Raw genomic sequence first — 288358 nt, forward strand, 5'->3', positions numbered from 1 at the left:
TAGTTAAAACTCCCTAAGAGATAATTATTTAAACATAAAATAATAGAAACATATTGTGGATTTATTACATAGGTATATGTCACATATTGAATGGCAATTCAAGCATAAATGTTGGGAGGGGAGAAATGTAAGTAAAGTGAATCACTATAGCTTAAATATGGGCCGGGGTAAGTAAAAAAAAGAAATGTACACCATAAAAATCAATAAGAAAACAAATAGCAAACAATAAAAAGAATTAGCTAACAAAATAGATGGTATGGAATCATACAAGAATCGAAAAAAAAAGGGAAAAGGGATCAACAAAAAAAAGCGACAAATATAAAACATGGAGTAAGGAAAATAGAAACAAATCAAAATATATCCATAATCACATTAAATGCAACAGGGAATTAAATTGAAATGCAGATTGTTGTGAGAATGGATAAAAAGCAAGACAACTGCATACTGACTATAAGAAACACTCTAAATGAAGACTTCAATGGATTACAAGTAAAATGATGGACAAGGATATATAAAATGCTAATACTAATTAAAAAGTTTTGAAGCCCTATGCAACGTACATTTTGCAGCAAAGAATATTACCAAAGATAAGCATATTCAACAGGAGCAAAGAAGTTTAGTTCATCAATAGGAAATAACGGTAAACATTTATTAACTTGACAACAGAGCTTTCAGTATATTTATCAAAAAAAAAAAAAAAAAGAAAGTTTTAAGGAGAAGTAGACAAATCCACAGTTTAGGTTGAATGCTTTAACATTCTGCTGCCAATAATTGAGAAAATAATTACAAAATCAGTAAGAGAATGGAATATTCGAAGAACACTATCAAGTAGTAACTTGATCTCATTGATATTTATAGACCACTTCAGCCAAATGTAACAGAATATACATTCTTTGCAAGATCACATGGAACATTTGCTAAGACAGAACATATTCTGGCCTATAAAACAAGAATCAGTGAATTCAAAAGGATTCAAGTTGTAGGAAGTATTTTCTTTGACCACAGTGGAATTAAAGTAGAAGTCAGTAGGAAATTTTCCAGATACTTGGAAACACGATTCTAAATAATATGTGGGTCAATAAAGCAAGCACTAGGATACCCTAGATATTAGAAATACAAAAGAAATTGATTAAATAACATCTGGGACACTTCCATCATTAAGGATCCAACACTCATAATGACAGAACTGCATCCATAGCCTACATTTTCTACTACTGAAGCTAATAGTACTCAGGTACTAGTACAATGCTGCTTTGCCTCGTTTGTTCCATGTCCTCAAAATAAAAGACAATTGCACTAAAATATCATGTAGGTTGTAGTTTATACTGCTATGCTATGTTGGAGAAGAATGCTTCAACGTGCCTCTTCCTTAAGATTGCATTCCGAAGTATCATTTGCCAGTATTGATATGTATCCATTTTTCTGGGTTTTTTCTGTATTTCTGTTTATTCATGATTCTCGAGCTACTTATGAATCAGCACAAAATTGGCAGTAGTTTTTCTGGAGAGCTAAAGAACATTTTGCAATATTAAAAAGTTCATATTATTTATTGATTTGTGTTTTTATAGGAATAGAGGTAGTGTGCGAAGTGTAATACTAATTCTTGTACAGAATAAAGGACTCATGCAATTAATTACAGGATCTGAAAAAAAGACTGAATAAGTAGCAAACAATATGCAATAAGTAAAAACAAGTAAATAATGGCAGGACTTGAGCATAATTTTTTGATAGAATGATGTTGTGTGCTTAGTATTCACCGAAAATCTTTTTACATTCATGGTGCTCACAGCAAAGCATTTCAAATTTATAGATATGATTTAGTAACTTGACATATAAAAATAGAAATAATCACTACCAAATGTGACACATTCAAAGTAAACTTATTAATTTAATAGGTAAGAAAGTAAGAAAAGAAACTATACATAAAAAGTAAATAAGTCCTACTTTAACTGGGTTGTACTAAAGACAGAAATCTTGCAGCTATAATGTGCCAGAGGTAAAAAAATGCTTTGGAAAATTTTTTTCCCACCCTTATAATTAACTAAGCATTAAACAAAAAAGTCAAAATTAATGAGTGCTTTATTGGTTTCACTTGTTTTTAAAGTATAGGCTTAGACTAACACGAACACCAAAAAAAATTTTTATTTGAAGTACTGATTTGAGAGATTGTCAAGGACAAGTCTATGGAGATTATAAGGATGGTGAAGAAAAGAATTTATAAGACACAGTTCCCCCCCCCCCCAATTTTAAGACTTTTATGCCTTATTATAGAGCATTATTTAAATTTTTACTAAGAGACACGATGGTTTCAGAATAGATTTATATTAGACTTTATAAATAAACTAGAACTAAGAAAACAACAGAAAAAAATTTAAAACATGAAATCCTGTTATTTGACAGAAAAACAGAATTTTTAATTTGCTCTGTATGTACTTACTTGGTATGAATTGTTACTTATAATTAATGCTATTGTTAAAACCTTTCAAACAACGATAAAAAAAAAATAGTTTAGTTATTTCACTTTTGAAAGGAGTAAATGCTTATACACATAAATTTTAAAGAAGCTTGTTAAATGAAAACATTTAATATAAAATATAAAATAAGATATTTATTTTATATAAGGAAATTATAACCATGAACAAAAAGGTTTGTATAATTAGGGAGAATATCCAGGAAAAGACATTAAAAATCATAATTCTATTTCTGTACACTGTAGATTGCAGGTATAGTTTAAATTGAGAAGACCTTTTAAATAAATTGTATGATATACTGCTATTTTCAGTTTTTTTTATACTTCAGCATCAAAAGATGGGGAAGAAAACCTAAGGCATACTATTTGCACACACTAGATTTCTTCAAGAGTCAGTAAAAACCATAATATAATTGATAGTGATTTTTTTATTGGTAACATTAAAATATTTTTAATATTTTCTGGGAATAATTTATATATGTTCTATAATGTTTGGATATTCTATGTAAAATTCTTGATCTGAAATTGCTTTAAATTTTTAATGTTTCAAGTTGCCATTCTCTCAGCTGGGTAAATTTTCTTTAAAACTAAGAAAAAAAAAACTAAGACATAAATTAATATTGACAATTACACAAAAATTTCACCTAATTAGGTAAAAATGTGAAATTATGTGAAATTCTTGATAGTAATGTCAGTATTAGTGATTTTACTAAAATGTAGGCTCTTATCAATCAACATATGACTTTATTATATTTATATTTTATTGTATTTCTCGTACAAACATCACAGGCTCATCAGTAAATCCCCCAGATGAGAATAATGATAAATTTTCTTAAATGTTTAGACCAGCCTTGTCAAATAAAACTCCACATCTACCTGTAGTTTTCAATTTTATTATTATGAAAGTTTATCAAGATAGGAAGAAAAACTGTCGACTATTTATTATCTTAATTTATATTTCTGAATATTTACATAGAAAGTATGTGAGCTCCATTTATACTCTTGCCACGGGTCCTGCAAATAATAGGAACTTGCTGCTCCTGGCGACCCCTGTTGGACTTGGGTCCCGCGGAGCAAGTATTAAACCTCTGAGATTTCAGGGATGTTCTTACTGTCCATTCTAATTACAACGGGGACTGATAGTTGACTTCTGTTTTCATTAATTTTATTACTATCTCTATGAAACGAGTATAATTGTGCCTAACAAGCACATAACACGTACCCTCTGAACTTCACGGAAGACCTACTTCCAATTTAGAGTTTTTGGACACTTCTAAATCCTACACAGTACTTGGGAGCAACCTGGCCTAGTCTGCAGCCCACCTTATGTTTTCTTGCTCTGCCCTGGGTCTGACAAGATGAGGGACACCTAGGGATACCCACTCAGGGTTTGCATTTCTCTCTGGAAAGGAAGACCCAGGAAAGGGCTCACTCAGGCTTCAGTTGGGGGTTCTAAGCCACTTGCTGAGGAAGTGGGGGAGACCAGAAAACCCCAAGCAGCACCTGGAGAATGTGGGCTCAAGTGAGTAAATCCTGGTTACACTAATGACTCTGACTCATGTGTAGAAGGGAGCACAGCTGGGGAGGTGAGGACCAGAGTTCCTCCAAAGCCCTGGGCTCAGATCCACATCCCCTCTTGCCTAGGTCTCAGAGTGGTTCTGGTGCCAGACGCTATGCTAGAAAAGAAAATGCAGAGCTAAAATACACATTTCCAGATACCAAAGGAACTTAGATTGTAGTGTAGTTACTGATTGGAATATTTGCATGATTTCTATGTAATCCTTTCTGAACTAATAAATAACCATAGGAAGTGAAATAATGAAAATGAAAATATTTTAATAAAAGATGTTATATAAGTGCACATCATCACTTATGTTGCTATTCTTAGGTCATTGATTTGTGTCATTAATATTTGTCTTTGAAATTATTCTCTGAGTTAGAATTCTAGAAAAAAACTGTGGTTAAAAAGAGTGCCAGGTATGGCATACTCTTAGCTGCATAGAATTTCTTAAATCAAACTTTTTTTTTTTTAAGTTTATTAATTTATTTTGAGAGGGAGAGTGAGCACAGTCTGGGGAGGAACAGAGACAGAGGAGGAGAGAGAGAATCCCAAGCAGGCTCCATCCTATCAGCCCAGAGCCCCATGTGGGGCTCGAACTCACTAACCATGAGATCATGACCTGAGTCAAAATCAGGAGTCAGACGCATAGCCAACTGAACCACCCAGGTGCCCCTCAAAATAGGTTTTGAATTAAGGTAGGTTTGGGGGGTAATTAGTGATGATCAATTCTTGCATATAAAATATAATTTCAAATGGAAAGAAATCTGTTTTCTTTTGAATGAGTGACGTTAGCATTTTCCACATAAATCCTGTCCTTTTCCAGCTTTGTTACTTATCCTTGCTCCATTCTTTTATATTCCTCTTTGCACCACCTCACGCACATCTCTGTTTGACTTTCCATATCCAGCTACTTATTTACTTTCGTAAATCTGCTAACTTGCATTAAGATGTTCCTTTAGAGTCGTGCATTTGCTTGGGTATACATTTATTCTTGTATTTAAATTTTTGAGGTAATAAGTTTTAGGGAAATCCAGCTGAGATATCCAGCCCACTCTGTGTGATATCTGCATTTTATTCCAGGCATATCTATAATAATCTCTTCAGAAAGTGGAATCTATACTCCCACATGAGCAGAGAGTGCTAAATTTTTAATAACTTCCTTAGGGTTTTCATTTTTACTATGATGCTTTCAAAGATTACAGTATAATTTAGGAATGAGAAAATGTTAGTGTTTTTACCAGTAAGTGTTAAACTATCATTACATTCATTTGTCAGTCTTCTGTACTTTGATTTCCATATTTAAACATACGTAAGCTTCTAAAACTACACGGAAGGCAAGATAACTAAACCATGGTTTCTTCATTTATGTAATGAAGGATAATGGTAGTACTACTTATAGTTTTGTGGTGAGGATTAAATGGAATTTTTGCCCCTGTCATGTAGTTGAGCTCCTGGCTCAGATCAAGTATTCAATTCATTTTAATTGTTATTACCAGGCAGTTACTCTAAGCATAAACAGTGATCTGTATTGTCCATTCGACTGGTTATTTGGAGGTTGATCACCAATTAGTATGCCCTATCCCCTTATAAGCAAATTGGTAGTTACTCTGAATTATGCCAATAAAGTGGTTAGTTAAAAGTGAAATTTGACAAATAGTATAATAGATCGTTCAGTAATTAGCTCTTTTTATGAAGGAAAAATACAATTTAGCCATTTTAAGTCAATTAGCTTAGGCCTTACTATTCAATATACAAAAACAACTTTATAAGGGAAATGAATGCCATAGAATTATAAAATAACTGGCTTTAAAATACTACAACTCCTATATTGCTTATATTTAAAAATATTATTTGGCTCACTATTTTAATTATTTTTTTAACACCAATCTTATTTATACTTTACCTTATTCTTCTGGGGGACAATATTCCATCTGTTTCATTTTTAAGCCAGATCTTTCAGGGTACATAGAAGTTTCTTAGTTTCAATTTTGGTTTGTATGAGGCCTTAATTATTTCTTAGGTCATTTTATTTTTTCAGTTACACAAGGATCTTAGAATTTTTAAAAATCTCATATTTATAGAAAGATTTTCTAAGGATTATGAGATTTCATGAACATTATAATTTTTATGGTGAAAATTATGAAATATACACAAAACTAAGGAGAATTGGATAATCAACTTTATGTACTTAACACATGGTTATAAAAATCAGTTGCCATTTTGTCTATTTAATTTAATATGTATTTTAAAGTATATACTGGTAATATATGATCAAATATATGAAATATAAATATATAGTACCTCCAAGACTCAGGAGAAATACTAAAAAAATTCTCAGCGTATCTTTCTTATTTCTTGTAAGACCTCTGTAAAAATTAATTGACCAGTGATAAGCCGACCATTGAAGAAAAATAACACAAACTAATAATTTCCCCATGGCCTTGTCCAGCTATGAATTATACAGGGATCTTCTAAAACTATTGAGCATATAATTTGTAGGAGAATTAAGTTTCAACCCACTTCCTTTAACTTATAAAGAAAAAAGTTTATGTACCACCAAATGAAAAGGAAAAATAAATCTCTCTGTGTATAGATGTTATATCTTGTTTTATCTAAGTATAAAGAATCTTCAATGAGGAAAATCAATTTTACTTTCACCAGATCATTAATGGTGTACACTCAATCTAAATATTTTTACAAAATAGCATAGCTCTCTTTTTATATTAAATGAGGTAGAAATAACATATAGTGTTATAATAGTTTCAGGGTGCAATATAATCATTCAACAATTCTATACATTTCTCAGTGTTCATCCTTCTAAGTGTACTGTTAACCTCCTTTCCTTTTTCACCCATCCCCCCTGCCCATCCTTCCCCTCTGGCAACCACCAGTTTGTTCTCTGTATTTAAGAGTCTCAGTGTTGTTGGTTTGTTTGTTTTTGGTCTTTGGTTGGTTTGGTTTTTTTTTTTGTCTTTACTTTTGGTCTTTTTTTTTTTTTCCTTTGTTTTGTTTCTTAATTTTCATATCAACACTCTATTTGAATTCCAGTCCCTGATAAGATACCAAAGGAAATGTCTCTCGGATGTAGTTTTTGATATATATTCTAATATAGTTATAAAAAGTATGGGTCGAATTTGACATAGTTCTTCCTAGTGTCTTTCCAGTGGCTATTTTGTTTGGGACACTGGGATCAAACACTTATTTGTGAGTCAACTTAGATAACTGGGGCTGCCTTGTGCTAATTTCGGTCTGCCATAGCAATAAACAGCAGTGTAACCTCCACAGGAAAACACACCTTCTCCCTCCTAGCATTTGTCTGGGACTAAAACTTTTTTACATGGGCCCCCGTGACCTCAGGCAGCAATCTTGTTCTCTCAGGATAACAAACAGATAAATTCATTTGATTCCTTAAAGGAAGGGGGGTTATGTGAAAAGTCAGAGTGTTCATCATCCCATAAACACCTTAAAGGAAGTAAAACTACAAAACCGAGAGGGCAATGAAAATTGTTAAAACCATATATATGAAGTTCACTCCGCTAAGATTGGAAATAAGGCACTAATACCCATTCTCACTTCGCCGGTGCTAGAAAATTTAGTCAAGGCAGTGAAGGAAGAAAACATTTTCATTTAAAGGCATATGTAATAGAAGGGGAAGAAATAAAACTATACCTATTCATAGACAACACAGTGTGTAGAAAAGCGTAAGGAATCTAAAATTAAAAAAAAAAAAGACTGAAAATACCAAAATTCCCAGAGCTAATAAGTGAATTTTTCAAATTTAGAAGATACAAGTCAACACACAAATTTCTATATAATAGCAACAAAAAACTGGAAAACGAGTTAAAAATACAATACTGTTTATAATAGCACAAACAAAAATTAAATATTTGAGTATAAATTTAATAAAATTTCAGGATGTCTCTGCTAAAGACTACGAAATGCTGATAAAAGATATAAAGGAAGACCTAATGAAATGGGAAGACTTAGTTTCTGAGATTGGAAGACTCAACATAAAAAATGTTAAGTCTTCCGGTGCTTGAGTGGCTCAGTCAGTTGAACGTCCTACTTCAGCTCAGGTCATAACCTCATGGCTCATGAGTTTAAGCCCTGCATTTTGCTTTCTGCCGTCATCAAAGAGCCCTCTTCGGATCCTCTGTCCCCCTCATTCTCTGCCCCTGCCCAACTCATGCATTCTCTCAAAAATAAATAAACATTAAAATGTTAATTCTCCCTGAATTGATAAATAGATTTAATGCAATATCAATAAAAAACCCAACAGAGATTTTGTAGATACAGACAATATGATTCTTAAAGTTGTATCAAAGTGCAAAGAAATGAAAAAATAAATGAAACGTCAAGTTGGAGGGCTCATACTACACAGTTTTAATATAAAATTATAATTAAGAAAGTGTTTTGGTAAAGGTATAGACACATAGATCGGGAGAAAAGAATAGAATCTAGTAACACATTCACACATATACAGCCATTTGATCTTTGACAAAGTTGCCGAAAAAATCCCATGGAAAAAGGAGAGATGGTGTTGAAACAATTGGTCATCCTTGTGTAAAATAAAAAAGGAAAGAGAAAGTTAAAAAAAAAAAAACAAACTGAACCTAAACATTTGACGTTATACACAAATTTACTCGAAATGGATCAGATATAAAAGTAAAACATAAAACTTATAAAACATTTAGAAGGACATATTGGAGAAAAAAATCTGATGTTAGGCAGAGTTTTTAGGTATGACAACAAAAGTACAATCCATAAAAGGAAAAAATAATTGGGTATCATCAAATTTAAGTTTTTTCTCTGTGAAAGGCACTATTAAGGGAATGAAGAAACAAGTTACAGACTGGGCAGTGTATTTGCAAATCAAAAATTCAGCAAAAGGCTATAATTTCAGAATACCAAAACTCTTAAATCTCAACAACAAAACACAAAAGTGGTTAAAACGTTGGGCACTTGATGAGAGAGTATATAAAGATGGCATGTAAGTACATGAAAAGGTGACATCATTAGCCATTAGAAAAAAGCAAATGAAAACCATAATGAGATACCACTGCACACCTTTTAGAATGGATAAAATGAAAAAAATGCAATACTAAAGGCAGATGAAAATATGGAGCAAACATAACTCTTTTGTTGGCGTTAAAGCAACATGCTTTCAGGTACACAGTAGTTTCTCCCCCCTGATCTCCTACAGAAGGACTCAGCAATCTCACGCCTGTGTATTTACCCAAGGGAAATTAAAACTTACACATCACATTACACATGGTGTAGGTAGCAGTATTTGGTATTACAGCAGTATTCAACAGCTTTGTATAAAACCTCCTAATGGGAACTTGCCAAAAATGGAATTACCTTCAGCAGGTGAATGGATAAACTGTAGTACATCCATACAATAAAAAGGAACAAACTATTGATACACATGCAACAATATGGATGGATCTCCTGATCTTTCTTCAGAGTGATAAATGCCAGTCTCAAAAGTTTGCATACTTAATGCTTCCATTCTAGAGAAGACAGTATTGTAGTGATGTAAACAGTTGAGTAGAGCTGGGAGTAGTGATTGGAGGAGGATGACTATAAAGGAGTAACAGGAAGAAGTTTCCTGGAGTGATACAATGGTTTGGGAACTTGACCTCAGTAGTGGAAACATGAATATCTCCATGTATTCATATATAACTGTACCAAAAAGGCAGAGGCCATTTTATTGTATGATTTTAAAAAATGACACACATACCTCCTTGAACGCATGTATAATTATTTACAATTTACGTAAGATTTCAAAGGATATTGAGTCCAAGTAAAGGAGACATCGTGAACCTTGTAAAGGCTACTTTCAGTTAAGACAGAGAGTTGTTAAATTTTTAAAATGAAGTTGCTAACAATTATTATGATATTATAGAATACTAAGTGTTAAAAAAGAAAACATTTGCTCAAGAAATTCTCTCAAAATGGAAGAGATGATGAAGAGATGGATACAATAAATAAAAAAGATAAAGGCATGGAGGCAGCTGTATGTAAACTGAGAACAGAGCAGGTGCAGGCGAAGTAGTAAATGAAATAATCAACTACAATTTCCTAAACTGAGAAAGATTATACTTGTCAGATCAAAATGACAAAAAAAGAAAGAAAGAAAGAAAAGAGATACATATCTAAACTTACACTTGTGATACTTTTGCATTTAAATCTTTGAATAATAAATCTTACAGTATATTCAGTGTTGGAAGAGTGAGTAGGCAACCTGTAAGAAAAACATGTCTATGTTGTTTCCTTTTACTTGAGATTTTGTTGTGTGGCAATAAAACATATATAAATCATTATTTTAGTTGATCCTCATGTCTAATTGTATTGCGTAGAAGCATAGCCCATCTTTCTGGTCCCTCTGGTTCTGGAAGGAGGACCTAACCTAGACCAGCATAATTCTGAGCTGAGCACAGTCCATGAGAGCAATGACTGATTTCAGCTTGTTAAACTCAGAACAGAATAAACTCAAGATTCTTGATTTGAATGTGCCTAGTGCTGTGATGATGTGAGCCTTGAAACTTCTATTGCTATCTTGCCATCATGGTGTCAATCAGCTTGAGACTGAAGGTGACACAGAACAAACAAAATCATGAAATGGATACTCTGATCGTGTTTAACCCAGAATTCGCCTCTGAAACAAGGCTGCTTTTTGACTCTTCAGTTTCATAAGTCAGTGAATTTCTTCTTGTGTGTAAGACAGTCCAGGCTGGATTTTCTCTTACGGGGAATAAAATGCATCTTGCAGGACCAAACATTATAATTTAAATATTTTATTGCCATTATTCTCTATAATTATAAATGAGGTCAATAGTTCAAGTAATTTTGTACCATTTTTCTTTAATAATTTTAAGTGTCCATAATTAAGATTATATTTGTTCAAGTAAACATGATTGTATATTCTGTAACTGAAGTTAGTATTATTTCTTTATACTCAACATTGATACATCATAATCATTTTTACCGTGTAGTAAATATATGCTCTAAAGCTACATTAGACCATTTTTTATCCCTTTATGATATTTTGAAAATGAATTGGAGAACCTTGGCTGAAAATATTCATGCAAATGTTGGTCTTACATATACATGGATTCAATTTCCAGGTGATTTATTGACTATGTATATTGTATGTCATAGGAAAATGAACCACTAAATCTTTTCATGTTTTCCAACCATACGGGAGGTCTAATGTGAATCCTTCAAAAGATTTATTTAATGTCTAAAAGTTTTCCTCATTTTAACTTTTTCCTTACTTTATGATCATGTGGTTAAGAATCTATATACCTTCTTACAAGATTTTGCAATAAATCATTCAGTAATTCAAAAATTATATATGAGAAGACAATCATTATTTATAACAAGGCATTACTTAATATACATTCATAAATCTATTGCAAGTTAGATCACTATGTTCATTAGTGGGAAGATAAGCAACACTTTTAAAACATCAGTAGTAATTTTAGTTGTATGCATTTTTAAATTTTTTTTTCATGTTTACTTTTGAGAGATACATATAGAGCGCAAATGGGGGAGGGGCAGAGAGAGAAGGAACACAGAATCCGAAGCAGGCTCCAGGCTCAGGGCTGTCAGTACAGAGCCTGACGTGGGGTTCGAACTCACAAACCTTGAGATCATGACTTGAGCCGAAGTTGGACACCAACTGAGCCACCCAGGCTCCTCTACTTGTATGCATTTTTAAAATAAGATTGGTACAGTATAAGCAGACATAAAATAGAAAGCAAATGTAAATTATTGGATTGTCTTTGGATTGTCTTTACTCACTAACAGCATTCTGACCAGTGGTATGATAACCAACAAAGAGTCACTGTTCAGAAAATTATCAGGATGCTGAACTCAATCAAGATGAGAGACTTTAGTATCTAGAACCATGAATTTTTTTTTGAAGGCAAGATTAAACTACATGATCAGATTATCTTACTATGCATAAAATTGACTGTGAATTTTTCCTAATTGCTAAATTTTAACAAGAAGCCGTCTGGGTCTGTTACTTAACATCATAAACTACATGCCTACTTCACTGTCTTCACACAATAGACCATGATCGCTCAATAGTCAAATGCCATACAAGAAAACAAAACAAATCAGAACAACAACAAAAAAGCACAGTAGATTCACCGTTAATGGTTGGTGTGATATTGCAAAAATCTTGATTACTTACAAATAAGTGATAAAATCATAAATTCTAGAGTTAGGGGGGAAAAAGCTGTTTTTGTTTTAACCCTGTTCTCCTCATTTGCTTAAAGATTTTGTCTCTCGGGATGCATAGGTGGCTCAGTTGGTTAAGTGACCAACTCTTGGTTTTGGTTTGCGTCATGATCTCATGGTTTTGTGGATTCAAACCCAACATCAGGCTATGCACTGACAGTGTGGAGACTGCTTGGAATTCTCTCTGTCTCCCTCTCTCTCTCTGCCCCTCCCCTGCTCACCCTATCTCTGTCTCTCTCAAAACAAATAAACTTAAAAAAAATTTTTTTAAATAAAGATTTTTGCCTCTCACCTGTAATTAAGTTATAAAAATGTTATAAAAATGATTAGAAATGACTTCAGTAATCTGATCTTCAGATTGATCTTCAGAACTATTCTCATTAATCATTGTTGATTAGAATTAAAATAAATGAAATGGCCATATAGATATTACTGAAATTTAACTTAGAAGTAATTTTAATACATTATTTTTATAAAAGTACAGAATCTTAAAAGACCATGCTTGGTGTTCCTAGAAAGATAATTCAATAAAAATAAATTCTAAGTGAAAATTTTATATTTTTATAAATATATATTGCAAATACATAGAAAATCTAAATATACAGTGATAGATATTTTATATATTATATATAAATATTTGCGATTATGTATAAAATCATTTTTCATTGCCAGTATTCCTACCAGTATAATTCATATTGTTAAGAATGTGGAATCGGTAGGAATAAAGAATAAATTTTTTTCTTTAGACAATAATATATTTTTCTATATAATAATATAGAATTATAGGTAGTTTGGACTGTATTTTTAATCTTTATTATACTTTGTTTTCCAATTATCCACTGACTGATGAACAGATAAGATGTGGTATGTATATACAATGGAATAATACTCAGTTAAAAAAGAACGAAATTGTGCCATTTGCAACAATATGGATGGAACTAGAGTATTATACTAGGCAAAATATGTCAGAGAAAGGCAAATATCATATGATTTTCACTCATAAGTTGAATTTAAGAAACAAAACAAGCGAGCAAAAGGAACAAAAAGAGAGAGTGGCAAGCCAAGAAACAGAATCTTAACTATGGGGAACAAACGGATGGTCACCGGACGGGAGATGGGTGAGAGGAGGGGTGAAATAGGTGATGGGGATTAAGGAGTGTACTTACTGTGATGAGCACCAGGTATTGTAGGGAAGTGTTGAGTCACTATATTGTACACCTCAAACTGATATAACACTGTATGTTAACTAACTGGAATTTAAATTAAAAAAAAAACATTTTAAGAAATGATCATTTATTCAATTAGCTGCAGAAAACATCAGTTCAGATTTTTGTTGATACTCTTAGAGTTTTTTAGAAGCAAATTTCTTAAAAAAATTTTTTCTTACATTTATCCATTTTTGAGAGACAGAGAAAGAGCACAAGTGGGGGAGGGCCAGAGAGAGAGGGAGACACAGCATCTGAAGCAGGTTCTGGGCTCCGAGCTGTCAGCAAAGAGCCTGATGTAAGGCTAGAACTCAAGAACCACTAGATCATGACCTGAACCGAAGTCGGACGTACAACCGACTGAGCCACCTAGGTGCCCTAAAGCAAATTAATTTCTTAATTGATAATACACCTGTATGCATAAAAATATAACCATTTACCAAAAAAATGGGCTCATTGGTTTTTTTAAAAGCTCAATTCAAAACTATTCTTATACACATTAGTCAGAATGGTTGAAATGACATTAGTGGAAACTTAGAGACCGCAGGAGCCATTTCTTTTTAAAACTTGCAGGTTAGAAGAATGGTCTTTTAAGAGAATATTTTATGTGTACATGTATGTTTGGGTATGTATTCATAACTTGGGGGTTATGCATTTCTATTAATGAGGTGGTACTAATGACTAGATTCACAAATATGAAAAAACCCATGGCTGGACCATTTCCTTTGTGATGGAACCTAGACACTTGCTTCTTAGCTCGTCATTTTCTGTGATTTGCCAGAAATCTTGAAAGTTAACAAGGTGGATCCAAAGCAAACCATTTGATTGGTGGTGCCAATGAGAGCATGACAGCTCATTCTATGTGATTGTGTATACTTGGCAATGTAGAACTGTTAACTTCTAAGAGCTTGCTGGGAGGAAAGCTTTTGGAGTAATGCAGTTGTTGACTTTGTGCATGGTTGGGTATTATTAATACAGGAGCTGTTTTTCATATTGGTTTTATAAAGTTTGAAATTGCACTTGACTAGTTGGAGTGAGGTTAGAGGATGATTTCTGAAGAGTGTATTTTGGAAAAACAAAGTTATTTTTATTTTGTTTTCTTAAATAATAAATAGCCTAAAAACAGTTTACCACTGCCACCACAATAGGCTTGTAAAAACTAGGGAATAGGAAGAATTGGCAAATGGAGGAAGTTCAATGGAGTCTTTTGGGATTAAACTAATGAATATTAATGCCAAATAATGCATGTGGGACAGTAAAGGAAGTGAGGGATACAGAATGAAACTATAGAAAATGAATAGATGAGAGAAAATAGATAGTAAATTGCAACCATAAGAGACATGATTACAGGAAGGAAGGAATATCAAATAAGACTGTTCAAAGATGCTTTTCTCAGCAAGTTTCTTATTTAAAGGGTAAAAATGAGTTATATTTTCCACAGTCCATATCATTCTAAAAACTTGAGGACTGTTTAATGCTAAGTTCCAAGGATTGTTAAATATTACTGAAAAGCTGTCCTATTAAGTTTTGAAAAAAAAAATTAACAGACTCCAGGAGCATCCTTTAAAAATCAGGTGGGTCTCAACCTTGGCTGCCCATTAGAACCACTTGGGGACATTTTGGAACTCCAATACCCAAGCCATACTCCAGTGTATTTAAGTAAGAACCCTCAGGTTATGATGTGGGCCCAGACTTCAGTATTTTTTTGTTTTCCACATGAATCTAATGTGCAATTAGATTTCCAAATCAAGGCATTAAGAAATATTTCTCAAGGTATAGTTCTCAGACTTCTTACATCAGAATCACACCAGAACTTAATAAATACATTCCTGAGCTGAACTCTAAATGTCTTGAATCAGAATAATGGGTGGTGAGGAGGTGAAGTCTGCAATTTTAATGAACAGATTTTTTTGCTTATTATATATATATTAATTTGGGCAAATGACAAAATGAATTGGATAAATTGGACAAATTTAATCTTAAAGAAATTTTTTTTCTGAGGAAAATATTACAAACATTTTCAGTTATTATAACAAAAATACTCTGCTTATGTAGAAATTTCTTTCTTAGAAATATAACTGACACGTATTTATATTATTAAGTTTCCCAAATCCTCCACAGGGTAGTTCCAAGCACCAATGAGGTTCAGAGAAATTACTATCATGCGCGAAATTACTGAGTTAGATTGTAGTAATGGGTAATGGAACCAAGATGTGAATTTGTATGTTTTTAATCTGAATCTTGTGCTTTATTCCATTAGGTGGTTTTCCCTAGCGTTTCTCTGATCACCATATCCTAGCATCTTCTCTATTTCTTCCCTATACTCAATCTTTACTGTTAATTGATGCACTCCACTCAACCTGGCCAACCTCCAGTGTCTTCCTTTCAGACTTCTGGCTTGTTATCTGTAATAATATCCTCATCCATTTTGTCATCTCTGGTAATCACCTGAGTTCATAGTCAAGGTTAGAGAGGAACAGAGCTACAGAAGATCTCAGCTACCCTATTTTCCTAACAATTCCTTTTGCAGCCACTGCGTTTACAAAAATTCAATTTCAATGAATTTAATCATTACTTACCTTACAACCATGGTAAAATTTAAAATTATTTAAATCAGTGTTATTTAAAATTCAGTGTTGTCTCTCCCATTCCCAAAATACCTAATCAAGTCTTTTCATGTAAAAGCATAGGCTTTTATATTACTGTTTTATAATAGCTAAAATAATGCCTACTTTATAGGATAAGAAATAATAATGGGAGGTGCCCAGAGTTTTCTTTTTTCCTTTTCCTTTTATTTTTTTTTTAATTGCCATTCCTAAAATATACCTCATTTCTTTGGAACTTAGTCAATATAGTTTTTAAAATATTTATTTATTTATTTTGAGAGAGAAAGAGAGCAAGTGAATAGAGGAGGAGCAGAGAGCAAGAGAGAGAATCCCAAGCAGGCTCCATGCTGTCAGTGCAGAGTCCCACATGAGGCTCAAACCCATGAACCAGAGATCATGACCTGAGCCAAAAATCAAGAGTCAGGTGCTTAACTGACTGAGCCACCCAGGTGCCCCTTAAGCAATATTTTTGTTGTGGTTTTTTGTTACTCAGCAATCAAATTCCACTCTGCTAATTCGTGTCTGATTCTGGTTTCAGTTGATGCCCTAACCTGCCTAAACTTCATGGTTTATTCATTCAAAATTTTTAACCAGAACTACACTCTTTATTCCTGGAGGTGACATCATTCTTTTCTTTCATCATTGGCCACTAGCATATGTAAACCCAACTGCCAGATTTCCTCAATCCTGGTTGAAAGCTCTTAGGCATGTTTGGAGTCAAATAACCTAATTCAACAAAACCTTTTCTGAAGGGGATTGCTCTCAAACCTTCATTTTTATTGACAACATAAAATCATTCTTTAAAATCAGTCTTAGGATAGACTGGCTAAAATTAACAACTCAGGAAACACCAATGTTGGTGAGGATGTGGAGAAACAGGAACCCTCTTGCACTGTTGGTGGGAATGCAAACTGGTGCAGCCACTCTGGAAAACATTGTGGAGGTTCTTCAAAAAATTAAAAATAGAACTACCCTTTGACCCAGCAATAGCACTACTAGGAATTTATCCAAAGGATACAGGAGTGCTGATGCATAGGGGCACTTGTACCCCAATGTTTATAGCAGCACTTTCAACAATAGCCAAATTATGGAAAGAGCCTAAATGTCCATCAACTGATGAATGGATAAAGAAGATGTGGTTTATATATACAATGGAATACTACTTGGCAATGAGAAAGAATGAAATCCTGCCATTTGAAACAATGTGGATGGAACTGGAGGGTATTATGGTAAGTGAAATAAGTCAGTCAAAGAAAAATATTATATGTTTTCACTCATATGTGGAACTTCAGATACTTAACAGAAGACATGGGGGAGAGGAAGGGGAAAAAATAGTTTCAAACAGGAAGACAAACCATACGAGACTCTTGGATACAGAGAACAAACTGAGGGTTGATGTGGGGGTTGGAGGAGAGGGGCAAATGGGTGATGGGCATTGAGAAGGGCACCTGTTGGGATGAGCACTCAGTGTTGTATGCAAGTGATGACTCACCAGCATGTACCCCAAAACTAAGAGCACGTTGTATACACTGTATATTAGCTAACTTGACAATAAATTATGTTAAAAAATCAGTCTTCCTATATAATTACCATATTCCTCTAGTCTCTTTTCAAACTCCTCTGATTCTTTCAGGCCCAGGACATTTTCTAGATGATTCCAACCAATCCTAAACTCCTCCTCTGTGTACTATACTTTTTTTGTTTGTTTGTTTATCTGGAGCCACTTCCTTCTTTTTATTTGTTTCCATTCTTATCTCGAGTATCAGAGTGTAAATTCTCCCAAAGACATGATCATTTCTATTCATCCCACTTCAGCATGCAAATCCCATTACTTTCATAGATGTTATATCCAAAAAAAAAAAAAAAATGGTCAAATGAATGAATGGGTTAAAAGTAGGGGCTTCAAACTCCAATGGTGCTACTATTCTGTGGAAAAAGCATAGCCTTTCACATTGACTGTGATTTCCACATTCTGTTTAAACATAATTGATTAGTCAACATCCAACTTACTGTAAGCCAATTAGATAAAAAAACATTTGTATGGACACATATTCATGAATGGAAGTCTGAGAAACTTCATGGACCCTCTCCCCAATATAACCATGTTGGTGAAAATTTTTACAAAAGCAATTTAAAGTCTCTGGAAATTGTCTAAAGGACATTAAATAAGAAACATTTATCCCAGGAAATTAAATAAATATTAATAAAGGCAGTGAGAGTCTATGGCTGCTGAGCCAGGACTCCCTTCCCTAAGCACCGTCCATTCCTCTCCTGCCCAATTCAGCAAAATGGAAGCTCATCCTTGGTGGATGCAGTCAAGAACACAGTATTCCCTCTCTTCCTAATTCTAAGTTGAGGACTGTGGAATCTCCCTATGAAAGGTAGACTGCTGACACTTTGTTCATTCTCACAGTTGCATGCTTCAGAAGCTCTATACCAGAGAGAAGCTGCTGAGAGGTGTGGGGCTCTCTTCCTTCACTCAACTTTCACTTGCAGGGGTAAGTTCTGTGCAAGGGGCCACTGCCAAAAATGCTAAGATGGCAATCATCTACTCCCAAGCTCATTTGTAGGGTGGAGTTTCTACATCTGGAGAATCAAGTGGAGGGGACTAAACGCTACTGCTCTTAACTCTGTGCCATGCAGATAGAAAAGAGGTATCACTACAAGAGAAGCAGACCACACTTCCTGTCTCTAGCTCAGGAACAGTGGCAGAGGTTTTGGCAAAAGGACAGAGACAGCCTTAAGAACAGAGACCTATGAAGTTTTTCCTAATGGAACTGACATTATTTAGAAGAGAGTGTGAGGAGGTTCAAGTTTAAGAGCTTCGTTGAAAAAAAAAAACAACAATGGGGATTTGGGTACTAAGGAGTTAAGAGGAAAGTTACTCCATAAGAGCAATTAAGTAACCCTTAGTTGACCTAAAAGTTTACCAGAGAGAACCAGGATAAAATAAGCTAGGAAGAGCCCTCCTGGCATAGTAACAAACCTCTAAGAATGGCCTCAAACAAATTTGATAGAGACACAAATTTAATAGGATCAGACTATAGAGCAATTTATGCTCCAAGGTATTGTCAGAAAATAACCAGAGTAATCAGCCATCACTCAGTGGAGGCTCAGAGTTCCCTGTGATAGCAACAGAGGCAGCTTAACAGAAACATCTGAAAATGGGATAGTCAAAGAGACACTAAAACCACTGCCATCATAAGGTGAGTGCGCACCTCTCCAAGGCATTGGATGTGATTCTAGAGTTTGGAAAAAAAATTGATTTTGACAGTTTTTGCAAGCCTGTTCACTGCTTTATTAGTGGGATGGAGTTTTGGAGCTTCCTACTCCACCATTTTCCTGTCAGAGCCTTACAGTCAATTGATTTTTGACAAGGTTGTCATCAAGATAGTTGAATGGAGAAAAGAATAGTATTTTCAAAACCTGATACTTTAAAAATCATATGTAACTGATAAACTATAAAATTTTCAAAGGAAACCATAGGAGTAATGACCTTGGATTAGGCAGAGCCTTTTTAGAGATGACGTCAAAAGTATAAGCGATCAAAGAAATGAAATTGGTAAATTGAACATCAAAATTTAAAACCTTTATGCTTCAAAGGGTACCATAAAGAATGTGAAAAGCCAACTTGCAGAATAGGAGAAAATATTTGCAAATCATATATCTGATAAAGGATTTGTATCCAAAATGCATCAAGAGCACTTCCAGTTTAATAACATAACCCATTATATAACGGTCAAATTTTCTGACTAGATGTTTCCCTAAAGAAGATATACAAATATCCAATAAGCCCACGGGAAAAAAAAAAAAAAAAAACGGATCCATATCATCAGCTACCAGGAAAATGCAAATCAAAACCATAATGAGATACAACTTCCCAAGCAATAGTTTTAATAAAAAAATATAAATAATAACAAGTGTTGGCAAGAATATGAAGAAGTTGGAATCCTCATACATTTCTGACGGGCACCTAAAATGATACAACCACTTTGGAAAACAGTCCAGCTGTTCCTCAAAACGTTAAACACCGAGTTGCTTTATGACAGCAATTCTATTCCTAGTCATGTACCCCCAAAAAATGAAGATGTATCGCCACACAAAAACTTATACATGAATGTTCATCGCAGCATTACTCATGGTAACCAAAATAAGCCTTCTGGCCACATCTGTGCTACGTGTTGGGAGTTTTGAAAAAATAATGCCATTGGTGTTTTGGCTTCTGTGGACATAAAAAGAGCGAATGAGTTCTTTATTTTCTCTTTTCCTTTTCTACCTCTCTTATTCCCCCTCTTTCTTCCTCAAATTCATTAAGAACTCTAAAAATGTACTCACTGAAGAACTGTTATTAGAGTGAAGTGACTTACAGAACTATTCTAAGGCAATCTATAAACAAAGGCATGTTAGTAAATCCTTTATAGAGCAGTGCTGAGAAAACAGAATGTATGTCAGAACAGGATGAGATTGGTCACTCTGCTTCCTCTAAGATCTGTTAATGCAGTTTTTTGGGGGGTTTTGTTTCTTTGTTTGTTTTGTTTTTTTAAGTATGAAAGAAGCAGTATGGATTCACAGTGAGAGCATACAGGATTAGATGCATGAGGCAAGTCATGATATACAGAGTTTTGCCAAGAATTTCCTGGAGGACCCTAAAGATAGTGGCATGATTAGAAGACAATTGCTGAACTGGCATTTCCTAATGATAAATATAAAGGATTTTGAAAGGATATTTGAAGAGATTTGTTAAATACTGGATTTAAAAATATCAAACATACTAGGATTGATTTGATTGGCTTTGTACATGTATGTTTAGGAAATGATGCATATTCCTACTGAAAGATAACATTGTGATTTTCAATTTATTGGGAATTTGTGAAAATCCTATAATGTTAAGAAGTCTTTGCATTTAGCAGCGATTTTACTTTGTGGAGAAGCAGCTTATGTGTGCTCGAGGGGGAACAAAGCTGATGATATTAGCAAGTATTTCAGACGGATATTTTTTGCCACAACATCTGGTGGATAATAAAAATGATCCTGGTTTATAGTTCTTTACCAGTGTATGTTTTTTAAATGTAAGGTAAACGAAGCTAGTGTTAGGCAGTTAATGCAGGGAGAGTGTGTAACCATAGCCACTGGAAATTCAAAATGTCTCCATGAAAATAAGGGAATACGAGTTGGCATTTAAAGCACTCGACAGTCAACACATGAATTTATTCATGCACTATTAACATGATTTGATTTTAATGAGCAGTTTTCTAGGGTTCCAGTCTGATTTCCTTCTCCTACAGCTTTAGAGGCTTAGTGACCCTGGGATGATGGCTAGTTTTCTGTTGCGATAGAAACCACCATAAGCATTTAAGGCTCTCAGGCAACTGTCTGTAAAGCATCTGTGGCCCAGCTGCATTGGTTTGCTGTGCGTTTTTGCTCTTGTCACCATAAATCCTCATGTCCAGTCATTTTAACTGAGTAGGCCAGGGAGAGCATCTAAGAAGATGCTCATAGCTCTTATATCCTTAGATACTCCTACACACTGGGAAAATTAGAATTTGGGCGTAATCATAGAGATTTTTGACTAGGATCCGTACCATTAGAAGTCACTTGACTAGTTGCTTCACTGTAGACCAGAAACTTCCACATGTCCAGGTTTGTATTCACAATTTTGTTTGGAATGCTTGGAAGAAGAAGTAGACCACTTTTCCATGGTTTCTCAGTATCAATGCTGCTGGTTTTGCTGCTGATCTCCCTTACTCCTGGTATGGTAATATACCCATATCACTATTAATGACCACTATTATAGTAATGCTGTTTGATGTTACACTAATGAACCCTATCTCTGTCCTACGTTGACCACACATTCACTAACAATGCACCACAGCTCTTTCTGCTCCTGAAGACAAGGAAGGTGTTTCTTCTAGCACTTTCTGTCATTCCTTTTTAAATGACATTCCTTTTTTAAAAATGTTAATTTATTTTGAGAGAGAGAGAGAGGGAGAGGGGCAGAGAGAGAAGGAGAGAGAGAATCCCACATCAGGCTCCACACTGTCAGCGCAGACCAAAGCAGGCTTCGAATTCAGGTACCATGAGATCACAATTTGAGGGAAAATCAAAAGTCAGACGCTTAAAGGATTGAGCCCCCTAGACACCCCTCTCATTCTAGATATTGTTACCTCACAGAGTGAGGTACACACTTTAACCAGCTCCCTCGTCAACCTCCCATGCTATATTATTTCTAGTGTTTGCTTTTTTGAGAAAGTTCCTCTTAATTGTTCAGAGCTTAAATGGGAAAGGTTGGATTTAGTGGGAACTTGTCCTATAACAAGATTTTTTTTGGTAAAAAAAAAAAAAAAAAAAAGTTTACTTGAAATAAGTTTCCTCTTTGGTTCTCCTTCATATTAGAGTATCCTTTCTCTTTTCTAAGTGGCACCTTTTGCAACAATTGAATAGGGTCTTGGAATAGTATTATCCTCACCAACAAAGGTAAAGAACTTTATTCTCAGTTTCCAATTCTACACTATCCCCTAAAGGATCAAGGTATCCTCATAGAAAGGGTCTTCTGTTTTTCATATCCTAAATGTTTATTTGGCATGTGCTATACTATATGCCAGCCACTATAACAGATACCCTCAGAACCACAATTTGTGCTGCTTGTGTGTGTGTGGGGGGGGGGGGGGGCGGTGAGTGTGCATGAATCAAGTGATTTTATTCTTCTTATATTATGCTTTTTTATCCTGTTTTTTAAATTTTCATTTGAGTATAGTTGATGCACAACGTTACATTACTTTCAGGTGTACAATGCAGTGATTTGACAAGTTTATACATTATGCTGCCTGCACCATAAGTATAGCTCCCATCTGTCCCATTACATTACTATTGCAATATCATTGTATTCCTTATGCTCTGTTTTTTATTCTCATGACTTTGTCCATAACTGGAGGCCTATATCTCCCTCCTCCCCTCACCCATTTTTTCCAACTTCCTCCCCACCACCTCTGGCAACCATGACTTTGTTCTGTGTATCGCTCTCCTTCTGCCTTTTGTTTATTTACGCATTTTTTTTAGATTCCATTTATGAGTGGAATCGTATGGTATTTTTCTTTCTCAGTCTGATTTATTTCATTTAGCGTAATACCTTTCAGGTCCATCCATGTTGTCTCAACTGGTACATCTCATTCTTTTTTATGGCTGTGCAATATTCCGTTGTGTGGCATTCCCATATATATATACCATATCTTCTTTATCCATTCCTCTATTGATGGACACTTAGGTTGCTTCAGTGTCTTGGTTATTGTAAATAATGCTGCACTAATCACGGGGGTGCATATATCTTTTCAGTTTAGTGTTTTGTCTCGGTAAATACCCAATAGTGGAATTATTAGATCGTATGGTATTTCTATTTTTAAGTTTTTGAGAAAACTCCATACTTTTTTTCCATAGTGGCTGCACCACTTTACATTCCCATAAACAGTGCTCAGTGTTTCTTTCCTCCACATCCTCATCAACTCTTGTTGTTTCTTGTGTTTTTGGTTATGGCCATTCAGACAGGTGTGAGGTGATAGCTCATTGTGGTTTTGATGTGCATTTCCCTGATGATGGGTGATGTTGAGCATCTTTTCATGTGTCTGTTGGCCATTTGTGTGTCTTCTCTGGAAAAATGTCTATTCAGGTCCTCTGCCCATTTTTAAATCAGGTTTTTTGTGGTTGGTTGGTGGGTTTTTTGTTTGTTTGTTTTTTGTGTTTTTGGTGTTTTGTTTTGGTTTGGTTTGGTTTTGAGTAATACAAGTTCCTTATATATTTTGGATGTTAACCCCTTATCAGATATATCATTTGCAAGCATCTTCTCCTCTTCAGTAGGCTTTTGTTTTCTTAATAGTTTTCTTCCCTTGTGCAAAAGCTTTCTATTTTGATATAGTCCCAATATTTTATTTTTGTTTTTATTTCTCTTGCCTGTGGAGATATACCTAGAAAAAAATGCTGCTGTGGCTGATGTCAGAGAAATTACTGTGTTCTCTTCTAGGATGTATGGTTTTATGTTTCATGTTTAGGTCTTTAATCCATTTGGAGTTTACTTTTGTTAATGGTGTTAGAAAGTAGTCCATTTTCATTCTTCTGCATGTAGCTGTCCAGTATTAACAGCACCATGTATTGAAAAGACTGTCTTTTCCCCATTGTACATTCTGGCTTCCTTGTTCATAGACTAATTGACTGTATAGATGTGGGTTTATTTCTATCTTCCATTCTGTTCCATTGATCTATGTGTCTGTTTTGGGGTCACTATCATACTGCTTTGATCACTAGTGCCCTATCGTATGTCTTGTTATCTGGGATTGTGAGACTTCCAGTTTTGTTCCTTTTCAGAATTGCTTTGGCTATTTGGGGTCTTACTTGGTTCCATACACACAATCTATGCTTTTATTTTAGACCCTTATGGAGGATTTCTGCAAATTCCTCCGGCAATTATTTAAATCAGGTGCGATATACTTTGAACTACAGAGAAGGGAAAAAGTTGGAGGCAGTAACCTGGAGACAGGCTTGTGATGAACAGGTATATGATCTATGGAAGATGGAGCCCAAATACCTATGTGGGGAAGATAAATGTTGGTTCTATATAAAGTACATTTTTTTTTGGTTATCTGAAAAATTTAATGTTCTCACCTAAATTAATTAGAAATAACACTTGAGACTATTGGGAAGAATTGTTGAGGACTTGAAAATGGCCAAAGGAGACTACAGGGTATTATTGAATTCTTTGAATGAATTTCTGTTGTCTAGTCTATTTTAAACTATTTGGGCATTAGAGGGTAAGCTGTGGAAAAATGATCACACTGCACATGATTCCTGACCATAGAAATTAAAATGAGTTCTGTCCAGGACAGAGTATTAATCCCCAAGTCAAATTCTCATTTGAACCAGTCTTAACAGGCTATTATTACTTCTCTTATTAATTAATAAGTTGAAGAAAATATTTGACATGGTTCTTTTTATATTTGTACAAAAGTCTTTAAGTAAAATGAAAAAAATAAAAAATTAGAGCTACCATATAACATTATGTTAACTAAATTTGATTTAAATAAAATTAAAAAATTATGAAATGTATATATTTGTACAAAAGTCATGATTTTACTTCTTCCGCAGTTATAATTCACAAAAGAGCTATGAATGAATGTTGATTCCTTTTTGACCCTGCTGACTGCTTTGAAACCACCATACTTAATACACAAAGATGATGATTACATTCACAGTAACGAACATCTGAAAACTAAAGAAAAAAAAATCATGGAAAACTTTAAAAGTATACCTATTTTGTTCTTGAAACATTAAATGTTAGCTCTTTATAAAAATTCTTATAAGTAGCAAAAGCAATAAATTAGATTTTGTTATGTCTCGAAAATTATTACAATTTTCAAACCATTTTTCTAGAATTATGACTCTTCTTGTTTGCATAACTGGTCATTTTTCAGAAAGGTTTTTGAAAGTATTAGTAAATATTTTGATTTAGTATGATTAGTAAAGTGTTTTTGTCCATTATAATTAACCCACATAATTGTTATTTTTACTGTTTTTTAATTGCAAAAGAGACACATTTTCATCATAACTTATAAAATACTAAAATCTTTAAAGAAGAGAATAAAACTTTCTCATCCAGAGATAAACAAAGTAATCATTTTTAAAAGATTGGTTTTCATATTGCTTCCATAGGATACACACACACACACACACACGTACACATATACAAATATACATATACATGTATGTATATACATGCATGTATATATATATACACAAAATATACATATCTACAACTTATCTGACTTTTCATTTAGCTAGTGTATGTATTTTTCTGTATGCAATTAAAGCTTTGAAAATAAAATTGTTAATGATAGCATGATATTATAAAAGCTAAATTTAATTATGCTTCCTTTGTTAAATATTTTGAATATTTTCAGAATTCTAACTATAAATTATGCTGTGATAAACATCTTAGCCTAAAGGTCATTGATGATTTTTCAGGGTATTTACTTGGACTTCCAAAACAGAATTGCCTCTTCAAAAAATGTCTGCTATTTTACGGCCCTTGATATATATTTTCAAATTATTTCAAGAGATTGCACCAATTTACAATCCTAGCACAGACTATATGTCTCATAAGTGGAAGCTAGATATTTAGGGATAGTTAGTATTTTCTGTGTATATATAAACCCACATACATGCCTACACATTAATAATTATCTTGGTGATCAGTAAGTTACTATTTAAAATAGAATTCTAATAAATATTCTTAAATTGCTTATATTACATAGGTTCCCTGACATTGTGCTGTTTTTAAATACCTTTAAGCATGGAAGAAATTGACTAAAGCTAGGCTAGTATAAAACAAAATTTACGAAATGCATATAACTGACACTACCTTTAAATAATTCTTAGTATCTTCTTAACTCATCTTAGGTAAACATTTCTAAGTTCTGGATAAAGCCTTGCCTTTCCTGTAAATGTCACTTAATACATAAAAGATTCTTGGACTTGGTCAGATTTAGGATGAAATATGCTACATATAATTCCTAAAGTGCTGGCTGTTTCATATCTACATGCCTAAATCATTTTATTATCCGCTTAATAGCAGAACAAATTAGTCATCCTCTCTGATTCTGGTGCCCATTATGCTGAGACATGCCCACCCTAATATGCTTTCTGATAAAGTAAATGCTCACCCTGTCAGAGCACAAATCTTATTTGGGCTCCAGGAAAGTCAAGGGAGAGAGAGCTGAGTCTGCAGCAGGATTGCTTACTCGAGGAGAACTGAGATTTATTAGCCAACTTCATTAAATATATGGAAGACCCCAGCACTCAAGGTTAGAAAATTAGGATGCAAACATGAAACCTCTGTATGAAATGAAACAGGTAGCAAAAAACAGGAAAGAAGGATCTTTGCACTTTATAGAAGTAAAGGAGGTGGGCTTATATTAAAGTATTTAAATGCTCTAGCTAGCTAAATGAAAAGGCATGCCTTTCAGTTATTTGCTTGGTTCGGTAATCTGTGACTGTAAGTAACAACACTAATGAAATCTCAGAGAGATGTATGGTTGTTGATAAATACAAAATGAAGTCTCAACGCCAATTGCATATTGCTTTACTTATATAAATTAAAAAAATTATTTAGAGTATGTAGTTTAACAAGTAAAATTTAGTGCCCCCAATATTTCTATGCAAAGTATTTATCTGCAAGATGGTAAATAAATTTCAACTTGGAATAAAAGGTATGCTACATTTTAATGTAATGTCACTGAAATGGACATTTATAGAAATGGTGTTTTGGTATTTTCAAAGAAGATTTTCATTCAAGAAGTTAGTTAAGTAATAGGTGGGCAGTCAAAATTATGTGAATGTTTTCTCTTTTGTTTGTTTCTAGGTTCCACCCCTTTATATTGTTGATGGCCATGAGTCAATTTTTCGTAATTTTGGATAAAACACATATATTCTATCATCTAAAACTGCTGTCATTTCTGGCCCCTTCTGAGACTCTTAATACTGAAGTTTGGGCATGTAAGAATAATTGTGTTGGTATCCTGTAATATTTTTGCTTTTGACTTGAGAAAAATACCTGAAATGGAGTTAGAGAAAAGGGCAACTAGAATCTAGAGAGAGAATATCAGCATTGCAGGCTTCAATCGATAGGTTCTAAATCTAAGAGAAGTAGAGTAACTTTTCCAAAGAAAGAATGATATCACCAAATTGTTAAACTCTGAATCTATATTCTTTCGAACATATGTTTTTTTTTCCCAAATCAAGAAAGCAAGTGGGGAGATGGAATTTATGTTAGTGAAAATTTAGTAGAGAAAGTCAAAAACAGGGACTAAGTGATAGGGCTGAACTCCACTGGGAGTAGGCATTGAGATTAGAGTTTATAGACCCAGCTAAATTCATGTAAAATAGCAAGTGACCATGGTTGCATCTTTTATATATTCCTAGTGCATAGTTTGCTTACTGGTTTAGAAGATCCTTGTCCACACTGTGCAAAATACACAGTTTCTTGCCTTTGGCAACTTAGTCCACTACACATAGAGATAACTAAAGGCCATACAAGGAGGAGGCTGAAGAAGCCAGTTGAGAAGAGCCTTTCGAAGGAGATGTATTTTTGTGCTGTGTTTATTTTGGGTTCTCACAATGGTTTAGTTGGAAGAGGTTGCATCCACTTCACCTCAAGCTATGTTTGACCTTGAGGAGGTAAATTATAGAACTTCTGAAATGCTTCTAAGTTTGAAAGACATAGTCATTGATATTTTACAGGTAACTATTAAAAAGAGCACCTCTCTGGTGGACTAAAGACACATTATGGAAATTTTATCAAGGGAAAGCTCCACTTATACCAAATTTGGACCACACAAAAGGCATCTAAGCTTCGGCTATCCTAGAATGAACTTTGCTAAAGATAACTGTTTGAAAAGGCAAAGAGTACTCCAAAGAGTGGTGGAACATTACAATCTTGAGCCTAAAGAAGAATCCTACATGACCATTCGGAGAAGAGGGTGTGCTCTGCACTGAGGGAACTTCAGTAGAAGATCTCTCCTGAAGGATAAAAATGTTCCACTAGAGTAAAGTGATGGCAGCTGTCTATTGACATCAAGAAGGCTCTAATAACAGATTAGAACCATACCAGTTATGTGTCACTGTACCTCTTAATCTCTAACGTTTTCTTTCCTTCAGTATAATCTTGACAGAATCAAGGAAGAGTATGTAGAATAAAGTAGTCAGTTGAGAATGATGGAGAAGAGGTTAGAAGAAAACAATGCTTTCAAAGGAATAATTATCTTCATTTGATTACACTTCCTCAACCCCAGCATTCCTTAATAAAACTTTGATCAGTGTCATATCTAAGTTTATAGTGAAATTTCTGACTGGAGTTTGCCTGAGAGGAGATTGTTCTTCCTCTGACTGACCTTGATAACTAATTATTAGTTATGATGTTAGTTATGAACATTCTTCTTTTAGGAAACAAGAAAAGAGGTCAGGCTATTGATAGGAGGCAATTTCAGAAGTCTTGTATACCACAGTAACCTCAGATTTCAGCTGAAAATACAAATTAAAACTACCAAGATTTGTTTATGGTTAAATATGTAGATGATGGAAAAGGATAAAGAGCAGATGACTTGAGGATGAGTCTAGGAGGCAGCACATGTGTCATCTTTCAGAATGTAAGCTCTGTTACGGAACTAATGGGTTTAAGTGCTAATGCTAACACTTCCTAGCCGTGAGAACTTGAAAAAGTAATGAAACTTCTCAGAACTTCGCTTTCCTCGTATGTGGATAAGGAATAATTTTGATATCTCACACTTCGGTTTCTTGTGATGATTAATGAGCTAATTCACATCATACATTTAGAAAAAGAACTGGAACATAGTAAGTAGTTAATAAATAAAAGGTACTATTTTCATAAGTCTCATCATTACCACCACTATTACCACTGCTACCACTATCATCATAAAAATTCTTCCATGGCTTAAATTTCAGATTTTGACCCCCCCAAATGAATTTTCCATATTACACTAGTATTTCCAGCGTAATCTAGGCAAACAGATTGATTAGTATAAAGCCATTCTATAACAGTCCAACTGACCAAATGTTTCCCCTTCTTTTTGTTATGTTTATCCATTTTTGAAAGAGACAGAGCACAAACAGGTGTGGGGCAGAGAGAGAAGGGGACACAGAATCTAAAGTAGGCTCCAGGCTCTGAGCTGTCAGCACAGAGCCTGACGTGGGGCTCGAACTCACGAACTGCGAGATCATGACCTGAGTGGAAGTTGGATGCTCAACCGACTGAGCCACCCAGGAGCCCCTATGTTACCCCTTCTTGATTCCTCCCAGGTGTAGTGTAATCTTAGAAGGGATCCTGTCATAGCGTTACATTCTTTTTTTCAGTAATGCAAGATAATCATGTCATTGAAGCTATTTATTATACATCTCCCATCGAATATGTACTTTAATTGGGGATTTGCTTGATGCCAGTCATCATGCTTTATGCTTTACAAATACCATGTTTAATCCTTAAAATAAGTTCCCCTTTCAAGGTAGATATTATTCTATTTTTCAGATGAGGAAACTGAAGTTTAGAGAGCTTATGTGGCTTATGTAGAATCTCACATATTAAAACCAGTAGGCATAGGACTTAAACATACCTTCTGATTCCAGAGATCATTCTTTACCTTGAATTGGTGTATTTTATTGGGACTTGTTTGACATAGTCTGAATGGTTATAGATCTCTAAGTGTCTAATCCCCTGTGTTTTGTTTTTTTTTTCATGGTGCAGTGATGTGCATAAGATGCTCTGTGTCCATCCCTGACAATCTCATCTAGCTGTTACCTCAAGCTTTACTCCGTTATTAACCTTTTGGGATCTTTTCACAGAACAATTTCCTTATACTGATGCCATACCTCATATATTCTGAACATTATTAAGTTCATTACAAAAAAAAAGAGGGAAGTTCAACAATTTTTTGATACATCAGCATATACAAGGTTACAAAATGGCTGAGCCATAATATTAATCATAAAATGTGGTATAAAGGCCATCATACCAAAATTCCATGTTCACTTTAACTTCTATGTAATAACTGGCTTTCACTGATTATTGTAGCCATGATCTCAAGATTGTCTTAGTCAACTGTATTTTGTGGACTAAACCTCCAGAATTGTCCATATCAAGAACCGGTTATTCTTACCACACAGACTTAGTCTATGGCCAAGTGATTTGTTTGACTTGATTGATTGTGCTAAACTGTGTTCAGTCAAAAGTGATCTATGAAGATATCATAGACTCTATTCAGAACTTGTCCTCAAACCAGATAAAAACATACAGAAAATCTTAATATGTCATCAGAAAAGGATACTTGAAAGAAAAGTAAACTGTGACTAAAGAATCTTGCAAAAATAAAGGATAGTCCTCAAGTCTCTCTGTAATGTGTGATAAATCTTTTTCATTTTTCCCACTTAAGTAGAGGCTTACTAAGAAATCAGCCTTCATCTTGTCCCTGGTTCTCTTTCAGTAGAGAGATTTCATGAAAACAAAGTTGTGCTTTACTCACATAGATATGTTTCACTTTCTCCTCCAGAAGTCAAACAAATAATATTCCAATAAAAAAGGTTTGCTGACCTTACCTGAGGACTGGCTCAGTGCTCTGTTACCATTAACTTTAATAATACTTTAGAAAACCTGCCCTAATCTAGAACCAGTCCATTCCTTGTCACCCCCTATGATGCCTTGTTTTGAGATTCCTACCAAATACAGACTCCCACACATTGCTTTACTATAAATGAGCTTCATTCTAAAATAAACTACTCTAAGGAAGTACACAAAAGGAAGTACACAAAAGTGATGGTACACTTTTGGATACATCAATAAATTTTGCTTCAGAAAATTAAGCTACATTCTTAAAATGGTTGCTAGTGATTCATGATGAAATTTTATGGCCACTTTATTGATAGTAATGCTGCAACTCCTACATTCCGTGATCCTCTTCCCCTTTTTTCTCTTGCTGTTCCAAGTAGGAAGAGGTGTTAACACCATAAATAATAGATGTAGTGTCACTGATACAAAGGCAGAGCACTAGCAAAACGTATGTGGACAATAACAAAGAAGTAGTTCGTTCATAGGAGGATTTTGTTTCTTGCTGGATTCTACTCTTGACTTCTACTACAGAGCCAGATGAGGTTTGAATGAAGTTTATGCAGAAAAACTCTTGTTCATTAACCCTATATTCTGCTCTCCCTTTAGAAACAGTCTTACAGAGACATTAAAAGTCTCCAAATAGTTTCTCATTCTGACCTGTTACTTAGCAGCATTTACATGTTCCTCTGGGACTTAGATTGTTCATCAGCAAAAATGGAGATGATAATTTATATTTCACAGGGTTGTTATATTACCAGTATCTGACACATAATCTGTGCTTCATAAATGCTAGCAGTTATTATTGTTGCCATCATGATAGCTGAGATAGGTGTCTTTGAGTGACAATATTCTTGCTTACCAATTATGCTTATAAGAAAATGATGTATGCTGGAATTAAAATGGGTAAGGAGAGGCACATAGGAAAGAATAAAGGATATGAATGATAATTCCCTATTTACCTTTAACTTAATCAAATTTAAGAAGCTACTGAGGATGAGAAGCAAAGTCTGTATGCCCTAGAACAGATTATGTTGTGCTGCAGAGGCCCAGAGGAGGTTAAAAGCGGACCAGTGGTGCCTTCCTTCATCTTTGGGAGAATCAAAATCTATGCCACAAGCAAATGTTTTGCTCAGTTAAGAATGTCACAATACCTCTTTTTAGATGGGGTTTAAAATTATGAGGTCATGGAATATTAGAGCTGAAAGGGCCTTGGTGATCACCTCACCAGTGTCTGAATTTTATAGGTGAAAGAACTGAGGCCAGAGTCATAGAATGATTTGTTCAGGGTCGCTCAACTGGTCAGTGGCAGAGATAAAAAAAGACATCTGGTAGCCTCATAGCCAGGGTGTATATGAAAGTTTTATATCTGTAGACCTTACAAACAGAGTTTCAATAAGAAGCAGCTGGAGGCATGAGTGTATTTTATTGTATTCTGCAAGAAAAATGAATCTGCAGATAGTTTTATACCAAGGAAACAATATTCCACCCAAATTAGGTTCAAGAGCTGTCAACAATAAAATAATTCTATCAGCTATTTAAAGTACAATTATTACTGTGAAGTACTTGGTAGTCCAAGGATATCTTTATATCACACTAAAACATCTGGACGCTTCAATCAACCGGATGTATTTACATTTTATAGACACAACCCAAATGATGTAGCAAATTTAGATTTCTTTTTTTAACCACAGGGTTAAGTGTTCTAAATGTCTGAAACAAGCTGAGTTGTAACAGAGAGAGTGCTCAGTTAGTACTGGGTTTGCTAATCACCACCCTGATCTATTAGGTTTTAACTCTCAGAAGCCAAACTTGATTCCCTCATTTGAAAGTTCACCACTTCAGGGAGTAAGGAGAATGGGATAAATGGATGTAATCTTCATATTTTGTCGGTAATGATAAGTTCTTTAAATTTGTCAGGCAATCATGACTTGATATTGTTCTGCTAATACTGTGGTTGGTTTAGGATGTATTTCTGGAGAAACAGGCCTATACTCATCTTTCAAAAAATGAAACCCAGAAATTCCTTCCTCCCTCTTCTCTTCCCGTTCATTTCCCACATGCCCCTTAAAAGTAAAGTTTGTCTCCTCTCATGTGCAACCTTTCTTAATTTCATGATTCAATTTGGTCAGTAAATATTTTGTGATGCTTGAGCTGTTTACCAGGCAGTGTGCTAGTTGCTGGGTGAATAACAGTGAATAGATTAGATGGCCCTTAACTTGAGAGACCTTGACATTTGACATGGGGTACAGAGACATAATGACAAGGTGTGTGATAAGAGCCATGACAGAAGAACATACAGGGTGCTGAAGGACACGAAGAGAGGCATCTAACACAGCTTTGAGTGTCTTGGATTAATTCATGACAGAAGAAAAAGATAGAATGAAAGGGAGGGAAGGAAGGAAGGAAGGAAAGAAGGAAAGAAGAAAGGAAGGGAGGCAGGCTATAAAGAAAGTAGATGATATAATCAGTCCAAAAATGTGTAAGGGCCCGTGGTAATTTTGAAAATTCTTTTGGTGTTACCCAAGTACAAAGTTCAACAACCACTGTTTCGCTTGATGGGTTATTTAGTTTTACTGGATCTGTGGGAATCAAATTGTAATGCTGAAATAGGTAGAAAAACAAACAGAAGTTCATATAGAAACAAAAACTCGGGGTGGGGGAGAAAATGGGCAGAGTGAGAAAGCTAAGGAGAAATTGCGGTCAAAGCAGTGGGCATCAGGAGAGAGGCAAGATACGAGTTGTTGGGAAGTTGGCAAGCTCTCATATGTAGATAATTCTAGGCAGCAAGTTCTCTTGATTCAAAAATACCCCTATACTACTTACAGTGCATACTGAAGAACAGTATCTACATACTTTCAGGATGGAAGCACTCATTCCTTCCCCTGTCATTCTGGAAAATTGGCTTGGGCTGAAAGGAGCTGCCTTGCCTGAGGTCATGCTCCCCTGTTTCCTGTGTTGGCCTGCCTCTAAAGAGTGGTTTCTGCCATGATACAACTTCATGGGCTCTCCCTTTCCTAAATTTGAACCATGTCCAAAGAGTCTTCTGAGCTTCGGAACAATCACTGGGCTCATTTGAGGTCGCTACTGTATCTCCATAACAAATTATCCCTTGGTCCAATCCTGTGTCTTTCACTCCTTCCCAGATGTTTGAACCAAGGCCCATGCCCTAACAAAATTTGTGCATGCATATCTCAATTTCAGAATCTGCTTCCCCGGAAACCTGGCCTAAAACGTCTTTCTGGAAAGTTAGTAACATCATCAAAATCTGCTCACAGAGGCAACTACATCTAATTCTAATGATCCTATGTTAATATTAAATGCTAATGGTTAAACAAGAGTTTTAAGATAAAGAAAATTCTGCATTGTCTGCTTGACAATTAGGTGTGATTTCACGTTTGACAGATAACAGTATCATCTTCATGGGGGCCATTCAGTCAGCAAGTGCTACCCAGTAGTAAAAATCTATCGAAAAAATGATAAAATGAAATTACTGCTAGTCTTAAAATGTTGGGATAATCTCAACTGTTTGTTGGAAATATGACTTGAAGACTTTTTTGTATCTAAAAAAAAGGATCCTTGTTGGAATGAGAAATTCAAAGCAAAAGTTTTCTCAAGAATCCCCTCTTCCTTGATATCCCTTAAAAAAAACCAGTCTACATGAATTTGCTTGGTATTTCACTATAGACTAGAGACTTAAAAATTGACATCAAGTGCTTTAAAAATGCAATAGAAAAAGTAGAGTAAAATCAATAATAGTGTGAGGAATGACTTGAACAGCTTGTATTTTCACAGTGGTCATCAAAAAGTAATTTTATATCCAATAATTTGTATCGATTGTTTGTGAAACTGTAATGCATTATATGCCATAAGCCTGGTTGTGCAGTTATAAATATATGTACCATTTTGTTGGTCTTGTTTTCTTTTTTTTTTCTTATGAGTTTCATTTTCTCTAAAACGCATCTTACTTTGTAGTGTTTCTATGTGGAGGCAAGATTCAGAACCACGACTATTAATTCAAAATAGCTTCAGCCACACAATGGGCACTCTTCTTTGGGTAGTGAAAAACAAGGGCAAAATGTGTAACCTATACTATCCAAGAGAAAGTATTGTGGAATCATCTATAGTGTGATCATCGAGTACTGTGCCTTTTCCTGGGGCCCATATTAAACTATTTCATTAAAAGCCTGATTGTGCCATTTAAATGTCAAAAATATGCAGACCCTAGGATATATTCAGCATAAAACCTCCCAGTATATCTAGAATTTCTATCATGGATAGAGAAGATATTACCTCATCAAACTTTGTATTGCCCTTGGCTTTTATATTTATGGACTTATCCAAAGTAGCACTCCTTTTCTCTTCTGTCTTTTCAGTCAACATTCTCTGGAAAGGGAATACTACGATGAAGAGCTTTAATTTACTTAAAGTGAGGTTTAAGGTACCAAGGCAAGACATACCTGAAGGAAAACATAGTTTTTTTCATTATAATCCTCACATGGATTTGAATTGGGAGAAGAAAACCTGATGTTAGGAGTGTTCCTTGCTGATTGCTGCAGTGGATATTTGTGTCAATTTGGAGGGAGAAGCTAGAAAGGTCCAAATTACTGTGAATAATAGTAATAATAATAATAATAGTAATAGTAATTTTAAACAATAGAAACAATGGGGGTGGAGGAGGTGGAGGAGGAAACATTTTATCAAGTGAAGAAGAAAGGAGACAATAGCCTGTGAGAATTTTTAGTTAGTTTGCTCCGGGATGTGTGAGAAAAAGTTTGCTATTGGATTGAGCGAGTTTTCAATACTGGTACGAGATGAAAGTGGATTCTTTCTAGGGAACAAGAAAAGGAGCTGAGTTCTGATTTACAGAAGGAGGGAAGCTTTTGAAAGCATAGAAGTTAACTCTGAAGCCTCTAAAGCTTAATCTGATACGGCTTTTAACTACTCCTCTGGCATTTACTGTTTACGTGACCTTGAACAGCTTACTTAACTTCTTTGAATCTCATTTTCTTTATCTAAAAATAAAGAGTATCAATACGTATTTGAAGGTGGTTGTTAGGATTTAATGAAAACATTCATTCATTTATTCAAGAAATATATGCCAAGAAATACATGGTCCTATTTATAACAGTGCCCTAGTTATATAAGAGTGCACAAAACAAGTTTCCTGACCTTAACAAGAAAGTTAATAAATCAGCCAACAAATACACAAATAAGGTAATCACAGATTAAAATGATCAAGATATGATGAGTGATAGATAAAAGGTAATTAGGATAAAGGGTCATTGCTTTAGAGAAGTATGTTTTAGATGGGTTGATCAAATGAACCTTTTCTGAGAAGATGACTCGGATTAAAAGTGACTAGTGAAAGGCAAGCACCGAACAGCCCAGAGAAAAGCATTTGAGGTGGAGTTAACAGCAAATGCAAAGGCCCTAGAATACAAAGAAGCTGGAGGTAGAGGAATAAAATGGCTAAAGCAAGTTGAGAGAGGCAGAATGTGGGCTGGGCTGGATCTTTCAGTCAGCACACAGTAATAGTAACCATTGAAAAGTTATGCTATCCATTTAAGTTCTAAGACTGTTTCTATTACAGTTGGGGAATTGATCTAACGTTGGCAGGAGATTATTGTATCCAGTAGTGAGTGGTTTAATGAATAAATTGCTAAACTAGCGAACAGTATATGAAGTTTTAATTTAGAAACTTACTAGTGCATTCTTACGTGAACTTGTGAAAATTATATAATCTCAGCCTCAATATCAGTGATTCCCTACATTTCGCCTCTATGATTCTTCTAAAGCACCCCCCCCCCAAGAATTCAAATTATAAATATTGTAACTAGTAAGATCCATAGAGTAGAGGAAGGTACATCATATATCTTAATCATGACATGTGGGTTGTGACTCTCAGTGTAAACATTGTAATTAATTTGAATTGTTGATAAAATTAAGACTAATGTGTCATTTTACTGTAATCATTTAATTTGTAATTTATCATTGCCACTTTCCAAAATATTTTTGATGCAACAGTCTCTAGTGTGGTGGAATCACTGTCAATATATAAATTATCTGTAGAACACACGTCATGAACATACCTAATGCAAATGGAGAGAAGTATCAAACAATACCAGGATGTTTTGAAATACTCACATGGTGTCAAGAATGATGAAATGTTAAACTGAATTGCACCCCTGGCCCCCGCTTCATATGTTGAAGCCCTGTCCCCCTAATGTGACCGTATTAGGAGGCAGGGACTCTGAGGAGCTAATTAAAGCTAAATGGGGTCATCAGGGTAGGGCCATAATTCAATAAGACTCGTATCCCTAGAAGAAGAGGAAGAGATACCAACAGTGCACACGGACAGAGTAAAGCCATGGAAAGACATAGCAAGAAGGTGACTGTCTGGAAGCCAAGGAGAGAGGCTTCACCAAAACCAATCCCCCTGGCATCCTGATCTTAGACTTCTGGCTTCCAGGACTGTGAGAAAATGTATTTATGTCGTTTAAGCTCCTAAGTCTTGTTTTTGTTTTTTGTTTTTTTTTTGTTTTGTTTTGTTTTTTTATGGTAGCCTGAGAGATAAATGGACCCTACTTCCAAGTTAACAAGTTAGCCTTGCACACACTGTTTCATGGATATCGGCAGGAGCCACAAGATTATTTAGTCAGGGTCAAAGGCCTATATGACTCAAAATAATAGCAGTGGAGAAAGTATCAGCATATTGTCTTGTGCTGGTTCTCTCAGTCTTATTTCCCAAAGGATGACACAAAGAGGACCGAGTGATGTCTGCATATGCATGAGTTGTGTTGTATAACAGAGGAAACGTGGGTTAACAAATGGGGGCAAGCATGCCTTCCCTTGGTCTGAAGGCTATAAGGAAACCTGACCTGTCTTCTGAAAGAAGACATTGTTTCTATCTTCCAAGGCCATTCACTGCGCTACAAATATCCTTTACAAGATAATCTGGAACATAGAAAATCAAGGTCTTCATTTGCAAGGTGTGCAAAAATGTGGGAGTCCAGTGGAGAGTTATCTCCCAACACAGGGTTGCTCTTGTAAAGGAAAAATAATGGCTCAGGAAAATTGTGTTCAAAGAGAAGCTTCATTAAAGAATCTCATACTTCTTAGATGAAAGATAACCAACAGCTTCGAATGCAAAAATCTGGTGCTTATACAATCTTATATTTTATTTGAATGAATTAGTTTTTGTTTCTGTTTTTGTTTTTTTAATTAAAATGCTCCTTCCCAAGTACAGTAACCTTGGGCAACACAAGCAATTAGGTGGGTGAACATTATTGATAAATTTAACTTCAGTTTCTTGGTCAAATAAGTAAGTCGAAAGAGGGCAGTAATTAAGAAATGGATCTTCTGACTACCATAAGTTTGCAATTTTGAAGATGGAGCCCTGATATTTTTTTTAACTTCCATTAGATACAATTACTTCTGACCATTTTCAGTGGTTTCCAGGAGTCAGAATTCATAAGTCTCCTTTCCTCTTCCCACATCTCCAAGCATGGTTTTTCCAGAAATAGATTAAATAAATTGATTCAGCCCTTCTCCTGGGCATGTTCTATACTTGTTCCATAACCATGGACTCCTTTAGAACCAAGAAGGCATCTTCCCTTGTGTTTGTTTCTGAAATGCTGATCGAGAGTCAAATCTATCATGTACAATGATTTTTTTCAGAATCCTAAATGAATTAACAGGCTTTAAGACCAGACCTGCCAGAGTTCTAAGACACTTCACTCTTCATTGTTATTCTAAGTTGCTCAGTGAGCTGTATTATTGTAATAATTGTATGACTTTACTTGAGATCCTGCTTTCAGGAAAAATCTGGGACATAATTTTAACTTTGGAAATAACACTTGTTCCCTTCTGAAGTCTGCCACTGTTTGATTTGTAGTGTAGGTTCATTAATGTCACCATTAAACAGGAGACAAAGGGCCATATCATTCAATATCATCAAATCACTGTTATGTTTAATTAAGCAACCAATCTCCTAGGCTCAAAATTCTCATTTAATTGTAAAACACAAAATAGCCCAGCAAGAACAGAGGCGGGGGGGGGGGGGCGGGGGGGGGGGAGAAGAAACGCCACTTTTAAGTATGCTTTGTCATGTCACTTCCAACTTTTCTCTGTAACCTAACAGTCCCCCTCCCTCAGCCACCGGCTTCCACCCGACAGTTAACAACACACGATTTTCAAAGCAACACCTTAGCGCTCATGAAATTCGTTACTAAGGTTCAGATTAAAGCTTAATTTATACTATTATCATCTACTAATTGTTTGAACATTCTTAGTCCATCAGTGTGAAACATCTCTAAATGCGGTGAAGCCTTAAAAAACTTCTCCGGTATTTTTGTTGCTTTCTCTGAGAAGTAACGTAAACGTATTATTTATGAAAAGTTTTTTTTTTTTCTGCTTGTGCCCATTTCAATTAATCAGTCTAGTGATCACATATCTTAAAGCCGCTTGCATCATCTGAAAAGTTTAAATATCAAACAGATATCAACCAAAAGAAGAACTTCCTTTAGAGTCATTAATACCCTGCTGCTTCAAAGAACATGTATTAACAAAATCATTCTTAGTAATTAGAATAAAATGATAGTTATATTTTGGGCCAGCTACATGAGTATACGAGCTATGCCATCACACAGTGACCTAAGGGTCCCATGCTTGGTTTAATAGTTGGCCCCTACTATCTGGAAATTTGTAATTTTTGAATAAAAGGACCCATGTTTTCATTTTGTACTGGATATCACAAATCATGTAGCCAGCCCGGTTATATTTTATAACATACTTATGACTTTATTTTCATTTTAATTTATCTGCCAAGTAGCCAGCAAGGACCAGCTCACGTAGCTAACTTAGTCCATTTACAGAGTTGTTTTTTGTTTGTTTTTAGTGTGGACGATAAGGAAATTCTTTCATGTTCCCCAGGTTTGTAGTCAAATATAGAGAGAGGGAACTGAATTAACATTTGGATGAAGAATTTTTTAAAATATTTGTTTGATAGTAGAAAAAATTATGTAATGCTGAGCTGTATCATTAAGATGTCTGTAGCTGAGACAGGATTTATGTGGTTTTTCTTAAACTAAGAATTATAACATATAAAAAAGAAAGAGCCAAAATAAATAAGCAGATAGCCTGAAATGCCTTAAAATGCATTGTCACAGTTTGATGCAACATCACATAAATTAGAGAAATCAATATAGACGTTAAAATATTCAGGAAATGCAGATAAAGAACAGACAGGGAAATGGCCTTACAATGCAATATGAGATTCTGATTAGGCATTCAGCTGATGTCTGTACGTCACTGGTATCTCTCTGTTTTTTAATTCTGAAGCTTGAATACTGGAGTAGGCAATGACTTCCACAGAAGGCCTGCAAGCATTCTGCTCTTTCCCAGGTAAAGGGCAGTCGCTGAACTGCCAGGCTCCTATCACAACTTTTCATATGTCTTTATATCACTCCCTGTATCTCTAAATCAGCTCAACCTGTGTGTTAGCATTCTGTCGCACTCAGCATCCACAGCAAAATCAGAATGAAGGGAACTGAGGTAAAGAGTTAGAGATGATTAGACTTTAACGTTCACTGCTTACTTCTCATTAGTTCTGTCCTGAATTCATTACGGTGTTGGCACAGGGGCCAATACTTGTTTATGTAATGGTTAAGATATCCTCCTGTTTGAAGATTCAAGAATAGATCAAGAAAAGCCCCCAAGGCCCCTTCTAGGCCTACTGTAGTATTTGCTATTGAATTCATAAAACGGTGCCCTTCAGGGTAAAATCACCTCCTAGCAGAGAGAGAAGATGAAACATTTATTTAAAATGTATCAGATGGCACATCATCAGGTAGCAGAATATATTAAAATATATGGAATTTTTAGATCTGTCAGCGGGGTGCTCTGTTCTTTTTTAAGTGTCATAGTGGCATATAGGAAAGAAGATTGCAAAGATTATACAACTTTCAGGCATTTAGGGCTTCAATGAACAAACAAGTTTATTTGCATCAGATAAAAATTAGACAGTATTAAAAGTATGTTTACCACTACTTTGTATGCACACTTTAAGGTAGAATGTGTTTACATCTCATTTTATCAACACTTATAACCATTCGGGAGATGTCTTAATTGGAGCACTTCCTTTTTTTTAATTTTTTTTAATGTTTTTATTTATTTTTGAGACAGAGACAGAGCATGAGCAGGGGAGGGGCAGAGAGAGAGGGTGACACAGAATACAAAGCAGGCCCCAGGCTCTGAGCTGTCAGCACAGAGCCTGATGCAGGGCTTGAACTCACGGACTGTGAGATCATGACCTGAGCTGAAGTCAGACGTTTGACTGACTGAGCCACCCAGGCGCCCCTTAATTGGAGAACTTCTTAAATAATGAAGTCCTTTTGAGTAATTGAGGACACTTTGCACATAATGTTTATGGCAATAATTAATAAATCCTTTTGTTGTAAAATGTGAGTTTCTTAAATAATAAACTGGTAGCAATGCTTAGGGAGATGTGGAAGGAATTTTTGCCACTGGCCATTTGTTTAAGCCTTCTAGGTCTCAGTTTCCCAATGTGTAAAATTACAGACTAGCCAAGAGTTGAGGTTCATCTGAGCTGTTATGTTATTCTATCTTGATAAGACCTGCAGAAAAATTTAATTGCTCATTATCTGTCTTTGAGATTCACAGTTTCATTTCTTTACTAATTCCTTCATTTGTTGATTTCCCCAACAAGATTTATTTGACTCTTGTCAAGTGCTGTGCTTAGTTCCTGAGACTCAATGACAAGGGAGGGTGAGGTAGGAGGAGGTGGGGGAGGTGACCTCATTTAGCTTACGGTCTAGTGAGTGAGGCAGACAATAATAAAAGAATGACAGAAGTAAACATGACCTTGAAACTACGGTGAATACCATCATGAACAATTACATGGAGCTGGGGGCTGCATATTACCTAGTAAAGAACAAGGATAATAATAATGCTGAGAGCTGAGAGGCAGAATTAAAGATAGGAGGAGGCTAGAGTCAGGACTGGCACAGGGAAGAGGAATATCTTGGTTGATAATGATGTGGTTTAATAAAAGACCAATCTGTTTCAAAAATAGAATCTTGTGATCTTTCTAGCCCTAAACACAGTTTATGGGTGTATTTCAATGTGCCTAATAATTCAAAAGTTGCTCTTCTCCCTTTTGTTTCTTTTCCTTGAATTATTACTATTTTTTAGCATGTTGAAAGGTTGATAATCCCTGAAACACGACTTATTTTAGTACTAGCCAAGGATGAAGTAATGCTCCTATTTTACATTGATGATTATGTGATCAGCCTTTTCGTGACATTTTCCATGGTGCCTGTATTTGCTGCAAAGGTAAAAACAGAAGTGGATCAATTGACTTTGCTCTTTGTAGGCCTGGCAGAGGAGGCTTACACCTGATGTGGTCATCAACACTATAAACAGTCAGAGATACATTAATTGGAATCTTTCTTAAAGAATGAAGTTTCTGGGTAATTGAAGGCATATGTGTATGCACTGTTTATCATGTGAATCAATAAATGCTTTCATAGTAAATCCTCACTTTCTAATAGCACCGCAGAGAGAGAGTGCTTGTGACAAATTTGCTCATCTCTTTTTCATTTAGGAGCTGATCTAATGATTTAGAGTCATTGCTCTGTCCTTATAAAAGTTAACAGATATTGCATTGTACTCTTAAAGAAGTTTTATAAATAACAGATTTCCAGTTTCACTCTTCAGATTCAGAGTTGAACCGACCTCCAAATACTTAATGAACTCTAATGAAAAATGAGTATACAGGAAACTTTGCTTTATGAAAATTAGAACCATATAGCAAGCTTTATGTATTAAAAAAAAAAACTTACTCTGATTATGTGAGGAGATAATAATGGTGCAATAATGCATTTCCCAGAATGACAGCCAGTGATATCTGTAAATGGCCTTTGGTAGAAGAAAGAAAACACACTGCTCCAATCAATACACAGATAGTCCGTAATGTAAAGATTAGGATCAGAATATTTAAAAATTTAATACTTTGCCACTCCATATAGCACTTTGGAAGTCAATATCTTTGGGAACCTGGTCCATTTCCCTTCTTTGAGAGCATTATATATTTAAGGTTTTTAAATTATTTATCTAGTCCATGTGATTAAAAATGAAAAAAGTTAGCCCATCCATTATCTTCTGCAGCTGCTGTCTGGATATTAGTCTCCCCACCCCCTTGAATCCGTGTTTTTTTTTTTTTTTTTTTTTTTTTTCTTTTTACCCTGTAAAGGAAACTCAATAGGTACATTAAGAGAGCAAAAGAAAACCTTATCTACTTGCTAACATCAGAGAATGTTGCTGTTTAAGCGGTGTGCAAGGATGGCTGTGTGTGAACAATATACTCAAATATTTTTACTCAATTATATTACTTTCAGAACTGATAGTCAAAAATATGATGTAGTTAAATGGCAAGAAAGCATATTATGTCTCTTTTCCTGGTCAGTTATATTTGGGGGATTTATTTATCTTTTAAAAAGTGTATTCTGAAAGTTACTCCAAAGTCAACCCTTTGAGAATAGGAACATTTTTAAAATTAGATTATTTTAGTCCTTCCTCCCTTTACTGTCAGGAAGGGAAGGAACATATTTAAATAAAGTGGAGAATCTTTTTAAAAATAGTCACCAAATTCAGGGTAATTTCTCCTACCAGTTTAATTTTATGGCTATTAATTTTCTTTCTTGTGAAAGTTTGATTTGCTTATGTATATCCTTTAAATGTTACTGATATCACAATTGCTGGTTTTCCAAATGTGTTATTCAGTGTGGATTACAACCTATGACTTTTATTATATCCTTTGAGAGTTTCTACTATTAAGGGTGAAATGAGTTTGTTTCATAATCGTTATACATCTCTTTATTTTTCCACACACATACTCAGTAACCTTTTTGCTCTCCTTTTAACATAGAAATATTTAAAATACCTAAAGAAGAGACTATTGGAAAATAGGATGTATCTAAAATATTAAAGACACTTAGAAATATTCAAAAATGAGAAAGACAGGGGAATGTTTTATATTCTTCTAAGTAAGCTAAAAGACTGTGGAAGGATATCCCTTAGATTATTCCATAGAAATTCTCCTTTTGTTTCGTGCAGATCCTGTCATGCCACTTGGTTTACAGGAATGTTGATTATTATAGACTCAGTGCATTGGCTACAATGGAGGGCAATTCTTTTCTCAGCCTAAAACCCACGTAACTCCAAGATTAACATGTTGTTTTGTTTTTTTTTTCCCTGCTTTCTCTGAAGCAGAATAAGGAAGAGATTAGGAAGAGGATCCAAGCTAAGATTCTGGGTGTTTCCTCTGGTTATGAACAGAGAGAGGACTAAAGAGCAACAGTGAGTTGTGTGTTGTATTTCTTTGGTGCACTGCGCTCAAATATGTATATTTTGTGGAGCTGAGTTTTTGGCACAATACGGACTTAGAGCATTCTAATGACGTCAGGCCAAGAGGAAGAATCTTCAGAGGATTTTACCGTTTCTTTTATCTTAAATCTCATTCTGTTACAAATAAACAGTTGATCTTCAGTTGTTCCTGAGCTTAGATTTCAGTTGAGATGAGAGGGATAGATGTGGCCCTTCCAACGTTGCCATTTTATGATCTATAAAATGAGGGAATGTATGGTGAGAACAGACAGCTCGATTCTGCAGCCCTACTGCAATGATAACAAGATTGGCAGTTATGTCACCCCCCCCCCCCCCCCGGTTGATCTCACACCTCTCTGAAATGGGTTCTTTTCATGGATCTTCCCACTGCAAGAGCAGGTTATATGGAGAATGGTATTTTTGAAGGACAATATTAACAATTAGAAATAAACGAATGCGGGGCACCTGGCTGACTGACTAGGTAGAGTGTGTGACTCTTGATCTCAGGGTCATGAGTGTGAGCCCCATGTGGGGTATAGAGATTACTTGAAAATCTTTAAAAAAATTTTAAAAGCATGAACATATAGTGGCATAATAACAAGACACATTTCTTCTTGTACAGTGAACCTGACACCTGTAGGTCATAAACTTTAATATTTAAAAAGATTGAGATATAAGGTTACAATTTATGAAGGGTAGAGGAAGTATCCTTAATCAACCTGATACTTCACTTTTGGTCTTACTCAATTTTACTTATTTGACCTGGCTAGATTTTTCTAGATCTGCTTTAATATATGTCTCACATGATTCTTGTCCAGTCTGGATTGCATTAGAGCATTGCAGTCTCGTATCTGGATCATAATTACTCTTTATTGAATACCCTTATTCAGGGCAGACTAAGTATCCAGCATTTATATCTATCTTAGCATTCATGCAACACAATTATCTCCAGGATCCACCAGACTCTACGTACAATTAATAATGAAAGTATGATGGCTTCTTCAATGCACTGTAGATTATTGCTGTCCAAATTTTCCCAAGTCATGAAAAATAATAAGGGCTAGCATTTATCAAGTTATTTTAGTATGTGCATGAGACTGTGCTAAATGCTATGTGCACTTTCAAATTTCATATCTCAAATCTAAGAAGCAGGCAGTGTCATTATCCTCTCTTTGGGAATAAATGCGGGCATAGAGGATTTAAATATATTGCCTAAATTTTGTAAAACAATCTGGTAAATGAGCCTAGGATTAGAACTCAGTTCTTTACAACACAGCAGCCAGTGCTTTCCAACTCTTAATATGCTATTTCCTGGGAATAATTCACATTTACTTTCAAATAATTCTTTTATGGTCCTCATCATGCTCTTCTTTTTTTATGTCTGTTTTTGAAACATCACTTGCAGGTAGATAGTAAGCTACCTTGCTGCTCTTGGTCAGTGTCCTCTGTGAGAAGCCTGTCTTACTCACCATTTTGGTGACATGGTGCTCCAGGACTCTTGCATTGCCCTAAGACACTGGATTCCCTCACGTCCTATTTAATTCTGTACCTTTTTTTAACTTGCTTTCTAATTTGAGTATTTTCTATTTGCCTGCCAGCTTATTCTGTGTTCCTGTGATCTGCCTTTTGTTCTGCTCTCATCACTGGAGGGCTATTTTATTAGTTGAAGACTTTTGTTAGAGTATTAAAGTATAATTTTCAAAAATTTAAAAACATGACTCTCATAACAATATAAACTGAATATGTCAATTTTTACTCAACTCTAATGAAAGAACCAGCAAGATAATAAACCTGGTTTGAAGAAAAATTTGAGGAATTGGGATTTTCATAGTTTTTCAGTTAAAGAAATGTAGAGATAAATTTGCTAATTAGTCCATGACTGAATAATGGTTAATGTCTACTAGACAAAAAACAGTAACCTTTGGATTACTTTTCCTCCTGACCAGAAACCATTTGAATTGCTATTGTTGAAGAATCATTTGCAACTCTCTTAGACAAGAATCATATGCATGACTATCAGTTTTGTAAAAATTCATCCCTAATACTTTACAGTTGTGAAATATTCTGATTATTACATTTGTGATCAAACAAAGCTATACACCCTAGAAAATCAGATAGTCCTCAGAAAGGGTGAGCTACTCCCAATACTATATTCAAAATATTCCCAATAATCTCTCTTCCTGTTTGCAAGTTCTGGATAAATTTTCATGATGAGTTTTTCAGGGTGAAATATGGCTGAATATATCCTCCATTGTCTAGAAACATGGATGTCATGACAAATTCTCTATAAATATAGTAAGGATTCTCCTGTCTAATGAAGGTCAGACTTTTTTTTTTTTTTCCTGTTTTGACATTTTATGATAACTGGCCTATGGTCTACAGTGGTGCTCGTCTATAAAATGTAAACTCAGAGTTAACTTAGATAAGAACATTTCTCTTCTACCCAGGGTGACAGGGGATCTTTCTCCAACCAAAACTTGGAGGCACATGACTAAGCTGGGAAACAACTTGACTGAATTTTGAGTCTTTTGTTTTAGTTTTTTGTTTTGTTTTTTTTGTTTTTTTTTTATGTAGGCTCACAAAAACTAAAAGGAACCAACTTTGGGTGTGTGTGGGGGATGAAATCCTAATGACCCTCAGCATCAAACTAATTGAAGAAATAAATTCAGAATAAGGATTCCAAATTGAGATTTTGAAGATAAATGAATAGCTCTTTTGATTAGAATGTATACTGAACCAACCAAAGAAAAGGTCATTTTTAAAATTTATTTCATACTGGCTAGCCAGGACTTACATACATATTTTTCTAAATAGAAATGTTTTGCTCTTGTTTCTTGGTAACACAATAGGAGCTTTAAAATATTTGTTGAATTTTAATGCTAATAAAAGCCAAAAAACTATAACATAATACCTTTTCTTATTTTCAAAGAAAAACTTATCAACTATATTGTTTAGAATTATATTTGGTTTTGCTTTTTTTTTTTTTTTTTTCATTTTTCCCCCCTCTTCTACTGGCTGCTACCATATTGGAATATAATACCCTTAGTGTCCTTTAGAATTTCACCAAAATTTCTGAGCTATGAGGAAAGCAAATTTAACAATGAGAAAAGCACATAATAGTTAAATATTATGCATTTGCTTAATAGATATTTATGTAGCTATTCAAAGTATTTATCATGTATGAATTGCGGAAAGTTAAAAAATTTCTCATCTTCTGTATTGATGTATGCTACCCAATGTCAGTGTTGGAAATAATCAAGATTTCTGTCTCCACTGATGTTAACAAATATTTTTTTTCTTGTAAAACCTTGAGAAAATTCACATATTTTTTTTTTCTTCACATACAAACTATGGATTTAATTTGGAACGTGTATTTAGATGTTTTTCCTTCACACCATTTTTTGAGGCATGGAGAGAGGAATTGGTAAACTTGGATATTATTAGTGTTAAGTGAGCCACCCAATATGCTTTCTCTCCAGTAGCATGCACACTACGCAGTCATACTACTTAGCTGATGACACATAACAGTTTTTTTTCTTTGAAACCTATTAAGGACTCCTGTCATCCTAATAGAGTCTACTGAAAATTTTCATCAAAAAAGAAAAGGTGCATATGATAGGATTTTCATATTTCCAGGTGTCTCAGAAAAAGAGTGAGATAGCAACAGCTTTCCCTTTCTAGTCAGTGGTTGAGATAACAAAGTGGCATGTGGAAAAATGATGAAGAAATAAAAAAAATATAACCAACTCTGGACTGGACCATGGAGGAAGACAGAGGACAGAGTGTAGGGAAGTAAGAATTGCTATCAGACTTTCCAATATGGGAAGCTCTAAATTTCCATTAAAAAACAAAAACAAAACATTGTCTAAAATTCATAAGGAACAAGGGTTCCCATGTTGAGAAGTGATATATTCTTAAGAGATACTATTTTTGAAATATTTTATTAAACAAGTTTTCTTACATGTGGGGCATTGATTTTGGTGTTCAGGGCTTATATTCTAGTGTTAGTCAAACAGAGAGGGAACAGTGAAGAATCCAAAACACGTTTTTAAAATATTTTGTTACCTTTAGTATTGCTGTGATAGAAACTTCTGGACAGAGAATGTAGAAGACAGGATTTTCTCACACACACACCTCCTCCCAGTCCACCCATCCCTCCTCCCAGACACATTTAGCATCACCTTGATGACTTTATGATAGAAATATTTTGTGAAATATGTGATGTGAAAGATTGATTCAGCTATAATTTAAACTTTGGCAAATGACTACGAATAGAAACATGTATCGATAGTAAAAACGAATGAAACAATATTAAGCTAAAAGTTTGACACACACCCAGTAGATGCTCCACGTACAGTTCAAGTGTGAAGAGCATGGCACACTGGAGGCAATTACATTTTCAGAATGAAAGGAGTTATAATTCCTGATCCTTGGGCTCATTCATTTCAAGGCTTGCTCAATTGCAAATGTAACCAGAGATTTAATAACTAGTGTTACCCTGGGAGGATGCTGTAGGAATAAATTTAGATTTAAAAAATATATATTCACATCCTCTACATAAATGGCAACTTTCTCTCTCTTGCTTAAGAGCAGACTGACAGAAAGGTTATTCACTTTACTCTGCAGGCACTTAACACATTTGAAGCATAGCTCTTTCAGGCATCATGTAAAATAGCACTTCTCTAAGGGCACCTGGGTGGCTCAGTCAGTTAAGCGTCCAACTCTTGATTTCGGCTCAGGTCATGGTTTCACAGTTTATGAGTTCAAGCCCCACATCAGGCTCTGTGCTGGCAATGAGAAGCCTGCTTGGGATTCTCTGTCTCCCTTTCTCTCTCTGCTCGTCTCCTTCTCTCTCTAAATAAAATAAATAAACAAACAAACAAACAGACAGACATTTAAAAATAAAATAGCTCTTCTCAAAACCAGTCTTTGTTTTTTTTTCTTACAAGCTGTTTCAGAGTTACCTGAGTGTCAGGGATTTGGTAAATGTATGTGTAGAAGACCCAATAAGGGGTGAACAAAACATGGAGGACTCAGTATCTGATTTCAGAAAATGGAAATGAAAAATAATATTTAATTTTAAAATACATGGATGTTTCCACAGTTCAGTATAAAGAGATGGAACAAAAGATGGATGTTGAGTTTTGTGCAAGCTCTTGGAGGGAGCTCTTGGAGCTCGTGGTATTACCATGCTATAATGCTTTTGGGGAACTATAATGCTTTTGGGGAATTACACCATGGTGCCAGATAATCATCACCTTTTTCTTCCCTTCCTCCCTTTTTCCTCCCCCCTCCTTCTCCCTCCTCTTCTTTTTCCTCCTCCTCCATCCTTTTCTTCTTCATACTCCTCCTCCTTTTCATCTTCCTTCTCCTCTTCCCCTCTTCCTGTTCTTTCTCCTTCTCCTCCTTGTTCTCTTCCTCCTCCTCCTCCTCCTCCTCCTCTCCATCCCCTTCTCTCCATCCCCTTCTCTCCATCCCTTCTCTCCATCCCCTTCTCTCCATCCCCTTCTCTCCATCCCCTTCTCTCTCCCTCACCTACAAGTGGCCTAAAGCCTCCCTTGCTTCCTCTTCCTTTCTCCCCTCTAGTCTCTATAGTCCTTTGCCCATTCAATCTCCTACACATACAATCCCACCTAATTTATTCTCTGAGGACTGAACACAGGAATATTCTAATTTCCAACCCAAGTGGCAAAATCCTAATAGCGTATCTCTACGAGAGGTGCGGGCAGTGTCACAGATACTCATTTTATCTCTCTCTCTTCATTTCATGTTACATCCATCCTAATTATCACTACCAATACTGCCTCATGTCTCTAAATCTGGACTTTGGTTCAGCTCTTCAGAGAATAAAACCTCCACTTTCTCCAGGGATGGAGGAAGGACAGTAGCCTCACTGCTTGTGCCATGGAGGAGACCAAGAACCTAAGAGCATCTAATTCAGAGATTCTACTGATCTCTCCACTCCAGATACTGGCTGATGCACTGAGATTCAGCCTATTTCTTATTGCTTATCTACATTCTCATTCTGCCACCTCCTTTTAATTCATGAACATATGCAGACATACAGGTGTATATGTGCACATACACACACACAGGCAGTTAGGGTTCAGTCCATTTATTGTACTAAAACTATTGCCACTAATCTATCTGCTTTCTCTCTCCAAAAATTATATTTATTTCTTTTTTCTTTTACTCATCCAGTCTTTAATTCAGCAAACATTTACTTATCATCCACTGTGAACTAAGATTTGAGCCCAGTGCTGAAGATACACATAAGCAAAACCAGAACCAGTCTGTCTTCCCCTTGGCAGTTATAATCTAAAAGGATAGACAGATGGTTATTGAATAAATGTAAAATCACACTGCTTGATGCCTTTTACAAGTTGTGGATGCAGAGATCTATGTCCTTTTGAGGTTTTATAGCATGATATTTGACTTGGGTGGTTAGGGAAGTAGTGAATGAGCTGTTATTTGAAGGAAGATTAGTTAAGAGTATTCCATAAAGGAAAGGGCTGATGCCAAAGGTGGGTAGTAGTGGTCTACTGATTGCAACTCCAGGGAAGAGACAAGAAGTAAGGAAGAGGGATAGGGTTAAAGTGGGGCTGGGTGTGGCACAGGGGTGGAGGACACCTACTATACTGTCAGATTAGATGGAGCATTTATGTGATGATTGCTGTTGAAAACAAGGGTGTTGAAGGAATCTGGACCATCCTCACATCATTTTTATGGAAAGGTTTCATGGGAAAGATTATTGTCCCTTTCACTTTGTGTTATATATGTCCTTAGACCACATCTAGGATTCTGCTAGTTTTGAACATGGGTTCTTTTCTATAAAGTCAACTGAGTAAGTTCTATCTTAGATGTTGTAGAGTTATTTAAAACTTTATGTATAGGTGATCTCAAAATGGAGGTAAAGTCACCCCAGCCCAACTTTGGGCATCACTGCTGTAGGTGGGGAAAGGAGGGCCATGATCCAAAGAAACGGGAGCAGTTGAAAAACTCTTTGTTGGTGACTTGAGCTACACATGATAGCTGGAGAGAATATTTTGAAAATGGGGCACACTTAGAGATTGTGTGGTGATGAGACCCCCCACCCCCCAAAAATGTTCCAGGCTTTTTTTTTTTTTGCTTTTTTTGTTTCTTATTTTTTATAAAGAGGAGAATACTCCATTTTTTTTTTTAAATGTTTATTTATTTATTTTGTGAGAGAGAGGGAGAGAGAATTCCGAGCAGGCACTGTGCTGCCAGTGCAGAGCCTAATGAGGCGCTCGACCTCATGACCTGAGCCAAAATCAAGAGTCAGATGCTTACCCAACTGAACAACCCAGACACCCTAGGGATTTTGGTTTTGTGACTTACTCTTGTGTGGAGGAGGTGGATGCAGCAATGTGTGCTGGGCCACACGAGGTTGTTGGACATGTAGTGGAACCAAAGATAACTGTTTCTAGAGAGGACTCTGTAAAGCCTGGTATCCATCTAACAGTGAAGAAAATTTTCGTTGGTGGGATTAAAGAAGATACAGAACAATATATTTTGAGAGACTACTTTGAAAACATATAGCAAGTAGTGAAACTGTAGAAGTTACAGAAGCCAGGCAGAGTGGAAAAAAGAGAGGATTTGCTGTTGTAATGTTTGATGATCATGATACCATGGGTAAAATTGTCATTTAGAAATACCACCCTATTAATGAGCATCATCGTGAAGTAAAAAAGGCCCTTTCTAAATAAGAAATGTAGTCAGCCGGATCGCAAAGAGGTCGAGGACGTGGGTCTGGCAACTTTAGGGGTCATGGAGACCACTTTGGAGGTGGTGGTGACTCTGGTGGAAGAGGAGACTATGGTGGTGGAGGTGGTGGCAGGCGAGGTAGTTACGGAGGAGGTGGTGGTGGCAACTATGGCAGTGGTCTTGGTTACAGTAGTAGAGAAGGCTATGATGGGGGTGGACCAGGATATGGAAACCAAGGTGGCAGATATGGTGGCGGTGGGCAGAGGATATAGTGATGGCAACGGAGGAGGAGAATTTGGAGGTAACTACGGTGGTCGTGGGAACTATAATGCTTTGGGGAATTATAGTAGACAACAGCAATCCAATTATGGACTTGTGAAGGGGGGCAGTTGCGGAGAAGTTCCCGCAGTCCCTGTGGTGGTGGTTATGGGTCTGGCGGTGGAAATGGTGGCTATAGTTCCAGAAGGTTCTTCAAACAAACAAACAAACAAACATACAAACAAACCAGCAAAAAAAAAAAAAAAATCTCAGAAGAAAAGTGTTACAGTTCTCAGCAGGAGAGAGAGTTAAGAGTTGTCAGGAAAGCTGCTGGTGACTTGGAGATAGTCGTCCCCAGTGCATTAGAGGAACTGTAGAAATCTGCCACAGGAGGAATAATGATCCACATACTCAGAGAAGTGACTGTACCTTAAACAGGAATCCCTTCTTGTCCAGGACTGTACTAGCCACATTCTGCAAAAAGTGCAACTATGAATTAGTGCAGTGTGATGCCAATTAGATGTGCGTTCCTGATGTAGCTTTTCCTTTTTCTTTTTGTTACATCTTTTCATGACATCTCATTGTCCTGTAAATTGTGGTAGCTATACCAGGAATAAAAAATTAAGGAATTTTTAACCTAAAAGAGAAAATAAAATTTTATATATAGGATGTTTCACGTCACAAAAAGTCTTGGGACTTAAATGCTTGCCATCTTAAATAATTGGAACATGATGTGTTCAAGAATCTCTTGGTCGTACAGCTCAGAATCAGAGTTACTGAGTAAAAGCTTCAGGGAGGACAGCTTACTCTGAACATAAACAGGAACAAAACAGACAGGAACACCTTGCCATTGACGTTCAGACTCTTAAAATGGAATTAAGTGGCTCAGAATAAATATCCCATAAAAGGAAATACCAGGGTAAAGAATCATTGCATGGGGCATATTTTATGCATTTTGTGTGGGGTCATGAAGTAGGAAATATTATACAATAGATGTAAGTTGAACCAGAAAAATTCAAAGATAATCCACTTCTTTGATTCTATAAATGGAACCTGTTTAACTATTTTGGTGCTCTAGTTCAATTCCTAGCCACTTAAAAAATCACCACCTTTCTTTGCTAGCAGCCTAGGCAATTCCTTTGCCTGCGGCTTAAGATTTGAATGAATTGGATGCTGGGTTTTTTTTTCTTTTTTTTTTTTTAATGCGAAATATGTTTTTGATTTGTAAATGAACTCAGGCACAGCAATGGACATTGAAATTATTATTTTTTAAATGAAATAAAAATAGAGCTGACAGCTAAAGAACTTTCACAGCAGTTATTATTATGTGTTATTATTAGCAGCAGCATGTGGTGACATTTTAGGCTCCAAATCCACAGAAATATATCCTAGATCATGGGTATTCCAGATGCTAGGGGGAAGAAAACAGAAAGGCTGCTGTCTGGCTTCACATGACAGAACTTTTTGAAAATGAAACAAGAAATCTGATAATTTTCTACTAGGCAGTGGAGACTGATTTATCTCTATCCCTAGGGGTTGAAAGGTTAACAATGGGATTTTTCAACAAATGTAGATATCAGCCACCAAGAACACTACTCCGAATATGCTGAGGAATGTCTTTGACTCCTTCAGCTGTATGAAATCTATCACATTATTAGTGACTTAATGGAAGAATATATTGTATTTTATGGATTTAGTCAGCATGGAACCCCCTAAAACACAGCTTTGAATAAAAGTGAAATCTTGATGTGGTGTGGCCTCTTCTCCAACTAGTACAAACAAACTTCTAGACTTTCTCGAAGAAGTTTTCTGCTTTGGGTACTCAAATTTCTCTTAACAGAAATTGGGACATTGACATTCTGTAGGTGGATAGGCGGCATATTATAGTCATTAGAAATGTGGATTTAGAATCAAATTCTGCTGCATTTGAGTCTCTGTAACTCTGTTCCTCCCTAGAAGTGCTCTCCTGGGAAGTTCATCATCTCTGAAATTCTTCTGTTCATCTCTTCATAAAATTCTCATCATCTCTAAAATTTGCTTTCCTCATCTGAAAAATGTAATAATAGTCACCCGTATCTTCATAGAGGTGTTGTAAGGATTTAATTATGGAGCATCATATCAAGCACTCAGATATATGTCTGACGATGTATGTAGCTGGCAAGTCAAAAAAACACAACTTATACTGGACCCTAAATCATGGGGAAAGCTCATGCTCTGGGTCTGATACACCTACCTGAATTTGATCTCTGACTTCATCTGTAATGAATTTTGTTACTAAGTCATGTTCTGGGTCAGTAGCTGACCCAGAGCACATCAGCATATTATCTATTTATTTTTATTTAAAAAAATTTATACCAATTAGTGCCATGCCATTTGGATTATGAAATCCTTTAAAAATTGACTAAAAGAAAATTAGTTATATCACATGAAAATTTTGTGTGGCTGTGACAGATATTCCCCCAAAGAGTGACTTAAACAATTAGTATCTTTATTTTCTGTCACAGGATGAAGATTTGAATGTAGGGTATTTAGGGGTAGCTGTGGCTCCATGATGCAATCAGGGTCTCAGAGTCTTTGTAAAATCCTGTCAGCCATCCTTAGGATGTAGTTATGCCTCCTTGTGGTCACAGGTGTCTTCTCCACCTTTATGTTCAGATGCTGTGCAGGAAGTGGCAGGGCACAGAAAAAAGGCATATGCTGTGTCTCTCAGCCATATAAATCCTACCAGACAACTTGCTTTTACTTGTCATTGGACAAAGCCAGGTCACTTACTCCTTATTTATCTGGATTCTGGGAAACAAGAGTTTTATTGAATAAAATGCCACCACTATCAAATTGGATTTTTTTATTGAGATGGATGATATGGAAGAGACCAGTGGACATTGGGAAGGCATCTAGTAATCTTAGACAAGATAAATAAAAATTCTGCTGACATGCCTACTCCCTCACACATGATCACATTTAATCCTCCAATCTAAACAAAACAAACCTAGTAGCCATACCTTATAGGCTTATTTTCAGATGTGTCTGGGAACTTGATATGTCCCAATGCTGGGAATAGAAACCACATTTGTCTGGCCTCAGGGCCTATAATCGTTGCACTGCGCCACACTGTCTCCCCTGCAATGCTTTCTCTGATCTGGTAGCAGATCATGAAACAACTGTGCTTGATCCTCATCATTTTTGTCTTCTTAGAACTGGTAGATAAATGGTTAACTGTGGTTCTGTTACTACACTTGAATAAAGCTACATGTCCATCATAGAAGGTGATTATGTCATGGGGCAGGATTATCTAGTGAACAAAGCAGTTACCTCAGATGTGGGAAACCTAGGGTCTTATACTTGGTTCTTTCTCTGCTGACGGTGCCAGTTACCGTTGCTGGTTGTCAACTGTCCTCATTTGTAAAACGGAAAAGGTAATCTGACTCTTACATTTGACCCCGTTCTTGTAAGGATAAAGTTAGACAATAAATGTGAAAGTACTTTTTGGAAGTGTAAGTGCTTGCTATACAAATACAAGGAATTATTATTATCGATCCAGTAGCCCAAAGTGGCAATCTACTTGATACTCCATCAGAGGCTTAATTGAGCAGTTTCGGTTCAACCATCTAAGCTGACAGCAGCTGAAGACTGATTCTCCAATTTGACAAAGTGCAGGATCCAGATGAATGCATTCTTTCTTCTCTGCTGCATGCCTGTAAGGATGGATTATCAGCCCCTCCAGGAAAAAAAAAAATGTAAAAAATTAGTCTCAAAAATGAAATGAGATCATAAATTTGTTGCAGATGTTACTCATTGAAGATTATTTGTGTAAAAAAGTGTTTGGGGCATAGTTTTTCTTATTTATGCTTCATCTAAATAAAAACAGATCATTCAATTTATTATGTCAACAATTATTTATTAAGTGGATACTATGCCTCAGACATTGTACTTGTGTCTTAGAACATAACAGGAACAGGAAAAATATGGGTCCTACCTTCGTGGATTTTCTAATCTATCATGGAAGAATAATATTAAACAGTTAATTAAACATGTCATGTTTCATTAGGTAACAGTGTGTCAAAAATCTTAACAGAATGGTGTAAAAACATGAAAGAAAGAAGAACAATGGAAACTTTCTGTGGGATTGCATACAGACACGCACATGCATACACATACACACACACACACGCACACATATATAAGACTTTACACAATCATGAGGAATGTATCCTAAGAATTCTTAAATTCTTGGGACGCCTGGGTGGCTCAGTCAGTTAAGCATCTGACTTTGGCTCAGGTCATGATCTCACAGTCCATGGGTTTGAGCCCCGCGTCGGGCTCTGTGCTGACAGCTCAGAGCCTGGAGCCTGCTTCGGATTCTGTGTCTCACTCTCTTTTCTGCCCCTCCCCTGCTCATACTCTGTCTCTCTCTGTCTCAAAAATAAATTAAAAAATATTTAAAAAATTAAAAAAAATTCTTAAATGAATTTTTTTATTCAACTGTTAGAAGCCACATATTTTCTTTCTTCAAAATATCTATATATATAATCCATGCATTTGTCTTTCTCTCTTAGCATAGACCAAATGCTATCATGTTACTTATCCTATTTTGACTTTTTAATATATAGAAGTTTAATTTTAAGAGAGCATGCTGTAATAGATAAGGAGGCGTGGATATACCATTAAAGAGAAAGCCTGTTAATGGTTCCCAGACTATTCTCAGATACACTCAGGATGGCTTCTGCCCTATGACCCCATCTATACTAAGAGTGTGGGTTTCTGACTTATGTTTGAGACTTGGTTCTACAAAAGGCATTGAGACCTTCAGGCTGACTCCAGACGTTGACTATGCTTATATGATATTATGAATGAAAACTCTTATATCAGTTATGTAGAGTATGTTCTGAATAAAACACACATAGTGTTCTGTACGAAAACTCTATTGTATGAAATAATTTTTGGCTGATTGTTTATCAAGTTGAACATTTTATGAAATAGTATGAGACAAGGTTCATGAAACTACATCCCATAGGCCAACTCTGGCCCACTGATAATTCTTATAAATTGTGTTTTAAAGAAACATAGCCATATTCATTTGTTTATGGCTGCTTTTATGCTGTAACAACAATGTTGGTAATGGTCACAAAGATCATCTGCCCCACAAAGTTGAAAGTATCAAAGACCTTTTTTTACCAGGTCCAAGGTATATATCTTATATCAAGAGTAAGCAAAATTTTTCCATAAAGGGACATAGAGTAAATATTTTAATCTTTGTGTTGAAAACACAAACAAACATGTTACTGTACCATGTTTGGATCCAGGCCCTACTGTTTACAATTTGTAAGATATTAAGTTATTTAATATATCTGAGTTTTTGTTCTTACTATGGAAAAAGGGTTGATGATACCTGTCTCACAGGGATGTTGTAAAGATGATATAAAACCATGTATGCACAGTGCTTGGCACATGCAGTAACATAATTCTTCACATTTTCATGGAATGTAAAGGAAATGAGTATCTTCAGGGTATTGAGAACATGAGACATGAAATGGAGTCGGAGTCAATATCAGAATTAGGTAACTGTTTAAGTGGGTCACCAAAATTTAATATGGGCGGAGAGAAACAAAGCTGCCAGACCCCTGAAATTATGGTCTAGCCTGAGATTCTCTGAAAAGAGCTGACTTTGGCCTACAGATCTTTTTCACCCATTCTATATATTTATGCTACTTTTAGTTTCATTAATAAGTGGAGAAACATCTTCTCTCTATTTCATCAAATAAGAAGCAGAGAAATTTAGAATTTATAATTTTTTGATAAAGTGGAGGCATATATATCTTTCTCTTTAAAAGACTGCATCACAAATGGTCAGTGTTTGGATTAGTGGCTGTAAGAGGAGTATTCACTCTTCTCAGGGTACCTAATTAACCTGATTGTGTTTTCTCTTTGACCAACAACTGTAAAAACATTCAAAACTGATTCAGCTCTGGTCTCAGTTACTAACTTTCAAAAGTGGATGCATAAGAGCGAAGTCTCGTATCTAGATACCGGTTCCATCACAAATCCCCTCCATTTACGTGTCTATATTCCATGGTGGATTTGGTCACTTTTATGCACGACATTTCTTGTTTTTCTCAAATAAAAGAACATTTTAGTTTTCCTTGAGATCTCCCTCCATTTTAATAATCTTGGAAAGGTTTCTTGATGATAAACCAAGACTTCTGGGGTAAGCAGTAATGGTATCCATTCTTGGTTCCTTATCTAGTTGTAGTATGAAAGTTACAGAGAGTATCTATGTAGTCCCACTGTCTGATTGGGATGCCAGAAATATGTGTTTTGATGGTGATTACTTCCATGGCTTGCTCTTGGGACATCACCATTTGACATCGTAGCACAGTAATCTATATGAATCATGCTAAGCTTTCATTGGCTGATCTGACAACAGGGGAGCATTTGTTTCATGATAATATTGCCAAAATAGGTTAACAACCATTGGTTACTTCATAGTGAATGTGCTGATTTATATCACCTCTGCTAAATGTATATGGGAGGAGAGTAAGATGAAAGTGGATGCTGAATTTTTTTGTTGATAGACAGTTTATGTCTGTTTTAACCATCTCTTACTTTTCTTGACTCAAGGACACCTAGAACATTCTCATAACCTCTTAATGATCCTGAGTACCAGATGCCTATTGCTAATCAACATGATCACTGTTGCCTTTGCCATTTATAAATAGGGAGTATGATGAATATGCAGGGCCATTTGCACTGAGCTTGAAATCTGCTTCAGTCTTTACATGATGTAAAGAAGCATCTGCCTGCCTTAGTCACCCAAACAAATTCCAAAAATGAAAGGTGAACATATCCAAAAGCTGTTGGATTTTACTTTTCTAAATTTTGCCACTGTTGTATGTCAAGGAGATTTAATAGCAGTTGCTTGTAAAGGAAATTATAGAAGAAAACCAAAACCAATGGTAAAAAAAAAATTACTTATATAAAGAGATTTGTTCATCTGAGAATATGTTTTTTTATTCCTGAGAAAAGTAAATGATTTCCAGTTTATATGTAGCTATTTATTTAACAAACTTCTCAAGGAAAATTTCTGCATCATTAATTGTATAGGCCATAATGTCTTTTTATTGCGATGATTTAAACAGAGAATACCTTAGACTTTTTTTTTCATACATAGTCTAACCTCCTCTTTCAAATAAATACCCATCTCTCTTATTTCATATCTCTCTTTCTTCCTCCCTACAGCCTCTCCTTCTCCCTTCCCCCTTCCTTTATTTATACAAAGCAACAATATTGTTTTTTATGTGCAATATGAAGACACATATTTAAAAGAGAGAGCTGATATTTTGGGAACTTGTATTATTGCCCTTAAATATTGAAAGTACTCTTGTAAGAGGGATTAAACTTGGGAAATACAGCCTTTAGTGAATAAAACTAGGTTAAAACTATAGGTAGGGAAATTTTGTCTTGATATGCAATTGATTCTTCTGTGTCAGAAATAATTAATATAGGAATGAATTGTCTTAGTGAGGTATTGAGCTTTCAGTGATTGGGGGTGTTAAGGCATAAATGCACAATCACTTGGAAGGCATTTTGTTGAAGTTAAGAATAGATCTAAGTGTATTTTGAGGTCTATTTCAGCTTTAGAATTTTATGGTATCTATAATATATACTCACATGCACACATGCACTTACAAATGGAGTATGTATCTGCAATAAGGTGACGATAGATTCCCATAATTTACTCACTTTTGCGAAATGTTCTGATGTTGGACTGTTTAATGATTACCTTGTTAGAACCAAATAATGAGGCTTACTTTGTAGCAGTCTACTTTGGAAAAAAATTGTCACTACTATTCTGAGTTGTTCTGGAAAGAAGTTAATTGTAGGCAGAAGAAACAGGGAGAAGTGACTATAGGGATAAATATCTCTGTCCTTTTTTTATTGCTTGCAGAACTGAGCCTAGAATCTGAAGTATGAATCAGACTTGAATGGTTCTGGGTACAGTGTTGAGCTACCCCTGGAAGATTTATATAGAAATATAGTCTATACTATAAATACATGTAAAAAGGGTAACTATCTGAAGATGGGAAGATGGGTCAAAAGATCTTCCCAGAAGAAATCACGTCTGAACTTGTATTTAAATGATTTAAAGATGGTATGTATAAAGGGAATTCCAGGAAGAAAGGAAAATCATGAATAAATGGAGACTATGGTTTCCCAGTCCCCCTGCTCTGCCCCGTGGAAAGTAATAATATGTAAGACTGGAGAGAGAAACTGGAGTCAGATAGTAAGTGGTTACAATATGTTAAACAGTTTGGAATTTAAGAGAAATGGGAAGTGTTTTTTAGTATTTCAAGCAGTGCAGTGAAATAATCAGATAAAGATTTTAAAAGCCTTTTCAGGCTAATTTTTAGACACTGGATTAGAGCATGATGAAACTGGAAATAGGAAGACCACTTAGAAGGTTGTGTTAGTAATCTGTGTGGGCAACGTATGGCCTTTTTGTCACCAACTTCCAATCATGTTCATTCCCAATCCCCAAACATCCAGCTTAGCTTTAGCCACCACCTGTAAATCAATGAAGATCTGTGCCTTTGGTCTTCTCTCTTTTCAGGTAAAAAAATGAAAAACCAAGTACTCTGCTTGAAGTTCTATTCTATGGGAGCATTTCCTTTCTCCATTGTCCTCCTAGGTCACCCAAGACTGAGATTATGGTGCTGTAGCTGTGCAGAGTTCCCACATATCATGCAGTTTGTCCACAAAACTGAGCCCAAAATATTTCTTTCTTAGTCACCTGGACGTAAGGTACTCCCCATGAGGCCATGGATGGAATTTGAGAAGTAGTTTAGGAGGGGTAGATGCTATGAAATCTGATTCATTGATGTATGCAGTTTACTTGTGACTTCAGGGCTAATTTGATCTCTTACATGTCAATTTACTTGATGTTGGAATGCTTCTTTGCACTCATGCCTTGGGATGAGGGGATGTTCAGACAGCACTCTTCCAGCCTCTACCCATTACCTAGCTCCAAAACCACATTCACATTTTTAGGTATTCATTACAACAGGTCCACTTCGTGGTGCCGTTTACTGTCTTGGTTATCAAGGGCTGCTTTAACAATAGACCACACACTACATGGCTTAAGCAGTAGACATTTATTTGTCACAATTCTGGAGTGAGGAGATCCATTATCAAGATTTGCAGATTGAGATCCTGGTCAGAGCCCTCTTTGTGGTTTGTGGACTGCTGTCTTCTCTCTGTGTCCTCGCAAGGCAGACAGAGGAAGCTCTAATGTTCTTAGTCTTCTTCTAAGGATACTAATGTTATAATGGGGGCTCTACCCTAATGACCTCATTTGAATCTAATTCCCTTTCCCTCCAAAAAACCCTACCTTCTAATACTATCACATTAGGGGTTAGGGCTTCAACATGTGAATTTGGTGAGGGAGGCACACAAACATTAAGTCCATACCATTATGTAACTATTATCTATTGGATTTTATTTAAAGAAAATGACCCATTTTACCATTTCAAGCAGGTGAGTGAAGCCATCAGATTTGCATTTTAAAAAGCACATACAGGCCATATTTTATAGAATGGGTTAAAATGGGCAAAACTGGGGATAGGAATACCTATTAGTGATTGGGATAGTAATTCAAGTAATAAATGCAGTTGATGTACATAGGATCATGGCTGTAAAGAGAGAAATGGTACCAATTATAGAGATATTCAAGAGGTTAACCCAACAGATCTCTGCTGTAGTTTCTGGCTTGAGAAATTAAAAGCTTGAATTATCTTCTATTGAAATTTGGGTTACTGGGTAGGATCTGTATTTCCCCCCTAAAGAGAAATCTCTATGCTCTTTTTGGCTCACATTGTAGAAGAGCTTCTTTCAGGGAATTTGCATAGAGATGGTGAGTATATTGTGGGATATTTAGTTTTGAGGGCGTAGGGAGAAAATAATTCATCACTCAATTCTCGTAATATCCATGCTTGGAACACAGAAATCAATAATAGCGTTTTAAAATATATTGTATAATGAGTTGCTTATATAAGTTTTAACTTACATTTTATTAAAATAACACTAAAGAAGGAGGCTACTTAATATTTATTAGCCTCAGTTTTCCTTCATTTTTTAATCATTTTATAAATGAAGGAAAACTAATGCCAGTAGATATGACAGCCTCCCAAAATCTAACAGAATTGAGTGAAGACAGAACTTAAACTCACTTCTCCATATTGCCCTGCCAAGGTCCTAGCAGAAGTACCTGTTGTTTTAGGACCTCAGGTTCACCATATATCAAAAGAATGTAGGCTATCCCTTCCAATTCAAGAGCCTATAAATTGATGGCTAGAAAACCATTGTTTCTGGACAGCCTATACTCCCATAAAACCAAGACAGCAATATTTATAGGCCATTTAGCTTCAGCTCTAAGCCCAGCCTACAAAAACAAATTTGAATTTTTTTTTAGGAAGGTTTGAAAAAGAGAGACAATCAGTCTTTCTGGATTTTCAATACAGATTCAGACTATTATAAGAAAGTGAAGGCCACTGTACAATTAGGATAATATCTCGTCCTTTTACTTTCCATAGGAAACAAAGAATGTTCGACACTTAAAAATGAGAGTCTGAAAAAAAATGAGAGTCTAAACTCTTTTTTGTTTGTTTGGTGTAATTTATTAAATCTTCAGAGGACTTTCATCCAGAACAATGAAATTGAGCTTACTAACTGTAGAGAACAAACTGATGGTTACAAGAGGCTAAATGGGTGGGTGGATGAGTTAAATAGGTGTTGGGGATTAAGGAGTACACTTGTTGTGATGAGTACCGGGTATTGTATGGAAGTGTTGAATTACTACATTATACACCTGAAACTATTATTACACTGTATGTTAACTGATGTTTAAATAAAAACTTGAAAAGGTAAGAAAAATACAAAACAATAAAATTCACACATTCTCTGGACAGTTTTATAGACAGTCTGAATTTTTTTTAAAAAAAAGATCTTAGATATTCCTTGAAAGGGTGAACATTTATTTATACATGCTATATTTAGAAACACAAATGCCAAGGCTTATTAAGGAATATTATTTGGCAGTCTAGTGATTGCCAACTCCCCTAGGAAATCAAGCCTTATATAATGTGAAGGAATAAATTGAGCTGAAAATCAAGATTCTAAAAACAAAATAACCATCAACATATATGTGTTTTGGTCTTTGGTGTCCACTCTCATTCCCAAAGGATGCTTTAGCAGTATCTAATATTCCTAAAATGTAATAATTTTATGCCCAATTTAGGATGAATCTGCTTACATGATCTTATTTTGAATGCCTTGCTGATTTTGACTGGTCTGTGCTTTGGCTCAGTAGTCATTGGGGGTAGAATGTATATTTAGCGCTATTAAATGAAGGAGCAAACTATCACAACACAGCTTGATGTTTGCGCTAATGGGAATCTTCCCAGGCAAATCAGTGGAAGTGATTTTATAAAATATTTATCTTTTGGAGACAGGACCTTAAGAAATTTATTGCCTCTTTGTGTAGATATTTTCCCACCAGTCTAAAAGAGGCAATGTTAAACATAATTCTGGAAATGGATCTGAAATTACCACACTCTCTTTGAAAAACACACAGATTATTTCACTTATTTATTATTTCCAAGTGACCTCAACTTGAAATTTTAAGCTGAATCTAAATTAGTATTGGATTATTTATGAAATATCAGCCAATAGGTCAGCAGTGTTCTGGACTATTTGTGTGAGATGACACATGGTAGCCAAAAAGACCGCTTCACAAATCAACCTAAAGTAATTCACTTGAGAGGACTAGAATTTTTTGGAAGATTTATTAGAGAGTTTGACGCTTTTAAAGAGCAAGTAGGAATGGAATGAAATGAACAGGGCATTATCATGGCTTTAATGTTATCTCCATAGAGGTGAGGTTACCTAGTGCAAAAGACTCACAAACTACCAACTCAATTTTCACATTTTATAAAAAGAGAGCTTAAAGTAGGACTTTATTCTGAGAAAAAAAGTTAAAAAATACAAACAATAATTAAAACATTTAAAAGTATTTTACAAAAATAAAACATTTCGAATTGCTGATCTAGCTCTAGTTAGATCTGGTTAAATATATATACGTACATATATGTACGTATATATATTTAAAATGAAGCTTAAAATATGAAAGGACAGCTAAAAAATGAGATGAACTATATGTGGAATGAAATATAAAACATTTAATTTAATGCCTAACTCTTTTAAAAAGATCCATAGAGGAATAAACTGAAATAAAACTGAAAATACTAGGAAGACAGTAAGAGAATGCAAAACAACTAAGCAGAGACTTGGCAGGATGGAAAATGAAGAGCTCATAACTACACACAGTGGACTTCATCATTCGCTGGCCTTTGGATTGCTTTTGACACTCTTGTGGAATAGCAAATATAAAGCCAGCAGATGTAGCACTTTCAATGGAGACTGATAGAAAAATCCTACAATGGGAAATTGTTCCAAGTGATTAAAAGGAAAAGATTCAATAATCTGATCAAATAAAGAAGCAAATACAGAAGTATTTAGTAATAGATTTTATAATGGGAATGGTTCCTAAGGAAACACATATCCGTTGCCTTCACTAGTGCAGACTATCCTAGATAAGTTAGAAGCCCTCATAATTTCTAAAAGTTCAAGTCATAGTGCAAAAAAAAAAAAAAAAAATCTCAAAATCAGTAAATGCCACTTTTTAATGAAAATACAGTGTGATAAAGACTAAAATATAATTAAAGTGGGAAAGTCTCACCATCATAGCTCTCTTTCCATGAAAATCTTTTCGAATGAGGAAATGAACCTTTTGAGAAAAATGCAGCTTTTTGCCTAAACTGTGAATTGTCTTTGCAAATATTTCTTCAACAGAACTCTCATGTGAAAAGAGATTGCGTTGAATCTCAGGTTGCAGTGTTTTCTCTTTTATATCATATGCATTATAAAGTAATTGGCTATGGTAAGACATTAAACTATAGAAAAGTTATGTAGTTTTATATGTAATCTCTCTATATTCATGAAAGCAGCACCCATGTCCTACACTTTTTATTTTAGCTCTGGTACATTGGTGAGCAATGAAATATTTCATTCTATCAAAATATTTGCAAATACTCCTTTGGTTTAAATCAGTAAAAACATTTATGTTCATTGTACTGGCTGGACATATATATATATATATATAATTTATATATGTCAGTATATAATTTATACTGAAGAACTGTCATAGGATTAATCACAATTGAGGAAAATTCAAGATTAATAGGTAAAATAAAAGAACTCTGAGTCTAATTATTAGACCAGTATCAGACCTAAATGTAGGTCAAAAAGACCAAACCCTCTTAGTTTGGGTCAGGAAGAAGAAAATCTCATGTTGACATTTGGAGGTCAACAAGTGTGATCAAAGATACACTGAGGTCAAATTCACTGATTAGAAATTAGTCAATCATTACCTTACAAGAGAATATATGTAGAGATTTAATAAAATTGTATTTCATTCACAGCATAACAGGCTCAGCTTATATGCAGTTTAACTTCTTCATACCTATTTTAACCTCTTATACATGGAACTATGGGAATTTAGAGGAGTGTTTAAGGTGGAAGATAGATACCTTCTGTAAAATGATGGCAAAGAAATCTTGGTATTTAATTTGGATTAACAAATAAATGACTTGTTTGGAAGGTTAGGGCTTTTAGTTTTAGAAAATTCTGATTTGAGTTTGTACAATTGGCTTCACTCTATGCACAGTAGACACATTACAATATGGCATGTAAAGAGGAGAGATCTCAGAATCTAGCTTCTCACCTGTGGTTCTTCTCATCTCTTTGAGTTTGATCTCAACTGTAGTACATCTTACTGACTCTCCATTTATGCGTTTTCCAAAGTGCCTTTACCTGCCTATTTTTCCATACTCTGTTCATCTCGAGATTATTGATTTACTCTTACGTGTGTTCAGATCTGTAACAATGAACCATTAGTTCACATTCTCTTATTTGAGTCTCAAGTTGTTTCTCGTGAATTATATCCATGAAGTATGGCCAGATATTTCTGGAAACCAGTGTCTTTCTAGCACCTTGGAAGGTCATATATTAATACATTTTTAGAATCATTTGGAGAGTGTTTTACTCTTGTGTCAGAGATGAATTCTCTCTGCAGTACATTGAAGGGTGCAATGGAGAAAACTTGAAAGAGGTGGGAAAATGAGGGAAAGGAAGAAGTAAAAGGTGGCTTGGTAGATCATGGAGAGATTTGAAAATGAAAGAAAACTGAAAGAGAAAGATTTTTTGAGGGCAGGAATCTAGATTTTCACATACTGTTATTAACAAATTTGGGGGGGAATGAGTACCAATTACAGCTAGTTGAAGTATTGTAACCATGCCATGAAGATGGTCTTGATAGCACAGTCTCTTAAAGGACCTTCTAGCTCTTTCATTTGTAGGTAAAATTTTAATGAGAGAAATGCTCCAAATATAAAGTACTTCTCATTCCTTTCTTGGAAGAGTGTCTCTTTTATTGCCATAACCTTATCCAAAATTTTGTTTGTTTGTTTTTCCAATGCTGTACATTACACAGAGCTCATCATGGTAAGTTTCCTCTCTAATCCCCTTCACCTACCTCACCCATCCTTCCACTCCCCTCCCCTCTGGTCACTATCTGTTTGTTCTCTATAGTTAAGATTCTGTTTCTTAGTTTGTCTCTCTCTCTCTCTTTTTTTCTTTGCTAATGTTTTGTTTTTTAAATTCCACATGTGAGTTAAATCAAAAGATATTTGTCTTTCTCTGACTTATTTTGCTTAGCATCATACTCTTTAGCTCCGTACATGGTTGTTGCAAATGGCAAGACTTCATTCTTTTTTTCATGACTGAATAATATTCCATTGTGTATGTATACCACATCTTTATCCATCCATTGATGGACATCTATCCATAATTAGGCTATTGTAAATAATACGGCATTAAACTTAGGGGTACGTGTATTCCTTCAAATTAGTGTTTTTGTACTTTTTGGGTAAATATCCAATAGTGCAATACTGGATCATAGGTAGTTCTATTTTTGAGGAACCTCCATAAGGATTTCCACAGTGGCTGCACCAATTTACATTCCCACCAACAGTGCACCAAAGTTCGTTTCTCTCCACATCCTTGCCAGCTCTTATTTTTTCCTGTATTTTTGATTTTACCCTTTCTGACAGCTAAAAGATGATCTTTCATAGTGGTTTTGATTTGTATTTCCCTGATGATTAGTGATGTTGAGCTCCTTTTCATGTGTCTGTTGGCCATTTGTATGTCTTCTTTGAAGAAATGTCTGTTCATGTCTTCTGCCCATTTTTAAATTGGATTATTTTGAGTTTTTGGTGTTGTCACATAAGTTCTTTATATATTTTGGATACTAACTCTTTATCAAATATGTCGTTTGTGAATATCTTCTCCCATTCCATCAGTTGCCTTAAGTTTTGTTGATGGTTTCCTATGCTATACAGAAGCTTTTTATTTTGATGTAGTCCCAATAGTTTATATTTGCTTTCATTTCCCTTGCCTCAGGAGACATACCTAGAAAAATGTTTCTATGGCCAATATCAGAGAAATTACTGCTTGTGTTCTCCTCTAAAAGTTTTATGGTTTCAGGTCTCACATTTAGATCTTTAATCCATTTGAGTTTGTGTATGGTGGAAGAAAGTGGTCGAGTTTCATTCTTTTGCATCTAACTGTCTCATTTTCCCATCATCGTTTGTTAAAAAGACTATATTTTTATTATTGCATATGTTTTCCTCCTTTTTGGAAAATTAATTGACCATGTAATCATAGGTTTATTTCTGGGTTCTCTATTCTGTTCCATTGATCTATGTATCTAATTTTGTCCTAGTACCATAGTATTCTGATTACTAGAGATTTGTAATAGAACTTGAAGTCTGGAATTGTGATACCTCCAGTTTTGTTTTTCTTTCTCAAGATTTCTTTGGCTATTTGGGTTCTTTTGTGGTTCCATACAAATTTTAGGATTGTTTCTTGTAGTTCTGTGAAAAATGCTATTGGTATTTTGATAGGGATTACATTAAACATATGGATTGTTTTGGTAGGATGGACATTTTGGCAGTATTTGTTTTTCCAATCAATGATCATGGGCTATATTCCCATTTCTTTGTGTCATCTTCAGTTTCTTTCATCAATGTTCTGCAGTTTTCAGAGATGTTTCTTTAACCTTTTTGATTAAGAAGTTTATTCCTAGGTGTTTCATTATTTTTGATGTAATTGTAAATGGGACTCTTCTAATTTCTCCTTCTGCTGCTTCGTTAATAGTGTATAGGAATGCAATCAATTTCTGCACATCGATTTTGTATCCTGCGACTTTATTAAATTCATTTATCAGTTCTCGTAGTTTTTGGTGGAGTCTTTTGGGTTTTCTATACTTAGTATCATGTCATCTGTAAATAGTGAATGGTTTATTTCTTCCTTACCAATTTGGATATCTTTTATTTCTTTTTGTTGTCTGATTGCTGTGACGAGGACTTCGAGTACAAAGTTTAATAAAAGCAGTGAGAGTGGACATCCATGTCCTATTCTTGAGCTGAGGGGAAAATTTTTCCTTTATTATATATGATGTTCACTGTGGGTTTTTCATATACGGCCCTTATTATGTTGAAATATGTTCCCTCTAGATCTACCTGGTTGAAGGTTTTCATCATGAAAGGATGTGGTAATTTGTCAAATGCTTTTTCTGCATCTATTGAAATGATCATAGGGTTTTTGTCCTTTTTCTTATGGATGTGTTGTGTCATGTTGAATGATTTGTGAATATGGAATCACCCTTACATCCTGGGAATCAATATCACTTGATTTTGGTCAATGATTACTTAAATGTATTGTTGGATTCAGTTTGCTAGTGTTTTGTTGAGGATATTTCAAACTATGTTCATCAGAGATAATGGCTTGTAGTTCTTTTTGTGTGTGTGGTTTCTTTATCTGGTCTTGGTGTCAGGGTGATACTGGCTTCATAGAATGAATTTGGAAGCTTTACTTCCTCTTCTAATTTTTGGAATAGTTTGAGAAGACTAGGTATTAAGTCTTCTTTAAATATTTGATAGAATTCAGCTGTGAAACCGTCTGGTCTTGGACTTTTTTTTGTTGGGAGTTTCTTTTTTTTTTTTTTTTTAATTATTCAATTTCATCACCGGTAATTGGTCAGTTCAAATTTTCTATTTTTGCCTGCTTTAGGTTTGGTAATGTTTCTAGGAATTTATCCATTTCTTCTAGGTTGTCCCTATTATTATCATATAATTTTTCATAATACTCTCAGAATTATTTGTATTTGTGTGGTGTTGGTTGTTATTTTTCCTCTTTGATTTGTAATTTTGCCTATTTGGGTCCTCTCTCATTGGCTCCTCTTTAAATTTTATTTTAATCTTTATTTATTTTGAGAGAGACAGAGAGAGAGTGAGATAATGAGCAGGGAAGGGACAGAGAGAGAGGGAGACACAGAATCCAAAGTAGGCTCCAGGCTCTGAGCTATCAACACAGAGCCCAACATGAGGCTCGAACTCATGGACTGCAAGATCATGACTGCAAGATCATGACCTGGGCCAAAGTTGGAAGCTTAACTGACTGACCCACCCAGGCGTCTCTCTCATTGGCTCCACTTAAAATTTTGTTTTTATTATGAACAGTTTTTCGAGACAGAATATTGAGAAAACTGGCCTCCACAAAAGTTGAACTGTTTGCACTGTGGACGTAATAAAAATGCTTTTAAATTTAAATTGTGTATTGTTTTTTTGGTGTGTGTTCAAAAATGCTATGGATTCTAGGACAGTTGTTACCTGAAAACTTTAGTTGGGAGTCTCTATGAAGGTATTTAAAATACTCAGCTGTATCATGACCTGGCACTCTTCAGTAAACAAGCATGGGGAAAAAAATCTCTTCCAGTATCACCTCTCACAAAGGCTGTGAAGTACTTGACCTGACAACTAGGTTTGGATTCTTATACTATGTTCACAGTCTATTCATTATGCTATGGCACTTTCTGCTAATCACTTATTATGGCACGAAGTGAGCACTGTTAACCTCTTTAAAGAACTCTGATCCAATATTGAATTACTTTCATGAAGGTTCTTGGAGCACAGGATCAAGCTGCCTAAATCACACAAAACCCTGGCACAGTCATTGTAAAAACAGTCATCGTTTTTAATCAGATAAATTGATTATGACCCAGTTAGGTAGGCAGAAAGGTAGTTATGGTCTGGGAAATCTGCAGATAATAAGTTTTTGCCTGAATTGGGGCTTAGAACTCAATACCTTGGTGAAAAGAGAAGGATTGGGAAAGGCATTGAGGAACTTCAGCAATAGAAAGCAGAACTTAGCAAACAGATTATTAAGACTGAGCTCAAACATAAGGGAACAAAATAGAAATCCGGTTACCAGAATTTAAGCAAAATCAGAATTTTGGTCACAGGAATATGGGAGAAAAATATTTTGCCCTTAGGTCTAAAACTCTGGTTCCCAGTGGGATTATCAGAAAACAATATTGATCCCAAATCTCCTGTGTATTGAAATGAAGTTCCTTGAGTCCCCCCTGACAAGTGTGTTCCATATTCTGGGGTCAGACTTAGTCCAAAGGTCAGAGCGTAGCATTCTAACCCTAGGAAATGAGGGATTTGGAGACTGGGTATCTGGAAGATTTTGAGAGCTATGAATGATCATTGGATAAGATTCTTTTAATTCACAAAATCAAAGTTGTATAATGCTTTCTGTAATGATTTGATAGCTAATAAATTCTTTTTTTTAATTTTTAAGTTTATTTATTTTGAGAGATAGCATGAGTAGGGGAGGGGCAGAGAGAGAGAGAGAAGAGAGAGAGAGAGAGAGGGAGGGAGGGAGAGGGGGGGAGAGAGAGAGAGAGAGAGAGAGAGAGAGAGAGAGAGAGAGAGAGAATCCCAAGCAGTCTCCGCACTGTCAGCACAGAGCCCAATGCGGGGCTCCAACTCATGAAAACACGAGATTATGACATGAGCCGAAACTGTGAGTCAGGCGCTTAATTGACTAAGTGACCCAGATATCCTGATAGCTAATAAATTCTATTGTTATGCCAGAACTGAAAAATGAATTACCAAAAACACTTGTGTTTTTTTGTTATATTCATTTTCTAATAGTTTTCCAAATAATCATCCACAAGTTAGCTCTGCTATGCCTTTTTTTTTTTTTAATACAGGAGTAGAGTTCCAAGTTAAAAAAAAATTATGACAAGAATGGAAATAGGTACACTAGAATTGTTATGCAGCATATTAAGAATTCAGGCTCTTTCATGTAGTTTTTAATAAAGATAAAAACCCTCATCAAACCAATATATGACTTGACTACTGGTATTTCTCGAGGGACCAGAAAATGGAAGACAACCATGGTATGAGGAATTATTTCAAATGCTGCCTGGTTGTACAATCTGAAAGAAAAATACATGAAGTAGATAAATCAAATTTACTTCAGATCTAGCCACAAATCACTTCAAGATCAATTTCTTAAATGGATAAGTACATTTCTATACTTTTTTTTTTTTTTACTACAATTACATCCACTGTTGTGTTTCACAGGTCATTATTTTAACACTATGAAATACTTCTCAGAATCCTCCTTAACAAAGATATGAAAACAACACATAAATTAGCCACTTGGTGGCTCATAACATGGGGATGAATGGAAAGGCTTTGACTTTAACCTCTTTACACCATAGTGGATGTAACTGTTTAGCACAATGAGAAAGAAGACACTAAGACTAATTGAGATTAGGCACGATCATTAGCAGATTGGGTAAGAGCTAATTCATGCATAAATTTTGAAGCGAACATAATATACATTTTTTATCTTTTTGAAAATAGTGTCTGTTTTTAATTGTATCCAACTTCATCTGCCTTGACATGGAGATGTTGGGTAGACATTTGAATATATAAATCTAGAGTTTAGTGAAGAGGGCTGGACTACAAGCCAATGGAAGGGTTATCAGAATTTAGATAATATTCAGAGGACTTGGGTGGGATGGAATTAAAGTAATGTAAATAAAGGTTAGAAGATAACAAAAAACTAAACCCTGAGATATTCACTTAATTTAGAATTCAGGAAAGTGAGAAGTAACCAGCAAAAGAACCCCAAAAGGGGGAAGTCAGAGAGATGAGAACCAGTTGAGGAAAAACTGTCCACAAATCAAGAAAAAGGAAAGGTTAGTAAATATCCTCAAAAGATCAAATAAATGATTAAAATTTGGTGTTGCGAATAGTGATTTTGGTTGGAGTGGTATTAACAAATTGTAATTGGAGTGAGTTCAAAAGGGGATGGTTCAAAGGGTTTCAAAAGAGAAGAGACAGGCAGCATAGACAGCTATATTAAAGGGTCTGGCTGTAAAAAGGTAGAGTTGTTGGGTCACGAAAAGCTATATTTCTTGGAGAAAAGATTGCTTGCAGTATATTTCTCATTCAAAGCCTTCTTATACGTGAGCTGTATGCATTGAACTAAATTTGGACTAAGAAACGTATTCAGCCAGGAATATTATCTGTGTTCCTTTCTTTAGAGTAAGAAAGATAACCACTAAAACTCCCTAGGAAGGGAAAACACTGCAGTCCTAATAGGTGGCTGTTTACTTGTTATTGTTTTCAAGAGAAGTTTTAGTACTGTAGCCAAAGTGAGGATTTGGGAGTTACGCAGACCCCAGTTCAAATCCATACACTGTTTTGATGTACATTGTAATTTTAGTTTAGATGTTTGAATTATTTCTGCATTAGAATGCAGACTACAAGTGTAGATGTGGAGTCAATTTGCAACCTGTGAGGTGCTGGTAATTGATGGGTTTTTCCTTTCATGGTTGATTTTTAGGCTTGATGAAATAACATTTTAATAAGTTTTAAACTTTAAAACTGTTCATTTTAAAAAATTCTGAGTGCCTGACAAACACTTAGTAAATGTTAATTATGATTGTGATAGGAGACACCCCTCCCAACCATACAGATGAACTCAAGCTAGCCAACATAGTTTTAGAAGCTGTGTGCTGTCACAGAACCTGTAACTGAACCAAGGAACTTAAACTTGAATTTGCATGTTGATAAGTCAAAGAGAGAAACTCCAGGTAAAATTGTACCACAGAGTAAACTTTATTTGCAGTGAATAAGGAGATCATGGGGGATAACTTCCAAAGCCCTGACTACCTACAGAAGAGTGGATAGTTCGTTTTATTTAGAATTAGGATGAATATTTAGATAGAGGAGTCTTGTAGGTTTAGGTAGAGGCTGGCCTAAGGTGCTGCATGCTTACAATGTGTTATGTAAATGAAGCTTGTGTTCCTCCTTGGGCCAGGATTTTAGTATTATAATGAGGTAAAGGTAACTGTCATGCCTTAAATCCCTCTGTGGTTCATCTGCACAGGTGTGAGTCAGGGGTTAAGTTCAAACTGGTTTGTTTAGGCTGGCAGGAACTCTTTGCGCAGTTGTCATTGTTTGAGGACTAGTTTCAGTTTTCATCACAGATGCTATGCCCCTTGGGTCTTTTGCCTGATTTAAGAGATGAACTGGAAAAGAAGAGCTTAAGGAAAAATGTGAGACATAGATTTGTTGGTACAAGCAGGCGAGCAGTAAAGGTCAGGTCTTGGAGTCTAGCTAATGACAATGATCTTCAAGAAATCTACTGGGGTGCCTGGGTGTCTCAGTCAGTTGACCACCCAACTTCAACTCAGGTCATTTGATGTCATGGTTCCTGAATTAGAGACGCCCTGCATTGGGCTCGCTGCTGTTATCACTGGGCCCTCTTTGGATCCTCTGTCCCTCTTTCTCTCTGCCCCTCCCCGTCATGGCAGCGCATTCTCTCTTTCTTTCAAAAATAAATAAACATTAAAAAAAAAGAAATTTACTCTAACGGTGAAATAATCTTAAAGATAATTTTTTATGAGCCTAACAGTATTCAATGTGTGTAATAGAGAAGAATCTTTTTTAGACATTATACTGTAGGGAAATAGTGGACATTAGTCCAGCATAAACATCTTCTTGTGTTTGGGAAATTATTTGTAGTCTTAATCTTGAGAGGTGGGATTCTGTCTCTACCCATACAAATTGTATAAGGTCAGATATTTGTTCTTTCAGACTTAGAGAAGTTTGAGTGCATCAAAGAAAAATTGGACCAGACAAGTTAAATAGACAAGGATGATTTTATTCAAAACTATTAAAATAAAGGAAAGAGATTAAATTCAAGTTTCTTGAAATGAAAGGTAGAGATGTTTTTAAATGCTGGAATGAGCCAGTGGAAAAGTACTGGAGAATGTTACAGGGGAGGTGGGCCAATTAGCAAACATAATTAGACCATTTGTGTTTGCTAATTGGCACTTATCTCATCAAAATTAAACTTCTACCTTTCCACAGAGACTGGGAGATGGGGGTGCTATCTTCTTTGATGATTACATTTCAAAGGGATGGCTCTCAGGTCCTTGAAAAAGACATTTCTGAGTTGTGGAACTGGCAAGAGGCTGAAAGGAGATTTACATCTCAAAGGGACGGAGAAAGAATTTACAATTGCAAGTTTTCTTAAGTAAATGCTGTAAGAAAAGGGATGTCAGAGGACTACAGTCTGGAAGAAACCTGTCTAAAGTTTGAGTCATACTGAGGGGAATGTTAAGGCTGCTTGGTCAGAAGGCAGATGATTAAGACTTGGTCAATTGGATGGCTCCTCTTGGGACCTTTGGCATTTACCCAGGTTTTAATATGCACAGTCCAGTGCCCACTGGGAATGGTGAAGGTGATGTTGGAGTTGAGATTCCAGCAACATATTAGACATGATATTTAATAGTGGCAGACCCCAAAACATCTTTCCCATAGCCAGACTCTCCCTATGGTTATATTCATAGCTTCTTAGATTATCTTGGTTCCTGTCTGAATTATGAGCCTGGTTTACTGGTTTGTCTTTGATTTACTGGAACTCTCCAGTATTTGGGCAAAAATAGTCTTTCTGCTTAGTTAACTAGAATTTATTTTTCCTTTGCTTGCAGTGAAGCACACTGACTGCTCTTTAATGTTTTTCTGGATACATTTTGAACATTTTCATGCTGGATGACATTTCTTTTATGCCACTAAGAAGAGTTTTATTTACTCCTCTTTGGCACTCCATTGTCACTATTGTCACTGTGAATTCATCCTCACATTGCCTGGAAAAGTAACAACAGTTCCACATACCATAGCATGTCCTCAAAAGAATATGCTATGCCAGAATAAACAATGAAAACTAATTAAAACTTTAAATGTGACTAAAACAACTGGGACACTACATTCAGCATAACTGAGGATACAGAAGATCTGCCAAAAATGTGAATTTAGTGTTTTATCGATTCATGTGTAGATGTAAAAATAAGGATACAAGTGTACTTCTTTAACATGGCATCTTCTTATTCCTTATGAGGTTATTTATTATATATTATTATAATATTCCCCAGTATTGTATTTTTCGCCTTCATCCCTCTTCCAGTCTTTGCTTTGAAACAAATATTTCTTCAACACAATTGATCTCACCAGTATAATGTGGGATGCTCTGAGAGATATTTGTAATATAGAAATTTAATTCTTTAAGTTCGAACAGCCTAAAAACTTAACCAGCCAATACTGAAGAGTGTTAATGTGGTCATTATAATGGAGGCTTATAGGAACATAGAGGATCTATTCCATGGCATAAAATAAGGAAGATTCAACTGCTTGTATATAGGGGGCAATATGATAGGGTGAAAAGAGCTTCGTCTAGAAATTAGAAAAATCATTTTGTATTATTTTTATGAAGTGAATTGATCTCATCGGGTCATTTGGAAAATAGGGACAATAATAATATGTGTCCACCTCAGCAAATTGTGATGAAAACAAGTAGCAAAATAGTAAATGTACAATCTCTGACTCAATAGTGAAGGCCTATGTACATGTAGGTCATTATTAATGCTAATTAATTATTATGGATATGAAAGTTAGAAACTTATTTTTGTTATTAGTATTATTAGAACTATTAAGTAGTCAACAAATATTTTATTGCTATTACTATTACAATTATTCCCTTGTTTTATAGTTAGATAAGTTGCTCAGTAACATCATCTTTCTGAGGAATTGTTTTACTTATGTGACATGTCAGAAGAGTGCCATTTTAAGTTTGTGGTCTCCAAACTTGTCAACACCTGCTCCTCCTCTCTCTCTTGTACTTCAGTAAAAGGTAGCTCCATTCTTCCAGTTGCTACTGTCAAAAACTTTAGCATTATCATTTTTCTTCTTTCTCACATATGTTATATCCCATTTCTCAGGCTATGTCTTTAAAATATGTTGAGGGGACACTTGGGTGGCTCAGTGGGTTGAATGTCCAACTCTTGATTTTGGCTTAGGTCATGAGCCGAGGGTCATGGGATTGAGCCCAACATTGGGCTCTGCTCTGAGTGTGAAGCCTGCTTAAAATCCTCTCTCTCTCTGACTCTCTACCTCCCCTCTCTCCCCTCTCTCCCCTCTCTCCCTCTGGCCCTCCTCAACTCACACTGTCTCTCTCTCTCAAAAAAAAAAAAAAAGTGACAAATCTGCACACTTCTCACCACTATGACAGTTACCTTCCCCACAGTTTGTCCACTCGCTGTGGTCTCTCTATTGAACTACTGCAATAGTATTGCAGTGGCCTTCCTGTTTCCACACTCAGTGCTCAACCCAAGAGACATAGTGATTCTGCAAAATGTAGAGCTAATCATGTCACTTCTTGCTTAAGATCCTCCTTTGGGTTGCTATCACCACATAAGGCCTAACATGAGTGTCTCTGCTCTTGCTGTCCCTTTATCTCTTTTATTAGTTATCTCTTTCATTAGATTTTGACTTTAACTCTGGAAAGCCAAAAATACTCCTGCCTCAATGACTTTGAAGTTGGTATTCCCTCTGTCTAAAACACTCTTATCTAGGATATGTAGAGGGCTTGCTTGCCACTTTCTTTGTGTCTCTGTTCAAAGACCCCCTCTTCCACAAATCCTTCACTGACCATTGTATCCAAATCACAAGCTCTGTTACTCTCTATAACTTGTTCTACTCTATTTTTTTTCCTGTAACACTTATATCTACCTGACATTATATGGTGTTTAGTATTTGTGTATTACAAGCTCCATGAAAACACGGACTTTGTCTCATTCACTGCTTTATTTTTTCAGAGATGAAATCAGTTCATAATGTGTGAATGACAGTACATTTTCGGGGAAAGAATAAGTGAATGAGTCCGTTTAAAACGTGATGTCTTTTGTTATTTCCCTAGAGATCAAATTTTATGAATTTTTCTTCTATAAGCTTGGTCAGGTTGGAGGCTGGGTGCTTCATATCTAAAACACGAAAGGATTAAGGCAAGGTTGCTTCCAATTTTTATTAATCAAAGAACTGTAGACACCGTAATGTCTTAGTCCCTTATTATTTTTCATCACCATGAGCCCAACAATATTATTATATCTAGTTGATTAAACTGTATCTGAAAACAAAAATTTGGTGTTTTAGTCTGGGCAACTCTAATTTGGATGAAAGTATGCTTTGCCTAAAGTATGCTTTGCTTGTTTTGCTTAAAGCTTTGAAAAATGTAGCACATTTCTTCCAAAAACCAATGTACTTTAGTGGACCCTTACCAGTGTGAACCCTTAGGTTGGACCTCTGTTTTAAGGGCCATGGTCATGGAGATAGCACCAAATATAACCTTACTATTTTGACCTGATGGAGGAACACGTTTTATGTATATGCGTACAGATGTTACCTGGCCATACTCCTAAAAATGTCAAGTAAAAGGATGCTATCATAAAGTTGAAGAGCTGAGCTTTTGAATTCAGACCTTAACAGACCGGTTCTTCCATTTGTTAGGTATATGAACTACAGCAAGTTGATGAACCTATTTTTTTTTTTTTTAGCTATCAAATGAAGACAATAGTATGTAAGAATTGAACAATATCTTCAGTGAATAATTGAAAGAATTGAGGTCCTTAGGACAGCATCTGTGAAATAAATTTATAAATGGTGGTAGTGATAATAAGATGATGATGTTTTCACTAGGATTGCTACCTTGGCATCTTATGTCTTTCAACACTTAAGGGTCTAGAAGACCTCCCCACCACTAGCAGATGTCATAAAACCCAGCAAAAATATAAATAAATCTTCCATAGTTGGAAAAAAAATACATTTTCCTATTTTTTCACTATTTCTAGTAGTAACACACACCTTCTAGAAATGACCAGTCATCTAGTTTCAGGGTTCTGTTTTCCACCTGAGCTCTATTTGCTCCTCCCTGTATTCACTGAGCCCTGACCCTTCATTTTTTTGTGTGTCTGTTGTACAGTAATATCATTTGATTTTGCTAGACTTCTCTTTCTGGTCTATGCTTTCTTCCATCCCTGCTTCCATACGGATTTGAACAAAAATCAAGAAAATAGTAAAGATATTAACATTTTTTTGTCCTCTTTCAAAGGGTTTTGTCCATTTGTGTTTTTTCTCATTCTCTAATTTGTGTATGTTAAGAATGAGAAAAAAGAGAAAAACAAATTTTAAAAAGTGGGAAGCAATTACATATGATCCTAGTGGCCATCTTGGAAAGTTTTCATTAGAATAACTGAAGTTCATCATCTATATCTTTATTCCATCTATTGGTGAAAGTTTCTCACTTTATCATTTGTTTTCACAAAGACACAATATTAATATTTGTGTAGAACACATGTAACCTGAGTGACTTATTTTACAACTCTATGGGAACTGGAACAAGCTATAATTTTGGAGCAGGGAAGACACTGTAGTTCTCTGTATGTTTCCCTAATTAATGTCAGTGATAATGTTCAATAATCAAATGCCTAGGATATAGAAATTGCTGAGAATAAATTTGTTGACTATAAACTAAAGTGATTATTTCTAACTTTGTGGAGCTACATGACTGATGTCCAATTCAAAATAAATTAGAAGGAATGCATAAGGGCACAATTACTCATTTTACCCATTGTTACTTACTTCTTAACTTCAAATGTACACATCTTTAGTAAGAGGAATAGGCCTATAATTTGTCTTGGATTGCAATTTACAGGGTACTTTGGCGAATTTCTCACTATAGTAGTAGTTATGACTGTTACTGAAATTGCTCATCATACATGCACATGCATACTCTTAGGTTCATATATATCTCTGCAAACATAGTCATGTATTTATGTTATATACATGAATATAAGATTATGGTTATGAATTTAAAACCTGAATACATATGAATACATATAAATACATGCAAACAATCTTACGGTCTATCTATTTGATCTACCTAACATGTGCCAAACTCTTTTTCATGGTTAAACAGTTTGATACTGTTCCCCAACAATTGTATTATGATTTATTAAACATACGCTAGCACATAAGAGGATCTGACACATAGAAGGTATCAATTAGGGGCGCCTGGATGGCTCAATCAGTTAAGCCTCCAACTTTTGGTTTTGGCTCAGGTCATGATCTCATGCTTTCATGAGTTCAAGCCCCATGTCAGGCTTTGTGCTGGCAGCACAGAGCCTGCTTGGGATTCTGCCTCTCCTCCACTCATGCTGTCTCTGTCTCTCTCAAAATAAGTAAATAAACTTTTTTAAAAAAAGTTACCAATTAAATAGCTGTTGAATAACAGCAACCTATACATGGAATTTTTGGATATTTTTGTGTTGAAGTTTTTTTTTAAAACCAGTCTGTTGAGGTATGATTGACATACAAAATACTGTACATATGTAATGTATACAACATGAAGAGTTCAGAGATAAGAATATACTGGGAAACCATCATCACAATCTATTTTAAACTTTATTTTAAATATTCCAAAGTGGATGTAATTATTGACATAGTCTTGAATATAAAGGTTGGTGTCACAATTAATGGAAAATGGTATGATATCTTCTCTAGGGAAAATTTTAGAGGTAGATATATCTACTAATAAGATTTTTTAGAAATGGATTTATGGACTCAACCACTTGATGTTTATTAATAATGTGGGATAAACATGGGGGAAATTTTATTCACATCTGTGCTTTGGAGCCAATACTATAGACTATATTTCTGTTAATGTGTTTATGCTTATCATCTTTTTAAAAATCATATAGAGTGTCATTTCCCTCATTTCAATCAGGTCTTAACTCCCTCCCAGATACTTCTTACATACATTATTTATATAGCAAAGTCAAAGGGCAAAGAGAATAATATGAATTGACTTGATTTCAGTATTTGTCTGTTTCTTATTATCTAAGAGCCTCAGAGTTTTTCTTTTCCTCCCATACCTGGGGATTTTAGTTAACTTAAACTTAAACCAGCTTTAACTCTAAAATGTCAAAAGAAATGTGGCTCTCACATTTTTAATGCTAAATTTGATGAGTATGATCAAATAGCCAAATAAATTAATAGATAAATAATAAAACTTTACTGAGGTTATAGTTATTCCATATGAAGATTGAAAGTGGTTTCTCAAAATACAAAGGTAATGATAACTTTTATTGCCTTGAAAAAGACTTGGCTAAAATAAAAGTTTCATGGGAAAACTGCTACTGATCTTTAAATATAGAAATGAGGAGAGATTACAGGAATGAGTCACTGGGGGGATAACTAAAAAAGGTTGTGCAGACTTGAATTCTAGTTGACCTATATCAGTCTCCTTTTTTTGAACCCTATCAAAGAAAAAAAACAAAACAAAAACAAAAACAAAAACAAAAAAAAAACCTGACTATTAACTTTCCTAGTCCATTAATAGACTGGGATCCTAGATTTGGTAACTTGATGGGTAGGGATTGAGATACCTGTTAAATTCAGAAAACATGATTTTTGGTGAGTTTGTTAAGGGAATTCATACTTAGGATATAAACTATTCTAGTGTCAGAGGACTTGCCTGTGTTTCTTGCATTTTGTGTCAGTGGAACTGTTTCCATGATATTCTTATAAATCCTAGTGACCACTGAAAAATTAGAAATAGGAACCCATGAGAAGACTTATTAATCACTGGTGGTTGATCCCACAGTCAAGGTGTTGAATCAGCAACAGCAGATCTGGTGGAGATGTCTGAGGTTACCCCTCCTATTAATGGGTTTTATTTATTTATTTTTAAAGATTATTTAGTTTGAGAGAGAGCATGAGCACAAGGTGGGGGAGAGGCAGAGAGAGAGAGAGAATCCCAAGCAGGTTCCACAGTCTTAGCATGGAGCCTGACGGGGGGCTTGAACTCAGTAACCATGAGATCATGACCTAAGCCAAAATGAAGAGTTGGACACTTAACCAACTGAGCCACCCAGGCAGCCCTGTTAATGGGATTTAAATTCAATGTGGCCTCTTGATGGATTCTGTGAAAGACAAATTGGCCCCTATAATCAAGAGATGCATTTATTCAAACTATTGCAATAGAGATAGCATTCATTCATGAGGAACATGTCAAAGAAGAAAGAAAACTTGGTCATAGTTATTATTATTTTTTTTAATTTGGAGATTTGGATATTGTTTTTTTTTTTTTTTTTTTGTCTATGGGCTATATTTTTCTCAGGACTGTGAAGGACCCTGAATAAAATTATCTTCATAATTTGTGGGGGGCATCTTGACTCTCACAGAATCAATCAAGAGTCTACGATTAGTTTGGATCTCATTAACAGTCGTTGGACATATTTTGTTATGGGAGCTAAATAGGGGTGATTTCTTTGACAGTATGATTTGAAGTATCGATTAAATAATATACTGTCATGACCAATTTTTAAAGAGTTTGAGAGCAACATGATAGAGGATCTCCTCAAAGGGTTAGTCATTTGGTGAAAGATAGACACTGTGGAAAGCAGTGAAAAGCAAGATTAGGACAGTTCTAATATTTCAAGTTTCTCCTATTGGCATGTATAGTGTGGTTATGCTCTGGTTAACCAAAGGTTTGAATAGGAGGGTCAACATCTACATTAAAGAGAATAGAATAGGTAAAAATTAGCTTCTGATTGGACAGCACTGTCAAAGGAAATACTTACCCTTCGCTCTTTCTTTGTGCCCCTCCTTAGTGGAAAAGTTACCAATTTAACCAGCTAAAAATCCCAAAACACTGATGAGTACAATTCACCTGTAAAAAACATTAATGTGCATGCAAAGTCTAAAATTGGATGTGGCTTCTCTTTTTTCTTCCATTCAAATTATTATTATTTTTTTTTATTTTTTTTATTTATTTTTGGGACAGAGAGAGACAGAGCATGAACGGGGGAGGGTCAGAGAGAGAGGGAGACACAGAATCGGAAACAGGCTCCAGGCTCCGAGCCATCAGCCCAGAGCCTGACGCGGGGCTCGAACTCACGGACCGCGAGATCGTGACCTGGCTGAAGTCGGACGCTTAACCGACTGCGCCACCCAGGCGCCCCTCTTTTTTCTTCCATTCAAATTAACAGATCCAGTATCTGCTTTATTCTTTTTTTTATTTTTTAACGTTTATTTTTGAGACAGAGAGAGACCGAGCATGAACGGGGGAGGGGCAGAGAGAGAGGGAGACACAGAATCGGAAGCAGGCTCCAGGCTCTGAGCCATCAGCCCAGAGCCCGATGTGGGGCTCGAACTCACGGACTGCGAGATCGTGACCTGAGCTGAAGTCGGACGCTTAACCGACTGAGCCACCCAGGCGCCCCCCAGTATCTGCTTTATAGGCTGGTGTAGGCCACCTTTTTCCAAAGCTTGCTCTTTTGCTCTTACTTCCATGCAGACTTCTGGGCTATGGAAGGTGCCAGAATTCAGATTTGAGCAGGGAAGCGGGTAAGAGTAGATGTGCTGATGGAGGTGACAGTTGAGGAGACTCTAAGTTACAGCCTGAAGTTAGAGACTTGAGTCATGATTTTCTGGGTTAACCTGATGTTTTATATTCTAGGACCTGCTGTAACAAAGTCCCACAAACTGGGTGGCCTAAAACAACAGAAATTTATTTTCTCACTTCTGGAGACTCCAAGTCCAAAATCAAGGTATAGTCAGGCCCATCCCTCTTCTAAAGGCTCTAAGGAAGAGTTCTTCCTTGCCTCTTCCTCACTTTCTAACATCTGGTGACTCCCAGGGATTCTGTGGTTCCTTGGCTATAGCTTCACTACTCCTCATACGGCCTTTGTTTTTTTCATGGCTTTCTTTACTTTGTGTCTTCACCTGTGTGTCTTTTCATAAAGCAGTCAGTCATTAGATTTGGGACCCACTCTAATCCAGCATGACCTCGTCTGCAAATTACATTTGCAGAATCTGCAATTTCCAAATAAGGTCACATTCTGAGATTCCATGTAGATATGAATCTTAGGGGGATGCTTTTCAAAATAGTATGCTGGCTACTAATTGTTACTTTGCTTTTTTCACCATTTTCTCCCTATGCATATATCTTGTTCAGGGGTCTCATTATCAAGGAATACTTCCAGGTACATTGCTTTTTGTGCCTTGCTCTCAGAAGTAGCATAAATCCCTTATGCAGAGGGTTTTAAGCATTCACAGTAAGTAGCCTTTGGAGGGTGCAGGTGAATGCAGAAGAGATGTGGGTGGGTCCCTTGTAATGCCTGCTACAGGAATCTTCTTTTAAATTCTATTTTTCTGAATGACTTGATACTACATTTTAGAAACAAATAAGTTTATACTTCCCATTTAGTTTAGAAAAAGAAATATTATTTATGTGCATTTACATGTTTTTATAATTTGAATAGTCAGTTGACTGTATAAGGTAACTAAAACCATAAAGAAGAACTAAATATAAGCCATCCTAAAAGTGGGATTGTGATTGGTGGACTCACCACCTTTCTCCCATTATTAAATGACATTTAAAGTAACAATTTCCTAAAACAATATACCTCACTTAATAACATTGTTTTTCACTTAATAAAGGATAGATATCTTACATTACAGCTGGAGTTAGTAGAACTCAGAGCTGTAAAATGCTCTGAGTTTTTTTTTATTAAAATTCTAATCTGTTCTAAGTATGTATATAATCTGATCATTTAGAAAACGGGATTCTTAAACCATCTTGTATTTCTCTTAGACTATCTTGTACTCCTTTAAATAGTAGTCTTTGCTGTGGTTTCCATTTTTATGATTTTACAAAAAAATCATAAACCTTATTATTTAATCCACTGTAACAGTATTAAAAATTATGCAGTCCCTTTTGCATAGACTTGTCTTTGTGTATATACACCCCAAAATTCTTTTTTTAAGTGTTTATTTGTTGAGAGAGAGGGAGAGGGAGAGTATGGTGGAGGGGAAGAGAGAGAGGGTGAGAGGATCCCCAGAGGGCTCTGTGGTGTTAGCACAGAACCCGATATGCGGCTCGAACTCAGAAACCATGAGATCATGACCTGAGCTAAAATCAGATGCTTAACCAACTGAGCCACCCAAGCGCCCCACAAAATTCCTTTTTGGAGTGCCAGGGTGGCTCAGTCATTTAAGCATCTGGCCCTTGGTTTCAGCTCAGGTTATGATCTCACAGTTTGTGAGACTAGGCCCACATAGGGCTCTGGTGCTGACAGTGTGGAACCTGCTTGGGGATTTATTCTCTCTCTCTCTCTCTCTCTCTATCTGCCCTTGCCCCTCCCCCTCCTTGGTCTCAGTGTCTCTGCCTGCCTCCCTTCCTCCCTCCCTTCCTCCCTCCCTCACCCCCTCTCTCAAAATAAATAAACAAACTTAAAAAAAATTCTTTCTGGGGAGCCTTGGTGGCTCAGTTGGTTGAGCATCCGACTTCAGCTCAGGTCATGATCTCCCGGTTCCTGAGTTGGAGACCCACCTTGGGCTCTGTGCTGACAGCTCAGAGTCCCGTGCCTGCTTCAGATTCTCTTTGTCTCTCTCTCTCTCAAAAATAAATAAAACATTAAAAAATTTAAAAAAATTGTTTCTGATAATAATCATTTATGTGTGTGCATCATATTTATAATGAAAATGGTCAGGATGGCAGAATAGATAGATGGTAATTGTCAATGTAAGTGTATAAATCCTCATATTTATCATTAGATACTTTTTAATCTCTACTGTGCCCTACTCTCTTTCCTTTGTTCTTATAATTTAACTCCATTTTTATTTTATGATATAGTTACATTTCATATATATTTCTCTCAGCTATTTGAAATTATTTTTAGAAACAAGACACTGTTTTAATATAAGGCATATGTGCTTATATATACTATAAAAGAGAGTAGCCTCTTATGCTTAACCAAAATTAAGCAAGCAAAATAAACCAAAGAGATGAAGAATGGCTACTTGGAAGTAGTCCAGGTGTGCAATGAAAGTCTGAAAACAAATCTATTCTTGCTATGTGTTGAATTTTCTGTTTATTTTATGAATATGTTAATTTGGATATCTGCATTGATTTAGATATCCTAAGGACATCTGTAGATGTATTTGCTTCCTAGTTCTGCCTTAACAAATTAACACAAACTTAGTGACTTAAAACAACACAATTTATTACCTCACATTTCAGAAGACTAGAGGACTGAAATTAAGGCGTTTGGTAGGTTGGTTTCTTCACAAGTCTCTGAGGGATGAGCCTTTCCATGCCCCTCTTCTAGCTTCTGATGGTTTTAACAATCCTTGATAGTGTTTGGCTTATAAATGCATCACTCCAATCTCTACCTCCGTGTTCACATGATTTTCCTTCTGTTTCTCCATGTCTGTGTTTCACATCTCCCTCTGTTTTCTTATTAGGGCACCAGTCATGAGACTTAGAGTGGACCCTAAATCCAAGTTGATTTCATCACAACATTCATCTTTAACTTATATCTGCAAATACTGTTATTCCAAATAAGGTCACATTCTAAGATTTTGCATGGGCATATACTTGGGGGCCACTATTCAATTGACTACCTTAGCATTTTTGTCATCTGAGGAAACTGGTCCAAAATCGAAATACATCTGCTTTTTAATGAGCTGTAGATACATTGAGAATAGGAAATTGTTAAGCCTCAAAATTCAATTACTTATTTGATAGATGTTGAATATGAGGCAAAGATAGATAACTTTATTGAATATTTGAATTCTATGATCTTAGCTCTTTTTAAGGACAAATGTTTAACTACACCTCCTAATGAAGCTTATCCTTGATATACATATCCTTGCTATTCGGTATTACATGACCCAACTCTCAATTCTCCTACCCACTTTATAAATTGGCCAAGGATCATATGTGTCTGAGAAACTATACTAACGAGATTTTTGCTTTTTACAATATGAATTGAAGAGTATGGACAAAACAGTCACATAGTTTAACAATGGGAGTTGAAGCTCAAAGGATGCATTGAGAGGGGATAATGCAGTAAAGTAAAAGTCGCATCTCATTATGAACATGTAAAAATAATGAGAAACAATAACTAAAGTAAGTAGATCACATAGAGATTACCCGTAGAGAGCGGGGATCTCAATTGTGGGGATAGAAAAAGACAACAAAGAGCCTCACAACGCAAAGGATTTTATTCTTGCTGTTCCCTTTGCTAGGAATGCTCTTTTTCAAATAGCATCATGGTTTATTCCCTCACTTCTTTCAGGTTTATGCTCAAATGCTACATTTTCATATAGCCTGTCCCTAATCACCATATGTTCAATAAGAAGCCACTGGCATCACCATTGTCCCCAGTGCACTACTCTCTAGCCCCCTCCTCAGATTTCTGTTTTAAAAGAGTACTTACCATAACACATGCACACACCTATTATATCTCTATTCACGATAATATAAGTTACTTGAAGGTAAAGCTTTGTTAAGTGCTCATTACTGTGAACTCAAATGCCTAGAAGAATTCCTGGAATATGACAAAGTCTTAATAAAACGTCATGAACGAAGAAAAGTGAATAAACTAAATAGAATCTGTGAGGTTCTATGAGTTCTGTTAATACATAAGTGGAAATTCTGGGAACGCTGGTGGGTCCCAAACCCAGTCTCAGTGTCCCTGAGGTGGTTTTGTACAACAGACCCTTTCGGAATTCCTTAAGATACCTGACTTCAGTTTTGTATAATACTCATTTGATCTCGTGTGAACAAATCTTATTGTTTATAAGCAAGGCAATATGAGTTAAGTACAATACAGCTTCTTAGTGACAAAATTAGAGGTAGAACCTAGACTCTATATATAGTTGTCTAAGTAAAATACATTAAGAAAATATGCTGCAAATATAAACATAGATTGAATTTCATAAATATAATTTATTGGCAAGATTATCCATTGGCTTGGGATATCTATGTCTTTTAATCTGATATTTTTAAGCAGATACTCAAAAATTGATAACATTTATAGTAAATAAGAAATGTGTACCTTTGCAATAACATTTGTAATTCTCCAACTCAGCAACAAGTTAAGTATATTTTTCTATTTGAATTGTCAGTGGAACAAGAGTATACTCAATGTAGAGTTGATCTGTGATTTTGATGAAAATCAGAGTTTACATTGCTATTTTCATGGGTATTATCAAAGGGATTTTTGTCTGCGCCTGCATTTTTAGTTATTCAAGGGCAGTCATGAAACCAAGTTCTGTTTGTTTGTTCTGAAAACACTGTAATTCTTTTTATACCTTCTTAAATTAAAGCATACCTTCCCTAAAATGGCATTGTATTGGGTGGATTTCCCTCTGAGAGGTCCAAAATCTATTAAAGTGAGATATGAATGGAATTTTCTGCCCTAAACAGGATTAGGAAATACATTTCTGCCTCTACTGCAGAATGGTTCTTATTCAAATTGGGTAGGGTTCCTTTTTTTAACCCTGAGATCTCAAATGCATTCACATGCATTAAATACATCAGGAAGATATTTATAAATATTACATACCCATTTTCAAAATGCATTTATTTTCAGATTGTAGATTGGGACATACGCTTTTTTCAAGGAAACATGTATTTTTTCCAAATAATATCTGTAAAAACAAAGATATGTTATAATGACAAGATTTGGGAGTAGCCGTTCAAAAGAGACATCTATATGAGATTACCAGAAATTGTAGCTGCTGGGGTACTTGGGTGGCTCAGTTGGTTAAGCATCTGACTTTGGCTCAGGTCATGATCTCATGGTTCATGGGTTTGAGACCCACGTTGGGCTCTGTGCTGACAGCTCAGAGCCTAGAGTCTGCTTAAGATTCTGTTTCTCCCTCTCTATCTGCCCCCCCCATGCTCTGTCTCTCTCTCTCTCTCTCAAAAGATAAATAAACATTAAAAAAAATGTAGCTGCTTTCTTCCAGTCTCCATTTCTTACAAATTGTAGTTATGTTTAATTAGGTTCTGATTAAGGCTGTGAATATACACCAAAGTGACACAAAGATAATTTATTAAATATAATGTCTTAATATGTCTTTGCCTTTGTATTTCTTTATAATTTTTTTCCATAAATTTCCTTTTCAGATCTGAGGGTAGTATACACAAAGCCTATTGATCCATTATATACTAAGTATCTGTCTTTCAAAGTACCAATCATTTGCTAATAGCTATTTGCACAATTATTCATTGGAATACAAATTTGCAAATTCATAGCAAACAAAAATCACTTCTAAACTTAAATAAGACCTCTGCCTTGGTGATAAATGCAATTTTATGAAAATACTACCTCCTTTGGATCCTTTCTTTGTAAAATGTGGCATTAGCTGATATGTAACATTTCATACTTCAGAAATATAAGTACAAGATACTGAGAGGAATAATTGACATAACTAAAAAGAACTTACTTGAAAAAAGATCATATTTGATCATAAAACAGTGATCATAATTACTATTTAATAGCTGTTACCCTGTTACAGATGTAAGTTCAAGTCTGGTTTTTACTCAGGAACAAATACATTAGTTAACCAAGTCTCAGGCTTTACATTGTAGAAAAGATATACATATAGTAAAAGTGCCTATTACTAGTTTTCAATTGTCTATAGTGGGAACTCTTTTCTTCTAAGAGAACTTCAAATTGCTGACTTTGATTTTAAGGTTTGGTCTTCTCATCAACATATTTCAGATAAAACGGAATTTGTGAGAGCACTTACCCATAATAGCCATTGTCTACTTCACAGAGGAAGGGCACTTTTGTTGCAGTATTTTATACCTCAGTACCCTGGATTTGGTGTCTTGCTGCTTCAAAGAAGGAAGAGGTGGACACAAAATAAAATGAGCAGCAGGCAAAAGTTTTGTAAGTGTAAGATCAGAAAGAAAGAATAGTATGAAAGCTCTCTTTACAGAGAGGAGGCATTCAAAAGTGAATACTCCTGACTGTTGGCAAGGGACCTTGTTTTCTAAGATTTTGGTCACCCCCCACTTCCCATCCCCCCTTGTTCTTTCTCAGGTTCTACCCTTATTGGCTTTGGGTGTTGGGTTATCCATTCCTGACTGGTTCGATTCCATTGTGTGAAGAGTCAGACTATGGTCACACTGTACCTCATAGAACTTAAGTTTTATGGTTGACTTATTTTAGTTAGGTATTTTGATTGTCAGATTCCTAAGGGGAACGTGAGGGGGAGTAGGTGGTGTCTGTTACATTCTTAAGAGGAACCTTATGCCTGAGGGAGTTTGCTGTGGTCAGATGCTCCCAGCTTTGTTTTAAAATCTGTGTTTTCCCCACCCAGGGATCTCAGGTCCTAACTTTTCCCTCTGTCTATTTTATCCTATCTTTTGCTATAATACTTTCTCTGAAATATTTGCATTTTTGTAATTCACCAAAATTCTATTTTAATAAAATTTCTGATTATAGAATATGTGGTTTTCATGAGCTTTTTAAAATTAATAGACTATGATTGTAATATAGAACTCTAGGACTTTTTAGAAATGAAAGTCAATTATTTTTAGAAGAGATATTGTGTGATAAATGTTGGCATTTGATCTTCCATGATTTTCATGTGAGATGGTCTAGTATTCTTTGGAACCTATCTGCTTTGCAACCCCCTTACTATTGCTATGTTTCTGCCCAGATAATCCTTCAATGATTCTTTCCTATAATGTATTGTCTAAGAAGACATTACAAAAGTCTAGGTGTTCTTACAAAATAAATATGGCATGGTTCAGTGATAAAAACATAGGCATGAGGTCAGAAAAACTTGAATTCAAAGTCAGAGCCACCATTTACTAATAACACAATCCTGGGCAAGAATATTTAACCTTCTTGAATCTGCTTTCTTATCTTTAAAATACAAATAATATAAAACCCATCAGTCTAATACAAGCATTAACTGAGGTAATATACTACCTATCCAACTCAAGCATTCTGAGAAGTTTGGTATATTGGTTAGGACTCTCCAGAGAAACAGCACTAAGAGGGTGTGTGTGTGGTGTGTGTGGTGTGGTGTGGTATACACACACACCACACCACACACACGTATATATTTGTATATATAGATATATATGTGTCTGTATAAAAATATAAATGTATTTATATACAGACATAAATACAGATACAAAATAAATACAAATATAAATAAGAATACATACAAATATACAAATCTATTTATACACACACACACACACACACACATATTAATTAGTTACAGGAACTGCCTTATGCTATTATGGAAGCCGTGAAGTTCCATGATCTGTTTGTTATCTGCAAGCTGGAAAACTAGGAAAACTAGTGGTGTAATTCAGTCCTAAAGCCTAAGATCCAGGAGACTAGTGGTGTAAGTCCCAGTCTTAGTTTAAAGACCTGAAAATCATGGGCAGGACAGTTAATGTTGTAAATTCTAGTCTGACTCTGAGAACCAGGAGCACTGATTTCCAAAGGCAAAGATACATAACATAGAGAAGATACATATTCTGGTTCAATAAAGGAGTAAATTTGCCCTTCCTTCATCTTTATTTTTCTCCCCATTCAGACCCACAAGGGACTGGATAATGCCCACTCTCGTTGGTGAGGGAGATCTTTTTTACTCAGCTTACCAATTCAAATGCTCATCTCTTCCAGAAACACCCTCACAGACACCCAGAAATGATGATTCTGGGCATCTTTTAGCCCAATTAAGTTGACTGACACATTCAATTAATTATCATTTTAGTTCCTTCTCTTCTTCCATATTTGCCTTGTGTCATAGGTGTAGATACTTGCCTATAGAGGTCTTGTTTTGTTTTTATGTTCTCTGTAGCTTATAATAAAACCCTTAAGAGATTTCCCAAAGATGTTTTCATTCAGGGTCAGCTATGTTTGAAACTGTTAATCAATATTTCAAGGAAAGATAAAAATCTTATTTGGACATAAGAATAACCAAAGAAAAGTTGGCAGGAATAAAAGAGTTCAATATAGCTCATGTGTTGTAAACTAAAAATAAAACTAGACTGAGCTCGGGTAGCTGAGGTAACAACCATCAGAACTGAAAACCAGTCTGCAATATAGGAGTAAAGCCAGAACCAAATATGAGGTGTTAGGATAGATTATAGAAGAAGTCAAGAGAAGAACATAGGAAAGTCAGACTTATAAATGACAAGTTTTTTTTTTTTTTAGTGTCTATTTATTTTGAGAGAGAGAGAGCAAGCATGTTCGCACGTGCACACATCAAATGAGCATAGGGGAAGGGGGAGAGAGGGAGGGAGGGAGGGAGGGAGGGAGAGAGAGAGAGAGAGAGAGAGAGAGAAAGGAGACAGACAATGCCAAGTGAACTCCAAGCTGATTCAGGGCTCCATGCAGGGCTCCATCTCACCAACTGTAAGCTCATGACATCATGAGTCTGACACTTAACTGACTGAGCCACCCAGGCACCCCTGAAACGGGTGCATTCTGATGGGAGTTTGAGAAGATCCTCATTGTCTTCAGGATTACTTTTCCAAACCAAAGTGATTGACCCTTCTGTTATTAGGAGTTCATCTGGCTTCTTTAAGAAGCCTTTGAAAGAAAGGTTAGTGATTGAAAGGGAACTGTTCATGTGAAAAGTCCTCACAACTTTTAAGTCCTGTACAAGATCAAGATAACCTGGAATTTTTACTGATTGCATTGTACACTACTTAGCTCAGGCTGTAGTAACCCCATTAGTATCTTGAAATTAGGTTCATTCTTAATTTTCTTACCTAGAATTAAAAGGGATGTGGAGAGGGATCTGTGATACCATTGCCTGAACAGCATCATAAACAAGTGTTTCTGACATCTTGTATTTCTGCATACATGTTAGTTTTGTGCTTTAACATACGACTCAAAGGTGAGAGTAAAGTGGAGTGCTAATTATTTATATAATTTATAATAGAAGACAAAATTTTATAGCTCAGCCTTTATAATATGAAATAGTATTACATATTGAAGGAAAGCGTAAGATGCATTTTCAACTTTTTGGGGGATAAACCTTTAATTCCCATTTTGAAACACAGACAAATTCCTAAGAACAGCATAATATAATTACATTTTCAATAAAAACACTAGTAAAACATAGCTTGTAATTCTTCTGGTCCCAAAATTAGTTACCTATTGGTTAATCTGAGCCTTTCATGTAACTACTGATAACACGTGAGAATCCCTCCATTCTAACCTGATGATGGATATATATTTCATACCTTATGATTGATTTGTTTATTATATTAAAAACATTGTTATCTCTAAGTTACTTACCATGAATCAAAATATTGCCATAGATGGGTGTACGCATGTGCTCTTCTAATCAGTCATTGATTGATTTTTTCCTTCGCCTTTTCCACGTTTTGGCGATGAGATTTTTCTGTGTACAATGAGATATGACTGATGTGAAAATGTGGGAATTATAAAGGACTTTACAAATACACACCATTATTGTTATTTTCTACTAAATTCCAAGTTATGAATTTTTATTATGTATTTGATTTCAAATATATCATAGAAATTTGGTAAGCTGTGATTTTACCACTCACCATTTCATTCTTCCACATTTTATCCATTCTACTATGCCTATCATAAATCCTTTGTTTTACCTTCCCTGAGACTGTATTACTACCAGGAGTCCAAAAAATAAATGTTCAGAAAATAAGAAAGAGAAACTAGTGAATTATTATGCATTGTGATATGTCAAGCTAAAGTATAACTGCAAAAAAAAAAAAAAATCACAAATGCCTTGCATTCCTGAATTCACACCCTATTGGGATGTGGTGTTGTTATTCCCCACAACATACAGAATCTTTTTCTCCATCCCTTGAAACTTAAGTTGGCTGTGAATTGTTGTGTTAATGGGATGTGTACAGGTTGGCATCTGCCTGTATTCATTGATTGAACCCTGAGACAGCTTGTGTTCATTGATTGAACCCTGAGACAGTAAAGAAGCCTAGACCATCTTATTGGAGAATGAAAGATCATGTAGAGTAGAGATAAGCCATCCTAGATGAACCTACCAACCAGCTGACAACTTCCAAAAATGTAAGTGAGGTTCTTTTAAAACGTCCCGTGCTCTCAAAGCTGGCCCAAATCAGAAAACCTGTCCAGTCAACCTAAGAATTATTAGCAGTTATAAATACCTGTTGTTTAATGTTTTGAGATGATTTGTTGTACAGTTTGTTACTAAAACACAGGATAGTACATACTTCTTAAAGGGATGAGTTGACACTTTGAGAGTATTAATTACTTTGTTCAGTTTCTAACATCTTAAACTAAAAATAGGAAGGAAGAGTTTGAGAGTAGTGAGATGAAATGACGCTTCCTATAATCTTAACTGGTACTTGGTGAATCGGAACTTTAAAGAGTCTCTGTGCCCTTGGAATTTACAAGAAGCATCTTTAGAGAATTCATAAAAAGTATATTAGACCAATGAGGAAGAATGAATTTCAGGACTGTTGAAATGATCTGTAGACTACATGTTTTGTTCTGTGTTTGTCTCCCTGAATAAGAGAATGACTTTTTATATGTAATATATGCAAATTGATCTTTCTATAGAAGTAGAAAGAGCTCATGGGATGCATATTTATGGTCTAGTTCAGTTACAAAGTTGACAAATATTAATTCAAGAGAAAAAATGGTAATTTTTGGAGGGACTAGTCAAAATGAATAACAAGAGTTTGTTGAAAAAATAGTGTGGGATTGTTGAAAGAATAGATAAATAGATCATTGGAACTAAATAGAGAGACCAGAAATAGGCCCACATAAATACAGTCAACTGATCTTTGACAAGGGAACAAAGGCAATACAATGGAGAATATATACAATTCTGTTTGTCAGGAATTTTTTTTTCCCGGTGTTAGAAACCCAACTTTCCTAACCACAAAAGGGAATTTATTGCTTATACAACTGAAAAGTCTATGGATGTAGCTGGATTTAGGAATGGCAGGATAAGGGACTCCAAATATTCAGCATTTCTCTCATTTCTCAACTCGGCATTATTCTCTTTTACCTACGTCCTTCAAAAATTCATAAAACATAATACTTACAGCTAGAAATCTAATATATGTGAGTCTCCAACTAAAATTGGAAATTGAGTTTTGATATCCTGGTCTATGTTATAGGCACTCTCCGGGACTAGGTTCAGCAGCTATACTGAATAACCTGGACTAAAAGTAGGGGAAGGGATATTGTCCAATGGACAATCAAAGATAGCAGGATGGATATTATATATCCAAACACAAATATTGACTACAGGCATTCTGAAACAGGTTGAAATATATTTAGAGGTAAGATAACAATAAACACATAACAAGAATCAGAAATCCAAATCTGTCATAACCGCTTTCCCTCAGGGGACCCTGCAGAGAAAACGATGTTAAATGACCTTTCATTACCACTATTGTACTTAGGTATAAAAAATGATATTAAATCCTGTGAACAGAAGTTAACCCCTAGGAGAACTCCTTTTGCCTAAGATAGACCTTTCTTAGCTTAGATGTTTCCCTCAAATTTTTACTCTCTTAACTCACACTTAAAGATGTGAAAAAATGAGTCTAGACCACAGAGCATGTTAGCCAGCAAGAAGTACAAGAGACAATAAGAACCCAGAGAATGTTTCCGATTACTTGAGGCAACGAATTCCATATATTCTGAAATCAGGGAAGAGGACACTTTCTCCAATTTGTTATATTAGTTATATAGAGAGGGAGAGGGAGATTCTTGTATATACAAGATACATGTCCTTTTATTTTTTTATGTTTGGGCACAACCCACAAGAAGTCCCAGCCCCTGGGATTATAGCTCAATGGTACAGGCTAAGATTTGGTCAATACCAAGGGCACTCTTATTTTTCAGTGACCTTAAGTGTGAAGTATAGTTCAGAATCTAAACTCTTCCCCTAAAAACAAAAACACCACTTTTGGACTTTTTTTTTCAGATAATATTCTAAAACTTAATGATTTTGCAGTTTTAAGTATTTCACTTAAAACTTGTGAATGTAAAGCCTTCATTCCTTTCAATAGAACAGTTGTATTCAAAACTATTCAGTACAGTAGCTCCCAGCCACTCATGGCTATTTAAATTTAAATTTAAATATAGGGGCATCTGGGTGGTTCAGTCAGTTAAGCATCTGACTTTGGGCTCAGGCTATGATATATCTTGGTCTGTGGGTTCCAGCCCTACTTCGGGCTCTGTGCTGACAGCTCAGAGCCTGGAGCCTGCTTTGGATTCTGGGTCTCCCTTGTTCTCTTACCCTCCCCTGCTCATGCTCTTTCTCTCAAAAATAAACATTAAATTAAAAAAAAATTTATTGGGGGGGGGGGCCTGCGTGTCTAGGTGGGTTAAGCCTTTGACTCTTGATTTTGCCTAAGGTCATGATCTCACAGTTTGTGAGTTCAAGCCCTGTGTTGGGCTCTGCAGTGATAGCACAGAGCCTGCTTGGTACTCTATCTCTCCCTCTCTCTCTCTCTGCCCCTTGGCTGCTCACGCTCTCTCTCCCTGTGTAAATAAACAAACATTAAAAAAATAAATTCAAATTTATTAAACCTGATTAACATTTAGAACTCAGTTCCTAAGACATGCTATTCATATTTAAAGTACTCAGAAACCTCATGTGACCAGCGGTGAACATATTTGACATATTTTCATTGTAGAAGTAAATTTTTATCATTCCAAAGTTTCTATTGAAAAGCAATGGACTAAATAACATGAAAACTCTCTCACTATATACACCTAGTAATATAGGCTAAATAACAAATATTGAGCTCAAAGAAGATCTACATATGCCATAAACATGAAAACATCTGGAAACCAAAATAGTAAGAATGTTTAATACATAAATTAGCTGTTCTGGGATGGTATAAGTGTGGAGATCTCCAATCTGAGTAAGAAATGGCTTTGCTTTTTAAGTCCTATTGTAGGTGTAGAAGATTGAGGTTTAGTCTCTCACAAGGAGTGCTGGAATGGAAAACTTGAATTACAGCTAGGGCACTGAAAGGAATTAATCTCAGTGTGAAATGGATTTAAAAGTTAGAAAAGTTACACTGACTAGAAAACACCATAGAAGTCTGTCTTCCTGACCGGGTTCTAGGTAGGAAAATGACTCTTCTGAGAATTTATAACAGTAGTCCTCGTCACACATATTTTTGTAGTTTTGAATTTATATGATTTGCATACTCAGGACACTTCAAATGGAGAAATAAAGATGGGAATTGATGATGAGTTGATGACATTCCATGAAAACTTGGCAGACAGAAAAAATAAAAGTATAAAAACCTCAACCTAGAACACATAGAATTATCACAGATAAGAGGTGAACACCCATTCTGAAACTACAAAAAAATAGAGCAACAATCAACTATTAGTGAGTAAGCAGATACAACACACAGACATAGCATATGAAGTTTTGATATTCCATATATCCATGGAATAGAGTCCAGAAATAAACTCTTATATTTGTGGTGAATTGATAATTTATAAGGGTATCAAGACAATTCGATTGTGGGGAATACAATTGTTTAAACAAACGTATACACACATACAAAAGAATGAATGTGGACCCCATCTCACATATAAAAAAGTTAACACAAATATATCAATAATTTAAATGTAAGAGTTGAACCAATAAAAGAAGAAAACATAAGATAAATCTTCATATAGTGATTAATTCTTAGATATGACCCCAAAGCACCACTGACAAAAGAAAACAATAGGTAAATTAGACTTGATCAAAGTTCAAAGCATTTGTGCACCAAAGAGCAACATATAGAAGGAAACAAAAGAAAACAAACACAAAAGATGAGATAAATATTTATAAATTATATATATCCAATAAGGGACTAGTATCCAGATATAAATAATTAGTTCAACAATGAAAAGACGAATTAAAATTGGGGCAAAGGATTTGAATAAGTATTTCTATGAAGATATATAAATAACCAATTAGCACATGAAAGATGATCAACATCCTTAGTCTTAAGAGAACTCAGTCAAAACTACAATGAGATACAGCTTTGCATCTACTGGAATGCACGTTAATAAATAAGACAATAACAAGTGTAGACAGTGACGTGGAGGCATTTAACCTTCATTCACTCCTGATGGGTATGAAAAATAGTGCAACTACTTTGGCACACAGTTTGGTAGTTTCTCAAAATGTTAAATAGATACACAGTTACCATGTGACCCAGCAATTCCATTCCTAGATATATATCCAAAAGAAATGAAAACACTGTCCAGTCAAAAATTTGCAAATCCATATTCGTAATAGCATTGTTCATACTAGTCAAAAAGTAGAAGCAACTCAAATGTCCATCAGTACAAGTGAATAAACAAAATGTGGTCTCTCTACACTAGTATATTATTGGTCAGTAAAAGTTAATAAAGTAGTGACACATACTACAACATGGACAGACCTTGAAAGCATGGTAAGTGAAAGATGCCAGTCACAAAAGATCACATATTTTGTGATTCTGATTATATAAAATGTCTACAATAGGAAAATCTATGGGGACAGAAAGTAGATTAAGGGTTGCTAGGGGCTGAGAGTTGGATGAAATGGGAAGATACTGCTAATGAGTATTGGGTTTCTTTTTGGAGTGATAAGATATTCTAAACTCAGTGGCGATGGCTGCACAACTATGAATATATTGAAAAACACTGAATTGTATGCTTTAAAAGGTATGAGATTTTAAGGTATATGAATTATATCTTAAGCTGTTATAAAATACATAATGGAATAAAATGGTACTATGATAAAAGGAAAATACAGTTAAAAAATAAGAACAAAAGAAAATCTATTAAAAAAAGTGATTAAAATAATAATAAGTATGCTAAGCCACACGTTATCCCTGAAGCAAGAACCATTGTTTCAGAAAATCAACTTGGGGAAAATTCCCCAGAATACAGCGAAATATAAATATAAAAATGTGTCCATGTGTGTACAGATTTATAGGTCTATAAATACATATAAAGTATAGAAATATATGGAAAAGTGTTTAAGAAATTTAAGAAATTGAGAATTTTCTAAGACAAACGAGAAGTTCCAACATAATGTTGAATAGGATTTTCAATGGAGAATATTTTGATTTGGGGAGAGGCAATATATGAAATTTGTGGCAGAGAATTTTTCATAATAGAAATATATGAGTATTCACACTGAAGAAGCAAAATGAGATGTGAATTGGGTTGGTAACAATATACATCTAGACACACATAGTGCAACTGAACAGAGAAGGTCTGTGGAAAATAAACAGAATAAAATGAGTCATTACCCACAAGAATAAATGACTTCTCAAGGGCAACAATGGAGGCTAGAAGAATTCAGAAAAATAGCCTCAAAATGATGGTGAAAAATAACTGTCAACTTACATATCTATATTCAGCAAAATTACCTTTCACAGACCCACATTTAAAAGAACTAGAAAATGCTAGAAGAAAACAGACTAATACACAAAGCAACTGGTAGACACATGAATAATACAAAAAAAGATACGATTATATTAAGTAATAACTATAACAAAGACTAATTTGAGGACTATAACAAGTGAACAAAAAATTACATTTGAGATATGAGGGGCCATTGAAATTCAAGGTGTAATCTTGTATAATAAGGTTGGGGAAAGACAGAGAAAAAGATTTGGTGTCAGAAACATACACATTAGTATCCTTGATCTGTCACAAATTAACTTATTTTTGTTTTCATGCCTACTATAGATTCTAAAACTGGTAGGAAGTCAATAGGTTTTAATAAGTATGGACTTGAATTTACCTAACATTTGCATTTCAATAACATTTCAATCTGTTAAAGAGGAAATACAAAACCAAAAGAAAACAGCAAGAACAACAATAAAGAAACATAGTTATGACTTTCCTTACCAGGGTCTCTCGGGCTGAGCCAGTTCCCACAAGGATTGTTCTGAGTTCCGTTGTTAGGCAGTAGAGTAGGCTAGAAAATCCAAATTGTGGCCAGGAAAGGGAATTAAGGTCATAGCTGAAATGGCAGGACTAAGTGTCAAAGCATTGGCAATGTTGATTCAAAAACAAACAAAAAAGCATTAGTAAAAATATAAACTACTCAGCAGATTGGAGCTCCTTAGCATGAGGACTGTAATGTGGATAGGGACCAACAATCCAGGAAAGAGTGTATTGGAATTTCTTTTTCTTCTTTAAATAATTTTTAATGTTTATTTTTGAGGCAGAGAGAGAGAGAGAGAGAGAGGGACAGAGCATGAGTGGGGGAGGGGCAGAAAGAGAGGGAGACACAAAATCTGAAGCAGGCTCCAGGCTCCGAGCTGTCAGCACACAGCCTGACTCGGGGCTCAAACTCACGGACCAAGAGCTCATGACCTGAGCTGAAGTCAGACGCTTAACTGGCTGAGCCACCCAGGTGCCCCTGTAATCTCTTTTTCTTTAGTGTTGGCCATATATTGCAAGAGCTAGACATGGGGTTTGAGGAACACAAAGAGAGCCAGATCTCAGAATCTCAGGGTCCACTTCCAATCATCTTTTCTAAGGGATTGGATCCAGTTGTTGCCCAAATGTAACACACCTTTCCCACCCTTCCTCCATTAACCCCTGGGACTTCTCACCTTAACACAAGAAAGGTTTCCACTCATAACATGTTGTCAAGTCCAGAACTGAAAAAAAGCTCTCACTGTGCACTGGTGAAAGATTTTCATCTGGTGCAGCTTTGCTCGTTACACTAAACTCCTACCCAGAACTTCTCAGTTCTCTGGAACTCATCTCTGATCTGGTTTTTAAAACTCCCTTTCTCAGAATACATGGAATCTAGCCCCTCATTTAGTGATTTTGGGGACAATTGCCCCAGGGGAGCAAGTACTTCTCCAGGAACCCTTCTTGATTCCTGCTAAATATCTGGGTGTTTAATTCTTCAGCCTAGGGGGGCAAGTTTGAGAACTGAGGAGAATTTATTATGAGTGCGTGGGATCAGCACAGACTGGCTATTGGAAAATAGTACACAAGTAGCAGAGGAACTTTTTTCATTGGTGCAGGTATTATGTGTCTCGGCTGAAGAACAGACGATTGTTGAAGGATAGGAGGACTTTTAATCCGAGTGCTAGTCTGCTAATACTTGATTAAGTGTGGGCTATTAAACAGACATACTTTGATTGCAAGTTCTATTCATTTTTCTGGTGGTTCAGAGTCTAGTTATGAAAAATAATGGACAGGCTTACAACTCCAGCCCAGTATGAGAAAGTTTTTAAAAATATACTCAGAAAATATTATTAGAGGTTAGAAGCTAGTGTGAGTTTAAGAGAGTTTCCTAGAGGAGGTGACATCCAAGATCAGGAATCAAGCTGAGAATTGATTATAATTGTGCAGTATAAGAAAGAAAGGAAGGAAATTTCAGGCATGTCTAAAAAAGTAAACATACAAGAGAAGGGATGCATAAAGGGACAAGATAGATGAGATAGCATTGAAAGTAGTTAAAAAGGCAGGCATGTAAGGTGAAAAGATTTGATTACCTGCAGCCAGGTAAAGAGAAGAGAGAGAAAAAAATTAAAGTTTGTTGTTGGTTTTATTTTATTTTATTTATTTACTTTTTTGCCAAGTTACTTGTACTGCTGGCTTTAAAATTAGAATCTAACCACTTCTTTTATTAAATTGACAGAAGCAGTTGTTTGGGATCTGTATTAACACAATCCAAATCTTTGGACAGTTAAGATTCTGGTGCCGTTGAACTTGGGCTAATTAAAACCAATAGCTGCCAGCAGGTTCATTAATCCTGATCTGTTTATAGATCCATTGTAAGGAATGATCATTTATTATCTTAAGACCCTGTGCCTTCTGATAATTATTGTGTAAAAATATGGACAGAGAGTGCCCGTTGGCAAGAAATGTTAATCTTTTCAATTCATACTTGGAGTACTTGTAGAACCCAAGCATATTATCCCTCATTGAGAGGCAGGAGTGACCAGTTGGTTTAAACCAAGGAGACCTCTGTATAAATTAATAGATGTTTTAGTTGAAAGTAGTTGTCAACATGACCTTAATTAGTATATTTGCTAATAGTTGTTCTATTGAGGTAATATGCCAAGATCTAACCTAGGTATGAAGAAATAAATGGAGGCTTTAAAGTTAGGCTTAAATTGAATCCCAGGTTGGACCTCATGATATTCAGTCTTGTGTAAGTCATTGGGTTGCTCAAAAGTGAGAATCATATTCCCACATGAGGTGCAGGTAACCAGTATTTGGCATCTAGCACGTGCTCAATGAAAATATGCCTTTATAGAAAGTGCATTCTCTTTGAGAAATGTGTATGTGTGTGTGTGTTTGTGTGTTCAACGCCTGTGCACACATGTGTGCTTGAATTTATGAACACAGTGATAGAAGTATTATTGACTTATTGACTAAATCTCATTTGTGTTGATTATGAGGTAATTCTGGCCATGCTGTCTAACTACAACCAGAAAAAAAAGGACTTTAAATCAATTTTTATATTGAAATCATCATGTTGCATATATATCACACAGCTTCTAAAAGAATTATACCTAATAGGCCCATTCTATGAGATTCCTCATTTAGTTATCTTGCCATAAGTTTTGTCACTCATTTATTAAAACAGGCATCCTGGGAGTTCCTTTGCTGTACTCTATTGAGACTTTTCTGTAGATTAGGTGGACTTTTGTTATCACCTATCTAACAAAAAGTCACAGGCCAAAAGTAGTGCAGCCATACAATCTGGCTTAGAACTTTGAGGCCTCTATTACTATCATTACTGATTTTTTTTTTTTTTTTTTTTTTTTTTTTTTTTTTACTTTTTCCTTAAAATCTACGGGAAGTATTCAGTCACAGGCCCTAATGTGTTCCAACTCTTCATTGGAAAATATTATCTCACTTATAGTTTCTCTCAGCACCTTCTTGAGCATCATTATCTTCAACTTAGTTGTAGTCTTATTGCTTGCTTAGGTCAAAGAAATGGGTGAGATGTATTATGTCAAGGGAACAGCGCTTAAGAGTCAATATATGTATTTCCATGCTCCCTTCTTCGTGCCATGGTGATCATCCAGATGGTAGTGTATACCACACCAGGCATGTCTGATACGTAGCATGGGTAAGATGAATGAATGAATGTTATTTTCAGTGATTGTAATGTACAGATTCTTTGTTAGTGCATTATAATCTGACCTATCCTGACTGAAACATGAATGATTGGCTGAAGGTTGTGCCAGCCATCAGTTTCATGATGACATAGCTTGGTTATATCACAACATTAGAAAACTATGCACAGATACGTATCCTTTTTATACGAGGAAAGATGTGCTTCTATTGCGGTGTATTCTGGTATGACGCCATTGACCTATAAGCATATTTATACGTTCGTAAGCAAAGACTCCGTGAGGCTCACCATGCTAGTAGTGTGTTCCAAAAACAAAAAGGTCTTCCCCAGCACAGCGCTTTTCTCAAATGCAATGAAATTTGTTTTATGACATTCCCAGTCAGAATGCAAATCTAATGGCTGAATAATTTTTGTTTTCTCCCTTTTTATATTTTAATGTTTCATTTTTTTGTTTGTTTACTAGGCAAATAACCTTATTAACATTGTCCCAAACTTTACTCCCAGGCTTCTTCAGCTTAATTAGTTGTAAAAGATGAATTGTGTATAAGCAAAAACTGAGAAGAGCTGTAGTGTCCAAGGGGCTTGGGCTTAAAATATTAAAATACTGAATATTAAGGGGCACCTGGGTGGCTCAGTTGGTTAAACACCGACTTCAGCTCACATCATGATCTTACGGTCTGTGGGTTTGAGCCCTGCATTAGGCTCTGTGCTGACAGCTGGGAGCCTGGAGCCTGCTTCGGATTCTGTCTGTCTCTTTGCCCCTCCCCTGCTTGCACTCTTTCTCTCTCTCAAATATAAAAAAATAAAACATTAAAAAATTAGAATATTAAATATTAAAATATTGGGATATTAGAGATCTAGATGTTTCCACATCCATGAAGAAAAATTTTAAAAAGCAGCCATAATGTAAAATAGTGGCTCCCAGTAACTTCATCAAGTTCTCTCTTTGTTAGAAGTGGACTCAGTTCAGTTTGCTTCATTCTTGGAAGCTTCATCAAAATTCTCCACAGGATCTAGAACTTCCTCCCCCTCCTCTTCTCTGGTAGTAAGTGGTGCTTGTCCAGCCACAGATCGATTGGGTGGGGCTTCAGCCAGTCTTCTTATTAAACTAGGCAGACTGTCTTCACCAAGTTGATTGAAGATCCTGGGTAGCATTTCTGTCCTGTGATGGTGAAAGTGTTCACTGCCCCAGATGCCTGAACTTCAGGCTTGTGAAGGTGGATCACTCTTCCCTGGTTTTGAACATATGCACTTCTTTAGTACCCGAGATACTGTTTACCCCTAACATCTTTAAAGTGGACTGAAGTTTTTTATCATTTGCTGTCGCCTGTTATATGAACCACCTTCCTTCCCCGAGCAGTTTCCTTTCCCACCAAGGCGCATTGTGCTTGCAGTTTGGCGAGTTTTTCCTGGTTCGTGATAGTTTCTTTTATCTTGTTGAAGCGAAATGGGTACACGTGGGGGACTAGGGTTGGCTCTCAGGCGGTTTGGACAGACCAGCTGACGTTAGGTGCGCACCCGCGTATTGTGCACACTTTTTAAATACCTACCGCCTAGTAGGTGGCCTAGCACAGAATCATAAGTATTTAATTAACTCAACTGTGTCATTTTCACTGTAAGGATTTGTTCATTGTTTGACAGTGCCCTATGATAACCTATAGGAGGAATTTTTCTGGACTAAGTACCATGAATATTCCTAATTTCTCTAAATATCTGATGTCAATTTTGACCCCTTTTGATTGACCTAATATGTTTTTTCTTTTCTTCTTGGCCAACAGACATGCAATCCATTTGAGATTCTCTTCTAACAATCAATGTACACATTATGTGGTTTAACCATAAAACAAATTATATTCTTTTATTGGGACATTTTTCTCTTTGCCTAATTTTTCTTTTGCAATTTTGTTTTATTGTATTATATATATTTTAAATATATACCACATATATATCTACATTTATATGTACAAAACCATATTTTTATATGTTTCTTAACATATATTATCTTTTTTTATATAATGACCATTATTATACTGTACTTGGAAGCTTTTTTCAAATGTTTTAAAATGTACAAAATCCTAGGCACTTTAATTGTGTAACTGTTGGCGTTGTTAGACCATATCATCTAGCTATAAGGCTTTAAGTAGCAAGGGCAATTTAGTCTCAGTGAAATTGCTCACTGCTTCAAGGCACCTAATTAGAAATTAAAATACCTAGGTTTTATTTTTTTTAATTCCTCTCCAGCTCTATCTCAGCATATTTTAATCTGAACTATATTTCTCTGTTAAATATGATTACTGAGCAATGACAGAACTCATGGTCATTCATTGCTCATTCATTACCAGTTTTCATTTATAGTTGAAATGAATACTTTCCTCAATTATATTTTTTAATCAATCCCAATCCTTTCTTTTTTACATAAGAGATATTAAGCCTTGAGAAAATTTCTGCAGAGTAATAAAACCTGTTAGATTAGATTAATATACATGGGCTGCTCAACTATTATTAATTTAGACAGACTTTCATTTTTCCTTTTTTGATTACACAGGACATTGATTTATGGTACATGAAATAACCAAATAGCACTTTTGAAATTTAAAATTCTAGAGTTCTCCTTACATTATTGGCCTTGAACTCAGCTATTTTGTCCTTTAAAATATAAAATAGATACCCTTTTTAATTGAAAGGTATATATTGCCTAGTGTAGCAAGTATATTACCTAAATGTTTGCCTGAGATTAATGGGTCATTTTTAATGTCATTAATGTGTGCCATTGAGTCACCACAGAACTTAGCATATCGTAAAACCTTTTATATTTTCTTCGTTAGTCTCATTGTAGTATACTTACAATGCCTAGAATACCAATAATGTTGGCTTTAACTTTTTAACTTGTTTTGTTGCTTATGTCTTTTGAGTTTTCGTTCCAAGTCCAGAAAGAAATGATGTTGATAAGGCTACTGCTTCCTCCCAGTCTGTTGCATGCTGAGAATATTTTAGAAATAGTTGGTTATGTATCTTTAGGAAACTAAGGTGCTCAAAACTGTTGCCCAGGCTCCATTTGACTGACCCTGGGCCCCTCAGTGGCCAAAAAAGAATTTTAGTTGCTGGAAAGTCCTCTCTATGCCTAAATGTGAGTGTGTATATATACATAAACATCTCCTCTAAAATATGTTGGACTGATACTCCATCAGAGGTCACATATATTGGCTCCTATAACCTTGCCAGGTTGATGTCCTTAGCTGACATATGCCAAATACTTGTCAGTGACATCCCCAAAATTCATGCAGTCAATACTATTGAGTACCTTTTCTGTACAGCCATTTTCTAGGCACTGGTGATAGTAGAAATAAATATAAAGATACAGCCTGTATTCTCATGAAATCTGCATGTCAGTGGTTGGGACAGAGATATAAGGTTTTAATTCATTAATGGCAAAATTAAATAAATAAAATTTGGAAAAGTGCTACAGAGGAGAAATGTAAGTTGCTATAATAACTAACAAGTGAGGAAGCCTAACCTAATCCTGGAAGGCAGGAGAGACTTCTTGAGTCAGCCATAATGCATAGATAGGATGAGGAGGAAAGGTCCTGATCAGAAAAGCCTGGTAAGTTCTAAGAACTGTGGTGGAGCCACTATAGGTAAATCTGCATTAGAAGGCAAGAAGGTGAAAAGCACCAGAAGTTACTCTTGAGTTAGGCCGAGCCCAGACCCTGTTAGACTTTAGAGGCCATGTTTTATAAGTTGATTTCATTTTTTTTTAACTTTATTTATTTATTCTGAGTGAGGGTGAGCATGAGCATGGGTGGGAAAGGAGCAGAGAGAGGGCGTGCGGTGAGGGGGGTTGGGGGGTGGGGTGAGCAAGAATCCCAAGCAGGCTCCAGACTGCTAGTGCGTAGCCTGGCATGAGGCTGGAACTCAGGAACCATGAGATCACAACCTGAGCCAAAATCAACTGAGCCTAATCAACCAACTGAGCCACCCAGGCGCCCCTTGAATTCTTCTTAATGCTAAAGAAATCCAGCACCTGTGGAGACATTAGGACCCGTTAAACATGATGAATAGTAGGTCAAGCATAAAGGGATAATGGTTCCTAATCTCTCAGCTTTGATGTAGAGATTGCAAATATTCTGAGACTTCTTGATGAATAGTAGATTGAGTCAAAATCATACGAGGTCAGACTAAAAGTACAAACAGGTCTCTTTCAGAGACTTTTTAACCCACCATTAGAGTTGACCCTTATCAGCATAAGCATGAGTTTGAGTTTGATGTATAAAAGTCCAGTTTTGGAGCAATATATACAAACTGGGGGGAAATGCTTTGGAAATATCCGCGTGCAGTGTCCTACGTTGCAAATTTCTCTATTTCCTTGTAGCGTCAATAAAGCAGTCCAGCTTGTAAAACAACCCTTGGCTTTTCAGTGTATCTTGCTGTTGCTGATGTGGAAGAGTATAATGGTCACAAGTATAAAAGGCTCTTTTACATTAAATTACACAGAATAAATTTCCCTGCTCAGAAGATGATAGCAGCTGATTTCTTCAATTTACTCACAGAAGATTCTAACACTAAATCTGAAGCTACCACAGAGTGATCTAACTTTGAAGATTACAGTGATGATAATGGGGCTTCTAGTGAACTAAATTAATGTTTATGGCCTTTTCTTTTCTGCTTTCATTGTTGTTGCTGCGGCTACTCCTGCTGATGCTTGGTTTTGGTGTGTGTGGCTTTCTCAGTAGTGTTGGCTTTAAGAACAGATAGAATACTCGTGCAAATCAATCAGATTCCACAAAGGCTTACATTTCTGTAGGATTGACAGTGATGTTTAATAGACTATTCCTTTTCCTCCGCAAGTTTTAGTTTTGCTACCAAGTTTTAACTTCTTTTTAAAACTTCCTTGAATACGAAATGATACTAGTCATGGGTGCTTAGATTCTCTTTAAGAACACTCTGTATTTCCTTAATTGATACATATATTTTATATAATGTTTGTATGATTCCCACTGTTTATTATATTTCTGTTGAGTTAAATCCTATATTTTTAGGTTTACTCTCTTTTATTATTTTTTTGATTAAATTTTGTTTTAAGTCTATTTGAGAGAGAGAGAGAACACACAAATGGGGGAGGAACACAGAGAGAGATTGAGAGAGAGAGAGAGAGAGAGAATCTCAAACAGGCTCCACAGTGTCAGTGCAGAGCTCAACACGGGGCTCAATCCCACGAACCATGAGTTTGAGACCTGAACAGAAATCAAGAGTCAGATGCTTAACCAACTGAGCCACCCAGGCACCCCTCTTTTACTGTTTCTTAAAAAGCAAACTCATTATGATTTCTGCAAAACTTCAAGTATATCAGATTCTCATATCTATCATATTTTATGTTATTTTTAGAGATACTACTCGGAATTGTTTTGTTTTCTTTTTCAAAATTTGAATTCTCAGTAAGAAGCTCTTTTTAATGGCTCTTTAGTTTTCCACCAAATGTGTATAACTTATTTAAACTATTACCAGTTGATTGAAAATTTTCACTTCCAGTATTCACCTACCTTTCTTCAGTAGAGCGATAAGAAGAATTATAGAGCGACTGGCCTTAGAATATCAAGTCACCATGCATTACAGCAAATAGGAGAATGGGCTTCCCCCTGTTCGGCAGGAATGAATGAATGAAACTCAGTTTCCTATAGATCATGTTGTGCTTTTCCCTGAGAAGCTTGAATCTGAATTTTCATAAGGACCTGGAAAGCTAACTTACTGAGAAGAATCCTTAGAAAATTCTCCTTGCAGCTAAAATTGACATGTACATTGTTTGATGTCAGAGGCCTCCCTGTTTATTCTTGCCAAAGAATGCTTCTTTATTTATACCATAAATAGGTAAAGTGGCAGGGGGCCTTGTCCCTCATTGGGAATACTATCTCACTGTCCACAGCAAGTCTCTTCCTGGGATGGTGATAATACAGTGAATAGTGGCTCTTCCTGTATTTGGTGTTCAGGTTTCCTTTATAAAGCCCTTCCCTTAATTTGCAGGGCATGACATTTTTGTATTCACTTTCCTACAACCTTGGTACATGAATTTTTATAAGCATTTCTGATCGTTTCTCTGAACGACAACAACAACAAAAGAGATGACTAACAAATATTTACAGCATTTTATTATAATTGAAATGCCAGGAAATTTGCTAAGCATTCATGCATGTTCTTTTATTTAATTAATTATTATCTCTTTTTTTTCTTTTCAAAATTATTTTTGATTTTTTAAAATTTTAATTCCAGTGTAGTGAAAATACAGTGTTACATTAGATTTCAGGTATATAATATAGTGATTCAATAGTTCCTTATATTACTGCTTATCAAGATTAAGTGTTCTCTTAATCCTTTTCACCTATTTCACCCATCCCCCACCCATTAATTAATTAATTTGATGGAAGCTTAATAAGCCCATGTTACAGTTGAGAAGACTGAGAATTTAAGAACGTAAGTATCTTGCCTGGGGTCACATAGGTAATTAATATAGAGCTCATTTCTGAGTTCAGCTCAGAAAGGAAGAAACCACACTTCTTTTCTGAAACTGGAGGAAAGGGAGTGCTAGAGATCATTCTGATGGAGTCAGAAGCAGGTGTTCTGGGGTTAAGGAAGTAAGGCAGAGGGAAAATGGGAAGCTCTGTGCAAAGATGAGAGCTTTAAGATGTTTAACTTGAAAAGTCTGTTTTGTCCATTTCAGGTCCACTTCAAGTCAAGTTTGTCACATTCAAATAGGCTTGAAAAGTCAATTTCAAGTCCATTTTGGACTTGAAAGCCCATAGCTGAAGAAGAGATAAAGTGAGGCTTATTTTCATATAACAGCAACTAGGGCTTTGTAGGAGTTGTTCAATTTGTCTTAATTTCAGAGTGAAGGGTTAAGATGAAAAGCAAAGCTATCCCCACTTACCAATTTTCTTTTAGATTTAAGGGAATTGGTAAGATATTACTATGGAGAATTATGAACCGTAATACAAGCTAAGGCGGTTGCCATAAATGCAAAATGGGAGGCCTTTGGGCCTGTTGGTGCAAAAATAGTGAATTGGCAACAAGGAGGTAAGTGAATATTCAGATGATGTCTGGGCTCTAAGATAAACAGAGGATGAAAGAATTTAAAGATTGCCTAAAAGACAGAAACTGTGAATGAGAGCCAAGATTCAGTTATGTCAAGGGCAGGCGAAAATTCCTGAGTAAAGGCTGAAGGTGTCCTTGTTCTTAACAACCAGATGGGAAGAGTCAGTATTCTGATTAGAAGTAGAAGACAGACTCCGGGGATGGAATGCAACGTTCGCTGAAAGATAATGAGAAGACAGAAAATATCTTGATGCTTAATTTTTAAATATATATTTTTCTATTTTGAATGCTTTTATTTTTTGAGAGAGAGCCCAGGTGCATAAGCTGAGGAGGAGCAGAGACAAAGGATTCATTGTGGGCTCTGCACTGACAACAGGGAGCCTTATGTGGGGCTCAAACTCCAGAACTGCCAGACTCTATACGAGCTGAAGTTTGCCACTCAATGGACAGAGCCACTCAGGCGCCCTGAGGCTTAATTTAGAAAGGACAATTGTGAGCATAATTCACAGGGTCTTTATATCTGCAAGTTCCTACCTAACTTTCCAATATTTCATTAATGCAGATTTCTGAAGTTACTATTAAACTCAGTTCTCTAATACATAAAATCTTCTAAGTAAACTTTAAAAACCATGATAGGTAACTTCTTTTTTGACTTTGGACTAAAATACAACCTTCTTGGCTGTGCTATTTTAACAAGGAACTAGAGGCTATAATCAACCAAATCAATCTTGGCAGTTTACATTTAAAATTTTGTTATTTATTGAAAGAAAATGTGTCTATCTCCATGCTAACATCACATAGACTATGTATTTTTCACACCTAGAAAAGTATTTTTCTTCTACGTCTCAAGAAGTCACAATAGGAATTGAGATCAACTGTATGTTGAGTGCATTAATTTTGCCTACTTTTGGTTTGATACTTGAGTTGACTATAAACTATAAAGAATTGATATGTCTGGGCAACAGAAAGTTATCTGAAATGATATTTTTGGAGGACCATATGTATCTTTCTTGAATGGGTTTATTGCATTCTGTGATAGCATTCTTCCTTGAGGTTCATTTTAAACAAAAGGGGAGAACCTATAGTAACATCCAATAAAACAAACAAAAAGCAATATTGTAAAAAAAAAAAAAAAAAAAAATTCCAGTTCAAAAGGTAGCAGTGATTGTGCCCCAACCGTTAACAGACTAATACAAGGAGTGATGACCTTGTGGAGTTTGTTGGTGATGAGGTCATAAAATGTGACAAAAAGAGATTGCAGTTTTTATTGTTCCATTGATTTCACCTTTTCCCTTTCGATATGAAGTTGGCTAAAAGACTTTATTTTGTTACTCACTGAGTCTGGGGAGTGTGCAGAGAGAATGATGTTGGTTTCTAATAGGTGCTAACTATATTGAGAGGAGGTCAAGCAAGTTTACATCAAGAAAGAACTAAGCTGAAACTTGCATTTTCCATAAATCCAGGGTGTATGATGAAAATTATAATAGTCTCATTAGATAATATGCACACATCAAGAGCAGATGGGCTTTCAGAAAACAAAGAACTTATTTTCAGGAAATCTTTCTGATTATATAAAGAGACTATATAAAGAAAGGCAAATATAGAACATTATTAGTGTCATAGAAGTGATATTTTGTGATTTTTTTTTTTTACATATTCCCATTTTGTTACATCTGTTCAGGTTTTCTGATCTTAATCTGTGCTCAGCTCGTGACACAGATTTAGTATAATACATACTAAGACAGAAAGGTAAGTAGGGACAGTTTCTGCCTTAATTTTTTACTTCTACAAACTTTCTACCAAATGACCAATATTTTATTTAATACAACATGACATTTGGACTTTAAGAGCCCACTGTTCAGGAGAAAGAACAAATTCCCATTTTTTTCTTTTTTTTTTTTTTAACTTTTATTTATTTTCGAGTGACAGAGACAGAGTGCAAGTGGGGGAGGAGCAGAGAGAGAGGGAGACACAGAACCCAAAGCAGGTTACAGGCTCCGAGCTGTCAGCACAGAGCCTGATGTGGGGCTTGAACCCACGAACTGAACTGCGAGATCATGACCTGGGCTGAAGTTGGACACCTAACTGACTGAGCCACTCAGGTGCCACCCCCCCTCCGCCTTTTTCTTATTTTTAACTTACAATGAACCAGTAGGGCTGATTTGAGTAAAATTTTAGAAATGGAATTAAAATGTACTGGCTGTGTAGAAGACTCTTTATACTCTCCTGGGGTAGAACCAGTGAGGAAATATTACAACTGTTTAATCTTGAGAAAGTCATTTAATTTTTCTGACTGTTTACTCATGTGTAAAATGAGAGGAATAGACTGGCTTTCCAGATCAAACATACCGTGTTTCTGTGATATGTGATACACCGGTGAGATAAATTCTTTCTTCAAAAATACCAAAACCAATCTAAATAGATGAGTTAAGTCAACTACAAAGGAACATATAATCCACCAGTGTTCAGCTGCTGCCCAAAAAGTAAAATGGCATGGTCAGTAAAGGTTTGAGGACATTGCCTCAAAAGCAAAGAGGCACAGAGAAAATAAATCACATTATTTGGAAAAGAGAAATGAGACTCATCAGGTTTAGTGTATTCAAGATTTCTAGAGTTTTAAGACTGAAGTTCAAACTTCTGGTACCTGATTTATAAAATAAATGCTTTTCTCATTATTCCTTGATCTGTCCTTTCTCAGAAGTTCATATTGAGAACTGCTTGAATGATAAGAATGGATGGTTTTGTTAGAAACTTTATAATAAATTGATTTACTCAAGTAAATTGATTTACCATGTCTGGACATGGTCTATATGGCATTAGTACTAACATGCATGAAAAATTTTCCTTAAAAACTAAAATGAGAGGGGCACCTGGGTGGCTCAGTTGATTAAGTGTCTGATTCTTGATTTTGGCTCAGGTCATGATCACATGATTTGTGAAATTGAGCTCTGCATTGGGCTCTGCATTGACAGCACAGAGCCTACTTGGGATTCTCTCCCTCCCTCCCTCTCTCTCTCCCTCTCTCTCTGTCCCTCCCCCCCAACTCACTTGCTTTCTCTCTCTTAAATACATAAACATTAAAGTAAAAAAATAAAATTATAGAAATGAAAATACTTCATTTGTGAGTGAGTGTTCAGGATATCTAAACCAAACTATTCAATTTATAAGTTTACAAAATAAACTTTAACTGAGAGCTTAAACAATATTTTTAAGGTCACATGGCTAGTTAGAAGAAGTATAAAATGGACTATAACCTGTAACCCATAATTCTAACTTGAAGCTAAAAGCTCTTTACTTGGGAAGCTTTACCATGGAAAAAATAGCTATGAGCTTTTATTATAGGAAGTTTTAATAGCATTAAAAATTTTCATGGCTGTATTCATAAAAATTTGATCTCTTTGTCCATTGTATTGGTTGTCTCCAAAACTCAGTATAGAATCTGATATAATCAAACATGGGACAATTGCCTTAAAGAAGTAATAAAGACAAGAACAAGAACTTGTAATGCAAGGTGCATACTTCATGGCTTCGAAACAAAATTTTAAAATCATAAAAATCTGTTGGAGATCCCTATGATTTGGTTACAAGCTACCTTCCTCACATAGTTTATTACCTTTTTCTCCCTCTGTCTGAGCTCTCTACTGAAGCTAAATGTAGGCATCTTCCCTTGCTGTATTCATGCCTTACGTTTTACCAACTATGATCACTAGCCATTTCACTCCTTTGGAGTGCCTTTCTGTTACCATTTCTTGAAGCCTTACTTCTCCTTCAAATATCTTTTCTTGTGCAAGATCAACCATTTCTATGTAGTTTTTACTAGTTACTCCTTCTAGTTATGGTTTCAGTATCCTCTGAGCCCTTAGACAGTCTTCACCATTTATACCACTCTTTTGATTTTTATCTCCCAATGCCATGCTGTTTCTTCCTGAGCTGCAGTTGTTAATGGCCACCCAATATTTCAAGTACTTCTTCATCTAGCTTCAATTGCTCTGAAGTCCCAGTAGTTCTGACTTCCTTTATGGTCAGGTCAGTTAATTTCCTCGAGAAAAAATTTTGTCCTAGATAGAGAGGAAATAAACAAGACAATAAATAAATTTAACTTGATACAAAGCGGACATGCCCACAGCAACTGCAAGTCACAGAGCTAACATTTGAATTAAGTCCTTCTTTCCATCTAATCCTGTGTCCTTTTTCATAATGCCTCATTGGAAATCCATGCCACACTACTACATGATTCTATACTATTGATTACCAATTCTAATTTTGTGGCACCTTGATTGTTTCTCGTTGGTAAGAAATGATTCATGGAAATCTCAAAAAAAAAAAACCAACTCTTGAATTCTTTTCAGTTTCAAGGTAAAGACTGTCAAACCTCTAGAAAACTATACACTTTGGTGAAATGGAACCAAGAACATGAAAAATGCTTAAAGACATGGGGAGGTACAGATAGAAGAATTGTATACCTTCTCATTTTACATAAATGGAAAAGGAGATCCTTTGAATCCCACACAGTTAGTAGCAATTATTTTTCTGAGAAGCCACCCATTTGCTCTTTCATTGACCATTTAATTTGTCATCATCATGATTAGCATTATTAGTAGTAGAATTAGTGATAATAAGATACAGCAGGTGTTATGGCTTGATGATGCATTGGATTACTCTTCGTTATACCTGGTGTTTTCTTAGTGCTTTATTATGGTTTCTCATTATATTCTAGGCCTTTTCAATATATCTGAACCATCCTTTAATTGTAGGTGACACACATAGAATCTGGAACCTAACATTTATTGAAAAAAAATATATATATTGAATATATATATGTTGAATATATATATATATATATATATATATATATATATATATATATATATATATGTATTTATTTAAGAGAAAATGAGCATAAGCGAGGGAGAGGAGCAGAGGAGGAGAGAGAGAGGGGTGCGGGAATATCTTAAGCAGGCTGAGATCATGACGTGAGCTGAAATGAAGAGTTGGACACCCAACCTACTGAGTCACCCAGGTGCCCTATTGAATATATCTTTATTGGCTTTCACAGTAAATGGATATATGAATAATATGGTTATTGAAAACTCTTATTTTAAAATAAAAAATGGGTGTATAAAGCTAAAATAAATGATTATCTATTAGATGGAAGAAAACCTCTCACTATGATAAATAATTTACTTACACTCTTTGTCAAATTAAATACAAAAAAGAATCCCAGAAACAAATCATTATTGAGGAATTTTGTCAAAATGGAATTTAGATCATGCCACTCTTCTGTTATAATCCCTCCAGTGGCTTCCCAGTTCTCAGGATAAAAGCATTTGCCAGTGCTTCCAGGATAGTGGCTTCCAAGGCACAACATTTTATGACTTTATTCCTCTTCCCCCATCTTCCTTAGTCACATGACCACTATGCAGTTTCTTTTCGAGGCCAGGTATCTTCCAGCATTAGAGCCATTTTCTTTACCTCTGCCAAGGATACTCTTTCCCCAGGTAACCATGGGGTTAGTGTTTTCACTTCCCTCAGCTTCTTCTGTATTAGGGAGATCTTCCCTAACTACCCTATGTAAAATTGCCACTTCCCTGTCCCATGCACCGCATAGACACACACACACACACACACACACACACACACACACACACAGTGCAGTATCATTCTTTATTGCTTCATTAGTTTTCAAAATACTTAATACATAGCACTCATCACCTTCTAAAGAACCATAAAGAATACATACTTTAAGTTGATGCTGATCAATTGGTTGGTTGGTTTGTTGGCATATCCTCTGGGCCTAAATCAGTGTGTGGAATACAGTAAGTGCATAATAAATGAGTAGCCAAGTCGGTATTAGCTATAGTATATCAAAAATGAATATTTCAGTCTCAGTGTTTCTGCCATTTACCAAGGCGTATTTAGGTTTTGAATGGCAAAGAAAATTTTTTCAGAGTATTTTTCTCCATGGAATTGTGTTCACTTACTTCCCTTTTGTGAGTTTTTTTTTTCCATGGAGGCTTATATACTTTATGTCTTAGAATTTTTTAGATGATGGAAGTATTTGACAATTGAAGTTAGTTTCATAAAATAGAATTTTTATTCTAAGGTGTAATGATAGTACTGATACATGCAATTCCTAGATCATCCCTCATTTTAGCTGAGACTAAATATATATATTTTTTTACCAAAAGAACAGAAAATGGGCTGAGTTGTTTTACTTCTTTTCTCAATTGAAATCACACAGTTCAGGGATGAGCAGTGACAGCTGGTGGCTCTGATTTGCCTCACCCTCCGCTTTTGATTTTGATTTGTTTGGCTTTTAATAGCCAATAAGCAAAAATAGTTTTTATTTTTTTTAAATGGTTGCATTTAAAATTATTATTCAAGTATCCACACAATATCCTTGCTTTTTTCCTGTTGACCTGCAAAGCCTGAAGTATTTTCTAATCTTGCCCCTTTATTTTTTAATGTTTGTTTATTTATTCTTGAGACAGAGAGCACGAGAAGGGAAGGGGCAGAGAGAGAGAGAGACACAAAATCCAAAGCAGGCCCCAGGCTCCCAGCTGTCAGCACAGAGCCCGACATGAGTCTTGAACCCATGAACAGTAAGGTTATGACCTGAGCCGAAGTCAGACGCTTAACCAAATGAGCCACCCAAGGGCCCCTACTATCTTGTCATTTAAGAGTTTACCAACCCCTTTTCTTTTTTTTTTTTTAATTTTTTTTTTTAATGTTTATTTATTTTTGAGACAGAGAGAGACAGAGCATGAACGGGGGAGGGTCAGAGAGAGGGAGACACAGAATCTGAAACAGGCTTCAGGCTCTGAGCTGTCAGCACAGAGCCCGACGTGGGGCTTGAACTCACGGACCGCGAGATCATGACCTGGGCCGAAGTTGGCCGCTTAACCGACTGAGCCACCCAGGCGCCCCCAACCCCTTTTCTAGTTACTTGATATGGAATAAGGATTTAAAAGTCACTAATTAGGAAATGAGTAGCTCCCATTCGTGAAGAACCCACTATGTGCTTTGCACTGTGATAAACACTTTTTATATTTCAAATCCTTAATATTTGTGCAAGTAAGATAATTTTGGTCACAGCTTTATATGTGAGGTTCATAAAGGTAAATGATAGCCAATATAATATTAGCAGCTTCCCCATCAGATTAACAATCAACTATTTTGGGATGAAAACCCTTGTCTTCCAAACTTCCCACATTCTATCTCTCCTCAACCTTGCTGCCAAATAATAGTAAAAGTAGCAGAAGCCAGGCACCTGGGTGGCATAGTCTTTTGAGCATCTGACTTCTCATGGTTCATGAGTTCAAGCCCTGCATCAGACTCTCTGTTGTCAACATGGAACCAGCTTCAGATCCTCTGTCTCTCTCTCTCTCTCTCTCTGCCCCTCACCACCTCCCCCCGCCGCCCCACACTCACGTGCGTTCTCTCTCTCTCAAAACTAAATACACATTAAAAAAAATTTTTTTAAGTAGCAGGAGCAACAACAATAAGGCTAGCTAAGAAAACAAAAAAATAAGACTTAATGAATAAACTTTCAACTTAGGGTTCAAAACTTCCTGATGGTCAGTCTGCTGCCTTAGTTTTCAGGACCATCTTCTATTTTCTGCTTTTTTTCAGTAATATATAATGCAAGATGGAGTTTGTCAGCTGGTGGCCAGGAAAATAAAGAATTCTTGCCAATATCCAAATGTCCCATCTGGTGGTTGGTCATGACTCTGTGCTTTCCACATGTTACCACCACTGGGGGGTGCATCCTAATCTCTGAACGGTAGGCCGTGAACAGAAACGGGTTACTAAAATAAAATCAGATGTTCCCCAGGTAAAGCCAACAGGAGCTGAGTGTCTCGTCATAAATATTTGGAAATACGTTGATCATATGAATAGTATTTTTTGAAAACTGCACTGAAATCTTTGAATATGTAGGTTTTGGAGACATTCTACCCTGAGAGAATAGTTTGTATGCTTATTTCTTTTATGGATAAAGACCAAATTAAGTAGTTCTCAAGTGTGAATTAACACTGGATGATTTAATAGAAAAATTGTTTATAAACATTTTCATTAGACCTATGTGAAATCCAAAGTATATAGTAAGTGACATAGTGCGCTTGAAAGAAAACTGAAATAAGAGGCAATGAGAAGTGTCCAATCCATGCTTTTCATATTACCTTTTGTGAGGTGTACAACTAGCTTTTAAATAAGGTAATCCTGGAGTGCCTGGGTGGCTCAGTCAGTTAAACGTCCAACTTCAGCTCAGGTCATGATCTCACGGTTGGTGGGCCCGAGCGTCATGTCAGGCTCTGTGCTGATAGCTCAGAACCTGGAGCCTGTTTCGGATTCTGTGTCTTCCTATTTCTCTGCCCCTCCCCCTCTTGCACTCTGTTTCTCAAAAATAAATAAACATTAAAAAATTTGTTTTTAAAAATAAGGTTGTCCATGGGGGGGTCATCACCAATTATTTAATATTTTCCATTTGTAAATTAAAAAAAATTAATGTTTTATTTATTTTTGAGAGAGAGAGAGAGAGAGCGAGCGCTGGGCAAGGGCAGAGAGAGGGAGACAGAATCCAGAAAGCAGACTCCAGGCTCCCAGCTGTCAGCACAGAGCCTGACGCTTGGCTCAAACCGTGAACCACAAGATCATGACCTGAGCTGAAGTCAAACACCCAACCGACTGAGCCACCCAGATGCCCCTCCATTTGTAAATTTTAAATAATAATGTTCATTACAAAACTATACATACAGACGTATACGCACATACAAATGTAAACATACATAACTACCTCTAATTACCTTTCTATAAATGTGGATTTTTTTTTTCCTTTTTAAGTTAAGACAACCATTAAGATAAGTCCATTTCCTAAGGAACTATAGCATATCCTGCTTTTAGTGTATTGTGTTTACAATTCCTGCTGATTTTCCTGATTGAGTTGCTTGCTGTTTAGCATTTTGCTGAGATGAATAGGCAGGCAGTCAGCTCAGAACATAACATTACATATGAGTCACTGTCTAATGATACAGTGTTAGTCTGGTATACAATCTAAAACAAAGGTAAATAAATTGGGAAAAAATGGAAATGACTTGAATCTAGGAAATATTGGTAAGATGGCAGTTCAGAATACTGGGAGGTGATTTCTGTAGTATTTCCACAATTAAATAATGCAGAATTATGGAAATACATTTTCACCCATTTATTTTGCCATTCTATGTTGTATGTATACAATGATTGTAAGGGGGAACCATAAACCTGTATATTCCCAGGGAATATAATTCTCTTTACCTGGCAGCTTCTATATGTATCATATAGCTGTTGAATTCGTTACATAGTAAATACAAATTGAATTAATACTGAATCAATAAACTGAAATGAGTTGAATTTATTTTGAATTAAAGAAATTAAAAGGCAAAAAATGGTAATGATTTCGAGACTTTCTGGCAGAGATGGTGAAAAATAAATAGAAGGATAAGGAAATATTTCACCAAATCCAGTCAAATTGCTCTTTAACTAAAAGTCAAATTATTAGCTTTAAACTTTATTTAATAGGTACGTCTAAGGCTATTTCATTTTGCCATGGCAGTTGGGTATTTATTTATTTTTAGCATAAAAGGAATTTAAAAATATTTACACACAACTGTAGGAATTATTAGAGCATCAGCATGCATTAGAGTTGAAACTAACTGCCAAGATAAATTGTTGGACATTTGTAGGACCTAAAATTATCACCTGAATCCAGTGAACAATAATACCTTCTCTTCTTAAAACCTGTGTTCTTAAAGTCCATCTTTGGAACCTGGAAGTAAAATGTGTTACACACAGAGCCTAAACTGTGCTCTGAAATTTACAGTGTTAGGCCAGACTGAGTAACCTGAAGGAATCCCTGAAAGTCGCTTGATCCTCTTTTAAGCTTAAAGGAAAGTGATGGTAGTAAATTCTGTACTGTTGGCCTTAGGCCCATTGCAAGCTACTAGCAAGGGCAGTTTTCATAGCAGACGTTGTAGTTTGAGGAGGAAGAAGACTTTGTTTTCTTGTCGTACGTGTTGTTGAAAATTTGTTAAATGCATGGCTTTAACAACCTGCCAAACTGCTTTAACATACTGTAGCAGCCACCAAGGTAGTGATTTTCTTCTGTGCCTCATTGAAAATAAAAGGCGAAGATCTTCTCTAGCTTCCAAACAGAATTAGGGCCCTCAGGTTGGCAGTAACTTGGGAGACCATCTTATGTATGGACATTTACTGTTTTTTTATACAATGAGAAAACGAGATCCAAAAACTTAAGAGAAGTTGGCAAGTGTTTTACAGTGCGGCCCAAACTAGAATCTGAGTAATTGGACTCCCACTCACCTGTTGTTCTGTCATTCACTGACACCAGGTTGTGATGCATGGGATGTTTGGGAGAAGAGGGAATGATTACCTTCTATGTTCTTAGATCCAGGATTGTTTGTGAAAAGGCAGTTTCTGTTTTGCTGGCATGGAGTGATAAGAGCCATTTACCTGAAAAATATTGTGTCCCTCATTGTTAGCAAATAAAATTTGAATTTTATGATGTCTATTCTGTGGATATAGTCTTGGCATACATACATTATTTAGATACTGAGTGCTAAAAAGATAAAAACACAACATTACTTCTCAGTGTTACTATAAATATGATAAAACAGTAATGTAGATAATATAAAAATCGTAAATATGTAACACACCTTAAGGTTTTGGTTGCTCAAAAATCCATCTTCTCAATTAGGTGTTACTTGACATTAACTTTTTTTTTTTTTGACAACTTATAAACTAATAAATAGAAAGCTATCCCAGAAGGGTACTTTGGGCCACGAAGAAGTTATTCTGCAGTTCAATATATGATACCACAGTCCACTGAGTGTATAGGCCACTCGGAGATAATGTGGAGCTTAAAGCTTATTAAAGTATATTGCCATTTACTTTGACCCTTGACAAATTCTATTCTTCAAGGTTTTTCCTCTGCCTTCCTTTTCCCCCTCTTGACAGGTAATGATTTCAAAAGATCTATTAGATATTATATGCATAATGAAAGTGCAAAGCTTGCTGTCAGGTACAATAGACTGCAGTTTTTATTTGAGGCCTCAAAGTTAAACTGTGTCACAGGTATCTGGAAGGTCAGTGAGGACTGTGCCTTTTTCCTATCTCATTTCTTTGGCAGGTATTGGCAAAGTTACTTGGTTAATACATAATAGTCTTTATAATACATAAAAGTCTTCTCTTCTTCCCCCTTTGTCTTGAAGGCCCATTTATTCTTCCATAAGGAGAAGGTCAGTGACGTTTTCTGTTGTAATGGCTTCCTTCCTATTCATTGTTACGCACTTTGTAAGTTCGCATTAATATATAACAATAAAAGTGGCTCCTTACTTTTTTCTTATAAATAAACATCATATTGTCTATTTGTCTAAAGACACATTCTCAAATATCAACTTTAAAGCATCAGCCATAATTCTACCACTATTTCCATTTGTGTATATTCTTTTCCATACACCTAATACTTGTTTATATAATCACTATCAGAGTATATATACCACATTTATATATCTTTTTCCCTTAAAATTTTGCTCTTATGAATTATGAATAGTAGCCATAGTAGTCTTATAATGGCTATAATCTTACCATTTCAATGTACCAGGCTCTATTTATTTATTTATTTATTTACTTGTTTATTTATTTATTAAAAAATTTTTTTTAAATGTTTATTTATTTTTGAGACAGAGACAGAGCGTGAGCAGGAGAGGGGCAGAGAGAGAGGGAGACACAGAATCTGAAACAGGCTCCAGGCTCTGAGCTGTCAACACAGGGCCCAATGTGGGGCTCAAACCCACGAACTGTGAGATCATGACCTGGGCCGAGGTCAGACACTTAACCGACTGAGCCACCCAGGCACCCCAACCAGGCTCTATTTAATGTGTCCTCATAATTTGGACTTTTTTTTTTTTTTTTTTTAGTATCACTGATAATGATGCAACAATTGTTTTCATGCATGCTGTTTGAAATTCTATTGTACTCTTTCCTTAGAGTAAAATCCTACCACCAGAATGACTTAGACAAGGCATGTACATTGTAAAAAATTTGTTATAAGTTCTCATAATTCCCAAAAGGTCTGTACAAAATTAAAATGTCACCTGCTTTGAATGAAGATGCCAACATGACATGGCATGAAAGCCATGGCAAACATTCTGTGTGGTCATTTATGTTTGGTTTGTTACAAAATTTTTGCTCATTCTTCCAGGTGATCTTTGGCAATTCTTGATAACTTTCAAAAAAGAAGGGTGGCCTAAGTTTTATTCTACTAATTTTATTTCTTTTTGTATAAATCCCTCATAACCTTTCATATACTTATGTTGGAAACTTCACTTAAAAAAATGTTTATTGGGGTGCCTGGGTGGCTCCGTCAGTTAAGCGTCCAACTTCAGCTCAGGTCATGATCTCGTGGTCCATGAGTTCAAGCCCCACGTGGGGCTCTGTGCTGACAGCTCAGAGCCTGGAGCCTGCTTCCGATTCTGTGTCTCCCTCTCTCTGTGACCCTCCCCCGTTCATGCTCTGCCTCTCTCTGTCTCAAAAATAAATAAACATTAAAAAAAATTTAAAAAATGTTTATTTATTTTGAGAGAAAGTGCTGGCACGGGAGAAGGGCAGAGAGAGAGAGAGAGAGAGAGAGAGAGAGAGAGAGAGAGAGAGAGAGAGAATTTGAAGCAGGCTCCACATTCAACACAGAGCCTGAGGAAGGTGGACTTCACGACCACGAGATCATAACCTAAGCAGTTATTAAGAGTCAGTCACTTAACCCACTGAGCCACACACCCCAGAAACCTCATTTTTTTCTGATAAATGTTTGAACTATTACATGTCTTAATTGTTACCTTTCTATTTTTATTTTTTTAATTATTATTATTATTATTATTATTATTATCATTGATTTTTAACGTTTATTTGTTTTTGAGACAGAGAGCATGAACAGGGGAGGGTCAGAGAAAGAGGGAGACACAGAATCTGAAACAGGCTCCAGGCTCTGAGCTGTCAGCACAGAGCCTGACGCGGGGCTCGAGCCCACGGACCGCGAGATCATGACCTGAGCCGAAGTCGGACGATTAACGGACTGAGCCACCCAGGCACCCCTCTATTTTTATTTTTTATAAGACCAAAGTTTGACCAAAGTAGTTTGTGTTTTGTTTTGCCCAGTTTTTTGATGATTTCTTCTGTGATTTCAAAGCTGGAAAATTCATAATTGCTTCACATGGATAACAAATATTCCTTATCTCTTAGGAGCATTTTTATATAGATCTACAAGTGTTTGCTTTTATGTGAAGTTTATCATGGTGCACGACGTTATGCATATAACCCACCTTGCCTATTTTTCCCTCTCCTCAAGTTTTTATTCAATTTTTCTAAGATTGCTTTCCACTATTTATGTAATGCTTTTGAATTTATGGTTTTGGAATTCTCATGACATCTGAAGAAAAATATGTCCTGGAAATAGATATTTTTGAGGTATCTCCATCAGGTAAAATTTCGAGAACCGTGGCTGATAAGTTGGTAATGATTACCATACATTTTTTTTTCTTGAATTTTATTACAAGATAAGTTCAGGGAAAAAAATCATGGACATTTTAAGAGCTAGTGCATGGTTTGGAGTGAAGAGTAGTAGATAGCTAATCTCATATATTGTGTTTTTATCTAGATCCTTATTTTATTTCTTTGCATTATAGCTTTTACAAGTTAAAACTTGGATGAAATACTCCTTTTGATTTTTTTGGGGGGGAAATTTTCTCCTTGCATATCTATTAGTTTTGGCTTTATGCATTTTTATGGGATTTAATTGAGTCATTTAGGTTTATTAATATTATTTAAGTGTCATGTTTTTATTAAAATATCTGGTTTCTATAGTCATTAGAAGTTTTATTTTATCTAGCACAGATTAGTGGTATATATATTTAATTTCTGTTAAATTTATGAATTAGCCTAGCCGTCATTTCCCGTTTAGTCTTTTACGGTATTTTGGTATTTTTGAGGCTTATTGTTAGTCACAAGTTATTGGGATTTTTTAAAATACTGTTTGTGAGTCTTCATCTGTTGTCTTTGCTGATTTTATTCATTAGTAAATTTAAATCACAATCATTATATATACTATTGGTCTGTCATCTTATTTGCTTTTAAATCAAATTGGCAGGAAGCTCTCTTTTCAAATGCTTTTGAATAATGCACCTTTCAAATCTTATAAGATTTTCAATGTGAATATCAAACTAACATTATTTGTGATTAACTTTCTATTCAACAAATTTTTTCATGCCATTATCTCCAATAATAACCTATTGCATCACAATTATATTCCTCCTTTATTATGAATTTTTTCAGTATTGAATTATTAATGGCTCGATACCTCTTATTCTATTTTCTATTTCTGCTATCTATCACAAGATTAAAAACTAGGATCATAATTTAGACTTTATAACAGCTCTGTTTGGGCCCTCTATTCTGCATATCTCAGTTGCCAAGTTGTAAATCTGGGAATAGGAGACTGGGTTGCTATTCTAATTATTTCAATGTCTCATTCTAAATTTACATATAATTTCTATAGTGAACATAAAAATTCAGAGAGTTCTGAAAAATGTATATCTAAATGTAACTAGCAACCCTAATAAGGATATAGAACATTTCCATTCACTCCAGAAAGTTCCCCCATTCAGTATCCAATTAATTTGCATCCCCAAGAGGTTGATTCCTATCAAGGTGGCTGTTTTTGCCTATTGTAGACCTTCATATACATTTATACTGTGTGTATTCCTTTGTATTGGCTTTTTTTCCCTGCTCAACATACTGCTGTGAGATTTATCTTTGGTGTGGGTAGCAATAGTTTGTATACATTTGCTCTGTTTCGTCCCATTGTACTATCTTCTGTTGAAGGATATTAGGGTTGTTAGAAGTTTGCAGGTATTTTGAATAAAGTTGCTATGAACATTTTTAAACACAATTTTTTGGTGAGCAATTGTTTTCATTATCTTGGGTAACAACCTAGAAGTAAAATTTCTGGATCTGAAGGAAGGTGTATATTTAATTTTTCCTAAGTAGTCGTACCATTTTATAGTTTTTGCTGCAACATAAGGAAATTCCACAATTGTTCCACATCTTTATCAACACTTAAAAGTGTGATATTCTTGATATCTGTTATAGATGCTAGTGAATTTTATTCCTATCTTGATCAAATTCAATACATTTTACCAAAGAAAATAGGCAATAGAGATCTCTGTTGTTGTTACTTACCGACCTGTCTAATTTCCCATTCTTTTTTGTAACATTAACAAAAAAAATATAGTACGACACTTACAGAAAAGTACAAAAGCATAATTGTGCAACATAATTATCATAAAGTGAAATCCATGTAAATAATACTATAGAGCTCATTCATTATGTTCTTTCTTAAAAATAACTACTATCCCAACTTAAAACTCTGTTATTTAGTTTTGATGTACTTCTAATTTGAATGCTATAAAAAAAATAGCCTTTTGTGTTTGACCTATTTCATCCAACGAAAGGCTTGAGAGAATTATCAAAGTTATTGTGTGTATCTATAATTTGATAATTTTAATTTACTGAGTTATTCCTCCTTTATCTCTTCTGCTAATGAACATTTATGTTGCTGTTATTAAGAATATAACTTCTATGAATGGTCTTAGACATATCACTTGGTGTGTGCATTTCTTTTCTTTTTCTAAGTTTATTTATTTTGAGAAGACAAAGACAGTGTGAGTTGAGAAAGGGCATAGAGAAAGGAGAGAGAATTCCAAGTAGGCTCTGTGCTGACAGAGCCTGATGTGAGGCTGGATCCCATGAAGCCGTGAGATCATGACCTGAGCCAAAACCGGGAGACACTTAACCGTGGGACATTTAACCGATTGAGCCACCTAGGTTCCCCAGTATGTGCATTTCTGTTGCATATATACCTAAGAATAGAGATTCTGTGTCAGAAAGTCAGCATACATTCCAGTTGATAGATAATAATAGAATTGTACAAAATTGTTTAACCAACCTATACTCTGTTAACAGTGTTTGCAAAATCCAATTGCTCCATAAACTTTTCAACAAGTTATAATTTTTGTCATTTTCATTTTGACCATATCAGTAAGGGAATTCACATGTCCTGATTATTGAAGAGTTTAGTTCCTTTTTCAAAGTTTTATGAGACATATGTATGTGTATTTTTTCTGTTTAAATCTATTGCACAATTTTTTCTATTCAGTTTTCAGTATTTTTCTTATTTAATGACTTCTTTTATATTCTGAATATAAGTACTTTGTTATACATATATATGTATATGTGTATATATGTGTGTGTGTATGTATGTATATATATATATATATATATATATATATATATATATATATATATATATGTATATATACTGCAAATCTTTTCCACTGCATGGCTTACTTTTTCTGTTTGTCAGTTGATAAGTTTATCTGTTCTTTCTCTTACAGCCAGGGCTTTACTATCCAATTTAAGAAATCCTTTCCTTATCTAAAGTCATAAAAATAGTCTCTGTATGGCCTTGTAAAAGCTTTGTGGAAAGGGTCTTCATAATTAGATGTAGAGTTTTCTCAGGGATTGATGGATGTGTGGCATCTGAAGCTAAGGATTGGTATCCTTTTTCTACATTGATATTTTATTGACCAAGCACCCACATTTTATTGAAATGTTTGGCCTTTACCCATTTATTATAAAGCAAGTTTCCATATGTATGTGCATCTATTTTTGGTCCACTATTCTGTTATTTTGGTTTTGTAGTTCAATTTTGACTAATACCATGATATCTTAGTTACTGTAGCTGTATATTAAGTTTGATATTTTGCAGAGAAAACCCCTTATATTATTCTTAGTGAGCATTAGCGTTTCCTGGGTTACTCCACTGCCATGTAAATTTTAGAATCACATCAATTTCTGCACTTTCACCTCACAAAACAAAACAAAAAACTTGGTAATTTAAAATTTTTTATTAGATATAACTGAAACTGTATCACAGTTTGGGAAATTTTATGTTTACAGAATCAATCTTATTAGATAGTACTTTAAAATTTTATTTTCTTAGATTTTATATTTATAAGTGAAATTAATTTTCATGTAGTATCTCTCAATTTGCTTAAATTACTTGCTGATGCTAAAATTTATCAAATATCTGTGGACAATCTAGTGATATGAATATAATGAGAATTTTCCTTCTTTTTTTTCAATCCTTAGCTATTTTATTTTTTTTAATCTTGTTTTATTATACTATCTAGAACCTCACATGCAACATTCCACTGGAGTGATATTATCAGATACCTTTTTCTCAAAACTGATCTCAGAGGCAAAATGTTCAATATTTTACCATTAACCGTGACTGGGATATGTTCTCTTTCTTTACTGTGCAAAAAATAGGGATTCTGTAGTATTGGTGTTATTTATTCCTTAAATAATATTTGTAAGACTAAAAACCACTGAAGCTGAAGTTTTTCCTGTCAGGAGGGTTTTGATTACAGGTTCAAATTATTTCATAAATATAAATTCTGAGTTTTATTTATTCTTGTAACAGTTTTAGTATATTAGGAGTTTGGAAATTTTATCTACAGTTTTAAATTTAATGTCATAAAATAACTTATGATATATGGTAATCGTATTTTCAATGTCCATTGAATCTATAATTGTGTCTCTTTATATTCATAAAATTATTTATTTGGATTCCCTCTTTCTCATTTTTCTTGATCAAGTTTGATAGACTATATTTTATTACTTTTTAAAAACCTTTTGCTTTTGTTGAGCCTTTTTATTAAATACTTTATTAAATTTTTTTACTTATGTTTCTTATGTGTTTTCTTATGCTTTATGTGGGTTAAATTTGCTGGGTTTCCTTTAATTCTAACTTGGAAACCAAAGTTCTTGTACATTTATTGTTTAATTTCCAAATATTTGGGGACTTCCTTCTTGCTTTTTTGTTCTTGGTATCTATCTTAATTCCACTTTTGTCAAAAAACATGAGTTTAAGCCTTTGAAATTTCTTGGCAGTTTTTAAAAGCTCTGCATGCTGAAAGTTGGGAAATGCTCCATGTGCATTTGAAAAGAATATATATGCTGAATTTGTTTAGTGCATAGTTTTTTATATTTTGATTAGATCATTATATTTATCTTATTCTTAGATTTATCCTTCCTGATGTTTTTTTTTCTCTTTGTTCTATTACTGAGAAATTTTGTCAAAATATTTTTTGTTTTGTCCACATTTACTTTTAGTTCATTCAACTTTTGCTTTATCATTTTTAGACAATGTTATAAGGGATATACAAATTTAGAATTTTTTATCTTACTGATGAATTGAACTTTTTGTGATTATCTTTGTCTCTACTAATACTTTTTGCCATACTCCATTTTTGTTTGAGAGTAATATAGCTATATGAGCTTTGTTTTAGAGTATCCATTAAAAATGGTTTTCCATTGTTTTTCTTTCAAATTACTTATATACCTGTTTCAAATCCTTTGTAAGCAGCATGTAGTTGGGTTTTATTCAGTTGTATAATTATTGTCCTTTTGCTAAAAAATTTATTGTAATATAATTTAATATAATTACTATGTTTGTTTTAAATTATCATAATATTGCTTTTCATTGCTTCCTTCTGTTCTACCTCTGCTTTTCTTTCTTCCTCTCTTTTTGATTATTATTTATTTATTCCACTTTACCTCTCAGTAAGTTTGGCCATTGTACACTCTTACTATTCCTTTCATTTATCCTAGAAGTTGGAACCTGCAGACTTGATTTCTCAAGGCTTTCATAACATTATACATTTTTAAATCTTTTTTTCCCTAAAATGCAGAGGTCCTAGACCTCATTAGCACCATTTAACCTCTTCCACCTATGTGCTATCGCTGACAATTTCAATTCTATGGAATATTTTATACCTGCAAGAAACATTGCATTTATTTTTTAAATTCATATTTATTTCAATTTAGCAACATTTTTTAACATTTCCATTGCTTCCATTACTTTTTCAGTCTGAGATGCTTTCTGTTCGGTCTAAACAACACCCTTTTACTCTCTTCTTTGGTGAACTTCTGTTGGAGCAAACTCTGCTTAATTAATACATTTCCTTCTAATAACCAATGTTTCCAAAACTAATGGGCAGTATAAGTGTTCCTCCATTGAAGGTAGTCAGGTTTTTTCCTATCTGATTTTAAAATTTGCCTTGTTATTATTTTTTCTGCTCTTTTATGCATTTAGCCATTATTGCCTCACAACTGCTTCTTCCCTATTATCTTATTTTTTTCTGTCTGAGATTCCAATTACATATTTGGTTGGCTTTATTTTTCTTTTCTATGGGTCAGTAAACATTTTCTATAAATGGCCAGGGAATATATATTTTAGGCTTTGTGGGCTATATATGGCATCTGTTACAAAAACAGGACACAGGTCAGATTTGACCTGTGGGCTATAATTTGCCAGCTTTCCAACCTCTGATACATACTGTTGTTTTTTGCTCTGAATTGCTATTCTTTCATAGATTGTGTCTTTGGTGTTGTATTTAAAAAAAAATTTTTTTTAATGTTTATTTATTTTTGAGAGAGAGACAGAGTGTGAGTGGGGGAGGAGCAGAGAGAGAGGGAGACACAGAATCTGAAGCAGGCTCCGGGCTCTGAGCTGTCAGCACAGAGCTCGACGCGGAGCTTGAACTCACAAACCGTGAGATCATGACCTGAGCTGAAGTCGGACGCTTAGCAACTGAGCCACCCAGGTGCCCCTCTTTGGTGTTGTATTTAAAAAGTCATTGCCATATTCAAGGTCATCTAAGTTTTCTTCTATGTAACATTCTAGGAGTTTCAGAGTTGTGCATTTTACATTTAGGTCTTTAACTCATTTTGAGTTAATTTTTGTGAAGAATGTAAGGTCTGTGTCTAGGCTTCTTTCTTTCTTTCTTTCTTTCTTTCTTTCTTTCTTTCTTTCTTTCTTTCTTTCACATTTGGATGTCCATTTGTTCTAGCACCATCTGTGAAAGACCATCTTTGCTCCATTGTATTGTCTTTGCTCCTTTGTCAAAGGTTAGTTGACACTATTTATGAAGGTCTATTTCTGGGATCCCTATTCTATTCCATTAATCTAGTTATTCAACAGTACCACCCTGTTTGATTACTGTAGGTTTATAGCAAGTCTAGGGGCACCTGGGTGGCTCAGTTGGTTAAACATCGACTTTGGCTCAGGTCATGATCTCATGGTTCGTGAGTCCAAACGCCACATCAGGCTTTCTGATGTCAGCACAGAGCCCACTTTGGATCCTTTGTCTGCCTTTCACTCTGCCCCTCCCTTGCTGCCTCTCTCCCTCTCTCTCAAAAATAAATAAACATTCAAAAAAATTACAGTGAGTCTTGAGTAGTGTACTTTTATTGTGAATTGCATAGAATCAATTTTCCAACTTTGTTTTTCTCTTTCAGTATTGTGTTGGTCCAGTTTTTAAAATGTATGCAATAAAAATGTTTATCAATTGTTCAAGATCTTCATTTTCTGGTAACTCTAACATCTGTTTTATTTAAATAATACAAGAATTTTATGAGGTAGATGTTAAAACTTCTCAAATTAAAGACTATGGAATTAACATTCATAATTCATAGGGGTCAAGAATGCAGGAGAGCTGAGATTTCTAACCAAACTAATCTGATCCCGGAGCCCATACTTACAGGTTTCTCTCTTCTTTTTCCCTTCCCTTCCCTTCCCTTCCCTTCCCTTCCCTTCCCTTCCCTTCCCTTCCCTCCACATTCAATTATTTATAAGCCAAACATCATTATAGGTCCTGTAAGGGAGCTGTGAAAAAACAAACAAAAAATTCCATTCAGCCTTTCTAGAAGTTTTGGTCATGTGTGTTTGGTAGTGGTAGAAAGGTGGGAGTGGTCAGGGGTGTGGCAAGTTTTAAAACGAATAAATCAGAAAACTATATATTAGATGGTGGTAAGTCCCCTGGAGAAAATAAATCAAGCAAACACTATAACATATAACTACATAACCTACTGGAAAAGGGATGACAATTGCGGTTTTAGATATGGTCATGAGAGAATATGTCATTTGAGTAAAGACCTAAGGAGGATATGGAGTTGAGGAGTTGAGGAAAGGAGTTGAGGAGTCATAGCTATAACTGAGGGAGAAGTGTTCTAGGCCAAGTAAGATTCAATGAAAATATCCTAAGATAGTAACACACTTAGATTACTTGAGAAATAGGGGAAAAGGCCAGTGTGGCTGGAACAAAATGAATGAAGGTGACAATAGCTGGAATCATATCACAATAATAATAATGTGATAGACATTGTACAGTATTTTTCAGGCTTGGGTCCACAAGATGGTTCTTAATGGATCATTTTTATCTACTAGCAATTGTTCAAGATTCCTATGAGCTTCAGGCCCCATTTCACTACTATTCCTAGTCTCTTTAAAACAGTTTTTTAAAAAGCACATTCTACTTTTCTTACATAACTTTGATAAATCTCATCTTGCTGGGCTTAGCTTTACTTTCTTTGGTTATACTATAGTCTCTAATTATGTAGTATAACTGTGACTGCATTAAAATGCTACTATGAGTTTGTCAATTTATTGAATGATTAGAATAAAAATTATTGCCAAATCTCAAATATTGACATTTAAGCCTAATAGTTCCATTTCTAATATGACTGAGTCATTGGAAAAAACTCTTGTAAGTTTCCCTGTGTAAACCATTATAGACCAGGCTAGTAACAAAATTATTAGGAGTTGATAGGCATATGTAGATTCCCAACTATATAGCTGCTAACTGAACATCTCTATCATAAATGGTAAACAAAAATCCATGAGGACAGGCTTCAATTTCTTTTAAGTTTATTTATTTATTTTGAGAGAGACAGAGGGTGTGAGTGCAGGAGGGGCAGAGAGCCAAGGAGAGAGAGAGAGAGAGAGAGAGAATCCCAAGCAGGTTCTGCGCTGCCAGTGCAGAGCCCCATGTGGGGCTCAAACTCACAAAACCAAGAGATCATGACCTAAGCTGAAACCAAGTCAGACACTTATCTGACAGAGCCACCCAGGCACCCCAACAGGCTTCAGTTTCTAATTAGAATATGGAAAGTTGCAAGAGATGTCACTCTTGCCTGAACAAAACCATCTGGATGATTCCAGAAATTATAGTTGTTGTTGTTTTGCTTTAACCCATCTGAGAGATGAGGATAAAAGAAATGGTAATGAGCTAAATTCTAAGTAACAAGCACTTCACTGGAGCACAGGGATGCATGCTTACTTTTGACACCTGGTAGAGGACTAGAAAAAGGAGAAATAGACTCATAGGGTGATGAGAAACTAGCTGAACCTTTAGAAATTTTTAGCCTGAAGAGCCCAGTCACAGCCTGAGTCTGCATTTACCTGTTTACTCCTTCCCATGAGTTGTCATATAGCATAAGTCAGTATTATGCTGAAGACTGAGAGGGGAAAGAGAAATTTGAGTGATATTTTTCCTAGACATGTGGGCCTTTCTGCAAAAGTAAGGTAGGACCCTCCAAATGCTGAGATAGGAGAGGAGAGATGAATGAAGTTCAAGGCATTACAAGCCTGCAGAGAGTTAAGACCAGCTATCTTTCAATGGCTCAGAAGCTGGGGCAAGCCTGGGGAGCAAAAAATCCTCATGGCCCTCCAAGAAAAGGTAACAGCTAGGCCTCAGAGCAATTTGAAAAGCTGGTCAGTAGGCTGTAAAACAAAAGAGATTTCTTGAATCTCATTACATAGATTACAATTTCTGCTCATGGCAAAGTCTCCTGCTTTCTTCCAATCATCTTAAGTCAGTAGTGGTCTGAATTAAATAAAATTGCAACAAAGCCCAGACTGAACTCAACTCAGGTTGTATGGACTCAGCATCCTAAATCTAGTGGCCTTTTTCTGGAGGTAAACATGACAGACTTGAGTCTTTCTTGCTCGTCTTGTGTGCTAAATGTTGAAAAGTTATAAGCTACCTGGGTATTTGGGATTTTGTGAGAGTAAGTCTATCATTTCAGGGCATTTGCATATTGGACTATTTCATTATTTGTCATTTAAGTACAGGGTGAAAGAGAGGGATATAAGGTTGAGAGGCTCAGGGAGGAATGGCTTTGTCTGAGGGAAAAAAGGCTTGGGTTTGATTGGAATCCTGTACCAATTAGCTACTCCTCGCAGTGAACAACACAAAAACTGACTAGCTTAAAAAACAACTCTCGTAGCTCAGTTCACACATCTAAATCTATGGGTTGGCTCAGTTCAGTGGTTCTTCTAAACTCTCTGGGACTGCTCATCCATCTAGGGTCAGTGGCAGGTTTAGCAAAGAGGCTTCTGTTGTTGAGAGTTGACTGGATTTTGCTTGGAACGATAGATAGGCTGGGGAGCGGAGGATGGTTTACAGGGCTCTCTTCTCATCCATCAGGCTTGCATATATATCTTTTATGGGACTGGGCAGGGCTCTGAGAAAGCCAAGAACTACAAGGCTGCCTGAGGCTAGAAGATGTCAGTTCCATCTTCTATTGGCTAAAACAAATCACAAGACACGGCTAGGTTAAATGGTTAGGGAAATGGATTATACCTCTTGTTGGGAATTACTGCAAAATAACATTGCTGTGAGCTATGGGAATGATTTGGTGGCAGGAGAACTGTTATATTTTAAAAATTCAGGGAAAAGAAAAAGAGTTCCTGAACTAAGAAGTAACACTATTAAGTGAAAAAGAGGATGCCTTCTCTTTATATGTGGGATACATAGGGAATACACATGCCTGCAATACATTTTCTCTTTAATCTCTTCCATGTTTGTTCCTTTTTTAAGTTATGAGTATCATCCAACGCATGGCTGCTACTAATACGTAAGGTTTAGAGGTACGTGTATTTTCTAAGGACTGCTGCACATTCTGTAGAGAGAATTTGGAGTTAGAGATCATTATGAGTTTTCCTCAGAACTCCATGCTGTTATCGCATAGTAAAAAACAAAGCTTCTGAATACTCTGTGTTCAAGTGTAATCTATGCCACCCTGTATTATTTTGATATTACATAGGGCAGAAAAGTAAAGTGCATTGTCCGAAAAGTATCCTATAATACTGTAGGATATTATTTGGTTACATTTGAAGCCAAAATTTTCTTTATATATGTATTAGAGATGAGAAGTTGATATTTTAAGCTTTTGATTATTTTTATGCATGAATTTCTATATTTTTACAGTCACCATTGGGTGAAGTGTAAACTATTAGAAATTTGACTTTATATAAGAAAGTCAAGAAGTAACATGTGAACTCTGGAATCTGATTTTATTGATGATACAGCAAAAAAGAAAAGCAAATGTTAGAACACAAGACATAGCAGTGCTAACACTGCCCAAATGTGATGAAGTAAAGAAACTGCACGGGAATGTCTCTCAAAAACCATGTGACAAATGAAATTCTTTGTCATTGATACATGAATAAGGAAATTCTTGTTCTGAAGCAAAATCCTGTACTTCTTCCTCTCTTAGTAGGCAACCTTAAGAAACAGTGCATTTTCAAAATATTCAGTACTGAATGTTGAATCTTGAACTAAGCATGTAATTTCATACCACTTTAAATTAAGGTTCTGTCATTTTAACATGACTATGATATTTAATGACCCTATGTCATTTCTTTTTTTTATTTAAAAAATTTTGTTTCATTTTATTTATTTTTGATAGAGACAGAGCATAAGTGGGGGAGGGGCAGAGAGCGAAGGAGACACAGAATCCGAAGCAGGCTCCAGGCTCCGAACTGTCAGCACAGAGTCCGACACGGGGCTTGAACTCACAAATTGCGAGTTCATGACCTGAGCCGAAGTCAGACGCTCAACCGACTGAGCCACCCAGTTGCCCTGACCCTATGTCATTTCTATTGCTCCTTTTTTAAAACAAATATCTAGTAAAATTAACATACAGTGTTATATTCATTTCAGATGTACAATATACTGATTGAACAATTCTATATATTCCTCAGTGCTCATCACTGTAAGTGTGCTCTTAATCCCCTTCACCTATTTCACCCATCTCCCCACCCACCACCTGTCTGGTAACCATCTGTTTGTTCTCTGTAATTAAGAGTCTATTTTTTGATTTGTCTCTTTTTTTCTTTGTTCATTTGTTTTGTCTGTTAAATTCCACACGAGTAAAATCATACGGTATTTGTCTTTTCTGACTTATTTCACTTAATATTGTACTCTCCAGACCCATCCATATTGTTGCAAATGGCAAGATTTCATTCTTTTTTATGGTTGGATAATATAATATTCCATTGTGTGTGGGGGTGGGTGGGTGTGTGTGTGTGTTGTATACAACATCTTCTTTATACTTTCATCTATTGATGGACACTTAAGTTGCTTCCATAATTTGGCTATTGTAAACAATGCTGCAATAAATATAGGGGTGCATATATATTTTCAAATTAGTGTTTTGTATTCTTTGGGTAAATACCTAGTAGTGGAATTACTGGATTATATGATAATTCTATTGTTAATTTTTTGAGGAACCTCCCTACTGGTTTCCACAGTGGCTATACCAGTTTACATTCCCACAAATAGTGCATTAGGGTTCCTTTTTCTCCACAATCTTGCCAACAGTTGTTGTTTCTTGTGTTTATTTTGGCCATACAGACAGGTGTAAGGTGATATCTCCTTGTGGTTTTGATTTGCATTTCAAAATGCAAATGATGATGATGGTGATTTGAGCATCTTTTCATGTGTCTGTTGGCCGTCTCCGTATCTTCTTCGGAGAAATGTCTGTTCCTGTCTTCCCATTTTTTAATTGGATTACTTGATATTTGATATTTAAAATGTTCTTTATATACTTTAGATACTAACCCTTTATTGGATGTGTAATTTGCAGATATCTTCTCCCATTCAGTACATTGTCTTAAGTTTATTTATTTGTTCACCTTGCCGTGCAGAAGCTTTTCATTTTGACATAGTCTCTCAATAGTTACTTTTGCTTTGGTTTCCCTTGCCTCAGGAGACATACCTAGAAACATGCTGTGAAAGCTGATGTCAGAGAAATTGTTTGCCTGTGCTCCCTTCTAGGATTTTTATTATTTCAGATCTCACATTTAGGTCTTAATCATCTTGAGTGTACTTTTATGTATGGTGTAAGAAAGTGGTCCAGTATCATTGTTTTGCATGTAGCTGTCCGGTTTTCCTAACACCATTTGTTGAAGAGACATTGCATAGTCTTTCCTCCTTTGTCAAAGATTAATTTACAATATAATCATGGGTTTATTTCTGGGTTCTTTGTTCTGTTCTACTGATCTATGTGTTGGTTTTTGTGCCAGTACCAAACTGTTTTGATTACCCAAGCTGTGTAGTGTATCTTGATATATGGGATTGTGATACCTCCAGTTTTGTTCTTTTTTGAGAATGCTTTGGTTATTTGGGGTCTTTTGTGGTTCCATACAGATTTCAGGATTCTTTTTTTTTTATTATTAAAAAAATTTTCTTAACGTTTATTCATTTTGTGAGAGACAGGGTGCGACCAGGGGAGGGGCAGAGAGAGAGAGAGGACACAGAATCTGAAGCAGGCTCCAGACTCTGAACTGACAGCACAGAGCCCTACATGAGGCTCGAACTCAGAAACCGTGAGATCATGACCTGAGCCGAAGTCGGACGATTAACAAACTGAGCCACTGAGGCACCCCTAGGTTTTAGGATTCTTTGTTCTGGTTCTGTAAAAAATGCTATTGGGGGTGCCTGGGTGGCTCAGTCGGTTGGGTGTCCAACCTCAGCTCAGGTCATGATCTCACAGTCGGTGAGTTTGGGCCCCTCATCAGGCTCTGTGCTGACAGCTTGGAGCCTGGAGCCTGCTTCAGATTCTGTCTGTCTGTCTGTCTGTCTCTCTCTCTCTATGCCCCTCCCCTGCTCATGCTCTGTCTCTCTGTCTCAAAAATAAATAAAAACATTTAAAAAAAATTTAAAAAATGCTATTGGCATTTGATAGATTAATCTGTATTTAAATCTGTACATTGCTTTGTGTAGTATGGACATTTTAACAATACTTGTTCTTACAGTCATAAGCATGCATATCTTTCCATTTCTTTGTGTTGTCTTTAACTTTTTTAAAGTTTTCAGAGTATAGGTCTTTCACCTCCTTAGCTCAGTTCATTCCTCAGTATTTTATTTTTTTTGGTACAATTATAAATGAAATTTCTCTTTCTGCAACTCCACTATTAGTGTATAGAAATATAACAGATTTTTATCTAATGATTTTGTACCTAGTGACCTTACTGAATTCATTTATCACTTCCGGTAGGTTTTTTTTTTTTTTTCAGGCTTTAGAATCTTTAGTCTTTTTAGTCTTTAGAATTTTCTGTATATGCTATCATGTCATCTGTGAATAGTGAAAGTCTCATTCTTCCTTACGAATTTGGATGCCTTTATTTCTTTTTAATTTTTTTTTTTTTAACGTTTATTTATTTTTGAGACAGAGAGAGACAGCATGAACGGGGGAGGGTCAGAGAGAGAGGGAGACACAGAATCTGAAACAGGCTCCAGGCTCTGAGCTGTCAGCACAGAGCCCGACGGGGGCTCGAACCCACGAACTGTGAGATCGTGACCTGAGCTGAAGTCGGACGCTTAGCCGACTGAGCCACCCAGGCGGCCCAGGATGCCTTTATTTCTTATCTGACTGCTGCGACTAGGACTTCTAGTACTATGTTGAATACAAGTGGAAAGTGAACATCCATGTTTGGTTCCTAATCTTAGGGGAGAAGCTCTCAGTTTTTCATTCCTGAGAATGATGTTTGCGGTGTGTTTTTCCTATAAGGCCTTTAGTATGTTGAGGTATGTTCCCTCCAGGCCTATTTTATTTACAGTTTTAATCATGAATAGATGTACCTTGTCAAATGTTTTTTTCTGCATCTCTTGAAATTATCATGTGGTTTTTATTCATTCTCTTATTGACGTGATGTATCATGTTGATTAATTTGCAAATATTAAACTATCCTTGGATCCCAGGAATAAATCCCACCTGATTGTGTTGAATGATTAGTTTAATGTACTTTGAGGTTAGGATTTGCTAATATTCTGTTATGGATTTTTGTATCTATATTTATCAGAGATATTGGCCTATAGTTCCCCTCCTTTTTTTTTTTTCCCCTAGTGTCTTTATCTAGTTTTGGTATCATAGTAATGCTGGCCTCATAGAATGAATTTGGAAGCTTTCCATCCGCTTCTAGTTTCTGGAATAGTTTGAAAAGAATAGGTATTAACTCTTCTTTAAATATTAGGTAAAATTCGCTGGTGAAGCTGTGTGGTCCCAGACTTTGTTGGGAGTTTTTTGAATAGTAATTCAATTAAATTACTGGTAATCAATCTATTCAATATTTCTGTTTCTTCATGCTTCAGTTTTGGTAGATTATATGTTTCTAGAAATTTATACATTTCTTCTAGATTGTCCAATTTGTTGACATGTAATTTTTCATGATATTCTTTTATAACTCTATGTGTTTCTGTGGTGTTGATTATTTTTTCTCTTTCATTTCTGATTTTGTTTGAGTCTTCTCTCTGTTTTGTTTGTTTGTGTTTTGTTTTCTTCTGGCTAAATGTTTATCAGTTATGTTGATCTTTTCAAAGAACCAGTTCCTGGCTTTATTGATCTGTGTGTGTATGTATGTATGTATATATGTATTACTCTTATTATTTCTATTTTGTTTATTTCTACTCTCATCTTTATTATTTCTTTTCTTCTACTGGTTTGGGGCTTTGTTTGTTCTTTTTCTAGCTCCTGTAGGTGTAACGGTAGGTTGAGATTTTTTTTTTTTTTTTCTTATTGAGGTTGGCCTGCATTGCTATAAACTTCCCTCTTAGAACAGCTTTTGCTGCATCTCCAACATTTTGAACTGCTGTTTTCATTTTCATTTGTCTCCATATATTTTTTGATTTCCTTTTTGATTTATTGGTTGACCCCTTCATTGTTTAGTAGCATGTTATTTAACTGTCATGTATTTGTGTTCTTTCTGGACTTTTTCTTGTGGTTGATTTTTGGTTTCTTAGCGTGAGGGTCAGAAAAAATGAATAGTATAGCTTGAATCCTTTTGAATTTGTTGAGACTTGTTTGGTAGTCTCACGATTTATTCTGGAGAATATTCCATATGCACATGAAATACATGTGTATTCTGTCTTAGGATGATATGTTCTTTTTTTAATGTTTATTTTTGGAGAGGGAGAGAGGGGGAGAAGGAGAGACGGGGAGAAGGAGAGAGGGAGGAAGGGAGGGAGGGAGAGAGAGAGAGAGAATGAGAGAATGAGAATGAGTTGGGAGAGGCAGAGACAAAGGGACACACAGAAACTGAAGCAGGCTCCAGGCTCTGAGCTATAAGCACAGAGTCTGATGCAGGGTTCAAACTCACAAGCTGTGAGATCATGACCTGAGCTGAAGCTGTGAATGCTCAACCAACTGAGTCACCCAAGTGCCCCAGGATGGTATGTTGTGAATATATCTGTTAGGTTTATCTGGCCCAATGTGTCATTCAGTGACATTGTTTCCTTGTTGATTTTCTGTTTGGATGATTTATCATCCACATATGATGGAAATGGTATGTGCATTACTGTCAATAACTTCCTTTATTTTTGTTATCAGTTGCTTTGTGTATTTGGGTGCTCACATGTTGAGTCCATAAATATTTATAGTTATATCTACTTGTTAGATTGTTCCCTTTATGATGATGTAGTGTTCTTGCTTGTCTCTTGTTAAAGTCTTTGTTTTAAAATCTATTTTGTATGACATAAATATTGCCACCTCCACTTTCTTTTTATTTCTATTTTCATGATAAATGCTTTCCCATCACTTCACTTTGAATCTGCATGTGTTTTTAGGTCTGAAATGAGTCTCTTTTAGGCAACATATAGATGGGTCTTGTTTTTTTATTCACTCCATCGCCCTATCTTTTGATTGAAGTGCTTAGTTCATTTACTTTCAAAGTAAGTATCTATAGGCATTTACTTATTGTCATGTGTTACTTGTTTTATGGTTCTTCTTGTAGTTCTTCTCTGTTCCTTTCTTCACATGTTCTCTTTACTCATGGTTTGCTGGCTTTCTTTGGTGATATACTTGGATTCTTTTCTCCTTATTTTTTGTAGATCTATAACCAGTTTTTGGTTTGTGGTTATCATTAAAATTATATATATCATCTTATGCATATGGCAGTCTATATTAAGTTGATGGTCACTTAAATCTGAATCCATTCTAAAAGCATTAGATTTTTATTCCTCTCCCCCCACCATATTTTAGGTGTATGGTGTTATATTTTACATTATTTCATTTTGTGAATCCCTTGACATATTTTTATAGATATAATTTTATTTTTTATTTATTTATTTGCTTTCTGTTTCTCCTGCTCCAGCTTATAGTCTTTGCTTTCCACTCAGAGAGTCCCCTTTAACATTTCCTGTAAGTCTGGTTTGTGGTGATAAATTCTTTTAACTTTTGTTTGTCTGTGAAACTCTTTATCTCTCCTATTCTGAATGGTAGCCTTGCTGGATAGAGTATTCTTGGCTACAAGTTAATTTTGTTTTGTTTTGTTTTCAACGCTTTGAGTATATCATGCCACTCCCTTCTGGCCTACAGTGTTGCTGCTGAAAAATCAGTTGGCAGCTTTATGAGGTTTCCCTATATGTAGCTGTCTTCTTTTCTCTTCCTACTTTAAAATTTTTCTCTTTATCACTTTTTTTTTTTTTCATTTTAATTACTATGTGTCTTGGTGTGGACCTCCTTGGTTGATTTTGTTGGGTGCTCTTTGTGCTTCCACAGAGATTGTGGATCCACAGATTTGGATTTCTGTTTTCTTCCCCAGATTCAGGATTTTTTCAGCTATTATTTCTTTAAAAAAAATTTTCCCCTCCGCCTTTTCTCTCTTTTCTTCTTCTGGGCTCCCTGTAATGTGAAAGTTGTTACATTTCACATTTTACATAATAGTACATATCACTGAGTTCCCTTCACCTATTTTTGTTTTTTTATTCTTTTTTTTCTGTCCTATTCTGCTTGATTGCTTTCCATTGCTCTGTCCTTCAGGTTGCTGATCTGTTCTGCATCCTCTAGTCCCCTACTTATTCCATGTCATATATTTTTAATTTCAATTACTAAGTTCTTCATCTCTGTTTGGTTCTTTGTTATGTTTTCTGTCTCTTTATTGAGGGTCTTAGTGAAGTCATCCAGTAACTGTACTTTTCTTAAGTCCAGTGAGTATCTTAATGACCATTGCTTTAAATTCTCTATCAGTCATATTATGCGGTTACATTTAGTTATCTAGTTGTGAGTTTGTCCTGTTCTTTCATTTGGGACGTATTCCTCTGTCTCCTCATTTTGTCTACCTATCTGTGTCTGTTCCTATGTGTTAGAAAAGACAGCTACATCTCTTGTACTTAAAAGTAATCACCTTATGAAGAAGAGGTCTTGTAATGACCTGCTATGTGAGGTCCCCTGTTCACCAGAACTTAGCACTTCAAGGGTGCTTCCTATGCGTGATTCAGATACCCTGCTGTTGTGGGTGAGTTGCTTTTTCCTTCAGTCCATTCATCTAAAATGGCTCTCTTTGCCTCTTATGGACAGTGGCCCCTGTGGTATTAGTGGGCCAGTCTCGGGACACCTTGGGCTTGAGTTGAGTCAGACTAGGCATTTGGCACAGTTACAATAGCACCAAACTACAGGGTGTTTGACCTGTGTTGTTCCCTGAGAAGCTATTGTTGGTGGGTAGAGTCTGCATTCAGACCACTTGTCTGCCTCCATCCCAGCACTGGGACCAATGTCTGACTGGTATGTGTGCTTATCTTTCTCTGGACCAGGATTTATATTGGAATGGTGCCAGTTCCTGTTGGGGCTGCTTGCACACTGCCAGATTTGTGGTACTGCTTTGCATAGACTCCTACCAAGGGCAGGTTGGAGGGTGGGAGTCCACAGAAGAACGCAGGGGGTAGGGTGCATGGTGCCAGTAAAGCCTGTGCTGATATGCTGTGGGAGAGGATCTGCAGCAGTCTAGGAAAACTGAGACCTGCTGTATTGGAGGGGTTAGAGCCACAGAATTGTGTGGGACAGGGCACACTGCTCACAAGCTAGACACAGAGTGTTGGTGCTTTGCTGGTTCCTGTAGGTGTCTGTCCCTGTGTTTAGGCTGGAGGGTTGGGGGAGGGAAATGGTGCCTGCCAGCTCCTTTGTTCCTGGAGAAGTTTCCTACATATCCTTCCCCTTCCAGTACATGCTCTGAGATTAGTCAATAAGTCTCCTTCCTGTATACCCTAGGGTGTTTTTCAAATTCTTTGTTCTGTATCTCCTTGGGGCTTTGTTATGCTGTAGCTTTAAAGGCTGAGACTCTGTTTCCTATCACCTTTTGGCTCTGCCAGGACTGAGCCTGCTGATTTTTAAAGTTCGGGTGCCAAATCCCACAGAATAGAAGAATTCGCAAAGCCAAGTCTCACTGACTTTCAAAGCCAAATGTTATGGGGATTCATGTTCCTAGTGCAAGGTCTCCACCTTGGGTGCCTCACATGAGGTCTGCTCCTTTCCTCTCGCTGTGTCTATGGTGTCTCTCCATCCCTTGTACAGTCCCATTGGTCCATTTAGTTCTGACTGTGTCTGCCCTTCCTACCCTCCTCTATGTGGCCTCTTCTCTGCATTTAGCTGTGCAGTCTGTTCTGCCAGTCTTGTGTCATTTTCTGGGTTATTTACCCTGATGTGAGTGTTACCTGGTTGTATTTGTGTGACAGGGTGAGCCCAGGATCTTCCTACTCCACCATCCTCTCCCTCTATTGCTCCTTTTTCTTAAAGATTATTTGTAATAAAATCATTTCACTTAATTGAATAAAATATTTTTAAAAAATACAGCCTCCACATTTAAATGGGAGATTGGCATTGCTATGGACTGAATGTTGGTGTCCCCTAAAATTCCTGTGTTGACACCCTGATCTCCAAGGTGATAGTATTCAGAGATGAGGCCTGGGAAGTAATTAAGTCATAACAGGAGCCCTTAGGAGTGGGATTAGTGCCCTTGTATGAAGAGGCATGAGAGAGATGATCTCTGGCTCTGTGCCATGTGAGGATACAGGAAGAATGTGATTATCTGCAAACTAGTAAGGGAGTTCCTTACCACTGGCACAAATCTGTTGGCACAAAACATTCTCCAGAACTGTGAAAAACAAATATTTGATGATTAAGCCATTCACCCAGTCTATGGTATTTTGTTATAGCAGCCTGTACTGACTGAGACAGACCTGTAATTACAAGTGCATCTCAAAGGATTTACCTCTCATTTCTTTTTCTGAATAGTGTCTCCTTTGATAGAAGATTCATTAATTTCATGTCACTTGGAATGAATAGGTGATTAAAAAGGGCTAGTAGCAAGTAGAAATATTTTTCTACTTTGTTTTGATTTTTGCAAAATTGTAACAAGCGTGGGCTGAGATCGATAAGAACTGCCCACTGCTAAGGTCAGTGTGCCCTAATTAGTTTTGCTACATTGCCACTCTAATTTTATTTGACATGACATTGAGAAGAGGCTCAGAAGGCAGTCAGCATCTAACAACCATGATGAGCTTTAGTTACACCTACTGACAGAGTAATTAGCAACTAGATATGCCACTTGAAATGAAAGGAAAGAAAAACTGTGATGCCCAGTCCCTTTATAAAAATATCAATGACGATTCTCTTCCTACTAAAAATTTCTAATTCATGAAAACCTTTCAGTCATTGTCATTGTCATCGTCATCATCATCACCAGTCTTGTGCCTTACTGGTTGTATAGGCCCTGGGTTGACTGCAACTTGAGGTGATGATATGATCTGGTAATTTATCAAGTTTTGTGGTATTAAACTCCTCTCTGATTCTGTATCACCAAAATCCATCTTATTTGGGGAATTGGAGAAAGCTTTCCGCATGATAAAGTGAAATTTAACATCTCTTTAGTTACCATATTTTTGTCCAAGGGTCGGGTTAGAGAAATATTCTGGAAAATTGAATTTTCATTAAGCATATGCTGAAAGATTTTAGTCACATCTATTTCTCAAAGCTGAAGTGAAGACCAACTATTTTAATTTCTTGAGTGTCTATTTTGCCTTGAAGATATCAGAAAGATTTTACCTTAATTTCAACGTTTGTTCTGATTCTCACTGATTAATTTACTTCATTAGGTTGATCTATTGAAGTTTATGATTCATAATATTTTAATTTCTTAAGTGTCTACTTTTAAGGATGTGAGAACAGGATTTATTAAAATTCTGAAAAGTTTTCTAATTTTTTCACAAACTCTTCTATTAAGGAATTTAAAATATTGAGTGATTCATCTGTTGAAGTTTAATGATTTCTCTTGATTCATTGCTCAGAATATCAAAAATGTCTTTTCACCATTGTTTATGGTAATCCTTACACTTGACATCAGTCTCATTTCTGGCCTCTTTTTCTCTGCATAGGAATAACAGAATATCACACTTAGGGGTTTTCCTCAAGGCATCCATGTTTTCATGGATGAAACTATAGAGTTGAAGTCTTCCCTTTGAATATGTCAAATACCTGCTGACTTATAATCATGGGAAATAAAATAATCATTATTTAATAGGCCCATTTATATTAATACATGGAAATATAATAACACTTTGCCTGGCTCCATTAAACATGGTCACTTTGTGATGCTCTAAACCTGACTTCTTCCATGTGCTGAAAATACATAGATTGTCGGAGCCACTGATTGATTGCCATCCTTCTAAAATTAATAATTAATAATAATTAACCAGTGGCTAAACATCTATTTCCTTTTAAAAATACTCTAGAATGCTTCCGTTTTAGTCTCTGACAACAACTGGGAAAAGTTGAAACACCACCTCTTGATAGTTTCTGAAATATCTACACAAGTGTATTTGATTATTTTATCTTCCCTCAGACCATTGCTCCTTTGGGGAGGAAACCATTTTATACAAAGCAAAAATAATAGAAATTAGCATGTTATTTTTTAATCACTAATATTTATTGAGATACACTTTATGTATTATTAAATATACCAGGTTTTCAAATTTTTAATCACCCCAAATATTCCCTCACAGTTTTGTGGTGAATTCTCCCAACACTAACAGATCCTCTTTCTGTCACTTGGGTTAGTATCACCTGTTCTTGATTTTTATATAAAGAAATACTTTCATGGGGCTCCTGGGTGGCTTAGTGAGTTAATTGTTGACTTGATTTCTGCTCAGGTCATGATCTCGTGGTCATGAGATCTTGACCCGCATTGGGCTCCATGCAGGGCATGCAGCCTGCTTAAGATTCTCTTTCTCCCTCTCCCTCTGCCCTTGTCCTACTCATTCATGCTCTTTCTCTCTTTCACAAAGAAAGAAAGAAAGAAAGAAAGAAAGAAAGAAAGAAAGAAAGAAAGAAAGAAAGAAAAGAAAGCCATTCAAGACTTTCAAGATACACTCTTCTGTGTCTGGCATATGTCACTAGGCATAATTATTTTGAGATTCATCTGTTTTGTTATGTGATTTTGTAGTTGATTTATGTATTTTTTATGTTCCTTCATAGTATCCCATTGTCCGTATTAGCACAATTTGTTTATTTCCAGTTGTTAAGGAGAGTTGGATTGTGTCCAATTTGGGGCTATTATAAATAAAGCTGTTATGACCACTCATGTATAAGTCTTTTTCTGAACACAGCTTTTGATTTCTCTTGTGTAAATACCTAGGAGTGAAATGGACTAGTCTTCTGATAAGTCAATGTTGAGTTTTATAATAATGTGTCACTATGTGTTAAAAAGTTGTTATACATATTTTATGTTCTCATCATTGAGATAGGAGGATTCCAGCTTCTCTTCACCAATATTTAATACTAAAATTATTTTTAACTTTAGTCATTCTATTGGATATGTAAGATATGCCACTTTGGTTTAATTTGCATTTTCATGGTAATTAATGATAATGACTACTTTTTATGTATTTCTTGGCCTTTGTAGATCCTCTTTAAAAAAATTTTTTTTAATGTATGTTTACTTTTGAGAGAGAGAGAGAAAGAGAGAGACAGAGCGAGAGCAGGGGAGGGGCAGAGAGAGAGAGAGAGACAGAGAAACCCAGAATCCGAGGCAGGCTCCAGGCTCTTAGCTGTCTGCACAGAGCCCTAAGCGGGACTCAAACCCATGAAATGTGAGATCATGACCTGAGCTGAATTCAGACGACACATAACCAACTGAACCATCCAGGTGCCCCTGTAGATGCTCTTTTCAAATGTGTTCACATTATTTACTCATTTTTAAATTGTCTTATTTTTGAATTGTAGCAGTTCATTTTATGTATTCTCTTTATATATTTTACATATTTAGTATAAGTATAAATATATATATTATATATAATAATTTTCTTGTAGTCTCTGTGATTCATTTTCTACAGAAAATCTTTGAAAAGCATAAAGTTTCATTTTGATAAAGTCTAAAGTTTAGTTTATAATTTCTGTACGTCTTTTTTTTTTTTTTTTTTTGTCCTGTCTAGGAAGTCTTGGCCTCTCCAATTTTCTTCTATGATTCATTTTGAGTTAATTTTTTTTGTATGCAAAATGATTATTTTTTCCCAAATATATATGTAGGTTTTTAGTTCCATTTTCCCATTGGAATATATTGTTACCTTGTTAAAATCAATTTACCATGTACATGTGAATTTATTTCTATGCTCTCTATTTTATTCCACGGATGCACATGTCTATCCTTACTCTGAATTAATGTGGTTTTGTAAATCTAAAATCCAGTAGTTAGGCTCCTTTTATTTTGTTCTATTTTTTCCCCATGACTGTTTTGGCTGTCTTAGGTCCCTGGCATTTTTAATATTCATTTCAGCATCAGCTTGTCAAATTCTACCAAATAACTTTATGGATTTGATTGGAATTACCCCGAAAATGTAGAAAATTTGGGGGAGAAAATAGCAACAATATTGAGTTTTCTAATTCAAATACATGGCACATCTCAGTTACTTAGAGGAACTTTCATTTCTCTTTTTGTAGTTTTCAGTGTATACTTACAGATGTTGTGTTAAATTTATCTTCGAGAATTTCATGTATTTTTGATTTAAAAAAAATATTTTCCAATTTTATTTTTTAACCAAGGTATAGAAGTGCCATTGAATTTTATATGTGAACTTGTATTGTTTTTTAGTAAATGTGGTTAAATAAGTCATGGGTACTCTTCTTTATTTTTGTGGATTCCTCATATCTTGTTTTAAAATTATTTTTAAGTATCTGAATTATTGCTATCACCTTTTATGGCACACCCTGTACTAATCTAGAAACATTTCTAAAATCTCATGTTCGGAGTTCCCCTTATTGTGTTCTGAAATAATCTTTCTGCAACTTGTGCAATCTTAGATTTTAAGGCACAGGATATAGTTCATCAGTTAATTAGTTGATATTACAGACTCTAACTGCTAGGCCTGTGTTATATGCCTATAACGTATTATATATATATGCCTATAATATATTTGATATCTATCTATCTATCTCTATATATATAGTGAGTGAAGCATATATATATGCTTCACCCATCTTTCTCAGAAGAGACACACCTGTTTGATGTTAGGAAGTGATTTGGCTACTCTATACCTCAATTTCTCCATCTGTTTATGAGATAAAATGAACTGGTAAATCTACAGGTGCTTGCTTAACCATGTTAGAGAGAGAATAAAAAAAGGAAATATATGGATGGGATAGGAATTAAATCACATTCTGGATTTCGTTTATTTTATAATAGCAGTCCATTCTCTGCATGCAAGTTACATTATAAAAATAGGTTCATGGAATACGATAATGCTGAATGATGTTTAACTTTGGCTTGTCCGGGAGTATATTTATTTGTATATTTTAAAGTATTAAATAACCTACCCAGACCTTATAAAACAAACCTACACAGACCTTATAACGCATAAAGTTTCAAGAGTGGGCATGGGAACATGTGTCTAGACAAGGGTATTCAGGCAAGGAGGACTATAAAACACTCTGGAAGGCAAATCAATATGCTGATGTGTGTGAAATACAGACCATACCCATATAGAAAGAGGCTTTATCAGCCCTTATATATGGAGTATGTTTTGTCATGTTTGTCTACCAGGGGCACCAGATTTTTGACTGAAATTGCCCACTAAGTTTAACCTGGCCTAATTCTATCCATAATAATATGTAAAAGTGATGTATCTCAGAGAACTCTCATTACACCAAAAAAGCCGAGCCTGACTATAACCACATTGTATAGAGAACTAACCAATATTCCCTATGTAGGTAAAAAGCACAAAAATCTATAGCTAAATATGTTATGCAACTAATGTGTGTTCTCCAACTCCAACCAAACTTCCAACCTCTCACAAAATATTTTATTCGGGACTTGGACTATTTTGAATACTTAACAAATGCTTTTGAATCAATACACACGCTTTTATTGGTCTCTGTCATTTGAGGATTCACCCCCAAATCCACTAAAATCTGTTTTATTCCTTCATTCGTTTCAACTATTTACGGTGAAATATTTATTGAGCATTTACAGACACGAGGATGTATGCTAGGTTTCAAGGAAACATAGATGAAAGGCAAAACTAAAAGAGTAAACATTGTCCAAAATGCAGAAGGTCTTTATTCTTTAACTGAGACCTTATCTGCCTTCTTTTCTCTACAGCTATGGCAGCCATTGCTAGAGCCGCAGACCCACAGTGCCTAAAGTTCCAGACTAAAATGTGCAGTTTCTTATCTCCAAGACTGTGGTTATATTCATTCTTTCCTATCAGTTGTCATACTTCTGTTACTGTGTCTAATAATTCTGACTTTTGGTACATTTGCACCTCGACTTCTTTTTGCAACACATGTCTCAGATCCCCTACCCTGCTTCTCTGCACTACAATAATTCCTGTCACCTAATTGCTTTCCTTTGGGTGATTAGCAGTTTGACTTTGTCCCTAGATGATGAACTCCTGGAAAGCATGACTTACTCTGCTTAATCTCCGTTATATAATATTGCATAGATCACTGTATATTTACTGAGTTACCAAATTACTGAATGGAGATATCCCCCTGAAAATTGAGATTTCTTTCCATTTCCTATACAGTGTCCATTGCCTCTTTACCCTGAGAATGATTTCTCTCTATGCTACTGTATTAGTCAGGGTTCTCCAGATGAACAGAACCAATAGGATATTTACTTACTAATTATCTGTCAGGGGATATTTCATGTTAAGGAATTGGCTCAAATCACACAATTGTAGGGATTTGTGAGTCCAAAATGTGTAGAGCAGACTAGCAGTTTGGAAGTTCAGGGAAGAGATGGTATTGCAGACTAAAGTCCAAGATCTGAAGACTGGAAATTGGAGTTGCAGTATTGCAGTCTTCAGGCAGAATTAATGCTTCTTTAAGAAATCTCTGGTTTTGCTCTTAAACCCTTCAACTGATTAGACAAGGCCCACCAACATTATGGAGGACAATCGACTTTATGTGAATTGTACTCATTTAAATGTCAGTCACATCTGGGGGTGCCTGGGTGGCTCAATTGGTTAAGCATCTGACTTCTGCTCAGGTCATGATCTCACCGCTGATGGGTTCGAGCCCTGCATCAGGATCTGTGCTGACAGCTCAGAGCCTGGAGCCTGCTTTGGATTCTGTATCTCCCTCTCTCTCTCTCTCTGCCCCTTCCCCGCTCGCACTCTGTCTCTCCATCTCTTAAAAAACAAATACACATCAAAAATTTTTTTAAAAAAGTACCTTTACAGCAACATCTAGGCTGATGCTTGACTGAAAAACTGGGAACCGTGGGCTAAGCACAAAGTTGGCACATATTCTTAACCATCATGGTAGCTATATCCTATGTCTTTCTACTCTTCCAGATATATATTTTACTGATTTACGTTATAAAGGGACTTTATAAATAATTTTAGAAATGGGGAGAAAAGAAAAAAGCATGAATTCTATGTACAATAGGGAAACAACTCTCTAATACTGAAGTTGCCAGTCATAAGCTGCTTCGTTTGCCTTCCTCTCAGATAACACTTCCTGTGGTGGCTATGTGTTTGAGTCATTCTTTCTCCATGCATACCTAAAACATGTTGTCAACACATTTGTTAAGTTGGAGGCTGCTGTGTCGGTCAAGAGGTACATTCTCTAACTGGAAGACATTTACATTGGAGGGAAACAAACTTACTGTACTGAATTATTTTTCAGAGAAGAACGGCATGGAGACTTAATGATGGAAGCACATAACATTAAAAAATACAGGAATTGAGGTCTATTAACAACAAAAGTATAAGAGGTTATATTTATATAACGCTTCTATGGGCTAACTTACGTAAAGCATCCTAAATGCTATACAAATACTGACTCATTCTCACAAAAAACCTACAAACAGATAATATTAATCTCTCAAAAAAGATGAAGAAATTAAAGATTATTAAGAGTTTTTTTTGTTTATTTATTTTTGAGAGAGACAGAGAGAGACAGAAACAGAGACAGAGCACAAAGAGGAGGGGTTCAGAGAGAAAAGGAGACACAGAAGCCAAAGCAGGCTTCAGGCTCTGAGCTGTCAGCACGGAGCCCGACGTGGGGCTCGAACTCAAGAACCGCAAGATCATGACCTGAGCCAAAATCGGACACTTAAACAACTGAGCCACCCAAGTGCTCCTTAGGTATTTTTAAGTTACATATACCACACTGTGAAGCAATAGTATCATTTATCTATTGCCACATAAGTGCTGCATAATACAGAATCCCCACATTTAGTGGATTAACTCAGTGACTGACAACAGTAATTATTTCTTCTCCGGAACACACCAGTGTGGTTTGGGTAGGAAGATCTGCTTCAAGCTATAGCTCCTCACTGAGTATCACGATCAGGTTCACTCCATGTTGGAGCCCAGGCTGAGTAGACAATGACGGCTTTTCTCATGGAGACAGTAAGCCAAGGGCACATGCATATTTAAAACCTTCGCATAGGCCGCGCGTGGTGACATCCCGGCGGCTGCAACGAGTCACGTGGTCAAGCTCGAACTCAAGGATGGATCTGCAAGTCACCGGGTAAAGGGTGGAAGCAGAAAACAGTAAAGAATTTTAGTTAAAATATGCTTCTATCAAATGCCTTTGCGAGCGAAGAAATAGGGCAGTGACTTCACACATTCAATTCCCTGATTCACCACTCTATATCTATAGAGAGTATAAAGGTTGTTTTATAAATGATAAAACTGAGACCCAGTTATTTTCTCAAGGCTACACAACTAACAAACATCATAGTTCCATGTATTAAACCATTCTGACAACATGGTTGTGGCCTATTGTCATCTATATCCAAATTTCTGTGAAGGGTGTTATTCATGAAAATTTCAGTAGATCTGACTTCAATATTTAGTGTTTTTAAACTTCAGTTCACTCTATTCAAAAGTTAGTATAAATAAAATTGCATTTAGGAGGTGGCATAATATGTTGGAAATAAGTTTCTGCTTTTCTAAGCAAAATTCAAGACTGGATAATATAAAAAGACAAGATAGAGAATAGTTTGAATTTAAGAGACCCCTTAAATCGTTATAATTTGGGAAATAATCTCTAAAGTAGGGAAGAATTTATTACATAGTTTATAAATATTTTAATAAGAATTTCCCAATGACAGATAATTTGCTGATTTAGATATTAATCTGAATAACTTGTTCTTGGCATCCTTACATTATGGGGGTGTGTTAGTGATGAGGGAAACAGAGGCAAGAGAAACGTACCTTCAATTAAATCTCCATACAGCCTGCAGCCCCTTGATAGACACCTGAAACATTCAGAGCATGACCTTCCTCAAGGAACTCATGGCTGCCTTACTTCCTTGATGTTTTTGTTTTATTAAAGACTGAAACTAACCTTATCTGAACAGCAGCTAGCTCCTCAAGGTCCTGAAAACCTTGCTTTCAAATTCTGTAGACACTTACGCTATCTCTCACCCCCACTAACTTAAAAGTATATGATCAATCACTCCTCACAACCCCAGTGCAACTCTTTCTGCCCATGGGTCCCGTCCCTGTGCTTTAGTAAAATCACCTTTTTGAACCAAAGAATGTCTCAAGAATTCTTTCTTAGCCGTTAGCTCAAGAACCCCATCATTAGGATTGTTCATTTAAGACTGCGTTAATTATTTTATCAGCAAAGCCATCTTGATTGTTATGGTCCTTATGGGCTTCTCTTTATTAGTGATCCACCCTGCCATACTTACACCACTTTATCATTTCAGTCCAATAAGGGCTTAAGTAGACTTTCCAGAATCTTGAAGAGCAGCAGATCATTCAAGAAGCCTCCAGGGAGGGGCGCCTGGGTGGCTCAGTCGGTTAAGTGGCCGACTTCGGCTCGGGTCACGATCTCGCGGTCCGTGAGTTCGAGCCCCGCATCGGGCTCTGTGCTGACAGCTCGGAGCCTGGAGCCTGTTTCAGATTCTGTGTCTCCCTCTCTCTGACCCTCCCCCATTTGTGCTCTTTCTCTCTCTGTCTCAGAAATAAATAAATGTTAAAAAAAAAAAAAATTATAAAAAAAAAAAAAAAGGAGCCTCCAGGGAATTACTTGCCAGAATCTTCTCGGCCCCAACGGTGGAGTTAGTAAAGATACAGAGATATTCATAAATGAGTGTAGGACTAGACCACACAGGAGAACCAGCAGCAGTTTTGATTCTCTGGCCTTTAACGCACTTTATTGCCTCAGTCCTCCTGGAAGAGAAAGCAGGTATAGAATTGTGAGTTCCTGGGGTCTCCAAGGGACAAGGAGAGCAGGGATGCTTGCTTTCGTCCGCCCATCCAGGACCTGGCAAGAGAAAGACTGAATTCTGAATGAAGGGAACACTCCCCATCTAGTAACCCATATTTGTTTGTTCTTCCTTCCTTTATTTTTTTAATGTTTGTTAATTTTTGACAGAGAGAGAGACAGAGTGCAAGCCGGGGAGGGCCAGAGAGAGAGGAAGACCCAGAATCTGAAGCAGGCTTCAGGCGCTGAGCTGTCAGCACAGAACCCGATGCAGGACTTGAACCCATGAAACTGTGAGATCATGACCTGAGCTGAAGTCAGACTTTTAACCTACTGAACCCCTATTTATTTTTCAAATAATGTAATTAATTAATTATTTAATTATTTAGAGAGAGAGACAGACCGTACGTGCATAAGTTGGGAAGGGGAAGAGAGGAGAGGGGCACAGGGAGCATGAGACCATTAGGATGCTTAACCGACTGAACCACCCAGGCGCTCCTGTTTGTTCTTCCTATATAAAGGTAACAGTTGACATGTAGGAAGCCTGTTGTGTTCCTGAATGACAAAGATAACAGAAAAAAAATTTTCATGGAGCGTTTCCTCTGTTTTTTAAACAATATCTTAAGTACTTTACTAGTATTTTGTTTAAAACTCACCACAGTCCTGAGGGAGATATGTTTACCCCCATTTTACAGAGATTTAGTAAGTTTATCTCAAAACTTCACAAGTATATGAAACAGCAAAGAAAGGATTTTACTGTAGATAGTCTGACTCTTGGACTCATGCTGTTAACCGTTATGCTTCCTCATCTAAGCACAGGTATATCCGCCGGGTAGTATGGGATCCTATAGGAAAAACATCCTAACCCAGAGAGATGGAGCCTGGAGGAGGCAGTTGGAGGAAAATCTTGTGGGAACAGATGACATGTTTAGATTTATTGAGGGGAAAGCAGGATGCAGTAGTTAAATTTAACATTTCTGAAGGCAGATTGCCTGTTTTCTACCCCGGCCTCACCATTTACCGACAGAGGCACCTCGTGAGCCTCTGTGCCTTAAATTCTGTGCTCCCATCTGTAAAATAGGTTTGAAGGTTTAATGAAACTGTTTCTGTGAGGGTTTAATGAAAAAGTTAATCTCAAGCATTTGGTACATAATTCACTGCTCCATAAATGTTTGCAAAATTATTGAAGGTTAATTATGAGTGGGCTACTTGAAAGGTAAGAGGAGGAGGGAGCTGTTGAAGGCAGAAGGACTCTCATGCTCTTTCTCTCTGCCCCTTAATTTCTTATGTTTGTCTTCAAAAAACAGGAGATCAAATTGGCTTAAGCCAGAGAATAAATAGTTGAGAATTTGTGTAAGATGAAAGAGACGTGGGTATATTTATAGTTGGGAAAAGAGAAAATGGAGACAGGAGCATTAAGTATGATGGCTGCCTTCTGAGGGTCTGTGCGATATGGTTTCCAACTGCGGGGATAACATCGATGGACTATATGAAACAAGGGCATTCCTTTATAAATGATCGAGATATACTTTGCAAGTAAAAACTGCTGTTGAAGAGGCCAACAATTACTTAGATGAGAAAACTCAGTGTTGACAATTTGTGAAGAAAGAGCACATGTTTTGGAATCTGGTCACATAATCATTTTAATTTTATCATTCTTTATCAACTGTGTGACCTTGAACAACTTACTCATCTTTTCTGAGATTTATTTTCTTTTATTGACTATGAATTATGAGAATATACATACAAATAGGATTATAAAATTTACATTTACATTTTGGGGAAAAAAAATACCCTGACCCTGTAGTGTATTCATTAACCTTTTAGAAAAACTCTTCATGTCCTTCTTTCTATTTTGTGGCTCCCTTCTTCCAAACCCTTGTCCCTCAGAAGTAATGTATTTTTTGTGTTAATTCCACTGATACTCTTTTAGGTCCACCCTGTATATACGAATCCCTTAATAATACAGTGTAGTTTTCCTTTGCTTCAGTGAAAATCACGTTCACTTTTTGTTCTGTGACTTGTTTCTTTTCCTTAATATTATGTTTTGGGGACTGGTCTGTGTTAAAGATACAGCTTCATTTCGGGGTGCCTGGGTGGCTCAGTCGGTTAAGCGTCCGACTTCAGCTCAGGTCATGATCTCACAGTTCATGAGTTTGAGCCCCACATCGGGCTCTGTGCTGACAGCTCAGAGCCTACAGCCTGCTTCAAATTCTATGTCTCCCTCTCTCTCTGCTCCTCCCCTGCTCATGCTCTGTCTGTCTCTCCTTCAAAAATAAATGAAAACATTTTGGGGCGCCTGGGTGGCTCAGTCTGTTGAGCCTCCAACTTCGGCTCAGGACATGATCTCACAGCTCATGAGTTCGAGCCCCGCATCGGGCTCTGTGCTGACAGCTCGGAGCCTGGAGCCTGCTTCAGATTCTGTGTCTCCCTCTCTCTCTGCCCCTAACCCACTCGTGTTCTGTCTCTGTCTCTCTCAAAAATGAATAAACGTTAACAAAAAAAAATGCTTTTTTAAAAAAAGGATACAGCTTATTTCATTTCTTCTATATGTTGTATACCACTCGATAGTAACTGATCAAATTAGCTAATGTATTATTTGTGCATTCTACTGTCTATGGGCAATTTTACCCTCCTACACCCCAGTGTGTGTCTCCTAAGAAAAAAACTACTGTGTACATTCCTACATGTATCTCTTAGAATGTAGATACACACCTAGGAGTACATTTACTGGGTAATTTGATGTGTGCATCTCTAACTTCATTAGTTAATTAATGCCTGACTCTTTCCTGAATAGTTGTTCCACTTTATACTCCCATTAGCTGTGGGACTTTGCATGTCTTTCCTTTCAACATTTTTATTACCAGTCATTATTTTTCACCAATCTGGTAGGTTTGTAATCTTACCACATTATGGTTTTGATCTGCATTTCCCTAATTGTTAGAGCAATTTGTCTTATCATATGCCTATTGGCCATATGAGCCTCCCGTTTATGAAAGTCTTATTCAAGACTCCTAACAGTTGTTATTCTAATTGGTTCTAGGTACTAGATCTTATTAGTAATATATGTTGCAAATACCTTAGCTCAGTGTGTGGCATGCTATTTCACTCATTTACTGAACCTATTGAGGAGCAAAAATTCTTAATTTTAACGTAGTCAAATTTACCAGTATTTTCCTGTACGGTTAGTATTTTGTGTCAAGAAAGTCTTTGTGACACCAAAGCTAGAAAGACATTTTCTATATTTATGTTAAAACTTGTGTAGTTTTTTCTCTTCATTATTTGTTCTTTAATCCACCATGAAATTATTTCTGTGCATGGTGTGAGGTCAGGGTATGTGTTGACCATGACAATGTGTCACTCATATCTCCTGCCTGAGGGAGGGTAATTGAGCGATGACACTCTGCATCTACTGCGCTTGTGCAGGGCATACTCATGAATTAGTGCAGCAGGGATAATAAGACTGGCCCATTCCTGGGAGATAGTGGTCCTGTCTTGTGACTTTGGCTCACTCCATTGACCTGACCAGACTTTTAAAGAATTGAACTGAAGACTGGGACTCGTCCTTCTAAGGGATCAGAACTACATCACAGTCTGATCTCTCTCTCTCTCTACCTTCCCCCATCCCTTTACCCTTTTAACCCCTAAGTGTTTCTCCCAGTAAATGTCTTATGTGACAGATATTTGTTTGCTTCTTAGAGGATCTATTTTTATTTTATTAGAGTTTTTTTGTCGTATTGACAACCACTTGTCCCTACACCTGAACTTTAGTTTTCATGTCCGGAAAATGGAATTTTTACATCTACCCAGTATGTTTGCTCTGAGGGTCGGAAGACTAAAGCATTCATCATTGCACTTCAGAAAGTTAGCTACCTATTACTTTAGTTCCATTTCTCATGATGTCCTTTTCAGAATGTAGATGGATCATAGTTTGGTTGTCATGAACTAACTAATCTTGGGTAAGGTCTACCAGAGAGTACGTCTGTGCATTTGGGCCAGCCACTTGACATTAAGTCTTCCCTTCACTGCTTAAAGAGCTAAAAGAAGATAATCTGCTCTACCTAGTTGCTTACTTTGGTTTAGCTAATGAGTTACTAAATTTGGTAATTAGTTACTAATCAAATAGTTAATGTGCTTGAAAATATTTTTGAGACTGTGAAGAGTTATACAAAAGTAGGGGAGATGGGGCCCCTGGGTGGCTCAGTCGGTTGAGCGTCCGACTTTGGCTCAGGTCATGATCTCCTCGTCCGTGAGTTTCAGCCCCGCGTCGGGCTCTGTGCTGACAGCTCAGAGCCTGGAGCCTGCTTCGGATTCTGTGTCTCCCTCTCTCCCCCGCTCATGCTCTGTCTCTCTCTCTCTCTTTGTCTCAAAAATAAAGATTTAAAAAAAATGTTTTCAAAAGTAGGGGACAATCAGGCATTAGTAATGTGAAACTATTAATTAAAAGCCACTACTATATACAGTGTCATCCTGTATTTCTTTATCCATTTGACCTATTCCCAGACTATCAAGTTTAAATAAATTACATGCAGGTGATTTTTTTCTCAGTGATAGGTAAAGGTAGGTAAGTAGACAAATAGAGATATTAATGTAATACATATTTTTAACTCCATAATGGAAGCTTTACTTGGCTATAAGCCTATAAAATGTAGCTATACATTTATGAATTATATAGTGATTAGAAGAGAAGCTTGGATGTGCGGAATATAGTTTTTTATTTCTGTTCTAGTAATTTCTTTGTTTTGATAGTACGCCATATAATACCTGATAGTTGTTAACTTTGAAAAATGACATCAAGTACTCACACTGAATATAACCATATTTTCAATATTTATGCACTGCCTAGACTGGAAATAAGAAATATGGAGGAGGACTTTGTTTTAGACAATTACAGATATTACCTCAACCTTCAGAGATATGATTCAAAACTTATTTATGATTTAATTTTAACTTATCCATTACCTTTAATGTTATCATGTTTATCCTTGATATTTATATGTATCTCAATATCTTTCTATTATTGAATTCCATTTCTGCTAGTATTGCTTCTTAAAAAAGTTCTGTATGTAAATACAAAGGTAAAGATTTTCAATATCTGTTTACTACATTCAGTGCACCAGTTGTATATATCAAGAAATATTTGACACAAATTCCAATGTAGCCAAATAATATAGTGAATTCCAAAATGATTAAATAGCACATTCACATTGGGATTCTACCAACTTATGAGTATATGTGCATATATATATTATTGATTCTTAGGTTTATGGATTTATACAGACCTGGTGAGTGATTACCAAATAGGCCGTTCACTTTAATAATAATTTTTAGACCCTAACATTACCATGGTGATGGTATTCCTAAAAAATTATAAGCCTCACCTTCTCTTTAGTAAAAGATATTTTTAATAGAGTATAAATTACAGTATATTCAACTTGAGTAAATACATAAGTCACTGGATTTTCTCTCTGAAATTATAATTTTTTGGTGTGATATTTGCCTTTGAGAAGAAAATTTGTAAGAAAGATGAGGATTTAATAAAACCTTTATACCCTCAAAATATGCACAGAGCACTATAATATTTGATAAAATGGAAGATAATGGGCATATTCTCAGAATGTATACCCTAGGAGCATAGATACATGTATCATGTATGTTCCAAGAAGAATCCCCAGGTACTATTTAAATAAAATGTTCTGTGGCCAAATAATTTAGGCAAGTGTTGGCTTTGGCAGTTAATCAGGTTTTTTGTTTGTTTTCTTAAATTGAAGAGCTCAAAATTCTATGGTAATGTGAATCCTTAATAGAAAGCTTAAGTTTGTAGTGGTTTCTAAAGTTACTTGACAATGGAATTCTATTTTCCCTCAGATTTTTATGGTACATGCATTGGCAAATGTTGGCATAGGCATGAAATGTAATTGGGCTTTGGAGAAGAGAGAGGTGACTCTTGGTAAGAAAGTGGACAAAATTGTTGAAGAATTAGTAACTATATAATGGGGTCGATTTAGAAATGGGAGAGAAGGGAGAGAACATTCTAGGAAACAGTTCAGGAAGCATTGTGGGATTGATGCACTCATCAAAGCCTGAGAAAAGTTTTCCTATTGGGAAAAAGTGGGCAATATACCTGTATCCAGAGAGTATCTGAATCCAGAGTTTGTGCATTTCTTCACAAGTAGAAGATTGGATTTCACCTTTAATTTTGATTTTCCTGTTTGACTCTTTAATCCATCTGTAATGAAATTTCAGACATAATGTGAGGTAAGGATTGAATTTCATCTTTACACCGTAAGATGAAGCAGCATATGTTGCTGCAACACCATATGTTGAAATGACCATCTATTCCCTAATTTTGGGTAATTCAGTTATATCATGAATCCTATCTCCAAATACTGTGTATTTCTGTGCTCTCCGTTTTATTTCATTTGTCGGTTTGTCCATATCTTTGCTAATAATACACAAACTTTGCCTTTCCAAAGTGGTTGGGCCAAGTCCTAACCTTGCTCTTCTTCAGGAGTACACTGGAATACTTCACACTTTTCTCTTAACAACCTCTACAAAACAAACAACGAAGTTTGAATTTTGATTGAGATTACATTGAATCTATTGCTTTATTCTGTATTAGTTGACATGATCTCCCAATTGATTTACATGGATTAGTTTAATGGATTGGAATTTGTAATTTTTTGAATAGGTCTTTTAAAATATATGTCAATAAAATTTTACAATATTCTGCATGGTAATCTTACATATGATTTATTAGACTTATTCCAATGTATTTACTATTTGATTACTATAAAAAGTAGTATGTTTTATTTTTTATTTTTATAGAGTGAGAATCTTAAGCAGGCTCCACACTCAACATTTGTCCTTCTGGGACCACCTCCAAATTATGCTAGTTGTACCTAGTTAGTTTTTTTTTTTTTTTTTTTAAGTTTCCATTTTTGCATTTGGCAATGTATTATTTAGCATTCTCCAGAGATACAGAACCAAGAGTAGACACACGCGCGCGCGCACACACACACACACACACACACACACACACGGCAAGAGGATGAGAGAGTGTACATAAGTCTCTATTCATATTCATATTTATTTTTTTCATATTTATATTCTATATCTACTTTATTTGTTGAGATTTATCATAAGGGATTGGTTCATGTGATTAAAAAGAATGAGAATCCCACAGTCTTCCAGCTTCAAGCTGGAAACACAGAGAGCCAGTTGTGTAGTCCTAGTCTGAGTCTGAACTGTTAAGAACCAAAAGAATGGATAGGGTAAATTCAAGTTCAAGTCCAAATGCCTCAGAACTAGGAGAGCAAGTTTTAGTTCTAAGTACAAAAGACCAATGTCCTAGCTCAAAAAAGTCACACAAAGAGAGGAATTCTCCTTTACCTTTTAATCCTTTTAACCATTTAATCTATCCAGGACTCTAAGAGATTGGATGAGACCTACCCACATTGGAGAGAGCAATCTGCTTTACTCAGACTACTAAATCAAATGTAAATCTTGTCAAGAAAATCCATCACAGAAATAGCTAGAATAATGCTTAACCATATATTTGGACACCCTATGGCCCAGTCCAGTTGACATGTAAAATTAAATATCAGAAGTAAGAACCTACCATGAGACTTTTTCCCCCTTAGGAGGGTGGAAAGAATCTTATGGAACTTCTTCAGTAGGAGATAGACTATAGATAGCCTTTATTTAATAGAAGTATATTGGATTAAGTGCTCAACTTGAATGAACCTGGACCTTGTTGTTTACCTCCTAAGTCCTATGAGGTCCTGAAAAGTGAAGGTCAGATTTGTGAAGTTTAGGTATACCCTCCAGGCAAGGGCTACCTTTAGGACAGAATTCTCCTTTCTGGATTTTCTTCTTGGCTTTGTATTTTTTGTTAGTTTTTTTGTTTGTTTGTTTTGTTTTATTTTTTTGAATAATTTTCTGTTCTTTCCAGCTTAGAAATTCATTGAAAAAGATATATATGTGTGATTGCAATATTTGTGTATATTTATGGATGTGTGTAAATATATATTGCATATATACAGAAAAAAATCATTCTGGGGGGCACCTGGGTAGCTCAGTCAGTTGAGCATCTGACTGTTGGTTTCGGGTCAGGTCATGATCTCACGGTTTGTGGGTTCAAGCCCTGTGTCAGGCTCTGCACTGACAGTGTGGAGCCTGCTTGGGATTCTCTCTCTCTCCCTCTCTCTCTCTCTGCCCTCTCCTGCTCATGCTCTCTCTCAAAACAGATAAATAAACTGAAAAAAGTATTCTGTATAGGGGTCACTAGTGTGCCTAATAAGGTATAATTATGGACATGGCTAATCATAGCTTTTTTATATTAAATTGAATGATAGTCTTCTTTAAAATTATTTTTGTATATACCAGCTTCAATTTTTATTTAAATTCACCTAAAATACACTTTGGGATTTTTAAACATTAAATTGTAGACAACATCCAACTCTCTCTAGAACTAATAGGAATGTTATCTCAAGAATTTACATATATATGGTCTTTATGGTAGATATCCTGTAGAGATTATGTTAGTCCTTGGTTCCTTTTGTTACTTTATCATGCAGAAAAGTTTCATTTGGAATTTATTGGGGTAGTGGGTTGAAATTCACCATGCAACAGTTTTTAGAAAACTAGAAATGTGCAAAATTGGCCAATTTTCATGATATTTAAATATATGCTAATGTGCAATTTATTTGGACTATATTCATTTTGTTGGACATGTTTTATACCTAAGGATTCATTTTATGAAATGTAAAATGCATGCAAATGTATGCCTCATCAAAATGCTGGTCAGATTTTTCTTTTGATTTTATCTGTTGCTTTAGATGCCAATTTTTTTCTAATGTATATAGGATATCACTAGTGTGGCTTATGATTACTTGAAAATTCATCATAACTGATCCTGGCCTAAAAGTGAAAACTCGCCCTTCTCAATAATGAAATATTGAGTTGTTTAGTGTCCTACACTGACACCATGGGGGATTCATTAATTAATTAATTTATTTGCCAAGTATGTATTGATCACCTATTATGTTCAAGTCTGAAGAGATATAATAGTGACAAATTCAGCAGAGTTAGTATCTGCTATCAGGGAGTTTACAGTTCAGTAAATAAACCCTTTAGCTTCATAAGTGGAACTCAGAGTAAGCAATTACACATTTCGGTAATGTCAGTGAAGGAAAATAAAGGTAATCCCAAGAAACAGGATCAGGAATACCTGGCTTGGATTCAGGGTCAGGGTGTTCTCTATTTCAGTGATGTTAAGACATAAAGGACAAGATGTATCAGTAAAAACTGGGGGCAAGAATGGTTCTATAAAATGGAAGAACAAGGGTTGAAATAGGGCAAAGTGATTTGGGGAAGAGTCACACAGAATGAAATTCATGTGGTGGGCAGAGACCATATCAAAGGAGATCTTTAGGTCATGCTAAATATTTGAGATTTATCCAAAGATGGATAGCAAGCCATTTAAGGTTTTAAACTGTGAATTACATGATAAAAATTTTTTGCTTCTAAAATTTACTTTGGTTACTTTGTGGGGAACAGATTAAAGGGAAAACCTCTGGAAAATGAGCACCCGTTAGAAATTCAAGAAAAGCATAGACTCAACAGGTTAGTGAGCTGAATGTCATCTTACCATCCTGCCATTCCACATTGACAGTTAAATCCACTGTTGCTATATAGTTACATTTTAACTCTATCCCTAATATCGTGGTCTCTAAGCTATGACATCATATCTAGAAAATATTACTTATATACAAGCCTCTTTGTGAAGAAAAGCTGATGGCGGATACGAAGGCTGTCCTTTGGAATGCCACCATGGGGAGAGTGAGAAAATGAGCCAGGCAGGAAGCCAGGGTGAATGGAAACTCAGTACCGGGGAGACAGAGGCAAGAAGATGGAAAAAGTAAAGTCTAGGTAATACAGTAAAGACAGACTCATTTATTTCCCAGTTCCTCTTCTTTTTCCTAAGTATATAACTATGCAAAGATAGTAGAGACATCCGATTTCTCTTTTGTCAATTAAACAAAATAGGATTTAATAAACAAGTGGTTTATGGTCAGGGTCCTTGACTGGCTCAGTTGGAAGAGCATGTGACTTTTGATCTCCAGGTCGTGAGTTCAAACCCCACATTGGATGTAGAGATTACTTAAAAATAAAATCTTAAGAAAACAAAACAAACAAACAAAACACATACTTTGTTGTCTTATTTTCTGTCTTGCCTGATAAAGATACTGCTAGAAAAAAAAGCAGGGGGAGAAAACCCTTAATTCTATTAATAGACTATTAAAAAACTGCCTTTTCTGGGACACCTGGGTGGCTCAGTTAGTTAAGTGTCTGACTCTTGTTATCAGTTCAGGTCATGATCTCATGATCAGTCGTGTGTGATCAAGTCTCGCTATCCACCCCGCATAAGGCTCCACACTGAGCATGGAATCTGCTTGGGTTTCTGTCTCTCCCTCTCCCTCTGCCCCTCTCCCACTACATACATGCACTCTCTCAAAATAAATAAGCATTAAAAAATTAAAAAAAAAAACCTGCCATCTCTAATATCTAACTTGATATGAAAATGTAGTTTTGGGGAACATGAAAATGAGAAATTCATAGAAATTAAATTCCTCATTTTCCCAGTCATAAGCTTCTACCTCTTCCCGATAACCTTTTTATTTAACTTATTTTTTTTTTAATTTTTTAGTATTTATTTAATTTAGAGAGAGAGAGACAGAGCACAAGCAGGGGAGGTCAGAGAGAGAGAGAAGGAGACACAGAATCGGAAGCTGGCTCCAGACTCTGAGCTGTGAGCACAGGGCCCAATGTGGGGCTTGAACTCATGAACTGTGAGATACTGTGTGACCTGAGCCAAAGTTGGATGCTTAACCACTGAGCCCCCAGGCGCCCCTAACTTAATGTAATCAAATCAACTGACTTTCTACTTGACAAGCTTCATTAATCTTTTTAATATTGGCATCTTCATTTATACTCAGTGATTCTTGCCTTGAAAAAAAAATGCAAAATTAAATATATTCTTACCATACGATCCAGCAATTGTACTCCTTGATATTTACCCTAGGTAGTTAAAAACTTGTGTCCATTCAAAGAGCTACCCCCAAATGTTTATAGCAGCTTTATTCATAATTGCCCAAACTTGGAAGCAACCAAGATATCCTTTGGTAGGTGACCAGATAAATGAAGTGTATTATATTGGAATTAGGAATATTATTCAGCACTGAAAAGAAATGGGCTATCAAGCCTAAAAAGACATGGTAGAGATTTAAATACACATTACTAAGCGAAAGAAGCCATGTAGAAAGGCCACATACACTGTATGATTCCAACTGTGTGACGTTCTAGAAAAGGCAAAACTGTGGATACAGTAAAAGATGGTTGCCAGGGATTAGGGTGGGAGAAGGATGAATACGTGAAGCATAGAGGATTTTTAGGACAGTGAAAATATTCTTTATGATACCATAATGATAGGTATATATGTATACATTTATTCAAACCCATGGAATGTACATTGGTAAGAGTGAAGTGTAATGGACCTTGGGGCATGGTGATGTGTCAATGTGCGTTCCTTAGTTGTAACAAATGCACTACTTGGTGAGATTGTTGATAAATGAGAGGCTGTGTATGTGTGAGGACAGGAGATATATGGAAAATCTCTGTACCTTTCCCTCAAATTTTCTGTGAATCCTAAATTGCTCTAAAAAATAAAGTCCTGATGGAAAAATGTGGACAAATGATTTGTGCTCTGGAAAACTTATTAATTTCTTTTAAAAGGAAATAAGATCAGTTTAAGTTCAGGTTGTTGTTGATATATTACTATACATTCTGATCTGCAACTAGGTTTTAAAATTATATAAAAGGTTACTTTTTGATTTAAAATGTAAGGATTTTCACAGGCAGCCTGCTTGTGAAGGGTGCTACTCTTTGGAATACATTTTAGCCTCTCGCTTTTAGAGATTTATTAATTCAAGAGCTATTTATTCTGAATCTCCTGTGTTTCTGAGATTGTTCAGGTTCTGGGTATGTAAATGAGCAAAGCTGGTAAAAATCCTTGAGTTTATGGAGAGAGAGGGGATAAAAGTGGCTGTTTTTCATTTTTGTTTCCTTTTTAAAAACAATTTAAGACCCCCTATAAAGGGGTAACTGCATCACTTATTTTCTAAACCAAGAAATATTTGATAGTGCAAGGGCTTTATTAATAATTATGTTGGGACAATGGGCAAAACCAGGGATGGATAGTAACTCTCCTATAAAAAATTTTGATTCATTTGTATTAGAAGTAGGAATGTCCAAAGATTCTGACTCAGTTACAAAATTACAGGTACCAAAAAAAAAACAAAAACAAAAACAAAAACAAAAAACCAGTAAGGTCATCTGAGGATTCCTATAGCTTTCTGAGGAACTTGGAACATGTACCATTTATATTTGATTTCCAATGTAAGGAAACATTTTTTATAGGGGAGGCTTCAATTCAAACAACCACTAAAAATGCGGTTTAGGCATGGCTCGGGGCTATAATTGCAATGTACTCCCCCGAGGTTCTTGTTCAGAAACAGGAGACAATTGTTCAGAAATACTGTGTTGCTTAATATCCCCAAACAGCTCTCCTTTTTTTTTTTTCCCACTGAAAAGTGTTAGAAATTTTTTCAAAATTGGTTTTTATGATCAAAGACTACCCATTCTCAAAAATGTCTTCAATAAATTATCAAAGATCTTCCCTGCAGTTTCTTTAGGATATATTGTGTTTTTCCCACCACGATTACTGTAGTGGAGAGTTTTATGTTTCAAAGAGAGCGAGAGGAAAGAGATAGTGAAAATGTGTGACTTATTCAGGTCTCTCCCAGTACATGGTTGCATTTTACTTAGGTAGAATGGACTCCTCTAACAACTTGGGATGTGGTCCCTTGTTGTTGTTATGTGTTTGATGGGTGAAGGGGGAGCTGGGGTAGTTTATTTAATTACAAAAGAAAATTCATCTTGTGTTAATTGAAAAACCTAATTAAATTCCTTGGGAATCATAATTCACACTGCTTATTTTTGTTATTGCCATATTTTAGCCTTCGTATCCCTTTTTGTGATCTGATGATTTATTAGTAGAAATTGATCTGGAAGAGAGAACAGGCCAGGATAATGCAGCATTAGATTCACTAGTTAAATTTTTAATTCCGTGCTGATGTTCAAAATACCAGTAAGTTATCTTCCTGACACCATCAGGGAATGTCATCTGAGGGACGTACTTTATTGGTCTGGTCTAGTATATTCCACTTGTTTAGATTTTCTCCCTTCTCACTGATTTATTTAAAGCCATAGGCTCATAATTAATAGAAGCAGCAAAACGAGCCTTCAGCAAATTAATTATAATTATGCATGCCATGCATATGAATAATCTGGTTGATAAATTTATAATGGCGGAAACTATTATGCGGATTAAAATGATAAAGGCAGTTTTATCAGGGAACTGGGAAGAATATATAACTTAAAGATACTTGCAATCTGTCCTTCAGTCTAATTTGGCTCCCAGCTGTTATTCGAGTTTTGATATGAAGCTCTTTATTTTGAGTGCAATTGTCATAAACACTCAGAGATGTTATGTGGTGCCATTGTGTAATATTTGATCAGTGAACTGTTCCAAAATACAATATTGTGCTTTTGGAATTACTCACTTTACAAGAATTTGCCAAACACATGAAACTAGACTTTTAAAAACCTTTATGTATCAAGCACTGTTTGTAATAAAGTAACCAAACACTGTTTTACATGCTCAGTTTTATTTTATTTTTAATTTTTTTAATGTTTATTTATTTTTGAGACAGAGTGTGAGTGGGAGAGGGGCAGAGAGAGAGGGAGACACAGAAACTGAAGTAGGCTCTAAGCTCTGAGCTGTCAGCACAGATCCCGACATGGGGCTCAAACCCATGAACTGTGAGATCATGATCTGAAGTCCGGTGCTTAACTGAGTGAGCCACCCAGGTGCCCCACATGCTCAATTTTGATGATAAGACAGTGGCATAAGTGCATGGGGTAAAATTCTTAGTATTTCTTGGTAGTATTTCTTTAGTCTATGGTTGAGTTAATCAGCTAATCATTTTTTATGACAAAGTTTGCATAATATAGTAAGACAGAAATTCTAAGGAGTTAGTTGTCTTTTGTCCTCGTCATCTCTATGATAATTGTATTTTGGTAAAGATAGTCATGGTCATATATATTGAGTGTCCTGAACAATCTTTTTACACTCTCTCCATTTTGGGTTATAAAGCTGACCATGTGACCAATGAGGTTGATTAAATTCCAGTTCAGTCTTGAACAGGGAATTCCTAAGACAAGAGGAGAGAATAAAGGCTAGAGAAATAAGCTGTCGTAGAGTCTACTAATGAGAACTGATATCTGATTCTGGGGAGAGATTAAAAAAAAAATTTTTTTTAAATGTTTATTTGTTTTTCAAAAGGAGAGAGACAGAGCATGAGCTTGGGAGGGGCAGAGAGAGAGGGAGACACAGAATCCAAAACAGGCTCCAGGCTCTGAGCTGTCAGCACAGAATCTGATGGGGCTCAAACCCACAAACCGCGAGATCATGACCTGAGCCAAAGTCGGACACAACTGACTGAGCTACCCAGGTGCCCTGTGATTCTGGAGAGAGATTTAAAGTGAATGCCAAGTTCCAAGAGTTCAAAGCAAGAGTCATAGAGGTTACACAGACAGGAATAAAGAGCTAGGAGGATATTATCAAGTGACATTAGGGAGAAGTGAGTGTAACTGGGTTTGTGTGAGTGTGAAGAGACTGGGTGTTGAATGGGCATGGTAAGTTAATCCCTTATTAATCACCTACAAATCAGTTTTATTATAGCGTTTCTCAAACTTGACTGCACAGGAGTATCACTTGGGGAGATTTTTTAAAAAATTCTAATCCTAGAGTCCCATGCAAGACCAGTTTTATCAGGGTCTTTGGACATGAGCATAGATAAGATTATTTCTTAAAAACAAAACATTTTTATTTTCAAGCCAAAATGGAGAAATCCTCCTTGGTGATCGCAATAGGCAGTTAGAGAGGTTTGGAGTAAGAGTCATGACTTTTTGTTATAATTTATATTGATATAAGCCAAAGGAAGGGAAGGTTTGATATCAGTGTCTAAACGGATCATGCATAAAGAAAACTACATGCCCCTCCCTCTCTTCTTTCCTTTCTTTCTCTTTCTAAATATATCTAGAAACTGATTATTTTTCATCTGGTGCATCACAAAAATTTCCACTTGGTAGACTACTTGGTAGGCCATGTTGATTATAGAAGAAAACAACTATGTTGTTCTGCTGAGTAATAAAGCCAGTGTTTTCATGTACAGTGAATTAATTTGAAAAAGCTGTAGCCTGGGTGGCTCAGTCTGTTGAGCCTCCAACTTCAGCTCAGGTCATGAACTCACAGTTCATGAGTTCAAGCCCCACATGGGGCTCACTGCTTTCAGCGCAGAGCCCACTTTGGATTCTCTGTCTCCTTTTTCTCTCCCTGCCCCTCCCCAGTTCTCTCAAAAATAACTGAAACATTAAAAAAACAACAGGAAAACAAATGGTAGCAGTCCCAAACCAAAACGATTGCCTGTGCATTGAATATGTCCGGAGTGGTTTGCCCATATGCTCACCATCATGGTCCTGCCTGTGAACTAATTTGCATCTTTTCTTCATTTTTATAATTATTGGTGTATATGCTTTAGAAGAAAAGACATAGATTTTTAAAAAATGTATGGATTGGAGCTACAGTGACTGTGTATAATTAGCTTCATATTTTTGCCCCTCAGGTTTGTATTTTTTAAGCTGTAAAATATGAATTATGAGCTCTACTGATATTATTATAATGCTTAAAACCTATATGCAACTCAGTTAACACAGTGCTTCACAGAGTAGGTGATCGAAAAATATCTGTGTTCTCCCTTCCCTGCCATACTTTTTCCATGTCCAAGAAGATTTTAAGGTGTCTGATGACAAAAATCTACCTACAATCAGGTAAACAAATATATACTCAAATAAAATTTATGAGGTAAATATACTCACCCTGAGAATTTATTAGTTACATGAGTTAGTATTGAAATAGCCCTTTGAGCTTCCTGGCATCCAGGACAAAAATAGAAAACAAATTTTGACTTTATTAATAACAAGAGAATGCAAATCACTTCTACAGAAAACATTTTCCCCCGATAAGATGTTCTAAAAGGATATCACTCAAGGTCTTTCTACAGGGAACATTGAATAATGTAAATGGATAATGCCTTCAAAAATGATTTTATAGCTGATGCAGAAGCCATCTGCATATGGCTGTTCCTTGCATCAACCCTCAATAAAACCCAAGGGCATGGCTTTAAAGGGTAGCAACCTGATCATTATTACATTTTTATGGATGACTCAAACATCCTTCTCCATTGTACAAGGAAAAAAGTCAAATGAGAGATCATCTGGCTTAGTACAACTTAAAATACTCCTCAATTAGGAAATAGGATTCTTCCTATATCTAAATTTCTTCTGAAACTCTTGTGTGAGTAGGTTTGCACGCGTTATCTGTCATATATTTCAGAAAGTTAAAATAGAACATAGTATAGTATTTTAGTGCAAATAAAATATATTTGTGTTCCATGGTCCATGCCTTGATGTAACAGAAATAATAATGACCTTGTTCTCTAAAAGCAACCAGTTATACAATATACTACATTATGGAGGTGCAAAAATTGTATTTCAGAAAAAGATCTGAAGATTAGCACAGTAAGCAAAGTGAACACTATCTTAATGTTTATTTTGACAGTCAAATTACTTGAAATCCAACTACAAATATGTAGACCTTCAGAAAGTTTAGTTAATAGGTGGTCGTCACTGGGGGAAGGTAATGAGGTGTAAAACTCATTTCTCTTTACTTGCTTTAGAAAAGGTTTTATTTTTGAATACTTGTAAAGTAATTCTTCCTGAATGCATTTTTCCAGTTGCCAAATGCATGGTATTTATAAATGTGACACCTTGAACTGTAACAAAGGCATTTCAGACCTGTACTCAGAATTGCACATATTAAAATGCTAGTAAGTATAATATTCAGATACAGTGTCAGGACAGTGTAAAACAATTAGATTTATTCTGAAGTGTCAAGACAATGATTCAGATGTTCTGTGACTTTAATTCCTAGTAAAACTAAAAAAATAGATAAATCACTCAAATTATGAATAAATTATCATAAATTTCTCAAATTATGAAATTCTTAGAAAGGATTCTTACTATTTCTTTGAGGCCACATAACCAGTTAGTGGTAGACTCAAGAATTCCGTTTCTTCTCTCCTTGTTTATTACTTTAGAAAGTGTCGTGTGATGGAGTGGTGTATAAGGACTCTGTGTCTAAATAACGATGCCTAAATGCTGCATTCAGACCTGACAGTTGGGTTTCTTTTAAATTGTAGAGAAGGGAATTTAGATTGTGCATTCAGTTTTTTTCAAAGATTCTACAATTCTAAGTGTATAAGTGAGTAGCACAAACATTATGATGACACATATATAAATACTTCTGTCATTGTGCTCACAGACATATGCAATTCTGGCTCCATTGGAGAGAACAGCGACAGGAGCTGTCACCCTTCCTACTACAGTTACCCACTGGTAATACTGTGCTCCCTCTCACTGTCAGAAATTTGCCAAAGCTACATGACAAGTTCCTGCACCCATTGTCTTTACTTGAGAAAGAAAAATGAGAATAGTCGCTTGCCCCATTTTACACATTAGCAGATATGTTCCAGTATGAGACTGAATTCAAAAGACTGCGTTTCATTATGTTTTGAAAGTGGGATCAAATCTTTCAGCAATACTATGCACTCCATCTGTGAGCTGGGGCAAAAATCACATAACCTACCTAAGTATCAGTTTCTCATCTGTAAAATGGAGTGGGGTGCCTGACTTTGGCTCAGGTCATCATCTCACAGTTTGTGAGTTTGAGCCCCACATCTGGCTCTCTGCTGTTAGGACAGAGCCTGCTTTGGATCCTCTGTCTCCCTCTCTGCCCCTATCCTTCTTGCCCTCTCTCTCTCTCTCTCTCTTTCAAAGAAATAAATATTAAAATGGGATAATTATAACCTATCTGATAAGGCTGTTGCCTAGATGGCACATGGGAATTGCTTGACAAAGTGAATTAAATGTCTCACAGAGATCAATACATATGAACCATTTTTATTATTAGACAAAAATTAGAAATGTTTTGGTTCTAGAGTATTAGAGTTATAGAGGAGATACAGAGATGCCAATGGACTAGCAAGGCAAATTAACTTCAAACAGAAAAACGGAATTGTAGAGTGAAAACAGCTTTTAGAATTTTCTAGGCCCATAGTTTCTAAGAGTTAAAGGGCACCAAAAATTATTCTAGCCCAACTGCCATTTACAAGTAGAGTACCCAACAAAATATTCTGACAAAGTGACTAAACTATCCTATGCATGAAGACTTCCTACTACCTACAAGTTCATCCTGACACATGAAACTCTGGAGAGATTTCAGTACTACTAAAACATGCTTCTTTGTTTCGAAACTGATTTCTAACAAGCCTTTTCATTAGCACCTGACATTCTGCGTTTCCTTCATTTTTTTTTAATAATAAGAAAAATAAATTTTAGAAAAGTTTATTTACAGTCCCATCTTCTAAAGAAAGCTGTTGTTAAATATTTCGGCATGTGTTATTCCATGTTTTCTATGAACTTTCCATTGAATTGTATTACGCAGTTTTAATGTCCACATAATCTTTGATTTTACGAATTTGTTGCTTCTATTGCTGTATAGTAAATTGTCTACTTTTGCTATCATAATCTCACTAGGAGTATATACTACGTGTTAAATGTCGGTTGTACGAATTATAACTTTAGAATTGTCTCTGAGACGAGTATCAGTGGATCAAGGCCTATGAATATTTTTAGGGATCTTGATTTATAGATTTACAAACTACTTTCCCTAAAGGTTGTGGCAAGTTAGAACCATATTAGCAGCGCGTTGAATGATTATACCACCGCCATGTAGCCACGTTGACCTTTTACTTGTGTCAAAACCCACAAATTGATTAATGTAGAACATGTAATTCCAAATCATAATACTCATTCAAAATTAATATGCCTTATATATTTTTCATAAAATTAGAAAAATAATTATATAGTAATGGGCCGGCCCACTGTGCTAATTTTAACAAGTAAAGAACTAGAAGTACAAAGAGGTTAAATAGTTTACTATTTGTCATAAAAGTGGCTTGGGACCGAACCAGGATTAAAATTTAGGCTTGTTCATTCCCAGGCTGCTGCAACTAAAGAAAAAAAAAATGTTCTGAACTCCAATTAGATTTATGAACCAATATGTAACAGCACATTTAATAAATTTTATCTGGACTGGATATAGTAAAAAAGTTGAAATGGCTTAGCGATATTAGAACAAAAAAAATGACAAAGGGCATGAAAAAATTCTTTTAATTAAAATATTCAGATTGCTTAAGTATTAACAGAGCAGTTTAAATATGCATATAATATTGGAATGATGGAGATAATTGGGGAGAAGTGAATATTTTGTATACTTCAGGGGAAAACAAATAAATGATAGGGGCCTCAACTAACATTTATTAAGATTCTATTATTTGATAAGCTAATTTGCAAAATATCATAAATACATGATTATAGAGTATACAAATTATCATAATAGTACCTACATGAATAAATAAATTACAAAGTTTATTTGTACATTTATATGGCAACTTTGAATTTGTAATAAGCTTGATGTAGATCGTATTTATACATTCTCACCTAATTCTCCAAAGAACCTCCTGTGTACCTGTTCTGCAGATCAGGTGACTATAGTAAAACTCTGGGAGGATAGAAGGTTACACGAGCGCAATGTAGTTTTTAAAAGATGAGAGATTCAAACATTGGGTAAATCTTTCACTCCTATTTTAGGAAATGCCTCCTGCTATTCTTGCTGTTGCCTGACTCAAAGTTTTACTTACAAAGTCTTTTACGCAAAACCTTCCAAATATGAGACATCCCATCCCTTTACATGTGTTAAAGTATGAGGAATGTATTGAGCACCTGTTCTGTGTAAAGCACTCCAGTAATGGTTAAGAAAATGACAAATGATGTTCAAAATATAGATCCTATTCAAATAACTGATAAACATATTATGGCAGATAGGAGCATTGAGCTCAGAAATAGGTTTGGGGCTTTATGCCTAGCTTTGTGTGTAACTAGTTAAAGGGCTTTAGATATTGTACCTCTCTGAGCCTTTATTGATAGTTTAAAAATATATATGCATACATATATACTATATATAATGTATCTAGATGTATCTTTAGTTTATATGACATCTGTGTCATATAATTCTATAATTAAATATTTTATGTAATATTTATATTTATACATTTATATATTTATATCTAGATACAATTATGTCTAGTTATAAATTATGTGTAGTAAGTGATATATCTCATATTAACCATATGGCATGTGTATATATTATATGTAGTATATATGCATTATATATTACATAAAATAAATATACTAGCTATCATTATATTTTCTATATGTAAGTATTATATAGAACAGATAATATAGTAATAAAAATAAGTATTAGATACTTCTCAACTCCTATGGAGCAGATAGTAGGAATTTCAGGATGAGTATTAGAGAAGGGGGCAGATATTTCAATGTCAGGTGTTGTCAGGTTGGGTATTAATGCATTACCTAATTCATATAGTCAGCAGATATATACTGGTCACCAAATAAGCACAGGCACTGGATCTGAAAGATTCAGTTCCTCAATTTACAAAATTACCCATTTAGAGGGAATGGCAGGTACCACAATATGTAACACCATAGTTTTACTCTAATAAAAATACTAAAACATAGCAAATGCCTCTGAAACATCCATATGAAGCTAAAGTGAGGAATATGAGTCTAGGGCTTGGCGTGGGGGTGGTCAGGATACATTATGGAAATTTAAACTTGATTCATGTCCCAGAGTTACGTTGTGCAGAGGATGGGTGGTGAGAATATCCAGAAGTTTTAGAAGCAAAACTACCATAGAGGGTGTAGGGAGAAAAGAAATGCAAGGAAAAACTGTTTCCTCAGAAAACGACAGGAAGACATGTTGTGAAAAGAATGGAAAGGCAAAGAGAAAATAAGAAAAAGAGGGGTTTACTGAACTCTAGGAAGATGTTTTCACTGGTGATCCAAGCATCTAACTCAATGGCTGGATCAAGATGATCTGAATGTTGCATTGAATTAGACCACCACCCAGTCAGAGCTGAATAGAGAATGGCACAAGTTAATTGACAGAGATTGGAGCCCCAGTTCTACAACTTACAGGTCAAGCTACTTTGAGCAACGTAATTAAAACCTTAACTCTTGCCATCTTCCCTCATCTATAAATTAAAACTGTGAGTATGTGAGTGTGTGTATTCGTGTGAGCTAGAGAGTGAGTGAGAGGGAAGGTGAGAGAGGGAAAAAGGAAGAGGGAGGAAGGGACGGAGACGAGAGTCATAGTCGGTGTCAAGTTGGTTATGAATCTTCCCTCTTATACTTAGGTACTAATACATTCCTTCTAACTGCAAAATTCCCGAAGTTCCAGATCTGGCATTTCTAGATTTCCAGATTTGGCCTGACAAGACCTACTGGTCCATGCTAGGAAGTAACCTGTAAACAGATCTAAGGAGTTTACATTCACAATAAGCAGTGGATGGTAGGGGTCACCTTGGGATTCTCACTTATTCTTTTTCCTCAGCAGTGAGATCATTTACAGGCCTCTGTCATTCTGCATTCTCTCTTTGACTCCAAATGCTTCATTTTGGCCCTCTGTTAGCTGACATGGAATAATTATATAACTTTGGAAATCATCTGGTGTGTTGATGCTGAAACAGGGATTACTCCAAGGGCTTTCAGTGGTGTTAAAGTGTGAAGCCAAGCTCCATTGTGTGCAGCAAAACTTTTTAGTGCTCTAAGTGAGTGCTGAGAACTTGGGAGAGGAAAGTTATATGAGACGTCAGAGGCCGAAGCTGGGCCTAAATATGACCCTTGCAGTCTCTCTGGCTATAGTGCTTTGCCTTCGTCATAGGTTGTGTATTGTGACGAAAAAGACAGTGGGAGCACTGAGTACTAGAACTGGGAGAGAACTGAAAAATAGGCAAACAAAAAAAGAGGAATTTTGCTGACGTACAAGTTCTGTTTACAATTGCTTTAAGTAGGAGAGGCTTATGTCTGGCCCATATGATGGTCGAGGCAAACTGATAGGAAAAATATGAGTAAAATTTCCCAACATGCTGTAGTGAAACTGGTTTTAAAAATTTTTAACATTTATTTATTTATAAGAAAAAGAGAACCAGTTGGGGAGGGGTAGAGAGAGAGAGAGGGAGACACACAATCTGAAGGAGGCTACAGGCTCTGAGCTGTCAGCACAGAGCCTGGCACAGGGTTTGAACCCACGAACCATGAGATTATGACCTGAGCTGAAGTCAGATGCTCAACTCACTGAGCCACCCAGGCACCCCCGAAACGGGGTTTTAAATGTCTCTGGAGTCCCATAGGCCATGGTTGTTGATAGAGTATATCTTGGCATTGTAATAGAGATGACCTCTTGCCTGTGAGACTCATTGTGTATGAAGGGGAGGTGAAAAAAGTGAACAACCAGAAGAGAGTTGAGCGTCTTTTGCTGAATATTAGAATTTAAACGTAACTAATGGGATGTGCCCATGTGTTTCTCTAAATATAAAGAATAAACTTGTGTCAATTCCATTACCACCCCTGCCCTAGATTTTCTGGGGGAGGAAACAGAATCACTATATTCCAATGCTGCATTTGATTTTTCTTCTGTAATATAGATACATCCTGAGTGATTTACTAGGTGTTTTTCTCCTCTTATTCCCAAGACTGTCTGACAGGTGAAGGAGAGAGAGTCTGTCAAAGCGTAACATTCGAGAGGTCAGATTGAGACAGAGCAGAATTCATTCTTCTGACAGAGATATAACAAGACAAAAATGGATTTTTAGTTGTCCCTAGCAGATATCTCTATAACACAACATATTAGACACTTTTTAAAAAGAGGTGTGGAAGAAGAAATTAGAGGTATGAGTAGAGAAGTGATTCTCTAAGACTAACCACCCAATTAGGAAATTTTTAAAGAGATGAAACATGAAGCTTGCTTTTTAAGAGAATTATTATTCATACCATGTCTTGTCTCTGCTGACATAAATATATATGATTCAGCAAAAGGAAACATAATTATAGGATGAGAAAAACTAAATAAAAATGAAGTGAACATAGGTGTGATCAGATGGGAGCAAGATAGAATCCATAGGCTGTAGAGCTTGCGGTAGGGTCCCAAATTTCACTCTAAGCATCCTTGAGATCATTGCAAAGAGGTGCACATGGCCACTTACACAATTCATCAAATTCATTACACAAAATCAAACTAATAACTTGCAAGAAACATACCCATTTTTAATATTGATGTAAAACTTTCCCTTGAAGTTGAAGCTACATTAAAGGGATACAGATAATGTTACGAAAAGCTTCTTTAGTGTAAACACAGCACAGGAACACATTTTGTCAGAGTATTCTGGAAAATACCTTACTTACATAGACCAATCCCGTGCTGCCAGTCTGTAATACGGTAGAAGCAGCACTGTCTTTGGATTGGAGAGGAAAAGTCTCAAGTGTTTGTCTTGGGAGAGTTACTCTGATCTCTCTGAGTCTTTGTTTCTCGTCTGTTAAATTAAGAGAAAGGATAATTATGTCTCCTGGTACAAAGATTGCCTAGCTAGTTCCACGCATGTAGAATGCATTGAGTAAAGGTCAATTTCCTTCCCCGTGAAGTTCTGTGTAAAATTCTACTAGACTCTAGTAGAGTAGTTTCATGTATCATCCCCAAAATGGTTACTTGTGGCCTATTTGTCTTAATGAGCTTACACGATTATTAGTGTATACCAACTGCCTTTCACCATGCGTGTCCCCTTCATCTGCGGTTCCCGGACTCAATCATGTTGAACTCCAGGACTGAGGGACTTTTGGAGGCTTCCTTCCTTTTGTTCTATGCAAAGAGCTTGGCAACCATGGAAACAGTCCCGACTGCTCATTTTGCACATTTCTTCCCCAGCGTGGTAATCAGGCCCAGGCAGAAGATCACATCAAGTGCCCCATGTATGCTCACTTTAAAAAGAAAACTACTCTAGCTTCTCCCTTTCCAGCGGTCTTAAAGAGAGAAAGGTGACAGAACATGTGATATATTTTACATCGATTGAACATTTCTCAGATAGAGCGAAGGTACCGAAATTCAGAGAGGCTATTTTGGAGGCTGGCACAAATTCCAGCTGGAGTGGTGGGCGTTTTGTTTATTTCATATAAAAGTGCTATTTGGTGTGATTGCACATAGTGGGATCCAGCATTACTTGTCATTCCCCAGAAGGTGAGTAAGGCAGTGGACTGTGTGAAATAATACAGTGAGAGAAGATATCAGTAGGTAGGTCCCACCAAGTATTTTTACTAGTTGAATATGGTTCATTATAGGAAATGAGAATCAAAGAGAAGACTGCAAGTAGCTAAAGGGAAATAAAGAAAAATAAATAAATAAAAGTAGGTGAAACCAAATAGTAAATAATACGTTGCCTTCCTTTGGTGTAGCCATATCCTGTTTCGTGATCCTAATTTCTTGTTTTCTTTATAAATACCTGCATTTTTAACCACATAACGCATTTTACCTGAGGTTGAGTCTTATATAAATAGAATTACAGTGTGTATGTTATTTCGTTCCTGTTTCTTTTGCTTAACCTTAACGTTTTTGAGATTGATTTGCTATATGTTAGTAGCAGTTTGTTCCTCTTCATTTCATATACATTTCAATTACATGATTATATTACAATTTACTCATTTTAGTGATGATTATTTGAGTCATTTCCAGGTTGGGGCTATTATGAACAATGCTGATATGAGCATTTTTGCACGTATACAACAGTCACTAATTTTTTGAGGGTATACATTTTTTAAAAAACATTTATTTATTATTAAGAGACAGAGAGAGACAGAGCATGAGCATGGGAGGGGCAGAGAGAGGAGGAGACACAGAATCCGAAGCAGGCTCCAGGCTCTGAGCTGTCAGCATAGAGCCTGACGCGGGGCTCGAACTCACAAACCGCGAGATCATGACTTGAGCTGAAGTCGGACACTTAACCGACTGAGCCACCCAGACGCCCCATTGAGGGTGTACATTAAGGAGTCAAATTCCTGGGACAAAAGATACGTGCATCTATAAATTAGCTAATTCCAAATTGTTTTCCAACGTGATTTATCGATCTGCATTCACTCCAGGAATGTATCAGAGTTGTCATTGTTCAGATACTCACTAATAGAATTGTTGGAGTACTTAACATTGTTTTGGGTGAGGGCATCCACACTGGACCCCCACAAAACTGAAATCTCTATGGAGTGGATCATATACACACTTTTAAAAGCTTCCGAGGTACACTAATCGCCAGTCTATGCTGATTAAATCTAAAATCACAATTCTTCACCTTAAATTGGAATGCCTACCTCTTACTGTCACTGGGAAAACAAAACAAAACAACTATATGTATAGTTTTAAGTTTCCTTTATTTAGTGTTTTTGAAGTATGCTAAGAAGCTTTCAAGGGGCACCTAGGTGGCTCAGCCAGTTAACCATCCAACTCTCGATTTTGGCTCAGGTCATGATCTCATGGTTAGTGAGTTCAAGCCCCACATTGGGCTCTGTGCTGGCAGCATTGAGCCTGCTTGGGATTCTCTGTCTCTGTCTCCCTCTTTCTCTGTCCTTGCACCATTCTCTCTCTCCCTTTCTCTCTCTCTGTCTTTCTCTCAAAAGAAATAAATACACTAAGAAAAAGCATCCAACTTTAAAGAAAATGAAATTAATCTCTTTCTTCCAAAAGGAGGGAAGTATGTAGACCCTTTGCAGAAACAGATCCTTTAAATATTTTACAATCAAAGGTTGAATGTAAGATTTTACTGTTCAGTTTGTAAGAAAAACTGGAGAGCAAAATCAGGGTTATATATTTTTATTTTGCTTTATGTTGTACATCAATGAATAAAGTAACAAAAGTAAAGTTGGAAATGAGTGAAATCCACAGTCCACAAATTATATTATTTACTGACCATATTTTGTTGCTTCACTTCAAGAATAGGGCAAATAGAATGAAGGAGATATTTTCCTGATGTGTCTGGCTAAATCCATTCCTGGATTCAGGCACTTGCAGACACAACCCTGTATTGATTGGTTAAACTTCGCCAGTAGCAGAACATGGCTGACTGCTGCTGTTCTGTTTTTATTCACAGCTTCTGCTGGCATCCCACACAATGAATCTGATTATTGTCCTTTTGTTATTTTGTTTTCTGTGAGGTCAGCAAAATCATCCTGTTGTCACAATCTGTATTGGAACTCCAGGATACAAAAAAGAGAAATAGACTTCTTTGAACATGAGGGCTGTGCTGTTTGGCATACTACCACATCTTTCATTGACTGGTTGATTTACCATATTGTACGAGAAAGTGCTGTACAGGCAACTGCAATTGGAAAGGAAGTCTTTTATCAATCTCTAAGAACGAAGTACGCTTATGCACCTTCCCACAGTATTCCCTGAACTCAGGGAATTCAAGGAGAAATGTCCAGATTCACAGAAAGTTCGTTGTCTTTAACATCCAGAGTTCCCATTGAAGAAGCAAATGGCCAGAGTGGTTGCTGTTGATGTGCTGTACAGGATTGGGGGATTTTTTTTTTTTTTCCTTAGACACACAGCCTTTCACATAGGATTTTTGGAAACAGAACAAAGCTCTCTGCCCCCTGCCTTTGTGAATACCTACCTTTTATAACTTTACTGTAGTCTGAGATACATAAAAAGAAAATTAACCAGTATTCCATATATGATCACCATTTATAACCAGTATTTTTTCTTAGACATTTAAGCAGTTTTTTGTGTTTTTTTTTTCCTTTGGGGGTGTGTGTGTGTGTGTGTGTGTGACCAGGGTTTTTAAACACTTGCTTTCACCAACTTCATAAGATAACGAACATGCAAGGAAATAGATTGAAATTAGTTATCTTTAAAAAGTAAGTTCTATTCATAGAGAGAGAGGTCAAGTCTGTCTCCTATACTTCTTGCAACTTGTACTCTTATCAAGCAGTTCAGAGAGCTTTGGATGATGACTTTCTAAGCATCATGTCCCCTTGAATAGAGAAAATGGAGAAGTAGCCCTTGCTTCACTTGGAAAAGCTGCTTTCAAACCAGCGTTCATTCAACATTCAAAATCTACATTTTTAATCCCAGTATAGTGTGGAATGTAAACATTGAGGATTGCTCTTAAGTTGAGGACTAGGATCAAAGGTTAGGAATTATAAAGAAAGACATCATGATTTGGTATAAAACATAATGCCTGATGGCCAAAATGGAAAGAATAGTAGAAGTTATACCTAAAAATGTTGTTTTTGTTGTATCTGTCAGCTGAGTGGTATTTCTTAAGGTATATGAGCTCTCCAAGCTTTAGCTTTTTCAATTAATTCACCTCCACCTTTTTGGGAGGGCAAGTTATTAATTAATTAATTTATTTATTTATTTGTCTACTTTTTTGGTGGGGGGAGAGCAAGTGCTTTTTAAATGTCAACCTCCATGATATTATACATGGAAAATCCGATAGACTCCACCAAAAGTCTGCTAGAACTGATACATGAATTCAGCAAAGTTGCAGGATACAAAATCAATGTGCAGAAATCAGTTGCATTCTTATACACTAACAATGAAGCAACAGAAAGACAAATGAAGAAACTGATCCCATTCACAATTGCACCAAGAAGCATAAAATACCTAGGAATAAATCTAACCAAAGATGTAAAAGATCTGTATGCTGAAAACTATAGAAAGCTTATGCAGGTAATTGAAGAAGATATAAAGAAATGGAAAGACATTCCCTGCTCATGGATTGGAAGAATAAATATTGTCAAAATGTCAATACTACCCAAAGCTATCTACACATTCAATGCAATCCCAATCAAAATTGCACCAGCATTCTTCTCGAAACTAGAACAAGCAATCCTAAAATTCATATGGAACCACAAAAGGCCCCGAATAGCCAAAGTAATTTTGAAGAAGAAGACCAAAGCAGGAGGCATCACAATCCCAGACTTTAGCCTCTACTACAAAGCTGTCATCATCAAGACAGCATGGTATTGGCATAAAAACAGACACATAGACCAATGGAATAGAATAGAAACCCCAGAACTAGACCCACAAACGTATGGCCAACTCATCTTTGACAAAGCAGGAAAGAACATCCAATGGAAAAAAGACAGTCTCTTTAACAAATGGTGCTGGGAGAACTGGACAGCAACATGCAGAAGGTTGAAACTAGACCACTTTCTCACACCATTCACCAAAATAAACTCAAAATGGATAAAGGACCTGAATGTGAGACAGGAAACAATCAAAACCTTAGAGGAGAAAGCAGGAAAAGACCTCTCTGACCTCAGCCGTAGCAATCTCTTACTCGGCACATCCCCAAAGGCAAGGGAATTAAAAGCAAAAGTGAATTACTGGGACCTTATGAAGATAAAAAGCTTCTGCACAGCAAAGGAAACAACCAACAAAACTAAAAGGCAACCAACGGAATGGGAAAAGATATTTGCAAATGACACATCGGACAAAGGGCTAGTATCCAAAATCTATAAAGAGCTCATCAAACTCCACACCCGAAAAACAAATAACCCAGTGAAGAAATGGGCAGAAAACATGAATAGACACTTCTCTAAAGAAGACATCCGGATGGCCAACAGGCACATGAAAAGATGTTCAACGTCGCTCCTTATCAGGGAAATACAAATCAAAACCACACTCAGATACCACCTCATGCCAGTCAGAGTGGCCAAAATGAAGAAATCAGGAGACTATAGATGCTGGAGAGGATGTGGAGAAACAGGAACCCTCTTGCACTGTTGGTGGGAATGCAAATTGGTGCAGCCGCTCTGGAAAGCAGTGTGGAGGTTCCTCAGAAAATTAAAAATAGACCTACCCTATGACCCAGCAATAGCACTGCTAGGAATTTATCCAAGGGATACAGGAGTACTGATGCATAGGGGCACCTGTACCCCAATGTTTATAGCGGCACTCTCAACAATAGCCAAATTATGGAAAGAGCCTAAATGTCCATCAACTGATGAATGGATAAAGAAATTGTGGTTTATATACACAATGGAATACTACGTGGCAATGAGAAAAAATGAAATATGGCCTTTTGTAGCAACATGGATGGAACTGGAGAGTGTGATGCTAAGTGAAATAAGCCATACAGAGAAAGACAGATACCATATGGTTTCACTCTTATGTGGATCCTGAGAAACATAACAGAAACCCATGGGGGAGGGGAAGGAAAAAAAAAAAAAAAAGAGGTTAGAGTGGGAGAGAGCCAAAGCATAAGAGACTGTTAAAAACTGAGAACAAACTGAGGGTTGATGGGGGGTGGGAGGGAGGGCAGGGTGGGTGATGGGTATTGAGGAGGGCACCTTTTGGGATGAGCACTGGGTGTTGTATGGAAACCAATTTGACAGTAAATTTCATATATTAAAAAAAAAAAAAATAAATGTCAACCTCATATTCAATATAAATTATTTTATTATATAATAATGAACTATTATATAATGAATAGTAAGTTCATATCATATGTTATATGAACTGTTATATACTACATAATATCATATAATAAACATAAATGTATATGATAATCTATAGGTAGATGTATATATGCAATATATAGTAGAATTAAATGATATACTATAATATATTCTACATTTATTTATATAAATATACATATACTATATATACATTTCCATATAAACATACATATGCATGGACATACACACAGATAAGACACTCCAGGAGCTAAAAAGCAATATGTCATTGGAGATGCTCATGGAGAGACTGTGAGCTTCACATTTATCCAAGATTCTGTTAGGAACTTGGGTCAATTTATTATGCGGCCACTGTCTATGATAATTCAATAGTTTTAGAAAGTATGAGTGTAGAGTCATAGAATGGAATGTATTTATAATGGAGAGTTTCCTTCTGAGCTCGAAGGTCAGGAGGTTGAGATAACATACAGGTTCTGCCACGTCCTAATTGTGGACCTTGGATATAGGGGCTTCACATCTCTAAGCTTCAGTTGCCTCATTTGTAAAATGAGGACCCATGAAACTACTTAGTTAGCATGATATAATGATGAAAGAGAGAATGAATGTTGATCGCTCAGGATTCTTAATTGCTCATGGAATTTGCAGGAACACTAAAGGACCAATCTTGAATGCTATATAACCAGGAGCAATGAATGAAGCCAGAAGCAATGTAGTCAAGGGGAAAAGCAGGACACCACATGAGTGTTACCATGCAATAATAATTTGTATCTACGTTACTATGTACTGGATGCCATAAACTACATGGTAGAGAAACCAGATTTTGAAATACGTGGTAGTAGTCAAATAGCTTCAACATGTAGTACTTTATAATTCCCCAAATACTTTCTTCTTCAAGATAGATATTATTGTTCCTATTTGAACAAAAGTGAAACAGAACCTCATCTAAGTACCTGAGGCGAGCTTTCACATATACCAATAATAAGTTACTAAGTGGAAATATAACTCATCATAGCTTTCACAATTAATTGTGAACACATCATTTATTCATTTCATTATTCAGTATTTATTTAGGTCATAGTAAATATTAAGCATTTTAAAAAGTGTAGTAATAGAACCATATATAAACCATATATATGTATCCTACATCTTCTAAGAATAGTGGGAGATTTACATACATACATTCTGAATTACTCTCACCTTTTCAAAGAAACCCTGTCTTTCAAAAGAAGATTCTTTGCCCCATACCCTCCCCATCCTTTTTGGTATTATATCATTCACCAACTTTGTATCTTATTTACATATAAACTTTTTGTGCTTGTGTAAAGTAAATCAAACTGCATGAGGCTAAGAACCCTATCTTCTTTACACCTATATTCCCAGTGACCACTACCTTTGATAAATATTTGCCAGATAAATGACAATACAAGGTCATGAACATTAAATAACGCCATAGAGGCAAAGAGAAGATTCCAGGAGTTCTTTCCCAGAACAGATGAGGCTTAAGTTGGACTTTGAATAATTAATTGGAGTTGCCCATGTGAAAATGTGTGAGCAAGAAGAATTGACTAAGTTTATTCCTGATGTTAGAGATTAGAAGTCTTTGACACCAGATGACAGAGAAGTTAATGAGAGGGAGGAGGGCGTGAAAGGAGACCTTTCTCAGAGTTTAGCCAATGGCTGATCCTTTGGAAAGCAGACTTGGAATTGGAGGGCATTAAGGTTGATAGGGTTAGGTATTTCTGCCTGCCCAGACTGCTAACTGCCAGGCGTAAGGCCTTGCACTAAAGAGTAATAAGCAGGCAGAGGATAGAGCTTGATCCTGTTACGTTACTGCCAGGGCCACTGATTTTACTCATTCTAAATAACAAGTTATATTTTGCTCGGGGCAAAGTGCTTAATATATGATAATTTTTACTAGGCCTCTGTTATTCCGTTTTGGTTGGCACTTCTTTAAAAACAACATGTATAAACTTTTTTTTTTAACTTCTTTACTCTTGCTGGAGGACCTCCATATTGGTTTTTATTAGGTTTTGTGAAGTTTATTTTTTTTTTAATTTTTTTTTTCATATAATGATTACCTAATTTATTTTTGCAATATATGAAGTTTATTGTCAAATTGGTTTCCATACAACACCCAGTGCTCATCCCAAAAGGTGCCCTCCTCAATACCCATCACCCACCCTCCCCTCCCTCCCACCCCCCAGCAACCCTCAGTTTGTTCTCAGTTTTTAAGAGTCTCTTATGCTTTGGCTTTCTTCCACTCTAACCTCTTTTTTTTTTTTTTTTTTTCCTTCCCCTCCCCCTCCCCCATGGGTTTCTGTTAAGTTTCTCAGAATCCACATAAGAGTGAAACCATATGGTATCTGTCTTTCTCTGTATGGCTTATTTCACTTAGCATAACACTCTCCAGTTCCATCCATGTTGCTACAAAGGGCCATATTTCATTTTTTCTCATTGCCACGTAGTACTCCATTGTGTATATAAACCACAATTTCTTTATCTATTCATCAGTTGATGGACATTTAAGCTGTTTCCATAATTTGGCTATTGTTGAGAGTGCTGCTATAAACATTGGGGTACAAGTGCCCCTATGCATCAGTACTCCTGTATCCCTTGGGTAAATTCCTAGCAGTGCTATTGCTGGGTCATAGGGTAGGTCTATTTTTAATTTTTTGAGGAACCTCCACACTTTTCCAGAGTGGCTGCACCAATTTGCATTCCCACCAACAGTGCAAGAGGGTTCCCGTTTCTCCACATCCTCTCCAGCATCTATAGTCTCCTGATTTCTTCATTTTGGCCACTCTGACTGGCGTGAGGTGATATCGGAGTGTGGTTTTGATTTGTATTTCCCTGATGAGGAGTGACGTTGAGCATCTTTTCATGTGCCTGTTGGCCATCCGGATGTCTTCTTTAGAGAAGTGTCTATTCATGTTTTCTGCCCATTTCTTCACTGGGTTATTTGTTTTTCGGGTGTGGAGTTTGGTGAGCTCTTTATAGATTTTGGATACTAGCCCTTTGTCTGATATGTCATTTGCAAATGTCTTTTCCCATTCTGTTGGTTACCTTTTAGTTTTGTTGGTTGTTTCCTTTGCTGTGCAGAAGCTTTTTATCTTCGTAAGGTCCCAGTAGTTCACTTTTGCTTTTAATTCCCTTGCCTTTGGGGATGTGTCAAGTAAGAGATTGCTACGACTGAAGTCAGAGAGGTCTTTTCCTGCTTTCTCCTCTAGGGTTTTTATGGTTTACTGTCTCACATTTAGGTCCTTTATCCATTTTGAGTTTATTTTTGTGAATGGTGTGAGAAAGTGGTCTAGTTTAAATCTTTTGCATTTTGCCGTCCAGTTTTCCCAGCACCATTTGTTAAAGAGACTGTCTTTTTTCCATTGGATATTCTTCCCTGCTTTGTCAAAGATTAGTCGGCCATACGTTTGTGGGTCTAGTTCTGGGGATTCTATTCTATTCCATTGGTCTGTGTGTCTGTTTTTGTGCCAATACCATGCTGTCTTGATGATGACAGCTTTGTAGTAGAGGCTAAAGTCTGGGATTGTGATGCCTCCTGCTTTGGTCTTCTTCTTCAAAATTCCTTTGGCTATTCGGGGCCTTTTGTGGTTCCATACGAATTTTAGGATTGCTTGTTCTAGCCTCGAGAAGAATGCTGGTGCAATTTTGATTGGGATTGCATTGAATGTGTAGATAGCTTTGGGCAGTATTGACATTTTGACAATATTTATTCTTCCAATCCATGAGCACGGAATGTTTTTCCATTTCTTTATATCTTCTTTAATTTCCTCCATAAGCTTTCTATAGTTTTCAGCATACAGATCTTTTACATCTTTGGTTAGATTTATTCCTAGGTATTTTATGCTTCTTGGTGCAATTGTGAATGGGATCAGTTTCTTTATTTGTCTTTCTGTTGTGTATAAACTTTTTAAAGCAAGGAAGAAAATATAGTTATTCCCTTTTTGGTTTATGATTAGAGATAGAACCTGCAAAAAATGAATATGCTATATCCAACCACAACATGTTAGGGAAAGAAAGTGAGTGGGATCTGGATATATGGAGGTGAAGATAAATCGGGGTGCTGTTACTTACTTTGCTTTCTAGAAATCTTTACATTCAGGAAGGCAAAAAGGAATCCTCCTTTTTAAGGCCTTGGTTTTCCTTTTTATCCTTTTCTTTTCCAGACTTTAACTTTAAATTTGCATTACAAAGTCTGTAATTGAAAGTCTAACTTGCAAATGTGAGCTGCTTTCCACTTTAATTTCCATGAAAACTAAGAATCAATCTGTGAAAATAAAGTCTATGGAGATTTCCTAAAACATATACATAATTTTGACTTATAAAACTTTTGTGCATATTTGTAAGAAGCTCAGAAAAATAAAACATTTTAAACTGATTTTTCATAAAGTTATAGGCATATTCCCCGTGGACTCATGAACTGTTCTAGCTGGAAGAAGCATTAAAGATTATGAAACCCCATTTTTTTCAAAGAAGAGAAAGGAAGGCTTGGAGCATAGCATGATGAAGTAAGCTTGACAGGTGGGGTTGAAGTGAGGGATTTGAGATAGCACTCAGGGCTGCAGGGCATGTTGACTTCATAGATGTTGTCCACTAGTGTAGTCTGGAGTGCAAATTGCTTTGCTGAGTGATACTCAAGAGCCCAGATTTTTTGTCCAAGATCTCCTTACAAGCACTTATCTTATTTCTGCATAAAATATTAAAGATGAAGATAACTATTCCTTTCTTCGAGGATTGTTGGGAGAGTTAAATTATATAGTGTAGGTAAAATATTCATCCTGGGGTATGATAGATAGTAAGAGATCAGTGCATGCATCTGATTAAAAATTGATACATTTCGGGGCACCTGGGTGGCTCACTTGGTTAAATGTCCAACTTCGGCTCAGGTCATGATTTCACGGTTCGTGGGTTCCAGGCCCTCATTGGTCTTTGTGCTGCCAGCTCAGAGCCTGGAGCCTGCTTCGGATTCTGTGTCTCCCTCTCTCTCGGCCCCTCCCTTGCTCACATTCTCTCTCTCTCTCTCTCTCAAAAACAAATAAACATTAAAAAAATTAAAAATAAAAGATATATTTCTCTGTTGACTTTCATCATCCTTATGCATATATTAACTTACATAATATTTTATAGTTAACAAAGCTATACTGTGCATATGTGTGTGTGTATTCCTTTGCAATCCATTTATGCTTCCTACTGCAAAAAAATATTCAAATAAAGGTATGAACAACAAAATTAATTAATCTCTAATGAAAGCAGGGAATTACAGAACAAGAGTGTGAAAGGAAACAGTACCTCAGAGATGGTGATCAAGTTTTTCAGTGGTTTTTGAGGAATATGGAATAGATGATTTGACAAGCACAACGGCAACACTCAGGGGAATCTCCCATTTTCTTAGAATGTTGTAACAAATGACTGAATGGCTTTGTTGAGGATATTTGAGAACACCTCACACATTGATGTTCAAGTGGCATTTCCCAAGCATTTTCCTTTTCACTATTCTCAATGCATTGCTGGATGATTTTATTCATTTTTTGTTTGTTTGTTCTCTGTTCTCCTCCAAAGACTTCAAAAAAATCCTCAAAGTAAACGTAATCCTCTAAATCACCAGGCGAAATATGTAGAGTTAGAATTATTTCATTAAAATTTTAATTAAATGAAAAAGAAAATCAACAACAAACTTAAACATCCTGTGACTACTGATGGGAAAAGTGACTGTGGTTTTAACCCCTTACTGCAGTATTGGGGGTGGGGAGGGAGGAGAAGATGTGAAGCAGACAAAAAGTCAGAATCAGAAAGTATGTCATAAAGAACAAAAACCGGGGCACCTGTGTGGCTCAGTTGGTTGGGGGTTCGACTCTTGATCTTGGCTCAGGTCATGACTTCACAGTTGTGAGATCATGCCCTGCACTGAGTTATGTGCTCACAGCATGGAGCTTGCTTGGGATTCTCTCTCTCTCTCTCTCTCTCTCTCTCTCTCTCTGTCCTTCCCCCGCTCACAAATGCACATGTTCCTTTGATATTTATCAAACTAAATGAATAAACATTAAAAAAAAACCAAAACAACAAAATCTCATTTGCCTAGCACTCATCGTTTGTGTGTGGCTAATGTTGGCAACATTTTCAAAGCACTTTTTTGTCTGTCATTTTATCTGAATTGCGATGGACCTCTGGCTTCATTGTCATCATCTTTTGTCGCTAAAGGAGTTTAACAGTCAAGTAGTAGGTTGTTTGGGGATTTGTTGAGAACATCAGAACTAGGACTCGGGTTTCTGAACTCTTCACTTTTTTTTTTTCTTTTTTTTGCTTTTAAATTTGCAGTATATGATCACTTGATGGCATAAACCCAAAGTATACTTGAGTCTAGAGATGCTACCTTCTTATCCAAGTCCAGAGTTATATTGACTATTTAATTTTATTTTAAAAAAAAGGAGAGAGATACTGATTGAGTGAGACTTCTCTAGAAAAAGGACAAATTAGAAAAAGTCTGCCCTTCTAGACAATTGTGGCCCTAGGGGACATGGCTAGGAGAATGAAAGATGCTTTTGTATGAAGAGAAAAGCCATCTTTTCTTCCACGTTGACATGACCCAGAGTCAGGAATCAGGCTTGGATAGTGGCTTTCAGTTGCTACTTAACTGAGTTTTTCTGTCATGCACAGCCACATTCAACGGACTCATTCTCTTCTACCTTAACTTCCCCATCCTTTTCATTATGTTCTGTTTGGGTTTTGTTTGGTTGTTTTGTTTTAATCTCTAATTAAACTTCAGGGAAAAGAAAACAAAAAAAACTCTAAGGCTACCAAAAGAATAAAGTGATCATAGAAAATATCAATGTTGTCTAACTTTTCTGAAACTAAGGTATTTTGATAAATGAAAGATTTAGAGTTCCATTATCCTGGGTTGGTATTGTGCTTTTGTGATCTTAGGCAAACAAAGCCCCCCCTATAGAATATAGCTTACTTCTGATTCTCTTTCAAGGGTTAGACCCGCCAGTCAACAGTGGAGATTTCATGTCCTATGATGTGGTGCACAAAAGAAAGCCTAATCACCCCAAAATATTCATCAGAACTTCCCAGGCTGTCACATTAAAGTTGAGTTGCCCTTCTAAAAAATGAAGATGCCTTATCTGGGAAGCAAGTGACCCACATGATTTTCTGTTGATGAAAGATGATTCAGAAAATGCAATGTTTGTGGTACAAAGCTTATACATAACATCAAGGGGATATGTAGGTGTCATTCAGATCTACTTTACTTTGTTTTATCTCCCTAAGAATCTAGTTTCAAAGAAATCAAATGTAAATGGAACCCCACTGTAAAACTAAGCTACATTAATTTTGAATCACAGTTAATAATTGATCCAAGCTATTAATTTGAGTACTAGTAGCCATAGGTATTCTGGCATATAAGGTAAAAGGAAAATTACAGTGGATACTTGTTAAATATTGCCAGTTTTTCAAAAAGTTGTACCAATTTACACTTCCATCACCAGTATCTGGGGAAAAAAAAAAAAACAACTATACCAAAACAATGCGTGAGAATTCTAGTTAATTTACATCCTTATCTATACTTTCTATTGGTAGTCATTTAATTTTTATTCTGGTTGTTATGTCATAGAATCTCATTTGGTTTTAATTTACATTTCCCCAATAACTAATCATATTGAGTGCCTTTTCACAAACTTGTTGGACATTAGAATACCTTCTGTGTGAAATATTTGTTCAAATCTTTTGCCCATTTTTTTTTTTTCAAACGTTTATTTATTTTTGAGACAGAGAGAGACAGCATGAACGGGGGAGGGTCAGAGAGAGAGGGAGACACAGAATCTGAAACAGGCTCCAGGGAGCTGTCAGCACAGAGCCTGATGCGGGGCTCCAACTCATGGACCGTGAAATCATGACCTGACCCGAAGTTGGACGCTTAAGTGACTGAGCCACCCAGGTGCCCCATTTTGCCCATTTTTTAAAAGTTAGATTCTCCATGGGGCGCCTGGGTGGCGCAGTCGGTTAAGCGTCCGACTTCAGCCAGGTCACGATCTCGCAGTCCGTGAGTTCGAGCCCCGCGTCAGGCTCTGGGCTGATGGCTCGGAGCCTGGAGCCTGTTTCAGATTCTGTGTCTCCCTCTCTCTCTGCCCCTCCCCCGTTCATGCACTGTCTCTCTCTGTCCCAAAAATAAATAAAAAACGTTGAAAAAAAAAAAAAGTTAGATTCTCCTTTTATTATTGATTTATAAGAAATCTTTACATATTTTGGTATTAGGTCTTGATAAATTATATGTATTTCCTAAATCTTCACTCATTGTTTTGCCTTTTCACTCTCTTAACATTTATTTATTTTTTATGAGAAGTTCTTGATTTTGGTATAATCCAAAATATCACTTGTTTCCTTTATGGTTGGATGATGCTGTGTCATATTAAAAAATCTTTGACTGCCATAGGAAAATGTTCTGCCATAATATTATCTAGAAGCTTTATCAGTTTATCTTTGACAGATCTTGAGTCCTACTAGAATTTAGTTTTATATATAGTGTGAGGTAGGGGTTGCTATCCACTTCTCATATCTAGATTATATGTATAAGTTAGTAAACTTTATAGCAGTATGCTTTGTTTCTGTTTGACACCTTGCCATTTTTAAACATGCATATCATTTTCACTTGTGGTATTGATCATGTTCAACTAACTAATTATTTTTCTGTAGTGTGATGGTTCTGATGATTATGTTTAGTTGACATACAAAATTTCCTTGGTTATCTCTTGAATACTCTAGAAAACTTTAAACATTTTTTAGATATGTTATTATCTAAATTCTTCTTTTAAAACTCTTTCTGGCCCATCTGTCCATCTTTGTCTTTGCTTTACAAAGGTCTTTGCTTTAGCAAAAGGTTGTTTTTTTTTTTTTTTTTTTTTTCATAGTATAGATAATATGGATTTTGAGAATAATTATCTTTCCAGGGTTTCTAATGAATAGCAGAAATGGCCACATCCAAATCCTCCTTCTCAGCTGCTGATAAGATTAATATACTGATTAACACCTTTTCCAAGTTGGACTGGAGGTGAAAGTAATTCCATTTGGCAAAGCCTCATCCCATTTGCTGACATCTTCATTAACCTCACTGATAAGGAAACCATTTCACAATACAAATTTCTCAAGGCTGGAGATTTTATCTTCATAGAGTCACCTAACAATACTAATTTGAAGTATGAAACATGCCAGTTCAATTGCTTCAATAATTTCATTGTGCCCTCTCCTTTTATTTTTCCTTTTTAAAACATTGACAAAAAGAAACCATTTCCTTCACACTCACTAGCAAAGGCTGATTTTCAGAAGGACATTTCACATTTTGAGAAAAGAAGGGGCAGAAGTATAATTTAAAGTAAATGAAAGTGTCATCATAGTAAGGGGAAAACAAATGGGTAAAAATCTGTGAAGAGAGAAAGTAAGACCATTCTGTTTGGTGTTTTATTAAACAAAAGAAACAAATCTTAGACTTTTGCGAAGTTTGCATTTTAGCCGTTTACCCTTTCTTTTGTACAGTAAGTTTTTGATTTAATGAGAAAATGCCAATGTTTTGTTTTTATTTTATAATAAGTTGAATAAGAAATTTTTTGACTAACTTTGGCTTTTATGAACTACAAGACATTTCCTCTGCTTAACGGTAGTTTTCTGCACTGTCTAGTGTGTATTCCTCAAAAGCAGTTTTTAATAGGACTTCTAGATATCTTCAGTCACAGGCAGTGGTGTGCAGGTAAATATTTAACAACTGACTCTCTCTCTTGAGAGAAAAGCATTATGATTTGTTATGTTTTTCAATTTTCATGGTATAAATACTCCCCTATGACCGATGTGAACTGCAAACATGATGTCATTGGATGTAGAATTGGGAGGAAATGTGCAGTAATACATCATTATATAGTGTTATGATGTCTGGATACAATTGATGTAGATGACCTTAAATCCCAGATGGTAGTAAATGATACATATTTCAATATATATTTCAGCCTATATTCAGTATATATTTCAATGGGTGTGTGTATGTGTATTTCAGTATACATATACTTTTGGTTTTAATACTATATTAATATAATTTTTAATAAGTAGCTGTGTTTAACAACTGGCTTGTGAGGTTCCTTAAAAATTAATCTGTTCTAAGGAAAAATGTGGTTCAGTTCTAGCACACGACTGGTTTATAGCTGTGGTCAAAATGGACATCAGCAATAATTTTTCAATAAAGGCTTACAAGCTTCTTTTAAATCTCATGATGGGGAAATTCAACTATAATCTACATTTTTATTTATTTATTTTTTTTAAGATATATATGGATATTTATTATAGGGAATTGGCACACATGATTATAGAGGCTAAGAAGTCCCGACATCTGTACTCAACAAATAGAGATCCAGTAGAGCCAATGGTGTAAGTTCCAGTTCAAGTCCAAGTCTAAAATCGGGAGAAGACTGATATTCCAGCTTCAAAAGGGAATTCTTTGCTTTTTTGTTCTATTTGGACCCTCAACAGATTGGATGAGGCCCACCACACTGGGGAGGGTAATCTGTTTTACTCAGTCTACTTATTCAACTAGAATTCTCATCCAGAAACACCCTCATAGACACACCTATAAATAATCTTTAACCAAATATCTGGAGTTAAGTTGACATATGTAAATAATTACCCCAGGTGCCATGTTCCAGAATACTCCAGCAGAGGAAGGACCAACCTGATTTTATTTTTTTTTATTTATTTATTTATTTATTTATTTTTTTAAATTGAAATACCCATATTTTAAACAACAAAAATACATTTTGAAATATAAAACTGTCACATAAAATGTTTTTTTGTGATAATGTTTTACAGCATTGTAGAAAATTGCTGGTGTGGGGGCGCCTGGGTGGCGCAGTCGGTTAAGCATCCGACTTCAGCCAGGTCACGATCTCGCGGTCCGTGAGTTCGAGCCCCGCGTCAGGCTCTGGGCTGATGGCTCGGAGCCTGGAGCCTGTTTCCGATTCTGTGTCTCCCTCTCTCTCTGCCCCTCCCCGGTTCATGCTCTGTCTCTCTCTGTCCCAAAAATAAATAAAAAAAAAAAAAAAAAAAAAAAAAGAAAATTGCTGGTGTGACAATTACAGATTATTAAAAATGTGTATTATTTCTTTTTTATTTTATTTTATTTTATTTTTTTTATTTTTTAATATATGAAATTTACTGTCAAATTGGTTTCCATACAACACCCAGTGCTCATCCCAAAAGGTGCCCTCCTCAATACCCATCACCCCCTCTGCCCTCCCTCCCACCCCCCATCAACCCTCAGTTTGTTCTCAGTTTTTAACAGTCTCTTATGCTTTGGCTCTCTCCCACTCTAACCTCTTTTTTTTTTTTTTTTTTTTTTCCTTCCCCTCCCCCATGGGTTTCTGTTATGTTTCTCAGGATCCACATAAGAGTGAAACCATATGGTATCTGTCTTTCTCTGTATGGCTTATTTCACTTAGCATCACACTCTCCAGTTCCATCCATGTTGCTACAAAAGGCCATATTTCATTTTTTCTCATTGCCACGTAGTATTCCATTGTGTATATAAACCACAATTTCTTTATCCATTCATCAGTTGATGGACATTTAGGCTCTTTCCATAATTTGGCTATTGTTGAGAGTGCCGCTATAAACATTGGGGTACAGGTGCCCCTATGCATCAGTACTCCTGTATCCCTTGGATAAATTCCTAGCAGTGCTATTGCTGGGTCATAGGGTAGATCTATTTTTAATTTTCTGAGGAACCTCCACACTGCTTTCCAGAGCGGCTGCACCAATTTGCATTCCCACCAACAGTGCAAGAGGGTTCCCGTTTCTCCACATCCTCTCCAGCATCTATAGTCTCCTGATTTCTTCATTTTGGCCACTCTGACTGGCATGAGGTGGTATCTGAGTGTGGTTTTGATTTGTATTTCCCTGATAAGGAGCGACGTTGAACATCTTTTCATGTGCCTGTTGGCCATCCGGATGTCTTCTTTAGAGAAGTGTCTATTCATGTTTTCTGCCCATTTCTTCACTGGGTTATTTGTTTTTCGGGTGTGGAGTTTGATGAGCTCTTTATAGATTTTGGATACTAGCCCTTTGTCCGATGTGTCATTTGCAAATATCTTTTCCCATTCCGTTGGTTGCCTTTTAGTTTTGTTGGTTGTTTCCTTTGCTGTGCAGAAGCTTTTTATCTTCATAAGGTCCCAGTAATTCACTTTTGCTTTTAATTCCCTTGCCTTTGGCGATGTGCCGAGTAAGAGATTGCTACGGCTGAGGTCAGAGAGGTCTTTTCCTGCTTTCTCCTCTAAGGTTTTGATGGTTTCCTGTCTCACATTCAGGTCCTTTATCCATTTTGAGTTTATTTTGGTGAATGGTGTGAGAAAGTGGTCTAGTTTCAACCTTCTGCATGTTGCTGTCCAGTTCTCCCAGCACCATTTGTTAAAGAGACTGTCTTTTTTCCATTGGATGTTCTTTCCTGCTTTGTCAAAGGCCATTTATGAAAAGCCCACAGCTAACATCATCCTCAACGGGGAAAAACTGAGAGCTTTTTCCCTGAGATCAGGAACACGACAGGGATGCCCACTGTCACCGCTGTTGTTTAACATAGTGCTGGAAGTTCTAGCATCAGCAATCAGACAACAAAAGGAAATCAAAGGCATCAAAATTGGCAAAGATGAAGTCAAGCTTTCGCTTTTTGCAGATGACATGATATTATACATGGAAAATCCGATAGACTCCACCAAAAGTCTGCTAGAACTGATACATGAATTCAGCAAAGTTGCAGGATACAAAATCAATGTGCAGAAATCAGTTGCATTCTTATACACTAACAATGAAGCAACAGAAAGACAAATGAAGAAACTCATCCCATTCACAATTGCACCAAGAAGCATAAAATACCTAGGAATAAATCTAACCAAAGATGTAAAAGATCTGTATGCTGAAAACTATAGAAAGCTTATGCAGGTAATTGAAGAAGATATAAAGAAATGGAAAGACATTCCCTGCTCATGGATTGGAAGAATAAATATTGTCAAAATGTCAATACTACCCAAAGCTATCTACACATTCAATGCAATCCCAATCAAAATTGCACCAGCATTCTTCTCGAAACTAGAACAAGCAATCCTAAAATTCATATGGAACCACAAAAGGCCCCGAATAGCCAAAGTAATTTTGAAGAAGAAGACCAAAGCAGGAGGCATCACAATCCCAGACTTTAGCCTCTACTACAAAGCTGTCATCATCAAGACAGCATGGTATTGGCATAAAAACAGACACATAGACCAATGGAATAGAATAGAAACCCCAGAACTAGACCCACAAACGTATGGCCAACTCATCTATAATCTACATTTTTAGCTGTCCAGGAGTCATGAGAGTAAAGGGCTTGATTGTGTCTGATGGTAGAAAACCTCTGTTCCATAGTCTAGGAGGATTATAGTCCTGAATGCCCAGAGTATGGACCATGTGAAGACTGAGATAAGGTCTCAAAATGTGTCATGACTGGAACTCTAGTCCCCAGAAGGTTCAGCCTCAGAGGCCTGGCTGTATGTAGGACCCTGAAAGAATTTAGGATGTTGGGCAGAGAAGAATTAGAAAGTACAGCTGCAGATGAGTTCATACATTATTGAAAACTGCAAGGAAGAAAGGAAGAATATGTCTGCAGCTGTAAGTTTTTATTTTAGAATGGTTGGTTCAATAGCAATCAGTCAAACTAACGTCAGTTGATTTGCGTCCTGTGCCCTTTCTGAAAACAATATTATGCCACCATCTGAGCAAAACAGGCAGATAGCTCTACCTGAAAAGATATGGATTATATCAGAGGTTTTTAAACTTCAGCATGTTTTAGAAACATTTAAAACACAAATTTCTGGACCCAACTCCCAAAATTTCTGATTTTGTGGGTGTCCTGTGAGCCCTAAGAATTTACACTTATGCCAAGTTCTGTGGTGATGCTGTTTCAGATCTTGGGGACCACACTTTGAAAATCATGGGTTTTTAATATTCTTTAGCTTCATTCCATGACCCTGAAAAGTGAACCTCGTAGTGAATAAAGAATCTGACATTTCATTTATTGTATATCTTTATCTGTGAACTACAATTCCCTTGTCTTATGGAGTCTGTCCCAAGGTATATATAAAGGTGATCCTAACTAGCTAACCTTGGGCATAACCCTTCCTTTTTCTTTCTTTTTTTTTTTAATTTATTTTTTTATGTCTATTTTTAAGACAGAGACAGAGAGACAGAGTGTGAGTCGGGGAGGGGCAAAGAGACAGAGGGAGACACAGAATTTGAATCAGGCTCCAGGCTCTGAGCTGTCAGCACAGAGCCCAATGTAAGGCTCCAACCCATGAACCATGAGATCATGACCTGAGCCGAAGGTGGACACCTAACCCAGTTGGACACCCAGGTGCCCCAGACAGAAATGTTTTCTGACTGAGTGGTTGTGCCACTTTCTCTTTTCTTTTCCCTTTACTTCTCCTTTCTTCCCTCTTTCCTTCCCATTTTCTTCCCGCCTTCTTTTCTTTACCCTCCCCTCCCTTTCCCTTCCTTTACCTCTCCTCTACTCTTTCCCCCTCTTCAATTTTCTGTTCCTCTCCTTCTTCCCCAAGCCTTTTTTTATTCCCTTTCCACAATTATTCTCATAAATGAAAGTGCTTTGTCCTACCCTAGTAGCTGTTAAGATATATTCCATATTAATCATAATTGATATCTTCACTGAAGGACTATTTAGTATTCTGTATATTCATAAATGTAGACATATGACTATATATGAATAAAACAACCAATGTGTACTTAGTAAAGCATACTACACTATCTACTTTTATAACTGTTTAAGGAGAGAGGAGGGTGGGGAAGAGTAACACGGTTTTAAAATTATTGTAAATTCTTCCAGAGATATTGTTAATTTTATTTTTGTTTTGTATTTAAAATATATTAGCAGTACCTCTCTTAAAAGGTACTCTCTTAAAAGCAGTACCTCTCTTTTATTTATTTATTTATTTATTTATTTATTTATTTATTTATTTATTTATTTATTTATTTTTGAGAGAGAGAAAGAGTAGGGGAGAGGAGTAGAGGGAGAGAGAGAATATTAAACAGGCTTCCCAGTCAGTGTAGAGCATGATGTGGGACTTGATCCCATAACCCTAGGATCATTACCTGAGTCAAAATCAAGAGTCAGATGCTCAACCAACTGAACCACCCAAGCGCCCCTTAAAAGCATTATCTAAATACAATATTATATATACCATATACTGATATACTATAGGCATTTACTGTAGAAATATACTATGACCATAATTTCTGAATATAATAGTACCTGAGTAGCAAGACCCAAGTGTTACTATACATGCCATAAATATGACAAAAGGAGAGGGGAAATCAGACAAAGGTTAAAAAAAAAAAGGAAACTAGTTTTTTGATCACAGGTGAAAAGAAATAAAGTTAGCTGTTCTTTTCACTGAAGAATTGGCCAGATTCTGAGATTTGAATCCATGGGGCCAGGAGAGGAGACCAGATAAGAATTCAACACAGATTGAGTTGCCATTTGTTTCCCAAGGGTTGTAAAAGATAGCCACTATGCTACTGATTTTATCTCTTTGGCTTTAGTCCTTGACTCAAGAAACGTATAAGGGAAGGGCCCTAGAAAGGACTGAGTCACTTACTCTAGAAAATATGTATCCATCTCAGGCAGTGAGGTGATGGGGGTCAGCACATATATTTGAGGCCTAGAGAAGCTGAATAATGTGGGTAGCTGAAGTCTCTGCTCGTTCACATAGGGATTCACATATCCAGTCTACTCAAATAATTTCTGAATTGTCATATGCAGAGTTCTCTCTGTGTATTCAAAAAAATGTTGATAATTTTCTATTGTTTTAGCTGTATCTAGGAGTGTTGGGAATTATGTGTTCTCAAATATGTCATATTAGTGCTTATAGAAGAAATTCCTATGACAAAAGATGGAAAGAGATTGTGATATATACTTAGCTGGGCTTAGAAAAAGATGTCACAATTTTTTTTTATGCCGCCATGAAACATCATTCTGAAAATAATATATTTTAACATATGCATTTTATTAGATACTTATGGTGCATCACTGTAACATTCTTATAAACTAGCTCCTTAGCAATTAATTTAGAAAAAAAAATCACTTGTCTTATGGTAGTGGTCCAGCATTACTGAGCATTTATGTGATACAGTATAGAGAATATTGTGCTTTGGCACATTGCTAGAGCTCTGTATTAATTTCCTAGGACTGATGTAATAAAATACCATAAACTGAATTGTTTAAAACATCAGAAATTTGTTCTTGTAGGAGCATAGAAGTCTGAAATCAAAGTTTTGGCAGAGTTGGTTCCTTCTGGAGGTTCTGAGGGAAAATCTATTCCTTATATTTCTACTACGTTTTGGTGACTTCCAGCCATCCTTGGCGTTTCTTGGTTTGTAGAGAATCACTTCAGTCCCTTTCTCATCTTCACATGATGTTCTTTGTTCTAGGTATCTTTATGTTTTCACAATACCTTTTAAAAAATGTTTATTTATTTATTTTGAGAGAGAGAGAGAGAGAGAGCAAGCTGGGGAAGAGCGGAGAAAGAGGGAGAGAGAGAGAATCCTAAGCAGGCTCTGCACTGTGTAGGATCCAACACGGGCTCTATCCCATGAACAGTGAGATCATGACCTGAGTCAAAATTAAGAGTTGGAAGCTTAACCATCCAGGTGCCCCATTTTCACAACACCTTCTCCAATGGACAGTGGCCATTGTATTTAAATCTAGTATGACTTCATCTTCTTAACTAATTACATCTGCACACATTTTACTGCCAAATAAGATCACATTCTGAAGTTCCAAGTAGACATGAATTTTGAGGGGACACTATTCAACCAAGAAGAAAATCCTAATCAAATACTGTTAAAAATGACCAAAGAAAAATGTATATTATTTATGCCAAATATCATATATGAAGAATATACATGTATGCTGAAATTTTCTCTGACACTGGCTTTGTTGCAAATTCACAAATGTTTGGGACAGTGAAGAAGACTAAATAGCCCTCTGATACTGTTCTGGAAGCCAGATCTTACATGTCCATCACTGCTAAGCCCCATACATGCCTAGTTAATACTTTCATAATTAGTGTTTCTTAATGACAACAGATTATATTTTAGCTCTAATAGCTTTGCAATTTTTTTCATTCTGCCTTCCCTCTTTTACCATACTAGAATATTTGACCCTCTTTGTGAAAAGTTTCAGTGAATGAAATTATTTTCAGGCTTAATGTCTTTCAAAGAATCTCTGCCAGCATTAGATAATTCATTATATACCCTCCTATTCCAGATAACATTCTACTACACGTTGTTTTAAGCTCCTCACATAGATAAACACTATGCAACAAGATGTTTCCGTGGTTTTTGTGCTTAACTATGCTGTTATAGTTTAACATTCTAAATACCTGGCATGAAATGATGTAAGAAAAGGTTCACTATTTCTCATTTCAAATAGCAGGAAAATGTGAAATACAAAACCACTTCCATAAAGAATCATAGAGTGATGTGGAGAGAGTGTGCCATGAGTAATGTCAAGTTTCTTATAAATTACACCTTTGATGTCTTGCAATCTGTAGGTTTCTGTATACTTCCTATTGAATTCTAGAACATAAGATGTTTTGAAATTGCCATGAAAATATAGCCATTGGAATGGTGCACGATCATGTTGTTGAATATATCTTAAAAATAAGTTCCAAGATGATAAGAATTAAAAATAGCTAAAAGGGTTTAAAAATATATGTGGTTAATGACCTAAAGAGTGAGATTCCACAATTATTTGGAATTCTGACAAAGTCTTTTGGACTTCCCTCTCCAGGTATGGGTTCTAGAATACATAGAATACATAGGGGGAACCTTTTGGTGTGGGTTTTCTGCTTCCTTATTATAATAGAAATTCCAGGACAGTGCCTCAAGTGCCAACGATTTGGTGATCCTGCTGGTGAAAAATAATAGTTAATAGTATAGCAGTTTTTAGAAATTATCTCAAAGCATGACATTTGTACAAAAATCAGTAGCCACCTTCTCAGTACCAAAATAATGTTCATGTATGAATGATAAAGGGAGAAAGAGGTAAAGAAGGAAAGAGAGAGGGACAAACTGTGTGTGTGTGTGTGTGTGTGTGTGTGTGTGTGGTTTGATTGGAGAGGTAGGAAAGTGCTTTTTATCCAATGTCTACTTAGTAGGACAATAGTATATTAAGAAATGGAAACATGTATTTTTCATCAGAAGAACAGCTTTAATTTCATTTTTATGAGGAATATAACTTTCATTTCTGTACTGATGATGTTGTTTAAAAAAGGGTGAATTTTATTTATTTTATTTTATTATTTTTGACATAGAGAGAAAGGGAGAGAGAGAGAGAGAGAGCATGAGTGGGGTAGGGGCAGAGAGAGAGGGAGACACAGAATCTGAAGTAGTAGGCTCAAGGCTCTGAGCTGTCAGCACAGAGCCCGACGTGGGGCTCGAACCCATAGACTGTGAGATCAGGACCTGAGCCAAAGTCAGACGCTCCACCAACTAAGCCACCCAGGTGCCCCCCAAAAGGGTGAAGTTTAGATTAAATATGTCTGTTATATAAAAAAAAAAAAAACAGAAGCCAAAAAACTTAAGACATTTTTTACATAGGTAGAAATTGAATTGCCCTCTGAAATATTTGGAAAGTATCAGTTCAGCTATAGAAACTTCTATTAATAGAATTTTTATTAAAAAAAAATATGGGGCCACCTGGGTAGCTCAGTTGGTTAAGAGTATTTGACTTGATTTTGGCTCAGGTCATGATCTCCTCATTTTGTGGCTTTGAGCCCCGTGTTGGGCACTGACAGTGCTGAGCCTGCTTGGTATTCTATCCTTCTCTCCCTCTCTGCATCCCCCCCCAACCCCCCCCCCCCAAAAAAAAAAGAAAACCAAAAAAACCAAAAAACTAAAATTAAAAATACACTGCCTTCCAGGAATAAATACGCTATTGTAACCTTAATTTGAAGATTATGACCTGATAGAAATCCCCAGTTTCAGGTGCATATAGAATCCCTCTTCCTGCTATCTTTATTATTGATCTTATTATTTTAGGTTTCACTGTTTGTGTTACCACAAAGAATACCCTCCGAGAATATGTGTTCAATCTCAATTTGCTAAAATTCTGCAGTTGACACATTATCTGCTCCTCGCTAAGGTATTCTTAAAGCCACTATGGCTCATTTTTCCTGTAGACACAGGTGCAATATTGACTGTACGCATCCATTTTGATTTTAAGTTTCTTATAAAATAGACAGTGTGAAGGATAACATTGCATGAAACATAACTAAAAAGAGTGTTGTGATTTTTTTTTTTTTTACTGAGGAATAATTTAAAATATTTGATAGGTTTTTAGAGAAAATGTTCATCAGGTTTTTAATAGGTGACTGTGATGCCTTTCTTTGCTCTAGTTAAATGTTTCTGTGCAAAATAAAACAAAAGTTCACATATATTCTGGCTTTTCATATTTCCTTTATAAAGACTGGAATTTTTAATACACATTTAACACTCCTGAGAATATATTAGCAAATTATACATGTAATGATCTACCCTTACCCCTTTTCTCCATTTTTCTCATTCTTTATTTGACTCTTAGGTGTTCTTCTCTCCTGTGTTCAATATAGTTATTTTAGTTATTTGGCATGAACTGTTTATTTTTAAATAAATTTATTTCTGTGATAAAAATGTTATCAATCTTTATTTTCATTAGCAGAGTTTTTTACTCCATTGTAGTTAACATAGAGTGTTATTTTAGTTTCAGGTGTACAATGTAGCGATTGAACAATTCTATACATTATTCAGTAATCATTGTGATAAGTATAGTCTTTAATTCCCTTTGCCTATTTCACCTATGCCCCCTCTGGTAACCATCTGTTTGTTCCCTATAGGTAAAAGTCTGTTTTTTAGTTTGTTTTGTTTTTGCTTGGTTCATGTATCACTTAAATTTACATATGAATAAAATCATATGGTCTATGTCTTTCTTTGAATGACTTATTTCACTTAGTGTTATACTGTCTGGATCCATCCATGTTGCTGCAAAAGGCACGATTTCATTCTTTATGGGTGAGTAATATTGGCGTATATATATCACTTCTTTATCCATTCATCTATTGATGGACACTTGGACTGCTTCTGTAGCTTGGCTATTGTAAATAATGTTGCAGTAAACATAAGGGTACATGTATCTCTTTGAAGTAGTGTTTTTGCATTCTTCGGGATTACTGGACTGTAGTGGGATTACTGGACTGCAGGGTAGTTCTATTTTTTAACTTTTTGAGGAACCTGCATACTGTTTTCCACAGTGGCTGCACCGGGCTGCATTCCCACCAACCGTGCACAGGGTTCTTTATTCCCCACATCCTCACCCTCATTTATTATTTCTTATGTGTTTGATTTTAGCCATTCTGACAACTATGAGGTGATATCTCATTGTGGTTTTGATGTGCATTTCCCTGACGATGAGTGATGTTGAGCATCTTTTCATGTGTCTGTTGGCCTTCTGTATGTCTTTGGAAAATTATCTCTTCATATCTTCTGCCCATTTTTTAATTGGATTATTATTTTTTGGTGTTGTGTAAGTTCTTTATTTTGAATATTAAACGTCAGATATGTCATTTGTAGATGTCTTCTCCCATTCAGTAGGTTTTCTTTTAGTTTTGTTGATTGCTTCCTTTGCTGTGCAGAAGCTTTTTATTTTGATGTAGTCCCAATAGTTTATTTTCGCTTTTGTTTCCCTTGCTTTCAGGACACATATCTAGAAAAATGTTGCTATAGTTGATATCAAATAAATTATTGCCTGTGCTCTCTTCTAGGATTTTTATGGTTTCTGATCTCACATGTAGGTATTTAATCCATTTTGAGTTTACTTTTGTGTATGGTGTAAGAAAATGGTCCAGTTTCATTCTTTTGCATGCAGCTGTCCCTAGCAGAGTTTTTTTTTTTTTTTTTTTTTATTGATGTTCATCTTTAGTTCATAAATAATTTGCTTAAAATGCTGAAGTTATTGATTTAATTCTCATTTTTCAAAGCATAGTGTCTTTAGAGATTTCTGGAGAAGATTGTGACCTGAACATATTTTTGCCTCTTTCTTCGTAAACTGGCTAAAATGACTAAGGGGAAGTAAACATTAGGACAAGCAGACTTCAGCCTTTAGAGCTAGTTAAGGATGTTTAAATACATGTCGAGAACTGTAAAGAAGCAATAGGTGCTCAGATGAAGCAAGTGCAGAAATTCTTGAATTTTAGAGTAACTCTAAAGTAGAGGGGTAAGGCTGAATATGAAGAAGTCGTTAGGAAAGTGGAGAATGCACCTCTTAACAGAATGGTTCAATGGGTTTGGTTAGTAGAATTCTAGAGGCCTATGTTTTCTTTGTATAATGATTGTACAGGTGACATTTTTTTCTTAGAGATTTACTGTGTTTCCTGCATATTTGAACAATGGACATAAAGTATTTTACAATTAGGAAAATGTACACCAGGGATATAAAAAACCTAGGTGAGCATTCATGGTTTAATGAATTTGGTTAAATTCTATGATAATTACTCTGAAGAAAAATGATACAGATTGTCTGAAGTTTTCTCATATTTGGTTGGTCAGGAGTTATAATACAATCATATCCTTGTCCTAGCCACTCTCCTACTGATGCTGATCCCAGCTCTGGTAGGTGTAAAAAGCATGTAAATTGCCTGTTCATTAATCTAGTAGGTAAAGCAACAGTTCCAGACAAAAGTGTCCACTTGTTGAAATTTTTGATGAAAATTTTAACACTTTAATGAGAAAGAAAGCTCAGAGAGACATAAACATGAAATCACTAAGCATATGGTTGAATATATAGTGTATAAATTCTAAATCTGAGAGTCTTAAATCATTTACATTTAAAATTCTTTCTGCAGAGATGAAATTTCCACCCTTTTGCAGAAAATGTAATATAATTGTTTCCTGCTTTATCAGGCCCATACCCAGAATTTTCTCATGTTGAAATAATGCAGTTTCCACTGTAGTAGAAGTTATTGTCAGCAGTACTGAAGTGTGGCTGAAGAAATAAAAATGGTTGGCCAGGGGACAAAAAAAGGTGGAATGACAATGTATATTTTTGCCTGAGATCCAAAAAGATGAAATGGATAAGGAAACTGAAAAGGGTAGAGATAAGAAGCTTCTAGATGAAAAAATAGATATCTATAAAGCAAAAGATGTCTGTTCTCACAAGATTTTAGCATGAAAAATAACTCTCATTAAAATAGGAATTATGAATCTCTATGAAAAAAACATTTCTCCAATTTTGTTTTCAGTAACTTTTGGGGCACAGCTTATTTCAAGCAATTAAATAATGAAGTGTATGTCTCTCTGCCCCTAAAAGTTATTATGAAACAAAGTCTACAGTTTTAAGGTTGAAATTGGCTCAGTGTAGGACACAGCTGAGTTTTGACAAACAGTGTAAAAACTTGGTTTCTGGTTCATTCACTAGCTATTTAATTGTTATGTGAGTCACTAGAATTGAGATGATTTGGGAAAGCACATTGAAAAATGTAGACTGCAACATAAGTAGTTGTTATTATAATATTGTTATACAATCATACAAACAAATATATTAAAATTTTAAATTTAAACTCAAGTTAGTTAAAACATAGTGTAGTCTTGGTTTCAAGAGTAAAATCCAGCAATTCAGTGATTCATCTCTTACATGACACTCAATGCTCTGAAAGTGCTCTCCTTAATGCCTCTCACCCATTTAACCCATCCCCCTACCCACCTCCTCTCCAGAAACATCAGTTTGTTCTCTGTATTAAAGAGTCTCTTATGGTTTGCCTCCCCCTGTGTTTCTCTTTTCTTTTTCCTTCCCTTCTCCTATGTTCATCTGTTGTGTTTCTTAAATTCCACATATGAGTGAAATCACATGATACTTGTCTTTGACTGACTTATTTCACTTAACATAATATACTCTAATTCCATCCACATTGTTGCAAATGGCAAGATGTCATTATTTTTGATCAGTGAGTAGTAGTCTATCTTATATGTATAGCACATCTTTTTTGTCTGTTCATCAGTCAATGGACATTTGGGCTCTTTGCATAATCTGGCTATTGTTGATAGAGCAGCTATCAGCATTCTGGTCCATGTGCCCTTTCCAATCAGCATTTTTGTATCCTTTGGATAAATACCTATTGTGTAGTTGCTAGGTCATAGGGTAGTTCCATTTTTAACTTTTTTGGGGAACCTCCACACTGTTTTCCAGAGTGGCTGCACCAGTTTGCTTTCCCACCAGTAGTGCGAAAGGTTTCCCTTTTCTCTGCATCCTCGCCAATATCTGTTGTGGCTTGAGTTGTTCATTTTAGCCATTCTGACAGGTATGAGGTGGTATCTCATTGTGGTTTTGATTTGTATTTCCCTGATGATGAGTGATGTTGAGCATCTTATCACATGTCTGTTAGTCACCTCTGGATGTCTTTAGAAAAATGTCTATTCATGTCTTCTGCCCATTTCTTTGCTGGATTATTTGTTTTTTGAGTGTTGAATTTGGTAAGTTTTTTACAGATTTTTGATACTAAGTCTTTATCTGATATGTCATTTGCAAATATCTTCTTCCAATCTGTCACTTGCCTTTTAGTTTTGCTGATTGTTTCCTTTACTGTGCAGAATCTTTTTATCTTGATGAGGTCCTGATAGTTTATTCTTGACAGACAAATGCATTTTAATTAGTTAAATTAGTTTAAGTCATAACTAGATTCTTAAAGAATAGTGGGCCTTTTAAAAGACAGTTAAATGAAGTTGGTAGGATATATTGAAAATAAATATTTTGCATATATTTGCACAATAGTCTTGAATGTACAGAGACTTGACTTTGGATGAATCCATATACTTGAAAACACTGAAGGTATTAACCTGGATTTTTAAAGTCTTATCAAGCCCTGAATTGTGGGCGAAAAGTCTTTAATGTTTAAAATTGATAAATAGGTATTTAATGTTTATGGTTAATTAATGCATGTACAAACCATCAATTTTCTTTCTAAAAGCTACTCTGCAGAGATCAGTCATTACCAAATTACCAGTCATTTACCCAGCATTGTAGCTGAGAAAGAGGGGTGCCAAGAAGTTGCACCAGGAAACTAATTATATTTATTTGGCTGTGTCAGCAATGACCAAATCATACGTTCCAGTACCATGTCCTGTCTTGAAATAGTTTTTTACTCTTTTGTCAACAAGCATGTCAGAGGCTGATATAATTTTTTTATTTCCTTAAGGTATATAAGGATTGATAATTGTTTCTTGTCACTTATAAAATCATAAACCAGAGCCCAGAGATATAAGGACCTTGCTGAAGGTTTCTTAACTAATCAGTCATAAGTAAAGTTCAAGTCCCCCGATTCCCAGGCTAGGACAGTTTCCATTGCACTATGCAGTTTGTTACGAATGAAGCAATCACAAACTGGAATAACATTGCAGCGTTGGAACAAAGTGGTGATTCTTTTTGATGTTGGCAGCCGTGCCCTAGGAATAGGAAAGTGAGCTGTTATAATCGTGCTGTGCACTCATTGAATCCTAAAAAGCACATTGATTCTTCTGGATGCCTTGGTGTCCAGAATTCATATTACGGCTCCAGTGTAGAACTCTGTGCTACTCAGAGGGTATACAGGGGTGCAGGAAGAAAAAAAAATTAAACTCTTATTAACTAAAGAAGTCTACCTATTAATATTTAATATACATAGTTAATATACATAAATTAAAATGAAGAAGTATGTATTAAAGGTTTATGCTCAATATGACTTTATTGATGGAGGTTCACAATCAAAAACATATGGAGATCAAGTTGAAATTGCCCACATCAATGAATTTATCTTAATGCAATTGAGATATCCAGAGTGACGTTTTAGAATTCTTTTTTTTTTTTATCATATTATCAAATTGTGAAGGTGAGACATATCTTTATCTTTCTATTGATTACTTCAGAGTGATAATTTTAAATATTTGCTGGATGACTACTAAACACTGTGGTAAATGCTAGGCATGCAGCAGTGAAGGAGCATGATCCTTGCCCCCATGGAGCTTGTTATCTGGTAATGAAAAGTTCAGGTATAGGAACGAGACAGCATTCCAGAGATTGTAGCAACCACCAATGCCTTATTTTTATAACTAGGAAACAGTGGTTTAGATATCTTATATGTGTTTAGCTTAATGGATTTTGGTTTCTAGGATTTTCATAAATTTCCATATCATTCATTTTCTTGTTACCCCTTCTCTTCTCAACCATCAAGCACTCGGCAGGCATCTCTTACCCTGGTCTAGACCCAATTTAATTCCTAGAGTCTTTCCTGATACAGGCTGCCATAGACCTGCCTCGTTAACAACAGTGTTCCAAAACCTCTCCCCAGTTAACACTCTGATTCTCAAAGCCAATTGTTGGGAAGAAAGTATCTAATAAAATTGATTTATACTTAAGTTATTTATGACTGACATTTACTTAATAAAGCTAAACTATAACTGAATATAGTTCACATTTATTGAGTGGCAGTAAGTTTCAGAGATTATACTATCAAAAGGGAATGATTCACGGAGCCCCTACAGTGTGCTGAGAATCCATAGTATAGAATTGTCCACAGTCTTAGTACTCAGTAAATGTCGATTAAATGAATTCATAACCTTCCCCTAACTATTGGCATTTTATGAAATGTAGTCTACTAGAGTAGATATAGGATGAAATTTGGAATTAAAGATTGATTTGAATCTTAATTTTTCTACTTACTTTCTAGTGGCCCTTGCTAAGTTCTTTAACTTCAGTAAGCCATAGTTTCTGCCTATTTAAAGTGGGACTAAGAGTATCTCATTTCCAATGTTAAAAGTAACGTGATATTAGTATTATAACTAACATAGGCAAAGTACCTTGAACACTGCATATAGTAGGTATTCATTAAATAACAAATAGTTAAAGGAATAAATCTCTAATAGGAGAATTTTAGTGTGAAATTTATGAGAAGAATTAAATAAGTCAAGTGTTTTTCAATAGGGGAATGAAAAACCCTGGTCTATGCTCCACTGACTGTGGACATGGTATGGATAGAGGTAGATCATATTAGGAAATTGAAATGTAGAACATGTTTTAATAAATTTGATTTTATGTGGTTTTGGCTTTCTAAGACAGAAGAAATTTTCCTTCAGATGATAAACAGGAGGAAGGGTATTTTATTCAGATTGAAGCGAATGTTCTTCACAGATTGCTGTATACTCCGTAGTCTTTGTTATGAGAACATTCAATGGTCACAAATATGTGTATAGGCATAATAGCTGAGATAAGAAGGTTTAAAAATATCAGTAACATCTTACTCTTCTAGAAAAGCATTATTTTAGTATTCATGAAACTTTAGTCTCTAAATTTGTATTTTTTTTCCATACAAAAATAACGTTCTTGGAAAGATGTGTGACTCATAGACTTACAGAAAAATTTGAAAGCTTAGCTTGTGAGGTTCAAGTACCAACAACTAAAAGTCAAACTCTTTGAGATTTCATCCTCAAATCAATCAGTTCCAGAGATGCTTGATGGGGGCACCTTGACCAACCATCTCCCCTAGTTTCTGCGAGGTGGGGAATGAACAGTTTACTCAAAGAAAAGTTAATAAACATCAGGTATTTTTGCAAATATATTAAAAAAAAACTTTTATGAGCCAGGCTACTGTAATACATACATGTTTACTTTAAATTGAAATATATGAGGGGCGCCTGGGTGGCTCAGTCAGTTAAGAGTCCGACTTCAGCTCAGGTCATGAGCTCACAGTCTGTGAGTTCGAGCCCCACATTGGGCTCTGTGCTGACAGCTCGGAGCCTGAAGCCTGCTTTGGATTCTGTGTCTCCCTCTCTCTCTGCCACTCCCCACTCACACTCTATCTCCCTCCCTCTCTCTCTTAATAGTAAATAAACATGAAAAAATATTAGAAAATAATAAATTGAAATACGTGACTTTAATATTCTTACAACTCACATATGGCTATGGTATGAAACAATTTGGTATTAGTTAGGGTATTCCAGAAAGCAAATACTTAAATGGGATTTGATGTGAAAAAGAGTAATGAGACAAAACAGCTCTGAAGGATGGAGAAGAGAGGTGTAGCAGGGAGGATTTTCAGTCCATTTTGTAGGATTGATAGCTAAGAAAGGAGAAGGATGATGGGCTAGGAAGATTCTGGTAACAGAGTAATTTTAACAAAATTTGAGGCAGGCTTATGGGAAATCCTGTACCCAAAGTTGTTAAAGTACTAAATAATAACTTTGTAGTGAAGATGGCCCTAGAACCAGTGTGGTGTTCAGTCATTGGCTCTGAGCAGTTGGGGAAAGCATGACCTCTCTATGAATCTAGTTGTGTATCCAGGAGATGGCATCTGGGCCTGTCATTTGACTGTGCTTCCTGTCCCAGTGGATCTGAGCAATGCCTTTCTGTGGTTGCCACAAGCACATAGTAAACAACGAAGAATCCTCTTGTCCCCAATTTCTTAGTCACTCAATTTTCCTCTTTGCCATCTTTCCCCACAAATAAATAGCGATCACTATATAAAATGTTGTTGTTCCTGGGGTTCCTGGGTGGCTCAGCCAGTTGAGCATTCGACTTTGGTTCAGGTCATGATCTCATGGTTCCTGGTTTCAAGCCCCGCGTCGGGCTCTGTGCTAACAGTCCAGAGCCTGGAGCCTATTTCAGATTCTGTGTCTCCCTCTCTCTGTGCCTCTCCCCTGCTCAAGCTCTCTCTGTCTCAAAAGTAAATAAACATTAAAAAAAATTTTTTTTGAAAAGTCAGTGTTTCTTAACATGTCTTGCAGATCTTTCCATATCCCTTCACGAGAGATACTTTATTCTGTTTACTTGTTGCGAATAACCTCATTGCGTGACATGCAAAAATGTACCTTTCCCCGTTTGATGAGTTTTTAGGTTGTTTTTCAATCTTTGGCTATTTTGAACAATACTAAATACATTTAATTTTACTCATGTTTTCTTTTTTTGTACCTATGTGGATAAAGTATAGAACCAGAATTACCAGCTCACAAGTAATTTCTTTTAAAATCAAACATTTTACAGGCTCCTGAGTGGCTCAGTTGGCTAAGCATTGGACTCTTGAGTTCGCCTCAGGTCATAATCTCATGGTCATGAGATGGAGCTCCACATTGGGCTCCATGCTGGGTGTGAAGCTGCTTAAGATTCCCTCTGTCTCCCCCTCCCCCCCCCCCCCCCGCCCCAGCCTCTACCCTGCCCTCCCCTCACATGCATACACACATGCATGAACATGCTCTCTCTCAAAAAGTTAACCTTCTTTTTTAGAGATAATTGTCAATGCTCAGGTAGTTGTAAGAGATAATACAGAGATCCACCCAGTTTCCACTAATAGTAATAGCTTGCAAAACTATAGTAAAATATAGAAATTGGGATATGGACATTGATACAATGCAGCTATCTTATTCAGATTTCTCTAGCTATGCTCATTAGTGTGCATGTGAAAGTGTATGTGTGTTTTTGCATGCGGTGTGTATAGATCTATGCAATTGTATTATAAATATAGGTTTGTATACTCACCATCACAGTCAAGATAATAAATAGTTCTGTTATCATAAGGAAAGAAGCAACTTGATCTAGGAGTTACAGGTAAATAAATTAGATTGAAGCGACATATGTTAAAGAACATAATCAATCCATTTCTAACCAATGATCTATGTATAAGCAATTAAAGCAGTATTGTTTTCCTCAAAAATGTAAGAGACAAACAAATTATAGTCCTCAAGACACTTGGTGGTGAGATAGAAATATCACGCAAAAATATATACATATAAAAGAAAACTCTGAGGATTTATGCAATTTATGTTAGAGGTTATAAATTACACTAAGATTATACAGTATATTTACTATTATACAAATCATTTGTTTCCACTTTGTTTCTAGGACCTAGGGTATTCTGAAGAATAACGTGTTCAAGTATTAAGATTTCCCTGTTCAATATAGGTTTCTAGATGCCAGTTTCTGGTATCTTTGAACTCATGTTGATTTCTAGTTATAATTTAACCTGGTCAAAGAAGGTTGAAGAAATGAAGCAAGAAAGTAAGGGAAAAAAGGAAGAAAGTGAGGGTGGAAGGAAAGAAACAAGGAAGAAAAATTAAAAAAAAAAAAAAAACACAACCTCTCTTTCAGTTTTGAGATAAATAAAACCTTTTTTACCTCAATACTTCAAATGCTCTTGCACAGAGTTCACAGCTATTCTACTGGAGTTGACAATTGCCGTGCCTTTTTGGAAAAAGCACAGGGATTGTTAATTAAAAATTAATGGATTGGGCATGCTCTTATTATTGGGAACTAAAATATTGTTATTTTCACTATTCCTTCTTAGGACCACATTTGATTATAGAAGTTTCATGAGAGTTCAGAGTGTGTTCTGTTCTCAGTTGAACTCTGTAAGGAAGCTAATTAATGAGAAGTATACTATTATTGGAGTATTTATGGTTGTATTTATGATATGTTTCTGATAGCTGCTAGAAAAGAAAGCTTTACTTTTATAATTTCTTGTATTTTTCCTATTTAAGCATATTTTATAGGAGCAAGAACTATAAAACCAAACACATTTGATTATTCTGAAGTGTTTATGATACAATATATGGCTCAATAAATTCAACAAATGCAAAGTTGATGAGAAGGAGAAAATGTGTTTTTGATTATTTAATTTGGAAGGTAGAGATGTGGTCCATAAAATTCATACTAAACTCAAAAAATACATTAAATAATAAAATGCATTAAATCTTCACTTTTTAGCTTTTTGTTTTGTTTTTTTGTTTTTGTTTTTGGTTTTTTTTTTTTTTCATCCCAATCATTTACTTGTTGGCAGTAAGGGAAGGGAGGCAGTGAGAAGTTTACAAACCTCCCTTACAAATTCAGAAATCATTGAATAAAGATTTCATTTTCCTATTAGATATGATAATAATCAAATGTGATTTTAAGACTCATCCTTACAAAAATCCTGCTGTGTTTGTGATTTTATTTTATGGATAAAATTTTTAGCAATTTTAATCCATGTATTCATCTATCCTTCCATCCCCCCTTCCTTCCTTCATTCCTTCCTTCCTTCCTTCCTTCCTTCCATCCATCCATCCATCCATCCATCCATCCATCATCCATCATCTCCTTAGGGCCATATGAATATGAAGTAAATATGTAGCAAACAATTGAATCATAAGAAGCAAAAGAGATAAGTGAAGGTTCAACTGTTAATACAAGGTCAATCATTGTACAATATAGTGTGAAGGATTTTGAAAACATTTTTGCAATGAATTGAGAAAATGACAAATTATAATTGTATCCCAATGTATTCCTGATTTGACTAGAAGGTTTTAAAATGACTAAAACTGTTACTAGCCGCTCTGTACTCAGCAGTCCTAGGTACTACAGTGCATTGAAGATGAAGGAATTGGTTTGTTTTACTAAATCATAGGACATCTCCGATGATGCAGTGTAGATTGGAGAAATGAGAAACTTTTCCTAGATGAGTATTGGACAGCTAGACTAGATATGGAGGGCTCCCTTCTCATAAATATAGGACAACAGGATAAGAAAATAGTAGATATTGGGAGGAAGTGTTTAAAAGATGGTAGGGACATATTTCAATCTAGATTTATCACTTGTTAGTTATGGAAAAAGCCTTTAGGACCACCTTGCCTCCTGATTCCTATTTTATTTTTTATTATTTGATTGTTTCTCTGCTAAAATGTTAATTCACTGAAGGCAGTGACTGTATCTGTTCATCCTTGAATAGGTCTTAGTGTTCTGAAAGTAGTTACAAATTTTTCTTCTGGGATATGTTATTCTAGGCTTGTTTGAAAGTCTTCAAATATACAAATTAAACCATGAGTCAAAGGGGAAATTTTTTTTTTGCAGTTTACAGCTTGACAGTGTATAACTTTTCAGTGCATTGAGAGACAGTAAAATGTAGTGATGTAGCCTAAACTTTCTGTGTCGGAATCTCAATGACTATCCTTTAAACAACTTAATCTTTCCATGTTTCTATTTCCTCATGTGTAACCTGCTGATTGAAAATGTAAGCCAACGAGTTAAGTGCATTATCAAATGTTATACAGCAGAGCATTGCTTGTGTTGAATTGTTCTGTCACAGTCTAAGTTGGTACCACCATGTTTTAGGATATTTCACAAATTATACATAGTTCATCAGTTAACTGCTACTTAAGCTTCAGTTATATGGTGCTTCCACACCAAAATCTGGCAATAAGAATACTTCCATAAACCATATAAAAAAATTAAAATTAAAATATAGCTATGTTGATTACTTTTGGTCTTGTATATCAAAAATTGATACAACCCAGTGACCACAGTGTTATTATACATCTCCAGCTATCAAACATTCCACAAAATTGCCAGAAACTGTCCCGTAGTACAATGGATGGGGTATGATACTAAGGATTAAGAGTTTCACGAAGAGTAGATTCTTAAGGTCATTTGGGTTTTTGTTACTTAAATAATTATTAATGTTGAGTCAGTCAAAATGTACATATTTTGTTCAGGCAAGAAAATCAGTAAACCTTCATGCAATGAGAAATTTTATTGACATCAGTGCACAACCTAAACTTCAGTGGAATTCCTTGTTCTTATCATTGGATTCTTATCAAAGAACCCCACTGATAAGAACAAGGGATTCCTTGTTCTTTTGTTCCTTAGTTCCCTTCATGAGGTTAAACAGGATTTATTGTGCTAGGTTATCAAAGCCTGTCTGCATAAAATGTATATACAGCTTGATGAGTCAACTGATGTTGATGATCTGTTAAGTTGCTAATATGTGTAGATTAAGTAAAGAAAAAAGTGATCACAGAACATTTATTGTGCTTTGAAAATATGTGATTACTATAAAAGGAATCAATGTGTTCAATCATATCTGAGACTTCTTCAGAAAGCCTAGATAAGCGAGACTGTGTTTGTTTGGCTAGAAAAAGCAATTAGGATTTTTTTGTGTGTCTGTGGGAAGAAAGAATCCTGTTCATAAAACGTACATTGTACCTTCATGTACTTGCTGCTTAGATTTTGCCATTGAATTTATAGATTTTCTATGGTGCTGTGCATGATAAATAACATCAAAGGTATACTCTGAACTTTTGTCTCCTTGGAGGTCTTATCAGAGAAACAGATACCAAGCAAAAGATCCTTTGACAAATAAATATGAGGTGGCTCTCCTGGCGTGAGATAGTTACTAATGTTTTTTGAAAGGGGTAAAGATTATATCTCAGTTTAAGACCCTCACTCCCCCAACCCCAGAAAAAATAAAAAAGAAAACTGATCCTTCTGCTAACAAATATGGTAAATGCCTTTTTCTTTTCCATAAGGGAGGTCAATTAATATACACACATAAGTGGGAAGAACACATTAGAATACAATAGAAACTTTGATAAAGCATTCTGAAAACTATATTTTAACTAAATTATGTTTTCTTGAAGGAACATTTGTTTTAGAAAATGAAAGAAGGACTGACCAGTGACTGTTGTGACAACATTGGATCCATTTCATTTTTAACTTTGTCATTGATGGTGATTTGATATATGGGTCTTTGAACCTAAGTATGTTACTAACCCCCAAAATGCCTAAATATGTTAGCAACTTTCTCACCCCAGGAGAGCTACCTCACATTTATTTGGCAAAGGATCTTTTGCTTGCTCTTTGTTTTTCTGATAAAACTTCCACGGAGACAAAAGTTCAGAGTATACCTGTGATGTTATTTATCGTAATGGCACCATAGAAAATCTATAATATAAATTCACTGGCAAAGTCTAAGTTTAAGTTAATGAAACTTGAGTATTTGGTTTGTTCAATTAACTCTATAACTGGCAAAATAGCTTAATACAAAGGAATCTGGAGTGTTCTATTTTAGCGTGTGGATGTGCAAAATACTGTCCACAAAGGTATCCCAAAATATAGCATGCTCCACCCCAACTGTCCAAAAGACTGTCAAAACTGTCAAAAGTGTAGTATTTCTTTCTCCCACGATGTCAAGCATAATTGCTTCCTCACATTCAAAGAGCGAGTGCTATTTGCTGCTGAAACCCAGACTGTTCACCATAAGCTTGGCTCACCCAAGTCTTTGCCATTGCCACTACCCGCTTGATCTCACTCCTGATAAGGCACAGCTCCCTTCATTCTGTCCAAGAGCTCATCACACTACCACAGGACCACATCCCCAGGTAGGTCTGAGATGCTTGTTTCCATTCTCTCAGCTCTGGGCATTGAACATTTCCTTCTCAGGCTACCTTGGATCCTTTAGGCTCTAGGAAGGAACAGTCGCCCTAAACTACTAATTCTTTTGTCAGCTGCCTTTCACTGCCAAATTATCCCAGATTTCCTTCATCCCGACGTATTTGATTCAGCCACATGAACACTTTTTCAGGGAGAGAGTGTATCCTTTGGTAGGCTGCGGCTGAACTGTGACTGGGGGTCTGCAATTTCATGGGCACAGTGAGGTCCTCCTTACATAAAGGGAGTTGAAGCAGCGTGAACTAAGGATTATTTCACTTTTTACCTCCATGGTGACTGACTGTTTCTTGTCCCTGTGTTGGGGTCCCCTGCTTCAACCGGATGAATGTTGATAATTTAGGAGGAGTGATTGGGTTTCTCATTCCTTCCTTTGCAAAAGATCTCTGGGCTCCTTAGACAAGTTCCTTGGACCCCTTGTCTTCAGAAAAATTTTAGAAATACCAGTCAATACTTTTGTTAAAAGAGGGAAAAAAAAATCCGGCCTTATTGGAGAAGATATTATTTGTATTTGACTTGGGAGAATTGTTACTATTTATTATACTTTAGTACCAAGAGTAGCAACTGCTTCAACAGGAGTGATAAAATATATTATGGCAATTCCCAAAGTGGTCCCTCATCTCTTGACTAATATTAAATAATGCAATAGTAGGAAAGCAGCTGAACCATCTAACTCTAAAAATGCTGAAGGCACATACCTTTTATGGATCATTTTATCATTACCTCAAAATTAAAATATATTCTAATTTTTCATTTCAAATTTATAATATCTTTTGAAAGCAGCATCACTGAGTTTTAAAAAGAGGCATGAGGAGGAATTTTGAAACAAATTGCTCTAAGAAACGTTAAGACTGGTTGGGCACAGATTAGGCCATTTGGGCCATACTTACGAAATGAATTAGAAAACAAATGTGATTTTTATTAACGCATGAGTGAACAGAATTTACAGATTAAGAAAATCTTATCAACATTATTTGAAAAGGTTCTCCATCTATGAATTCTGTAGAAGGAGGACATTATACCCATATTAAAAAAAATAATGCTAAAAGGTATTCAGTGTTTTTTAGAAGTACAGTCAATAGCTGAGGGGGGGGGATGTGACAACTGAGTGGTTTGCAAGGTTTTTGCTGGATTATTTTAGACAGTGGAGGCTGCCACAACCTGTGCTCCCTTACGATCTTTATTAGGGCTTAGAACTCACGTATTATTATCCTTAAGGTACTGCTCCATCTGCTCCAGCAGTAGTGATGCTGACTCACACATTCTGTTTCAAGACCTTCTCAGTCCTTGTATGCAACTGAGATTTTCTCTGTACAGCAAAATTACCTCTACCATACCATAACGGTTGAGGAAGATGACGTTCTTTTGCATCAAGGAGAAATGGATCACATATATAATATAGAGGACTCTGACTTAGGTAAGAAAATTTCTTCCTGTGAGAGAAAAAGACTTGCGCGGAGAGAGCCAAATAAAACATGGACAGAAGGGGTTCGATGGTTCAGAACCTTCACATTCTGCCTCAACTTTAACCTGCTTATCTTCACTCCAACTCAGACTCAGCAGTAATACAGCACACCTAAGAATCGTATACTAAGAATTTTTGCCCAGAAGAATTCAGAACAAAACTAACTCATGATACAATACTTGAGGATATTAAGTGAGATATAACATACAAGCAAAATTAATTTTAATGTCTATTTAACCGTCTGCTACCAGAATCCCAAACCACTGTCATTTGTGCGTGTGTTAATTTTACACGGAGTTTTAAGCAACACCAGCCTCAGTCGGTGAGTCGAAATGAACACAGTAGGTAGAAAATGTCTTTTTATACAAGCTGAACTATCCACTGGTTGTCTTTTATTTTAGCGGTGGCTTAGCATTGTGTTTACCCTGTAATCAGAGTGTAACATTTGCTTAGTCCTCTGTGTCCACTAGCTTCATTAAAAACATGAAAATTTGCCACCAAAAAGAAAGACAATATTTTCATTTCAGTAAATTCAAAAGCCTTAAAGATTAAAAACAGTTGCATCCCTGTCATAGGATTGTGAGCTCAAAATAGGAACACAGTTTCAGTTTGGTAAACCCTGATCGACTTATCTCTTATTATACATGGTCTTTCTCCTTAAAAGGCCTACCTTGTTTGATAGCATTCTCACCAATTATAGAACTCCTTTGTACTAAGGCATTGTTTGCAGAAGGCCCCTGTTAAAATGCAAATATGCCATCTGGCAGGCCTTTACCTCATTAGCTCACACGATCACAGCAGCACATATTATGTATTATATTAGATATGGAAGAGACACTGAGCTGATGAACTCTAAGAGAAGACGGTTGGAAAAACCCCAAGCAGACGGTGCTTTGGGATGGGGCCTAAGGGCGATAGAGCAGAAAGGGGAGAGTAAGATGCATGGCGGGGGGAAGTGAAGACAGTGATTCCAAGGTTGGCATTTCATCCAGGTCTTGGCTGTGATGGATCCACAGAGGCATAGAATGCCTGAGCTGGAAGAGAAATTTGAAACATGTAATCAAACACCTTTACCTTCCAGATGAGCAACTGGAGGTTGCGAATAGCTAAATGACTCCTCTAAGTGCCCTTTGCTACATTCTCATCATTAGCTGTTGAAACCCCAGAGGGCCAGCACTTACCTACCGCCTTAGCATTTCACCATGTGTAAAACTGCATCATTGTTCACATGTAATTTCTCATGCATACTGGGTGGATTCTGCTTCATTCAACGACATCGAAATCCCTTAAATTATTCTTTTGTGTGTTCCCACAGCAGTCCACAGAGTTAGGGTTGCCCCTGCTCCAGTCATTGCTGCCCAAGGTCAATGGCCAGCAGAAGTAGAGTTTAGAGAAGAATTCAGAGAGTTAAGCTCCGAGGCAGCCATGTCCAGGAGGCTGTGTGTTAAAGCATTTAGCAACTGTTCTCCTGGGTTCCTGATCCGAGTCCCACACACTGACATACATGGAGTAAAGTGTAGTGTCCTGTTCTGAGAAGCATCCGACACCCCACTTCTGTTTTAACCACTGCCCGTGTGACTGACTTGTCGAGATGGGATAAAAGATGGGTGCCGAAGTGATTCCTGAGGTCCTTTGTAGAGTAGGAATGGGAGAGGCTTTACTTCTACAGGAGCATACCAAATATTTTCTCCTAATATTTGAGCAGATAGTATATTTGTAACTGAAGAAATGGTTGTGTTTTGGGTTTAAGACAGCAACAGATGAGATTCCTCAAGAAGTATCCAGTAAACCACTGGGGTGCTGACATGCTTTATCATGGGGAAAAAATGTGGATTTCCTTCAAAAGCTCAGTTTTCAAAGTTTGAAATCTCTTTCATCGCCCATACTCATTTCAAACATAAACACTTTTTTCTTGATCATAAAACTGACATACTCAGTCTATAAAAGATATGGAAGCTAGGAGAAATAATAAGAAGGCTGTAACAGTTTCCTACACTACAATTCTGTCATCTAGAAATAAACTCTGTAAACCTCACATTCTGTCACCATACAGGGTTGTTGGTTGTGAATTCAGCAGATTCACCATCACTCCTGAGGTCTCCTCACCTAAGGTGAGAACTAAGTTTCCCCCAATTCCCTTCTCTCTGTGAATCCAGATTAGAGTTTCTTAAGTGAGAGGCAAGAGATTTGAACAGCTGAAGAAAGGGAGACTGTTCTTGTTTGGAGGAAGTGGCAGATAGACTCAGGAGCACACATGAGATTGAAAATGGCTCTCCCAAAGGGCACTGAAGACCTACACACTTGGCTGCTGTTGACTGAAATAATGGGTCAGAGATTTTCTGAGCTTATTGAGCATTGCTGAAGTGAAACTCTTCACACCTCTTCACACCTGGAATGCATAGAGTGCCTTCTGTTACCCTGACTGAACTCTGACCTGTATGGTTTTTAGTTCTAAAATTTTCACAAATACATTTAAATTGTATTTCATGTTTTTATTATTAAAAAATATTTTTAATGTTTATTTTTGAGAGATAGAGACACATAGTGTGAGCAGGGGAGGAGCAGAGAAAAAGGGAGACACAGAATCTGAAGCAGGTTCCAGGCTCCGAGCTGTCAGCGCAGAGCCCAATGTGGGACCCGAACCCACTAGCTATGAGATCATGACCTAAGCCGAAATCAGATGCCCAACCAACTAAGCCACCCAGGCACCCGTCATTTTTAATGTTATATTAAATGTAATCTACCATTAAATAATTTAATGCCCTATAATATTTAATCATTTTGGGATCTTTTAATTACTCTCTGATATTTGGCATGTAAGATTATTCTATTATCAGCAGTATAAAAAATGCTGATATTTACAAAAGCAACTACAAATTTTTCCATGGATCTGATTATTTCCTTAACAAGTATCTAGAAATAAATATACTGAAGCAAAGAGTAGAACCACTCATTAAGGCATTTGATATATATATTGTTGGGTTTTTTTTTTTGTTTGTTTGGGAAGATTGTACAGATTAAGCAATATTTCACTGGCTTTCATTATTCTGCATCATTAATATTAAAAGTATGCTCATTCTTGTCATACCACGTATTCTGTCTGATAGGTATTTTAGGAAACATAGCCAGCTACCCCTTGTGCTTTGTGCAAAGTAGATGTTCAGTGGATGTCTGTTGACAAAATGATAATACGAAACTTGGCAGGGTCTTTCTAGAAATAAGAATTGGTTTTAAAACTGATATAACATTTAGTTTGCACCCAGGAGTTCCAAAAGGCAACCAAAAATATCTTTTTTTGGATGGAGAACTGAAAACTCCCATTGAATGTCTCTGATCAGTAGCAGACTGCTGAGTGACTCTCTAATTATCAAGGCAATTGGCAAGAATTTCAAGAAAAGCAGCCTGTTCTTTGGGATTTTAAATGGAGAATACAGCATAGAGTGCCAGATGCAGCTGGTAGCCAGTGAGGCATTAATGGCATGCCATCTTTCATAGATTATATTAAGATATAAGCCCAGTGTAAGTACCATCTCTAGATTTGAAGTGAAATGTTCAGTCTTTGAATTCTTTAGTAGTGTAAGACCTTGAGCAACAGTCTGGGCATTCTAAAGAAGAAAACCATCATGATTACTCCTGTAGCTCTGGTCCATTGATTGACAGTGTTGAAAAGATCAATATCATGCGAATATTCAACATTCATTGTGGTGATTCAAAAGTTTAAAATTAAAGTAGAAATAGAGAGCAGCCATAAGCCAAGAAAGAAAAAGAGCCAACTGAGAAAATTTGGTTGGCATTCAGTAACCAGGAACAGTCTCTTGGAGCTTTGAACAAGTTGAATGCAGAATCACACATAGTTGAAGGACATATAACTAGAAGCTGTAAATTTCTGGGTTGTAAAGTTCCTGTCACTTATTTTAAACACTTTTACACAAAATACTTATGATATCACGTAGGTATTGCAAAACAAAACATTATATATAAAATAAGAAAATACTAGAGTAGATTTTAATTAAATGTATGCCATGTAAAGTTATATTTTGGTAACTTTGTGTCTCATATCCATTACTTCTTCCTGCTTCTCCTTTGATGCTGATCTCATACGCTGTATTCTGTATCAGACTCTTTGAATTTTGCAAAGCCATCTTCTTGGTCAAAGTGTTCACATTTTCCTGCACAAAACAGCCATAAATTGTAACTCATAGCCTCTCTCCCTCATTTGGTAGATGGGGGCCTATGACACAATGGAAACATGAGGCAATATCTTGTGTTTTTGACATAATTTCTGCCAAAGTTCTCTCACCTTTTCACTTTCTCTCCATGCACAGTCAGATAAATATGGATGAGTCATTTAAATATTTCTCAGTCCAGTTTCTTTTCCAGCTTATGTTGTTCTTTTTTGTTTTTGCTTTTGTTTTTTTGAAGAAAAAGAAGAGTGAAAAAGACTATTCATTCTTGAGACCATTTAGCTTTGGTTTAGTTTTCATTTCAGACTATCTTTGTTGAGTTTTCTGTTAAATGAATTCAAATTCCTCACCCAATAATCATTTTTCCTCAGCACCATCTGATTTTCAGACTTATTTCTAAGAGAAGTTTGAATTTATCTTAGCCAAATAAATCCTTAGAATTTCCTTGTAAGATAAATATATCTCATTTAGAGCAATAATTTAAAATCCAATTTCAAAAAATACACCAAACTATCCCATCACCCCAGAACGTCTACGTAATTTGCTGGGCCTGGTGCAAGATGACAATGTTGGACCTCTTGCTAAACAGTTACTAAGACAGCAGACAGCAGTACAAGCACACTGTTAAGCCAAGCTGTGCCTTTCTAAGTGAGAGGTCCTACGGGCCTGCAGAGTTTGCACACCAGGAAGCTGGCCTTTCCATTATCTATAAAAGAACTATTAAAATGGAAAATAAAGTTAGAGCCTTCAAATGTGAAGGAGGTGATAGGCAAATTTTCAGAGGAAATTGAAGCCAGCATTTGGTTCCCTGTTCCGTTCAGGCAAATAGTCTGTGTTCAATAGACAATAAGCCAGAAATTAAAGTGTTTTCTACAGGTTTGCCATTACAAATTTTTGGGCACTGTAGAACAGGGTTTCTCAACCATGTCAGTGTTGACATTTGGACTAGATGATTCTTTGTTGTGGAGATTGTCCTGGGCATTACAGGATGTTTAGCAGCATCCCTGTTCTCTATGCAGAAGTACCTGTCCCCCTGCCCGCCCCCCCCCAACCAAAGTTGTGTTGATCAAAAACAACATTGCCAGGTATTCCCTGGGGAGCAAATCACTGAACCACTATTTCAGATACTACCTCATTTTTGGACTTTACTGTTGACAAAGAGTCTCGTTTTAAACAAACTTTAGTCAGACTTCCCTGAGTCCTCCTTCTGGCTAGATCTCACCCTGAGCTCTGTCCTTGGCCCCTTTAGTCCAGTTTCAGCAAGAATTCTGCTGGCTCAGTTGAGTGAAAATTCTCCATCCTTGATATGCGATGGAATTCTTCACCTTTCACCCTTGGTATCTAATGTACTCTTGATATCTGTGTAATTATTGTTTTAACATATTCTTTTAGCTTGATTTATCTCATCTTGTTTGATGTACTATATTTAGATATTATACCTTTGCTTACTTTATTTCTTATTCTCCACCCTTAATATCTTATCATCCTGGTCTACCTTCAGCAAAAATCCTGGCGAGTTGGGTTAGCCAGAATCTCTCTTACCCCTCATGTTTCCTCTCGGTAACTTTCCATCCACTGATTCCCACCCTGTTCCTGGACTTTAGATCTACACTTGTCCTTATTGTATTCAGAATTAAGCTCTCTCCACTACTGCAAAATCCCTTTGCAGTAGTCCTCTGAATAAAGTCTGCCTTACTGTTCTTTAATGAGTGACTTGAATAATTTTTTTTAACACTTTTCAAGGGAACCTCTGGGGGTGTTTGTTAAAAATTCAAATTCTCCAAGGTTCGTCTTGAGAGATTCTGATAGTACAGGTCTTGAGGGGGCCCCACAAATGTGCGATTAAGAAGGCTACCAGGTAACTCTGATATAGGCGATCTAACTTTACACTTAGAAAAATACCGATGTGTAGACGAGTAAGTGCAAATAGAGGTCTACCATCAGATGAATAGAGTTTAATGATGGTTAGATGCTATTGTCATATTTACTTAGGACAGCACACACACATATGGCCTCTAGATTAATGTTCAAGTCTCCAATTCAATTTGCTTTTGTAGACACAGACACAATCTGCTTTGCAATTAGGTAAGCACCCATCTGGCAGAGAGAAAATTTGGAGGCTGTAAAATAAAACAGGTAAAGATTTTTCTCTGTCAGCAAGGCTGCCTGAAATAATGATCAGCTAATGAAAGTAGTATAGGACTGAGCATTTGTGATTCTTTCGGGGTGAATTGGAATAGATGGCCCCATTGAAACAATACCTGATGTCAGATTCTTAATGCTACCCCCCTTTCTTTCTGACTAAGCTGAATTATTTAAATATTTTTTTAACATAAGCAAGGTCAAATATTTGAAGGAAAGCTCAAGAAATTCACCCAATGACATACTTTTCAGAACTAAGATTTTAGAAATTAGTTAATTCCTATAGGATTGACAGAATTTTGAAACTTGCTTCCAGGTGTTTTGGATTTCATGCAATGGCATATTCAAAAGACTAATGGAGAACAACAACAACAAAAAAGGGAATCCCTTTCTTTTTGTATATCCTCTCTACTTTTTCTGTGAATCTACAAGTCTCCCTCAAGTATATTTCTGCCTCAGGGACTCTCAGGTTCTGCCTTCTGAGTCTGCTATTTTGCTGTCCTCATTTAGGAAGACAGAGATAAAATCTGATTAGTTTCAATTAATGAATAAATTAAATCTCAAAAAATTTAGTATTAACTTTAGTTTCTTTCCTAATTGCCATAAATCTCAAAAAATTTAGTATTAACTTTAGTTTCTTTCCTAATGGCCACCACTGACCAGTCTATCACATTTAGTCTCCTATTTATCTATGGCTTCAAAGAACCCAAGTGAAACAAAGTCTCTAATAAGCTTGTATTCTCCCCTCCCCATCACGTGAGAGGCAGGAATGTTTGAACCAGATGGTTACAGCTTTCCTTTTAAATAGCCTTCCTAACAGAGATGGACCCTATATGAAACTGGAGATCAATCAACTGACCAAGTAAATCAGGTATGCAGAATATTGTTATTTTCATTGCATAAAAGTACAGATTTGCAGCATCTTTAGAAAATGTTTTCGTTTGAAAAAAAATCTATTTGGTTCTCAAAATTAGCAATTTCTTTAGCACATAAATCAATGTCAAATTGTTTTCATTATGTTTCATTGGTTTCTTTCAAGACATCTGCATATTCAACAAGGCTCATTTTCCTGGATTCCATGAATGTTACCCATTGAACAAAGTACTACCAGCAAAAGATATATAAATATATAATTATAAATAATTTATAAAACATAAGATGACAAAATATGGGCATAAGGAGGTCTAAATTCAGTACAAAATATTTGTCATTTCCTACATTTATTAATATGCTGAAAAGTCAATAATTGTGAATTCAATCCTTTTTAAAACCCCCTCTAAATATGAGTCTTAATCAGAATCCACATATCTCAGTGAAGACATAGAATTTCTAATATACATACCATTCAGAATGGATAAAAGTATACAGGGAAAACTTTGAATATGTATGTGCACAAACAAGGATTTTATGAACATGCATTTCAACTTTCCATACTTAACTGCAACAGTAAAGAATTGAAAGTCATACTCAAAGTGAAAAAAATTGTAGATTTGGGGGCATTGCAGACTGTCTTGGTACAGATAAATTCTTCAAAACACACTTCACATGGCTTCAGGTGGAACTTAATACTTGGGCTTACTTGAAAATTTCTGGATCATAAAGAAAAAGAATGCTAACAACTTGAGAAAGGATTTGTACCTAGATTGCATTTGATATAGGGCCTAGTCTGACCACTAAGATGGATGTCTTCCTGTGTAACGTTCCTAGACTTCAGACAATGAAGAAATTCAGGTCGGAGAGACAATACTTTATGTGAACTGCCACCCTTCCCACTCTTACAGATTGGGTACATGGTTCTCATAGATCCTCAATGACCCTGGATATTATGAACCCAGTTCTCTGGCTTCTTAAAGGTGTAGCATCAAGGGCATTTTCTTTTGCAGATACAGATTCTTGTCTTTTGAAGGCTTTTTACCAGATCACCCCACTGTAGAGCTTTTCTTAGGCTGTGTGGCCCATATTTCTTCTTTTCTTTCTTTTTTAAAAAAACTTTTTAATGTTTATTTATTTTTGAGAGAGAGAGAGAGAGACAGAGTATAAGCAGCGGAGGAGCAGAGAAATAGAGGGAGACACAGAATACAGAGCAGGCTCCAGGTTCCAAGCCATCGGCACAGAGACTGATGCAGGGCTTAAACTCTCGAACCATGAGACTGTGACCTAAGGCAAAGTTGAATGCTTAAACAACTGAGCCACCCAGGTACCCCACTTATTTTTCAATTAATTTTTAACTCTTCTATCTTACACCATGCTATATTCTCAGAGGTCTTAATGGATAGATACCTATTTTATATGACTAATATTTTGTAAGGTTTCATTTGCCTATCACTTTCACATTAATGAATTTCTTTTGTAGATGTCTTATTTATTTATTTTTTCCCTCACAGTAACTCTGTGAGTTAGATAAGGCACTTATTATTACTTTCATTCCACAGGGGTAAATTTTATCTTGGAGCTATTGTCACTTCCTTGAGAACATACACAGAGTAAATGACAGAGAATGGATTTAGCCTAAGTCTGTGGATTCCCAATTCAGTACTCTTCTCATCACTCTAAGCTGCCACTGTGTGCCATTTGTACCTCAGGGACACAGAAAAAGTGATCACAGCTGAGAGAATAGCCTATGTGATTAATAAGGAACTTCATAATTACTCACAAGAGGGAGAAAGAGTGCAAGTTAAGGCTCTTAAATGAGGCAATCAAATGGTTAATTTTGTAGTAGAATGCCTTCCTATGACTTTAATTTTAAACCCTATTCAATATCCAATCTGAATAAGTGCAAATCTGTTATTTATTCTGGAATTAGCCTTCTCTCTAAGTTTCTCATTAGAATTACGAAAAGTGATATTGGCTGAAGTTGCCCAGAAATAGGGTTTGATTTTGATTTTAGTATCAGGCTCGAAAAGGGGCAAAATAAATGATAATGGTACTGACCTTCATGAAATTATATTGCAGTCAGTATTCTGATTTGTTACCACGGCCTTAAGAAACTAAGATAAATTCTGGGGCTAAGAAGTGAAGTCCTGGTGTAACAAATACCTACAAATGTGGAAGTGGCCTTCGAATTGCTAATGGGTGGAGGCTGAAAGACTTTTGAGAAGCAGGAGCTAAGAAGTCTACATTGACTTTAACAGATTGTGCATAGAAATATGAATGCTGATCACTCTGCCAGTGAGGGCTCAGGAGGAAGGGAGGAGTATGGTAAAGAAAGCCTATGGTACCTAAGACAGTACACACGTTTTTATCATAATGTTAGAGAAATATCAATGTTAAAGACACTTTTGGTGAGCGATCAGAAGGAAACAAGAAACTAGAGGAAAGGTGATTATTGTTATATAGTGGCAGAAAACTTACCTGAATTGTGTCCTACCATTTGTAGAAGTCAGACCTTATAAGTGATGAACTTAGGTATTGAGCTGTGATGTACAAGCAAAATGATGAAGGTTCATACTGGTTTCTTGTTGATTATAGTAAGTGCAAGAGTAAAGAGGTACATTAAATGAATATCAGTAAACAAAAATAAACTAGGGCTTGATGAATTAGAATAGTGTCAGTCTGTCCAAATCACAGAAGACACTAAAATTAAGGAGATGCATGGTTAGGATAGACTGCTTGGAAAAGATAGTCAAGAATGTGGTTAGACAACTGTTGGCTAGTGCCTCTAAAGAATCAAAAGTTCAGATATAACCTCAGAGGATTGTTTGAAGAGAATAGACATGTGACTTACAGATCCACACAACTATCTCAGCAGAAGCCAAGAATAGAGGTATGATTTTCTAGGTAATATCTTTTTGATTAGTGTAAATTATCATTTACATTTACTAATTCAATGCCTGACATGCCTGTATATTTTTCTGTGTATTTTGCCTATAAATTCTGTGAGAATCAATTTTTAATACAAATGTTTTATTTTAGAATAGTTTTAGGTTTATAGAAAATTTTCAAAGATAGTACAGAGAATTCCCATAGAGTCAACATCTAACTTCCTTTAGTGTTAATGTTCTGTATTACTATGGCACTTTGTCAGAATTAATGAACAACAAAGATTCGTTATTATTAACAAAAGTCCATTCATCCTTTATCCATATTTCCTTAGTTATTACCTAATGCATTTTTCCTGTCCCAACATCTCATGCAGGATTCCACATTACAATATAGTCATCAAGTCTTAGACTCCTCCAAACTGGCCATTGCTCATACTTTTCTTTATTAATGGCCCTCATAGCTTTGAGGATCTCTGGTCAGATATTTTGTAAAACGTTCCTTAGTAGCACTTTTGCTTATGTTTTGATCATGATTAGACTGTGATGATTACTTTTTAGGAAAACCATAGAGATACAGTGTTCTTTTCATCACATCATATGAAGGGTCCACGTTGTTAACACCATTTATCTCTGTTGATGTTGACATTGACCATGGTGCTAAAGTAGTGATTATCGGACTTCTCCACTGTAAACTTGCTCTTTTTGTCCATACTTTTTAATGGACTTTTTGCCCATAATCTGTTTCCATACTGTGCTTATTGGAAGGAAGTCACCATGCCCAGCGCAGACTTACAGAGTGGTGACTGAAAGAGATATTTGTCTCTCTTATTTTTTATTGTTAAATTTAAATTTATTTATATCAGTATGAACTCACAGATATTTATTTTATATTTTAGATCATACCCCAGTGCTTCTTTTCTTAATTGTCCATATTTGGCCATTGAGTATACTTTCAGTTGTCTCCTATGTTTCTTCTGCATAGCTTTATCACTGTGGTATACTTCCTTGAGTACTTTCTTACTTTCTGGCAGTATGCATATTTCAGGCTCATCTTAGGTATTTTCTAGAATCAACCACTTCTCCAAGAAGCCCTGTTTTTTTTTTTTTTTTTTTGTTTTTTTTTTTTTTTAATTAGGGAATATGTTAGAAACCAAGACCAGCATTCTAGGTGTGCTTATTGCTACCAATGTGTCATTGCTTTTGGGTCCTCTCAGCTGAATATATTGTGTATACTAACGCATGTATATGCATATATTAGTTTGCTAAGACTGCCATTACAAAGTACAACTCACTGGGTGGTTGAAACAAATTTTTATGTTTTTATTTTTATTTTTTTTTTATAGTCCTGAAGGCTACAAGTCCAAGATTAAGATGTTGTCAAGGCTGATCTCTCCTGAGGCCTCTATTTTTGGTTTGTCCACTACCATCATCTTCCTTTGTCTTCACGTGATCTTTTGTCTCCCCAAATCTCTGTGTTCTAATCTTCTCTTCTTATAAAAACTCAGTTCATATTGGATTAGGGACTACTTTAATGATGCTATTTAACCTAAATACCCCCTTAAAGGCCCTGTCTCCAAATACATTGTGAGTTGATGGAGGTTGGGACTTGGACACGTGAATTTGGGAGGACACAATTCAGCCCAGAATTATACACATACCTATACATATTTCCATATGTATCCAGATGCTTCTATATTAATGCAAATATAATTTTATACTGATGCCTCCAACTGTAGTGTGGATCCTTCAATTGTTTTCTCTATTGTCTGTAAACTTATACCGCAACAAGGAGAAATCTGGCTCCTGCTCTCCACCATCTATATTCCTATCTATTTTAATTCCAATTTACATTTATAGTAGTTTTAGAACTGTTGACTGATATTCCTGTAAGAAATAACTTTGGGGGTACATGGGTGGCTCAGTCGGTTAAGTGCCAACTTTGGCTCAGGTCATGATGTCGCGGTTGGTGGGTTGGTTCATGAGTTCGAGCCCCATTGGGTTCTATGCTGACAGCTCAGAGCCTGGAGCCTGCTTTGGATTCTGTGTCTCCCTCTCTTTCTGCTCCTTTCCCATTTGTGCTCTATCTCTCAAAAATAAACAAACGTTAAAAAAATTTACAAAAAGAAATAACTTTGGCAACTGTAGTACAGTGTTGATGTACAGTTAAACATGCTTTTCGTCTTACAAAAATCCATTCATTTACAAAGTTTCCATAAGGCTATATTATCTTAACCTTGAATCCCTCAGCCCCCTAGATGCTTGTTTTAAAAATATGTACAATAAGACTAACTTATTTTGCTGTAAAATCTATGGATATTGACAAGCCATAGTGTCATGTATTTACCATTACAATGCAATGTAGAGTAGTTTTACTACCCTAAAAAATCTCCTGTGTTTCACCTATTTAATTTTTTAAAAATGTTTTATTTATTTTTGAGAGAATACAAGTGGGGGAAGGGCAGAGAGAAAAAGAGTGACAGAGAATCCAAAAATGATCTATGCGCTGACAGCAGAGAGCCTGATGCGGGCCTTAAACTCATTAACTATGAGATCATGACCTGAGCTGAACTTATCAGTCAACCCACTCAGCTACCCAGGACCCCTCACCTATTCACTTCTTTATTCTTTCCCAATCCCTAGCAACCACCAAACTGTTTACAGTCTCTACTGTTTTGTCTTTTTCAAATTGTCAAATAGAATCATACAGAATGCAGACTTTTTAGACTGCTATCTTTTACTCAGCAAAATAAATAAGATTCATTTTTAGCTGAATAGTATTTCACTGTATGGTTGTGCCACAGTCAGTTTATAAATTCAGCTGTTGATTGACATCTTGGTTGCTTCTGATTTTGGAGATTATTTATTTTAAGTTTATTTATTTTTGAGGAAGACAGCGAGCATGCATGTAAGCGGTCGAGGGGCAGAGAGAGAAGGAGAGAATCTCAAGCAGGCTCTGCATTGCCAGCATGGTGCCCAACATGTGGCTCAAACTCATGAACCGTGAGGCCATGACCTGAGCCCAAACCAAGAGTCCAGCACTTAATAGGCCGATTTTTTTTTTAATGGATTGAGTTTTCAGCTTAATGGACTTCACTTAGTGTGGAGTTGTGCTACTTGCTAAGTATGTCCATTCCAATTATGCATTCTGAAACTGGAGCAATAACCACAAAATGGGTTTGCAAATCCACTGGACCCACTGTGAGATTGACTGAGGCTAAAATTCCATTGACCACCTGACTTCCAGAAGTTCCTACTCTTTCTGATAAACTATAGTTCCATTTTGGGTGTATGGGAATTAATATCAATTCAGATTCAGTATCCAATAATTCTTGAAAAATTTTACTATTTCCTTTTGTCAAATGCACAATCACCCTGGGAAAAGCTGTAGGTCCCTATGGGAAAGACTGAGAGAAAAACTAAAAGAATAAAATTTTGGTTGAGTAGTGTGATCCTTCTCAAGAGTACCCAACCTGTCCTTCATTCAGGGATTTGTAGGTCTGTAAATTGATTCATCTTGGAATTGATTTAGAGGACACACATTAGTCTGTGTGAAATAATAAGAAATATATATAAAATATATCATATTAAAATATAATATATATATGTAAAATAATCTGCCCTGAGTTCCTGACATAGAGTTCCTAGGACTCCTAATTCCTGAGTGATAGGAGTATCTGACAGAGATCTTAAAACCCTTGGAATTTCCTTGGAGATATCTTAAAGACACGTTGTTCCATCTGGCCCCTCCTGCAATTAAGAAAGAGACACAACACCTAGTGAGCCTCATTAGTGTTTGAAATTAACATACTGCTCATCTGGATGTGTTTGCTCTGGTCCATTTACTGAATGACTCAAAAAGCTTCTAGTTTGAGTGGGATTTAGAACAAGAGAAGGCTCCATGATAGGTCTAGGTCTAGGCTGCTGTGCAAGCTGTGGTGCCACTTGGGCTCCATGATCCAGCATATCCAAAGTTGTTTGAAATACCAGTAGAAGTTACGAAGTCTATTTTGAGCCATTGGCAGGTCTCCATGGATGAATTGCAGCATGGATCCTTAGGATTTTGGAAGAAAGTTCTCCCATCCTCTACAGATAACTGGTTTCCTCTTGAGAAACAGCTTTTGGTCTGCCATTGGGCCTTAGTAGAGACTGAACACTTAACTGTGGTCCACCAAGTTGTCATTGACCTAAGCTGCCCATCATGAACTAGATGTCATCTGACCATGAAGCCATAAAGTTGGGTGTGTAGAGCAGCAGTCCACCATCAGATGGAATCGGTATGTGCATCATCTGGTGAAGTAGACCTTGAAGGCACAAGTAAATTACCCGAAGAAATAGCTCAAATGTTCATGGTCCCTCATCCTGCCACACTGCCTTTTTTTCTCCTATCCTGTACCTGTGACTTCATGGGAAGTTCCCTATGATTTGTTGACAGAGGAAGAAAAGACTTAGGATGGGTCTACATGAGCAGGCACTACTCAAAAATAGACAGCTACAACACTACAGTCCCTTTCTGAATATGTGCATAACTCATACCCACAAAGGAGTAACAATTTGGTATATTCATTATTGTATAATCTGTATTATCAATGGATAGAGGACTTATATATTTGAACTAGGTGTAAACAAAATCCAAATATTTCTAACAATTTTTCATATAGGATGCCTGAAAGTGTTTCCACGGTTAATGCCTCACTCCATAAATCCAAACCCTGTTTTTCCTCAACAACCTCCACACTTTATGGAGACGTTGGCATATACTCATGTTAGTCCTGGCCTGGACATATTTTTTAATATTTCTGGGTGAGTCATAATAGTGAGTAAGTACTAATATTCTTGGAAACCATTCTTTCATCAGGGCTGCTAGCAGTAACATCATTATACATGAAGGTGACTGCCCATCACATAAAAATATTCCACTAAATATTTCTGTAACTCGACTTTCCCTTATCCAGGTCTTAAAAATGCCCATGATTATTTTCAAACCCACTAAACAAAAAAAGGATATATCCAGGCTGAAGTGAAAATGACTCATAGCTTTAACCAATGGTGGTTAAAGTATTTTATTTTTTTCACCCATTTATCATCCATCTAATCTATCTGTCTATCTATATGACAATGAGAATATGCTTCTAGGTTTTTTCCTAAGACTTTGGAATGGACTTTTGGAAGGTGAAGAGCTCTGAATATTCATCTCCATTAGCTTTATGGTACATCTACCTCTGATTCATAGAAGATGTGAGTTACATATTTAAGGATGAAATGAGTTGGCCAGAACTAATAGGGGAAAATATTCTAAGCAATGTGTATAGCAGGTACCAACCCTCTTTGGAGATACTTGAGAGAAGTTCATACATGGGGAAATGTGAATATCTCTGTGTAAAAAATAGAAGAAAATTTTAGAACAGAGAAGATGTCAAATCATAATTTTTAAGCAATTAAAAATAAAATTATTCATCTGTTATCTATGTATCTACCTATTTGTCTATATCTAGCATCTATCATCCACCTATAATCTATCCAATATGGGGATAAGATTGCAAAGTTATATATAGAACTGGTGAATACTCTATAAAGCAATAAAAACATAATATTTGCTTACAAAACGAATAATTTTCTCTGTGGAAAAAAATTAGTGGCAAGTTAGTGATTTTCTAAAAGTTGCCATTATTTTTGCAGAGTCTAGACCTTAAGTAATAAAACTGGAATTTGCAAGAAACAAAATTCCAGAGCCTGTAACACCAGAAAACCCATGAGGTGGGTTTGATAGAAAATGCTTTGTTATATCACTCAAAAGGCAGGAAATAACTTTTCTATCTTATATTCAAGTTTTGGATGTTTTTTTTTCTCAAGGAGTAAGCTAGGACACTCTTAAATTGTGAAGTAGTCTCGTTTTATGTCCAGGACAAAAAGGAATCTTTGGGCTCTTCTAATCAAATTATTGTTATTTACAAATCTAAAACTGCTTTGGTAGTAGGAGAAAGGATAAGTTGTACCAAAATATTCTGGTGATTGAACTGTTAAGCATTATTTTCAAATCACATTTGGGATAGATAGGTGAGGGTGGTATTTTAGGATATTGTCATAGAGCAGAATTAAACTGAATTGGTATAAACTGAGTCTGAGCCTCTCAACCAACTGACCAAAACTAATTAAACTGCTGATAATCACTGGGTTTTTCTCTGTACAAAAATTTTCTACTCAAAAAGGATTTATGAGGTTTTTTCCTTTTTATTGCAAAATTCATCAAGTTTCTACTATAATTCACTGAAATCTCTAGTTATATGAGAAATGAATTTTGTAGACATTCTAACAGTTTTCTGAAGATTGATGTTATATAAGTTTGATACTTTCCTGTAAGCTTATATAATTGATTTTCCTTTCTTTTGAAATGTAAAATTGTTTAAGTAGTCATTAGGGATAATGCTATTATAGACTCATTTATAAATGTTACTTATTTTTTTTTTCTTTTTGACTCCTCACCAATGGCAATGCATCAAAATGATAAAATGTTATTGTGCTTTTTTGAAAACCAAACTTTGAAAGAAGAATAATTTTAAAATTAAAAAAAATAAAATGATTCAGAATTTCTATTAACATTAGAAGATTCTAGGTTTGCCATAGCTTTTTTCTACAGCAATGAAAAATGTGTGGTTCATATGGGAAGTCAATCCACTCTTTCAAACTGGATTTCTCCTCTTGACGATTAATCAACAGAGTATTCCCGAAATATCACTTAACTCATCTCCTGATGTGCTGCATGAATCATAGATCCGGAAAGGAAGAGTCAGCTCACTTCACTAATGGGATCAAATGACTAAAATGGTAGTGCAACCCCAAGATTGCGTCTAATTGAATTTAGAATTTGTTATGCTCAGTCTAGAACAGGGTTTTCCAAATATCAGTACATGAGTTATCATTTGCCATTATCTTTCTCTCCATGGAGAGAACTGTTAAATATGCTCTTCTTCTCCTCACTCCTACCCCAATATTTCTGGGCTTTGTTTGAATTTAATTTTTGAATAATGATAATCTTCTAGTGATAGGCAATATCAAGCCCTGCATATGATATAATCCTGGTGAGTAAGAGGCAACACAGGTGGATCAGTGCATTTTATTTTTGCCGATGTTCAACTGTACAATGTCATAGTTGTAAGCAACCAAAAATTAGGCCTACCTGCCAGATGCTATTCTGGGTAAGCTGCTTTCAGGGAAAATAACAAGATTTTGCTCTCTGGGTCAAAGCTAACATGTCAAATAATGACTATAGTTATCCACTAGAATTGAGTGGCATTTATTTCAAGAGACGTTTTGGCAATATAAATTTGTTGCATGATCTGTAAAGAGTGGAAATATATGGAGACAATATCGAAAATAGCATACCAGTTTTAGACACCTAATTCATGATTTCCTATGTGGTTTTACCATGCTGATAAAACTGACTTCTTTTCCTGGTGCTTGTCAAGTTGTTTATTGGCACATGCCAGTTAATCAAAAATAAATGGTAAAAAAGTAGGAAAGAGAGATCATTTGATTTTGGTATGTGCTAATGATTTCAACTCCCATTTAGCCAAATATTTTATGTTTGTAAAATAACACAAGTACTTCCTCCTTTGTCTTTCTAAACATATACTCACACATACATGCACACATATGCACACACTCATTTACTTGCTACTTGAGAATATAATCTAATTGATATAATGGAAAATATTTTTTCTTAATGTTTGTAGCACTTTCAACCTCTAGATATAATGACATTTCAAACTCTTTGGGGAGAGGAAAATATTCAATTAGGAGACTCTTGTAAATACTCAACTTGAAAGATGCAGACTTAATGGAATTTGTTTATGTGCTTTCTCCTTCCTTGCCACCAATGTATCTCACTAGAATGAAAAGCGATATATTAAATGAAATTACTGGATCCATTTCCTAAATATGACTATACAGAATTTCAAATCCCATAGTACTGAAAAAGTCATTGCACTATTGCTTATTTCTAAGCCTTTTCTCAGAGTTATAAATTATGTAGAGCTTTGATAAAGTGTTGCATGATTTCATGATAATACTGTAAAGTTATTTTTTCACCTGTTTTGACAAACATTCAGTGATTGAAGATCCCTCATTTTTATCCACCCATTGGACAGAATTGGACAAGGCAATGAACAAAAAGAATAGAAGTAAATACAAAGTCAAGGCTCACTCATTACGTAAGTGACAAAAGAAATTTAATGTTTAAAATGCACTGGCATGGTACAGATTATTTTCAATAAATTGTGAGTGGGAGCCAGTTATAACACTTCTAATGAGATAGGCCTTAAAGAAACCCATGTTCCTATTTTTGGAAAGGCCTTGATAACAGAATGGTGTATAATGTCACTACATTTAGAGTGCATATGCATTATTTAAAAGCATATTAACTGCATTGGTTACAATAATAGCTACATTTGTTATTACTTTATGCTTTCTACCACTCTTTTTTATAGCTATTATCTCAGTTAATCCTCAACAATAATCACAGGTGGTATTAATAATTTCCTCTATTATGAATTAAAGGCATAGAGATATCGGGCATTTGCTGAATATCCTGTTTCCTTCTTCCCCCAAATATACAAACATTAAGTTTGCTTTTTACTTTTGGGGTGCCTGGGTGGCTCATGTGGTGAAGTATCTGACTTTTGATTTTGGCTCAGGTCATGATCTCACGGTCATGGAATTGAGTCCCTTGCTGGGCTCCACACTGACTGTGGAACCTACTTGGGATTCTCTCTCTCCCTCTCTCTATGCCCCTACATTGCCCATGCTCTCTTTCTCTCAAAATAAATACTAAATAAACTAAAAATAAAGATTTATTTTTTACTTTTAATGGCATTATGCTCAGGTATTGAATTATATAAACTCATTTCCCCTTCAGAATTTCCAATGGTTTCTGAAATGCAATATTAAAGTACGAGCTTCTGTCACCAGGGACATTTGCTATCTATCTATCTATATCTATATCTATATCTATATCTATATCTATATCTATATCTATATCTATATATATATAGCATACATTTGCAGTATGTGTGTGTGTGTGTATTATACATCTAATATTAGATACTCAGGGCAAATGAACTTCATGATGTTTTCAAAATCAGGTCTTCCTTGCTCTCCTTTGTTGCTGGTATATGGATTTCCTGTTCACATATCTGCCAATCTTGTGTTTATTTATAATGACCTGCTTAATTGGTCATCTTGGTCAGGAAGATCTCCTTGAGATGGTCCCCTAAATTTGGGTGATTATTTATTCCTGTGTTGCTGATGTATCACCCATCCCCCATCACCCACCCAGAGTCATGTTTTGCTCTCCAAATACACCTTGAAAGTCTGTAGACAAGTTACTTAGTCTTCGTCTTCGTCTTCATTTTAATTCTAGGATCAACACGTTGACTCACCCAATGAGTATTTGTTGAATTAGTTAATAAATGATTGGACTCAAGGTCTGTAACGTTTTGATGAATGTAGCAAGTTTCTCTTCCCATGGAAGTTCACAAACATGGAGTTGAAAATGTGCTGTTCTATATTTATATGCAAGTAAATGTTGACCCTCTTCCCTTCTTTCTACATACAAAGAGGAAGGATATTCTATGATTCCAGTTTGCAGGAGGTTGTTTATCCCAAGCCTAGCTTCCACTATCTACTTCTCTACTGTTGCCTATTTTCTCCTATTTTCTCTTAATTTGAATGTCTGCTACTAGTGACTCTAATAGTTCTAGTAGTCATAGACTTGCCATTAGAGAGTGCTGTAAGCTTCGTCATAGCAGTTACACTAATAAAGGATAGTCATATTTTCTTCATATTTTCTCATGTGTGTGTTTGTGCATGTATCTGTATTAAAGGTGTCCAATATCCAAGGTTCTAAATTCACATTTCTACTAGAGCTCAAAATTATAACCAGGACTAGAAATCTCCTTGTTTATTGTTCACTTTGCATTCTCTATAGTTCCAAAAAGTGATTTTTTATACTGTAATTTCAGTGGCCGCTAAAAAAAGCTTTGTGACTTTTTAAAACCAATTTTGACTTGAAGCAATAATATTTTCCCAGCTTCTGAGGAATGTATTAGAACAAAACACAATTTCTAATGCTATAGTCCTTACTTGCTCTTCAAATGTTTTTGAAAAGTATGCTGACAGGTGATTAGTCAAACTGAAAACCAATTGCTACAACTGTTTACTCTAAATGATAAGTGATTACTTTGTTTTCAATGTATTTTAAATAAATAGTTGAGTCCGCTTCTGAGATACATATGGGAATTTATTGTAATATATTTTCTCAACTCGTGTGTGTGTGTGTGTGTGTGTGTGTGTGTGTGTGTTTTGTACATAGGCAGTGTTCCTTGACACTAAGAGCACTCATGGATTTATTTGTTCCAAATATATGCCCCATTAAAACCTGAAAGTGTAAGAAATATGAGGTAGTTAGACAACATGCTTACTATTTTAAACCTAATTGTTCTGCAACATATATATAAGGCATGGCCAATAAATTCAGAACCAAATATTGACAAAAAGACAAAAGCATATTCACATACTCATAAGGAGAATGCAATTGTTTCAAAGTTTTTCAACAGGAGTCCTGGGAATCCTAGGAAGTCCACAACGAGGGTTCTGAATCGTATGGAGTTGTATTAGGTAGTTTTCATGAGTTCTTTGCATGTGTTTCCTTGATACAGGTCGTAAAACTCTCTTCATATTTTCAAATAGTCATAACCCTAAACTAGTATGAACCCCAGCAACAAAAGTTGTATGCTTTAAAAATTATTTTATCAATTCCAGAACCGTGGTGAGTTCCCTGGTCAGTAAAACCATCTGCAAAATATTCTCTCACTAATGTTCCCTGTCCATAGTCTGAATGGTCCTTTAGCAAGTATGAGGTAAAGCCTGGAGTATACTTTGTGGCCACTCTAAAATTAGTGCATAACTATACTGATGCAAACCAGTGAAGATGTTCATAGGGCACATAGTAGAACAACATAATAAAGTCCATTTTTAAGGTACATTCTGTAACTATTAATTTACTTTGACATTTCTCTTGGAGCCAGATCTTCATTGTGAGCCGAGACTTTATTTTCCCAGTTATGGTAGCCTTTGCCTTGACTGGGTATCTTAAAGCCTTACTGTAATCATGTTACCTCATTTCATGTTTACACTGCAAAGTAACACAAACTCTCTTTTATTTAGTTTGCATGATAGCCAGGTGTTGTTGTTGTTGTTGTTGTTGTTGTTGTTGTTGTTGTTGTTTTCCTCTACTAAAACTATTATGCGTGTATTCCAAATCTACTTACCTGTTTCATTTCTGATTTGTCAATAATCTACTACCCCCAGACTCACCGATTCTCAAGGGGTTTTTAAGCTGAACATGTGACACTTGTGATATTAACAGGAGAGAAGCATTATCCTTTATGACATGTTCTAAATAGTGGAAAGAATATGGAATATGGAGGAGGATTTTTTTCAGGAGGACTTTTCTTAGGGCGGCCCTACACATCTCGCTCTGTAAGCTTCCATTTTCACATCTATAAATAATATTTCACAAAATTGTCAAGAGGGTAAAATATGAAAATATATCTGAACTAAGTTCCCAAGCTGTACCTTCCTGCTCAAATGTTAAAATATTGTCATTACAGTTAGCCTTATCTTCCCGAGATTCTGAATCCTTCAAAGGGCTCGTCATCTCTGGGTTGTAGACTGTTTTTGATGACTTCACCCTGGAGGAAACAGCTTGCCTAAGGCCTGACATGGAGGCCTGCTGCATTGCTAGCTCCCTGTGCTCACTTTTGGCAGGTTGTGCTGATTTATTGAGCTATTTGATTTATTTAATGTACCATGCCTTTGACTGCGTATACTCTATAGCAGTCACTCAAAATGCAAACAAACACATCATATGCTCTTTAATTACTCCCATCCCCCTTATTATCAATCACTGCCAATATCAATGGGACATCTGTGATTCATGCTATAAAATTAAGGTCAGAAAACTCGCCTTTGCAGGAGTGAATAGCAGCAGTTTTGTTTGTACTCCTTCACTTAATGGTTTAATTCAAAAAGTGGTTCTCAGGAAAATGATAGGCAGAATCAATCTTGCTTAAGATAAAAATAGGATGAAAAAAAGCATAACTGGGCAAAGAGGAAGGAAAAAAAAGTAGGAGCAAAAGAAGAAGAAGTTGTTGAGGGATGTGAAGAAAGAAAAAGACATAATGGCAATAATACGGTAGCTTTTAGGGTACTCATCCTGACTTACAAAAGAATGTAATGTTCAATACACATCCAACACTGGTAAAAGTCCCAGGGGGCCAGTCTTGGATCCTAACTTTATAGAGTTCAAGTTCTTGAATCTTATTCCATTTTCTTTACTTATTCTCTTGTCGATTCCTTATTCTCTGTTTTCTTGTTATTAATCCTAATCCTCCTAAATTTAGTAAATTTGTATACATGTAATTCTGATAATATTGCAAGTGTGACCAGTTTCTGTGATCTCCCTAATTGTGTATTCTTGCAGGAAGTTGCTGCCATCTTAATCTTTGTCCACACTCACAGAAAATATTCAAGTTGAAGGAAGGGACTGATAGTCGAGAGAATGGAAATGCAACCAGTTTTCTGACCAATATTTTATAAATGCTATAGTATTTTTCACCTGAATCCCAGTTTTCCATAGATATGTGGATGAAATGAATATAATATACATATATGTATGTATCTTATAGGTCTATTTAAATGATAGTGATATGTAATTCATTTCATTGCGTATGTGGTCATATGCACTTTAAAATTTACATAATGTTGAATATGCTCAATAACTTAGGACAGAATAGTATTTTTATGCTGCTTGGAAGAACACAGAACTTAGCCTGTATGTTAACCCTAGCAAATAAATATGTGCCTGGTAATAATGGTAATTGCCTCACTGAGATTTTCTGAGCTATATTAGTAGGTAGACCTTCCCGAAAAATCAACATTTAAGGACTCTGTAATTGTCGACAGGATCTAGAATGCCTTCAAGTTATATTTCTTCTCTAATTTATTCTGCCACTTCAGCCTATTACACAGTATGGTTAATCTTTCAGAATAGTGCTTGTCAAGTTTTAGTGAATACTCACTTGTAATGTATGACAATAAGAGGTATTTAAGCAATACTCGTGGTTTAATAAAGTAATTTTTCCATTTGTTGACAACTCTATAGGAACGTTTGCTAACTGGTGTGTATAGTAAAAAGAATTTTCAAATAGTCACAATAACTGCCATAAATATGGAAACCAATATTTATTAATAAATAATATGGCCCACTGTTTGTATTTGTCTCAGTTAAATATCACAACAGCCTTTGTGATACGAATTATTGACTCAGTTTTTACCAATGAGTAAAATGAGCTGTGGAATACAAATTAACTATTAGTACTAGGTCACTCCATGAAGGGAGTGGCAGAGAGTATTGCCCCCCAGGTATCTCTGAGTATAGAACTTTGCTTCTTCCGTTATACCATATGGTCCTTTAATGGCTAGCAGGAAGAGGGTATGCAAATGTGAAAGAATTGCAGTTGGTAAAATTTTGGTTAACTATTGGTTTGTTTTTTTAAGTGAAGAAACCTACCCCCAAGTTTCCGAAATTTCTTGCTAGCTAAATGGATTGAATGATTTCCATGACAGACAAGGACTTTTTCTGTGCCCATTTTTTAAATCAACGCATTCCTAAAGCCAGTGAAAAACAGAAAGTGTGTCTGAAAAAGCCACAAAGTAACAAAGTAAGCTTGAAAAGGGCAAGCTTGATTTTTGGTTTTTATAGCACTTCTCTTATTTAAGAGGATACATTTTGTGGAGGTTTTGCTGTTGTTATTGTTGTTTTAATTCTAGAACATACCTCTGATTTTTGATTTTGGAAGTATTCAGAGGAGACCACTTCTTTAAGTGAAAATTGTCACTTTGAGAATATGGATGATTTATCAGGTGCAGGATTTTTTGTTTCTTGCAGAATGTCTGATGAGGTAAGAGTCTTTCCTAACAACATCTTGCAGATTAGTATCAAAAGCTTGAAAAATACCATTGAAATCAAGGACATTCCTTAGAAAAGCAATCAATTGTTATGAAATAGATAATGTGTTTTCTTGCAAAGCAAGAGAATAACTATCATGTGGATGTTATTAATCTTCCTTGAAATCATTTTAACATTCTAATTTGCCATGTTACACTGTTTTCTTTTTTTTTTTAAGGAAACACAAAAAGCATACTGATTTATCGTCAAATTAGGCAACTGTATCGCTCAATCAAGGATGTTAAATTAACCATTTTCCAATAAGTCAGGCTTACAGTTTGCACTATGAAGTATAAATATGTCTTAAAGTTGCCCTTTCATATGGTAAAAAGGACTTAGATTGGTAAAAAGCAAATGTTTACCATTTAGAAGCCAAAGTAAGATATATATATATATTTTTTTTTTCCTTAATTAATATATACTTGAGTCAAATCTCTTAAAAAAACACTTTTTTTTTTTTTTTTTTTTGAGAGAGAGAGCATGCACAAGTAGGAGAGGAGCAGAAGGAGAGGGAGAGAGGCAATCTTAAGCAGGCTCAGTGCTTAGTGCAGGGCCCGACTCAGAGCTTGATCACCTGAACCATGAGATCATGGCCTAGGTCAAAATCGAGAGTAGGATGCTACACTGGTTGAGACACCCAGGTACCCCAAAAGGAAAACATTTTAAAGAGATCTATGATCTATGTTAAGCAAATAGAAATGCACTTTTCTTCAATACTATCTAAATTTGTTATTTCCTCATAATAATTTAGTGACACAGAGATTGTTGAGAGAATAAATTGTGAGAATTGTGAGTACACTATTGCTGTTATAAATCACTTCATTTGTAATAATCCTAGCTTTCACGTGCACTTTTAGATCTTTTTTTAGGGATATCTTCTTTAAGTTTATTTAAGATAATATGTATTTATTATGTATGCTTAATACAATGGCAGTAATGTATTTTAAAAAATGTTTAATATTTATTTATTTATGAGAGAGAGACATAGTGGGGGTGGGGGTGGGGCAGAGAGAGAGGGAGACACAGAATCCAAAGCAGGCTCCAGGCTCCAAGCTGTCAACACAGAGTCCGGCATGGGGTTCGAACCCACAAACCATGAGATCATGACCTGAACTGAAGTCGAATGCTTAACCAACTGAGCCACCCAAGCACCCTGGCCGTAATGTATTTTTAATAAGTTCAAATTTTCTGGATTATTTTTCCTGTGATTTTGTTAAATATATTTGTAGTTAGCATATACCTTCAAATTGCTATGATTCACATTTGTTATTACTCAGCATTTATTTTTTTTTAAACTCAGCACACTATGTTGCAAAAAGTACACTTAGTTTTTTTTTTTTAAGATTTTTTAAAGTCTGAGCACTTGATTTTTCTTTTATTTCTTTCTTCCCTTTTTTTTTTTTTTTTTTGGTTTATCAGCACTTTCAGGATAGTGATAGATTATGCATATTCATCCATTCCTTGTAGCCTATTCTGTGATGAGATGGTGGGAACAGTATGTTTGTATAGTAATTAAACATTTATTTTTTTGAAAATATGGGTTTATTTAAATGATTTCCTCAGCAAGCATTTTTAAGTATTGTGTTGGACTCGGTGTAAGAAAAAGGTGAAAACGTGTTTCTAAAAGAGTTCGTAGTCTTCGGACAAACATCTTTATGAAAATTACAGTAAAACATAATAAATATTCCAATGGAAGTGTGCAGTTCCCAACTCTGTGTGTAAAATGAAGTTCCCATTGCTATAGTAGTAATCAATCTAGGTTATACTAAAGTTGAGAGTTGGAGATTGTCTCATAATATGTCATATTTGCTAGTGCAGGAAATTAGTAAGGGAAACAACATATCTAATGACTATGAGGCTTACAAAATATATAAATTTGTGTAAATTCAACATAGAGTGTACTATTCTACAGAGGCTATTGATAGGTGTTTATTGAATGGTAAAAGGAACAGTGCAATGGAATATTAATGCCTTAAATCTAAACAATGCATGGCTGACAAAAGAATGCCAAGTGGTAACTACTTTGAAAAGTGTTTTAAGAACCTACCTGACACTAATGATATGATATCACAATGATATACAATGTAGTTGGCTTATCTGCTGTTATTTCATTGCTTAATTTTTGGTTTCCATCTGAGACATTAGTATACTGAGACATCTCACCATGAATGCATTTCTCTTGGAATGCTGCTCAAAACAGATTAGGAAAATTTTGTTAGGCATCTTAACACATATTACTGTTGAACTTAAATGTGTTTCTATACTGACTCAGCTGTAACATTTTAGTTAATCAACTTGACTGACAGATCATGCCTATGCACATGGCAAGCTTTATGGGGGAAGGAGTGTGTGTAGAACAGATCATCAGTCCAGGAACTATGCTATGGTATGACCATATTCATCAAATTATATTGACTCAGTGTTGTATTCCAGTATAGAGTTGAAAATACCGCAAAGGAATTATGTAAAGTGAGATAAGAGAAACAAGATGTTATGGAAGAGTTATCTAGGACTTCTCGGAAGAAAGATCTTGATGTCCATGGTATCAACCCTCAAGAAGCTCATAGTCTGATGTGAGAGTCTAGTATAAAAGTCACTCAAAAAATAAAATTTATAAATATGTGATTATGATAAATGATACGAAGCATTTGGGGTGAATTGAAGACATATTAACACTGGAGTGTTAGGAGAGGGATGGAACTTAACTGAAACTGAAGGACAAGTAGGTTGGTCAGGTGGAAAATACTGCATTTCCTTACAAATATGATTGGTTGAGTTTACTTAAACTTAATTGAATTACACTAAATATCTTGACATACATTTTCCCTTCTTCCCCTTTTCCTCCTCCTCTTTTTCTTTCCCTTTCTTCTTTTTTGGATTATTACACATTCCTGAACTTTCTTAACACCTTGCTGAACATATTAGGGCAAGTTTCCTTTGCATGCAATGAACTGATGGCCAGCTATAGTTTATTTGAGATTTTTCTTGCCTCTTGAGGTAGACCTATATTGCTATAAACTTCCCTCATAGAATTGCTTTTGTTGCATCCCAAGGGTTTTTGAACCATTGTGTTTTCATTTTTATTTGCTTCCATGTAATTTTTAATTTCTTCTTTGATTTCCTGGTTGACCCATTCATTGTTTTTTAGCATGTTATTTAATCTTGATGTATTTGTGGTCTTTCCAAATCTTTTTCTTGTGGTTAATTTCTAGTTGCATTGTGTTCTGGTCAGAAAAGATGCATGGTGTGACTTTGATCTTTTTTTGGATTTGTTGAGGCTTGCCTTGTGGCCTAATATATGATCTATTCTGGAGAATGTTCCATGTGCACTTAAAAAGAATGTGCATTCTGTTTTAGGAACAGTTAAAGTTGCTGTATTAAAGTTGTATTGCTGTTGAGTAATGCCTTTATATTTGTTATTAATTGTTTTATGTATTTGGGTCCTACCATTTTGGGTGCATAAATATTTATAATTGCTAGATCTTCTTGTTGGATTGTCCCTTTTATTATTATATCAGTATCCTTCTTTGTCTCTTGTTATAGTCTTTGATTTAAAGTCTGTTTTCTCCAACATAAATATTGCTACTTTAGCTTTCTTTTGACATCCATTTGCATGATGGATGTCTCTCCATCCCTTACTTTGAATCTGCAGGTGTCTTTAGGTCTAAAATGAGGTTTGTTTGTTATTATAGGCAGCATACAGATGGGTCTTGTTTTTTTATCCATTCTATTATCCTATGTCTTTTATTTTTTTAATTTTTTTTAAACATTTATTCACTTTTGAAAGGCAGAGAGAGACAGAGTGCGAATGGGGGAGGGAAGAGAGGGAGGGAGACACAGAATCCAAAGCAGACTCCAGCCTCCAAGCTGTCAGCACAGAGCCCGATGCGGGGCTCAAACTCACGGACCACAAGATCATGACCTGAGCCAAAGTCGGCCGCTTAACCAACTGAGCCACCTAGGTGCCCTCCTATGTCTTTTGATGGAGCATTCAGTCCATTTGCATTCAAAGTAATGATTAATAGACATGTATTTATTGCCATTTTATTACTTGTTTTGTGGTTGTTTGTGAAGATTTTCTCCGATGCTTTCTTGTTTTTCTCTCACGGTTTGCTGGTTTTCTTGAGTGATATGTTTGGATTTCTTTCTCTTTATTCTTTGCATAATTATTATTGGCTTTCGTTTTGTGGTTACCATTAGGTTTGCATATACCAGTCTATATCAAATTGATGGTCATTTAAGTGAACCCATTCCTTAGTCCTGTCCTCCCCACATTTTAGGTATATGGTGTCATATTTTACATCCTTTTAATTTTTTAAGTTCCCTGACTTATGTTTTACAAAATAATCATTTGTAATGCTTTTGTGTTTCCTTCCTTTATACCGTCACTTTTGATCTTTTCTTTCCACTCAAAGAGTACCCTTTCATATTTGTTGCAGAAGTGGTTTAGTAGTCATGAACTCCTTTGGTTTTTGTTTGTCTGGGAAACTCTTTCTCTCTCCTATTCTGAATGGTAGGCTTGCTGGATAGAGTATTTTGGTTGCAGGGTTTTTCCAGTCAGCATTTTGAAAATATTATGCCACTCCTTTCTGGCTTGAAAAGTGTCTGCTGAAAAATCTGCTGATAGCTTTATGGGGGTTTCCTTTGTATGTAACTGTCTTCTTTTATCTTGCTCCTTTAATATTTTTTTTTCTCTACCAATATATTTTGCATTTTAATTACAATATGTCTTGGTGTGGATCTGCTTTTGTTGATTTAGTTGGGGGTTCTCTGTGCCTCTTGGATCTAAATATGTGTTTCTTTCCATAGATTAAGGAAGTTTTCAGCTATTATTTCTTCAGATAAGTTAACAGCCCTCTTTCCTCTCTCTTCTTCTTCTGGGGTTCCTATAATCCAAATGTTGTTAGATTTGATGGAGTCACTGAGTTTCCTAAGTCTCTTCTTTTTTTTGCATAATTCTTTTTCTATTTTGTTCAACTTGATTATTTTCCATTACTCTGCATTCTAGGTCATTAATTAGTTCCTCTACTTTTTCCAGCCTGCTGTTCATTCCATCAAGCATGTTTCTCATTTTGTTTATCAAGTCCTTTATCTCTGCTATGTTATTCCCTATCTTTGTATTAGTAGTCTTATTGATGTCCTCCACTTTTTTCTCAAGTCCAGTGAGTATCCTTATGATCATTGCTTTAAATTCTTTATTAGGCAGGTTAAATTCTTTATTAGGCATCTGTATCTATATCTATATCTATATCTATATCTATATCCATATCCATATCCATATCCATATCCATATCCATATCTATATCTATATCTATATCTATATCTATATCTATATCTGTTTCATTTGGATCTCCAGCTGTGGCTTTGTTCTCTTCTTTTATTGGGACACATTTCTCTGTCTTCTCATTTTGTATAAGTCTCTGTGCCTCTTTCTTTTTTTACATTTTTTTAAACGTTTATTTATTTTTGAGACAGAGAGAGACAGAGCATGAATGGGAGAGGGTCAGAGAGAGGGAGACACAGAATCTGAAACAGGCTCCAGGCTCTGAGCTGTCAGCATAGAGCCCGACGTGGGGCTCGAACTCACGGACCGCGAGATCATGACCTGAGCTGAAGTCGGCCGCTTAACTGACTGAGCCACCCAGGTGCCCCCTCTGTGACTCTTTCTGCATATTAGGAAGGTAAACTACATCTCTGGTTCTTGAGCATAATGGTGTTGTGAAGAAGAGGTCCTGTAGTGCCCTGCAGTATAGCAGTTATAATATCCTCTGTTCCCCATGGCCTGGTGCTTCCAGGAGTGTCTCCAGTGTGTTCTACATATACTCTGCTGTAGTGTCCTGGCCACTTTATCCTTCAGGCCAATTGTCTGCAGAGGCTCTCTTTGCCTGTTGTGGGAAGTATTTGATCCCTGCCCTGAGTGTGGCATGTTTTCACCACTGCCCTGGTCTGTTTCTGAAATGAGACCTCCCACCACCACCACTAGAACCTGAGGCCTTAGAAAATTCCCAGATTGGGAGATGCAGTGTTAGCAGAAGTTTGGGATGGTTGTCTGGGAGAAGGGTCCACAGTGCTGGTACTAAGGCAAGTGTGAATGGGAAGGACCATTCGTCCAGAGTGCTTGGGAATGAGGAATGGTGTAAGCAAGTTCAGCATCAAGCATCAGCACTGTATTGGTTCTCACAAGCTCTGTGTTTATGCTGAGTGGGGAGAGAAAAAAATGGTGCCTGCTAGTTCCTTTATTCCAGGAGGGGTCTCTCTGTAAAGACTGCCTTTTGGAACATGCTCCAAGATGAGCAAATAACCTCCCCACCGTGGGCCCCAAGCCCTCTTCAGATCTCTGTTTCCATGGTGCTAGTCCACAGGCTGATTGTCTTCTCTCCAAGAGCAGCACGATGCCCTCCTACTTCTCCCAGAGCCAAGCCCACTGACCTTTAAAACTCCAAGCCTTAAGCCCCGCTGGTTGCAAGAACTCAGGAAATTTGGGCCCTCTCCTTTTCCCAGCCATGTCTCATGGGGATTTGTCTTTTCCATGCTCTCCCCTGTGTGCTAATCTGTCTCTCATTCTTCTTTGCAACCACGGCTCCCTCCGCCACTGAAGCAGCCATGATCTACTTCTCTCTCAAGCCACATCTCTGTACTTCCTACCTTCTTTGACGTAGCCTCTTCGCTACCTTTAGTTGTAGAGTTTGTTCTTCCAGCTTTCAGATAGATTTCTAGGATATTTAGGGTGATTTGATAGGAATCTACTTGTAGTTGTGGACAAGTCTAGGATCCTCTTACTCCACCCCATCTGTCCCTCCCAACTATAATTCAGAAGCTTTTAATGAAACACCCTGCATGAATTCAAAGCTGCACACACAAATGCAAGAGAGATTGTCACTTAGGAGAAATTATAGTTTTATATTTCCTGTAGAACCCAAGTATGCTGGATCTGAAAAAAAAAAAAAAAAAAAGAGGGACGAGGACAGCCAGTCTGAGGTTATGTTTTTATCTTGTATGCAGGCTACTGAATACAGGTTCTGGATTCTCATGTCATTCTTCTTTATTTGTTGAGGCCCATATTGGATTTAGAGTCAACCGAGATTAAAACCACAGCAGTTACTGGGAATTCATAATTTTAACTTTCCACTCCCCGTGATTAATAAAGAGCCACTCCTTATCTTCTAAACTGTCATTTTATTTCTAAATTTTATATATAAACATACACATACATATATATCATACTACACTTTTTTTCTTAAGGTAGATTTGACAATTATGTCACTCTCATAGGGAATGATATTTATGCATTCCACATTTTTTGTAATTACAAAAAACTAGGTAATTTAAGCCTATATATTTGCCTAAGCATGTACTTTTGCCATGTCTCATAAATGTTAATATGAAGTATTCCTGTTGACTTTATAATGTAAAAAATAAACACAAATATATAAGGTATAAAGAATTATACTTTTAATTCTATTTTACTCAAATGTATCCTTGAATAATCTTTGAAAATTATTTGTATTTCTCAATTATTGGCTTCATAAATAATGCTGCAACAACCCTTTTTGGTATAATTTTTATGTATATGTTTTGTTAGTTTTTTTCACCAGATAGGAGATTTTTGTCTTAGTGTGAATGTATAGTTTTATTGGCTTTTAAAACAGGTAAAGCCTGGTCCTAATTAATATATCCACTTGAAATGTACATATGCATATATATGTATATATGTGTGTGTGTGTGTGTGTGTGTGTGTGTGTGTGTGGAGAGATACAAACATTTGCTTAACAACCATCATTGCTTTACGTAACAGATAAATGATAATCCAAGTCCTTCACTCTGCTTACTTCCCTAACATCATCCTGGGAAATTATTTCTCTCATTCACTAAGTGCTGGCCAAGCTTCAGGGCCTTCATGCTGTTTTTTTCGCCTGGCATGCTCTCCTTAGCTCCTTCAGTCCTGGATGTTTCTTTTTCTTCAGTTCACTGCTTAAATTAAATCTCAGAGGGTATGAAACTGATGTGCTATGTAGAGTAGCCCCTCCTCCAAGTCATTTTCTTTTTCATAGCTCCTTTCCCCCTTGATTCATCACAATTTATGAAATTTAATTATATATTTATTAAGACTTATTTATTTTCTGTTTCGATCCCTAGGTTTACAGCTTATTTAGGGCCAAGACATCTTGTCATTTTCGTTCATCACTGTCCATTCAGATCTTGGTATAGTGTCTAGAAGTTCATAAGGCTGAGTAAATATTTGCTGATTGAGCAAATGAATGTGTGAATGAATGAATGATGGGTGGTAGGAGAATATTTCATTTCTCTTTTCAATGAATTACTAAATTAAACTTTATATATAACTATATAATCCTTCAAAATTCATTGTAGTTACAAGGTTTTCTTTTTTTGTTTTTTTAGGTTGGGCAGTAAATTATATAATTAAGAAACATCCACATGAAACACAATATTAACAAGTAATCACCAGCTCAATGATAGGGTAGTATTCTTTCAATTCATCTTGTCGTTGACTTGTTCACTGACATTGAACCAGATAAGAAAACCAGGAGAATAATATATTATTATTGGATAATCAATTATACAATGCAAATATTTAATCAATTAAATAAGCATTTTCAAACATAGTTTAAAAGAAGTGATTATTTTCATAGCGATAATGGAATTTCCAAGTAACTGTAATTGTAGTAAAAAATTGATTGCTAATAAACTCTGTTTTGAGATCTAAGTAATGCACAACTACATATATTTCACAAATGTTAACTACTGTCAACTCTGTTCTAAAGCAAATGTAATTTCAAACTATTTAAATACACTTTTCCCTAGAAGTTTTTTTTTTTTTTTTTGAATTTTTTTCTGGGCCTATTATTATATTCTGTTAGGGAGTATAATCTGGGATTAGTAATTTATACAATACAACTTTATTAGAGTAGTCTGAATGATTTTGTTTGTTTGTTTAAGAAATGTAACCAGTTCATCCCTGCATGTCACCATATAATGGTCATATTTAAACTCTGAAGAATTTGGTGGTTATTCAGTTCACAATTCTCAGCCATTATGTGTTTTCCTTCCTGTCTTCCTTCTTTCTCTCCTCTTCTGTTCTGCATTTCATCTAAAAGAGACACAACCATGGATTTGAACAGAATTGCTAATAGTTAATAGCTATTCAATAGCTAGTAGTCACCTTCAAGTGACCTTCAGGGATGTCCTGTTATTGCCCTTTCTGTGGGTGCTCAGATTTTAGATTAACTTTACAGGAAATACACGTCCACTTTTAATGACAGGGTCCAGGTTGTTCTGATGAATGTCTGTCCCCTAGTCCTGATTGACATCAGCAGGCTGTGGAGGATGACAAATTGTCAGACAACAGATCAATCTGTTTTCTCCATTAAGTAATGTGGAAGGAAAGAGCAGAAGCAGGGTCGGGGGCGGGGGGTTGCTTTCTGCAGTGACCTGGATGCCTACTAAAGATGTTTGTAAATTAAGCATGTTAGCAGTCAGCTTATACCTATACATGGAGTAGTGTGCATGTTTGAGTAATGAGGACTGAATACTCAACAGATACCTTCAACAATAAAACCACGAATAAAAATGAGGAGAAAAAAGGTATTGAATAAGCTGTGAATGTAAAACTTAGTATCCCCTGAGGATGGTAAGAATATGCCGAGTATAGAGATGGAAGGTATTAATAAAACTGGAATTATAGATGTTTGAAGACTAGGAAAATGCATTAATTATTATTTATTACTTTTTTTGCAAGTGTTTTGTTTTTATTTTTTCTTGTTTCTTTTTTTTTTTTTTTTTTGGTTGACAATGAGGGTTTGTGGGAATAGTTTGAATTATAAAATGTTTCTCTTGGGGTACGTTTCACAGAGGTTGTGCCCGGGAATTATTAGGCAATATGCATTTTACCTAGTTTTGTCAACTCAAAATTCTATATAAAGAGAGACTTATGTAAGATCTATAGTTTTCAGGGAAATTGTAAACTCAATTTATGAGCCACTTTTTGGTAATATGATGTTCTTAATATAAAACAATCAATTAAAAATTGGAACTTAGGAGAGAAACTGGCTAATGCCACCATTATTAGATGAACTTAGAACCTGTCTTTCAAAAATGGGTATCACCTTAGGAATGTTTTTGTTTGTTCTCTTGGTTTCAAAGTGAACAGTGCTGTGAGTTGAACCAAAAATTTAAATTTCTTAAGACAGAAGCAGTATCTCTATCTCAGGAACAGGATACAATTAAACCATAGAGACAGATTTTAGCTTGCAACCCAGGAAAATCAATCAATCAGTCAATCAATCTCTCTTTCTCTCTCTCTCTGTCTGTGTCTCTCCCTCTCTACTTTGCATTATTCCTCATATAGTCGCTTCTGTTCTCTTCATATAGACCATGTATTTCTTTCTTCATTAAGATCATATGGGTACTTTTGATATCTTACTTTTTTTAAAAAATCTTCCCTCTTTAAATGTGCAGTCACATAGAAGGAATTATTAATACCACATGCCAAATCTCCAAACCACAACTTATATCAAATGTACAACCAGTTGCGGCCCCAAATGAAAAAGCCAAGTATTCTGAGTTGCTTGTAACCGTGTAGACAAAGGGAGAGTCTTCCCAGAGAATGGGAGACTGTTGTTTCCACAGGGAGCTGTACTGACTGCCCAACAATTAAGCTTCTACTATAAAGAATGTTTGTGAAAAATGCCGGTGAAAGTAATAATGCATATAGACACTTACTTTCCATGCACTTTCATTACCGGATTGTTGGTACCTCTGGAAAAAATGGTCACTGCTAATACAAATACAGACATTAGAGATTGCAACAAATGTTTAATTATCAGAAATTTTAAGGACAAAACATTTATTTTCATCATGTATTTATAAGGATATGCCTTTTTAATTGCAAATGAATAAGACAGTACATAAGGAAGCTAGGTTTTAAAAACTTACCAATACCACTGGTGTTTGGAAATTAGGAGGTCAATCTACGCTAATTGTAACATCGTTACACACACACACACACACACACACACACAACGTAAGGAATACTTATATTGCCCATTATGCAAGACAAGGGGCAATGAATAATTTGCAAAATTTGCCCAGGAAAATGCTTTATTAAACGTAGGTAATAAGCTATATGGTGATGTAAGTCCTTCACCTGTAAATTGTATAATACAATTTCAATATGTTAAGTTCTTTTAAAATGAATAAGGGTCTTATTGGCAAGTGGACCCCAATTTGGACTTGGAGAATGAAAACTGGATTCCAAATTAAGTTGTATCTAGATAAAGATTTAGACATTAGCCTTAATGGGATGGCTGGGGAAGAAAATTCTAGACAGAGGGACTAGTTCTGAAGAGGAAAGAACATGGGTCATACATGGATTAAGAAGTTGAGTTGGGAGGGTGGTGTCTAGGCAGCTCAGTCGATTAAGCATCCAACTCTTGATTTAAGCTCAGGTCATGATCACATGGTTCATGAGATTGAGCCCCTTGTTGGGCTCTGTACTGGCAGTGTGGAACCTGCTTGGGATTCTCTCTCTCTCTGTCCACCCCCGACTCACGTGTGCACTCACACTCTCTCTCTCAAACATTAAAAAAAAATGAGGGGGAGTATGAATCCTTAGAAAATAGGAAGAAGCTTAGAAGGTTTCTGGAGATAAAAAAAATTTAGAGCTAGAGAAATAAACAGTCCTAGTGTTGAAAAGTCACGTTAAAGATGCTAGCTAACGATGACTTAATTTTAAGGACAATCAGCAGCCATTGAAGAATTTTCAATAGGAATGTGCTTGCATGTAAATAAAGAGTTTTCTGAAAACATAATGGGCATTTTGAGCAGCAACAGGGTGTTAAGGTAGCTGTCTTCAATGGGTGGAGTGTTTTGCCCACACAAATTAACAGTTTAAACACATATATTGAAAAGCTACTCTCAGGAGAATTAGAGATATTTTATTTAACGCTGTTTTTCCAGGATGAAATTTGACTTTTTTTATTTTCAACTTACAGGTAAAAATACTGAACTACAGAGAGGTAAATGTGTAGCCCTGATTACACATATAAAATTCAAATCTTTAACTCTACAATCTCAACCCTTCTCTTACCTACTGTCAGGCTTCTGGCCAGATGTGAGAAGCTGAATCATTTAACTCAAGGGTAACTGGTCCAAATTTCAAATTCAAGTTAATGCATGTCAGTTTTATGAAGCTAAGACTTGTTTTTAGTATCCAAGGATTTTTGAATTATTTGCAATTTTATAGATATAGACTTATAACTAAATTATTTCCATTTACCCTTTAGAATGTCCATGTATTTATATGGTTACAAATCCACAAATTCTCCTCTTCACTTTAACAATATATATTCAGGCAATCTTCGAGGACTTTGCCATACAGTCCTAGTTCTGGGACCTACTGGTATTATTGGATTACTCCAACAGTAATATTATACCATAGACCTGTACATTAGAATGATGTATCATAGTAATTCTAATGCAGTTATTCCAATATGATTTAGATGGTAATCCTTGAAGCATTATCTAGATATAACACTAGAGCAATCTCTGAGGAAATTTTGTTCATTCCAGCCAGGGAAAGGAAAGTCTTATTTGGTGCGTGAATTATTCAATATGTACTTAAAGAGGTAGCAGCCCTTTTAATTTGGCAAAGATCGTTGTCTTAATTGGTAACAATGACAAATGACCCAAAGCTTGCAGTATCCAGATCCAAAGGAAACAAAAGAAAAAAGAAGCAGAGAATGCAAAGTTGGCCTAGAACTGAGCTGTGTCTCAGGAAGAGTGGAAAAAAACTCTAGCAGTTGTTTGACAAAGCTACCAATTAGTGTCCTACTCCATAGAAGAGATCACAAATTTGAAGGGATTTCTTCACAATTAAGGGATGTAAACATAGGCACTTTTATAAAACACCGCTCAAAGAAAATGATGTGTCAGGCTCTTTAAGTGACTGAACATGCTATTAAAGCAGATGAAAAACCTAGTGGAGCAGTACTTGCTTGTGTTAAGATGGAGACACCTATGGTCCCCAGATTTTAGAGCTTACAATTTCATCTTGGTGACATTTGTTTCATCATAGTTTAACCAGATAAATTAGTAGAATACAAGTCAGAGAACAGCTTCTGTTCTATATCCTGACACTTCTAAGATGATTCAATCATCCCCACACTTCTCTGACTTGATTTTCTTTAGAACAATAGGTGCAATAAAAGAGAATTAGTAAGTCAATAAAATATAAAAAAAAAGCAATTTGGAATGTCCAGACTCCCAAATATATAGAAATCAGATTTTTTTTTTCACTTTTGCAGCTGAAGATGTCAATCTGTAGAGCTACAGTCCTCACAGTCTGAACAACTATGCTAGGGAAACTTACAGGGTGGTTTCCCCATCTTTTTATTGTAAAAAAACTCAGAAGTTCAGAAAAGTTTAAAGAACAGTCCTACAGACATTCCTTTGTGTCCCATCTAAACTTGACAATGGTTGGAATATTTACATATTTGCTTTTATCTCTATGTGTCCACACACACGTACACACAGAAAAGAAATTGCAGCTATGTTTTATACCTAAATACTTCCATGTACATATCCTAAGAAAGGACTTCCTCCCATGTAACTATATATATATTGGACATATAATGACCACAACTAAGAAAAATTGACAATTACATAAGATAACCTATTATCTACACAAGATTCAACTTTTCTCGATTGTCTTTAATGTATTTTCCAAATCAGAATTCAATCATGGCCCCCCTATTATATTTTTTCATGAATACATCTTTTAGAGAAGTTTTAGGTTCACAGCAAAAGTGAACAGAAAGTGTAGAGAATACATATTTTACACATATATTTATGTCTTTATAAATTTTCTTTTAATCTCTTTTAACCTAAAACCTACATCTCCACTTTTTTTTAACATTATCTTTTGAAGAAACCAAGCAGTTATAGAATGCCCTGGTATAGATTTGTCTGATTTTCCGGTGGCATTATGTAATATATAACTCTATCCACTTTAGTTTGTACAAACAGAAAAATAGCTTCAAGGCTTGATTATATTCAAGTTAAATTCCCCACCCCCCAATACTACTTTCTTCACAAGAGACGCTTTATAATTGCATTACATCAGGAAACACATATGTCAGCCTGTCATGGTATTAGTGATGCTAAGTTGGATCCCTTGTTTAAACTGATAACCTAGAAATTTCCTCACTTTAGAAGTCTGATTTTTCCCTATGTGGTTTACGAATAATCTCTGGGGTGATACTTTGGCACTGTGGAAATGTTTTCCCCTAAGAACTTTTTAATCTAATGGTTTTTCAGTGCACTGATAAACCATGTCTGATATAATGGGGTGGGATGCATATTGGAAATTTAATACTTCTGTCATTTTTTTTTTTTTTACATTTATTTGCTGGATCAGCCATTGCTGATCAACACTGTGATTTTTAAATATAAATTATTCAATTGTTACTTTGAAAGAGGTATTATAGGATTTGTTACCTGCTGTGAACATGAGGCTGAGATGAACCAGGTGTGTGTGTGTGTGTCTGTCAGATTTACTTTTTCTCTATAAAATGTTTATTATTTAAAATAAATTGAGCACACATAAATGTTGTAATTAAAAATTAAGGGAAATTGAAAATTCTTTCCTCAAATTTTGAATGTTACTTAATTACTTAGTTTGGGAATAAAAACGTTACATTTTTTGAGCACTTAGCGTGTGTTGGACAATTTGTAAATTAACAACTATTCTTGCAAGTAGAGATCACCATTTTGCAGAAGAGAAAGTGTATGAAAAAATCTGTATGATTAAACATATATTTAATCACCTAATAAGTTTCAGAGCAAAAATGAGAAGCTAAATATTTCTCCTTTCAAGAAAGCTTTGCCTTTTGTATTGTTCCTTATTAACTCTCTTGCCTGGAGTTGTATGTTTCACGTTATGTACATCAAACTTTCCGATGCATAGAACTGAGGTTGACTTGGAATCTATTGAAAGGAAGTGGATTTGATTAGTGATTTTAAATTAAAACAAATTTAGTGATTTAAATTAAACAAAATTTTGTTTTTAGTCAGGTGTGGTGAGGCCAACACAACAGGAGACTATTGCCAGTGAAAAAGTTAATTTGTTACAGTTCCCCCAGAGGAAGGAGCATGCCACACCCCTTAGACAAGAGTTGGTCAGGAGTCAGCAGCAAGGCTTGACGGGAAGTTTTTTTTGTGGTTTTCAAAGGAAGAAATGGGCAAAGCAGGGTAAGCAAGCTGAGCAGGTTAGAATTGGATAGTTTGAATAATTCCAGTGGGCTCTGAACTATATGGGTAGTTGCCAGTTGTCCGATATCTGGCCCTGGGGTGATTTAGGACAGGCAGATAGTGTCCTATGACTGCAGGAGCCTGATAAAAGGAGGCAAATGGGGTTGGTTGGTTTGCATTCAAAAGGCATGCTTATAGGTAGGTTGTTGGCTGTCTCTAGGAATTGGCTACCTCAGAGAAGGGCAGCCCCCACCTGAGTCTGTGAAGCCCCAAGACGTCAAGACTTCATAAAATATAGAAAATGAAAAACATGATGAATGAAATTCGTGATAGATATTGTCCAAAAGTTTAAAAACTGTACATGAATGAGTTAGATTTCCCCGTGAAGTCATTTAATATCATGGGCTTATATAGTGTGATAACCTATAACCATAACTGATACAAACTTATTATAAATCATGTATCAGTTAAGAAATGTTAAACCCTGTTTCATGTTAGATGATTTGTCTATGTTAGGGATTCTGTTTTAAATAAACACAAAAGTACAAAGATATATTATACATAAATATATTAGATAATTCTTGCCAGTTGTATAACTACTTTTATTTTTAGGGAAACCTAAATATTATTTATACGAGAATAGCAATTTTTATCATAGTTGGGCCTATTGTGCTGCATATTAGCATATGGATTCTAGAGGTTCCAATCCTTTCATTTAAAAAATATTAATGTTTATATGAACCGTATGTATAGCCTGTGTACCATATGAGCACTTTGTCTAGTTTATAATATCGTCATGGTACATGGATATCACTTGCCCCCAAAGTAAAAAGTATTTATTAGTATACTTTTTATTCCCAATTTATTTATTAATTTTAGTTGCAATCGTATGATTGGCGTAGAGTGACAGTTCTACATTTATCAGATGTCGGTGGTAATGATATGAGATTTACAAGGTACTAGGTGACTTCCATCTGGGTAACACTGAAGCATCTGCCAATACATATGATCAAGCAGAGGACACAGACACCAAGTGCTGAAAAGCAGCAGTCTGACTCTGATCCTGTTGGATAAACAGAATATTTTTGGCTCCACCAATGTATCCGTGGAACTAAAATAAACTTATGGCAATCAAATTAGCATCTAAATATAGTTACAACTTCATTTTTAGCACCTCGGATATTAATAAAGAAGTGACAAACGATAAGAAATCACTTTTCTGTTTTTGAAATGCTATCATTTATGAATTTATGGTAAGCTTCAGAATCCCTCCTGCTCTGAATAGCCATTTCCCTAGAAAACAGGAACTAGCTCACGATCGCTGAGGTCAGATTTCTCCATTAAGGTTTCTACATGCCACTTAGGTCTTTTTTTAAAAATTTATTTAATACTTAATGACTAATGTCTTTCACACTCTAGCTTTGTATAAAAAGAGGATTCAAAAAGTATAGATAAATTAACAGAAATTTGCCATTTCTGTTACTTAATTATTGAGCTTATCTCTATTTATTAGTTAGACCTAACTTTATTAAAATCAAAGAAGTGTGCTTGCTTTCAGAGATGTAGAGGAGGATAATAACATGGAGAAGGCAATTGAAGGAGACATACTATTTTTAAAAATGGGAAGACAGATTAAAGCTAATGGCAAGATTGTTGCATAGAATTCCAGTTTTGGAGTGCCTGGGTGGCTCAGTCAGTTAAGCGTCCGACTTGGGCTCAGGTCATGATCTCCCTGCTTAGGTCATGATCTCACGGTCTGTGGGTTCAAGTACCGTGTTGGGTTCTGTGCTGACAGCTTAGAGACTGGAGCTGTTTTGGGTTCTATGTCTCCCTCTCTGCCCCTGCCCCACTTGCACTCTATCTCTGTCTCTCTCTCAAAAATAAATATACATTAAATAATTGTGCATTTATTAAATTTTTTTAACATATATTGATTTTTGAGAGACACAGAGAGATAGAGCAAGATCAGGGAAGGGGCAGAGAGAGAGGGGGACACAGAATGTGAAGCAAGCTCCAGGTTCTTAGCTGTCAGCACAGAGCCCAACCAGGGCTCAAAACCACGAACTGTGAAATCATGACCTGAGCTGAAGTTGGACAGCTAAGCAACTGAGCCACCCAGGTGCCCTCACCTGCCCAAATTTTTTTTAATTAAAAAAAAATTGTAGTTTTAACAAGTATTTGGCCACCAACTGGGATGGTGTATTTTGACGGTGAGAGTTAAAGGGTAACTGGCTTAAATATGAGAAGCATAGCACTGCTAACTTGTACGTGGTGGACAGTGACATGTAAAACTATGGTTTCCTTCAGGGCTAAAGTGACAATGTATAATGAAGTTACAGGGGAGCAAACTGGATATTTAGAGGCTTTACAACCATTAGTATTTACTTCTTGATTTGTTAACTGATAGTGAATCTATTGTTAAAATCGTTTGAAAATGCTTTTCAAAACTTACTGTCATTGACCATTAGTGGATAGGAATGACACTTAGCAAAATCTTTTAAAAACTATTGGGTAATTAGTAACTGATGAGTCTTTGGGAACTAGATTTTCCTGTGGATTTTGTTTGTTCAAGGCATATGTTCTATTAAAATGGCAGAATGAAGTTTAACTATTAGCCAAATGTAGATACGAGCCAGGTTTATCAATGGCCTCTGAAACCTAAAGGTACCCCAAGCTTCTCTTCTCACTTCATGGTCATGGTGGCAACATGGCACAAGGGAAACATGAGATAAAGTTAGGGCGTGTGGATTTGAATCTCAGCCTTCACTTGACCCTAACCTAAAAATGGAGGTAATGGCCGTTATCTTTGAGATAGTGTACAGGATTAAACATGTTAAAAATATGTGGCACACAGCAGGCCCTTGCTGAAGGCAGGTAGGAGTTGCTGATACTGTATCTGTCATTATAAATATTATTATTGTCATATTTTTATTCAAGCTATTACTAGCTTTCTCTTCTTAACCTTAGGTATGTTAAATATTTCATGTGACTTATATCTGAGAAAAGCATTGGAGGCTCTATAGTTTGGCGGTGTTAATACTTTAGGCAACAGGATTTATAGTATATAAAGTATATGTCAGAGTAGTCTTTTGGGAAACAAACAAGGGGCCAGAATCCTGTCTGCTTATCTTTCACCTCATTAAATGCATGAGACACCTGAAGCCAACCATTAGAACCCAAGATATCTAAAAAATATGTTTTGGAAAACACTAGTCTTAAAGGTTTATTTTATAGATAATGAAATTGATTCAGAAATGTAATAAGATTAACCCTCAGTACTACAATTAATATTAAAAATGAGGTTAGTTACAAATATTACTAGCTCTTAGTCTAGGATACCTTCTATTTTATAGTGTTTCTCTACCATAGACTCTTGTCTTCCTATTTGCCAGCAATATTTCACATGGTACCGATATATGCTAACTCAGGTAAGCATTATAAGAGCAGAACTTTTTATTCCTTCAGACAAAAGAAACAAATCAAGTGTAGAGAAGATTTTAAGAGATATAGCATACAATTACTCTGTTTCATTTAAACAAATAATGCAACATCAATTGATGTAACCACATTGTCTTAATAAAAACTTGCATGAATTAAAACATTTTTCCTAGTGTACGTCTTCTACTTCATTTATAGGAAATACGTAGAGGGATCCTGAAACTAGAAAGATCTCAGATAACATAAACTTATGTATTTCTTTCTTGATGACTTTGAATATGATTTACAATGTAGTCATGAAATGTGAAAGCTTGAAAGTCACATAGACATGTTCCTAAGTTGCATCTCTTTCACTTTTTGGTGTATGATGACCCCAAGTTACATTTCTCTCAGCTTTATTCTCCAGTCCTAGAGTTCTAAATGGAACAAATAACATGTCTTCATCAGAGGTCATATAAGAATTAATTGAGATTTTGCAATGTACTTAATGCCCTAAATCATCAGTTTCATTCATTGGTGCCTAAAAGGGACTGCATAGTGTAAAATCCTGAAATGAAAAGGCAGGTGATAAAGGTTATATGAGCATTGGTCAATCCATGGGAGCAAAGTCTGCTGGTATTTCTCTCACTGGCATTTCATGTTCAAAATATGAATATATTTTATATTTAATTTTTTGTTTTAATATTTGTTTTTATTCAAGTTAGACCCAGTTATTTTACTAAGTATTTTTGCTGAGATATTCTTGTTTCATATTTCATAAGAAATTACTCTTATGGTGATGTAAAAATTAAGAAAACGTGTTTAAGGCTTGATTTTTCTATACTTATGTGCATTTTATCACGAAAATTTAAAGCACACCATAAAAAGCATAGAGCTGGACAATAAATCTTTGTATGACTAGAAATCAGATTTTTAAATTACCAAGATTTTTTTAATTTAGAGAAATGGTTTACTTATTTGTTGATTTTTCCTTGATAAAGTATCAAAAAGCAAATCTCCTATGCCATAGCTATAAGTACTTCAGTTTTCATCTTTAAAAGTATGAGTATTGTCTTACATAGTCACAAAGGCATCATTATACTTAATGGCATTAATGTGTAAAGACAATCCTTGTTTTCTTCTTCTGGTTTTAAATATATAAGTGGTTTTCAAAAAGTAAAAGTAAATTTTTGCTGTGTTGGACTCTATTCTGCAATTACATTGAACTGTGTCACAGACTTAAAAGATAACTTTATACTCATTTAAATGGAAATAAGTATTTATGGCCCTGAAAATATATAAAATATTTATGGCAGAACCAAATATTAATTTATAGAACATAAGACTTACTAAATCAACAGCCATCTTTTTAAAGTGTGTGTGTAGAATCCTACATATCATAAAAATATTAGAATGCAAAAATTATTTTAGTGATGACTTAGGGTATGATGCCTTTGATTAATATAATTCATGGACAAAGATTTAAGTCATACTTATCCTCATTTATATTTAGAAGCATATTGATATGATTTGTTGAAAAAAATCAGTAACCTATCTACTTCCTAGTGGGAATTCTGACTTCTGAAAGCATTGGCCTTGGCCACCTAATTATTCTAATTTCGTGAATGCCCTTACTAAACCACATAAAATCATCATTATAAGAGCATTTGAGCAAAACCTTTATTAAGATAGCATTTCTGATGTTGTTTTCTGTAACAGGCAGGGTTAGGTCAGGAAAACCAAAGCTATTCTATGTTTTCCATTAAAGAAGGATTTTAACACGAGAAATTAAAGAGTTATACGACCGTTAGAAGTAGTGTGAGAGCAAAGGACAGGGAAGACTGTGCCACGGATTTTAACTTTGAGAAGCAATGTGTGGCTCTCAAGAACATAACCCTAAGCAGGTGGAAACACAAGAACCTCATAGGGAATCTTTCAAGGAGGTCATGTGGAAGCTACTTTGAATACTATAAACCACCACTCAGCACGCAATGCTCCAGGAGCCATTGCCTTGACAGTCAATGTCATTGATTGATGATAACATCTCAGAAAGCCTCTGTGAAGTTTAGGTCTGCCATATGCCCATGTCTTGCCTTCTTGCCTCTAGAGAATAATGGCTTCCCCTCTTTTTTAAAATCTACCAGTCTCACATGAGGATATCTTTTTGGCATATTCTAACGTTGAGCCATATGGAGAGAAGCATTCTGGAAATACAATTCTTGTTCTTTCTTCTGGGAAGGAATGGTAGTGATGGTGAGTTGAAAATACATACACATAGGCCTTTGGTAGAGGAGTCTATTGTTTTTCTTTCTACTTTGGTTTATCTTATTGAATATGCATTCCTTCTGAAAACTTCTTGGGTGAATAAATGATGGAGGATAGATAAAGCAGTATGAGATTACATTTTTCTTTGATTTTTAAAAATCATTTGGTGACCTATGATAGTGTAAATAGCAATGAAGTTATGAGATAGAGGTTCTAACCGGCTTGGTCACTTAGGGTCCCCCATGTGACCTTAAGTTAGTCACTTAGCCTCTCTAAGATTTGGTATGTTCATCTGTTAATTAAATATAGTCAGATCTGTTCACTAGCACTTGTTACAGTGGGTTGCTTTAGGAATAACAAAGCAATATATGTGTTTATACTGTGTCACCCAGGTGTCAGAGAAATGAATGATTGATTCCTTTTCCAGTGTTGCAAGGTACAGCAATGTACACATAGAGGAAATCCTCAGGAAATCAACAATCAATCAAATTGTCCAAAACAGTTCCCAGCCTTCAAAAGGTTTCTCTCCCCAGCCTCGGAAGACTGGCTTCTGATTATTTTTAAAACCACTTGTTTATAGCATGGATGTAAAAGGAACAAGAGTGTCAGAATACTCTTTTTATTCTCCCTTTTAGCCTATCGTCAACAAAATTGACGAAAACACCTGCTTGATCTCAGGCTAAGCATGGACAATCATTCATTCCTAACTTTATTATTCACTGAGTAAACATATAACAAGAGATGAGTTTTACCAAGTGAGAAACAGGCTGGGGAAACAGTGAAATGGCATATGAGCAAATATAAACAGACTCTATAATGTAGATTAATACTCAGTAAACCTATGACTGCATATGAGAATGACCTCCAGTACTTTCCACTTAAGTCATCTCTGATGTGATGTTCCAAGTCGTCTACCTGGGGACTGCCTTTCAGGGCTGCAACCATGCTGCCGTACTGGCATCCATGCTGGCATCCTAAAGTGATGCCATCTTCTTGCCGAGGCCCCTTTATTCAACTTCTGGGCGGAACTGCCCAGAGAAGCATGTAGGCTCTCCTTTCTCTTCCTCTTCTTTCTAATTCTTAAGTCTCGGAGAAACTGCTTCCTCTAGTGTCCTGTCACCCAGAAAGGTGTTTCTAATAAGATAATTTTAGCAACTGTAACATTTTATAAAGGAAAAATGTTTAGCAATTTATTCTTTGTGCCATATAAATAACTGCATCAATCAAATAAACACATTTAAAAATGAAAAGTACTTGGCGACCCTCTCTGGGGCCACAGAAGTAGGGAAGAGAAAACACAATATAACCTTGTGGTAAATTTTTCTACTGTGTCTACTGGAGTAGAAATTCTGAGAGGAGTTTTCTGTCAAGATGGTTTAGAGAAGGTAAAAATAAAAGAGGAAAAGATAATGGTCACCTGATAGAATCATCAACACATTTAGATAAATTGAAATACAAGGCAGATGAAGGAGAGGAAGGAATCACGGTAAGAGTATGATATGTTTTGTGTGGATTGGCTAAGATTGATTTTCCTTCTTTCAGAAAACATGACGAGAAAATACATATTCCTATGAATATTTCATTGGGTAAACAAATGCACAACCATTGTTTTCTGAACCACAGTTTAGTTTCTATATGGTATATATGGGAAAGCCACAGTCCACCATGGTCTTATGTGTGAGAAAGATTCGGAGTGCTACAGGCCCAGGGCACATATTCTGGTTGCCTTTCATACTGTCACCAAATGCCCTTCATGAGAACTGGTGATTCTCAAATCTTTGATCTTGTTTCAGCTTTTGAGGGCACAAAGACAAGGCACTTCTTAAATAATGCAACTAGTGCAATCTCCTAGACAAATGGCAAATTAATCAGTCTCTAAATCCTTGTTTTTTGAAGACTTGTGCATTTTTAAAGAAGACAGAGTAATTGTTTAGTGACTTGGTGCCATTGATTTTCATTATGGATGGTGTTGGCTCGGTCTGTGTCAGGTCATCAGGGAGAGATAGCCTTTGCATAGCTAAATAAAATGGGGGGAAAAGGCACTTCTTATTTCATATTCAAGAGGAAAAACTCCAATCCTTCAAGAAGTTTTGCATGACCTTCCTTTAGGAACAACTTTTGCCCATTGCATGATTTTCAAAAAATGACAAAAATCTCTCTGCACAGATTTCAACAGGATGTCTTGCCTTCAATGGTGCAAAGAATGCCTCACCTGGGACAATTTTAAAAGAACGATGAATCTAAAACAACATGAACAAGATGATTTAAAATATTCGATTGAAATCCATAGTGAATTTCATGGCTGTGGTTGAACATGTTTAAACTAGACCACTCAAATCAAATGAACACTGTTTGCTTCAGCTGATGGAGAGAGCAGAAGTTTTGGTTTTCAGAAGTTCCATTTAAGTTAGGTTTGCTGCTATTTTATGTAGGTGTAACCAAAAAATTTTATCTATTGATGCTAAATTGGCTACAGTTAAAATGCCTTTTGTTAGTCCCAAGATAGCTATCCTTTCTAATATTTTCTAGATGGGATTCTCACACATTTGAGTTGGATGTGAAATTGTTTTAAATTTATAACCAAATTTCCCTCATCCTTCTCCATTTTGCTGAAAGGTTGGTTAAACTTTATTCACTGTTGATTCAGTTTTTTTCTTTTAAACATAACCAACCTTATGTATTTATTCCCCAGCCCCTAATTTATTTAGTGTGTATAGACTCTGGCATCAAAATTTCTGCAAAAGAAGTGTTTTTATAGACTTAAATCTTTTGGAAATGAAATTTGTCCTTTTTTTTTCTTTTTTTCTTTCTTTCTTTCTTTTTTTATTTTTTACTTCACCGTGGCTGCTGCTTTTTTTCTCCCCCCAAAAATCTCACAGTTGTCATATTGTGACAACCCTTCGAATTCCTCCGGAGAGAAGTGTGACTCTAAAAAGGTTTTGCCCTGTTTTATTTTTTGGATATATATCATAGCAATTCCCTCATTTAATGATAAGTAAATGATCTGAGTCAGTGAGCTGTTACACAGTTCAGTAAAAAGAAAGGAACTGTGCCTTACTGGAATGAGATGTTTGTAAGATTTGACCCTTCCAATCTATGTGATAATTTTCTTCTAAATATAGTAATCAAGAGCTATTAAATAAATATAACAATCAAGGACATATTAAAATCACTCTCAGATAATGGCAAAGGGAATCTTATTAGATGGGATGTTATAATATTGCAGAAATTTGACAGGTAATTTAAGAGTCTTCAAAGGTTTTTTGATTCATTGACCAAATATGCCTTAAGAGTTTAATTAAGACCGGTTTAGAGGACTGTTAACCATATTTAATGCTTTCCGTGTTGTCCACACCATAACACTAACCGTCCCAAAATATCAAATAATGATTTTATCCTTTTCATCTGGTCATTGAAGATGGCGATTAATATTATCTTGGCTATCCATTTGAATGTTGTTATCCAGAGAGGAAAGTAAACATTGGGATCTATGTCTGAAATGTCTGTCTTCAGTATGTTGTAAGTAGTGGTAAATTTTCATGACAGAAGAACACTGTTTTTTTCTGTTTTTTGGTTTTTGTTTATTTTTTTTTCTACCTTTGGTCAATTACTATTTGGGGAAGTTCTCAACTAAGTTCAGGCAGGCATTTTCAGGGAGCAGCAAAGGTAGACTCTAATTTCATTTCCTTCCAAGTTATTTTGGCTATTCACATTTTACCCTCAGGTTTGTTTTAATTCCTTTTGTCACCTTATTTGCAAATTTTTGTCCTGCATAATATAGAAGATAATTCATAAGTATTCTCAGAAATCAATATAATAGTTATGATATCAAATATTTCATGACACAATTCCTGTGTTCTTTATTCCTGATGACAGACTGCAAAGTACTGCATTATCTGAGTGAGAGAGTGGAAAGGAGAGGGAGGAGGAAAGAAAAAGTAAAGGGAAAAGTAATAGAACAAATGGAAATTTGAGGGAATCCACGTGGCATTTCTACTGCTTCGCAATATGCAAGCATAATTAGAAGGTTATTGAATAAATTAAGAATGAATTGACAACCTTAAAACTACAATGTGGGGCAAATGGCTGGCTCAGATGGTGGAGCATGTGACTCTTAATTTCAGGGTTGTGAGTCTGAGCCCCACTTTGGGCATAGAGCTTTACTTAACAAAAACAAAACAAACCAATAAAAAAACCCACTGATAATGATGCAGTATTTACTATGTGAATAATTATTTCCAAGATTCGTTTGAGTTTGGAATTCAACTCATAGACAAGATTCAAGAGAGGATTCTCTCTACCCTATTGTTGAATATGTTCTATTTTATTGAGAATATATGAATGAGAATATGTAGTGAAAATATTATCACCCATCACTTTACTTACACAATAGATATTTATCTTTTCTAAAAGATACATCTATGTGGAAAATAGTGGTATAAATGAAATGTTGGTAATTGATGACATAGATTACTTATTAGTGATATATTGGTGTAAAATTTAGAATATATGTATATATATATATATATATATATATATATATATATATATATATATAAATATGTTCTATATATGTATTATACATATTTATATTTAGAGATCTTAGTTATATGGCAAAAATGGTGTTGGGCAGGGAACCTCAGAGATCTTATATCAAGCATAAGCCAAAAGCATGTGTGTTTATGTCTTTCTGTACATGAGAAAAAATTACCAACATAGCTGTGTCAAAACTCGAGGGGCATGCTGAAGCCTAGACATCAGGAGGGAGAGGCAGGAAGTAAACACATTTAAAGAGCCAAAGAAGGTATTAAACCAGAGGTGAAATCCTGAAGCTGAGGTCTAGAGGATGAGTTTAGGACCATTAAATATGAAAGTAATTATCAGGTTACATTGTAGATGTTATAGTTTTTATAAGTTGTGAAAACCCCAGGACAGGAATAGTCTGATACTTCAGGGGCAGAGGCCAAATGGAGTTATGGGACCAGGGAAAAAGAGAAGATGGATATTTGGGTATTCTGAGATCAAGGAAACTACCCAATAAGTAGTATGTATGTATGTCTACGTACTGCAGAAAATAGTGACAGTTGACTAGAGCTAGCCTTTTCTTGTATTTAGACAAGTCTCCTTTTTTAGTACATTTCAACTATATGTTACTTGTTAGTCTCTAGTCTTAGACTCTATGCTCGTTGAAGATAATGCCCATCAATCATCTGATTAATGCGATTCACTTACAAGTGAGTTATTGGGGTTTATTTATATGATAAAATGTTCGAGTTAGGAGGAGAAAAATCGGTTTCAGATTCCTGGAATTCCATTTATTAGTACGAATATAGGCAAGTTAGTTAACCTCTCAACATCTTATTCCTCAGTTTACCTTGTAGAATTGTGTTAGAATATAAACAAAATGAGTTGCGTTGTGTTTAGTTCATAACAGGTGTTTAATATCTGGAGCATATTTTGGACATCTACAGTGCCTGGCCCCTAGAAGATGGTCCAGGCTTCTTCAAATATGTTTGATTCACTGAATGTCTTAGTTTGAGTTTACCCCAAAATAGAGATGGACACAAGGAAGTACTTACACTTATTCTCCTCCCTGTGGGATTTTACTCCCTTGAACTTCTGGGAGAAGCAGCTTCCTGTGGACTTGAAACAAGTTATGGGGTGGAAATGCATGGAACAGCCTCAGGAAGAGCCTACCAAAATATATGCAGAATTGCCCACTGCCCCTGTGCTCAAATCACAAGCAGCCTTAGGGGTACGGAGCACAGCACAAGAAGGGTCTCTATAACCAATAAATCATGGCATTCAGGCTTAGAATTTCAAAAGCAAAGAATAAATATTTGGAGGAGGAGTACATTGTTTTCTGCTTTATATTTATTTTCTGCATGCCTAGCACAGTTCCTGACACATATTAGATACTTTAAAAGAGTTTGTTGATTTAAAGTATATTAATCTACTGGTAGTGTCCTACAGAACTGCTAACAGATACATGCTGAAAATGGAGAATAAAGGTCAGTGTACTATATTCTTTTTAATTAGTTCGGCCTATCATTATTGTTGCTGAAGTTATCCTCATAATTCTTTTGGTCTTTAATTACTATCTTGATATCTTTTTGGATTGCCTAAATGTAATACTCTTTGTAGGTAATCAATGATAAATAGCCACAGTATTATAGGCCATAAAACATCTTTTGTGATCATATAAATGCTATTTTATAGGATCGTTACAATGGATTTCTTTCCGTGAGAACCCACAAATACAAAAACGCCCTTAAACAGAAAGGAATTGCAAACACTCTCTCTTGAGAACAAGAGTTGTTTGTACCAGATATGAGGAGATCTCCCTCTTCACTTTATGTGTCCCCTAAATAATAGGCCCTCCCCAGAGGTGTTTATATAGGATAACTTTAACTCTGACTTTAAGCTTGTTCATTTTTTGTTATCTCTATCATCTTCTGAGGTTAAAATATTAAATCATCATATTATTCTCTGATCAATTAATATGATTCCTCTTAAATACAGTTTTGTGTTTAGATTTCAGTGACTTTTCATAAGGAGTATCTAAACCCAGCAGTTCTGTGCACTACCACTGTTTTCTCTCATAGACAAATTTCTTAGGAAGGAATCATGGTCTCACAGGGTGAGAAGAGAAAGTACAATCCCCCAGTCATCGTACAGGAAGAAGTGGAGTTGTTAGAACGCGTGTCAGATGTACAGCCTGATTCTTAAATAGCAGGGTTGAAGTATGATTTTTTGGGGAGAAACAGCTTCAGCAATATAAGACAAGATTATCTCCTGCAAAAACATGTACACTTTCAAAAACAAGAGATTGGGGAGATGCTAATCTTTTGTCTAATCCTCAGAACTATCTATGTCAGAGTTTCATTGTTATTGCTGTTTGTTGTTGCTTCCTTTTGTTTTATTTAAGAATTGAGTTACCAGATAAGTCACTAAGTGAGAAATGAATCTGAAATTACGATCACTATTGTTGGGTTTTTTTCCCTGCCATCCAAAATCCCTCCCTGCAACCCCTAATAATAACCGTGCCTAGTTTGTAAAATACACTGGCCGAGTTAGAACATGTTGAAAAACATTTCAAAGTAGGCTTGAAATAATAATGTAGATGATACTAAGCCTCTTCATTATCTTGTTACTTTAACATACTGTTTTCTTTTTTTTTCTTCAAGTTTATCTGAATACCAAAACCAAAGCCAAAAATGCATATACAAACACTTACTTTCATATGGTAGAGAGTTTGAGATATTTCAATACTTGTAAGCAAGTATTATAAATCAGTATTATAATATATTTATAATATATTTATAATAACCACTGTGCTGTGGTTAGTTCAACAGGCTAGTGAACTGACAGAAGATGCATTTTTACTCCTGAAATTATTATGGATGCTACCTAATATGCCACTCAAACAACCTTCCTGTTCCTCTCTTTATTGGTCCGATTATAGGGAGTGCAAACACGTTCTTGTGGTTGAACTGCATCCAGTTAGACCCATTAACAGTTCTTTCAATTCAGGTTTGTGGAGAGAATATCTTTTCCAACCACAGAATGTCTGTTTACTAGAGGGAAAAAATGCATCTTAAAGTCTGTAGAGATTTAAAAAGGCAGGGAAAACTTTACAGAGTGTCCAGCAGCATCTCTAGGTAGAAACTGAATAAGATGAAACCAAGTTAAGGTGAGTTCAGGAGGGGAAGCTTTCTCTGATAGACTTGCAACTCCCTGCTCTGTTTTTATGTGGCATGGTCTCAGAACCTTTCAGTTCAGTTTCTTTTTAAAATTTCCTTGGGCTCAAATACCTTCTTCTGGAAAGCGTTGCAGAAATTGTGTTATTATTTTAGCAGGAACAGCTATTCTACAAGACTATAATAAAACTAACTAGAATTTGTATTCTTCTGAGACTCTTGTTGGACACTTTCCACTTCTGCCCTGATATAAGAGGCCCTCTGTAGATGTCTCTTCCCTGGTTATCAAGGAAACCTCGCTTTGGCTTCTGTAAATATTATTGCAATTATATTTTGATCCTACCTATACGAAATGCTGAATCTACCCTTCCTTTAAGGCTCTTCTCATCTAGTTTGTAAAACTGGAGTTGCCCAAACATGGTTCACAATTGAACAATAAGTGGAGCAAATACTATGGAGCCTGATGGTTCTTATATTAGAGTTGTATCCTTGTTCAGAGAAAATGCTACAGTATTTTGAGGGAAAAAAATGGAAAGGTTTATTGAACCATGTATGTGAAATTTGTAATGATCAACTTTAAGGAGAGAGTTTGTCTCCATTTTACCACCCCCCGCTCGCTTTACATCCCATGGAGAACCCCTCGCCTTCACTTGTGTCTCAACTTTACCCGGACAAAGGACTCTCACCATATTTATTTGAATACCTATGTATCTTTGCTTAATTCATTATAAGTCCCTCAAATTCGATCAGAGTATAGCCTCCTCACCTAACTCAAATGTCTGACAAATAGTGGCTGTTCAGTGATGTTTGCTTAAAAGAATGAAGGAGGAGGGCAAGAATATCATTGTAACTTTTAAAAAGACAGTTACTTAACTTTTATTTTTCTTATTTATATTTGTTTCCTTGTGGCTTTAAAAAAAATGTTTGATTAGTCATGTTAGAGTCTTTGTATCACAGATAGGGAGATGCCAGAAATGTAATTTTAACTGAATTTTCTCTAACGTTTACCCAGTGACCCAAGAGGCTTACAACATTTTTAGGAATTTTAGCATGCTGATTCTTTTGGCTCCTTGGTTTCTTGGAATATCCATCTCTTCTCTTTTTTCTTCTTTTCTTTTTTCTTTTCTTTTTCTTTTCTTGTCTTCTCTCTTTTCTTTTCTTCTCTTTTCTTCTTTGTTCCTTTTTACTTGGTGTCTGTTTTTGGATTTATGTACAAAGGTATTTTTGTGTTATTTCTTTATTGAGGTATACTTAACAAAATTGTAACATATTTGAAAGGTACCGTGTGATGCTTTGATATACATATACATTTGGAAAGGATTCCTTCCACTGAATTCATTTAACAATACATCATCTTCTTTGCTTACTTGCTTCTTTGTTTGTTCATTTGTTTATTTATGAGATTTAAGTTCTACTTTCTTAGCGAACTTCAGTTATACAATACAGTGTTGTCAATTATAGTCACTACATTATATATTAGATCCTCAGATTTTATTCATTTTATAACTGAAAATGTGTACCCTTTAGGCTACCTCTCTCTCTTTTCCCCACTCCCAGCCCCTGGCGACCTCTTTTATATTTTCTGTTTCTGTGAGTTCTACTTTTAATTTATTTATTTTTAATTCCACATTTAGGTGATAGCGTGCAGTATTTGTGTTTGGCCTATTTCACTTAGCATAGTGACCTCAGGTTCATCCATGATGTCACAAGCAGTAGAATTTCCTACTCTCAAAAGGTGAATAATATTCCATTTGGAATATATATATATAACATTCATCTGTCAACAGATGTTTCAGTTGTATTTTTATTGTTTCTCCACAAGGTGTGGTTCTGATACCTAAAATGATATTCAAGAATGTGCAGAAGGATTTCTGATTGCCACAGTATCTGGAAATGTTGCTGGCATTCAGATCCCATAGACCCAGGCATCATCCACATACTGAACTACATGTAACTCTCTTGCACAATGAAGACTCCCAACTTCCCTAAAATGTTAGTAATACTCCCACTGAAAAGTTCTATAAGATGTTAAGATGGAAATCAACATTTCTTGAATAATTACATAATCTTGAATATGTTGTAAAAGTTGTTTTATTTGCACTGTGGAGGTGGGAGACTATGGGAGATGCACAGAGGTTTAAAGTGCTACTTCTGGGGCACCTGGGTGGCTCAATGGGTTAAGCATCCGACTCTTGATTTCAGCTCAGGTCATGATCTCACTGTTCATGAGTTTGAGCCCCTCATCCAGCTCTGCAATGAGTGTGGAGTCTGCTTGGGATTCTCTCTCTCCCTCGCTCTCTGCCCCTTTCTCCCCATCAAAATAAATAAATAAACTTAAAAAGAATAAAATAAAGTGCTATTTCTTTTTCTCTGGGAATTTAAAATCTAGTTAGGAGATTATAGAGAACAAGGAAGCTGGAAACATTAAAATTAGTACGTTCAGACAGTTTTTTTGATCATTACTTACCTCTGCCTAGCTCACTCCACATTATAACTTGCCCTATTCAATGAGTCAATGTAGGTGACATGTGACAAATGTGTATAGCAAGAATTACATGCTTTGAGGGACATCAATGGACTGTTAAAATTATAGACGCTATATTGATGTGATGGGAGAATTTTCACTTTTTGTATAGCTCTGATGATCACACATAAGAATACTCTCAGAAATACTTAGCTCTCTGTTGCTGGCATTGGACAGTATAAGTATAGAGGGAAACTCTAGCATAACTTCTTGGATTGTCAATATTACCAGACATCAATTTTATATAATTTTATGTTAAAATAAACATGTATACTATTACCAATTAGATTATAAAATTCACATGAGTTTTAAACATAAATCAGATGACTGTGGAGACATTTAATTCCTGTTTTCAGTTATATTCTTAGACTCAGTGTTGCATATGTTTATTTTCCTCTTTTATAAGGGACATTTAGTGAAAAATTTTAAGAATACTAGAGTTAGCTGTTGGCCTTCTACTCAAACAATTTTTTTTGCCAAAAGTAAGTCTCCAGCCAAGACAGAGAAGGGTACAAGTGCCCATGAACCCTTTTAACATTTTTCAACACAATTCTCAGCTCTTCCATTATGTGGAATTGCTATGTTCACCAAGGAAGGATTGACATATGAGTTAGAAGAAGAGATGAGAGTGAACACTCTCTCTCTAGATTTGTAGCCCCCTCCCCTCAATGAATCAGGGGAGCTTTTAAACAGACAATAAGCTTACTCTCCAAAATCACTTTTCCAAAGGGAGTAGGCTTTCTTGTGGGTACAGAAATGCAACCTCTTGGAAACAGGTGCTGACACCCAAGAACATGAAAGTACTGAAGTCATAAATAGCTGAGGGAAAGAGGAACACTGAGAAACTCCTGGGCAAATTGATGAGACAATTCAAAATATAGTTGTCTACTATCTGCCTATTGCTTAGGTGATCCAGATAAACTGTAGATGAACTGCAAAAGAATACTTAATGACCGCTCACTGAAAAATTTTCAATGAAACTGACAGCTATTCAAGTAGGAACAGTGAGTTAGGCACCAAAATAACTATCTACTGAGACTTATTTTTCTTGAATGCTCTGATATTTTGCTTAGAGATAATGAGAAGTAATCAAGGATTTGTAAGAAGGAGGGCTGTACTAGTTTTTCTTCTCTGGAATAATTTTACATTGCCGTTACTATGGATTTGCATCAGTATTGTTATCTCTAGAATGAAAATAACACCTTTCCCCCCCCCCAAGGTTTTTGTGAGACATAAATGAAAGAATAAATAGCATAGTGTACTCACAAAGTAAATACACAATAAACACGAGCTATTATTAAAGGATTTTCTGCAATAATTTCTCCCTTAGCTAGACTCCAGGAACCTGGTATCCTGTTCCTATTATTAGATCTTCTTGTGCTTGTCAAGGGTACCCATATTTATTTCAACGCTCCACCTCAAGCAGCTAAAAGTTGTTTATCAAAATTATTTAAATTAGAATCTTTACAAGATGTTGCTGCATTATTAATGTTTTTGTTTTCTCTTTTTCCCTATTTGTGCCTTGGAGTTGTGAATACATGTGAAAAATACACTATTGAACAGATATTTTTCAATGACCCCTTGTGACTGAGGCACCATAGTAGTCACTGGGAAGGCAGTGGGAAAAGGGATATAGGAGTGAGCTAAAAAGGAATTTTTACGTATTATAGTAACTATAAGACACCTGCTCACTATGTTTGAAAGCAAAGAAGAGTAGCACCTATCTTAGCTTACTTGTCTGTGTAGAATAAGAAGGGGCAGCTTGTGGAGAAAGTTTCTTCGAGAAACTGCTTTTTTTTTAAACGTTGTTATTTAAATTCCAGTTAGTTGACATGCAGTGTGATACTAGCCACACTTCAGGTGTACAATATAGTGACTCAACACTTCCCTACAACAACCCAATGGTCATCACAGCAAGTGCCCTCCTCAATCCCCATCACCTATTTCACCCATACCCCGACCCTCCTCCCCTCCAGTAACCATCAGTTTGTGCTCTACAGTTAAGAGTCTGTTTCTTCATTTGGCTCTCTTTCTTTCTTGCTTGCTTTCTTACCTTCTTGCTTTCTTGCTTTTAACTAATTTTTTTAACATTTATTTATTTTTGGGAGACAGAGACAAAGTGTGAGCAGGGGATGGGCAGAGAGAGAGAAGGAGACACAGAATCCGAAGCAGTCTTCAGGCTCTGAGCAAGCTGTCAGCCCACAGCTCTACGCGAGGCTCGAATCCATGAACTGTGAGATCATGACCTGAGCCAAAGTCAGACACTCCACTGACTGAGCCACCCAGGCGCCCCTCTCTTTTTCTTTGTTTTGCTTGTTTGTCTTTCTCTTATTTCCACATATGAATAAAATCATATGGTATTTGTTTTTGACTGCTTCCGCTTAGCATAATACTATCTAGCTCTATCCATGTCATTGCAAATGGCAAGATTTCATTCTTTTATGGGTGAGTAATATTCCATTGTAGATGTGTGTGTATACTCATCTTCCTTATCCATTCGTCAGTCAGTGGATGCTGGGGCTTTTTCCATAATTTGGCTATTGTAGATAATGCTACTACAAACATTGGGGTACATGTGTCCCTTTGAACTAGTAGTTTTGTATTCTTTAAGCACATATCTAGTATTGCAATTGCTGGATCATAGGGTAGTTCTATTTTTAACTTGTTGAGGAAACTGCACACAGTTCCAGAGTGGCTGCGCTAGTTTTCATTCCTACCAAGGGTGCAAGACAGTTCCCCTTTCTCGAGGTTCTCATCAACAATGGGAGAAAGTGTATCTTAAAGAGTAAAAGGGGTTTAGTCTGGAGGAAAGGAAACTACTTAATTTGGGGCTGATCTGCCACTGTTATTTGGTATTTCGGTATTTCCAAATCCAACTATTCCTTTCTCGTTGCCTGCTATAACTCACTCACACCAACACATAGGTTTTCTGCTTTCTAACGTGACTTACGTGTAACTCCTATTATAAGCTATCTAATTGAACTATGATACGTGGTCCTGCTAGACCTACAAAATTAAGCATCCTATGCAGTATTGTCAGTCACTTGCAGTAGAGGTCCCCCAAATCTGAAGTGGAGAATTGAAAAGGGAGAGATTACCTTTTAAAATGAGGACAAGTAGGAAAAGTCAAAAGTAGATGGAAAGTAGAGAAAAATGTTTGGCATTTCTTGGTCTTGAATGTGAGAGGCATTTTTTTTTTTTTAATGTGGCTGGAATGAATCTAAACCCTTTTTCTGTATTTGGAGGGTTCACCAATGTGTGATTTTTTCCAGATGGCAGAGCCTACTTCCTATTATAAACAATGAAAATGACAAGGGTTTGTTTGCTGCGTTTCCTTTTCAGCCAAGACAGGGACATGTGATGTAGGCTTCACCCATAAGATGCACGATCCCACAGTTAATAATGGTGAGAGCAAGGGGCGGGGGGGTGCCTGGGTGGCTTAGTCGGTTAGGTGTCCAACTTTGGCTCAGGTCATGAGCTCCTGGTTTGTGAGTTCGAGCCCACATCTGGTTTTCTACTCTCCGCGTAGGGCCCACTTGGGCTCCTCTGTCCTCCTCTCTCTCTGCCCCTCCCCCGCTGGTTCCCTCTCTCTCTTCTCTCAAAATAAATAAGTAAACTTATAAAAAATAAAGTACATACACACATATATGCGTATATGTATATACATATATATGTATATATGTGTGTATATATACATATATATGTACATATGTAAACGTAAAAATGGTCGTGAGAGCAAGGGCACAGGTACCATGCAAGTTCTGTTCTGAAAGCAGGTAGGAGTAGCAGTGGCAGTACCATCTAGTTGGGCAACCTCTGTGCCTGGGGAACCAGTGACATTTAATGTTCTGCAGCAGAGGCTGAGGCTACTGCAGATGTGGCCCTGGCTGCTCTTTAGATTTCCTTGAATTCCTGCCCATGTCTCAAGTTTTACTCAGCAGTCTGCCTGGCAATTCTGTGGACTTTCTTAAATTCTTTCAGTCAGTGCCTTTTATGCTTAAAATAGAAGAGTAGTTTCTGTTGCTTGAAAGTAAAAACCAAGGAAGGTGTAAAATAAGAGAGTTTTGAAAAGTTGTTATTAACCTGATGTCTTCCACAGATCAAATAGGCCAGTTATGGGAAAGCAGTGGTCCTGACAAGTTCTGCAAACTCGTGCCAGCTATTCATGACGTGAGACTTTTTAAATGAACTTTTTACACCCATTCTCTGAGTTCACATGTATTCTGCTAACATTAGCTTTTAGTAGATCTTTTTAAAGGTTCTATTTAACAACATTTGTCTTAAGAGGACCCAAGGAAAGGAATTTATAAGCATATTAGATCTATTAAAAGTTTACTCCCACCAGTCTTTACAATGGGAGCCCTGGGAATTAGAACAGATGCCAGAGTGACTAACTACCACAGTTAATATGTATTGAATGTCTATTTGTGAAGTACTACACAAAATGAATTACATGAATTAATCTCATGTTATACCCACTCGATCCTACGAGGAAAGAAGTACTATGTTTGTTTTATAGGTAATGAAACTGATAACTGAACATTAAAAAAAATAGACGTAAGCCATATAGATGTCAAGTGAAAGAGCCAAGATTTAAATCAAGGGCTGTCTATCTTTATACCTGAACTCTTCATCAGTGTGCTCATGAGAAATATCATTTCCTGTCATTTTTACCCTCCAAAATCCTTCTTCAATATCATTTCCTGTCATTTTTACCCTCCAAAATCCTTCTTTCACAGGTAAGCTCAGATGGATGTGTTTGCATTAGGAAGATCGTCTATACTAATACACTAAAGTAATATTTTTTGCTTTTTCCCACTCATATCATTCTCATAATTTTGATTGGTTTTACTTCATCATTGGAAAGGAAACGAAACGAACTACGATCTCTTTTCTTTTTCCAGTATTACTGATAAATAATTGACATACACATTGTGCAAGCACAATATGATCTGGTACATGAATATGTTGTAAAATACTTACCATAATAAAGTGAGCATAACACATCCTTCCCCTCACATAATTTCTATTTTGTTTTTGTTACACTGGGAACATTAGAGCTCTACTGTCATAGCAACTTTCCAGTATACAGTACAAAATTAGTTATAGTATTCAGGCTGTATACTAGATCTCCAGAACTTATTCATCTTGAAATTGAATGTTTATAGCTTTTGATGAACCTCTTCCCATTTCCCCCACTTCTCAGTTCCTGGAAACCACCATTCTACTCTATGTTTCTATGAGTTTGTTGTTTCTAGATTCCACATGTAGGTGATACCACACCTTATTTATCACTCTTTCTGACTTATTTCACTTAACGTTAGGCCCTCAAAGTCCATCCGTGTTGTCTCAAATGACAGGATTTCTTCATTCTTTATGGCTGAGTAATATTCTGGGGTGTGTCCATGTGTACACAATATTTTCTTTGTCCATTTGTCCATTGATGGACACTTGTCTTGGCTTTTAGGAATAATGCTGCAATGAATATGAGGGTGTGTATATCTTTTCAAGCTAGTGTTTTTATTTCTTTTGTATAAGTACCCAGTAGTGGAATTATTGGATCATAGGGTACATATATCTATTTTTAATTTTTTGAGGGACCTCCATACTGTTTCTCATAGTGGCTGCACCAATTTATATTCCAGCCAACAGTGTACAAATGTTCTCTTTTCTCCACATCTTCACTGGCATTAATTATCTCTTGTCTTTATATATTACATATTAATATATAAATATAAATATAAATATATATGATTTAATATATATTATATAATATATAATATATAAAAATATAATATATATGATTTATTGCCAAATTGGCTAACATACAGTGTATATATATTTATTATATATGTATTATATATAACATATATAATAAATATATATAATATATACAAATATAATATATAATATATATTATATATATGTGATTTATTGCCAAATTGGCTAACATATATATAGACATATATATATGTAGACATATATATAGACATATATAAAGACAGTGTGTCTTTATATATATATTATATATATATTATATGTATTATATACATGTTATATATGTTTATATACATATATATATAATACATATATATATATACATATATATATATAAAATTTATTACCAAATTGGCAATAAACATACAGTGTGTAAAGTGTGCTCTTGGTTTTGGGTTATATTCCCATGGTTCATCACTTACATACAACACCCAGTGCTCATCCCAAGTGCCCTCATCAATGCCCGCTCCTCATTGCCCATCACCTATTTTCCCCTCTCCCTCACCCCCCTATCCACCCTCAGTTTGTTCTCTGTATTTAAGAGTCTCTTACTGTTTGCCTCCCCCGTTGTCTGTCTGAATCTATTTTTTCCCCTTCCCTTCCCCCATGGTCTTCTGTTAAGTTTCTCAAGATCCACAGATGAGTGAAAACATATCTCTTATCCTTTTGATAATAGTCACTCAAACAGGTGTGAGGTGATATTTCCTTGTGGTTATGATTTTATAGTCTCTGATGATAAGTGCTATTACTGAGTTGAGCACATTTTCCTGTACCTGTTGGCCATCTGTATGTCTTCTTGGGAAAAATAGTCAGTTTGTCTGCCTATTTTTAATTGGATGTTTTTTCCTACTGAAGTGTATATGTTTATGTGTTTTGGATATTAAGACATTATTAGGTATGTGATTTGTAAATAATTTCTCCTATTTAGTAGTCTGCCTTTTCATTTTGTTCATGGTTTCTTTTGCTATGAAGAAGCTTTCAGTTTGGTGTAGATCCACTTTATTTTATTTTTGTTGTTGTTGCTTTTACTTTTGGGGTCAAATCCAAATAATCATTGCCAAGACTAATGTCAAGAGTTTACCCTCTATGTTTTCTTGTGGGAATTTTATGGTTTCAGGTTGATTTTTTGTGTGTGTATGGTATAAGATAAAGGTGCAGTTTCATTCTTCTACATGTGGCTGCCCAATTTTCTCAAGACCATTTATCGAAGAGACTTTCCTTTCCCCCGGTATAGTCTTGACTCATTTGTCATAAACTAATTGACTGTTTCTGCACAGGTTTATTTCTGGGCTCTGTATTCTGTTTCATTGATCTGTGTGTGTGTTAATGCCAATACCATAGTGTTTTGATTACTAGTTCTGAAATATAGTTTGAAGTCAAGAAGTGTGATGCTGATTTGTATCCTAAAACTTTGCTGAGTTTACTTATTAGGTGTAAAGTTTGATGCTGGAGGCTGTGTTATTTTCTCTAAGTGTAATTATGCCATCAGAAAATAGACAGTTTGACTTCAACATAATAAAGACTGTCCATGACAGACCCACAGCCAATATCATACTCAATGGTGAAAGGTCAAAAGTTTTTCCTCTAAGATATGGAACAAAACTACGGTGTCCACTCTCACTATTCCAACTCAATATTGTACACAAGTCATAGAGCAATTAAATATGCAAAAAAAGTCATTCAAATTAGAAAGAAAGAACTGAATTTTTTGAAGCCAAAATCAACTACTCTCAGTTCCAGTGTGCACAAATAATACCTAATCACATTTTAAATAATTTCTCTGGCATATTCTCAGTGAAGTAGAATGAAAGCCTAAGTGGATATTCTTTTGAAAGTTTCTCTTCACATAAAATAGGTGGATTGGTTGCTTAAACTTTCATTAGTATTGTCTTAGTCATTTTGAGCTGTTACAACACAATACCGCAGACTGGGTGGTTTAGAAACAACAAATTTATTGATCACAGTTCTGGAGACCAGAAAGTCCAAGATCAGGCATCAGCATTATTGCCTTCTAATGAGGGCTGCCTTCCTGGTTCATGGCTGACAGCATCTCATTGTGTCCTCACATGGTAGAAGAGGCTAGTGATCTCTCTGGAGTCTTTTTTTATAAGGCTCTAACTAGTCCACTTCATGATAGTTCCACCTTCATGCCTTAAGCACTTCCCAGAGTCCCCACCTAATTAGTACCATCACACTGGGCATTTGGATTTCAACACATGAATTTCAGGGGGGGAAGTAAGGGGACATAAATATTCAGACCATAGCAAATACTAATTATATCTCTACTTTAAAAATTTGTTTACAGTAATATTTTATTAAAAGTGGAAGAAGGGAAAAATGGGCTAAAGATATTTTCATATTTCCTCTCTATGAATTGACTCTATTTAGAAGATAGAGGAAATGAGTTTTCACCACCCAGGAAGATTCTAATCTAGCCCCTTAGTCAATTTATTGATTCTTTTACAGGGAAGGATATAGTATTTTATCAAGGATAAAATCAAGGGTTTTATTTTCATGGCAGAAATTTAGGCACAAATAAAAATATTGAAAAACTAAAGGGCAGAGACACAAGGTACAGAACATAAATATAAATTTTTAAATGTACAATAACTTTTGTAAGCCAGTGATAACATACAGATATGCAAAAAGTCATGACTTTTTGGTGAAATGAACTCTGCGACCTACTGGTATTGAAGAACTGTCAGGAATCAGTGAAATGGTAACTGAGAAAAATGTCACAACACAGATGGACTCTTACAGTGATTTTATTAAGGGGATACTAAATATTAGGATTGAGTGACTTAAACAGATTCACAAAGGAGTATCAGTCTCTCAATATGAGCATGTGAAACACTTAGAAATATTAAACTCTGTAATAAAATAATAACCCATGAGATACTTCTCTGACCTCTGAGAGGACATTTCAGGGTGGTCCTCAGGGTACATGAGGCTAAAAACTTTTTTATTTCCTAGATTCACTTTACTATAAGTTATTGATATATTTAGACAATGTAAGAAAAGGATAGTAAGTTGGCTAAGATATGACTTAACAGTATAAGGCAACAAAAACTCATATAATGGCTTGCTAAAGAGGTGGTTTTAAAACTAGTTCCCCCAATTAGCTGCTCTCACACTCTACAGAGGCATAAAAACAATTCTCAAGTTTCTAGGATTAATGGCTTATTGAACAGCTACCACAAGAAGTGCTAACTTGGAAAGATAGGAAGCAGGTAGCCAACTTCATTAGATTTTTTTTCGAAGGGAAGAGTATTTGTGGTTTTGATCAAAATTTAATTTTGAATCTAAATAGAGAACCCAAAAATGAACCCACAAAAATATGGCCAACTAATCTTTGATGAAGCAGGAAAGAATATCCAATAGAATAAAGACAGTCTCTTCAGCAAGTGGTGCTGGGAAAACTGGATAGCGACATGCAGAAGAATGAACATGGACCACTTTCTTACACCATACTCAAAAAGAAACTCAAAATTGATGAAAGACCTAAATGTAAACTAGGAAGCCATCAAAATCCTAGAGGAGAAAGCAGGCAGAAACTCCTTTGACCTTGGCTGCAGCAACTTCTTACTCAACACGTCTCTGGAGGCAAGGAAAACAAAAGCAAAAATGAACTATTTGGACCTCATGAAGATAAAAAACTTCTGCACAGCAAAGGAAACAGTTAGCAAAACTAAAAGGCAATCAATGGAATGGGAGAAGATATTTGTAAATGACATATCAGATAAAGGGTTAGTATCCAAAATGTTTATAAAAAATTTAGCAAACTCAACACCCCAAAAACAAACAATCCAGGAAAGAAATGGACAATAGACATGGATACACACTTTCCCAAAGAAGACATCCAGATGGCTAACAGACCCATGAAAAGATGTTCAACATCACTCATCATCAGGTAAATATAAGTCAAAACCACAATGAGATACCACCTCCTACCTGTCAGAATGGCTAAAATTTACAACTCAGGCAATGACAGATGTTGGTGAGGATACGGAGAAAGAGGAACGCTTTTGCACTGCTGGTGAGAATGCAAATTGGTGCAGCTACTCTGGAAAACAGTATGGAGGTTCCTCAAAAAATTAAAAATAGAGCTATTGTATGTAAGTGACGAGCCATGGGAATCAACCCCTAAAACCAAGAGCACACTGTATATACTATATGTTAGCCAACCTGACAATAAATTATATTTAAAAAATTGTATACTTTAAGATGCCAGACTAAGTGGTTTATTAAGGAGTTAAATACAAATAAACATGTGGCAAACAATATATCATAATTCAAGGGTTAATTATAAACCTCTCTTCACTATTCTGCCATTTCTACTCTTAATGTTTCAGAACTTGGTGCGTAGTTAGCTGTATTGGAGGGATAACTCTTGTTGAATGTGCAGTAGCTTCAGCCGGTGCCAAAAGCCATGTGTACTCTGCATGTGAACATCTTCTGGAAATGCCCCTTGCTTTCTGTCATGGCCTTAGAGGAATGAAGGACATTTTCTAGTCTGAATATTTCTAGGAAGTGTTCTCAGTTTATTCAAAGGTTGTTTCCCAGCGTTGGTTTTATATACTTTCAGTTGGAGAGTATAGCAAACGGGCTTTTTTTTTAATCTTTTTTTTTTTTTTCTTAGCTTTTCTCATGCCTGCTGTAGTTAGGTGACAACAACAAGTGTATTGTATCAAAGGTTATTATTTTAGGTTGTCTTGTTCATAGGAAGGACAGACAATGTAGATGTGGAAAGGGCAGCAGAATATATCTTCAAAGAGCAATTAAGGAAAATGTCTTGAGCGTGGGTGAGAATAGATTTTGTAAGCATTCTGGTTCTTCAAGAGAATTTTCTTTTCAGTTAGGGCTGACCAGGCTCAAAGATTCCTTTGGATATGGTTTTGGAAATTTACAAAACAGATTGAGACCATTTCACTCATGCATCGTCATTCTCCATATAGGAAGATAATCTCCTTCAAATAAACCTAACGAGGTTTGGCAGTCTTTCACTTGTGTTGGGAGAAATGGGACTCCATATGTCACCCAGTACAATACACCAAAGAGATAGCAAATTTTGTCTGGCTGTCAAAATTTGCTTTTGTTCTTAACAAAGCGACTCCCTGTCTTCTAAGACAGAACCTCAACACTTTTAGATGTGGCAGAGTGATTGTACAATAAGTGATAAAAAAAAAAAAAAAGAGTTGAGTCAGCCACCAACATCTAAAAGTCAGTGGCTTTTATTTAAGTCATGATGTCTGGCTTTTCTTGAAAAATTGGATAGTGTGGTAAGATTCAGCTGTTATTGCTACATGGTACCATATCCAAATTTCCCTATACTCCTTATAAGTCTTCTCAGCACTGAGGCACTTTACTCACTTCCCATTTATTATTACATTCACATTATTTTTCCCTATGGTAGAACCTATCTCGTACCCGTGACTCTATCAGTATGGGAAAATTAAAGATAGACCAAGAAGGCTGTAGTTTTCACTAGCTGTGGTAGTTGATTTTGTGACTTATGCAAATCGTTATCTTATCTATCTATCTTTCTCCGTGGGGTGGTACTAGCAGAATATTAATGCACTTAACATTCTCACTTTCCTTCCACCACTTCTTTAGAGGAGTGAATAATGCTCTCAAGTAGCCTGTACAGTATAGAGCTGGGCAGGGAGGAAACAGGGTGGTGAATAATTATTTAGAACACAATCCCAGTGAGAGGGTGAAAGGGAGTCACTGTGAGATGCAGAGTCAATGAAGAAAATCAGTTCCACAAGAGAAGAAAAACACTGGGAAATAGGATTTACAGTTATTTATCAGAAGGTAAGACCCTGGGAAGAGTTTTAAGGTCTAATTCTACTTTTTTTTTTTTTTTTTTTGGTCTAGAATGACTTGTAACTGCAAAAAATCTAAGAAGCACTACCCTAACCTACCCCTGATCAAAGAAATTAAATGTAAATGAATTGAAGTCATATTTTCTCATATACCTTGATTAGACTTATATGGAAATCACATTATGAAGAACACTGGTTTCAGTTATTAGAGTAGAAGATACTCTGATTTGATCAGGCACATATTTATTAACTTTATAGGTGTTAATGGGCTACAATTAAAAAATAACCAGATTACAGTTATATAGTTATAGTTATATTTCTTTTTATTATAATGATTTCCCTATGTTTCTCCACATATTCATGGAATATCTTATAAAATGCTTTCATTATTTATATCTTATTTAATACTTATTAATTTCAGAGTAAAATGTTTAAACTTTCTTTGGATGAACTCTTGTTGGGGAGAACAAAGAAGTTTCTGCACGAGGGAAAGGTGACATACACATTACTTTTCAAGATTTGCAGTTAAGAAATGAGCTCACTTTCAAATACAAGAGTAGGGCACAGAATTCTGTGTTGCTTTGCAGCTTTTTATTTTTTTTATTTATTTTTTTTTATTATTATTATTTTTTAATCTCATCCCTGCACCCTGCACCCTGCCCCTAGACCAATTACATCAGAATCTATGGGGAGGGGGCCTAGCATTGATTTTTCTTTTAAAGCACACTGGGTAACTAGTGTTCAACCAGGGTACAGAGCCACTGCTGGGGAGCACAAGCATTTGGTCTAGCAGAACTTTGCAGCTCTTTAAATGATGTTCTCATTCACAAATGTTATGGTGCTTTCACTTGATTAATGTCTTCCTTTTGTAGAACTACTGGAGACCTCAAACAATGAAAAATACAAACAAAAACATTCACAGAAACTAAACATCATGTTTAGAAACTTCATAAATAGAATTTCCACAAAATAAGAGTGTGTGTAAATAAATAACTTGTACATTCATAATATAATTCCTTACACAAATTTCACATTTGCACCAATTAATTACAGAACATTCTTTGTCTTACAACCTGATGGCAAACTGGGAGCCTCAGAGTCAGAAAGCCTGGTTGGTAATGGATGTGCCATACGCTGTGATCTATGGGAAGGTTACCTTGTGTTTGTAACTCTTCAGAGAGTTGATATTAAGTTAAATTGTTTTTATTTTTTTTAGACAGAGCAGGGGGAGGAGAAGAAAGAGAGGGAGAGAGAAAGAGAGAGAGACAATCTCAAGCAGCTTCCATGCTTGGTGACATGTAGGGCTCGATCCCATAACTCTGGGATCATGGCTTGAGTCAAAACCAAGCCCGGTGCCTAACCAACGGAGTCACCCAGGTGCCTCTAAACTAAATTCATTAAACAAAGTTGTGGTGAGGCACCTATGATCCAGAGTTGTGAATGTGTATAGTGGTAACTTTAGCTATATCGCTTCTTAGCACATATACTCAAATATTTGGAACAGAAATTCCACCTGATAAAGGTTCCAGTTTCTTTTAATGCACCTTCAAAAGATCAATGTCCCCTGGCAAAAATAAATAACGTCTTAAAACTCAATTTTAATCTATAGTTTCAAAGACAAGTTGTGGTCCTGAAATGCTTTTGCCTGTACATTTTGTGTGTTGAACTGTGTTTACCATCTATTTCTGTGATTCAGTTCTTTCTTTGAAGACAGCAGCCTGACATTGATGATGCTTAAAGTTCTTCATACTTTATACTTACATCTTACCTGAAACATTAAGACCACCGTAACATGTTCTTGGAGGTTCTCTTCATGTCCAATGGGCAATTCTTCTCTTTTCCTTCACTAGTGAGAATTAAATTGGATTATGCTTTTCACTACATCTGCAACCAAAATTTATAAGTTACACATAATAGTATATGATATGTCTAGTATATATAACTATAAATATCCATGTGTGGGTACAAATAAGTGTGTTATACATACCCATAAATACTATGTATTAGTGTTCAGACACCGATGAAATTGAAACATACATACAAATGTAAATTTGTGTTGAAATATGTTATGTAATAAATTTAAATTCTTATATATAATATATAATTATGATATAGTTATATTACTATACATATGTGGATATTTAAATAATTATATGTATATATACACACGTAAGTATTATTTACGGAAGTATATGAGTTTCTGTGTATAGTTTAGGTGTTTAATGAAGATATAAGATCTTTATATATAAGACAAAAAAGATAAAAATTCCAATTCTTAAATCGTCGATTTGTATTGTGAAGTATATTTTTAATAGTAAATTGCTTATAATCTTTGACATACCTTTCTTCATCTGTTAGAGCAGGAATATCACATTTGTCACAGAGTTGTCGAAAGAATTACATTAGATTACCTAGGTATAAAACTGGACAAATTATTTCATTTGGGGAAAATAATACCATAAAGTATTACATGGGTGTGGAGGAATAAATATAAAATATTTATGATTAGCTTGCTGAGTTGAGAATAGTCTGTCTCCTATTTCAAAGCATTGATTTCAGTTACTTTTTTTAGTAAAATGCCTAAACTTTTTACTTCTAAGCAAACACTTAAACAAAACTATCACCTGAAATTTATCCAGTTATCTTTTTATTCCCCGCAGTTGATCAAAAATAGTCAAAAAATTTTTATTTTACTCTTGTTTGTAGGTTGGTAGATCCTGCAAACAGGTTGCTTTTAAGATCTGTATTAGATTTTTTATTAGACTTTTAATATATTTTATAAATATATTTTGATGTTATTAAAATGTCACATACATTGTATCCAATTACAAAAGGATTTGGCTTTTGCAAAATATATGCATTCTTCTAGGATGTGATTAATGCCTGCTATTTCTAGGGGTGTAATTTTGAGAGCAGTCTTTCATAAAACTTCTTGTAAATTTGAAGTTATTTAGCACAATATTCATTTAACCAAATTACTGTGCTAATAGCAATTCCTCTTTCTAAATAGTTTTCAGAGGTAGTGCGTATGTGCCTGTCACCAATCTTTAGTATTTATGACTTGACCAGTGATCGTCTTGTGCACAGGACATGCAGTTTATTTAACACTTCTTGGCCCTGGTCTTCTTTATCTATGGCTCCAGAAGTTGTTAACATGAATTGAAACCTAATTTATAATCTCTTTCCTCAAGGAGAAGAACAAATTTTTATTTTTTTTAGTTGAGATGTAATTGATAGGCAACATTTTTAGTTTCAGATGTACAATATAATGATTAGAATATATTGCCAAAAAAAACACCACAATGAGTCTAGTTAATATCTACCATCAGAGTTACAATTATTTCTTCCTGTAATGAAAACCTTAAAGATTTACTCTTTGTAACTTTCAAATATGCAATACAATATTATTAAGTAGAGTCACCATGGTGTACATCACATTTCCATGACTTGTTCTATAACCAGAAGTTTGTACATTTTGACTCATTCTACCCATTTTTCCCACCTCCCATGCCCCACCTTTGGCACCAACCAATCTGTTCTCTGTATCTATGAGCTTGGTGGGTATTTTGGTTTGTTTTTTTTGCTTACTTGATTGACCTTTTTTTTTTCTTTTTTTCGATTACACATATAAGTAGGTTATGTGGTATTTGTCCTTCTCTTTCATCTTGCATAATGCCCTCAAGTCCATCCATGTTATCACAAATGGCAAGATTTTGTTCTTTTTTATTACTGAATGATGTTCCATTGTGTGTACATACCACATTTTCTTTATCCAGTCATCAGTTGATGGACACTTAGGTTCTTTCCATATCTTGGCTATTGTAAATAATGCTGCAGAAAACATAGAGATGGGATATGTCATTTTGAGTTAGCATTTTCATTTTCTTTATATAAATTCCCAGAAATAGAATTTTTGGATTATCTGGTAGTTCTATTTTTAATTTTTTGAGGCACCTCCATACTATTTTCCATAGAGGCTGTACTGATTTACATTTCAACTAATGAAGCATAAGGATTCCCTTTTTTCCACATCCTCACAAACACTTGTTTTTCTTGTCTTTTTTAAATATTTTTTTAATGTTTATTTATTTATGTTGAAAGAGAGCACAAGCAGGGGAGGGTAGAGAGAGAGAGGGAGAGAGAGAATCCCAAGTAGGCTCCTCCCTGTGAGCACAGAGCCTAA

General features: G+C 35.8%; 1 pseudogene; it reads right to left on the minus strand.

Moving 5' to 3' along the window:
- Positions 1-103923: 103923 nt before the first annotated feature.
- LOC122204558 lies at positions 103924-239128 on the minus strand (annotated as a pseudogene).
- Positions 239129-288358: the final 49230 nt, after the last annotated feature.

This window comes from Panthera leo, chromosome D4, assembly GCF_018350215.1.
Source record: "Panthera leo isolate Ple1 chromosome D4, P.leo_Ple1_pat1.1, whole genome shotgun sequence".
NCBI classification, from domain to species: Eukaryota; Metazoa; Chordata; class Mammalia; order Carnivora; family Felidae; genus Panthera; species Panthera leo.